This window comes from Harpia harpyja, chromosome 7, assembly GCF_026419915.1.
Source record: "Harpia harpyja isolate bHarHar1 chromosome 7, bHarHar1 primary haplotype, whole genome shotgun sequence".
NCBI classification, from domain to species: Eukaryota; Metazoa; Chordata; class Aves; order Accipitriformes; family Accipitridae; genus Harpia; species Harpia harpyja.
In genome coordinates this window covers 54253342-54541699 of record NC_068946.1, presented here as the reverse complement: position 1 = coordinate 54541699, position 288358 = coordinate 54253342, and the positions used below count along the sequence as shown (strand labels likewise).

Here is a 288358-nt window from a genome sequence, read left to right as displayed (position 1 = left end):
TCATAGGAAGAAAAATTAAGGCCCCAGCATCATTTTTTTTCTTCCATTAGACTTAAATAAGAGTACTGTACAACTCTACATCTGTCAGTAATCCTTAGAAAATGGCAGATAAATTCTGCCATCATAACCATGTAACAACGTTTTTCTCTTTATCATGGCTTTTTGTGTTTTGATAGAGTTAACCTTCCATAAGAACATTTTTCATGGTTACTGTAGAAATTAATCAGTTTTCCACCTTCGCTGGGAAAGAAAGGTCTGCAAAGGGAAAATTGAAGTACTTGTACAGAAGCTGCTGCCTGTTGAGTACTTCACAAAAGTGTCATTTGATCTTGGGTTTCATTTTGTGTTAGATATCACAGACATTTGAAAGACTATGTCTGTAGAAAGAGTTCGCAGTTTAAATTAAGGGCGGGGGGGGGGGGGAGGTTATGTCAGGGTCTCACAGCAGACGAGGCTGTCCTGTACCTTTTCCACCATGAAACAGTGTCACTGTTGGCACAGGAAATATCAGTGAAGAGGAGCGGCACTCAATATGTGTAGTGCATGCCAATCCACTGTGCGTTGAGCGTGGCTGAAAGAAATTTACCTTGTATTAATGACCAAATATTTTAATTTTTTTTTTTCCTTGTTTCCTGAGCTATTTACTTTGGAAAAAAAATGGCTTTGAAAACACAAACTCTCTTTTCATCTCAAATTGTCTCGTAAACCCATGACTGTAGGATTTGCAGATTCAAGGAAAGTGTGCTTATCGTTGTGACATTCCTTATAACGTACTGAGTTAGTAGCAGTATGGCAGGTACTCGCATTTAGATTTCCTAAATGTGCAGAGTTTGGAAATCCCATTATAGTCAACAAAAACTCTAGTCATGGCCATGCAGCTATGAATATTTTCTGAGGTCTCAATTACAAAATAGGACAAACTTTAGCCATATGGACCCTGTTCTATAATTGATAGTATCTATAATCTATTGGCAGTGTGGTAAAAAAAAAAAAAAAAAAAAAGTGACAGGTTGCCAGAAGCAGGATTCTCTGAGATCCATTGGGATATTTCATTTTTCTACACTTCCTCATACAAAACTAGATCATGATACTGGCAGTTTTCCTTTGTGTAGTACAAAAATCCCATTAACTTGGTAGAGCTGAAAAGCCCCCATCCTCTGAGCTAGCTAAGCATTATCAACTGGCAGTTTCTTCTGGGCATCATAGACAGAAGTGGGTTTTAAGGGTGATTTTGAAGAAAAAAGGGCTTTCAAGTTACAAGGTATTTTGTAGCAATGGAGGTATGAAACAAAGTGAGAAGACTTTTATATGAATAGTTGAGATCAGATGTGGAAACTGTTGCCCTACAGAAATCTAGCGTAGGAGGAGGAATATGAAATAATTAAAATGCAGGTGGTGTTCCCTTGCATTCGTAAATATTGTCATAAATGTGAGAAACTGACTGAGCAACTTTGCTGCAATTCCCAAGTTTAGGCTTTGCATCGAACATTTGATGTTGTGGATGGTTTGTTTTATTTCATTTTAAATTGGCCAGTCCTTTCTGGGTTTATAGCTAGAACTTGGGAACAGATAATACAACAATAAAAATAATGCTTTACTGATGCAGTGCTATTCAAGTCGTCTTTGCAGGATGATTTGTCAAAGTGTGAAAGGAGTTCCTGAGTGAGGGACTTGGACACAAGTTCTGTACCTCCATCGATCCTGGACACAGAAGAAGTGAAAGGAGGATAGAGGGTCCATATCCCATGGATCCCTGCATAAAAGTGTAATAAATATTTTGTGTAACTCGCATACATTACAGTACACTTGAGTCAGTGTTATGGTGGGATTCGCCTTGACCAGGGAAAGGGAGATACAGCAATGGAGGTGTAAGTTCTCCTTCCTAGCTCCATACTGCTGAGCTACACCAAGCCCAGCTTAAGGTACAGTTCACAGCATAGGTACAAATAAAATACTTACCAGTTTTTGTAATAAAATGTAGCTGTTAAATGCACTACTTTGGTGAAAAATTAGCTGATGATAATTTTAAATGACAAATAGTGTGTGTGTGTGTGTATATGGGGGAGACTGAGGAACTATGAACATCGCTGCTTTTTTACAGTTTTTGAAATCTTTCTGTGTTTTCATTGCAGTGAGTTCCAGGTAAGATTTTCGGTAGATGGTCATGTTAACTGTCTGAAACTGGGGTCCTGAATGAGTGCTGTTATTTGCTTACCATGATACAGTTTCACTTCAAAAGCTGTGTGGTTGTTTTTAAAGAACAGTATTTCCCTGTAGACAGCTAACCAATCATCCGTGCATAGCTGAAGCCAAAATAGTCCTAATATTCTCTTTACTGCTACTACAGTATCTCTTAAAATGAAGGATGAGCTCATAGTAGCATTTTGGTTATTGGTTCAGTTTCCTATTTCTTTCTAGATCTTTTTTAAGCTCACACTGTCCTTACAGAATGACCTCCTGGGTTGCTGTGTGTAACCATGTGACCAGCTGTTTACTGTGCTTCATTGTGCTAGTTTGTGTCATTTTGATAACCCAAGACAACATTTTTAGCTTTATGGTGTATCAGAGGGCTCAACAGTGATTTGCTCGCATACTTGGGAAGAATCCAGTCCTAGGGTAAGAATGAAGTGTAGCAGAAAGCACTTCAGTCAGGATTGATCATCAACTAATAAACTAATGCCAGTACAGTTTGTTTTCCTTCTAGTGCTATGACTTTGCTGTAAAGAAATATTGTGGGTGAGTTCTTTTATTTTGCACCAGCTGAGGATCTAAACAATATCCTTCAGTTAAGAGAGCTCGAAGTAGAAGTGCACTGGCAGGTCCCAATAAAGAGCTAATGGAAGAAGCTTATTTACACTGATGGATGCCTCATGGTAGTAAACACTACTCTTAATAGTATGTTAACTGCCTGATAGTATGTTTTTATTTGCTACTGTAAATCAACTTGTTGCAGTATGTTTAATATTTATAATCCCACATCATTATAATATGCTTCTTTGCATATCAAGAATTTGGGGGAATATAAGGTGCATTTTGTTATGCTCACTGGTGTGAGAGTTCCAGCTGATTTTTCATGTTCTTGAGTTGCAAATGCCTGGGTGTCATGAGATCTTTTATTTAAAAAAATATAGCACGCTGTTCCTATGCCAAATATTCTTTTGGAAAGCTATTTTTGCTCCCACCCCCAACAGTAGCAAGAAAATACTGCACTATGAGTTATTTTTAAGTGGATGGAAATAGTGTCCATATTATTTCAAGCCACTGATGTATAAAATCTTTGTAATAAAAGAACGGTCACTTGTTTATTGCATGTTGTTTTCTCATATTTGTTTATTCCTAAATTTTAGAAAATTGTCACGTGAGCAAAAATTGCCATTCAAGATAATTTGTAAGCATCACGCATTCTCATGTACCAAAAAATTATGGTTGCATGTGTAAATGAGAATTATTGTTATTCTTCCCTTCTATATTGTGATTACACAAAGCAACAAAGCTCTGCATCCTTGATTCTTACAAGTTGTGATCTGTCTCTTAGAACAGGACAGTTCTCAAAAACTTGGAGAATCAATCTCGCAGAATACTCTTCTCACTTTATTAACAGAAAAAAATGAGGATAGTAGAACTCAATGAAAGCAGTGAAAATGCATGCATGTTATTTTGTGTTCTTTCATTGTTTTACAGGTGCATGAAATATTACATCAAAAAGGTTTTGTAGATTATGGAAAGTCAGAATTTGCAGATTGTGTCACTGACAGCTCTTAAATAAACGGGGCTGAGTTTTCAACTATATCGTAAGGGGCGTAACATAGTTTTTCCTAATATACACTTGCAGCAGTTGTGTAGGAGTTAAGTGTAGTGCTTATAGTAGATGAGAGTTTTATTCCAGTGACGCAATTATTTATTTATTTTCTGTTAAAACACCTTAAATAGATATAAATAATTAACAAAAGTCAGCAGTAACCAGTATTTTCTAGTATTTTACGCAGGTAGAGCTAAAAATTAATTAAATGCTCTGTATACTTCCACTGTCAAGTCAGCTTATGACTTCAAAGACAGCAGAATTTGTACCATATGTGTCAGCAGTAGCTTGAGAACTTGTAGGATAACATCTTAAATGCAGTTATACTGTGTATTTCCCTTTTAAAAATTATATTCTTCAAAAGAGAAATTTTTGCTAGATGCTGTTCTGCTCTTCATTTCAAGAGTAGATGCTCCTCAAAGCATTAAAAATAAATGGTCAGCTGCCTTTTGTAATGTTTTCTTGTGAATTTTAATTCATTTTATAGATACTTTTTGTCTGTAATTAGCTTCACTCCCTATTCTATAGACAGAATTAATTACTTCTATAACTAGTGAAGCAGTTTTTGGAATTACCCTACATTTGAAATATATGAAACAAAATGTGTTAGGCTGTACATACAGAAGTTAACTTCTGCAATAGCAGACTGTTTATTTGATGGATAACATTTTTTCTTACCAAACTGTATCTAATCAAATCCTTACAAAGCAATGCCATGCATTCAATGCATGTCCCATAATTCTCTTTGGAGACAGTGCACAGCTGCTGCAGTTAGTATTAGCTGCTTCTTATGGCTTGGTATTTTCTTTCAATAAAAATCACAGATGGCAGGGTGTCTTTCACACCATGATTGTAAATATGAGCCTGGTTCAGGTGAAGAGGTGATGTAAGTACATGTAATTCTACTTTAAGTATAAAAATCCCGCATTGAGCTCAATTACTGTCTGTTTTTCTGTAGTCCCTGAAATGTCCAGACTTGATCCAATGACAGTAGTGACATGAAACATAAATTGTTTTGCATCTTAGAAAGGACATTGGCATCTTTACCTATAAAAGTAATAACATAGCTCTGCAGGGTTTAGCTTCTTGTGAATTTAGTTCTGTGTATGTTTGTAATTGTAATTGTTACAGCTTTTGTTCTGTGTTCTGTTAAGCACATGAGACTTCTTAAAACCTGCTGCTTTCCTCAAGTTTGCTTCTGCAGATAGCTTGTTTCCCTTCCACTCACACTGACACATCCTCTTTTGGGTGGGAGGAGGAGACTTGTAAATTATTTGCTTAGAGCTTATAGACTGCTATTTTATGAGTTTCCTTGTTGCTAATTTTAGGGTGAAAGCTCAGTGATACCAAACATCATCATAGATATCTCAGATTCTAATTTTGTATCTCTGGTGAAAAAGAGTAATTAGAGCACATCTGTTCTGAAGAGTAGGGTGTGATGAGGACTTCAGTCCCACTTGAGTTAGCTGTGGTGGAAGCAAGGTAGCTATGCCTTCATGCCTTTGTAGCAAGAGCTTCTTGTAGAGCATGTTAGCTTGAACACAGCCCTCTGAGGATGCAGTTGTGTTGCTTTAGAGGCCCAAACTCAAGCTGTGTCAGTAGTTTGGTCAATATTAACTTGAAGGGCTACGCACCATGCTTTTTTGTGATGTGTAGACATGTCCTAATAAAAGACTAAGATCTTACAGAAGTCTGTTGCAGAACTAACAAGCATTTAAGAGTTTCCATCAGGTTGTACCATGTGTTGCTGTCTAATACCAGCTCAATCTACATCCAAGTTAAGCAGGAGGATATAGAAACAGAATCTGATGGTGACTCAGAGTCAGAGGAATATAGAATAGGGATTGACACAAGCACAGAGCCTATTATGGGACTATGATTATTATTAGAATTAGTGCTGGTGGATATGAACTTTCTTTGTTTCTGGACAGTCTCTCCATTGACTTTTTAAATTATTGCAGCAGTATTGGTGAATTTGCAAGCCACATAAATTTGCTGAGAACATTTCATTCAATTGACAGTATAGGACTATACCTGCTATGTGTTTTCCAGGCTGTTTTTCAGGCTATTTTAAGTACCACATGTGCTGAAGCTTCCATCACTTCTTTTACGTAGCTTCTCACTTCAAAATACCCTACTTTCGACAAATTTAACAGGTCTAACTTGAAGGTAGTTTCTGATTGTATCTTATATTTCTCACTTCCTACTTCTAAGTCAACTCATTGCCCCCATAAAGACAATGGCAAAACTCCCATTGAGATAAATACAGCAATTTCAGCACTAATATTTATACCATTTAAACATGTGTAGGCAGTACTCATTCCCCCCCAATTTATTCATAATTGTGTTAAACTGTGGTGTCAGTATCTGAGTTTCTTTTCAAAGTTCTAATGATTTTTCATTTGTCTCTGTTCACTTACAATTTTTATTATTCTTCCACGAATATCCTGTCATTAATTTACATCTTTCTGGTAATGAAAAACCTCAGTTGGAGTCTCAGCGTATGCAAGTGTGTATCACTTCAGCTTTTATTTTTACTGCCAAGCTCAATTGCTAACTCACAGAGCTGCTATTCACCGTTACCTTGCTAAATGGTTCTTATTTAATTTTTTTTTCTACTGCAAAAGCATTTCAGTCATTTTCTCTGCTTTTGACTTTTTGCAAATTTTCTAAGCTGAAGGTTTTTTTCATCCTGTTCTGTCAGTTTGCCTTCTCTCTGATTACTTTTTAAAATGTTTTTATCATTCTCCCTTAAAACTGCAACATCTTCTGTAGGATTTTTTTCTTAGTGTTCATTTCCATGTTGGTTACTTTTTATTCTAGGACACGTAATTGAAGAGCTGAAAATCCAGCCTATTGCCAGTCTTTGTGGAATAGTCTAGATGTAACAGTTCATTACATTTGCTTTTAATGACTGCATTTTTGCATTCTGTTTATTGACAACCTGTATTTATTTTCAATCTCTGTATGTACCTGTGGACTTTAGAAGGATGCACAGACCATGAACTTGTTATTGGATGGATATCCAGGAAACACCAGTAGGATGGGATTTCTCTAATGCAGTTGAGATTGGAGATGTTTTAACTGTGTGGCACTGGAGAGCTCTTACGTAGCATTCATTTCCATTCCAGGGTATAGAAGGATTGTTGCATTTTAGTTATAAAGTTAGCGAAGATGATATATGTCTGTGAGACTTTCTATTCATCAGTAGAAGGTTTTAATTCTTGGCATATCTGTTGTTTTGATATCAAGCAAAGATGGTATCAAAGAAGTTTCCAAGTCTGCTCACTGCTTAGAGACAAATGTCTTCAGGAACAGGCAAGTCCCCATTTATCAAATTGCATTCTGTTTTCTACTAGTGTCTTAAACAGGTAAGTCAGAGCCACCTGCTTATGTCTTTCAGATGCTTGGTTAGCTATATGACGTGATTATCTACTTTTGATGAGAAGAATTATGGCTGTGCATTTCTGACCTGTCATCAGCACATTAGTCCATAACACCTGACAATCTCACCTAATGTTCTGATTACATATAATCTAAATGAGAAAGGGAACGTAGCTATTTTGATAAACATACGAGAATGCTTAACCACACTCAGCAATGTAGCTCTCAGTCACATAGAAGTATCTCAGAATTCACACCTCTGTATACAGCTGCCAGACAAAACAAAGTTCTGGTTCTTCTGCTGGTCCCATTTCCTGTGCAGATTTTTAGAGCAATCTTCAGTGAATTGAAAGGTCTTCAAAGGGAATAACAAACATGACTTGAGAGTGAACTGATAGGGCATGCCTGTACTGCTGAATTTGAGAAAGTTTGGCAGCAGTCCCTGGCCCCGAATCCAAATAGTGCAAAGGCTTTGGATGGCTACCTCCAAAACAGGTTGGTCACATCCATCCCATCCCATCCGTCTCCTCTGGGCAGCGTGTGGCAGTTCTGTACACCCAAGACACAGTTTTGAGGAGGGGGCAGGGTTCAGTTCACAGTCTGAAAACACACAATCTTTGCTGCAGTATACCAGAATGGTGCTTTAATTACATGCCACCAAAGTTACATTTTCTCTTTGTGGTATGAAGACATTTAGGGGAGATTGAGGAAAAAACTTCTAGGACTGTGTGGATAGACTGTTTTGGGTGCAGGGAGCCCCAGCTGACGTAGTGTTTTCTTCGCTGACTCTTACAACAGTGACTGAAGAGAAGCTCAGTGTTGTGCCCTAGGTTTGTCTTGGAGAAATCTAGTTGGATTGCTTCAAAGCTGATCTAGAGGAGAATTAAGCGATGTGGACAAACAAGGTTCGGTGCTTGTGCTTACAGTCTGTAATGTGGCAGTGCAGGCAAATCCATAAAACTATGCTTTATGCCATCAGTATGTATTTAAAAAGACAGTAAACACTTCATTGCAACTGCTGACTTCTCTTGAGCCCCTCTCTCTGCAATCCCATGCATACCTTTTTGCACAAGACCTTGGTTGAACTTCAAGTAGTATAGACCATCCTTGTTTCTGTGGATCCCTTAGCACCCAATAGAATTTTTATTTCAAAATCAACTGATGCAGCATTAAGTTTTATTGAGTATCATCTATGACCTCTCTAGCCCATATGTGTGAGGGAGAGCTTTTCCAGTGTATCTCATACTGTGGAAGCTGACCTAGGAGGGAAGGGAGCAAGAAGAAGATACAGTACCCTGTTTGGAAAGCTATAACTCAGTGGATTTTCTGTTCATCAGTAGACATCAGAATTCTTGTGCATCTTTTCTCTTGAACCACCACCCTCATTAATTGATAGGGAGGGAACTGCAGACTCCAGAACTGTAGTCTGGACTTAATAGCTGTGGAATAGTAGATGTTTAAAGGAAAACTTCTTGGCTACATGATTAAATACTTCACCATCTAACATGGAAATTTCTCTCACTATGCATAATAGTAAGATATGATACTAAATTTGATGCCACAGTTATTTGCTTTTTATGCTCTTGCCTTCTAAATCACCTTCTCTTATAAAATGCTTTCTGCTTCTAATTCGTTCTCCCATATTTTCATTCATATCCTTTCAAGGTATTTACTGTTTATGTCATGGTGTAAGAGCTAAGCTAATAACTTAAAAAAACCCCAACCCCAAAACCATGCATTAGTTATCTCTTCTCTGAAGGAGGTATTGATAACATTACCTGAGGGATATAGCAACAAAGGTTGAAAATTCATTTTAGAGTTCAAAGAGGAATAAGCAGAAGTGTTCCATCAGTTTTTTGTGGGGGGAAATTTAGATTTTGAATCTTCAATATATAGGTGCATGAAATTTAATCTACCACAGCTTTTGTTTGGCTTGTTTTGTCAGTGCTATTACGTTATTCTGTAATTTTTAATTGAAATTTAGAAATTAGTAGTTCTAGACCTCTTTTAAAAACAAATTTAATTTTGAAAGAAATCTTCATTTTGGGCAAAGAAATGCATTGCTTCTGGGGTTTGAGTTTTTGTGCTATACAACGAGGTTGTTTTGTAAGTGTGATAATTTAATCTAGGCTTATAGTATGGGAACTCAGTTTGTCCATGTGATGCTGCTCTGTTCTTCATACACACTTTTAATTTTGGTAAGCTACTTAAACTCCTCTGCATATGATAACTTTTCCAGGAAGATATTTCCTACTGGGGGATTTTAGCATGGAGCTTTCCTTTTCTCTTTCCCGAAGCTCCGTACATCTCTAAATGGGGTTGTTTATGAACCAAAAAATTTGGCAGATTCAGTATGGGTGGAGTGCAGTTTAGATATCTGTCTTGAGAAACAGGAGTCTACATAAATCTTACTTAGCTAAATTGTTGGGTAAGAGCCAATTATGTATAGTAGAACTGCTTTTTTAAATCTTAAACTGTATGCCTAAACTTGTCAGGCCTCATGGAAATTGTATAATTCTCTTTCCCTTTCTTCCATGTTCTTCATGCTTTTGCATATTCTCTGCAAAAATTCTGTAGTGCCTGTAAGCAGAAAACCTCTGACAAGCAAGATCACTTAAACTTCCAATCAACTAATGAATTTACACTGCAGAGTAATTTTCCCTGTAGTGCTTTGGAGGATGCCTTCTTTGGTCAAATTTTGACCAAGTCCATTAAGTCTTTATATAATGCAATGCAAATAGCATGGGTTTGGTTGGTTTTTTCCCCTCTACTTAGGTCCACTCTAAATTCCCTGTAGCTTTACAGTGTCACACGTAGTTTTCCCTGTTTGGTCTGCATTGGCTTCTTAACTGCTTTGCTCTTCTTTACTCACCACCCTTTTTCATGTAAGCTGCCCCAGAAAAAAATCTCCAGATTATTAGCAACTACTTTGTCCATTGCCAGTAAAGCCTGTTCCCATCACCCGTGACAACTGGCTATTTATTTTGGTGCCTACATAAGAATTTTGGGCTTCATACGTGCGTATGCTGTTGTATACCCCTGTAATCACAGTTGTTAGCTGTCTTGGAATGCATTGGTAACCTGTTTGCTCGTTGGATGTTGTGAACAGTGGGCAACACACTAAGTTTGACTGTTATGAAATTTTGCTAAAAGGGGCCCCAAATCTTTGTTATCTTCAAGAAGGAAGGCAAGATCATTAAAAATAATTATCCAGTGCCTGATACTTCTTAATTACTTGTAAATTCATTGTTTTAGACTATACTTAAAGTATATCCTGCCAGGACAGTAGCCTACAGGTCCTGAATATAATTTTATTAGCTTCTTTGAAGCAGTCTATTACCTATTTAAAAATACTGCAAAATGTAATTATTTTAATTATTTTTAATCCTACAGGATACATTGCTAATTATTACTGATATTATAGATTTATTTTATTATATGGGGTGAATTTTGTCTGACTAGTTTGGGGGTTTTTAATTAAAAGTCATAATGGATTTATTATTTATAGCTTTGGGCTCTATTAACTGGAATGCTAATCACCTTTACTCCCCAGTATTTTCTGTGGGAGACATGTGGGCAATCAGAAAAATTATTCAGTGCCTCTCAAATAGCTGTTGAAGTGGGATGATTTACAGCCTTCCACAGAAGGCTGTGACTTGTGCTGGCTTCTACAACATGGAAGCAGTATTTGATAATCAAGGTTCTCATACAGAATTTGTCTTCTACAATGAATAGCTCTACAAGGTAGGATATTACGAACTGAAGTGATACGACCTCACAAACAGTTATGTTTATGAATATAATTTTACTCCAAAAGTGACCAAACTTGCAGGCAAGTTCTGGCCAATGTAGATTCTGGAAACACAGAAAGAGCTTGAAAAATATGGGAAATGGAGAGTGGGGAAGTGGGAGAGGGATCTGGGAGCTAGGAATTTGGGTGCAATGGAGAGGTCTGGACTGCAGGCATGACAAGAAGGCAGCCAGTAGTCGACTGCAGTGCAGAACCAGCTAATCATGCCCAAAAGCAAAGCCGAGTGCTGTGTGTTTTTTGGACAGGAACAGCAGTTGATGTTTCTGCATGGCTTGGAGCGTGGGAGGGAAGAGCAGATAGTGGAGGAGTTATGGCTCTGGTTAGGCAGCAGCTCTTGGGCAGAGAGTCGGGTAGTTGTGAAACACTGCAGAACTGTTGATAGTATGTAACCCAGGGCTGCAGTGCACACCAGAAGGGACAAGGCATTAGCACATTAGAGCATTGACTTCTTTGTAGGTCTGCCTGTGCATGTTGGACTCAACGAACTTTTCATATCTTATAGTATTGTTTAATAGGCTGTTACAACTGTCATAAAATGCTTGTGCTGTGGTCTGAGTTAATAAAAAAGATTCTGTGGTTTTAAAGCTGTATGGCTCTTTTTTGAGGCCTTACATCACTGTGCTGTATTTCCATACAAGTAGACTAAGATGATGACTTAATTAAGTACTTTTCTACTAGTAAAATTTTGTCCATTCTAAGGTTTGTAATCAAGTGGGCAAAAGGCTTGAAATAGTGAAGGAGGTGGTGGTCTGGCAGTGGGGATGAGTTATGAAGGGCAGAAGGTAATGACTATAAGGTTTACTTCTAAAAGATTGGAAACCACTGTGTAGCCTTGGTTTAGACACTTGACAAAAGTAGGGGGCACAGACTAATCTGTGTAGTGCTGCTGAGAAAAGCAAGAGTTACTAAAATATTATTTGTGCTGAAGATGTGAATAGTTTGGCAGCCTGCAGCCATCTGGTTATAGTCAAAATGTCCACTACTGAGGCCTTTAGGTTATACAGTGACCAGAGATACTACAGTTCTTTCCATTCTTTCACCTCTTATGTACATTTCCATGAAGAAAGTACTTCGAAAGAAATGCTGGGAATTCTGACATTTTGCCACATTGCACAACAATGATGATTTAAAAAAAAGCAAACCACAAAAACCCTTTACCTTATTAAGATATATTTTGAGGCCTTCTGATAATTTTGTGATTTAATGGAGCCCAAGAAAGATTTAGATGTCCAAACAATATTGAATGTTCATAGGAAAAAGGGGCATAAGCACTCCCATTGTCTACTTTTGAAAATTACAGAAGGGGTTGGGTTGCCTGGTCTGGACATCTTAATGTGACTGTATGAGTTAGCCTGTCTCTTACCTTCATTGTTTAACTGCAGTTGTAGTGTTTTACAACTTTGTATCTGAGATGAAGCCCAAGACATGGATCACCTACACATCTGAATTCAGGAAAAAAAAAAAAAGGACGGTCCTACATGAGGTAAGTTCTTTATTAATAGAATCATTCTCTGTTAAAAGTGTATTTATTGTATGTTGCTCTAGTGTTGAAAGCCAGTTTAACAGAAAGTTTGCTTCTGTAAACCAATTTACTGATTAAAAATTGCATACTCTGCCTGTCACCTACATTACAGCGTATTTAACTCCTTTCTTGATTTCTCTAGACAAATGCAAAGTGACATCTTAAAGGAAGAGCAGCTATTACTAGCACTCAGGACTTAATGCATTGACCTGGTGTGCCCTCTGTGACCTTGGCAGTGTAAGGCAGATTAGTAGTTCAGTACGTCTTTCTGTTCATGTTTTTTTCATTGGAGGTATAGATGTTGTATTCACGCACCTTACAATCTGTGAAGTTAAAATTGAACAATTCTGCATCATGTCTTGCAGTGAGAAACTGAAAATCACACTTCTGTGTCTGTGTACCAGACAATGTTTTGTCTTTGGTGAAAAAAATTTTAGTAAGAATTAGAAAGGTGAAACTTCTGAAGAGACTGAGTAAATGTGGGGAACTAAGTTTATATCTTTTGAAACAACTCGATGCTAAGTATCAAAGGAATAATTAGAAAATAAGGTAGTGTTCACATGACTTTGAAATCTCAGTACAAATATTTCTGAAACTCTGAACTCAAATGCTGCTGTACCATATAATGTTCTGATTGGAACAATCTCCTGTATGAGTCTCTTTCCAGTAATAAGTGTAGCAAATTTCTTTTTAAGCCAGGGGGAGAAGTGAATTTATAGTTATTCCCTGCCAACTGCTTAAAAAGCTGCCAGCTAATCTGTTTCTCTGCTTTTTGTGTCAAAGTTGAAATCTATCTTGACTTGAGCTGAATTCTTTGTGTAAAAGCATGGTGGTTGCTTGTGTTTTCCTGTTGTAGAAAAGCCCTCAGCTGAAAACTTCTGAAACCATGTTTTATAACCACACAATTTGTAGTGGAGCCTAAGAGCATTGAAAGAGATAGAACAGGACAATTACTAAGAATTCATACTGACCGTTAGTTCAAACTGTCAGGCACAACAGTTACTGGATTTTGTTGATTTCAATATAAAATTTTAATTTTTGTTTAATGAAATTTTACCCTATTCCATTGGTGAACAATGCCAGCCATTGTGACATGTACTGTTATACTTGGTATATACTTGGTGTATATACACTATATATTGCCTGTCTGTGAATGGGTAGCCAGAGGCGGCATATGAATTCAAACAGTGGAGCTCTGTCAGTATTGCCTTTCCTTAATAGTGTGATGATTGCTGCTTGCCAGAGGACTTTTTCCCATCATCAATGCTTTATTTAGGCTCTTGGTCCTTCTCCTCCACTTCTGTCCACTTGCTTGTATTTCTGCATGTTCTGGCCCATGTTCTTGAATTTTCTTCTGTTCTCACATTCTTATCATCACCTTTTCTCATGAATCATGCTTTCTGATATTGATCCAGGTATCTCATGTGTCAAACAGCTTTCCTTTCTTCTTATCGCTATAAGATAGAAAAGGTGAATTTGGGACAAATTCTGGATGCTGTTGGTGCTTGACAGATTCAGAAAATACCTATTCTCTTCCCAGTTTGTCACAGCCTTCATTTTTAATTTACGAAAAGGCTCTCTGTGTTTCAGTATATAACAGAGAAATATAAAGGTATTTTTCATAGTACCTGTTGTAGTATTTAGGAATAATTATTTAAAATATGTAAATATAAAGAAGGCAAGCATGGTTAGAAGCCCTGGCTTCATCTTTCATTCCAGTGAACAGCACTGGTCAGGAGTATTACAAGAAAGGGGAAAGCATTGTAGCAGAATAAATAATAGCATAGCATAATATTCCTTCAACCTCCATAAATCTATCTGTATTTTTCACGTATGTCCTACACATCTGAACACCATTGCAGTGAAAGGGCAGCTTGTACAGTTCCAGCCCTTGCAACTGACTGCTCCCCTGAGAGCACTCTCCAGTGTTGGTCTTGGCACAGGCTTATCCTAATGGGCATAATTTTAATCAGAATTTTTTGCAAGGTTAATCTTCAGACTCTATTATTCACTAATATCTTTCTCCTAAAAAATGTGTCTTTAAAAATTCAAGTGAAAGTATCCCAGTCAAACTAATGTTTCTCAAAGATCTGTTCAAACTTTTACCTCTACCTTTTTAGATAGTTTAAAAGAATAGATGGTAAAGTCAATAGCAGGATCATAATCACTGTTTTGGTCTTTGCATTAGAAGTTCAAAATACAAAGTAATCTACACAGCATGTCTCGGGATCAGGTGTATTTTCTTTTTGAGACTATTGCCTGAATATGTCAATATTCCTACTTTTGAGAGAGATGTCACTGTATTAATCACATACTTAGAGATGTACTGTGCTTGCATGAACTGCTGTCTGTAGGTGACATAATTTGGAGTAATTGTTAAGACTATTTTGAATCTGAGCTGCAGAAGGTGGTTCAGGAGGCAACATGTGATTTTGGTTTGCTTCATATCTTAAAAACAGAAGACCAGCTGGTTCTGAGTTATGCTAAATCCTTTGGAGAAAGCTCACAAGGAGCTATGCTCTGTTATTTCAAGCATGTATTAACATCCCTGATTTCTTCAAACCAAATACCAGCAGTCCTCTTCACACAGTGCTGAAATAAACATGCACATAGTTTTACAAGTTATTCAACAGAAAATGTTAGAATTGATAGCGTATGAAAAATGTGATTATCTTACCTGATAAATTGTGCCTGATTTGACTAATTTCAATAACAAAACTTTATATTAAGAAATACTTTGATCATTGATTACAGTGTCCAACAACACTGTATGTGGAAAGAACCATTATGAAAACAATAACTGTTTAGAAACAATGGTGCTCAATATTTAGGAAATCCATTCCTACCCACAAATACATTCTCATCTAAGCCCTTTTCTTTCAAACCTGTTGGTTTTGGTATCATCATTAGAAGGTCTTCCTTTTAGCCTTGGCTAAGGCATATTGTGCAACTTTCTCCTTTAACAGTAAAGGAATTTAACCTTTCCCAACCCTTTCTGGGCAGAGAGTTTGCACATCCCATCACGTACCTATCATTAATAATGCACATTTATTCCTCAGCTGACAATTTTTCATAGCAGTCAAATTCTGAGTAGTAGTAGACGGTTTCAAGGCAGCATTCCTTTTGTTAAAAGCCTCAATCGTATCTGGTGTTATTAAGGATAATAATTACCTCTGGAGTGTTAGAATAGTGCTATTGCTTCAGAAATTTAAGGTGTGTTTTGCTACTTCATTTCTGATTTTATTTTCAGCTGTTTAGATTCAAGATGCAAGTGTGAAAGTGGGGATTAAAGCTGTAGTGACCCAATTATAGTTATTGCAGCTGTTAAGCACCACTAATTTAAAGGTAGGCATTTAGTATTTGGGAAAATGAGTGAAAACTTTCTGTTGACAACTCATCATTGCAATCTTCAATGTTCTTCATAAAAATCAACACTTGACAATTTTTTAAAAATGTTTGAGATTGTTCATTTTCTGATCAGACAGCCACTGCAGTTCTGTTCGTTGTGGATGCAGTAGTTCTCATTAATTGTTAAAGAATATGTGGGATCATATTCAAGCTTATCTTGACCATACGACCATAAGTACATGCAACAGACATCTTCAAGTTTTTAATTTAACTGCCCTCTGACTGCAAAGGTAACCTCTTGAATATAAGCGGATATTGCGCAATCATACTGTAGATGGATACAAACCTAAGTAATGTATGTTCCTGTTCATCTCAACGGAGCGTTAGCTTTGCAGACAGATTATGGCGATTTAAATGTCAACAGAGTTATTTTACTTCTGATCGTTTTAGTAAAAGCATCCAGTTAATGTGCTTATCCAGCATGGTTGGATATTCCATTCATCTGAAGGGACATTCCAGAGGAATAAGGCTGCAAGTTTTAAATTGGGGATGGTTTCATCATCTAAGCAGCAGGTTGGATTTCCTAGACTAACATCTAGACTCTCTGGAACCACAGGTTCAAATCCTGGCAGACAGCCCTGCCAAGTGTCACACTTGACACTCGTTTGGTCCCCAGTGTGTTGCTCCATGACGGCTCTGCTGAAATCTCACACATACAGCAGCAAATAAGCAGTGCTTTTCATCCACTGCCAGTGGGGTAGACATTGACAGCTACTTCGTAAAGCCCTGGAATTGCTCCTGCTCCTGTTTGCTCATTGAACAGTGAGAGAGAGGAGAAGAGAAACACTAGGCATATTAAGGTGTGGGAAACGTACATTCAGGAAATGCTGAACTTCCCTCCCCTCCCACAAAATATGAAAAGCATTGAGAGAAAGTAGAGGTTTTGCTCCAGAACTGAGTATCTGTGGGTTTGGAAGAAGAATGTGGAAGTTCAGGTGCCACCTGAACTCAGGCAAGATGGCTGTTGACCTGCACTTCATTGTTTGGTCATCTCTTCCTAAACTATAGAGGTCATATATAGAGGTGAAACAAACAAAAAACCCCACTGTCCCAACTGAAAAACTATTTGCAGATTGTAACAAAATGGGAGTACAGTTTGAACTACGCTAACACCTTGCAGATGACCCTTTTTTTGAGTAAACATTTTCACAGCGAAATTAAGTATCATCTTTGATGACTAGAGCGAGATTCCTAGACTCCCCAAGTGACATTTCATAAACAGCTCATGTCTTGATTTTAATCTTTTTTGCCTCATAGTTTTGAAAGAAAATATGAACAACTGTGGAGAAGCATAAGGACAGCATTGTCCTGCATACTGAAGTGAAAATGGGCAGTATTTACTGGATAGCAAGGTGTAAATGTGTGTCTGCTTCTGTATCATTGCTCTTTAATTGAATGGTTCCATTCATTCATAAGTTGATTGACATCCAGTAAGAATTTGACTATACTTATCAGTTCTGTGCTTGAGTGCTGAACAGACAGATTTCACATAAATATTTTAATGTATCAGTTATGTTAGTTTCAACGAGTGTTTTGACAGACTAAAACAAGAAAATATTTTAACCCTGCCCCATCCCTGGCACTATTACTGCTAAAATACTGTTTAAGCAGGAACTGCAATGTAAGAGCACTTCAAATCATCAATAATCATTCATTTAGAAATAAAGAAGACTGAAATAAAGTCATCTTCAAGATTAGGGACAATTATTATTAAGTGTATTGGATAACAGTGAGCGAAAAAAAGCCCCAGACACCAAAGATTGCTTAATATTTCCACAGAGGAGATGATAGAAATTTTTTTTTTTTAGCTTTTGTGTTTTATTTATCACACAGCAGGTCCGTAATCATACTGACTAGCACAGTACTTTATGTATATACTGGAGATAGCTGAAGGGCTGAATGAACATTGATGAGTCTGAAACTGTGGACTGAATAACGAGACTAGGTAACTTCACGCTACGTCTTCACGTGGTTTGAAATAAGCAACGAGTAAAGGATTAAAAAAATGTGTGTGTGTGACAGCAGCAGCTTTTCAGAGGAGCATAATTTTAAGAACTGTTGCTGTTGTCCAGATGGTATTAATTTAGCCTTAAAATGCTCTCCCAAGAGGTGTGGCTGTTCTCCAGAGGGTTTGGGGAAAGTCCTGTGGGTTTGCTCAGCTGAGCAATTCTTTTTCATCAGATTTCTGTTTGCATATTGGAAGGAAAATGACAGAAATCATTTATGCTGTAGTTTGATTTGTAAGGAAAAGTTGTCAGAAGGGCTGGTATGATGTGAGGTCGTGACTCACTCCTGCAGCAGCCTGAGCACAGGCCTGACACAACATGGAAGCGAACCGCTGCACGGCACCCTGCGCAGGCCTGTGTGTGAATGCATCAGCTCTCGGCCGAGGCCCTACAACAAACGAGATCTTGCAGTGGTGCTGCAGTGTGCATCCCACCTCCCCGCAGCTGTGAAGGCGAGTCCCTTACAGGGGCTGGTGTGGGAGGGAAATTAGCAGGGTATCCAGAGTTGGAATGCGTGCAAGGAGGTAAAACAATAGCAAGTACGCGTTTCTAGTTAAACAGACAAGAGAATAAAAATGAGTCTGGAATAAAAGAATAATCTCATTATTGTAAGAGGTGTTTAGCAGCACAGTGTCAGTCATTCCCAGACTTTGTGCTATACAATAATGTTAGAAATTTAGCGGTGATATCCAGTTGTGCATATCTGAGTGATCCTCATACATGATCAAGTATAAGTTCCCGCATGTCTTACATTTTGAAAAGTTTATTTTATTACTATAGATACATTTTTGAGAGAGTTTCATGCTTGGGGAAAAAAGTCATTTTTTAGAAAAAGCAATTTTACCTTTCTATTAATAACAGTAATAATTCAGGCTTTTAGATTATTGCTCCTGCACTTCACTAAGATGAAAATTAAACAAACTTCATCCTAACTAGAATCGGTTGCCGCAAAAGTAAAAACCTAAGGAGAAGAAAAAGCTATTAAGAGATTTAAGCACACAACGAACAAGACCTTTTAGAGGAGATTAAAGTATGTGACAAGCATTAGTATTTCAAGGTGCTGCGATCTACTCATGGATTGATGTGCCTCAGAATGAGATGAGGCACATTAAAAGCTGAAATCATTCAAGCCGGTGTGAGACTGAATATGAGCAATTACCCAATAGTTAGGCATTAAATAAAATGGATGATTTTGTGAACTTGCAGTACAGAAGATTTCTTTGTGTGATCAAACACTCAGTCTTTGAACCTTTCCCTTGAAATACAAACTTTATGAGGACAACACTTATTGTGGAAACTGGGAAGTTTGAAAGGAACAGTTCCAATTTTAACGTTGCCGTCTAGCACTTTGTGTGGTGAGAAAGCATTACTCACTAAGAAAAAAAAAACATTAAAGTGTTTAACTTCAGCATTTCCGTAAGCATTAGCCATTTAAAAGTCACAGCCATTAGCATTTGCAGGTTAGGACTGCTGGTGTAAAAGATTGCCAGGTACCTTTGTCATGCTTGTGTAGTAGTGAAGACTTATATGCAGACTCCATTAGGAGGCTTTTTCTGCATTAAAGAGCCTTATTCCTTCTGAGTATTAAAGCAGAATCCTCTTAGGTCCCGTTCAAACAGTTTGTCTGGACTGTAAATCGGGCATAGCAGTTTTACAAAGGGTTTTAGCCTAAAGCATGTATAACTGTGATTAAACAGCAAACGCAGCTTTCCGCTGGTATGGCTGTGGCCTTAATTGGGATCCAGTACAGGGGCAGCCACTAAAATGGGATGATAAAGTGTCCAATTAAGAAGAAAAACGATAATTGAAAAAGTAGTTGTAAATGAAGTACTAAGTAAGTGACAATGAAAGGAACAATTTCTCTTAGCCTTGTTTTTATGTTTTCTTCCAATAAGCAGAGAAAAAGCAGATCCTTATAAGAAGTATGATTTTTCTTGCCAGTGGATTGATTTGCTTTCACTGAACTCGGCCAAAGTTTTGACACTGACCTAAGTAGAAGCAGGCTCAAAGACCGTAAAATCCTATAAACTCATTAAAAAGATACAAACGTTCATGTGTATTGAAATGTTAAAAAGAAGAATTTGTCTCATTAAAACTGCTTGAAACTTCACTTATGAAATTAGAGTGAATGTGACTAAAACACTTCTACAACCTTTAAAACATCAAACCTAAATTCAGTGTTACTGGTTTTGGTTTCAAAATGAAGTTTTTTCTGTAGTTTCAGTCTGTGTTTCAAAAGCGAGTAAGTTATGTAGTGAACTGGAGGATGGATGAAGCTTGTTTCCTAGTCTTTCCCCTTGTAACTATCTGTGTACCTTTCCCTTTGGGCAAAGTGGCAAAGTTCCTTGTCTTGGTCGTAGTATTTGTGTGCTAGTTGGCTGCCCGGTGCGTTCACATTGCTGCTTCTCAGTATGGGTGGGGGACTGAACTTCTTCGCTGCCTACCCTTTCTTTACTCAGTCCCAGCTTCCAATTTTTAAGCAAACTGTTGCAAACCTCATCTATTTGAGGCCCTTTTCCCTCATTCAAATTTGGCAGAAATTTTGTCAGCAGCTGTGTAAGCGTGTTCTTTACTTGTTTCATCTGAACTGGTAACTTGTACATTAAACTCCACAGCTAATCATAAGTTCCTCATAAACTAATGAGCTAATAAACAAACAAACAAAAATCCTTATTTATTTTCTGCTAGTTTAGACTCAGTAAGTGATTATTCCTACTCATTATTGTTAGCCAATTCTAGCGTTTATTGGCATTCCGAAAATTAGATCTGCATGGCTGAATGGTGTTTACTAAATAAATACCAGTTTTGTTCTGAACTTTAGACATGTTTTAATTGCATTAGGTATCAGTTTGATCCGATTTCAGCACTGAAACTTTATCAGATCTGTAAGCTGTCTGCATTGCTTGACATGAGCTTTCTGTGTGAAAATCACTCTTGGTCTTCCACATTCATTTTTGTCAGATCTTTGGACTTACCAAGTTCTCTTACCACTTCACTCTAAAATCTGCTAACAAGTTACATGATTTCTTGCAATGTACTTATTCACTTGACATTATACAGTTCACACGTACTCCACATACATAACCTGAAAAACAAAGTGCCCTTGTGATTTCAGATCTTCAGCCTTTGTGATCTTGATCTGGAAATTGAGTCCTGTGATAGTGTCACGTATTGACTCAGTGTTTTGTGAGCTAGACTAGATGCAACATCTGTTCCTATATATGAGAAGCAAAATGATGGAGAGAGCTAGAACAGCATTTAATTACTATAACCATTGATTCTGATTTTACAAATAGCTCTTTTCTATTTGGGTGGGCCGAATGGAAAAACTAACCTGTGTATCTCATTGAACATTTATATATTTTTCTTGCTTACAGGGACATTTGGTTCGGTTAGCTTAGTAGGGTTGAATGTATATTTTTTTATTGTTATTTCAGCCTGGTGGATTCCCTGGGGAGCCAAAATAAAAACAGCACAAGCTCTTAGTGACATTTTAGAGTTCACTATATATCCTGTTAATGAGAATCATGCCCTAAAACTATGTTCATTTTGTGGTGAAATTTAAAAATACCAGAGTGGGTCTCAGGACATTCATGTGGCTTTAATCTCAACATATTTATCATAGTTGAGTAATCACAATGTATTTTAGAAGCAACAAGAAATTCAGAGTTGCTCAGAGCCCGAGCAGATCATCAGTTTTGCTAGAAATTGTTTATCGAGCAACCAGAGTTGAACATATGAAGCATTTTGCTGCAAGGGCTTTCTGATGTTTTTGAATACAACCGATACATTGATCGCAACCCATGAAATTGGCACATGCAATACATAAAATAATAATAATAATTTAAAAAAAGCCGAAATGAAACACAGTCATTTAAAGCTGCTTTCAGGAAACGTTGCTCACAGGTATCCCATCAGCACATGGAATATTTTCTTTTTTTGGCTAAACCCCGATTACTACTGAATTTCCCATTCTCTGGCAGTAGATAGAAAGTTATAAATTGTCATCCCTAATACAAACATTTACTGATTTAAAAGTCTCAGTCATGATTTTGACATGTATTTTTACAGGCTGTTTCAGAAACCCATGACAGAGTTGTTTGGTTTGCAATTGGAAATTAAGAATTTTGTATTTTTTAAATAATGCTGTCTTTAATAGTCTTTTCTGAATACTGTATAGAAGCTAGATACGGGATCGTATTAAAATCAGATCCAGATTCAAATGTTGAATGCTTTACTGGACAGGTGGCCCAGATTAAGATTTTAGTTATATTTTCTTCTAGGAAACATAGGAAATTTGTTCAAACTAAAATTTCTTGCTCGCATCTGTGCATTCCCATTTCTGCAGAACAGAACATTTAATATTTCTCTGGCAGAGTTTCACTGCTGGGGAATGGGCATCATTTAAGACTATAATGCATGGGAATGTTTTCAAAGCATCAGAGATTGATTTTTAGCAAAGTAATTTATGATAATTTCTTTTTTACATTTCTATGAGATATAAACTTTATAAACTTTAAACTTTTATGTTGAAAAATTCACTCTTACATTCCCTCTTAGAGTACCTATGCAAAATTTTCAGTTGTTGCTTTTCTATCGCTGTGTTTTGGATAGGCCTTACTAAATAGGGATGCATCAAGGAGACCTACTGGTGGAGGTGGGTGTCATTATTTGTTGAATTTTGCTGTTAGCAGAAAATGCCTGCACTATGTAACTGTTTTTGTAATGAACTACTGGGTCAGACTCATATTGGTGAAAGTGCAATCCAGCCTTCAGTTTTGCTGGTTGTCTTTTTACTGCCTTTATTTGCAGTGCTTAGTTTTTAGATAGTTTTGAATGATACATAACTTTTTAGAGTAGGTCTATACTAAAGGCTTGTTTTGAACAGCCAGCCTACATTTGTTTCATAATATATTGAAATACAGAAAATTATAAATTATTTTTAAGTTCAATAAAAATACTATTGCTGTACATTGATGAGAAGTGGCATGGCTGTAGAATTCAAGAACAGCTTTCAAGAGATTGTTGTGGTATCTTTAGTCTTGTATTTTGTGTAAAGAGATAAAACATTATTAATCGTATGCAAAGAAGGTATGATAATTTTCCTACTTCCAAGCATCAGCATTACTTCTGGCAACGTTAGTATTTTCACATATGACCTTTCTAAACAGTGGAAGGGTGTTCTTGTTTGTTTTCTTGGGAGTTGGCTTCTTTAAAAGCAAGTATTATATCTCGATTATTCTGTATGAGCAGGTTGCATTCTTTACAGAGTATGTTATAGGAACATTATAATAATATGATATTCATATATTAGTGCTTTATAATTCACAAAACAGCTCTACATGAGCTTCCATTGCAGCAGAATTTAGAAGGGGCAGAATGGAAACACAGTGTGTTAGAACAGCTTTTTAAGTAAAAAGAAAAATACTGTGCATTTATTCTGATGTATTTCTTTATTTATGGATTCATTTCAGAACTTGAAAAAAAGGGGTGTTATTTGTGATCCAAATCATAATTTCTTTTTCAGTTTCCATAGAGCTCTTGAAAAAAGGAAACAAACCCCCATGTTTGAATTCTGTCTTTATGCTTTGATCTATCATGAAGTCAGTAGAAAAGCTCTTACAGATATTATGGAAGTAGGTTGAATCTGTGTGAGAAATCTGAGAGAAAATCTCCTTTATTTTATAACACAATATATTAACTCTAGAGGTGTTCCCATAATATATGGCATTCAAAGAATAAATAAATAGATAAATAGATAAAATTCCCACTGCCCCTCAGTTGGATCATATACATTTAAGTATGTATTAATAACCTGACGGCAAAGTTCTTGATCTGAGAGAGAATACCTTTAAAGTTACAGATACAGTAATCTGAATTTTAAAAGTATATATAAAAATAACCAATATAAAATAAATGTTTATGTTTAAAGTAATATAATTGTCTGAAAAGTAAAAGTGAAGACTGTTGTCTGTCTTAAGGGACTATAATCTGTAATTCCATTTTTATTCCCCAAAAGCATGGCAATATCTTACATCAAGACTAGTGCTGCTTCATTAATACCTTTTAAAATTGTTATTCCAGTATATTCTCACCTAGAGACCATCTGCGGTGAAACCAGAAGCCTTCAAATGTAACCATTACAATTTTGTTGAGGATGAGACATCTATGTCTTTCTGTGAGCACATTTCTGTAGTGATTCCGTACATTGATTCTATACAATCAATTGTCTATAATTAATAGTATCAATATGCTATTGATTAATAACTTTGATTAGTTTTTCTGAAATCATCTCTGATGCCAGTGTTTGAGTAAAAGTTAATTAGTGGGCCCTGCCTCTTACTCTTGTTAAAAAAAAACCTAATTTATATACTAGATAGATAGTTTAAAACATAGTCACTGCTAAACAGTCTAGGCAGGGCTAATTAGAATTGCGTGAGCGAAGGAGTTTATCAAGTATTGCTAGTTGGAGCGGTGTGTTTTGGAGGGTTACTGAAGGAGGAGAGGGAGGAAGGAGAAAGGAGCTGCAGCCCCAGACACTTCAGTAGTATGAGCAGCCTGGGAAGGGAACTGCGAGCAGAGAAACCGGCTCGGATGTTTCATTCCTTCTGTGCTCAGGGAAAAAGGTGTTCCTGTGTTCTTGTAAACAAACTGGGCTGCATCAAAGAAATAGCTGCCTCCATCAGCAGTTTTCTCTCGGGGTCAGGAAAAAAACTAAAGGCTCGTAAATCTTAGCTTAGCCATTACAACTAAAAGGGTAGGAGTGACTTTCATGTGTGCTCATCTGATTTTGGATATTTATCCTTTACTAATGTTACGATGTTTGCTGTGGGAATGTGTCCATCCAAAGAAGTTGCAAGGAGGGTCTATTCCCCCCTGTGGCTTAATGCTCAGAAGCAGTTCGAAAGCTGTGTTGTTCAAGAGCTGCACCTGGGAGAGCAACGCCTACTTCTCCTGGTACTCGTGATCCGTTCTGGTTGGTTTGGGGTAGCGTTTGTTCTGTGTGTTTGCAGAACCAATAATTTCTGTGCTCTTCAGGCATTCCGGAGGAGTTTCTTGCACGATCTCCACCCTCTGAGCGCAGGAGGGATGCAGGTAAAGCAGTACGCGCTCTTGCTTCTGCGGAAGTCAGGGAGATGAGGACAAAGCCCGTCATGAGCAGGGCTGGGCTCTCGTCACCAATGGATGCCATTGAGCTAACGCTGACTTGTCTGGCTCAGGAGTGTAGGATTGGCCTGCTGATCTGTTTAGCCAGGGAAAGTAGAGCGCTCCAGAGTTTCCCTTCGGTTATTCGTTCTGCCGGCCGAGCTTATGTCATTCTACACGACCATTGCTTCAGGAGTGCAAAAACCACCTTCTTTGTAGCTTGCCGAGACAGACTCTCTCACAAAGTGCAGCAGTGTATTTCAGATGGAAGCACGCTTGTTCTATTGAAAACAAAGACATTTTCCATGTAATTTATTTCATTTTTACTCAAGCTATTTACTGAAATGGTTTCCAGTGCTGTGGACTAGGTTATCAGCTAGTTTGAATCAATACAGACTTGTTTGTGGTAAAGGATCCAGCTCTTTGTATCTTGTGGGGAGACTTGTCAGTGCAAGCACTTGTTTTTAGAATTTTTTCTAGTAGTGAGGAGAGGTGGGTGCTGCTCTTGTCTCTCAGCATCTGAAACTTTACACTAAATCAATGTTCCCTCCAAACCCACCGGCTTTATGTATCCAGCAGCTGCAGGGGGATCCAAACAGAATGATGACACGGTGCCTTGGACAGAAAATGAAAACCACCGGACTCGGGCATGCTCAGCAGCTGTTCACAGGGGTGGCTCCAGTCTGGACATGGGAGATCATCTTCCTGCTGTATGATTAGACATCCTCAACACCTTAGAGAGGAGGAGAAGAGGGTTCATAACGAATGTCTGCAGAGTGGTCGTCTTCTCCCCTTCTTCTCATCTCTGTCTGAAAGGGATTCAGACCAGAAGGTTCCCCATTATAGGAAAGCTATATGAATAGAAAGAATTCGTATGGAGTATGAAAGCAGCATGTAGAAAGCTACAGAATACAGAAAAGCTGTATTATATGAAAGGCTCCAGAGTATAAATTTAAAAACTATACAAAATCTTTATTTATAGGTTTTAATTTTTGTCATCAAACTCTAACTCCACAGACAGGAAGACAGATGAGATTTCTCTGGGAAAATGCTTCTAACATCCAGCTCCTTATATATAGCAGATGGCTCTAGAAATGTACGCGTAACTTTATTTAGAAATTATTTTTGTTTGTTACCAGCTACTAAATATATCTTTAAGTCACTTTGTTGAAGCCAGGTTTGCAATTGTTAACCTGAGCATGGTAGAGTGAAGCCAGCGTGGGAACATCTATATTTATTGCGGTTCCATCTTTAATTATTTTTTGCTTTTAGATGTGCTTTTATCTTCTTTAATTCTGTCAAAATCTGAGTGGGACCACAGGTATGCTTTAGATATATCAGACAAGACCAATGGACGGCTGAAAGTGGAATTTCAGTATTATGTGACTTAAATGTTCATCAGTATTTTATAACAGATCACACTTCTATTCTCCTGACTAGGAATCTTACCTTATTTTATATGTTGACTACTGGTGTTAGCATATGTAAATGCTTCTTGTCTCAGTTTCTTGCTACTGCCCTTGTTTGTGATGGTGAAAGATACTGTCTGATACTACTTGCAGTGAATATAGCCCCACGTGTCTGTGTATTTATTCAGTAGCTTTGGACATCCACGCTGCTGTAATTTATAGGCAGTCCTAGTTTCTTGTTTTGAGAAAAATTCTTGAATATAGATCAGTATGTTTAGAACAAGATGTAAACATGTGCAATGTCTTTTCAAGTAACTGGGGCAGAAATAAATAATGATTCATAAACTTAAGTAAATATGTGCTTAAATAATTTTAAGCATCTTTCAAGTCAGTAGGACTATTTGTGTATTTAGAATTACGCATACTGTTTAAATTAGGCATATATTCCTGAATTAAGCCCTCACAATATAAAACACAAGGTGAAAAAAAATTCTGTATTTCGTCTTCATCCCTCCAAGTCCCTCTATGCCACTGAAGTGAAAGAAAATCCTAGAGATAAATATTCAAGGAGCAGGCTGACAACTATAATGAAGTTATGAGTTATGACTAGAGAATAATGACATTTCTTGAAACGGCTGTATAAAAAAAGATACAGAATGTGCCTAGTTGTTGACAGAAAGCACATAAAAGAGAAGAGCTTGAGACCAGTAATTTTTTAATATGTACAGCGTGAGTATTTTATAACAAAATGGCATTATACTAAGTATTTAAATTAAATACAAAAAATATTATTATATGGAAAAAATTAATGCTTAAATATTTTTATATCTTTTAAAATTACGATTCTTTTCTATCATACGTGATATTTTATGAGACTGAATTGTCCCCACAGAACAAAAGGAAACAAAGGAAATGTATTATTTATAAAGGTTGTTCATTATAATGATTATGGAAAGAAAACATTAACACAGTAAGAGGTCCTGAATGCACTGGATTAGGGAGAGGGTAGGGTAAGTGGTAGAATGGCAATTCCGAATTTTGAAGAACATGTCTTGAAAATTTTCAACCTCCTTTAGCTGGAGTAAGAAGTACAGGAGTAGAAAATAAACAGTTCATGCTATCTAAAAATGTTACACTTCTTTTAAGGCCTTCTTCCATTTTGTATTTGCATTTAAGAACTTTCCGCCTTTTGAAAGAACATTTTTATTTGAGGAAATTGTGACATATATCAGTGGTATGACGCATCACTAACGGGTAAAAGCTTAGTATGACTAATTTAAAGGCTTGAGCTGTTTCATTTCCATATAATCAGTGAAGGAGATATTTAAACACAGCAGCTAAAACGTGTATTAAAAAGTTGAAAGACTGCGGTTTTTTTGAAAGCAGTTTGAAAACTGCATTTGAAAGCAGTTTTTGTATTTTCAGGAGATTAGATTCTAGTTTGTCCCTTTGGGAAAGGTGTCATTTTCTTGTGTGCTTGTTTTTGTTTTTGTTTTTCATTCTTGCCAAACATTATCTCTCTAGTTCAATATTTTTATTAAAAACTAGGTTCAAAAGTAAATTTTACTTTGGCAGTCTAACGTACCTCTGAAGAATAAAACACTCTTGTTTGCTGTGTAAACAAAACCCCGGAGAAGCCTCCAAATGTGACCTCAAAACTCCCCAACTTAAAAAATCTACAAGAAAGTAAGAGAGATTCCTTGCCTTCAGTATTTTTACTAGATACTCTTTTAAAAGCATAGATAGCATTAGATAAAAATTAGCTTAATGAGATCTGCATATCTTATCATAGTATTTTACCTTCTAGAAGCTGATAAGAGGTTTTCAAGAATAAGTACTGCATGGATCAAGGCTCCAGAAATAAATAAGGGGTTTGTTTGGGTTTGGGTTTGTTTTTGTTTTTGTTTTAAACTCAGTAGGATGAGGTCTGAGCTTTCAATAGCCGTAACGGAGACAAAACTCTATGCTGAACTGTTACAGATCTCTAAAATATCAGGGATGTTAAGAGTGCTGGCTTAAGCATGTACTACATAGGCATAACAGGGTCTGAAGTACAGGTGTATGGCTTGGGAAAGTCACTCGATGCGTCCCACTTGGGTGCTTTGGCTTCAAGTGCAGTCAGTGTGGAGAATTAGGTGTTGTCAGAAGTCACCTAAGAGATTTAGAAAAATTTCTAGAGAGAGACAAGAGAAAGCCCTCCTCTGGAACTTGGTGCCTATCTCAGGCTCCATTCACTTGGGATCATTAGCAGACCCGTAACTAAAGGCTGTGGAAGTTGTGCTTCTTTTTAAAATAGTGGAGGTCCTTAATCTTACTTTTTTTTTGTGAGAGCCTAACAGAGCACTCACCTGTGAAGGGGTATATTGAAGTGTTCATCCCTCCTTAAAGATCTGAAAGATCTCAAGGGCAATGCTCCCAGGGCAGAGCTGTGAGGACTGAATGTGCTGAGCTGCTGAAGCCCACGGGCTGCCCAGCCAGGGAGCTGTGATCCCAAAGCGCGGGGTGCAAGAAGGCATCGTATTTTGCAACCTCGGAGCTGGGGTGCTCACCTGGGACAGATTGGGGATCCAAGCTCAAATTAATATGTTATGCATATCCAGCTCTTGAAATGTAAAAATAAACAAATAAATAAATTTACAGCTTACAGATGAAAGGTTCATTTTCGTGCTCAGAAAGTTGGTGGGACTGTACCTTTGAGTAAAACTCAGATATATATTTGTAGAACACAACTGAGTAAACAGAAAGAAGTGAAACGATTTTATCCAACTTTTCAGTTGAGTTTTGTAATGTTTATTCAGGCAAATGGCTGTTTTTTTAACTTTATTGTCCGTTTTGCTGTCACTTAGGGAATTTGAAATTTCATCCCTTTTCAAAATTTGCCTTTTGAAAATAACACAACAGAATAAGAGTAGAGATTTGGAGGAAGATTAGAGGCGCAGACACTATGAATTGGCAAATTTATTGGCTACAATGGGGACAGGAGATTTTAGTGTGTCATAAAATAATGTTACTCGGCACTGAGATGAATAGGATTTTTCTTTTATATTTCAGAGGCCTTTGGATCAGACCCTAAAATAGCAACAGGTCAAGAAGAATTAGCAGGCTATGTAGCATGATAGGGAAAGCAAAAAGAGACGAGAAAAGAGATGTCAGAAGGGGCAGAGTTCTACAATGGTTTAGTGGTAAAGATGAGGAATGAAATACTGCTTTCCTGAAGGAAGATGGAAATTTAATTCTGATTTTAGTAAGACCAACCTTTCACAAAGGAGACAATCCAAACATTGTTCCAGTTTAAATTTCTTAACATTATAACTGTCTTGAAATTATAGCAAGATAATAATAAAAAAAGCTGACTTTAAAGGTATTGTCCAGGTAAAAGTAGTTCAGTCCAAAGGCAAAGAAAATGTTGTTCTGTAAACTGTGACATGTTTGAGTGGTAAGACTTATGCCCACTTGCAGTGGGATGTTTCTAATGATAGTTTTGTTCTTTCAGTTATTCAGTTACACGTGGATTTCTACTGTAACTTATATGTGCTCATATTTTAATTGCTGATGAATGACCATTACACTTTGTTGCGTTCATTTCTATTCTCAGTTACAGTGTTGAAATGGTCTTAGGTACGAGGAGACAAATTAGAGATGAATATGTTTACATTGTCAAGGAAATTCATCTGTGGTGGAAAGTTTATTTTTCCATGTGACATCACTGCTCTTCAGGTGCCAGTAATTGTAAACATCCCTTGTTTTCAATTCTTTGTCCCCTTAATCTCATTAGGAGAATATCAGACGTTAAATCTTTTAAGTAGCATTAGAGTGTGTGTTCATCCATAACATATGAGAATGCCAGTCAGTTCTTATCACCTACCTTTTACAAAATGTTTGCTGTTTTGCAAGTTACTGTGCTGAACAATGAGATTTAATTCCATGAAGACTTTGCTGGCAAGGGTTGTTGTGAATTGAAAAAAATTAGTTTTCAAAATCAGACTGATAGTATAAATTGGAGAGGAAGACAAGATACACATGGGGGGAAGAAGCCGTCTCACAATGTTAGATTACCAACCTTTATAAAGAGCACTTCAAAACAAGTCTGGTATGCAAGACCATCATGATACAACTAGTGTGATCGTTGTACACATTTTTGTTGTATGCAAGGTCATAGGATGGAGACAGTAAGTGTACCAGAGAAGGCTATAAGGTACTGTTTGTACAGCATCTTACTTTGTTAAAAGAGCTTTCATTTGAACCCATAACCTAAATTGAATATAGCAGCTTGGTTTCCTTCAGGAAATAACTTATTTCTTACCCTTGTCAGTTTTTACTAGTTGTAAAAAAAAGATTTCTTGTATTGCCCTTCATGCTTATCTCTTCCTCCTTGCCTCCTTGTTTACTTTTCTCCAAAACCTATTTACACATCCATTCTTACTACCTTCCCCTACTCAGTCTGTCAGAAGAAAATTGGTTAATAACTTCTAAAATATGAGACAAAAGTCTTATGCCTATTATCTTTCCAGTCATTGCACAGCTTTACTTTGCTGTCTCTGTGTGGTTTTTTGCCTTTGAAAGATTGTAGTCTACTTGAGGCAGATTTCATAACTTAATAAAAAGACAGAGGCTTTTTGGTTCTACCATACGTAATTCTAAAGCTTCTGTCTCTGAACCTAGCTATATAGTCTGCTAGTAGCAAAAAAACCACCTTAAAATAAAACAAAAAACAGCAATAAAAAATCTCTATGTAATTCTCTCACAGAGCCAGTGATAAAGACAACAGGCCTAGTAGTGCTGTTCCTGATAGCTCTACAGCAGTGATGGTGAGGTTGGTGTCAAGCCTTCCTTAGCTAAACATGGAGAAATATGTTCTTGCTGGTTAAAGAATTTTAAGAAGAAATATGAACTATGATGGCTCCTGCAATTCTTTGATGGAAAAACTTGTGATTATGCTGCAAAGAATAATAGAGAGGGCAGAGGTAGGTATGACTGTGAATAGGGATCCTTTACTGAAGCTGCTGAACACAGATAGGGTTGCATGGGAGTATCTGGTTGTTTTCTTTGTAGACTGAGTGCATTCTACACCGTCTGAGTTTTCCTCAGTTAAGAAAGTTGATTATTATAACATGGACTTTCATTCTACAAATATTATAATAGACCTTTGATCAAACAAAGACTAAGGGTAAAATGTTTATGCTCTGGCAACTACGTAAGTGCCTTGATGTGAATTTTGTTTTACCCCCAAACACAGAGTTTATGTTGATGTAAAATCCACTGTATTTTCATAGAAAATGTGTCAAAAATTTCATATTGTGTCCGTTTTGCAAAAGTAGTTTCAGATGAGAGCTAGTCTCTTTAAAATCACAGACCCCACTGTTGTTCAGAATATGAGTAATGCAGGAACTGCATTCCATGGACTACAAAGCCAAAATTTTGTCTTGTAAAACCACCTGGCTGCAGTTGATAGTAAAATCTATTGTTAACCCCTTTTCTGTAATGTAATTAAAACACTGCTGAATTATCTGTTTATTGCGGCCTGGCTGCTCCCCGAAAGCACACCCCTTTGTGTCTAATAATCCCAGCCTTTGTAGATGGCTGTCCATGACAAGCGCTGTGAAACCTTGTTTAAAGATTTTAAGATCTTCTTAATCCCTTCCCTGATGAGACACCCATTGCTGAAAGCTGGGGGGGAAAGGTCCATCTGTCTTGCAACATATGTGTTTACACTGTAAAATCAGTAAATACAGCAGTGTGATTACAGTGCCAAGAATTTCCTTTAGTCATAAATTGAGATACATTGTTTTGTTATTGTTACTTGAGTTTACACACATCTGAGGGACCAGTATTACTAATTACCTAAAGCAGAAAAAACCTGCAGCTCAGAACTGAGAGTGTAAAATACCACCCCCCCAAATCTGAAAATGTTATCGGTGAACACAGAAAAGTACTGTTAAACATATCACTTGAGTGGGCTTCTGGCTTCCACAGCAAGGCTGTTATTCATTTCTGCATTTGCACAGTTGTACAATGGAAGATTGGGTTTTCACACCATCTACTTTTATGCATGTAATTTACATACCTAAGTGAGTAGCTGGGGCTCCCCAAAGGTTATTGGAGAAGTAGGCTCCCAGCCAACTCCTGCTCTAGACTCTTAAGTTAGGTGCCTAAAAGGGGATGCTGTAGCTGTCCTAGGAATAAATCTATTAAAAGCAGGAGAAAGACAAGCAGAGCAATATCAAGAACCATAAACTGAGTTCTCTGGCACATTATGTGGCTGTACTGTTTATCTGTTTCTGGTACTGAAAATAATTTAACTTCTTGTTATATTTGTATTTCTGCTTAGAAAACTGATAAAAAAAACCCAAAACCCAAACACACAGTTTTTATTGTTCACTGGTGTTTGTGTAACTATAGTGCCTAGGGAGTGAAGTTACAGAACATGGTCTGCTCTGCAGCGTTTTGTTCAGGTTTTGGATTAAAAGTGTCCCCTAGATATGAGAATTCAGTTTTAAGAGACAATTTAGCTATGAAGTCAGTAAAACAGGGAAGCCCCTGGCAACACTGTGATGAAATGGATCCGTTTGGCAGGCAGTGGTCTAAGGAAAACATCATTTTTTTTATAGGTAACACGCAAAGGACAGTCTTCAACTGGGATTTGAAAGAGGGCAACTGGGTAACTTTTGCATGTTTACAGGAAATAATTTCCACATAGGAGGAACAGCAACAGAGAAAGCATAAAATACATATTTGAAAAATGTGAAAGGCAGATAAATTCTGGCTTATAGGCTGCTCCGAGGTGGAAGTCAGTCTTCTAAATAGTGAATAAGAGGTAGATTTGTACAGAGTTTGTGAAGCTGAGTAACTTGGAGAAAAGGGCACTTAGGAGGAACTGTGTGGACAGGACATCGCAGACAAGGTGATGGGTAAGGATGGCATAGGGAAAGTTGGTGAGCAAAGCCCCAAGTAATGACAACTGTAATGGCTGCAGTGCAGAGATTTTATGCAGAAACAGCTACTCAACTTAGATACTGCTTAGGTGTGAAGGCTTTAAAAAAAGGTGAATGTTAATGACAACATTCATTAAAACTGTTGATATTGTCTGTGGTGGTGAAGAAGGTCAGAGGGTGCAGAGCAATGGGGAGTGTTAATCGCTTATGTAAAGCACCTGAAGTTTGATTCCTAGCCATTCACAAGCAGCTGTAGGAGGGAGAGGCTGAACTGAATTCTGAGATCAGTGAGCTGTGAAATAAATAGATCTATGGGTCATTAATATACCAACTATAGATCAATTTCTGTTTGTGGACAGATCAACTAGACGAACACTGTAGAAAGGGAAGAGAAGGGGTCCATAGGCCTACTTGTCCTGATTGTCAGCAATTCTTACAAAGCATATTAATTTTTTCAGGAAATGTGTGTTACAGTAATATGGTAATTATGGACTACAGAACAGAATAGGTTAAATTAGGTGAGAAATAACAGTAAGTGATCTGATTCATAAAAAGTCAGGCAAGTGCATTGAGATCAGATTGGAGATAAAACTGTGATGACATTTGCAGATATATATTTCCTGGGTGAAACAAGGAGTTTGGGGAGGTTCACACTGCGAAAGTCCATATGATACTTGTTCTTTGGATGTAGAGTATAAATCTGATACTTGTCAAAAGCAATTGAGTATTTGCTCTCTGTGAATGTCATATGTGCTTTTACATTCATCATTAGTTTTTGAAGAAGTGGATTATGGTTGCTTGGAAGATTATTTCAGAAACTTGGAAAATTGTCTGCTTATTGCTTCTCAGGAATTTCCTAGTAAAGCAAGTTGTAGTTCTTCAGAATTTACTCCACATGAAAATCTTGTGTATTACAGAAGACTGTGGGTATCATCGAGTATTCTTAGACGGTTTCTGTTGCCTAAAAAATAGTTGGGGGAACAACACTTGTAAGCCGTCCTAGAAGAATAGCAGTATAAAAATAGCAAAGGGAAGCTAGAAAACCAGAGGTGGGAATGATCAGTTTTGGAGTAGGCTGGGACAGGATCTCGTGAGACAAGATTTTCTTGATTTACAATTGATTATACTGTTAGATTAAAAACAATTCAAAGAGTTGATACTTGCGTGTTAGCTCATGTCTGCAGAAATACTGACTAGGCGGTTAGAGAAAACATCTTGCAGTTTGGTGGGTTACTGTGTAATAGTCACCCAGATACTGTTACTTCAAAAAATTGTGATAAAGAAGATTCTATGCATTATTTGAAAGCAGAGAAAAGAAAATAAGGTAATATCTGCTACATTCAAAAAACAAGGCAAAACCTCCAAATAATTCTAAGAAATATTTTGTTTTCTATTTCTAATATGAATTTCTTATGTTTTTATTCCTTCTTGCATTCTTAAGATACATTCTCACCATCAAGAGCTGTGGAAATTACCTGGATAATTCCTGTTTCTGGTACCATGATTTTTTTTGAGCATATGCGATGTTGCTATATCAAAGCATGAAAAATTTGCTCCATGTACTGTGCAGGAGAGAGGGGCAAACAGGTTGATAAAATAGACACCCCTTTGCAAGATGAAATATAATCTAGATTAAAATGAACAAGGAGCTGATTCTTGAAAAGAGTAGTGTGCAGTGATCACAGAAAGGCAACCTTGGATGGTTTTGAAGGATTTCTAGTTCTCCATAACATGCGTGGCAGTCTGCAATGGGTGAAAGGAAAGAAAATAAATCCACCAGAGAACAACTACTTCTTATCTTTAGAGGCAGAAAGATGAGAACATCTGAACCAGTGGGTAGCAAAGAATGTCAGTTATGTTCTAATCTAGATTGGTGAATAAAAAGATAATCATCAGTAAATTAGAAGAGGTGTTGAAAGCTCAGTTAATTATAGGAAATGAGGAAATTAGAGTGCTGAGTCTGACTTTCTGATTCACTTGTTAAATAAAAAAAAATTCTTTTTTTTTGTCATCTGTACTTTTGGTTCAGGTATATAGTGCTATCAGATGCAGGAATTATTTTTTTTTTAATTTATTTTTTAAATTTTTTTTATTTTTTATTTTTTTATTTTTTTATTTAATAACACCTCAAATTAGGGTTTTGGTGTTTAGCTGGGCATCATCTGGAGCAGCAGTCTGCAGGATCCAGAAGCACGTCTCTGCCAGCACATCTTGAGGCAGCAACAGGATCTCAAGTGTCCCCACAAGTGTTTGCTTTGCTAGCTCTTGGTGCTTTGCTTCTCTGGCTCACCCTTCGTGGAAGTCATGAGGCATCTGTTTAAAAGTGAAGGACTTACTGAAACTCAGAATTCGTCGGTCTGTTATAACGAAGGTCAGCCAGTGTGAGGAAAGGAGGGGGTTTACAATTTTTTTTTATTGATTCCGGTTTTATTGCATCTCTCTGAAGGTCATGAATTGTTTTCTGTTGCACAGAGTATGAGTGATTGTTGCTGCTGATCATGAAGCGGAACACAGAAACTGTTGCCTGTTAAATTAGAATGTTTTTTCCCAATGATTTTAAGAAAAAAAAAATGTAGCTTGAGATTGTCCATATCTTGTTTTTAAATCATGGTTAAATCCAGCGTGTGAGAGGGAGAAGTAGTTTGACCTTAGGAGTATTAAGAAATGTCCCTCTCAGCTTTCATTATATTTGAAAGTTGTACGTATTTTGCAGTTTGAACAAGTACTTGATATTTGGATGTTCCTTTAATCTTTACCATACTTTTGAGCATGTTTGATGGGCTGTTTATTCCAGGGGGAGGGGGAGGTAGTGGTGGAGGGCTGCAGGCTAAGCACCACAAAGTTTCTGTAACATTTTGGCAGAGACCTTATTTAATAGAGAGTTTTGAAACTCCTTGAGGGTGGACCTTTGATTAGAGATGTGACTTTGAGAAACAGGGTGGGTTAGGGCCTCCTTTGATTAAACCTGTTACATTTCAGCCAAGTTTTCTTGTCATAGGGGCATAATTTATTGTTTTACTTACTTTAGGAATTTTCTTTCTTTAGTCTTTTTTACTCTTTCTTTGAGTACTTAGCCAGCAAGCATATGCCTTTAAGTGGTCCATATAGTTTCTTTCAGAGTTGAAAGAGGTACGTAAAGTTAATATTACCTATCAAGTTTCTGATTTTTCATGATTATTCTTGGAAATAGCTTCTTTACGTGAAAATAATAAATAATTGTTGATTTTTCATACTTGCTTATGCAATAATTCTGAGTAAAATCAAATCTTCCTTGCAGTGCCTCTTGCAGTTTGGAAATAGGTTATGAAACCGCACTGGAAATTACTGGACGGTTTACAGAAAATGGAATATTGACTGTTGGCAAAGGAATTGGGTGAAACAGAAATCTAGCCTACCTCTGGGATTGGAAAATCAGCAGTAAAGGTTCCCAGTAACTTAGAAAGTGATTTTCTTATTTTTTTAGGGGACCTATGTATATGTATACCATTTCCTGAATTTACAGAGAGGTTCTTTAAATAGCAACAGTAACAATTATTATGCATAAATAAATAATTCCAGATGTTAGAGATATTCTACTGCTAGTTATATTTAAATGGGCAATATTGCAAGGCCTATGTGCAAGTTTATAGATAGAATATTGTCCATAACAAACTCTTGTCTTCTTTTCTCTGTTGTCCTTTGATCCAAACCCTTTTTTCTTTCACATATGCTCTTCTGGAAAGAAAAGACTCAGGTGCAGAGTGATTTTTCACCATTCTGTGGGATAAATTTAATGCCCAAAGGATAATCATAATAATTTGACAGTATAAATTCTGTATAATCCTAGTACCTTTTGGTAAACAGTTTCACAGTCCGAATTCTATTTCAGCCAGACTAGCAATTGCAAAAGGTGATACCTCCACAGAAAAAAATGAAGAGGAGAAGAAATATATCCCCAGACTTTCTCATCAAGTGGGGTGTTTCCTTACATCATTAGCTGAGATCCTCCATAGCACTCCTTTACTGGTATTCTTTAATCTGAGGCTGAGATTGAGGCCCTCTAGCAGCATTTTCTTTCTGCAAAACGAGAGATGGGAGTGGGGCCGTCTGCGTGAGTCAGCCGTTCTGCTGGGAGTGATTGTGGGGCAGAGCATCGTCATGCTGGGCTGTGCCTTTAAACTCCAACCAACAAAAAAAGTATTTGGAATTAGGACATGGTGATGACTTCAGCGGATAAAAATCTACCAGAATTAGCCTGGAGGTCCTCATTATGCGAGTATAGGGAACAGTAAAAATCAAATCAAATCAGCAGAGATAAACTGCACAGATCATTTCTGCTGATCGATAACAGGCTTGTGCAAATAACCCTGCTGTATAGCAGCCCATCTTTCTGAGAGTCAGCAGGGAGCAAAGATTAGATAAACTGTAGGCCAGTAAGACTTTTACAGAAGCTTAACGCATAGAAAATGTCCATCACTCCATGATTTGATCATAATGTAATGAACATTGGCTTTGTGCATGTGGGCCACAGGAGTTTATTATGACAATCAAGTGTAACCAACTGTAATAAAAATAAATGATATTATCTGACGTACTGTTTCCTAATGTGACATTTGCTATGTCTAAGATACGGCAAATATCAAGCTGCAGACTGAATCTTGAATTCCTGCATTCCTAAAGCAATGGGAGCTTTGGTGCACTTGGAAATCCCCTGTAAGATATGTCAATACCAGTCTCCTTAGTCAGTGTCATTCCTTGTGCAGAACAGATTTTTGCAGGATTAGTTGAAAAAAGTAATGCTGTAGAACACAGCATATTCCAAGTAATGCAAAAACTTGACTAAATATGATAATTAATTGTTCTTGCTGATAACAAGGTATCAGAACTTGTTGCAGAATAAAACTGTTGTAAGGTAGAAATATTAATGCCATTTCAATTCATGCCATGCTTTTCTGGTGTGTGTTGCTCTCCGTTTTGTACCTTTGGGCTTGTGCCTCGGAGATCTTTGTACCAGGCAACTCTGTGGGTTTCTCATGGGCTTCATAGCATTGTCATGATCTCAAATTGCTCGTTCTTTCATTGTAGATAACGCTAATGCTTAGAAAATAAGCAAATGCATTTTCTTTTTTTTTTTTTTTCTTTTTAAATTTTGTCTAGGAATTACAGAACCAGGATGCTTTAATTGATGTAGTGTTATTACTATACATTTTAGCTAAGGTTAATAAACCAGAAATTTAATAGATATATTAAAATGTCTGGGATAGTGGCGAAACATACTAGTGAGCTGGAACATTGACCTTACTGCACTTAAAGGCTGTGAGTCAGACTCCTGATGCCACAAGACAGAGTGAGAGTAGGAATGCATTTATGCATGTGTATGTGTGTATGTATGTAGTCTGGAAAGGTTTTTACTGCTCAGAATCTTTGTGCCTCCTGGTTCACTACGAGCTATTTCAGTCATTGGTTCAGCACATTCAATAACAAACTTAAGATCAAAAAAGATAGGTCTTTTCTAGTTTAAGTTTCTTTAAATTTATTTCCCTTGCAGTTTTATTTATTAGTGGTTAAAATATCAGTATCAATTGTTTTTAGCTGTTCACTTACAGTAATCAATAAAAATATATCAGACATGACGAAGACAGTATCCCTGGAATAATTAATCTCGCTTCTTTCTCAAATGAGTCTCTGGATTTTGGCCTCGATCCTGGTGTACCCAGAGGCATGTCTGTGTTGCTTTAGCAGAAGTGGCCAGAAGATGGTGAGTTTGTGAGTGCCGCAGAGCTCATGGTGCTCCTGGGGCACAGAGAGAGGGGCTCTGGCTATTCTGGCCCTCACAGCATTTGGACTAGGTCCTAACACCACCCCTTAATTCTGGCTTTGAAAGGTTTCTTCAAGAGTCAGGTGTGCATCTCTGCAATTCAGTTGCTGTAATGCTTTTGTTCCTCAGGCTAGCTCTTTAGTTTGGATTCAGGTTCATTATGTAAAGTGAAAATGATAAGTCAGTGACAGAAAGATAATGTCTGTTTAAGTCGAATCAAATGTGATTGGTTTGCATTTTTCTCATGAGAAATTTCAAACCAAAAGTGTGAGTTAAACATTGGAAGTTGCCTTTCTTCAAAAGGCTCTTTGCAAGGACAACTGGACTTCATCAGAATCATAGTTCTGATGGTAGCGCTTGCTGCTTCTCTAAGAAATTTTCCTCCTTGAACTGCTGAGTGTGTTTTCATGAATGAGGGTGACTGCTTGCTCTGCTTTGTGGCCTGAGTGTTACTTGTGGATCAGCAGGACCTGTGCATGGAGCTGGTCAGATGGGGACCGTTAGTATATATGTAGGCATAAAGGAATTTAAAATCAATGGGTATTGGTTCTAGCCACTTGTGGTGCTGCAGAATATGTTTTAAATTCTTACATGAAACTTAAACACCCTACATGGCATTGAACTCTCTAGTTAGACAAACTGTGGGTTGTCCAGATCTCTCTGACTTCAGTGCAACAAGTCACATGCTTATAATTAAGTTTATGGTTAGAATCAAGATGTAGATGCATCTGGGGCTTACAGAGAGTATAAACAGTTGCTGCAATAGTAATTTCCTTGCGCAAGGCAGTTTAGCTTTCCTGAATATTAAGTTCTCCTACTTAAAATGACATATTAAAATGACATATTCATGTATGAATTTATGTGTGGAAAAAGAAATTTAAAAAACCTCCAGAAAACAAAAGCATCTTTGGTCTCTTGTGGCTTTCTCATGTCAGTTTGAATTTTTTTCAAGAAGGAAAACTGGAAAAAAACAATAGCAAAGGTGAGACATGATAGAATAAAACTTCAAGCTGGATTTGAACATACATAAACAGTTTCAGTCAAGTATGCCCTAAAAAATTAAATTCAGAGGATATCACTGCTGGAGAAGAATCCAGGTAATTGCTAAATATATACCTTTGTTGCCTGCCTGACGTAATGAATAGTCACCCAGATAATAGTGGAGTCAAAGTTAACGGAGATTCTGTGTTATTATTTTAGTCTGAGATATAATAAGTATTTAAGAGGAAAATGCTTAAACTATTTGCTTGTTTCTGGCGCTGTTACATGAATTTCACAAGAAAAGCATCGAATGAACATAACAGACTACTGTTTTTATAACATGGCTATCAGTAATAGGCTAAAAATATGTCTTGTGATTGAAGTGTTAAGTGCTGAATTGATTATTTTTATTAGCATTCACAGCTATTGGGAGTCGATTTATTAAAAGCTCCATTGCAGTAGCAATCTGGAAACATTTACAAGGATGTGCACTTTTAATGGAATAGCTGAATTTCACTCAGGGCGAGCGGTAGGGATTATTGAACATCATTGATTATCTGCAGTTATTTTTCGGTATTTCAGAAAACAGGGAAATCCAAAGCATATGTGCTATTGGGTCCTGGGCTCTTTGTGGCAGAGATTTGAGGGGAGGTGGGGAAGGATATATATTGGCACAGCTGAAATTTGGTATTTTGGTACAGAAAATGGTCCAGATCTGCTACTCACGGGTTGGTTAGTGCTGAAGTGTGTCCCTGTGAGGAGCACTCTCTCCTGGCACGGCATGTGTGTGTGCTGTAACTCCATCGTACACTATCCAAGCGATTCTTGTAGTCTCCTTACAAAAACCTTTGCTTCTGTAAATCTCGTTCCTAAAGCTTTTTCCAGGCTACCCACGTAAGCTGTTAGCCCTGGCTCTGCACTCAGCATCTTGGCAGCTCATTTCATCAGCTGGGCCTTTATATGGTAGTTAGGTCACCATGTGTGAGAGAAGCCTTGCCATGTCATTGTGGGATTTCTCCATCTCTTCACGGTCCCAGTGCAGCGTTGAACAACTTATCTTAAAACCATGAGAGCTGGTATCAACTGCGTCCTCTCAGGTAGTCGTTAGTGGCTCCAGTCCTGGGAACGGTGTGAGCTAACTTGTCTGACTGTGCCCTGACTAGAACCAATTACAAAGTTGGTTACAAGGTCTTGTTCGTAAGGCAGTAATTAGCACAGCAGAGGCAAGCAATTTCCTAAACTACTTTTTAGCTGTTAGTCCCCTCCTTAGCTGAGTTGTTAGCTAAAAGCGTCCACGTGGCAGAATGGCAGGGGCTGGAGGGCTGGCAGGCTTCCTCCTGCAAGCCACTTAGCATGCACTCAAGTGAAGCATCACTCTGCATTAGGCTGTTTGTTCTACGGATGCTCAGAGTTTTAAGTGACATCTTCAGGCTGCACCAATTTAGCCGTATCTTGACCTGTGTCAACACGGCAAAATAACACTGCATAAGGAACAGGCCTTTTGCTTTTAATTTGGTTGCTGCTTGGTTGAGGCAAGTTCCAATTCCTTCTTCTTGCAAGGGGTCTAAGTGAATTTTGTGATTTCAACACTCAGTTAGAAAATCATTGGACTATGCAATATTATTTAGGAACAAAAAGGGTTTGTGAGTGGAAAGCAGGAAGAACCGCCTCTCTTCTCTCGTGTTGTCTTTTGCACAAGCAGATAGTTCTATGAAAGTCAGAGCAAATAGGAGACAGGAACAGGCCTTCTGTAACTATCTCTGAAAAATGCTTTTCAGTAGATATTCTATGCAACTAATAACATCGAGAAGATAATATAAATAAAGTAGGAAATTGCAAAAACTAAAAGAAAAGTAACAAATAATAAAATTAAGTCACTCAGCTGTTGTAGACAAATGTTTATTAATTAAAAAAGATTAAAAGTAGCCCGATACAGATGGAATCTAGCTCCAAAAGAGAACCTTCTAAGCAGAGATATTAAAGGAGAAATATGCACAGAAAATTTTGTATGTGAAGCAAAAGATATATGTTCTAGAAGCACTGTTAATTATTTTTATTTTTAAATTACTTATATATCATGCAGATGAAATATGGAAATAGTGTTGAACTTATACATAAATGTGGGTGCTTAAATGAAAAAAAAACCAAACGGTAATAGATGGTGTAAAGCTAATCTTTGGCCTCCACTAATGGAGGGGATGAGATAAAGATAAGATAGCAGAATCTCCTTTTGCAGTTATATCCATAGTGGAGAAGAATTTTCTATATGGGATTTCTAGACTGTTAGTGATATCTAATACTAATTTTAGAAGGCTCTGAGTATGATCCAGTGAGATGCTGATTTCTTAGTTATCACTGAAGTCTACTGGCACTTAGGCCATTGAGCTATCTGCGACTGTTCTTGATACCACCAAGAACCATTTGTCCTTAGCGAGCATCCAGTGCTACAGACTTGCATCTCGCTGTGGGCGAGGGCAAACGGGAGAGAAGGGACTAAGGAGGAAGTTGACCCCTTTACAGTTAATGAAGTAGCTTTGATATGGTCAACAGAATTCCCCTGAGGCATGTGAAAAAAGCAGCTTAGTTTTGCAAAGGAAGTGGATCAAAACCAAGCAATGATGTTTACAGTAAGTAAAACAGCAGAGCACAGAGCAATGTAATTACTGCCTTAGGACAGCATAAAAGAATATGTACAGCGCAAAATCTGCAAAACCATCAGGATTTACTAATGTGGGAGGAAGATAGCTTCCATGTATTCCTTTGTTAATCAAACGGATCATCTCCTGACCTCTAACTTATCTTGGAATCTTGTGATTTCTTATTTCTGTTTTTGTAAGGCTTTTGTAAACCCATCGCACCTAACAAAACTAAGGTTTTGTACATCTGAATGTGGCTCAGATGAAGCTTCCATGCACAGAGATAAATTGTAAAATGATCTTTTATCACACTTCTCTGGCTGGGATAACTCTGCAATGCTATGAGCCAGTTAAGGACAGACATAAGGATTTAGATTCAGGTGATTTATATGATGGCAAATTATGCTACTGCACTTTCTAATAATTTTGTATGCAGTGATTTTGAATTCAACATACATAAATGTGATATCTGTTTCACACCTGATTCATAAATACTCTGGTTTTGCATTTGTGAATCCTTCTTTCATATAGCTGTAGCATTGCCACTTTTGAGAACTTATCGCGGAAGCGGCACACGCAGAAGTGATAAGAGGAAACACTTTTTTTTTTTTTTTTTTAAATTTAATGCTCTATAGTTCATCAGCAGTAATGGCCAGTGTTAGTTTTTTACTAAACTGGTATTAGATACTAAATTCCTAGGAAGAGGAAACCAAAGAGTCCGACCAGAATTTGTGTAGTAGTTTTATATGGTGGAGTTTTGTGGGGGTTTTTGTTTTGGTTTGGTTTGGGTTTTTTTAACTTCTCCAAAGCCCTGTATGAGCCCTGTGAGGCTCCCTGTTCAGCACACCAGCTCCTAGGCATCCATTCCCCGATGTTTCTCTCCTTCTTTAGATGGTGAGGGAGCTGATGACTGTAATGCAGGGCTGTGGATTTCATCCCTGGAGTAAGGCATCCTAAAATAGATGTTCATTTTAGCAGTCCCGTATCACCACAGTTAAATCTCTTTGTGGTTCAGCTAAGTGTTGAAACCCTCTTAGGAAATGGAACTTGGGATCCTAATGCCTGTGTGTGCCTTCAACATTTTGCTGAATTTTACAGCTGAGAACACTAATCAAACTGAATTGTAGGCAGTACTGTCAGTTCTTCATATGTTTAAAATGAAGTTTTAGTAACTTTTCCATGAAGCTATGTATTAACAAATACTGGTGTAAAGGAAGCAAAGCAGTAAAAATTCCTTAAGCCTTGGATGAGATTCTAACCTGGGAATATTTCTAAATTTACCACATTGTGCTCATTCTGTATTTCAGCTGATAATAAATAAAAGAATAAAAGCTGTTTTGCAGTGTCTTTTTGCCACAGCTAAGGTTTGCCTGATCTAGCCAGAGCTAGCAAGTTAAAATACAATGGAAGGTAGGTTTGACCTGAAGTCTGGTTTCTTTTTCTGCAAAGCTAATTGTGAATTTTTGTTGTTGAACCTCTTGCACTCCCTTCTTTTGCTTTAAAATCCTGTATAGTATTTAAGCTTCCTAAGCACCCCATGGGGATATAATCAAAGAGAAAAGAAGCTTGGGAAAGAGCCAAGAGTGTTTCCCTTGCTGCTGTGTCACAGCCCCAGTCCTCCATTAGCAGGGAATTCAGTTCGAGAGTGGAATCCTTCGTTCTCCTTTTACCTTTAAGAGGACTTCTATCAATAATGATACATGAGAAAAGGTTTGATATAGACAATAATTTGTTCTTTAAAACTATGCAAATTAGGTTAAAAAAAAAAGTGCCTTTCTGGCAAAGATAATACTTTTAATGAGGTTTACTGATATAGAGTTTTATTCAAATGTGACCTTTGCAGAAACCAAAGTCTAGCAACACCCCCCCCCCCCTTAAATGCCACTTTATTATAGTGACGCCCACTAGTGTCGCTATATTTTTGGGTCTGTCAGCATTTCCATTATAAAACTTCAAGAATTTTTAATTTAACTCTGCTATAAAATATGTTCTGGATTGGAAGCATACCCTACATGTTCTCTGTTTAGGATCACATTTTAGTTCAAAGAAAAAATGTCTCTTTCTCTTCCTACCCCCCCTTAAACAGTATCTCTGATTGAATAGTTATTTCTCTGCTAGAAATAATTACTGATTCTACTACTGGACAAATAGCTTTGGAAGGAGTTCTGTGCTTTGAAAAAATTGAAGGCTTATGCAATCAGTTTTTAGTTACAGTTATGCTCTTTCTCTTGAGAAATAAAAATGCTGTTATGCTTCTTTCCAGAATCCTGTTCTTTGAATCTCTTCTGTTTGTGGCACCACATAGAAGGAAGAGTTTTATAGAGCTTCATCATTATCATGTAACCTTTGGATGTGGGGTTCAAAACAGGTGTGAAAATCTAGTTATTGCGCTTATAATTCCACTACCTGGTAATCTTAGGATGACACATTTCACTTAGCGCTTATGTTTACGGTCTTTTCAGATTACTTCTGTGAAGGAAAAGCAAGTAATTCATAAAGAATCAGTCTTTGCCAACTTTATCTTTCTGTTCTGCTCGGGAATTACCCACAAATAGGTTGTAGTTTGAATTGATTGTTCAAGGTTTTCTTCTTAGGCTTTCTATTCTTATACTATGGTTTGTGCAAAGTTTTTCTGTTCTCCATCTTTGTCATGTCTTTATATATCTGTATTATATAATCTATGTATACATATGTGCATGTATATATACACATACATATATACAGAATGTAAGTATATTTTTTTCAGGATGAATAGTTTATTTTCAGTGATGGTATCATGACCTTATTTTGTTCTGTGGCTCATGTGGATGCAACACCCTACAATAAGCTAATCACTATTAACTGATGTTATGATCCACTCTCAGCTGTGATCTTCCTTTACTTTTTAACATCGCTTAAAGTCTGTGGACTAGTTTCTGAATCTCAGTTTTAAGAAGGAATATCAACATAGGTATTTTTGTTGGTTTTTTTCATTCTGTGTTGTCTTATCAGTTTTAAAAGTAAAGTAGCCGATGTTCTAGTAGCTTGGTTGAACATTTACCTGCCCTATGAATAGTGTTCTAATAACTATCAACTTAGAAAAATAAAAATTGAATGTTATTTCATACCAGACACTCTGCCACAAAGCACAGTTGGCTGTTTCAAGCTGTATTGATATGTTTTTTTAACAAAGACTGAAATGCATCCTTCTTGAAAGACAGGGAGCCGTTCCAGACCCATTGTTACATACTTTTTTAAAAATTTCCTAAAATAAACCGGATTCATTTTCTTTCCCCTTCTGTTTTTCATGAATAAAGTTTCTGAATAAGTGATTTATTAGCAAACAGGATATGAAATACATGAAGAGATTCTTGTATGTTGCTGTATCATTTACTTTGAAATGTTAAGTATATCTGTATATAGTGAGCAGGTGTATTTTAATGTGTGTGTGTGTATATATGTATTTTTCCCCAAATTAGTTTTCCAGCAGCATGTGCTGATTAGAGAAATGGTAAGAGAATGTGATGATCACTGAAAAAAGTTTTATATAAAGAGATCATTTCAAGGGCAAGAGCAACTTTTAATGGCTCTCATCATGAAGCTTTGAGTGCACAGGGAGTTCAATAGTGGTTTTGCCTGAATAATGATCTCAGTGTGGAACTGATTGACTTGTATTTATAACCAATAAATTCTTACATTTTGATAGTTGATATAGGTGAGTAATCCTACTATGATAAGTCACTTCTTATCTTATAGTGTGTGTTTCTCTTTCAAAATGTGGATGTAGCTCCAATTAATACTAATTGGATTTATGGAAGAAAATACCCTTTAGTACTTTCGTGCTAGGTTGGTATAATGATGCTATAAGAGCTATGCATTGTGGAATATGGTCACTACGTACAGCATTGTCAATAATAGTCCCACTAAAAACTACCAGTTGTTCTCCTTTTTCTCATTGTTTATTAAATACATATATAGCAAAAATAAATGTTTTGTAGAGCAATCTTCTGTCAAACAGAGTATGGGGCCTGGTCGATCTTAGCCTTATAAATGCATGAGAAACTGTATTAAAATGCAAAAAAAAAAAAAAAAGAAGGAATAAGGTTTTAGGGAGTGTGCAGTACCAGCAAGTGCAGGTACATAAAGAACATTAGCTGTCCTAAAGGACGGTGTAAAGAGAATTACATGGAAAGCTGAATCTTTGAGTAACTGCTTACATGTGCACTTAGCTGTGAATAAGAGCTGATCAGCTGCAGAGTGGAAAGCTGCCACCTGTTTTGGATAGGAGTTGAAGTTGCAAGAGAAAAATAAAAGCCTATATATTTATATGGCTTACAGTTCCTGGTAGCTTATTAGTATCCTCTTTAAATGTCAAATGCAGACATTTGTATCTTTTGTTTTTCACAGAATACTGGCTTTCTTGGTTGTTGTCTTTATAGAAGAGATTAGTGTACATGTTTGTGTGTGGACTTAATGTCAATTAAAAGGTGTTTGTGACCAGCCGGGAAGCTGGATTTTCAGCAGAGTCAGCAAAAGAATGCTTTGCAGTTTGGTTTATAGTACTAAAATGTATAGTAGCAATTCTGGGGTCGTGGATGACACTAGGTATATGCAAAAATCTGTGCAGGCTTGTGAGCATGGAGATATGTGAACACGTCTGCATGATTTTGTAGTAAAATTCAGTCACGTTACATATGCATCAGCTTTCTGAGTTGTACCATACTTGTTTAGATTCTACCACCTTCTGAATTACAAAAAGCAAAAACCCAAATACGTTACCAAAATGTAAGTATTTATAGCTCTTATCTACTTTGTTATTGTGGAGGATGGTAATGCATCTTCTTTCTACAGCAAGTTACATATGCTGTATGCATCCGTAGGTGGTGTTCTTGTATATTCAGGGATCTGTCTATTAACTAATTTAGCATAAAATGATTTAGTTCTTCTGTTTATTTACAAAAGCCAAGCCAAACTTGGCTAAAGGTGTAATGGATATTTTTTAAAATCCTTTTTCCTCATTAGATAGTCAAGCTGGGAAATAGGTTGCCCAGAAATGTTGTGCAGTGCCTGGGAGGTTTTCAAGGCCTGACTAGTTAAAGCCCTCAGTAACTTGGTATGAGCTCTTAGCTGTGAACTCTTACCAAAATATTTTGCTCTGAGTGATTTCTGTATCACTCACAAAGAAACAGAGCAGTTCTGACTCTGCGTTTGAACACAAGGTATTAGAAATGTTAGGTAGGCTGTGAATTCCTTATTCTCCTGTTCCTTTCCTCCTTTCCTTCTTTCTCATCCCTATCTACAGTAAAATTCACAAAGAGCATAGGACTTTACTGTAGCCTCTGTCTCATCTCAGAATTAACCTCCAATTAGAAAGCTTACTCTTCATTCAGTAGCTAATGAGAGTGGTCAATGGAACCCACAAATTTCCTCAATGAGGTATAATAGAAATATGCGCTCTACATCCCATAGTTAGAGCCACATCTAATGTCAAGGGAAACTAGTTAACATGTAGGTTCTGCATTTCTGGATTTGAAGACCGTGACTGTCATAAACATACTGAAATCGTCACCCTCATCACAGCAAAGCTGCTAATATTCTGATTCCTTTTCTCTGTATCACTGTATACTTTTGCTGGATGCTTACAGACTCTTAAAGATTTTGGGTTTAGCAATGCGTAAGGCCCATTTTAAATGCTTATTTTTCAGTCTTCTGCCAGGCACCTTCCCTCAACACCTAAATTTTGAGTTTGTAGGTTTTCTGTTTGTGCTTCTTTCCTAGGCCAAGTAAAAGAATGGTTGTTACAAATAATCTGTATGTGGGAGTTGGGTATTGTGCTGCGTTTAAAATTAAATTTCAACACTTTACTGGACATGTACTAGCATGAGAAAAATACTTGAATGTCGAAATCAGATATGATCCTGGGAAAAATTTATTTTCTGTCTATAAATGCACAGGGTGTAAACAGCTGGGCTAGATGCAGTGAGGCTTTCTCCGAGTAATACCCAGTGCCAACAGTGGCAACTGCCAGTACTGGAGAATAAAGGTCCATCCTTGGGATGTACTTCTCGAACAGCAAAAATGTTATTGCATACTAGGAAGCACACCTATACACACATACATTGTGCTAGTTTCTTCTTGTCCTCCAGAAAACTAATTTTGAAGACAAAGGGAAGGATCTAAATTGTTTATGAGCTCTTCTGCTTATTGGTTCAGTATTGATATTTACTCACCTGTAGATGTGAAAAGCCTGCTGTTTTGCAAGCAGTATTTGTTTTAAGGATGGTGAGAACTCTGAGAGTCGAAGCTTAACCAGTTGAATGCTGACATAGCAGTAGGAAACCTATAAAAGCATTAAGTCCACACAATTATTGTGTAATTTAGGAAAATACAAAATTTGGAAATATGCATGCTAAGGACGCTGGAAGTTTTGCTTGCCCTAAAAGTTAGGCAGAGTTTTTTTCTTTTATTCTGTGTATAGGTATGATTATTGGCAACAGTAGTTCACTGATCTATGTGAATACCAAATTTTCTGGAGATATTCAAGCACTTCTGTAATGTGGTAGATGAATTAGATTTTTTTCTAAACCTTATGGTGAGATTCCAATCTAGAGTTACCTGCACGATCTTTCTTCAATTGCATTGAAATAAATTGACAATACATTAATAGATAGATGCTTTAAAAGATGCTTACTTATATATTTTATCAATGCAGAGGATTTTAAATTTTTTTTTTCATCTGGCTATAAATGACCTCTTCCAAAATACAAGTAGCGGCAAAAATGAATAAAAAATATTAAATATTGCTGAATTTAACCTTAAAATACAAGTAATAAAATCCCTACTAGGTCATTATAGAACATAGAAAAAACAGGAAATCTGATATTCTGGACCAACTGATGAGATTCTATCAAGGGTAAATGAGATGAATACTGATATAAATCTCAAATAGTGGCCCTAGAGTCACTAGAGTTATTTTGTCTTCACTCTGAATTAGATGCAACCTGTATCTGCCCTACAGGGTAACATTTTAATTAGAGTTTTGTCTTTGAGATTACTTTAATTTTTGTCTGCCAGAATGCAGAGGACGAGTAAACCTGCTTTAGTTGACAACTGGCCTAATCCAGGCAGTACTAGAGTAGATCATGAACGGAGAATGAGAGAAAGCTCATGTCAGAGGGCTCTGCATTTAATGATCCTATTCTAGCAGAGATGGCCACCATTAAGTTTAAATTCTTTTGGCTCTCATATAATTATTAGTATTTAATATGTTGTTTTTCTTGTTGCTTGAATAAACAAATGTTTCCCACTTAAGAAACTAGTTGCTGTTCATATTTCATATGAGAATCTATAGATTTTTTTTTTTTTAAACTCAAAACGTTTTCCTACATTACTTCCAGGTTGTAAAGAATTTATCCCAAGGCTTTCATGGAATTGTATTACTGATGTATCTTTTAAGAAAAACGTTTTCTTAGCAAATTTTAAAGAAAACATCGCTTCAGTATACCATGCGTTTTTCACGTCGCATACTTCATTTCCCGCAATCATTTGGTGTTGGAAAAGGTTAGTATGTGGGGGGATAATGCCCACCAACAACCCTAAAGTCTTTCTTGCTTTTTTGGGGAGGTTCCCAGCTAATCTTAAATCGGAGATGTGGAGGCACACAGGTGCAATGAGAACTCATCCACGTAACCCCCTTTCTAGGCGAGACAGTACCACTGGATGGGGACGGCTGCCTCTGATGACTGATCTGCTTGGACTGAAAAGCAGCCAGTGGTTCAGTGCTGAACGTCTCTCTTCCTCACTGCCTTCACAACAACATCTGTATTAACCCACATGAAAATAATTTTCTCACTAAAGAGCTTAGAATCAAAAAGTCTGCTGCTACTTGCAGTGACCTTTAAGCATCTTGTGAAAGGAGCATGAAATGTGACTTCTGCTAACCAGCATGCCCCCTCCTGCAAGTCCTTGTCTGGCAGGGCTGCTCCCCAGGGATCCTCTCCAGTGCACTAAGATTTTTTCCTTTCTTCATATCATTTGTTCTAACGTTCATATCCTTAAATGTACAGGGGAGCTATAAAAGTATATTGTTTACCTTGTCACATCTTTAGTATTTGGTGTGCTCTTATTGTCCTCCAGCATTTTCACAAAGGGCTGCCTCCTTCATAGCTCCAGAAGTAGTTCATGCAGAGAGAATTATTCTTATTAATTGTTAATTATTCTTGGTTATTGTTCTTGGGTTTGGGCTGCTCTGGTGGTAGAGGAGAAGACCCAGTTTCCACTGCTGGAGTGTTGAATGTTGTTACTGTTTTAAAGAAAAGCTGCTGCTGAGAAGCCAGTCTTTCTAGTTGACAGTCACCTGTAGCGCTTTGCCATCCCGAGATCTGAAGGGCACTTCTCTGGAGCTCTCTATTCCTACTAGTATGAACTTTGTCTGTATTGAGTAGTCTTCTGCAAATAAATATGGTGTGCTATGCTTAGCAACGTTACAAATAGAAGTATGGTGTCAGGACAGTAACGTTTGGTTCTTTGTTTTATGCCTAATTACGTTATGTGCCTTTAAGATAAGTGGGTAAAGTAGAAATCCCTGGAAGGAAAAGGGGAGATTTATTTTGTACAGGGAGCAATTAAACATGCTTAGACAGGGAAGCTTCCAGAGATGGAAATATTGGCCATTAAAAGAAGTTTCACTATGAAAAACTGATGTATTCTGCAAAATAAACATGTAAAACTCAGTTTAAAGCTATTTTCTTTTTGATACAGAATCTTGCAAAAGTCTCAGATTATAAAGGCAAAATGTTATTGTAGCTGCTCTGATGATGTGATTTAATGAATTCAGTCACTATGAGGAAGAAATACGTTTCCATGATTAGTTGAGTAATGGCCTGATGCTATTTGCAGTGGTGGGATATTTGGGTTTGGCTCTCCAATTTCATCATAAACTCTTAACCGCCAACAGTCACAGGGCTGATGCCATGTGGAACGCACTGGAGTCAGTGGGAGTTTGGGGCACGCGTGCAGTACATGTTTGGGTCTAGTGCACTGATATCTGCATGAGCTCTGCTTCTTATTAACTTGTAGTTTAGAGATACTGAACTTTTAAATAAAACAAAACTTACTACTAAGTGCACTCCATACATTAGCTTTACGAACACTCATTTTGAATAATTTTGCAGTCCCTTTGGTGCCAACATCTTTGTTTAACTAACACTCTGTATTATTGCTTTCAAAAATGTTCTTGTGAAAGTGCCTTGTGTTGCTGTTGTAGCTTAAAAGTGCCATTATTTAACACCTTTCTGTGGCTGACTTTTCTCTATAATTTGTGCAGATTTGCATTCTAGTTGCAAATATTTCACGATTGTAAACAGCACAGAGGATCTTAGCTAGCAGTAATGGCATGGAGCTGCACAGAGACCATATGTAAAAACACGGTGGGGGATGGCAGTGTTTGAGAATTGGTGACAGTTCATTTTTTTTAAACTTCAATTTATAATAAAACCACACCAAAAACTGGGGACTGTACTGTAGGAAAAAGCCAGTATGGGAATGGTCAGAATAATGTAATAGTGGATTTCTCCCTTCCTTTCTTGTGATCTAGTGAAAATTCTCTGAGGGGAAGTTTCCAGCAGGGATAGAGACATGTGCTAAGCCTCACCCCCGCTCCCCTTTGAGTACTTATCAGAAAAGAGCAATCTGAGGTATGAATATTTGAGGGTAGTGCTTTGTAAGTAAGTCTTGTGACTTTTAATTTATGGTATAAACATGCCAGAATAAAAATCTACAGATTCATGTCTTCATGTTTTGAAAAATCCGGATGAAATATCAACAAGAAATAGCATGGGTTTTTAAAACTGTACTGCTTGTTATGAAATATGTTACTATTTTTTGGTGGTTATTTTCCTCACAATTATAGTGGAAGCAAAAATAGATACATACTTCAATAATTTGGAATCCATAGATGCTTTTAGTTCTAGCATCGTGAATACAATATAAATGGAACTCGTTTTCTTTTTTTAGGTAGATACAGCTGCAGTTGCTTTTAGATATTCAAAGGCACTAACCTCTGTAAATGACATTTAAGGAATATGTCTAAAAATGCATACTGGAGTCTTGTAAACCAGGAACGAATTTCAGATGTCATCTAACAGATGAAAATGCTGTATATGAAGCAACTGTAAAGCTTGCAATAAGAAACTGGTTTTTAAAGCTAAACAGCTGAGGGCAGCTGCTCTGATATTATACTAGATATAAAGATTTAACTACTACTGCTATGAAAAATCTTGTATTAATTGTAGCAGACCAGAACTTTTTTTTTTTTTAAACATGCTCCTTCCTTTTGAGGAGCAACAATCCGAACTTTGAAACACACGTATTTTATGTGAGGATTTTGGTGGTACCAAAAGAACCCACGCTGGATTTGTTCTGCTTGTTGCAACCTATTCAGGAAGGCTGAAGAGGCAAATGAGCTGTTGGATCTCGTGCAGGGAGGTTGGTGCTGAGTTGTGAAGGCCAGGAGGGTTTATTCTTGCAGCTGGTTACAGCAGAAGTATCTTTGAGGACTTTTTGCCCTGGTTACAAGGGCTCAGGGAGAAACTTTGCAGAGTTACTCCATTGGCTCTGTGACAGCTGGGAAACTCCCTCGTCCTGAGGTTATTCCTTGTGAATCTTGTTCTGCTAGCTTCAGTGCCTCTTTATGTGGCTGTGACAGTATGAAGCACCTAGATTGGAGAACTGGATTCACAATTTCAATGTCTTTGTTCTGCAAAATACGTACATAAGAATAGATAATGGATAAGATATGGAGACCTACATGCTTGAGTCCCGGTCTAAAAAGGAGCAAATTAATGGAAAAAATGAGTTAAGAATATTTTTATTTGCATAATTTCCATTAATAAAACCTTCTTTTATCCTAAGAAAATGGAGCGTTAGCTACATTTTGAACGGGGGATATTAAAAGCAGCCTGTTTTTTCACTGCAGTCTGACAGGAAGCGGCAAGTGATTGCAGAGCAGAAAACTGTGCTACAACAAACACATTCCAGCCATTCCTTCACCCACCATTCTCCTGCCCCGAGTTAAGGGGAGGCACAGGAAGGGAAAGTGCCAGGGAAGCTTACATCATGGCAGGTTTTGCAGCAAAAAGTGAATAAATGCACACAACGCGTTGTCAAATGTGCATTTTGTGTTGTTCTGTGAAGCTCGGGATGTTTATCCTCATTTTGTAAATTAGCCTCTGGAGCAGCCTTCAGGCCTAGAAGGGCTGCAAATGCTGGCTCCGTACCAGGCTGAGAAAATTAATGCCTTGCTTCAGATGCAAACATCTTTCTACTCTTGGCTAAGGCAATATAGGCAGAGGGGGCTAAAACGCAATCCGGGATAAGACAGCATCTTTTGTTCCCGGGTTGTTTTTCATGGAGAAGAATGGGATCCTGCAGAAGTCTTTCAGCTGGCCGTATCATGGAGCCAGCCAGGAAAGCGGGGAAGGCGCTCCCAGAGTCACGTCATTTAACCCGAGGCTGTATATACAACCGTTGGACTCCATGGCCACAGAAAGCCATAGTAAAAGCCATCGCAGTGCTTCATTCTATGGCCACAGAGAACTGCTGTTCTAATGGGCTGCAGTCTGGCTTTTCATGCTCTTTTTGGTGATTGTCTGCAAAGACTCAGGTTTTGACAAATAACTTTCTCCTACAACAGGCCATAGGTGCGTGTTGCGTTTTCCGTGTGTTCTAGAACGTGTGCGTTCTAGGTGCGTTTTCCAATTTTGTGCCTAATTGAGACTCCTAATACTTAGGTACAAGTAGTGATGCGCAAATCAGGAATTCCCAAATATGGCTTCTTGCCTTTGTCTGTCTCTAATCTTATTAAAAACCTACAGTTTCCAGATTTGATGGTGAGAAGGAATCCCAGGGGCTGTTACAACGCAGTATCTTTCACATGATTTTAAGTGAATTAATGAAAAGATTGTTACGTATGCCATATGCTAACTTTTTTTTTAGTGCAAATGGACATAGCTCAGTGTAGATATTTGCCTTTTATCAAAGATGGGGGCAGGAGATGTCTATTTATTTATCTACTTCTGCAGTTTTTCATAATTTCTTGAGATCAGTTTGAAGCTTTCCAGTTTTCTCTGGCAAGATGTATGTCTGCTTATGGATTAAATGAATTAGCTTAATGTGGAATTTAATAATTTCTTAGTTTTAATCTATGTTTTTAAGCATTCTTCCTTATTTTAAAGGGTTATCTTTAAAAACTTATTTTGGCTTTATTTTTCTTTTCAAGTTATATCTTCCCCAAAGTGTTGCTCCTTGTCTCAGTTGACCTGTACCTGAGCAGAACGATGCTCTGTTGGGTGACTACTCCTGTTGTCATCTGTGAGGAAAGTTTAAACATTTTAATATGTGGCATCATTCCCACAGCTGTCATTGCTGTCTGCAAGTTTATTCTCAGCACAGTGTGAAGCTTTCAGCCATGCAGAAGGGCAACACTTTCACTTAAATTGCTAAGACATGAGTTTTATATTCAGTTTTCTCCTGAGCATAATAGAACTTGTTACCAGGTCCTCTTATCTCCTCAAATTTAAGATTGGTGTTCACTGTTGAGTGAATTCTGGGCCAGTCTTCTTAGAGGCCTGCATGAATATGCTTTTTTATAACTCTGAAAAGATTTTCTGGTTAGAAAATTGTTGCATGTAGATAACGAACTATTGAAGGCCAGTCACCTAAAAATATAAATGTTTTCTTCTTAACACAGAAAGCTTGTGTTACCACATAGACTAATCTAATTCTGAGGGACAAAGAAGAATGCTTCTTTGTCGCTCTAAAACAGAGCACTTCCTTATGTATCCTTATGTACTAATCGCAATCTGGTTGCACTTACCTTCTGTAAACAGGACATGGCTCCAGTTATTTATCTATGGTTTATGCACACAAATGTATGTGCACATGCACCCATGTGCTTGCACATGTATATATACACCACATCAATACGAATAATCTTCTGAAGTTATACTGATGCATGCAGTTACAGAATGCATTTGGGAATGTAACTTAAAGTGGGGAATACTGTTGGAAACTGGGAATTATCTGAAAGTATCATCTGGGATATCAAAAACCTGTGGCTCCACAGACATAAAAAGATTTGGTGAAGGAGTAACCCACTTAAGAAAAATATGAAAATAATTGGCAGTAGAACAAACAACAATGCACTGAGTAAAGAATAGGAAAGAGGAAGTAAATGGCAGTGAATACCAGATGAGAACATTTGTAGGGAAAGTCAGAGGCATCAGTGGCATATTGTGAGTTCCCAGGTTTTACGGCTGCGGTGACAGCAGCAGCAGTTCTGGACTTCCCAGACCGTATGGTCCAGCTTCCCACACCAGTGTGGTTCCTTCCTGTTCTGTTTTTCAGCTCTTTAAATCAGGGCTCAAATCTCTCTCTCCATCCTTTGAATTATACTGCATTTACTTAAGCTCATTCTCTCCAAACCACCTGTGATGGTTCCTGCTCTGCATCTTGGGCCAGCCATGTACACGTGCTTGTGGGCTCTCAAATGTCAGAGCCTAGAACTGCTCTTGCTGCTGCTGGGGGGATATTTCACTTTGAACTGCAGAGAAGGGAGAAATATTTAATAAATACCTAGGTATCTGAAGCAAAAAAGAGATGTATAGTTGTTGGTGCAGAAATTCCAGAAAAAAATTAGTAAGACAGCCATGAAAATATTGCATGAGAGAGAAATGAGGCTCAGGTAGCTAAAGTTTTCATTGTCTGAAAGAAGCTTGAGCTGTGGTTTTATGAACTTGTGTATCAGCCATTATCAGCTCACAGGAGGGCTTTTCAGCCTTGCTTGTTTGGGCATAAAAAGTTCCAAGAGCAGAAGGTGAAAATTAGTGGACGTATAAAACCGGTTCTTCCAGCCTTAGACTGATGTGAAAAGAGTATCAGACCATGGCAGGTTCAAAAAAGGGTTACTTTTCTATTCCAAGGAACAGTAATTTCATTGAAGTTATTTTTTCCCCACCAGGCAGGAGTTCTCCATTTTCAAGGCACCCCAGCCACCACGTAAGGTAGCGTGGATGCTTCCAGTCTCGCTAAAGTTAATGCAAAATACAGATGCCTGACTGATGCAAATGCCTCGGTCTGGGTGGAACAGCTGGAGGAACGAGCAGAACAGGACCTGTTTCTTGCAGACTCTGACCTGCATTTCTTATATAATTCCTGCTTTGCCTCTCTACAGAGATCCCTCGCCAGTTCCAAGTTGGTCTCCTTGCTAATTCCCAAGTTAAATATTTGTTCGTGAATGGTTGCAGAACTAACAAGTTTCCTGGATCCTTTCCATCTCGTGTTTGGAGCTGACATCACCATCTTCTTCCGTGAATTACTCCTCCTCAGAGGCTGACCTCCGACACCAGATTGAGTGCTGTCTTCTAGCATTTAAGAACACTGTCTTGTGTTTCTGGAAGGATTCACACAGGCAGAAGACAAGACTTCTTTGATTTCAGAGATCCCTCAGTCATTTGCCATTTGTTGTCCTTTAGAATTTTAAGAAAAACATTTTGAGTGTGCTGGACACACATTGTTTGTATATTGAGTCTGCTGTATCTGGAATCTCTATTTCTGTCCCAGAGATTTGTGACCTCTTTGGCTGTGTATTTTTTTCTCTGGGTTTTTTTTGTTGTTTGTTTTTTTTTTTTCCTCCTTCTTAGTGTTCAAATGAATCTGGTGAAGGATGCATCCCTTTCATTCCATATTTGTGGAATAAGGAACTGATCTGTCTTAGTGATTTGCTTTTATGGTAACTCCTATATCCTACTAAAACCAAAGCAACATTTTCCATTTTCTTTCCATTGCTTAGAATTGCACAATTTATATTTATTGCTCAGTTACTCAGGGAGAATAAGTAACCAGTTCCTAAAAGGGCAGAAAGGATTAATGTTTTTGCTAGAATAACTTAAAAACATAATTTTTATTTTTTTTTTTCATTGCTAAATCCCACTGTCATTCTAGTTCAGGGATAATAAGGTCAGACAGGAGAAATATCTTCCATTGAGAAGATTGCCAAGTGTTTATTATAGAACTTGCAATTTCTTCTTTGTTCACCATTGGCATTTGTGTAGTACAGACATGTAGAAATTGATAACTGTCAAAAATAGTGAGAGAATCTTCCTAGAGAAGCGATTGGAGGACAGGCTAATCTAGTGGTCGGTATCTGGGCTGGGAATCTAATTTGCTGAATTTATCTGGGCAAGCTATTCAACTTTTCAGTGACTCAGCTTCCCTATTTTGAAGTGGAGTTAACAGTAAGACATTAAAACTAGATGTTATTAATGTGAAATCAAGTTACATTGTTGAAGGTATAAAAAAAAATTACTCATATCCTGCTTTAAATATAGTTATTTTCTCACTTCAAATAACTTCTGAGTCCATAAGAATGTAATTGACTTAAATGAAACTGCTGAAGATAGTAGGACTAAGATAGTAGTGCTTAGAGAAAATAAGAATGACAGAATGGATGCTGATCCAAGGAAAACAGTAACACGAGTCAATTGAGGATGCTCTCAGAAGCACAAAATCACCAGCGATCACCTTTTTTGTGTCATGGGCAGCTAGAGATCTGACAAACTGCCATTGCAGTGTCTGCCTAGGTGTTTCTACTGAATCACCAGGAGAGGGAAGGCAATTAGGTGTTTTCTTGTAACATTTAGAAGTTTCATGTGCAGAAGCATCAGTTAGAGTTAAAGGGTCATTGATTCATTTTAAGTCGAAGAAACTCTTTGATAGTGGTTAAATAAATATTGCTTAAATCAATGGAACCATGTGAATAGAAGCATTTTGTCATATGATGATTACTTAGGTTTATAACTGGTACAACGGTGTTCAAAATACCCATTCCTTGTAGTAACTCCAGTAACTTGTTTTACAGTAAGCACTAGGAATTTGTTCTTTAGGCTTTAAAAGATTTAGAAATACATAGCTAGACAGTAAACAGGGTTATCACACTGTTGAAAAGTCATTGTTTTGCTGAGTGTGTTTTAGGGTCTGAAGGAGGATGTACGGAAGTCCATGTGATAAAGGATACTTGGTAGTTTGGATTACATAGGAAATTAGTGGTGAAACACCTATTTTTGAATTCCAAAGTTGGTTTTGGGGGTCATCCTGATGCAATAATTGAGTGTTCAGGGTTGTATGAACTTAATAATTATTTACAGTGATTTAATACAACATATGTACTATCTGTCATAAGTAAAACCTTCCAAATGTTTTCTGTTAACAGGGCAGTGGTGAAGAGATCTGACCAGGAAAGGAATTCTGCCTGCCAGACAAAGACTTGACAGCATTTGTGGTGAAATAATCTGCTCTGTTTGGAGACTGGAGGAAAAATCCTTTCTGTACAGCTGGTCAGTTTTTGTTTTTACAGTCAAAACAGATGTACTGACTAGGGAAGCCATTGGTAATGGTTTTCTTTAACCCATGCTTGAGTCATTAGCTGTTAGATTCTGTTAAGTTAACAATAAACTGTTTGCTATTTAAATATGCTGATTGCAGGCCAACTTTCCAAGGAAAAAGTTACATATTGTTAAAGCTTTGATTAAGTGAAAGCTCACCCAAAACAATAATAAAAAAATCAAAACAACCTCCCCTTCTACTTTGTGGCCATTAAAACTTGAAGAAAATTTAGAAAGAGCACGTGTACACTTCTTTACAGTTTTAAGTGAGTCCTACAAATTCATGCCAGTTAAATGTACAGAGAATGTAGGTCTTTGTGGCTGTTAGGTGCATTCATTCTTGAAGCACTGGCTGTAAATCCAATTTTATAGATTAAAGACTTCTAGCATAATGTAGGCACCTGTCGGTTTATGGAAGCCTAAAAATATCTCCCTGGTTATAACATGTTTTTCAGCAACTTCGAGCATATGTACATTTTTTGATACCTTTTAGCTTTTTTTTTTCAGTACTTGTCTGTCACCTCAGCTTGTTGTGCTAGCTGTAATACGAATAATAAAGTACATGCTGTTCATTGGCTGACTTATTAATATGCAGCAAGGGCTTGCTATTAGCAGTTAATAATATAATATCTTTCCACTCTGCAGAAGGAAGTCAAAAGGCAGCACTATTGCCACACTGAGAAGCTGACAAGATGGGCTTTTTTACTGTTAGCGAGCTGGGTGTGATTACAGGGGAGGGAGAGAGATCATATTGACTGTAAAAGATTCAACGAGGGAACCCTGTTTTGTCAAGAACTAAATGAGAAGTAGTCTTTATGATGTCAGGGTAAATGAGTTCTCCTGAGCTGAGCGTGCTACGGGATTTGCTTGTACCAGTGTAGATGGCTGCTCATCTTAATTTTGTCCAGGACCTCAAACTTGGTCAAGAACCCTCATGTGGACTACCAGATGCAGTCATTACTTCAAGACATGTCTGTGTGAACACACCAGTGTTGCACTGACTCTTTGCTTGAGGATGCACGTCTTATTAATGCTAAATGCTCTGGTGCAAGATATTGTGGAGCTTGAGGTGAATGAAGTACATTGCTAGGTAAAATCCTCCAGAGCTGAAGACTTGTATGTGAATCTCCTGCTCTTGCCTTGTGACAGCAAAGGAAATAAGCACAGGTTTTAGTCCCGAGACTAGAGCAGAAGTTGTTCCTTGCGGCCTCTCACCTCTTTGTTGTGGCTCCATCATGAAGCCGAACAAGTGCCTGAGTGCTTTTGGTCCTTTTCAGGATAAGGTCAAACTTGTGAGTGTCTCTGAAACAAATGGAGTAAGAACCGATTACAGATGAGATTTAGGAATCGTAGCACCCCACACTTGACTGATGCCCACAGCAGGAGCACTGTTTTGGGTATCTCTGGTTTCCCTTCCACCCCACCCTCAAAGGCATTGAGATTTCCGTCCTTTATTAAATATGGTTGAAACTGGCCAATGGTTCAAAAATTACTGGAGCAGTGGGAGAACAGGGTCATAGGCAGACTGGTAACTAATGTGTTTACATAAGCCTTGTTTTCTTAGGAAACCATGCTAAAAAGCCATCAGTATGTTGATATATCCTTTGATGGTGTTTGGATGGGGTTAGCTCATACTTTAACTGCTGATTCACTCGACAGTGTGTTTAACTTTGTTGAAGAGAACTGTAACAGCGTTTACAGATAACATAAATTTATTAGTTTGAAACTTGGAGACAGGAGGGAAGAAACAGGAAGGAAATCTGAGCTCCTGTAGGTCAATCTTTTTGTTACATTGGCATTAAATCAAGAACAGGAGGAGAAAAATTGTGCAACAAGAATCTGAGTCTTTTTGCTGGCTTGCTACTTTCTATTTATGGGAACCCAAAATGACCTCGCTTCCTGGACTGAAAACAGTAGTAACATATCCTTAATGATAGTCTTACTTTTACTTTTTAAGCCAGTCTCTGCTACATATCTATGACATTTTTTAACAGATGCCATAGCCCACAGTGCAATCTGAAAGGTGGTAGGACCTGGGACTGCATCCTGTGACACATGAAGCACCAGGTGATGTTAATAAAATCAGTGATGATGTTAGGGCTGCCTCTTCCACCCCCAGTAAATCAACACTCGATGCTTCTCTCATACTCCCCCTCACCCTGGAGAAGAGCCTTGTATAAATATTGTCACTCATTTTTCTTTTCCCAACAATGCCTCCAGGAAGAATAAGGCAGTAACGGTCAGCACGAGAGAGATTAAGCAGAGACTCGAGCAATCCAACTGTTACAGTTTTTCTCCTTTGCTTGGCTCTTGTGCTAAATTTAATCTGTCCCCCAGACAGCTCAGAATCTGTTTTTTTTCTTCTGTTCTGTTTTTATGCAAGCTGTACCGTGACTGGTTCTTACCTATGCCTAGCTTGTATTGCTACAGGAACAAAATTATGAACCTGAGTTGATATACTTGACACTAATTAAAATTGGTAGAAGGGTCCCCTCTGATTTCAGTAGAACTTCATCACGTGAAGGAACACTAAGAATTGGTAAGGATTTTTATTATTTGGAAGAACAGAAGTTTGAGGATGTATTAGCAAAGCACAGACTGTTAACAGAAGACTGGCTTCCTAGCCAGTTGAATACAGTGGTCTCTTTCTGAAATACATCATCTGAGGGACAAAAGTTTAGTCTCACCTAATACACATGTGCAACAGACTACAGGGCCGCTGACTGCATTTCGTGTGAAAGCGTACAAAACTTTACATATATGTTACTGCTAAATGCAGTTTTTAAAAATAAGTGAGGATGCGCATGCAAGAGGAGATGTTCTTTTGTCATTTAACCTCTTACCCAGACAGGGTAGTTGTCAGGGAGGCTCCAGAGACCCTGAAGCACTGCTGAGCATGAACTTAAGGAAAAAAGGAGACAGAGAAAGGAAATAGCGGGAGACCTTGCATTCACATACCTTTTTGGCAAGATTGAAAGAACATCAAGCTCTCGTTCGATGCCTCCTGTATTTAGGAGAAATGGTACTTGTAAATTTTTTTCAATAAGCAAGTCCGCATACAGTCTACCAATTTCTTCCTCAGTCTTTTATCTTGCAGGGCCTTGAAAACAGGACTTTCAATTTTCGATGTTTGGCTTTGGTCAAAAGCAGCACAGTTATATACAGTACCTAATGGTTTCTTAAATAGCTCAATACTTCTAATCTTTTTTGATCAGCATGAACAGTAGGAGAAGCTTTCCCTGCCCCTTTTGCTCATTTCTATGTAGTATTGAGACCACGTGGTTCCTATTTTTTTCTTGCACTGCTCAAGCAGTGACTTTTATCATGGTTCACATTGACTGCTTGCTATAAGAAGCTTTTTTGCTTCTTTTTGTTCTGAATGCCTCTGAAGTGAAAATTTAAGTAACTTTCTCACAAGTCTAATCATGCACACACACCACCCTCCCCAGGAGAGTAAAATTTCACTTAGTAGCAGCCTATAAAACACCGTGTGGTGGCATCAGCTATCTATCACCTGGATTTTTCAAAACATTGTCGTTTCTCAGAAGTAAGATCTATTCCGTTTCACATCCTTTTTCTCCTATCTGCTGGGTGGCTGTAGCCTGCTGGATGATGGAGAAAAGAATTAAGATTCATTGCTGTATTGTTTCCTGTGCATACAAATAATATACACATAGGCATGGGATTATTTATTCATAGGTGTAAGGAAATAATCTAAATATGTCAAACAAATTTAACATTTAAAAATGCATGAAAAGTGATTACAATATTTAGTCCTACCTTAGACTTGTAGCTCTAGTTTTATCTCCTCTGAACTTTTTGAAAGAATTCTATTTCTAAAATGAAACACCTATATTTACAGAGGGTAGTTGGCTATTAAATTGAAATAAGTTTTGTCAATTTCTGTGGAACCCCTGCCAGTGGCTGAATATTTGGCGCTTTTGTGAACATTGAAAAATCTGGAATAACTGAGGAAGTTTATAAATTCTTTGTGATATTCCTGATTATCCAAGAGGACTTCAAAGACTCTGCAGCAGTGAATTTATTTGAATCTGGATCTCTCTAGTGCCATATCAGAACTACTGAGTCATGTTTGCACCAGTCAGGCTAAAACACAACTTAATACTTACCAGATTTTTGAGTCTTTTGCCTTTTACTGATCATAATTTGTTGCCCAACTTTCTGTATGCATCAACAGAAGAAATACATTTCAAGAAGGAATTTGAGTAAAGCTCGGACTCAGTTCTGAGATTGGCTTGGTTCAGTACTCTATTGTAAGTGATACCTAAGAGCACTTTTTTGCTTCTTTCTATTTTGTAGTTGAGAAGTAAAGCCATCTGAAGGAAAAATGACTCAAATAGTCTACCAGATACTGTTATTCACATCAGTTAGGTGCAGCTGGGAGACTCTGCTCAGGAAGTGTAACGCAGTCTCAAATACCTATTGCAATTAGAGGTCTGTCTGGGTCAAAGAAGGAAGGAAGAGCTTTCCTTCTGCTTGTATACACATAGCCAGCTGAAAATACCATATTGCAGTATTTTCTTTACTTTAAGTAGTAGGGATAGACTCATTTCTTGTAACCGAGAGTTATATGGACGCATGTGATGAAGGTTACAGATTTTTTTAGAACAGGAGATTCTTGAGATCTCCAGAGAAACGTGTTGATGCTTCAAACTCTTGTCTTACAGAAAAAAAGGCCGGATAAGAGGTACCAGAGGTTTTTGAGGGCGATTCCTGTGATAGAGGATGTCTTCCTACTAGGGATTCTGCATATAGCGAATGGGGCAACAGAAACAAATGAAATCTGAATAAGGATTTCAAAGAAAAAAAGAGGTCAGATGACTCTTACATTTGACCTTGTCTAAGTATTTATTCTTTCTGAGTTCTTATCTTCTGTGTGCATGTGTAAGGATAGTAAAGGGGAAATGCAGGCAGAAGGCTGCCTATTTTTCCTTCTGGCTGGAGGCAAGTTTGGCCACAGAATAGAGAATGGGAAGTAGGTTGGTAAATGCTGATTGCAGCACCAACAGGGGAGTTCTTCTGTTGGCTGGGGGCAGGAAGTTCCTCAGCCCACGACTGCTGGATGACAGCAATGCTCCTTTGTTTCCAGCTGAGGAATTTGCTGGTTGTACCACAGGCAGAATTTCTCAGATAAAGTTTGCAGCTTCTGTGGGTGGAGAAGAATGTTTCAAAGGGCTAAGCTGAACCTTCTTCTGGCTTGTGACTCTGAAAGGAAGGAGGGTACTTCAGGCTACTACTTGCATAATGGTCTCACTATGTCTGTTGGCTTGTAAGGACCAGCCATCATGGAGCTAGTTGGTACTCCTTTGCCAGATTTTCTTGAGATCATATTCATTTAAGGTCTCTGGTTTTTAATGATCTCACATTTTTTACATGATAGATCATATTTGCTAATTGTTAGATTGTTGGTTTTGTCTAAGCAACCTTAATGTTCTTAATTGTTCCTCGATTTTGTTCTACCTTTGAAGCTGAATCAGTGTTAATGCTGTTGGATTAGAGATATTCTCCAAAGCATGAAAAAAGACTTTGAGCCCATTCTGATACTGTCCGTGTTATAGTGGAGAGGTCCCCATTGTGCTTTTGTGATCACTAGAGTGGCTGACACAATGTCTTCTGGTGGTGATGTCCCATGAGACGTAATCCAGCTAAAACCGACACTGCTGGCGTTTTATGAAGGAATCAGAGCATTGTTTAGTTATGTCAGCTGGAGGTGATGATAGCTGTCCATTCTTTGAAAGCCATGTTTTGAAAGCTCAAGGTCTAGTAGACCTTGAGCTGTTGGCTGTAAACTCCTACAGAAGCATCCAAAAGCCTGCTTTTCCCATCTGCTCTTGCAAGGGTAAATGTGACAATTCACTCCGAGGACACACCTGACTTCCTTCATTAGCTTTAGATTAGTCTAATGCTACTCATTTTTCTTGGAGCTACATGTAGGACCTGCACAGAATATACAGTTAGTTCAGATAGCACAGCCAGGTGATTAAAGGTAGCTTCTTGTGGTGAGCATACTGCACCTGCGGCCTACAGGTTGCTCTACTTGTTGGCTTGTAATATGAAGCAAGATACTGTTTGTTCGTGTTAAATCCCGAGTGATTCAAGGCGAGGTTCCTGAATGCTTGTATCCTTCTTGTTTTGTATTTTTTGTTGTTGTTGTTGTTTATTTTATGCTACCACAGGAATGATCGATAGAAGCCTTGAACTGAAGCCAATATGACTTGTAGGAGCCAGTCTGGAATTACTTCCTACTGCTGTGTGCCAGAATCATGAATTCCTGACATTCCTGCCACCTGAAAAGATTCAGTGGGCACTTCTGGAAGGAATTGGTTCAGAGTTGATTAATTGTATTTAATTACATTGTGGTGATCTAGTATGCCTGCTATTCCTGCTTGATTCTTGTGACTTTGAGAAGGCTCATGTCACCAAGCGGCTTGCATACCTTCGGACTCTCAGCATTGCTAAAATCTTCTTGAGGAGGTAACCCTTCTTGATTGACTTAGGGGGAGCTTCACAAAAATACCCACCCCACTGAATTAATCCACAATGCAAAATTTTACTTTTTATATGCCTTTTAATGAAATGTAATGTTGCCTACTATAGAAAAGTACTAATTATTTAAAAAAAAAAAAGTAACAGGGCAGTCACTTTTTTTTAATAAGATTCTGTCTGAGTACCCCCAAATAATGGGGTAATACCATGTGTCATTACAGAAGCCATGAGTAGAGTGCTTCTTTCATCAGTGCACTATTGCTAGGCATTTAGGATTTTAAGAGCCAAATCTAAATGTGCTTAATGAGACACAAGGGGACTGGTCTGTGGCTGGGGAGAAATGGCTTTTAGCAGCAGATGCAGACAAAAGTATTGGATTTCAGTCTAGAAAAAGTCAAAGACAAAAAGAAAAAGAGACTATAGTCCCAAATGGAGGAAGGAGGTGTCAGAATTTAGAAGGCTAAACAGCTGTAGCCTGTTTATGTATTTTAATCCATTGTTAGAGGACTGGAATTAAACAAAAAACCAAGAACATATTTAATCCTTTTAATAAAAGATCTGCAGTTGACCAAGACGGGCTACAAAAAGAAATGCAAAATTTGTCAGTAGTTTTAGTGTTATGTGGAATGCATCTAAAATACATTGAAAGATTCTTCTGAGTGGGTGTTGTAGGAAAACACTCAAAATCACAGAATGAAAATAAAATCATTCAGATATCTCATGGTATCAGAAATCTGGTGAGTGTCTGAAACCTGCTGTTCCAAAGCTCATAACTTACATCTGAGAATATTTCTACTATTGACAACAGTTTCAATACTGATCTGGCTAGTTAGGTAAGCGTTTTTTCTCAAAGTGTTGAAAAGTGGCATGCTTCTGAACTTTAACAATGATGGTATTTGATACTGGTGAAAAAGGAAGCAAAAAGTAATTATGAAATATTTTTATTGGCTTCAGCAACAGCTCTGCAGTTCAGATGGTTTAAATTACCCACCTCAGGATTCGAGTGTAAAACTCATATCCATCTCGACATTTTTAATATTTAAAAAAAGGTACTAACTTGCTCGCCTAGATCTTGAAACGGCATGATTGAACCCTTAAAAGCTGCTAGTTCTATTTTACAGGAATCAACAAATACTTTTTTTTTTTTCCTCTCTAGTTTATTGGCAGTAAATTACTTAGTCACAGAAAATGTCAATCTGAAGAGAAGGAATTTTTTTCCCCAGACTATTCCATCTTTCAGCAGAACATGAATCCTAACAGATGCAGTTGGACTCCACTGCCTTATGTGCTCAGTGGCTGAGGCCAAAAGGGTCATCCTACCCTTTCCTCTCCTTTCCGCCTTCACTTACTGGTAACCAGGTGCTCCTTCCTACCAGCTCTGGCATTCACCTAAGCCATTGCAAGCCAGGTCTTTTCTTTCCTTTTTCTTCTTCTTCTTCCCTTGTTTTTTTTTTTTTTAAAGAAGGCTTTCTTTTAGCTTAGTGAACGGATTAGCTTAACAGGCCAAAGAAGCACCATGCCCCCCTTTGGTGTCTGTGGACAACTTGCTAAAACATTTTAACTGCACTATATTGGCTTTATATTTAAACATAACTTTTTCTTCTAGGCCTTCGCATAGTCCATGCTATAAGACAGTATTGCTGAGTGCCAGAAAAATGGGGCTGGGTAAGACTCTGTGAGGCTGTTCTACTTCATTTTTATGCTTGTTTAAACCTAATGAGACTACTGGAGTTGAATGGAGTTAACAAGGCTATGTTCTTCAGAAGTATTGCTGACGGGGTTAAACCCTCATAGCAATACTACAGCCTGGCAATAGGACGTACATTAGGCAGTCCACATAAGCTGTTCAGTACTTGATGAGTTTTCAAGAATAAATGTTAGATAAGTACCTTCATTTTTCTGTCTGTGAAGAATTGAAGATTGCAAGGCAAAAAACTTCTTTCTCACGCACCAGCTGAGTGTCTTCCACTCCAGCAGGTGAATAACGAAGGAGCTGAGCTGATTCTCCTTGCAGCACCGTTCATAGAAAGCTCCTTGTTAGGTGGGTGACATTTTCTCTAAAAGGCATAGTCGTGTGTCAGACAGAGAGAAACAGTGAGGATAGTTGACCGCAGCTTAGGACGGCTCTCGCCAGGCTTGCAGATGTGGTGGGTCTCCTCCAGATGATTGTCACTCACTCGCTGCAAACTCCTCAAACCTCTGCGAGCAGCAGGGCTGGAGGGAGAGTTGGGAAGTCAGACTGGAACAATACTTCATCCAAACGCACACCCAGAGTACTTTAAGTGTGACAAAAATCTAGTTCCCTCTTTGGTTTTGTACGGAAAAATACAGTTCTGAAAAGCCTCTGACTATTGTTTTTCTAACAAGTTAAACAGATGGATTGAAATAGTATTTACTGTTTATTTCCTCAACATATCAATATGTGAGGAGCCAGTATAAATTACGGTTTGACTGCAAACAAACCAACCCACGCCAAAGCAATAGAGTAAACATTGTTGTATTTTGTTTCAAGTCAATATTATGGGAATTTAGATGGCTGATGTTTCTGTTTTCACTGGCTATCTCTGACTAGCTGAATTTTAAGCCCTGTAATAGAAAAAAATTATGGTTTAAGAGATTTTGTGGGAAATTGCCTTAGTAGTTATTCCGCAGAACATCAGAAGCTAGTAACTTCAGAAGTTATAGGCTTTAGCATTAGAAACAAGATTCCTACCTATTTCAGAACTGTTAAATTTTTTCACGAGAAGAACAAGAGGGAAGCCATCACCAGGTACTCTCTGATGGTGGGGTTTATGATATGACAGTCTGTTCCTTCCTCTTTTCCCTCGCTTTATGCTTGTGTGTTTTTTTCTGTACTGACTTCTTGACCTTTCAGGGAGCCAGCTGAGAGCCCTAAACCAGCAGAAAATCAACACTACCAAAAAAGTGGATGGTTTCTGCCAGTTTAGAGCCAGCTGGGGGAACATCTTGAAGGCAGACCAGTACTGGCAGGCAAGTGCCAGCACGAGGATGGGGATGGGGACACGTGACTGGGGAGGCTGTACATGCGGGGGGGGATGAAGTAGAACCTTTTGGCAGAAGTGAGCCATTAAATTGGCTTAACTGAATTGTGTCTTCAAATTGCTTAAACTCTGCATACCAAAAACCAAAAAGTGGTGTATGTCATGTTCGCAACAACTTCGCCTGTATGTTATTAATTTAACATGTAGTTGGGCAAATTAGTTAACATGTCAGAGTTCTTGACCAATCTGTCTGACTGACCATGTGCTTCCAGCTGTAGTTTTCCAAACAGCATACTGCAGAAATTGAGAACAGATGAAACAAGGGAATGTAAAAACAGTGAATTGAATATACTCCCCAAATTATTCACTTATTTCAACAAACAAGAATCACATTGATGTAATATATGACTGGTTTCAATGCTAAAAGCAAATCAAGAGCTGGAATGTACTTACGTGGCTAGACAGTAAATATCTTTGAGTCCTTATAATCCATTAAATTGCAAGAGTATGTCTGCTTGTCTAAATGGAAGGAGACATCTCTTCTCTCTGCCACTGTCATTTACTCCTCTACTTCCTGGTTCTTTAGCCTTTTCTTTCTTTTTTCTTTCTTTTTTTTTTTTTTTTTTATTTAGGGCTTCTTTTGTATGTGTGAAACTACTGCTACTCCCACTTAAGTTTTCTCCTGGAAGCTGAGTTAAAGTACTGTACAAATTCATGTAGCAAGGGATGCAGCTTTTCCACTGCGAGTTGCCACTTTCTGGTATCAGAGGATGGCCTAATGCAGAAGATGGGATTGAACGGTATGAGGCTGAGCCACCCTTGCTGTGCTTTGTGTTGAAGCTATTTGTTCTGCTTTTGATCACAGATTGTGATGTTTGCTTTCACCTCGTTGCCTAGTGTTGCAGACAAACACCACAGAACCGACTGGTTTGCGAAGTAGCCTTGTGCTAGTACACTGAATATTCTTACTGTAACAGTCTACCCAAAGTGTTATGACTAGGCAGACCTAATGCTTTTTCAGGTAAATATCTTTAAGGTTGATAAATGTTGGTTCAGCTCAGGCCGGCGAAATAAATCTTTTTCACAATGCTTTAGTCCTGGCAGGGGACTTTGGAAGTCTGCCCTAAGCCACAGAGTAGACATGGCTCAGAGTACCTGTGTGTCTCAGCAATGTGTGCTCTGCAACCTGAGATCAGGATGCAGAAAGGGGGTGGAGGTGTCACAGTGTCTGTTTTTTCCAGTTTATCTGTCTGCATTAAACTGATAGGAAGTGGCATCATCTCTCAGGGTGCTCTGGAAACATATTTTGTGTACAAATGGAGATACTGAACATGCAGTGAACAGTATAGATGTTTAGCCTTGCTCTCTACGGTCCCCATCATGGTGTTAGTTCCAATGTGTCAGCCCTCTCATTAGCTTCAGATAGTCATCATGTAAATCACAATGCAAGAAAAAGTTAATCTTCCCTTTTTCTGCAGTCTTTCACAAAATCCAAGATTTGAAATTATTGCTCTGAAATCTATGATGTGTGATACTTTCTATCAGGTGACATATTACAATATTGCTTGGGATTCAGAAGGTCTTTGTCCTATGTGCATAATGTTTCTAGAAAGCTTATCAGTTGGCTGATGAAAATCACTGCAAGACAGTTCTCCCACTCGCTCCTCAGACTGGCCATGCAGCGCAGAAGATGTGTACCATAGTGAGCTTATGGCATTCAGCATTGCTAGGGTGCTCTCATGATCCTGTTTCAAGAATAGCTGTTTTGAAGGACTGAAATGCCTTTACCTTAGCCTGATCTGACAAACACAAAAGAAAATCAGACTTTTCGCAAAATCCCAAACAAATGAACCCAGCTGTGGAAGTTCGTCACGATAGATGACAGAAAAGAAACCCTCTACACTTCCTCTACATTTCCAAACCTGTCAAATCCCAAAAGTTGTCCCTTATAAATCTGGTTCACTAGCTGTCTGCAGTTATTTATTGCCTGAACAGTAATCGACTCCTAGCACCTGTCCGGTGTTGCAGTTCTTAGGCAGGAGAGGCATGCTGAATGCCATACCCTACTAGTCGGTGTGAGGTTTAGTATGAGCATCCCTGAGCTCCTAGCATACGTAATTCTTTGCCTTCAGGAGAATGTAGCTTGGATACTTCTTTTGCTGGGCTCTTGGCTGCCCTCAGTTTTTGGAGCTACTAAAATCTCTTTGGCAGGCCACGTGCAATCACCTCTTATGCTTGATTGAGATATTAGCAAGTCATTAATCCAAATAGCAAATTACTTAGTGAGGCAACGGCCAAATCTCCAATCTGAAGACTTTTTACACCCTTAGTGTTATAATTTCACATAAATAATATAAATCGGCATGCATTCTTTATGCAAAATTATATGTGGCATTAATGTACACTGTTTATTACAGACCAGAAATTAGCTCTCACTTAGTCAGTTGGGTGGTTAGTACTACTATGAGTTGACTGACTCCTAAAACTATCTTTTTGAAAGAAAACACACACCTTGTGCATAAACGCCAAGGCAACATACTAATCGTTTATATTACTGAAGTTGTGGAAACTTGTAACTTCAAAATGTGCTACCTAGTGTTTACTTCTGAGTCTGTAGGAATTTAAAAATACGCATATTTGAAGTTAAATATCTTTTGTCTAAACAGCTTTCAAAGTAGCTTTATAATGGAACTGTTTTAATTTTCCTCTAATTGGACCCCTAACACCTAAGACCTCAAGGCTGTGTAGCTGCTATTTTCAGAGGTGCTGAGTGCATACAGCTGCTGTTGACTTCCCTTCGTATTCTGGATGTTCAACACTTCTCAGAATGAGTGCATACAGCATCTGCTGCTACCGCTAGAGTACCAGAGTTCCAGTAAAAATGGCTGAAAATTTTCTGTTACATTTCTGCAGCAGTCAACTGAGTTGTTCAGCATGTAATGCTCTGCTGTGATGTAGAGTTTTGTTTGGGTGGTAGTTAGAGGGGATGTGCATAACTGACATACGGCTTTGCTGTGTGTAACGTGGTCAGCCTAAGCTCATAGACCTCTCTTCTACACTGCAATGTATATGTAATGCATACCTCCTGTGGCCATCACGACAGTGTTACCTTGGTTCGGCACTGATAAGTTACAAGCTTGATAGAGGCTGAAAAAAGCATCTGCTTCATTAAGCTTTAAGAATTTTGCTCCAATTTGTTTGAATCAGACACAGAACCTAAATGTGAATATTGTCCAGCCTTTCCCATCCTCCAAAAAATAAAGTACTATCAAGTCACTTCAAGATCTGTTGATTCACTATTTATTCTTCAGCTGAGGTGTTCAAGTAGGTCTTGAGTAGCAGATTATTCTGTTGAACTCGCAAAGCCGAACGCTTTGTGTTTTCCACGATCATTCCCTAACATCTAGTTAAAATAGGCTTCCATTTGCTGAAATAGCAATTTTTAAGTATTGCACTCCAATCTGTCACTGGGACTTTGTTTGAAAACGTCTGAATAGGGAGAATTGGTTTGTGTCAAAGGAAAGTGGACAATTATTTCTAAACCTTTCATTTTCACAGGCTATTACACTGCTGCAAATTAACAATTGCTGCAAGCTGACATGTAATTTAGAATATATGCCCCGCACACTTATAGCTGAACAAAACTCACTAGGATATATGGAAAGAATCATGCAGCTCTGAGTGATGCGTATGTTCACAATGGAAAATGTTGGGTTATTCCCATTTGAAATACCACTATAAATGTTCATCATTTGTCTCTGGTAAGATGAGGTGGGTAGAATGTTAAAGTTACTACTTTCAGAACTGTTAAAGAGCTCTTTCAGGCAAGAAGACACGCGCAACTGTAAAGCTGTCTTCATTCATAGCCTTTGAAATATAAAACCGTGAACTCAGACCACCAAGAAATATTAGGCATGCCAGCTAATGTTTACAGCAGTGTAATCTTCATGTTTTCCATGCATGACTTGTGAAACTTCATTAAATATCTGTCAAGTACCAGAGTTTACTTTGATGTTGCAAATCTGAATATCTTAAACTTTGTCTTCTTTTGTTTAAGCAGGCAAGTAATAAAAAACAATAGCTTTTATTGTTGGTTCACACCTCAAGAATATAGTGCTAAAGTCTTTGTTATCAAGTTAGAATTGAGAATTTCTTGCCACTAGTACAAACGTAAAAAAGCAAGTGGAAATCTATTTATAGAGATACAGTTATTGCAGACTTCTGAACAACAGATTAAAGGGACTGTTGGTTATTTTCTTCTGCAATGAATGTTTTGCTAATTATGAGCTATCTATTTTCTTTCCAAATATCGAAATGTGAAGAAAACAAATGTTTAGCAAACCAAGCAGTGAATTTATATTTCAAATAATTTGTGGGAAAATGTGTCTTGCATTCACGGCAGGCTCTGCATGCGCTGCTGTATTAATGTATCATGGGAATCTTAAGTAAGCATGGCAGTACAGGCAGAACAAGTGCAAATTTTTGGAAAACTACCAGAAAAAAGTGAAGCATCACTCTACTAACAATACATAAAAATACAACTTTTATCTATTAATCTTCAGCTGCTCAAAACCACAGTTTACCTCGAAAGTGGAAGATAAGGTTTGCTTGTGAAGGTGTAAAAGATACTCATCCAAATGCATTTCCTCTGCAGTATGATCTTTCAGCTGTTTTTTTAGCAGCAAAATATAAGATGATTCATACAGGTGAAGAAATTCATAATATTTTGCATGGGATGTGATAAAAACATTCATGTACCTGTCTAGATACACAGTCCAGTTACTTTATTACTAGCACAGCTACATGACACTAAATTATACAAATAGTTGCGTTATGGCTTTTCTAGCTGCTGAACACTTTGAGCTCCGCTGTAGAGGCCTCTTTGCCCAGTGGCACGTTAGCTCAGAGTGAATGTCTGCTGGTATGAACATACTGTAATATGGGTTTTAGATTAAATACCTGCTTCGTCCAGAAATCTAATACAGGTTTTCCAGGCCAGTATGCAGAGACTCCAAGCATCCCCAACAAAAGAGGTGATGTTTTATTGTGCAAGACATGCAATTTACAACTCGTAGGGGCAGATTTATAGTTTTCACACCATAGGATCAGGCTAGTGAGGCAAAGACCTATAGTCCACTTCTTTCATTAGCACTTTATTTTTACAGCATGTTGGTAGGGAGAGTGCTGGACAGGTGGATCCAGGTTTTTCTAGTCATTGCACTCTTATCCCTATCCCCTTAGCACAATGTTGACCTCTCTCCTTCCCTCGCAGCTTCCCAAGGTGTAATTTTTGAGGGTGTGCATCACTCCTGTCAAAGAAAACTTGTAATCTGATGCCATAAAATCATTCTTGAAGGTCTAACACATAGCAGGTTTATTCCAGATAGTCCTAAAAAGTCACAAGAGCAAAATACTAGCACAGCAGAAACTCATCTTCTAATACCTTGTTGGGTGACTTTAGGCAAATTACTTTGTCTGCCTGAGTCTCAGGTTCCCCATCTATTACAGAATAGTGCTTTGTAAAAGTACTTTAAGATCTGCTCATGAAAACCATTTTCATGCTTTCTTTTGCAGTTGTGAAGACTTTTCATGTGGGAAGTCCTGCATAGTTATACATGTATTCGTCACAAAAAAGGCAAAAAAGAAAAAAAAATTCCAAAGAGCTATGCATTTTTTTTATTACTGGTAACATACATCGGTTAGAGAGGATTAGAATCTGATATTTTCAAAAATAAACAAAAATAAAAGGGATTATTTAAGAAGCTTGTGTTCAGAGACTACAACTCACAGCAAGTCTGTGTTTTCAGTAGTTTATTTGTAAGAAAATATTCTGAACCCATTAGACTGCTGCTGCTTTGAAGCAGTGTGGAGACTTAATTAAAGGTTCAAGGGAGAAAAGAGGATGGTGAGAGTTTTATAACCATAGGCTGATATTTTTGAAAAGCATTATCATGTTTTTTAATATGTAGAGGACTTGTAAAAGTGCAGGCTTGGAAGGTAAAACTACATTCTCCTTCACTGCCAGGATTCACCTGCAGGTTCCTGGATTCTGGGATTTTGCTGTTCTCAGAATAATGTCCTGAACATTTCAGCTGCAAGGATCATACATTTCTGTGTATATTAAAAGGGCTGGGTTAATGCGACTAAAAAATGAGCTATAAATCTTTACAATTTTTCTAGATAAATCTGTGAGTTCAATCGCCAAAAGACTTCCATTTGTTTCTTTTGCATGTAGATATGTTATTACATGTATTTCCTATTACAAAAGCATTGCATTTAAATGTTTCGTATTCAGTTTTATAAATAATTACCTTTTGCGTGCTTATCTTGAAACTAGTATTGGTGCTTAAAGTACCCTTCCTTTTCTAGTTGCACCTCGTATTGCTGTGTGAATTTGGGGTACTTTGTTGCGTGCACTGCTTGATTAGTCTCCACTCTTTTGATATGGCAAGTATGCCAGAAAATAGGGGGTTTTGGTAGGCAACCTAATTTCCCTATTTCTTAGGGGAATATAAGGAACTATTGCTAAAGCCTCTGATCACAAAGGGGAGAAGAGGTGTGGGGAGAAGAACAAGCTTATGTTCAAGATTTAGTCCTATAAGTGTATGCATGCAAAAGCTCAGCCCCTTGAACTTTGGGGAATTTGAGCCTGCCTTGAGTGCAGCTTCTGAAGGCTACAGAGAGGTGGCCTTTGGTGATGGAAGGGGTATTTGAAAGCTAGCTCCCTGGTGCTCCAAGTGCCTGGCATGGAACGGTGCTAGGCTAAGCTATGCCAATGCAAATGGAAATATGATGGTGTAGAGAGGTTTGGGAAGCCTTTCCTTCTGTGCTTGACACCTCACTCTTATGAACACCTGTGATTTTTACAATGAGCAATGTGTAATACTTCTTAGAGCCTCCACCTCCTGTCTTATTGTAAGAATTCCAGCCTTCATTTAAAACAAAGCTTCCACTCTTCTGAGTTACAGGAGAAAAACTTGGAAACATAGGCCCAGCTGTCAAAGCGCCAACCACTTGTCACTTGTAATTTCACTACCTAAATATGTTACAGAAAATAGCATTATTTAGACCTGTCTGGGTAGTGCTTTCATGTTCCACTGCAATTCTTTGGTAACTGAGGTGTCCTTTTGTTTCCACACATTAAATAATGTGTTACTCATCAATTTTTGACCTCACCGAGATGAAGAATTAGTCAGATTGCTGTGTGCATAAGTGGCTCATGACTATGTTCCTTCCAGTTGGGTCAAACAAGACAAATTTTAGATCTTAAGCGCATGGCTAAATTTACCCAGTTCTGCATACTTGATTTGGCAAAACCATATGGACTTTTTGATACATTCCTCAGATCTCTTCTGAATCAGTTTCAAAAGTCTATATTCATGAATTGTACCCACTGTTCAGTAGGAGGTGTAGAAGAACAACGCCTATTTTAGGCGGAAGATTTCCTGTGAACGTACTTGTCTCGGACCAGCTCTACCCCGAAGCTGCAGTCTGAAACTGTTGAAAGGGCCAGTCCTGTCCTCCCACCTGTGCTTAGCCGCGTTCCCGCACCTCCCCGGGGCGGGGGGGACGGGGGTCCCACAGCCGTACGGTAGAGCAGCTCAGGGGTGTAGCTGAACAGTAATTTTCTCTCTCTGTCTTTCAGGCTGAGCTTTTCCAGAGCAGAGCTCTTGGGTCTGATCCAGAGTCCCCTCCGCCACAGGGAAGGGGGTGAGGATGTGCAGTGGGAGATGACAAGAAGGACCAGAGGCAACGGGGGGGGTCCTCAGGTCAGCTTTAGCTAACCGTGCGATTGCGCTTCGGTTTTTGCTGTGGGTTGTATGGCTGATACTGAAAAATGGAAAATTCCCTTTTAACCTGTTAGGCAGGATTTCCACAGGAAAAAATGTATTTGCTAAACACGAGCTGTGAAGCAGCTGACGGATCAATCCCCAACGATATGCCTGAAAATCATCCTCCGGGATATTAGATGTTGAAAGCATATCCTGTTCCCTGAGCAGTTTGCCCTGAGGACGAAAGCTGGAGATGTCTTTCTGCATTGCCAGTTGAGATTCCAGTGCGACTGAAGCACAAAGCAGACTCGCCCCTGCCTCCGCCGAGCTGCAGAAGCCCGGGGAGAGCCTGTAGCATGTATCCGAGGCAGCGGATGTCTTCGTCAATAAAATGCTGCTTTTTTCTCTGAATGCCCAGGTCCTGATAAGTAAAGGTGCAATAATAAGAGGTTGACAGGGAAAGAACTATGAGCTGCTTAAAAAAAGACATTTGAGAATAATACTAGCCTCCTTTATATTTCAGATATAACAACTGCATAAATTGCCTTGTAATTGCTTTTTATTCTTTTGAGAAATTTTAAAACTGTAAGTAGGTTTTTTTCCCTCTGTCAGTGGGCTTAAGAATAGATTATTTATACCTGAAAGGAGATTGCTCAGCCCAGAAGGTATGAAACAGAAGGCTGCTAGAACTCGCTGTAAGGTCTTACATTAGAGCTAAGACAATCAAAAAATTAGCTGATGTAAAAAAAAATACATATATATGTAGAGTCATCTTTTTTCTTCTGTTCCCCCAACCATGTGATCCTGGTGCAGGCTCTGTGGCTCGTTTGCCCTGTGGTGAGCTGATTCAGGGAGCTAAATTGGCAGAAAAGTACTTGCTGTTTTTTGTTTAGTTAGTTCTTTGCTGTCTCATTTTCTGCACTGATTCACCACAAAGTGAGACAAACTCCAAAGCCAGGAGAGGAGAAGCGGAGTGTGGGCAGAACAGCAAAGGAGGGGAGCCAGTGGGACACCACCTTTCAGTTGCAGCTAGCTTTTAGATTGCCTTAACGCTAATCTAAAATCACCACTGTAAACTTTTAGAGTGAGTTAAAGCCATTTTTAAATTTTGGGTGATAGCAGGAATCTGTGAAAATACAAGTTTCTTCATCAGCTAATTGTTCAAATAAGTATGGAAAGTCTAACTGAACTCATGGGGGTTAAAGTTTGGATATGCTTATGCATGCGCCTGTGTTTTGGCAGGGTTTGTAAGAACATCAATATACAGGAATTCTTTTTTAAAAATAAAATCAGAATTGTTGGCATTTTTACAGTTCAGTGCCTAAACTGAAAATGTAGAAACAATTAACTTAGAATTGAATGCAATATTTTGTTTCACATAAAATATTTTGGTTTGAGCTTTTAAATACTTTCCAAGTTTCAGATCTCCTCTGCTCTGCTATAAAATTCAATCTGAACTTGCAAATACTTTGTTTACTCCAGAATCATTTTTTTGGAATATAAACTATGCATTTTTGCTGCCAGCTATAGCTTCTAATGCAGGCTTATGAAGCTAGGCCACTTCCCCTACCATACGCTCTCAGTGAGTCAGGACTGCGGGTGGAACTTGAGTTTTGTCATTGCCAGGAATAAAAACACACTGCTTTATCAGAGCAGAAAACTTACGGGCATCATTTTTTATCACAAAAAGTGAAAAACAGTGGTTCAGCATTTTCATATTTTTGTATTGCTGATGTTTCTTCGTCTTTCAAATTGAAAATATTCAGTGCACACATCAGTTTAAAAGCACCGAAACCCATCAAAATACAGCTTGATACCTCAGAGTGCTGAGAGCTTTGGCCTCATCCAAGAAGACACCAAGACACTTAACCATGTTAGTCATCACAGTGGTTTCAAAAGTGAGTGCTTGTTGCTTTGTGGGTTCAAACCCAAAGAAAGCTAATCTTGCAGAAGATCACGGAGAAGTCTAGTATCCGGTTGGCTGAACTGACAAATTTTCTGGAAACTCCCCTAAAATCTGGGCTAAAATTATTTCTTTTTGATGCTGAAATCACAGCTGTGACAAATATTCAGCCTTATCTATGATTCATGTGTTCTCTTGGAATGGGAAGTGTTAGAGTAGCACAATTTAGTAACTTTTGTTTACTTCCCCCTAGTTCAGCATTTCTGATTTAACATGGTTTCTCTGGAGTAGGTTATCTACAGAACAAACTCATTATTACCTGTCTGTATCTGACACTTTGCCATTTGTCCAACCGTTCTCTGCTGCCTAGTTATAAAATATTCAGCTTCCTGTAATGTGACCCAAGTGGGGGGAAATTTTTCTGTATTAAATGTTGCAGAATTCATTTACAATCATCTCATATCTTTTTTACATACAGGGTCTTTTCTTGTTTCAAAACATACCCCAGTTTACCTGCAAAATGGAATAACCATCTTTCTCTCTCTGTTGGCAGTTGCAACATTTCTTGAAACCTGGTGACCCCCATCTCCACATGCCCAGCTCCTAGAAGGTAAGACAATGCTGGACACTTCCAGTTGTGCGTTGTAGGCTTTCAAGTCTCAGTTCTGCTCCCTGCTGATACAGAAAGAGGGGCTGGGACCTGTTTTCCTGTTGTGCCTGCTTGTCCCTTACCATTTGGGTTAGGAGCACATTATTCATGCACAGCTCTGTGTCCTGCTAATAGCTTAATTTGCAAACTTTTCCTTTTATCACAGCATCTAACCTCAGTTTGTGCACGCTTGAAAGTCTCGCTTCCTGTAATTTTTTTGTCTTTTGGTTCCTTTTAAAACATTTCAACATATTAGAAACTAAAGATTGGTTTCCTGCACGTAATAGTTGTTTCTTCGGTGGCATGCTTTTGGTCTGTGTTTGAGAAAGAAGTCCTGGTGGTCTTTCATGCAATTAAATTCAAAGTAGCTGTGGGGATCTTGAAATGAAAATATATTTCACTGCAAAACTGTCATCCTAACCAGTCACTTCAGATTGCTGTTCTCTCCCTTGGTATAAAATAATGTGCATTTTCAAGCTGAGATTTTTCTTTTCTGTCTACCCTCATGGTCATTAGAAAATTGTAAATGAAACCTCGTTATGTTGAACAGCTGGTAGATGTATTTAAAAATCTCATGTTAAAGCAAATGAATTAACTAAGTAACAAAGTTAAAATCTGTACACTGAGAGGCCAAAGTGGTAACAGAGCCACTCATGTCTTAGCAAGAACAGCTGAGTACAAGTGAAAATATGTCTAGGAAAAAAATGGAGTTTTGCTTGCACATTGTTGTCATAAGCACGACTTATTTTAATAACTTGCCAAACCTATGTTGTTAAAAGTCACATGGTACCACTTGTAAGAGATTTTTAAAATTTATGTGCATTAGAGGGATTTTCTTGAATTAGAGCAAATTTTGTTCTCCTGCTTGCAGCAATGTCATTTCATTTAAGTGAATGCACTTTGTAGTGGAGTAAAATGCAGTTCATCGTATTTAACTGAGGTGTTAGCAACAAGAACAAATCTGTGGCTGCTTTTGTAAGGAATGTATCTTTTATGTGATAAGAGGAATGGAAAATAAATTATTGTCAAAAAGGCAGTTTATAAATGCCAATCCTTCTTGTGGAATATTGAAAAGCTCAATCAGAGATGAAGGATTCGGGTCTTTGCTTTTCACTGTGATGCCTCAACCCTGCACTTTGTAGGGTTCCCCTTTGGGAAGGATTTTTAGGAGGGCATCATCATCCCAAGCAGTAAGACTGGCAGCTCTGCCTGCCCATTCTGCTTGTCATCCTCGACCAAAGGAGAATCTGGCTCCACACTCTCTCGTTTCGATGTGGAATTTGAAGCTGCTTAGAAAACATGTTATTCTGCATTTGACTTTCCTTTTTTGGGTATTGCAAACTGTGTTTTTACATGAATTTTCATGAAAATTTTAGATGAATTTAGATATTTAAGTGGAAGCTTTCAAGGCAACTTACTATTTTGTGAGTCAAAACCAGTTTGAAACTAGTTGCAAGTAGAATGGCTGAGATCACGTGATACTTTTCAAGACAAAGGTAGCTCCATTTGTTCAAGAAATGCTTTCATGTGGTTTCTCGAGGGGAATAGTAACTTCTTATGAACTGTTTAGATATACTCAGTGTCAAAGTGGCTGGTGGCAAAGTTTCATTATTTCAGCCTCCAAACACATTTTCCAGCTAAAGTAAATATGTGTTGGTGACAAATAAAACACCTTTGTAAGAAGTAGGTTGAGCAGGAGGTTTTAAAGCTTGACACTTGAATATAATCTACAAATTATTTCCCCAGCAGAACCTCCTCTGCTGCATCTTAGTGGGGTGGGAAGAATTAGCAGGTAGAGTAGCAGGTTGCCCGTGAAAACTTCTCGTGGTGTAGTATGTAGTGATGAATTGAGTCAAAGAGGAGGCAAGCACTACAGAATCTCTGGCCAGCCCTGGGTTGTAGAGCTTGTGCTCAGGACTCTTCGTGGGGCTCCTGCCTTCCCCAGCTGCTCAAATACTTCTCTGGTTGCACCAGGCCCCCAGAGTTTGAAGTTACAGAGGTAAATAAAAAGCTGTTGGTGTCTCGTTCTCTGCGCACACTGATACTGCGTGCTGTGCTCTTTGTAGCACAGACCGTTATCTCGCCTATTGGTTTTTGTTTGTCTTGGAGGGTCTTGTTAGTTTTTATTTTTGTAGTTTGTTGTACTTTAAATAAAATGACATCAACTTTCACAATAATTTTTACTTCTGATCCCTTGGTATTTGCTGTTCATGAGGTTTAAGGAGATTTCCAGTATACTTCTAACAAGCTTAACTTCTGTTGTGTGGCTGGTGACCACTTTTTGAAAATCAGGCTGTATATGGCATCCTTACTCAAACACCCCAAATCCTTAGCTAATGTGACTAGATAAGGAAGTGACGCTAGAGCTGAGTCTAAAACCACTCAGCCAAAAAGAAGAATGCCTTAATTTATCACATCATGCACAATGCAAGCAGAATAACACGGATCTTTTTGTTCATATTCAAATCACAATGTCTCTATGAATACATGGAGAACGTAATTTGTTTTTTCATTCATAAAACCCATAAAGATTTCAGGTACCTTATTAGGGCTCATCATTTTCCATTAGCTTTTACCGTTACATTGAAGTCTACTGAAAATGGCTAATTGTTCTGTGTGTAAAGAGCAGATCGAATAACCCAAATAATCCCATAGAAACAGTGGAGACCTGCACGTTCTCCATAGGCCTACAAGCCCAGTGGTTAACAGATTGGGCTCTGGAAACTGTTTTGTGCTAATGATGCTCCCAAGGTCAGTATCAAAATAATAACCTAGGTGTGGTGGATTTAGCTTCTCTTCCTGTGTTTTCTTCTAACAATCCAAGAAATGCTTTTTTTTTGTGTCTGAATGAGCATTTTTTCGCATTTTAAATGTTGGCGTATTCATCAGTCACTGATATCATTATGATTACTTTGTTTGGGTCAGCCTTTAATACGTTTTTAGACAAGCTTTTCTTCATTCAAAATATTGTCAGTGGTCTGTCTATCAGCTGTAAGGTGGGCAGGAGATGGCATCTGCTGTGTCTCATTCTGGACTAACAGTGTCTGAATGGCCAGAGGCAGCCCAGGCATGGGGGATGACTGATGAGCTCCCATTTAAGCCTTTTTACTAGTGACAGTACTAATTTGTGTACTTTTTTCTCTTCCAGCCATCAGTTTTCATTAAGCTGATAGAAACTCATATCTGTGAGATGTCTACCTGGCTTTCCGATTTGATTAAAATTGGTCCAAAAGTTATTGGACAAAGGAAAGATGGACAGTGTGATCACATAACTGTTCTTCATTAGCAATTGAAGCCAAGGATGCTGCATTATAAAACTATGCCATGCATTTGTGGGAGATACTTCTGTCTCTTATAAAGCATTTGTCTAGTCCATATTTGCAATTAATAGCAGCCTTATAAGCTATAAACATTACCAGTAGTTTGCAGTGGTGTTTGCATTACCTGAAAACCAGTGATGGAAAATGAGGAGGAGTATCTTGCAGAAGTAACAGATTCTGAGAGGAATAGGAACAATGTGAAAATTGTAAGGCCCAAATGTTAGCAAGGCTACTACATTTGGAAGACATTAGTACTATTTTATGCACGAAGCCTCCTAATAGTTATTTCTCATGGATCTGCAAAATACAAAAGACTTTAGGTTAAAGGAATAGTAATGAATCATTTATGAGATATTATCTACGAAGATGGATTGGTTCCATCTGTTACAGTAATAAAAATAATAATGCTTAGCAATTACATAAATGCTTTACAGGTTTTCAGTGTGCATCACAAACATTAATCTAAGATCTAGCCCATAGCACAGTTTTTAAGAGCTTGTAAAATGGCTTCAGCTTATACATCCTGGTTTATTTATTTATTTTTAACAAGGAAATTTGTTGTAATAGAGTTTTTAAACTGGTTTAGAAAATTGAGTTGTAGCTCCTTGGTCTAAGACGGTATATGAAGATAGCCACAAAATTAACTTCTTTTCCTTCTGTTAATTTAAGTTGCTGCAAATGTCCAGGAAAAATACAGCTCTACAGGCAGGTGTTCATTAACATACAAATGATGGAAAAGTCTTCCAAGATGCAGTACTCACATTATCTCACAGTTATTTGTTAATCTCAATTTTTGTGTCTTGTAAGCAGCTCACTGATTGAAAGCCAATGTATTCTGAAGCAGGCTATAGTCTGGCAGAAGTTATGCTACGTCCATGTGTTATGTTTCAGTATATAGGATCATGTTACCTGAAAGAAGTAACTTCTTTTGTTCAATCCAGAAAGGAGTCGAATATATGAAGCAGCGGTTTCCCATAAAACATGTTTTAGGTGCAGCCTAATTTACCTAACAGAATGAGTATTAGATTTAATTTTGTCCTGTTTGGTTTTTAATTTGAATTCTTGAAAAAGAAGTGATGATAACTTTAGGCAAAAAAAAAAATTTAATACCTGTTGGGATTGTTTGATGTGCTCCCTAGCAGTGTGGAGGTGTGGTAAAATAGACAAGATTTATAGTAAATGCAATTTAATGAATAGCTATCCCTACTGATATTTTGAGCATGTCTGTAGGCTTTAGGAATATATAGATCAATATACACTGTTACGCTTGGGGTAAGTACATATGTAAGAGTGTCTTGAAGTTGGCTTCTTTGCAGTGTAACCTGTGACCTTGAAAGACAAGGTGCCATGTAAGCTATTGCTTTGTAAATCTGTTTATCTATATACGTCATAGATTAGACATGGGCTTTGCAATACGACTTGACTGAAACAAGTGACATTAATTCCATTAACTGTGGTCAAAAGTAGTGTATGTATCGACAATTTGAATGGGGTGGATTATGTCTCTTGATCTACCAAATATTTGGTTTGGAAACATTTAACGCATTAGATTATGCTAGATAATAGAAAGGTATTAATACAACTAAAACATCCGTTTGCCACAACAAGATATAATTTCCTTAAGTAATATTCTGTTATTTCATATATAATAACATTAATTAAAGCAGATGGGAAAAAAAAATCCGGTGTTTCATACACAATAAAAATGATGGGTTCCATTTAGTCCTACCCGAGTGAGTGCTGATAATCATTTATGAAATAGAGCAACAGTTTGTTATTGGTGCTAGCTCTACCCTTTTAATCATCAATGACCTGGAAAGCAGTTCTCTAGTCTCATTATCCAGGCTATCTGGGTTAGTGTTACAAAGCATAAACTGCACACGGAGGAAGCGATTAGCAGTGCAAAGTCGATCTTGCTCGGTAACTCCCAGATGCTGCTTGGCGTGCTCTGCTGCCTGCCCGGTACGAAGCTTCCCGTGCTGCCTCCTGCTTCGCGCCTGCGGCCGTTCTGGTGTCCTCACCAGGATGTCTCTCTGGATACTCAGCTCCCTTCCAGCCCTTTTCTCAGGAGGCATCGCTGCTGAAGCATCTTCAGTCTGACCATCTTCGGGGTTACCCATCCCAGAGCTGGTATAAGGCAGCCGTAATGTTAAAAAGCCTCTCTGTTAGCGTGTGCCGGTTCCTTGGTTCTTTGCTGGACGGCAGTGCCTGCCTATTCACAGCTGCCAAATTATGTCTGAAAGGAATTATTGCTTGTAACACACTTTTCCTTCCCTGCCTCCTCCAAAGCATGAAGTACGCCGTAGAAATCCCTTACTGCAAGTGTATATCAGCAGGTTTCCTCAGCCATTGGAGAAGGATGATAATCCTCCAAACTGCTATGGAAACCTGCCCAGAAATCTACCTGAATGGAGGATGGAGCTCCCATGGTGTGAACGTTGTGATGTATTTTTAATACCACACTGATAAGAGTTAAATTTTGGTGGTGTTCCTCTAAACTGGCTTTGTTTCATACAGTAGGGCATTAGAATAAATGCTTTCAAGTTGGTGGTGCACAAGAGCTTTGACAAACCTGTTCCAGCTAATCTTGCTTTGAGGTGGTTAGATCTCCTGGCCCCAGAAGTCTGCTCTGTTTTTCTGCCAGAGCTCACCAGCTCATGCCAGGACTGGCAGGAAGGAAAATGCGCTTCTATCATAACTGGAGTCTTGGCTCAAACCCACTCTCATCAGCAATTTAAACCAAGATGCCACTCTGTGAACAAGGTTAGCTGAGGCATTGCACACCTTCTGTTTTTTTGCCTCTCTTGGAGGTGATGTAGCTCCCAGAGGATAGCAGGGTGGGTGATTAGAAGTCATCATAGTAAACCGTACTGCAAGGTTTCCCAGATACCTTGTTTCAAGTAACCATCATCTGCAAAATCTGTAGTTAGGCTAGTAAATAACTGGTGTGGTATTTCTTTCTTTCTATTCTTTCTCTCCTTAAAAAATGGTAATTATCGCTGAGAATGTTGTCCCAAAGTTCCAAAATAAGTCACTGCATTTTCCTGAGAAAATGGTCCTAGGCTGTTGCTACTCAGATGGGATCTCAGCACATAACAGGGTTTCAGAACACTTAAAAAAAAGGAGCTGCTAAGTACCAATACTGTTTGCCTAGAATATATAAGTAACTAGCTGTGTAACACAGCAGGATGATATGCAGAGCTGAGCTGCAACATAGTGTAATATATTAGGTTGTTTATCTCATAATAATGGTGTGATAATTGCGATAACATCAGAAATTACTATCGTTCTTTGCTGAGAAATTGCTTGTGACCATCCTCTTGTTTAAATATGCCTGTGACAGTTCTGAAATTATTTACAGGACTATTTGGAAGCCTCCCCTTATTTAGCCTTCCAGATTCTACTTAAAAAAAAAAAACAACTTGTGTGTATGTGTGAGAAATCCTCGGTTATATCTTACCTGTGCTGCGTTGCCTTTTGTACATCTTCCCAGTGTTTTGCAGACGTGTAATATTGAGCAGGGTTTTTTTTCTCTTTTTAGTGTCTTATAAAGATCAGTACCTTGTCTTGTAAGATGTGATTGCAGGGAAAAAAGGTATTAATGACTAATAAGAAATAATCTGTGGTTAACACAGCTCATCCCTTTCTTTTTTCCTCTGTCACGATCAGAGTGTATGCTCTAGTTGTTGCTATTGAATATTGGATTATCAAACTGCAGTATTTTGAGTTGATCGACAAAAATGGTTTGTTTAGCCTCCTTGTGTCTGAGTAAAGAAGAGATGGTCTGCTTTACTGGAATTTCCTGTGAAAATGAATCCTACCTAGGACGTACCTCTCCTCTGGTCCCAAGAGCCCCAAAATATTGAGTGTTCATCTAGCAGCAACAAAAATGTTTCTCCAGCTTGAGAACTTTGAAACACTGGTCCTTGTAGCTGACATTTTGCAGTACGTTCAGCAGGTAAGAAAGTCTAGTTTGGGGAAGATGAAGCTGGAAACAAATTCCAAAGTATTTGTGTTGCTCCTGGTAATCTCAGGTAATCAGGTCCTAAATTATTAGAAGCCTGAAGACAAACTCCAGGGACACCCCACAAGCAACGAGTTAGCCAGTATTTTCCATATCATGAAGACACAAGCAACTGTCTTCTCATTGTGATCTTGAGCTGCAAGTGAAGCAATGATAATTACCTATCACAGATGGACAACTTCCTTTTGTTTTTATTAGCAGGCATCCACAGAGTATTAGGTTATAACTACAAAAGAGAAATTATCTCTATATCCTTCTGTGCTTTGCAGCATTTCAGCGATGTTGTAGTTTACTTAATCTAACTGAACGGTACACTCATGTGGAAAGTGTGGAAATTGAGGTGAAGGATCACAAAATGACATTAAAATTGGTGTAGAACTCCAAGCTTCCCAGCTTCTACTTTCTTCCTTCAGTTGACATTGCCAAGAGAAAGCATAACAGAAGTTACTAACATGACAGAAGTTTCCATTAGATTCTCTTTCAAAAATCAAAATAGGGTCATTTGGAGAATAACCTTTCGAACATAAAATGTTAATGACTGCTGAGGTCTGGACAGGACAGATATGCTCCATTTACACAGCCTTAGCTTCAGGTTATCAGAAGTACATGAAACATAGGCAGCTACAAAATAACTCATTACCCCATGGAAACAAAAATGTCCCATACCTTCAAAATTTCATTTAAAGTTCATCAGTGCTAGGGATAGACCTTTAAAAATGTTGTTTCCAGAATATTCTTACCATTATCAGTGATATCATTTGACCAGATATACAGCTGTGTAACGAAGACTAGTACAAATGGTTATTAGGAAATTATTCATCAGGGAAAAGGGAGTGTTGTGGTTTGGAGTGTGAGGTTGGCTGATTTTAGCTTAGACAACAACATTTCAGGTGGAGGATTGTGATCGTTGACTCTCTGCACTGTATGACTGGTCACACAAGTCTTGTTTCTCCTCCGTGGAGGAGACAGGATGATTTGAACTCCTTATGCATAAAGAATAGTGAATACTGCAGTGTAGGTGTGGGCAAGGTTAACCATATTTGCACAGTGTGGGAATCCATGTAAAGAAATGCCAAGAGTCTGTTTGCTTGTGTCAGTAGTGATTAATAAGTGTACAAGTATGTTGACTTGGAGTTTGTAATTTGTGCAAAGGTTTTTAACCTATTTGGCCTGAATATCTTCTGGACGTCTGTCCTAACTGCTGTTAAATACTGGTGCTTCCTAAAGTCATGTGAGCCTGTGGTGATAAACTGGCTACAAGAATCCTATTAGTGAGGGTCTTTGAAGGAATCTGTGTGTTAAAAGGGAAGTTCGTCCCTTGAAAGTGTTTTTAGACTAGTTGGTTTTGGTTTTTTTAATGTTTCTTGAGCCTCTCTGGTTCTTCTTCTTTTTTTTTTTTTTTTTTTTAAACGAATATATATATAAAAGGTGGAGTGAGAGAAGGGGCGGACTCATTTCCAGAATGTATTTATGATTTAGCAGGACTGAAAGAGAAGTGAGTTTTGGTAGTGCATGCTCAACAACAACGATGAGACTTTACATGCTGATAAAAATCACTGGAGACTGCGATGGACACTGAAGCCAGAAATTATCATGGTAATTTGGCTGCCTGCCATTCTTTTACTGTCTTTTGCTAATTTATGTACGGTATTGCATGATGGTTGTTCGGAAAATAGACAGCTTCATGAATGGTGTCTTTTATTACAAATGTAACTGTCAGATTTTATTTAGTTTCCTTAATTATAATGCTTACCCCTGATACTCACATGACAAACACTGTGACCTGTAGTGCGTATCTATTGGGTTAGGAGAAGCAAAAGGAGTCTTTCTTGTATGTGTTTAGGCTTATTTGAATGTGTTTCCCTTGAGGGGAAATCCCACATTCCTACAGGTCCCAGATAAAACCTCTCATTTCATTTCCCATAAGAGAGGCAGTGAAGGCAACAGCAGTTAGTCCCTGAAGAGTGAGCTGTAGCAGTTTCCTGCTTGATGACTGTCACTGCTAATGCTGGGTGCTAAAATAAATGCTCCACAGTACATTTAAGTTGAAAACACAGCATTATAGAGCTGCTTGAGGTAGTTAGCAGTATCAAGGCAACTTTCTAAGAGAATTAAATGAACGAGTCAAGAGTAAAACATCCATTCAGGGGTGCACTGTGGCGTGGGTGTGGGGAGGGACAGATGGAAAGGGTAAAACCAGCTGAAAGGAAGATAAATGTTCCCAGCAAAATGGCTCAATGTGTTTTCAAAGAACAAAAGTAGAAACCCACGTTGGATATATGACTTAATTTATAGAATTTTTAAAATGTTATATAATTGGAGCTTTACCATGACATTTGCAGTGTAAAACTTAATGTTTAACGGGCTTTATCACCTGAATGGTGTGTATGCCCCCCTTCTGCATAACATCGGCTAATTTTGCTGTTATACTTTGCTAATTTCTTCATTTCTAGTGAGTTTGGTATTTAAATATCTGCCAACTCTGTGAATTCCAACAAGCATTGGCATGAGTAATGAGTCAAATGTTAGAGCAGCATTATTCTTTGACAGTTCTAAAAGGATTATATAACTAGATTTTTAAATAATATTTTTGAAAAGTGTAATTTAAAAGGTCCTCATGTTCTGTAAATGGTTTAATTTTTCATACCATTTAATTGACATTGCAAAAGAATCATTAAGTCAATGATGATTAAACCAGCACTTTTACGGATCAAACTCTCTTTTGGGAGAAATTTAATCATCATGAAAGAGATATAGACATATATTTTGAGGACACTGCAATAGAAGCAAGGACTGAATAGGCTTTTCAATAAATCTCTGCCATTGCATCTAACCTGGAACCCCCTTCAGTCAATCCGAGGCCAAGGCACCTCTAAAGTCAACACTGGATAGCGTGGAAAAATTCTGTTGTGCCTTTACAACATGACACTCACTTGAGGAGAGATTTATTTCACCCGTGTGGTTTCAGCCCAGTCTGAACCAGATTCTAAAGAAGTGAGAATGGAATCAAGTTATTAAGGGTATTCTCGTGTTGATATTAAGCTGCACTCATTAAAAGTGAGTAATGAAGTTTTGCTTGGTTTTGTGTTGTTAAGTTTCAAAACTGCATACCTGAGACACTTGCTGCGGATCTGTATACTTTTTCTTACTTTGTAAGAACCCTTCACTGTATTGCATCAGCAGATATTTTTGTTTTTACTAAAAATTATAATACTCAAATATATAGTAGGCCCTGAAATAGAAAAGAAAGGAATAGTACCTAGAAATGTTTTGTCTTTCATTCTTTCCTGTTCCCTTAAACAGTGTCTATGTTAGAGCATTTAGTGACTTTTGTTCATTTTGAAGCTGGCTAGACTACATTATCCCATCCTGTATAAAAGAGGAATGGTATCATTACAGACTAAACTGGATTAGTCTCATCTAAAATCATGTAGTACATTTAACTGTGGTTGCTAAAACAGAAGTATCTAAGGCATCTGTTGGAGAGTTTCTGTGTAAGATGTGAGCTTTATTGAAAATAAAATATGTAAAAAGTTCCAAGTTATGGGTAACATCAGTAGAGCAAGTTATGTAGAAGTAGTTCATAAAGAGGAGACATAAAGGAGATCAGAAATTAAGGAATGATAAATACAGAAAAGCAAGTATTATGTATCAGATCAGGAAATAGTGTTACTCTAACAGGGTTGCTGATAACACGGATTTGCGTTAGGATGGGATGACAATAAAAATGACACCCACAAAGCCAGGAATTGCTCAGAGAAGATAAATAATTGGAAGTAGGAGCAGATTGTCTAAGAACAGAATATAACTGATCCTTCAGTTTGAAAATTCACTCTACATTTGTATGATGTAGAGTTAATGACCAAATTTTCAATTTTATTATATCAAGTTCCCTTAAGTAATATCTCTGTTAAAAGGCACTTTCAGCCTAAACTTAAAAATTCACTAAACCAAAGGTAAAAAATTATTAGAGAGAGGAAAAAACCCCTCTAGAATATGATTATGAAATATAAATTTGCCAACAAAATAAGCTTCTATATTGAAGTTCTCAAACCTCTCAATGAAACAAATTAGCATCAGCTTGGAAAAACGTATGCCTTGCAATATTTTTCTGATGATCAGTCAATTCGAATTGTACTGAACATGACTCCGTTCCTTTCCTGAAAGAAAAAAAAAAACCAAACAGGAGCTTGTCCACCCACATCTTTGTAGCTGAAGGTTTGCCAATAAGTATCGTGGTCATTGATGATAAAGAAATTTTCCAGACCTGGCAAAGTTTCTGTAGAATTTAGTAGTTCCCATGCCACATTTGTTCAGCTTGTGTCATTAGCAACAATAATAAAGAAAAATCACTGGCTCCAAATACGCAGACTGTTCCCAGATATACACAAAGAAACATATAAATCTGGACTAAATGTCAGCACTTATAAGGTAAAAAGGCTAATTGCAACTAAAGCAAATTGGTCCTTCCCCTAAAGATAAGGAAACCAGATCCTGTATATCTCTCTCATCCCCAACCCCACGTCCCACTTAATCACATTCCCTAATCCAGATTTCTTCTGAGTTACATTCCCTACTTGCCCTCTTTTCAGAACTTCCCCTAGGTTTTCATGCAGCCCCCTCCACTGTTCCCCTCCCCATGCCTTGGCTGGGGGGGTCGTAGCCAGCAGAGCCTCCTGCCTGGGGACCTTTCCCATGGCAGATCCTGCAGGATTTTCCCCTCCGGGTGGAGTGGTGGGCACCTCAGCAGCCCTTTATAGGTGCGGTAGGACCCTCCCTCACCTTCCTCCTTTTGAACTCATTCATCGGAGCAGAGATTGAGAAACCACAGGAGGACGTTTCTGCGGCACAAGCAAATTGAGGAACATAAGTAGAGAGGTGTGCCTTTAGTTCAGTCGTTTTGTTTTACCACCAGAAAACAGATGAAAAGCCCTATACATCAGTGTTTCAGTTATGCTGATTCTGTTAACTTTATTGCTGACTTCACTGTCAGATGCATTTATTTTACGAGCCAGGACTTCAGCCGTTCTTAGTCAAAGCAGAGCTCTTCTGCCCTTCCACATACACTCTGCAAGAGCAGATCTTTCAGCTGCCACTTTGCTGATGGTCTGCTGGTGCTGTGCCAAACCGTCTGGGAGGCGTCTTCCTGTTCTACTTATATATGAAGCATCATAGCACTTATGGGAGGCCAAATAAATTTAAATAGTGGATCAATCTACAAAATCTTAATTTGTGACTTAAATTATTTCTTTGAAGGGGAACAGATGAGTCCTTGCTAAAATGGTAGGACTTTTAAAGCCTCTTTCCAGGCTGGTACCAACAAGGTAGGGAGACACAACAGTTTGCAGAGCAGGTGAAGGGGATATGATGTTTCCTGAACAGCTGAGGGCAAGATATTACGCAGGGGATTTTCCTGTATATTGAAAAAGGCCCTTAATGTGATGTTCTGTTTGTAATATTTTCTTTGTCACTTGAAAAACCCATAATTTTCCCTGCTGAAGTTTTCCCTCAGCTAACTTTATACTTTCTTTCTCTTTACAAGAGTCTGTGGTTGAAGTACTTCTATTTACTCTCCTGCTAATCCCTGCCTTTCTTGAGGGGGGGGCGGGGCTGGTAAGCCTAACTTTTGAAATGTGGTCTCTTTTAACTGTTTGAAGCAAATAAAAGGAGCATATAAACGCAGAATATTTTAGTGCATTTTTTGCATCCAGAGTAACTGGCAATTCTGTCTAAGCTGGACTTCATTCTGGAGCAGCAGGAGCCTCAGGGCAGCAGTATCTTCTAAAGACGGCTCTTGTCTGTCTGTGGTATTTGTCTTGCTCTATAACAGTTGTCCCTGAATACAATTTTTAATGTATTTATCTGGCAGCTTTCCTTGTGCATCCATTGTCAAATGTTTTACAGAGACCGAAAGATTCAATAGTTGTGAAGAGCGTTTTTAACAGTGTTAGTATTCAACCAATACTTCCCAACTCTTGAGTCTCATCATGAAACAATGGCTCCTCACTGCATCTTTGCAGGGGTATAAAACCAAGGAACCAACCAAAACCCCTTTAATAGACTCCACTGGAAAAACCTGAACAATTCTTTGAAATGTGCCTGCAGACTCAGTTGTCATTCTCAGGACTTTGGCTACTGCTCTTGAGGACTGTTGCTCTTTTGCACATGCTGTAAGTATTCATTTGCCCTGTAAAGCTTTTTGAACAAACCAAAATCTGGTATAGCATGCTGCCATTTTAATCAGATGCAGTGGTTTAAGGAGTCTGCATGGAGGAGATGATCCATTAGCTTCCTCTGCCTTATGTTGTAGCCCCTTATATAGTATAACATCTGGTGGAAACAGCTTATATTAGTCTTATCTTCAGATTGCTTAATGGCTCTAATAACATGGCTGCAAGGCCTTACATGAGTGAAGTGGGATTTGGGAAGACTTAACCTTGACTGTTGCTATTTCAAGAATGTTAGCAAGTTTTATGTTCTTTTTTCCTTTCCTGTTTTAAATTTGTGCTGTATTTTGCTATTAGTAATTTATAATAATAAATGGCTGTCTTGGAAGTGTTATTAAAGATACAACTAACTTTACTTTCCTGTAATGTCCAAAATATTTTCATTGACTTGAGTGTATGAGATGCTACTGAAAAAACTGACTTCCTTTTTTTCCTTCTTTTTGTATTGTTTTGATATTTTATTTAACAGCTCAAGTTTACTTCTATTTCTGCTCATCAAATCAGGAAAGCTTTATTTTAGCTCCGTGATGAAAATTCTATCTAAACACTTTTATTTAAGGGGTTGGTTTTTTTGTAAAATATTTCCTGGAAGAGAAATTTGGAATACAAGCACATATGGCCTGCTTAGGATCTTATTTCAGCGTTGCTCAGAATACTCATGTAAGTAGATAGGGAGAGCGGGATGATAGAAATTTGGTGACCATTGACTTCCTGTCTCGCTGGTGCTGGTACATTAGCCCTTATCAAAGTTGGAAGAGCAGCTACAACACAGCCATTGTAGGGATTGGATCAATACCTGGCAGAGAGCCTGAAGGTCAGATAAAGTACTTAGGCAGGCAGTATGCCAGGCTAAAGAGATGTCAAGAAAATCAATTAGATACTAAAGAAGGAGCAGCAAGCTAACTAAAAATCCAATCTTGAAAGGCTCTTTATATTTTGAAGTCAGCTTATTAGTGTTAGCTATATCTTTATCTCTCTAATAAAATTATGTTTGTTAAGCAATAAAAACCAGACTCGGGTCATACAAGGCTAGCACAAAACTGAGTGCGAACACCTGTACAGTACTAGATTCGAAATAGCTACAAGTGGTGGAGATTAAATCGAACGGCTTTCAGGGTGCAGCATTACATAACTCGTGATTAATCTGTTCTCCTCCTCCCCATATTGATTACTTTACCTATGTGCATTTGGCATATATCTTAGATACTTTCTCCTCTGAGTGGTAATGGAAAGCATAGACTTGGAGTTTGTCTACTGGTGCCAGGTAGTTTACTTAATAAATTATAGCTCTCTGAAGTCAATAAATAGAAAAGAAATTCAGAGGGGTGGGTCGTCCCTTAGCTTTCCTGTCCCCTCCACAAACCACAGCGACGGAAAGGAGCATACGTTTTACCAGGTTAGCAGTCAGAAACATGATAGCTGTGAGTAAGTGTGTTGCAGTAACACCTTTTGGTACCAAAGAGCCCTTGCTCTCAGCGTGGCCAAGTGCAGGGGGAAGCTGCTCTCCTGCCTGGGCACAGTCACCCTTCTCTGCTCTGCTCTGCAAAAAAGTACCCAAGAGAGAAGAAATTCACCACACGTTGCTACCTGGTGCTATTTGTGCCACGCTGAGTTTACTGGCAAAAATTCGTAAATTAATTCCTGTCAGCTAACCAAGCTGCCCAAGGCTTGAGCGCGTGAAGGTCTCTAAGTGTATAAGTGTGATGCATCCTTTCCCCAAGCAGCAAGTAGATCGCACAAGCAGAGCAGGGTCCTTGCATCCTTGTTAGGCATCATGCCATTGCCACGTTGTCCCTCCTAGCCAAGATGGGGTGTGCTGGCTCGTGTCCAGTCTTTATCTGATGCGAGCTGTAACCCTCAGAAATTGAAGCTGAGGTTGGTTGAAAAGAAGCTAACTCCAGCTAGAACATATGGGTTTTTGGCAGAGTCCCCAAGCATTCAAAACCGCCCGTATTGTTGTAGACTTTGTCACAAGACATCTTTGAGTAAAATTCTGGCCTTGGTGAAGTCACAGACTTTGTCAGTTTTTCAGGGATAGGATTTCACCTCCGTTGTGTATGATTGAAAAATATCAGTTAAAGGTAGTTCATCTTGTTGCTTATATTGATACATTCGTCCGTGGACAGAATGTTTGATGGCATGTTGGTTTTATTAGCATGCATTTGGGTTGACTGCTAAATACCATTCTTTTCTCAGAAAGGAATGGCACTGCTTTCCACAGTTACTTGTTTTGTTACTTGTACACTCTCTGTTTGACTGACAGTTTTGAACTTTGTTAGCCAGATGCTGAAAATGTCCTGTGGTTTGCATGCCCATATGTGTGGGTATGTGGATGTATATGCATGCACATATATATCTCCTTCTCCGTACATCACTGTGACAAATTCCTAGAACTGAAATAATAATAATTCCTTTTTCATTTTGACATTATGTGGAGACACAGTTCAACACATATTAATGAAACAACAAAAACTGTGTGTACATAATTAATAAGGTTAATTTATTTTATTCAGAGTCTCATTGGATGACTGAGGAATCAGAATAAGGAAGCAAAATGGGCACAAATAATGACAGCAGAAATTTGGTCTGTCACTGAGGAAAGGACTCGAGTTCTTTCTTCATTTGGTGCTCATTTTCCTGCTCGGATATATTTTGTGATAACCTCAACCTACAGTTTCGGCACCTGCACCAGGCTTTAATTCATTTGAACCTTTTTGTTGCCAATGATCTCACTAACAAAATATTGTAAGCAATAAGTAGTGTAGGTCTTCCCATACCTACGTTTTCTTTCCAAGTCCTTGGTCTCTTTGCCAGGACAAATCTGTAACATTCTTGTCAGTATTCACTAAGATTTTTTTTTTTTTACTCAAACCCAAATTTCATTGGCTGGCCTATAAATTAATTCAGTCCCAAAGGATATTAAATTTTTCAGAATTTGAAATGTTGCGTTTTGAAATTTCAAAAGCAATAAGCAAAATTGAGACATTTCCATGACCATATGCATTGACAGTTTTGACCTGCATTGGACAAAACTTCTCAAATGTCTAAATTTTACCTGTATAAAGAAAAATGACACTGAATCTTCCCTTGTATCTCTGCGTCTTCGAAATACCGGTGTATTTTCCATAGGACCAGCTCTATTTGATGGAGCTTTATTTTTAGGAAGCTGGTGAGGAACTCCACATATTTAACATACATAAATACATATATATATGTGTACGTGTTATCTAAAGAGTACTGCAAGTAGACAAAATAGTGGCTTTGAGGAGTGGTGGCAGTGATGTATGCACAGTAAATTAGGAAGATTTGTGTGAAATCCTTTGTACTGTTCTGGAGATCAAATGTAAATGTCTATAGAGAATTAAAGTTACCTATTATGGATATTAAACAGAAGCTAAGCCTTCAGTATGAAATATGGAGAAGGCGAGTAAGCTAAGGATAATAATTTAATGATGAATGTTCCTTTTTTGAACATTAATAGATAGTCATGTCTCATTCAGACTGGTTTGTAAACTTGTGTCAAGGATTTTATAAATTTCTAGTGACTCTGAAGGCTAGAGACATGATATAGTCACTACAGTTTTGATCTCTGCTTCATGCGTAAGCCCTGGGCATTCATACTAGGACAGGACTACCCGATCCCACCTCAGTGTCCCATTTCTCTCCGATAAAATGTACTGTCTCCCTCATGGTGGGGAACACATACTGTGTTCTACCTCGAGCTGTGTATTCAGCAGCCCAGGCTGCTGGTCTGCGTACAGATCGGTGATAGTTTAAGCTGCTGTGTCCAAATGACCTGGGTGGCCGTTCAGCTGATTACTCCAGGTGGACACCAACCTCACCTGCAGAGGAGAAAGGCAAGTGACTGAGGTTCTTCAATTCACTTGGCCATGGATTACCAAAACCATTCAGTCTTTCAAGTAACATCTGGTTCTCCAGGTGTCTGTCCATGACTACGGGGTCAGATAATGATCTCCTTAAACTACAGTTTGGGAATTCGTTTCTCATATTGTCACAGCAAAACTGAACAGTGTTTAAATAGTGAGAATATAAAACGCTGATTCTTGTGGAAGACAGTCCTTGTTGCCTATGCGTATTTCATGAATGCAGTATCACTAAGAAATGTTTATTCTTTTCAGTGTTGTCGCTTTCTGTAAAGGATATTTTTTACTCTTTGCAAAGAAAACAGGTATTTTATGATTATAAAGACATAACAAAGTGGGAAAGTCTGTTCTGGCATTGACAACCTCATTACATCATCTTAAAGAGAATGCACAGATAACTGGGCTCTAGTCAACTGTTACACTAAGAGTGTAACAACTTTTTCCAACCCAGCCTAGGATTAGTAGCAAGAAGTAAAACAGAAGATTACTGCATGTATTTGTGGTTTTCCAACTTCAGTAGACATATTCTGCCAGTAAGTGTTTCAAAGCTAATTCAGGGTTTTTTTTTTTGCAATTCTGTGAATGATTTGGGTGCTTTGACACAAGAATTCACCAATTAAGAAATAAGCCAAAAGACTTTTAAATAAAACTTACCACATTTGTTCAAGTCACTGAAAAGCAGGAAATTACTGTTGCTCTCCAAAAAGCAGCTGTGTGTATACAGTGACGTTTTATTTAATGATTCAAATTATAGCATAAATATACATTGTATTACTTGTTATTCTCATTTGTATTACAATACTGCAAAAGAGCCTTCAGCATAGATGTCAGCTCTAACAGCTGAGGCTTTATACAGGAGCGGTAAGAAACCCAGACCTCAGTGACATAAGAAATATTAACTGTCTTTTAGAACCTGATGCTGAAAGAGTTTTATATGTATTTTTTGAATAATCCCATCATAGTACATGCTGGTCTGCTTCTCACTTGCTGTGACTCTATGTTGTTATTTAATATTGAGGTGGAAAAAAAAAAGTTTTAGGAGTCATTAATGTTAAACTTGCATAAAAAATGAATACCCCAGCAGCAAAAATACTCATACACAATTGAAGTAATGGATCCATTGTAAAGTAGATACACAGGTTATTTAAGGATATATCCTCATTGCCTTCCAGATACTGTCCGGTGACATTTCTGACATGCATATGATATCCTCCATGCTTAGCTATTTGACCCGAAAGGGTGGCCAGTCTCCAGTGACTGGGTTGCAGGGATGCTGGATCTCTGCACAGGAAGCCTTGCTCACATCTCTCCTGACTGCTGCTGTGGTATTAGTGTGGCTTCTCAGATAACCTGCTCTCAAACCGCTTTAGTATATTAAGGTGTTGCAAACGCGACCACAGACGAAACTACTGAGGCAGCTCCTAGAGCACTGAGCCTTGGTTTATTTAAATGGATGGCGAGCACCTGAGAGTTGTGCAACAATTAATTCCCTTGGAAAAAATGCAGCTGGACTAGTTGTAGTGTTTCCTGCTTAGGAAGGTGTCTGGAGAAGAGTAGGAAAAGAGCCCAATTCAGAAGAAGCAGCAATTCAGCTGGAGGCCTTAGACCCTGCAGAGTGCCTGGTGTGAGCTCCTGAATAGACTGGAAATACAAAAAATAGATGGCTGACGTTGTTTGAGTGATGCCTGCTGAATAATGAACTGTGAACATGAACTGTGGCGTTAAGGTCATTCTGTATTTTAATTATAGAGTAGATTGTAAATTAATTAATTATCTGCATTCACTCTTTCAGAGAGCGAGAAGCCATCTGACTGTGGAGGCGGCTAACCCTGGCCTCGGCGTCGGGCTGGCGCAGGGGATGGGAGCTGACGGGGCTACTGAAGTAGCCCTGGAAATTTCCCCTGGAAATCCATGCTTGAGGGATTTGGGAAAGAAACCAGAAAGTTCAGAAACCATCTGCTAAGGTAGACGCAGACATAATCAGCTTGGCGAGCTGGAGTGGCACTAGAGTCCCAGGGCTGCGGCATCCCCAGGAGACGGATGACTGGAGCCGGTCCAGAGAGTGGGACGGGGTTTGCTGCGAAGAGCCGTAGGCTATACGGTGTTGTGGGATCCCTGCTCCTCTTTGTGCACATTCTTGAGGCCTTGGTTGCACTGTAAGTTTGTAACTGTTCCCCTTTTGGCTTTAGATTTAAGCTTTTCGGTTGATTTATGTACCTAAAGGGCTCCAAAGTGTACTTTGCCCTCTGTGTCTTTGTGAGGCATAAGCCAAATCCCATAGCTGGCATGGGAACCCCAGCTTAAAAGCAGAGAGGACAGTCTAGAGCATTTGCTCTCGGCACTAGTGCAGATGCTCTCACAAGATAATTCATTTCGTCAAAGCCAGGCAGCCGCTCAGTTTAATACCATTTATATGAAAATAAATTCTCCAGGAAAGAGAATATACTGCTATTGTGCTTTTATGATACAGTGATGCTTTGTGCTCTTGCAGGTGAGCTCTGATGCTCAGTGCCAATTGCAGCTTGAACTGAGAGTAAGCAAGTTTGGTAAGGAAAAAGAAAGGAATGAATACATGCATAATATGTATCTTAACTTCGTTACGATTCTGAGAACTTCAGCTATGTTCAGTGCATTAATAATCATTAAATATACTTATCCTGCCCTTAAGAGCAGTTTATTTTGCTGACGGTTGCTTCTTATGTGATGACATCGCAGACAATACCTGAGCAAAAAAGTGCCTTTTTATTTTTTCATTCTGACAAAAGCAGTACTGGTTATATTTAATATCAGGCAATATACGGTGAAACTGTTAAAGTAATAACTTTCTTGAAATGAATATTTAAGATGGACACATGCTGGAAGGCTGGACCAAGAGCACAGAAATTTGCTAATTGATCTAAGGGCATCTTATTTCTTTAAGAGCTAAGGTGTTTTATACTTTGTTTCTGTAAGCTTTTGAACTTTTTTGGCTGCATATTGTAAATGCAGAAGAAATCTCTTGCCTATTTTTTAATCTGGAAAGCTCAAAGATGTTACTTGTAGTTAATTTTCCGGCAAAGAGAAACTCAGTCATGTGAAGGAAAATGACACCAATTTTATTCAGTCCATCGGCACTGATAATACACTTGTAGAGAACCATCTGCATTGATGAGATAGTATTTATGTACAACTACACGTAAATCAAGCCATTTTTTCCTGAATCACCACTTGGGGAGATTTGTGCTTTTTAGGGGTATTAGTGATTTATGTTGTTGTTGTTGTTGTAGGAGAGGTAAGATAAGGACCGGTCTGTAATACTGGAAAATGAGAAGGGCACATCAGCTTTGTTTTAAAATGCATAGTTGGTTTGGGATTCAGTGTACATGTGAAAACAATCTGAATTATCATGTCTTGAAGATGGGCAAGGAAATGATTAAGTGGCTCTATTTCTATGCAGATTGGCGCTATGTAATTAAATACGTACTTACAGACAAAAGCAGAAATGAAATTGCTTCCTCAGTTCGGAGAAAAATAATAGGAAAGAATATAAAATGGTATGAATAAAGAAATAAATGGGAGCAATAAATGGCCAGTCAGTAGGGTGGTTTGGAATTAGAGAAGGTCAAGCTAACCCGATCTTTTATTCTGTTTTTAGTTTTTCTGAGACTACAGGTTAGGCTGAAAAAGATAATGTAATAAACCTAAACTTACATAAAACATTTGAAGTGAGTCTTATTTGAAATGTTGATTGAGAAATATAAATCATTATCTGGCACATATTAAGTAAGTTGAGGTGGCTAACCATCTGCCTTCAAAGGGTAGCTTAAACAGATAGTAACCGAGAAGTACGTTTCTAGTGGAGAGACTTCTAGGTTGGTTATAGATCCACTGCTATTTCATGTTTCTGTCAAGGACCTAGAAGGAAACAAGAAATCATTACTGATTGTACATTGCTACATATGGAGAGATAGAGAGAGAGGTACAGAGATGTCCTGTGTCAAAGCATGTGTCATGGTCTCGCAGGCATGAGATAGAGAGAATGGGGGAGTAACACGTGGTGAAGAGGCCACGTCATTGACTTGGAGTGTGTCCAGTGTGGGTTCCCCAGTCCGGGACAGACACTGACGTGCTGGAGCGGGTCCGGCGGAGGACACCGACCTGGCTGGGGGCTGGAGCGCGGGATACGCTCTGAGATGCCGAGGGGACTGGGTCGTGCAGCCGGGAGCGCAGACAAGGCCAAGCAGCTTGGTCTAAGCAGACCTGCCTGGAGCAGGAGGCTGGACCAGAGGCCTCCGGAGGTCCATTCCAACCTCACCTATTCGGTGATTTGTGTTTGGCCCTAACACAAACTCTCTGACTGCACGGTTTGGGTCCTAGTATTCACTCTCCTCGCTCACAAGAGTTCAGAAGGACTAAGAGCATCAGTAAAATGCTGGCAAATGGTTAATAGAGAAAGTATATACTCTCTTTATGTGGAGGACATGATGTATTGGTCTTACAAACTAAAAACCGTGCAATGACCTCATCTATAATAAACTATGTGGTGTATAAAACATTATTTAGCGGACAAAGGTATGGTGAGATCCAGGACTAGAAGCTGAAACTAGGCAGACTTGACTGTATGTAAGGTGCAGGTTTTACAAATGGGTGTGATTAATCATTCTTCTTATGGTCTATGGGTGCAGTGCCACATTCCTTTTGATATTTATCTAACTGCTGTCTGCTTTTAAAGCAGTAGATCTGCTTGTGTTCCCAGACATCTTGGTGACCGAGTATGGTTATATCAAATTAAGTATAATGTGAAGCTTTGCTCTGAGTTATAGTGGAAGTTAAGCTGAAGGAGTACAGTGGTCTCTGTTGCACATCTGTAAACTTCCCTTCTTCACTGTGTTGCAAAAGGTTTTTGCAGTCACATTCTTGCTGCACTCAGGGAGTCTTTGGAGTTCCCCAAAGAGTTTTTGATGGATCAGCTGGAGAGGTGCAGTTTTGTAGAAACCAGTCATCCAGATGGAAAGATCAGGGAACAATTCTATGATAAATTATGAAGAGATGAGCATTTGCCCAAATTACCTAAAATGCAGCTAAGGAGACTAACATGCCTTCTGTCTGGGAGTGGGTCTGGATGTGTTCTGTCCTTTAAAAAGGCTGTGTTTGGTTTTTGAAATAGGTAAACACTACCTGCTTTTTGGGGAAGCTGGGCTACCAGGACCTTCTCGTGTATGTCCTGTGTCCCTTGCTGTCCTTCTGCGTGTTGCTGCGCGTCGGCTGCGGTGCCCGATGGGACCATCCTGCCCCCTCGCCCCGCTATCCCTGTTCTTCACCTACCTTACTCCTCACTCTCGTTCCCATCTGATTTATATATAGTAACAGTTTATTTTTTAAATAGAAGCCCAGTAACACAGGACTTAGGTGGGGAGAAAATTTTCTTTTATCTTAGCTTCCCCTCCTTAGTAAAAGTGCTGAGTAAGCAATGTTTTGTGATCAGTTATTAGCTGAGCATCCCCCGCCGATACAAAGAATAGACACGTGTCTGGCTGGCTGTGTGCTTGTCTGAATGCTGCTTCTTTGAATATATGTGATTAATTCAGCTGCTCTCATACGGTTGCTTTTCTTCTGGATCATTTGATATATTATGTAAACTGCTTACTAAGATATCGTATAGTCTGAGGCTTGCATTGTTTCATGGAGAACACTGACAGTCCGGCTGAATTTATAGCCCCGATTTCCAGACGAATGCTGAGGCTTGTTTCAATTGTAATTCAACGTACTGCCTACATCCCTCTGGTTAGAGTGTACGGCAGGGAAACTGTTTATGTTGTGGAATTACTTTCTGACATTGATGCATGAGGAAATTATTCCACAAAACCTGAAAAATACTGGTGCGTGCTGCAAGAAATTCAGTGAACTAACCAGGATAAGGGTAACCTTCCAGACCGGCCAAAAGTATGGAAGTCTTTCCAAGGATTTGTGTCATCCAAAGGCAATTGTGTGGTGCTCTGCGAAGATTCCTACAGGACAGTCACACTTGAAATTCCTGCAGATTAGCCTATCATCAAGTCATCAGGATACTGCTATTTGAATAAACACAGCTGTTGTTTTCCAAGAAATATGGCAAAGAGCAGCAAGGAAAAAAGGGACAATTAGTGTTGCTAAATGCCAAGAAACTCAAGCTGGCATAGTTCTATTTATGAGAGTTTGGCTTTCTGGAAAGCCCTTTTGCAACACTGAGATTTAACAGAAGAGAAAAAAATAACCTACCTATCCTATATCAGAGTCTCATTCATGTTTTTATAAATTGAATATGGGAATAATTTCCTGGTTTGGTTTGGTTTGGTTTTACTTTCTAAAATACTTCAGTTTCTCACAGCTCCTGTTTCTGCTCCTGTTCTGCTCTACATTTTAAGCAAAAAAAGGAACATTAATGCCAAAATACTTGATTCCAGTTTGCTTTTCTCACTGTCTTCTTTTATGTCTTCTGGCTTGTTCTGAGTTGAGCTCAGACATGGGAGAGAACTTATCATTTGATTATTAAATTGTCATTGACATGCGTCATAGCAGTTTAATCTCTTTTGTCCTCAATTGCCCAGAATATGGAGGCCGTATTGTATTTTCTCTTGTCTCACAGTAACCAGCAGCTGTACAGATGTCCATCACAGCCTGGACTGAGCGTGCATTAGCGTTCCTGAGACTGCAGAGAAATGGGTAGTTTAAAGCCACCTAGTCTGAATTTCCCATCCTCTGATCTTGTGCCAAGGAGAGTTCAGCCAGAAAAAAATCTCAGAAACCAGAAACAAGTATGTATATAAAATCTGTTTGGGAGTCTTACGAGTTAGGCCTGAGCGTACAGATACAATGGGAAAGTAATGCATTAGACTTTGTGCTTCAGATGGATTTATTTTTATAATAACTTCTCCTAACTTCTTAGTCCACAGTAAAGAGAAACTTGATTATCTTGGAAATAAAAATGGCCCTCCAGCATTCTTTGTTCTTGATGATGTAAAGATCCAGAGAAAAATTAAATAGGACTAGGGTATTTCTTCAAAAAATCCCCAGATTACGCTTCCATAGCATCTCACTCCAAAAAATCTGCAAGCTCTATAAAAAATGTAGTTAAAGGCTTCTTTTTTTAAGTTTTGGCCTCTACAATATTTTTTTCCCCAAAAATAATACAGCATACTGTTTGTTAGTGCAGCCAGTAGACCAATAAAGGACTTGTCTTGAACATGGAAAGTTACGGTTTAAACGATCTGTTCTTTCCTGACTGCCTTGAGGAACCACTCTGTGACCGGCTCACGTAAGCTTGCTGAAGTCCCAATTTTTGACATCGAAGGGCCTTGGTTTCATCTTGATAGTTCAAAACATGTCCTACTAAGTGTCAAATTTTGTACAACAGGAAATTTGGATCTTATACAGCGCTCTACCCTTCCTCTTTTAAGCACGATGCACTTCTTCCTACCAAATACCTTATGCAGCCTTTAGGCCAGGGAAGCTCCCCCCTAATAATTTGCAAAGGTCATGATAGCTGGTACCAGGGTCTGGAGAGCTGCATCTGGACTCCAAATGATCTTTCACGGGCTCTCCTCTGTGTAGGAGAGGCTCGCTTCAGAGACCTGAGAGAGTGGGGAAAGAGGTTAATTTGGAAAACAGGAAATAGAAGAGTCTTGATGTCATTAAAGGAAAAAAGTGGAGAGAAAATGAGAGAATAATCGCATAATACACTTATGGACAGTGTGGTGGTCTCACAACAAGGCGTGAACGTAGCCTATCAGACAAAATATGGGCAACTGAGACAAGTTAATTTCCTGTGCGTCACTGTGAGGCGTCTCATCTCATACGCTTCAGCACTTTATTTATAACCCCATTTTGGCAACATACATAGAGCAATTTCCTTAGTAGAGCATTTGATATCCAAACTGAAAATCATCCTGATATCTCTATTCATTACGGGAAAAACAATGCAAAAATGTATTAGACCTAAAAAAGGGGCCTAAGAAGTTGCAATAACAAATGTCAGAATTGTCGCAGTGATGGGAGAAATGCAACAGCCTTCTAAAAAGCACTTAGCAAAGGCCTACGTCGGCTATCTAAAACCATGGTAAAATTGCCTTGGGAGACAGTTATCCCACCTGCGGCCTTTTGAAAGATACCACCTGAAATATAGACAGAATTCAGAAGCTTTTAACAATGTTTAAAAACTGAAATCTGAAAAGCATTGCTTATTTGCAGGCATAAGGTGGTCTAGCTGTTAGTGGCTTTGCCACAGACCACAGTTCAATGTTCGACTTGCTAAGTAATTAATAAAAGTCTTCTTTTGGGGCACAGCTATGTCCTAGTCTGGCATGTACTGAAAAGAAGAGAAATTGAGTTATTTTCCTTGGACATTACTCAATTGACCTTCCACTGAATAGTCTATCTCTCACTTCTGCTTTTAAGCTTATTAATACAAATTTCCAACTTCTTCATTCCTGCTAATGTCAGAAAGTGCAGAATAAAAATTTGTATGTGTATTTGAGTCCAGACAAGCTGGCAAACTTTATCCAAAGTAAGAATAGGCAATCTGATAAAATGAATGATTCATCCTCTGCTGTAGCCACAAGTAGCATCTTTGTTACCTGTTCATTTGTATTGCTTCAGGTGTAATGTCATACGCTCTGGCACTGTAAACCTCTGGAGAGAAGTCCTGTTTGTGAAGTTAAATGGAAATTCCTGTGAAACCTTTTCATATTTCTTTTCTGTCACTGTACCTTGTGGAACCACACGTTGATGTTGGTCCACACTTTTGTATCTTAATAACAGCAGCAACCAGAGTTCGTAAATATTTTTGCATGACCGAAAAAATGGAGAACATGGGAGTTAATGAATTAATATATTAAAAAAAGGCAAAGCTATTATCTCTGAAATTCCAGAGTTAGTAAATATGAGCGACAGCTACCTCCAATCTGATTTTTGTGTGGAATTACCAAGTGAGAATGGCTGAAAAAGGTCATTTTATTTGGCACGTTATTTTTTAATGGAACGTGATGTAATGTTCTCGCTGAATACCACCGTGGGATCAACTATTTGGACGCAGCTGCTTGTGTTTTGGGTTTGCAGCACATAACTTAACATGTTGAGAGGATACATGGCTGCTCAGGCATGGCAGTGGAAATACTGTAGCCTTTCTTGCCAGCTACATCCAGCCTACTCCTGCACTGTCCCCTGTCAGTGCTTATGGTGGTAGTTGCATTTCCACTGCTGCAGGGATTTATTATGGCACGGTACAGTGCTCAGCTCGGGAGCGCTTGGCATATGATGTTCAGCAGCATGGGTAGCCCGTGCGTGACTGGAGACCCCTGTTACAACACTTTCTGACCGTCACAGTCTTGTAGGAGTTGGGTGCACATGCTATTTCTTCCAGCTTTTAATTTTCCTACTGGCCGATGCTTGACTGTGTGCAGGAGTATGTCTCCATCTGAACCTGGATGGCAGGGATCTATCTGCGCTTTGTGCTTACTGCGCACTTTGGGCCATCTAATCTTAAATGGAGCCTGTGAGTCCTAATACAAACAATACAATAAAGAGTAATAATATTAAGTTAAAAGAGGTAAGAATAACAAAATACATTTTGCAAATATTTTTGAAAATAAAATAAGTGGTATACACTGAGGTAGAAGGAGCCAATTTTGAGTCTAGGCTCCAACAGCAATGATGTGATTTAGATTAATTGCAGTGTTTTATTGCTTTGAATTGAAAACAGCATTTTTATAGGCTAGACAGCAGGTGCAGAATATCTCAAAAGCAAAGATCCAGTTTTCCTGAATGCTTACTAAGTAATAAAAATGGGAAAGGAAAACAAGACAGAAAATTCACTACACAAAGTGAATTTTTTTCTAAATTGAATGTCTTATCCTCCCCCTCATCTTACTTGAAGCATTCACAGGTCTCTAGGGAGCCTATTTTTATCATGATTCACTATGCACCCTAAGGATGCAGATCCAGGTCTGATCTTTGTATAATGTGCCATTTTGAAGCATTCAGTTGTGTGGATGAGATTTATTAGGGGCTCTAGAGTACCTAATTGTAGAGGCAAGTGCTCAGCACCATGCTGCAGCATTAACACAGAGCAATTGCTCCAGAGAACCAAAATGTACAATAAGTCCTGTTTGTCATTAGCCTGTACAGCAGTATTGCTAAGTACGTTGTTCTACCTTCAAAATAAAAAGAGAGTTTATGAATGAGGCACTTAGAAGTGCGGCAGCTGCCCTCCTGAAAGTACATCATTATTAGTTTGCTACAGCAGCGCTCAGCTTTCTACTGCAAGTTGCTGTTTGTTAATTCTGTAGTGTGCGGTGATAGGAGTCTATCATGGATATGCTTTATGCTGCTCAGCACTGACAGTGCTTTCTTCCAAATTTAGCCAAGAATTGTTCACCCTGATGTTCTTAAATGCTGAAAGGCACACATTTTCTGTCTCTTTCTTTGGATAATCCTAAGTACGAGGTGCTGTGCGGTCTGAAACAGCGTTTTGGTTTGTCAAAGGCAAAGAGTACATAAGCTGATGGAGTGCTGTGTGGCGAGCTGTTGATTCTCCATATCCTTGGCTTGGGAAGAATATGGCGTTATCAGTATGCTGCCTCTGAGATCCCTTCAGGGAATATACTTAGAAATACATACCACGTAGGAGCAGGACAGGCTGTTCTGCAGCAAGCAGCGGGCTCTCGGGGTCTTCTGGAATAGGCTGAGAAAGGCAGGGAAAGCTCTGGGCTGTGCTAGTGACGGGGAGCAGCAGCACACCTGATGGAGGTCAGGCTTTCTAGGATCACTCTTCATCTGGGAAATTCAGCATCATCAGATGTTACCCAAGGTGCTTGGTTTTCTTGCTCACTCAAGAAGTTTTCATTTTGTTTCAATAAATGAAACAGCAAATGCTTCCTGTTGCATTTGGAAATGCAAATTCATCAGTAGTAACAAAGGGAAGAAGCATCTGGGCTTTATTTTGGCAGCAGAAACTACAGAGAGACCTAAAGAGAGGGGAAAGAGGCCTAAATATAAACAAACCTTTGTTATTTTAAATAACAACATGATTTTGGTGTTTTTCAAGAGCTAACTAACCAATTAGTTTCCTTTATTTTCCTTACCATTAATTTCCAGGTTGGCTTCGTGTATTTGATAAGGCTAAGGAGAGAAATCCCTTATCTTGGAGGCAGGAATCGGTCTGAAAGACCCACACAGGAATATTAAGAATGGCTGGCTCAGCTAACATGTCTAGACCTTTTTGTGTCTGGTAATTGAACTGACTGCTGAGCAGGCAGCTGCCTGTACTGTTCGTCAGCTGCCGTGGCTGCGGTGATGGCCAACAGCTGCCAAAGCCCTCCTCTTTCTCTGGAGGTTTCTACCTGTTCCTGGGACATGCAGAGGAGGCACAGCGGCCCTCTATATACATTGCATTTAAATGCAAATAGAGAAATTAACATCGACACGCATTTTGCACAAGATAAAAGGTGGTGAGATGTTGGCCAAGGATTCTGCTCAATTTGATTCAATTTCTGCTGTTGCTGTAGATTTCCTGTCTGGCTTTATGCAAACCCTTTTAGGTTTTCAAACTCAGGTGTCCAATGAAAGCTTTGGGTGCTTCCCATGCCTGAAAATCCTACCGATCGGATTTTTAATTTCTCTTTGTTATACAGAAGCAGATACACCTCTGCCGTTCATGGATACCATCCATCTGTGCCAACAGATGGAGCGTGTAGAGCCAGGTGAGCCGCACCAGCGCAAGGCTGACTCCAGGTGCACAACCCTCACCCTAAGTCAGTAGATCCCGACAATGGAGTAAAAACGTTTTCCGTTTTTAGTTCTTTGCTTTTAATGAGATTTACAAGAAGGCAGATATTACCCAATAGTTTGGTGTCTTTGTGAAAAGACAGCTGGGAAAGGGCAAGCAAACTCTCTTATTTTAGTGTTTATTGCATAAGATAAGCACAGGAAGCAAAGAGAGATATCTGAAGAGGAGAGATTTATCCCACACAACACTGCCAACGAAGCACAGTCTGGTAAGGGCACACAGGGCTCTCTTGTTCCTTCCGTGCTATAGATAGGTTCTCCTATCTATAGTAGGAGAATTAGGTAATTTTATATAGATTTAGGTATAAAGTATGAAGGTTTGTTTAGTGTAGATGACTACTGAAATGGCTGGAAAACTAGGTTTCATTTAGTTGTGACACTCTGAAATATTTGTTATGTGAATGATTGAAGTCTCTGTCATCATTTGTTTTCCTCATAACCCTGTCCTTATGCTAGTCCTATTTACATTTTTAATGTGCTTATTCATGTAGCAGCAGAGTGAGAGCGGGTCTCGTTCAAGGCAGGGTTTTTTTTTCTTTCTACTGTTTGTAATTTTCTGGTGTTACAGATCAGGTTGTAGTTGTTGGCAGTGATGCATGCAGAGAGGCAGAAGACCCAGATTTTTGTTTAGCATTTTTTAAAGAAGGAAAATATGTTTGGCATTTTAATTTTCTTAAAACATTCTATAATTTGTTACATCTTGCTCATTCATAATGTAAAGCTAGGGAGAGATTGATACCATATAAATAGTTTCTGAAGGCTCATGGGTGAGGAGTATTTGTGGAGTATTAGAGACTGTAATGTCTAGGTTATGATAGAGCAATCAGGAGTGTTCAGGAAGGTCCATTTCATGCCATGAATTTAGAATGTGAAAAATTTTGTATTTGATGGAGCGGACTTTTTGCTGGTGTAAATTGCTGTACTTCCATTGACTGCAGCATTTTGTACTGGCTAGAAACCCATTGCAGTATGTTGAACTTAGTTTTGTGGCCCTGTAGATGCCAGACTACTCCAAGTTAGGCAAAGGAAACGATCCCTTCTATGAGGTTGTCTAACTTCTGTTTTTATTGAAGCTATCTTATAATGAAATTGGTAAAAGGCAGTTGGAGGATTGGAGAGGAGGCAAGTGGGACAAGGAGAAAGTGCTGTAGCAGTGAGGTAAACCCTACTCTGATTTATTCATCTGCCCACGAATGAAAATATTTAATCTGAGGGTAGATGGCAGGACATCCGAGTCCCTTGAAAGCAGTACGAGATGAATTATGGACAGGAACAAGGAAAAGCAGCGGGACTCTAGTTTTGCTTCTTTATTTCTGCCCCCACCTTCACCTTATAAGTGAATATATTTTTTACAAATACATATTGCAAAATAAATCTCCCAAATGGAAAGATCCTTGTATGTTTTTAGTGCCTTAGTAATGCCTTTCGCTTCTCTGTGCTGCCTTTCCCATGGATCTGAGAGTGCTTATAAAGCAATCGTCACAAAGATTTGCGTGAGGCGAGGAAGAATCCTCCCTGCTTGGCAGATGGGGACTCGGAGGCACAGATGGGGTTTCATGACTTGAGCAGAGAGGCAAAAGCCACGCGCGGCGACATCGCCGAACCTAGAACATCTCGTCTCTCCCAGATCCTTCCCAGCCCTGAACCAACACTGCAGTTACACGTGTTAGGGCAAAACTAAGTCAGGAAAACGATGAAGTAATGCCTGTGGCTGTTGCTGATCCTCAGTGCTTCTGCGTGATTTCCGCTAGCAAGTGTGCAACTTCAGCGGGGCTGCGTCGCGGGGAGGAGGGCGGCAGGGGATAAGGAGCTGACAAGACATCTTCGACGTTAGACAAGTTTTTACCTTTTTTTGTGCTAGAATTTTGCTACTCTTGTGGAAGAACATCAGATGCTGAAATGTGGTTTATTCTCGTACAGAGTAAAGGAGGCTCTGTCATCCTGTCTGGTAGTTATCAAGTCTCCAGGAGGAGAAGGTGGTTGGAAATGAGGCAGGTTTCCTTCAGAAACCCTCCAGGGTTCTGGTCGTACTTGGCAAAAAATTGAACCTTGCCTGTGAAATGTTCTGATTTCCTGGAAGTGGCGAGTTTCCCAAATTTCAGCTTTTTGTCTATTAAATGTGGAGAGCGATACCTTCCTACCACGCGGTGTACTGGGAGAAAAAAATGCACGAAAGGCTCTGAGAATCTCAGAAACCAAAGTAATAGGGAAGGGGGGGGCAGTGCCTCAGATATTCTAAATAGGCTATATCTAATGGCAGCTGTTTAAAGGTAGATAAATCACTTCTATCTTTCATTAGCAAACAAAATTTCAAGCAGGTTTAAGAACTATAAAAACTGGTGGCAAAAGGCAAACATCCCACAGTCTCCCAAGAAACCCAGGCAATTACTTTGTCATTTGTGATTCTTGTCCTTTAACATACTTCCTTGTGGAGGCCAGGCCAGGCTTCCTTGTCGAAATTCTTACCGATTTCTTACTGGGAAGGAATGGTGTCTTGAGTGGTTCATTTTTCAGGGAGTGTTTGCCGTGTAATGGACAGAGGTCTTCTCCATGAGTGATGACTATTTCATCTGCTTCACTTCCTAGGAGGTATGTTTGTATAAGTGTGCAGGAATTAAGTGATTTATTTTTTAATGCGTCGGCGTAAGAAACACATGCATTATGTTGAGTAATAGCGGTTCTGTATCATTTTACAAAACAAATGAGAAATAGTATGCTTTAGAACTAGATTTAGCATGTCAGAATTGAGAGCTCATTTTATATTCGAGTTTGAAGATATTATTAAACTTTGCATTGCTGTGAATTATGTATCAGTCAGCACATTATCAAAATAGCAGCATCTTGAAATACTTATTGAACAAACATGAAAGTAGCTTCTTAGAGTACGTATGAAGCATCTTTACCCAGCAAAGAAAAATACAAGCTTTCTATTTTTCGTGTAATAAAGGGCAAACAGACGCAATAAATAGCTGCTTTTGGGAAACGTGATATAATATTCACAAAAGTCAGCATTCTTGGAAAAAAAAAAAGAAAAAGAAAAAAGAGAAAGTCTAAAAACTCAGGATACAATAGCATAAACCTCCATTGAGACTGTTTGTGATACAATAAAGAAATTCAGTCTTTGTCAATCATAGGGAGGTTTTTGTGGCTGAAAGATCTCAGAAAGCTAAGATTCACCAAGTGCTTTGGGAAATGCTCTGAGTTTATTAAATGAGGTGGTGATGAAATCAAAGAAAAGATGATTTTTTGTAAAACACGTTTTTAATTATTTTCATTCAGTATTTTAAACATTTTTCGTAATATGTTTTGGTACATTTTTGTTGCAAGGACCTCATTTGATACTCTGTGAAGATAATGGGGTAATCTAATACTAAACAAAATGGTAACAGCATGAAGTCATACCTCAGTGAGCACTCAGCTGAGTCTTCATGCTGTCACACTTTCTTAATGTTCCTTTTATTACAATAACCTACAAGTTACCCAGAAGGAGTCCCTGTTTGCTGGGGACTGTGCAAACACAGAGTAATAAATGTTCCCTGTCATGCAAAAATGTATGGCTTATGGGGATGAGGCAGCGGAAAGGTGGAGTGAAGAATGAGATAGCAACAGTCAGATGTTTTTTGTGTGCTAGGGGGACAAAAGGTTGTAACTTGTTAATGAAGGTACCGGTTAAGTAGAAGGAAAAGAGCAGTAGATGAAGGGCAGACAGGAGGGAAAGAAGAACCAAAAGGACACTTCTCTTCGGCACTGCCACTGGATACAGCATCATCTGGGGTCCTTGCACTGCTCACTAATGCCTCGTGAGAGAAGGAAAAGAGAGGGTATCCTCATATGGGTGGTCTTCTCCGTGGTGCTCCAGCAGATGCCCATTTCAGTCCCTTTCTTCAATCTGTCCCTCCTTTGAAGCAATGAAATTGATTAAATTTACTTATAATTGCCGTTATTAAAAGCAACAATTTATACTAGTTGCAATGCAGCTTGCTGCTATAAGCATACTTTTACTACAGAATATTACTCAGTCACTGGTTGTTTAAATTATCTCTTTCAGAAAATAAGTGACTGCGATCAGACATCCAGTTCTCGGGATGCGCTGCTGAATACACATCTTGAGGTCTCTTTTCCAAAGCAAAGGTCTGAAGGACTTAGCAGCGCTAACACGCTCGCAGGCATCGTTAGCCCTCGTAGGTAGCTGGGGTAGCGGCGTTAGCCCTGCTGCACTGGGTGCAGGCTCAAACTACCCTGGCATCTGTAAAAATCTTCTGGCAGAGTGTAGGCATCCCTGAGGTCCCTGGCAGTGTTACGGAGCCTGTCCAAGGGAGGGTAGCTTTGTCACTGTAATTATATCTAAGTTTAGCCTTTGCAAAACAAAGTGGTGTCAGGACCAGTCTGTCATGCTTTTCCAGTAAAAGTAAATACAGGAAACTTCCCTTCTTGCATCTTTACGTGGTGGAATATGCTTGGAAAAAAATCTTATCTTATAATGATTATTATGGATACTTGTTCTAAGTAATGCTACAAAGCGCACCTGTTTCTGATATCACTCCTGACCTTGAAACGTATGCCAACCCTGGTCAGTAGGTATCAACAGGCTTGCTTCAGTGGTAAAACCACTGTAAACCACTGGAGACAGTAAACGATCTTATAATCTGATTTTATCTCACCTCTGTATTTATGTTACAGCCCTCATTTTGTGCTTGTAGGAAGCAGTGCTAACAACAACTTTGGTGAGCGTGACAGTATATGCTAACAACAAATGCGTAAAAAAATTTCTTTGGCTAATTGGTGACCTGTGACTTGTCCAGCGTAAGTAGCCTTACAGGCACCAAACTACATGTAGACAAAGCCATGCTGTCATTTGGTGTAAACTGATCTGATGGTGCTAAAGCATTTGGAGCTGTGCTGATTTATTGTAGCAGCTGAGGATCTGGAAATTGTAATTCTTAATGTTTTTCATCATTTATAACGTTACTCTGACCAGCAGGAGCAAACTAATATATATGAGTTTCTTAGTAAGATGCTGTCATCTCTGGGGAAACATAAGGGAGGCTGCTGGAAGGTGAGTAGCCTGGGGGACCCTGCCAGTTCTGCGGCAGACCTATGGACGTGGCTACTCGCGCTCCAGTTGGGCTAACCCAGGTACCAACACCGCAGTGAATATGTCCCAGTACACGTGTAATAAAAAAAATCACTGAATTTGCATGAAATCTTTCAATACTCTTGGGTTAGTCCTGGCTTGCTCATCTCCGCTGCTATTTTGCCTCCATACGAGGCACAAATGTTCCATCCGCCGCATTTGAAAGTGACTGATAGATCCATTGACTTTGATCCAAAAGCAATTGCAAACCTCTATAAACACTCATTTCATGGCAGCCATCATCACTATCACTTCTCAGCACTACATCCTTACCTACTCTAAAGCTTTCTGGTTATCTAAAGCAGCATTTAGAATCACATCTAAATGATTGTAATCAATGGTATTTATGGACCAGTCTGTACTAGTAAGACATCCCAGCAATTTTCAAACATGTTGCAATATGAAAAGGTTGCATTTCAAACCTTCAGTTGTTATGCTGGGCTTCTAAATACTTGTTTCACCCCTCCTATAATAATAGAAATGCCGGACACAGGGCAAACAGATCCAGAAATTTAGCATGTCTTTTCTGTAAGCTAGTAGGAATATCAACATGCTTAATCAGTGTCTTTTATTGTTTGTAGGCCTTGTGACCTCATTAATATTACCAATTAGAAATTAGTGATTTCTTTGTTAATATTACCAGTATTAACAATAACTTATTGCTAAACTAAGAATATTGATTAGAATCTCTTCCATTGACCAGTAATCGTAATTGATATTTTGTGGCTCACATTCTTTTCCATTTTGCTTGTGATCAGCAAAATACATTGTCTAAAATATTAGTTATTCTTGCATATGTATTCTGTACATACAGGTCTCAGTCCATGATCTGATGATAATCATGCTTTCAAAACATTAAGAAAATGTTTGCCTATTTAACTTCTGTCAACTTTATTTGTTAACTTTTTTGTTTCCTTTTGAAAAGCAGATGAACTGTAGTTTGAAATAGGTCTGTTGAAGTTCTTCGTCTCTGATTTAGGTATCTAAGAAATATTTGCAAAAAAAATAAATCCAAAGTTAAACCTGTTGTTCCCTAGTTCAACTTTCAGGGAAAGTAAGAAGTGCAAATACAGCTTGCCATTTCATGAGAGGGATTTTTTTTTCTGGGTCTCAACTCTTCCCTGAAGCAACAGAAATGGGGAAAAGGATCCTGAAGCTTCTTGACATTTGTAAATTCACTCTTATTCATCTTTCTATCTAAGATTTCTCAGCTGGATGACAAATGTGTGTCATCCATGGAGTTATGTTATTTAGACGTCTCCATTTATTGGATGCTCCAGGGTGTTTGGATTCAATTGGAACTTACAGCTTGTCTATGTTTTATTTGCATAATAAGGTTATGAATGACAGAGCAGCTACAGCCAGACGTGTTGGCTCCAAAGACTGCAATTTAAGCTGGGAGTATTTTGCAAGAGTGAAAAAAGAATGAGAGTGAGAGAGTCTGATCACGTGTAAAAAAGTTATAGAAGGGAAACACCATTCTGTAATGTTTATGGCTGTCTGACATAAGATTTCTAGACTGACATTGTTATGTGCAGCCTGAATCCAGGTCACCTGCATTTGGACGCTCTCTGGTGAGCTGTAGTAGTATATAAAGAAGTTCAGGGGGACAAAGAGTTTTCCAAGTTTGATGAGACTTTGAATGACTGCTGTCATCTTTGTAGCAGCAGATAAGGCTCCTGAATGGTCCTACTCAGGAAACTTAGCTTGTCAACCTGCATCACGCATTGGCTTGAATATGAAGCCACTCTTACCTTTAGAAACCAGAAACAGGTAAGAGGAGACCCACAGGCTCCCATCCCAGACCCAGCGTATGTTTTCACAGTCTGTCTGTATAGTCCCGTAGCACGTCCCCAGCCCATCTCATCTGCCCTGCTGCCTGCCTCATTTCGCTAAGAACAGCGATTAAGCCCCCTCCCCTAAAAAATCAGCGCTCGCACATACACACCAGTATATATACAGCATATACTTCAGAGAGAAGAGACATTAGTCTTTTAGTGGTTTTAACTTACATGTATGGCCTGAATTGCATGTGTGTTAGACCTACGTGGAGAACAGTTTTCTATATATTCCAAAATACTTCATTTTTCTCCATAACTCCCAGTCTGTGGCAATTCAGTCATGAACCTGAGGAACTCTGGACATTTGCACATGATGTTCCCAAGAACCTGTATCGAATGGGTCATTAAAGTGGTGTTTCATGTCCTTCAAAACTATCAGTTTCCTAGACTGTCCATTTGAGAGACAGCTTCTGGTTTGTGTGAACTGAATTACAGAGACAGAAAAATATGCTTAAGCTTCAGCGTTAGTCATTGTTTCAGCCAGTGCAGTTCACTGTCCTTTGTGGGCTGTGTTGGCTGGCTGGCATCATCCCTAAGTGTGCATTATCTGGTACCCGAGATCACTGGTTTTGTAGTGCAGGAATGCAGCATTTTTGCATTTTTTTATTTTTTTTTGAATGCATACTTATCAACATGAAATTGGCAAACATTATATGCAGATATATAGAGGGCTTATTTTTGAAACTAGCTCTTTTATACTCCAAGAGTTAATTCTGATGTACAGAGCCAATGAGAGCTTCTCGGTGATGATTTACAGATTTATTGAACCATGCACTTTTATTTCTAAAATGAATACTTTTCAATCTACATCAGGTAAGTTCTCCAGTTGTGCCATTCTGATAATGGACATCGCTGTATAAAAACAAGACATCGATAGAATAAAAGATTTTTCTTAATATCTCTGATAGTAGAGGCTATTGATTATACACGATGGTCACGTCAGGCAGTGCATTTTTAGATGATTACTTCATGCCTCAGGTGATGCAATGTACCATAAAGATGATGGATGGTGCTTTGCACTTCTAGTACCTTCCAAGTGAAGCCTGAATAATCTCTGTGATTTTCTTCCTTACAGCAATACCAAAACTGTTGGCCTTCTCCTGAAACAATAGAAATTGTCCAAGTGATCTAAGCTGTTAAGTGCTGTCTTGCGTAATTCCTAATAACTACATTTATTTTCCATTGATTAAATTCTTTCTTGTGTAGCTTCTTCAGGCAAAGCAGTATGTTAGCAGACATTATGAAGTTAGTAAACACTATAAAGTGTGAAAGCATTTGCTGCAGGAGCTGTAGTCTAAACATTACAGGAGAAAGCAGGATTCCAGATCTAGTCTTGGCTTTGCCTCTGAATATGATTGTAACCTTGGGCAAAGCTCTTAAGTTTGCCTCTCCTTAGTTGATTTAATTTGTGCAGCAGGATAATGAGACTTAGCTAGTATCATCTTTTATTTTTTTTGCTAGGACCTTGGTGGAGAGACGGTGGAGGGGATCAGGAGAAGCTGGCTGGGCGGCTGGCTGGAGGATGGAGATGGGAGCGTGCGCCGCAGCTGGCACCGTGCCGGAGGGGAGCAGGGCGGGAGAAGGGCTCCACACCTTGCTGCCGGAGCTGACTCTAGAAAAGTGCGTTATGCAGACTTAGTCTTCATTGAGTTGTGCTGCTTGACCCTGTGTTTAAGGGCAGCTTGGAGAAGAAAACATGTGAAACACCAGCAACCAGTAGAGCGTGATCCAGGGAGAGATGTGTTGCCGTAGACTGACACACAGCTATTTGGAAACCTTGGGGAAGCTACCGTAATAAATTACTAGGGGTATGCTGAGCTCCTACCCAGGACTGTCACCCTCTCTCCCCGGCATCACTTTTTATTCCTTATATATTAACATTAAAGTACTTGCTCCAAGAAATCCAGTTAACTATGTGTTTAAGACGGGTCTGCCTCTCATCCATCTGTTTTTTTCTCAGTTTCACCATTATGCTATCCCCACTGGGATGGTAGATTCACAGATATGAAAGAAATTAAAGGCTTACTTCATTTTCCAATCCATCTTTTGGCAAACGCAGCAGTGTTCCCCATTCTGCATGTATGAGGGCACTTGCCCAGTCATGTTTTAAAGAATGGGGATTAACTGCTTACTTGGGAGATTGTCTGAAGCTGAAACATTTCACTGTCATGAAGTTGTTCTTCAGATTCAACCTGAATTATCTTTCTTAATTTAATCACATCACTCCTAGCTATGCCCAGTGCGTTGCACTAAATCTTCCCTTTCCATTCTTTCTGTTTACATCCTTCATGTGTGTGTTGACAGATATATTGCCCATAGGTATTGCTTGGCTTGACTATATATATTTAATTGAAATGCTTCTAATTATTCCTCCCATATCCACCTCTATAGCCCCTGCTATGTTTTTCTTTTACTTTTCTTTTTCTGTTCCTAGTTTGCCAGTAGCTTGCTAGTTAAAATTATTTCCGAAAATGTGTTCGATGCCCAAGTTTGGGGAAAACCAGAGCAAGGGAAGGAGGCCACATTTGTTATCAACACGAACTGATAACTGTAATTTTCTAAATTCTTGCAGAGCTTTGGTGCATATCTGAAATAATTATCCTCACTTCTGTTTTCATAATCTTCTGGCTTGTCTGTGGATTGTCATTTGGAGTATTTATGGGCTAAAACTAAAGGCTTTCACTGAAAGATTTCAAAGTGGGTTGAAGTCTCTCTCCTAATACAGTTTGAATCACTGCCATTGTACAGCATTAGCCACAGTGCCAGCTCCTACACGTTAAGCTGATTTTTTGATCTAATATTCCTCTTTTTCCTCTTTGCCTACAGGGAGATCTAGAAAGGTTACTCTATTGCTATCTAAAGCCAATTAGTAGAAAACTTGATTATTTCATTGTCACTGTTCATCCACTGCTTATCTTCTGTTGGCTTTAGTATTCCTTATCAGAGGGAAGCCAGAGACCCAACACATTGTAGGACTCAGCACAACTCCTCACGCAGTTCTAGTATACCTCAAGTCCCAGAGGACTTGCCAGTCAGTAAATTAGAAATAAGCGCTATAGGTGGTATGAGAGAATTTTACCAATGCTGATTGGGAAATAATAGTTAAGGACTAAATGCTCTGCAAACTAATCTAGTTTATATTTATGCTTTGATATTGGGTGGCAGATACCTTTGAATATTGTACATGGGTGTCTATGATAGTTTAAATGTCCAACCTCTGGCCAGCAAAATGTGTGATAGCTTTCTATTGCACCAAAAAACTGCTTTCTCTATGGACTGACATTCAAAGATCCCAACGCTCTGTAAGAGCTTTAAAATCCATAGCCTGTTACCTCCAGTTGTTTTGTACAGGACCTGGCCAGAATGACAAAAACACGACCACTGCAACTCTGCTTCTCTCCGCTGTTTTCACAAATCGCTCATACTGTGTGCATAGAGCTGTGTGACAGAAGATGCTAGGTTGGGTTGAATGAAGAGAAGTGTGTGGAAAACCATTTTACTTCCCTGCTTCATACTGAAAAGATCAGAGATCGGAAAGGATACCACTGTTCCACTTAAAAATGAGAGAGGATCTGCTGTATTGCGAAACTACCCACAGTAAAACGAGTCTGAAAGCTCATGTCCAAACTGTTATTGAGTGGTATTAACAAGCCGTAATTTATCATTTTATTGTGGACTCAGCATGCCGATAAATACAAAATGCTTCAGTTCATTTCAAACAATCACACAATTTCCTTTGCATTGCTGCAAAATGAATCCTTGACAAAACGATTTACTGACAGTGCCAGTCACTGTCTAACTGTGGGACTGCTTGGACATCCTCTCCTTCAAAGTGACTGATACCCTGCAGCATCTACAACAGAACAAACAACTTTGCTAGACAATGCAAAAATATCTTGACAAGTTCAACCGTTTTACTTTAACCCCTTGAGCACTGTCACACCGTGTATTGTGCATTTGTGGGCTTTGCCGCAGTGCAGCAGGGTAAAGATAGCAGAACCTGGTGTGCCTCGGTAGGTGCCAGTTTTTAAACATATGCTCTGTAACTTCTGAAGTTGGGAAATTTGTTCAGCATAGCAAAATCGCACTACTTTTCAACTCAACTTCTAAGTTGTCAGGGAGGGAAACTGTGGTAGATTACCGAGAGTTATTTTGAATTTACTTGAGACTTTTAACATTTTCAAATTTAAATTATACAAAAATCTGAAGATTTGAGTTTAATGTATTGTTTATTCAACAGTAATTTTTTTTTCTAGTGAAATTGCTGTTTCTGTCAATAATATTTTGTTCTATGTAATATATGGAGGTCTTAATGTTGATTGAAGTTCTGCCCAGGTAGGCTCTGAAAGAACACTTTGCAATTCCACATCCCAAAGAAATCAGGGCAGATCCTTAAAAAATCTTAAATGCTTGACTCCCCTGTATATCAAGGCTTAATGTTTTAATTCTTCTCAAGCAAGTCCATTGCAAAGTATGAACACATATGTTAACACTTGACCTCCAGATGGTAAAGAGCTTTCCACTTAGAGGCATGAAGTCTAAAAACTAGAGTTCAGTGCATTCAGAAATGCAACAATTTTCAGTAATACAACACATTTAAAGAATGAAATACCTTTGTTACTTTGCAGATAAAGTGGTCTGTAGGGAACCTAAATAACATTAAGGAGCCAGGCCCTAGTCTAAAGACAAAAAGCCTGGGATTTGGTAGGGGCAAAGGAGGAAAGCGATGTCAAGTGACAGATATGGGGAGTGCCTTAGGCCACCCCTACTTCCATCACCCTTAAAACAGCCCACAGATCCCACTGTACTTTAAGGTCATCTTAAAAAGTGCTGTCTTCCTTTCTGCTACCTTTTACCCCATGAGGTCTGGCCAAAAAACAAAGAAAACAAACCCCTCAAAAATCCCAAACCCTAAACCAAAGTAACGAAAAAATCTTCAAGGAGAATGCAGCAGAGATTTCTGCCAGTGGGAGAACCTGCTTAAGACACCTGGAGAAGCATCTTTTGTTTTTCCTGGACTTTTTCTGATCTGAGCTGTGCTTCAATCCCGTTTTTCTTTCATCTTCTCCTCTTCACCTCAGGTTCCTTCCACCCCCTCTGCTCCTTCCTTCGAGCCTTTTCTTGCCATTGATTTGCAGAGGAATGCCAAGGCATTTTGGCACAGAAAGAGAGTGCAGATGCCTCTGAGATGCCGCCGGGAGGATGCGGTGAGATGGGAGCTGTGAGGATCCTCGTGCCCACCTTGGGTAACCCTGGTGCTGTAATTGAGGTGCCAGTCATCTGGGTTAATTGTGCGCTGTGGACTCAAACTCAAAGGCATACCTCTCTCACGGTGCCTCCTATAAATAATTTGTATGTATATATAGAAAAAACCTCTGCGTTTAATCTCATCTCTTTACTGGTGCTTATTTGTTTATTTATCCTCAGGCGCTCAGCTCCCTGCAGTAAAACCAGCCATTTCCTGAATGTCAGGTAATATGTAAATGGTGGCTGCTTTTCCATTCAAATTAATTCATCGTTATTTTTGTTTTATTTTTCTAAAATAGAAGCAAAAGATTGCTATCGGTGACTATGAAAATCTTGGATTAACTCTGTAGCAGTTTAGGCCTGGAAATAGCTTTTTGGGTCAACAGCATGAGAGTTTGCCCTTCTTCTCGCCAGGAACCTTTCGGTGCTGGAGGTGAACAGGGGATTTCTGACAGTCTGTGGGCAGCCGCTCCGCCAGACAACCTCCCAGCACTTTCTAGTCAATACTACTTTAAAATCCAGGTGAGCTGTTTCCTACCCAGAGTGACAATTGTTAGTGGCCAGGGAAGGAAAGCCGGCGTCTGATCACTGAAGTGCTGCGCTTTGTTTAGTTGTGTTATGTCATGGCATTTGTCCTGTCATGTCCGATGCAACATGTTCGAGTGCAGCAAAATGTGACCCGACAGAACGCTTTACGGCAAGCTGGAATGCTTTTCTCTTTGCTAATGGAAGAACATACATTTGGGGAGCAAAAATCACAGAACAGGTTGTTTCCCATCCTACTTTCATCTGAAAGACAGAGCTCCTCCGCATTTCCTTCCCAAGTTTTTACAGTGTAACTTAATTGCTCTGTTTCAGTTATCTGAATGTAAAATTTTATTCAATGTATATAATAATTTCTGCTGATTCTCCAGTTCTCCACCCCAAAAAAATCCATCGTGGGTCTTTCCGCTATCCATTCTGCTAATCCATTTGGCTACCACAGTCATTGCTTAAAAACTAATGGTAATACAAAGATTGCTGCTTTTAAGAAGGTGAAATATATTTGTCTTTCTCGTCAGCTGAGATACAGATTGGTCAGTTGAATTTTTCCCCATCAGATGATATGTCTTTACTGTGCACTGAACACTATTTAGAGACACCCGAGTTGCAACAAGCAAGCAAGTCTTGGATGAGATGTGTTGTAGCAGGTCAGGTCAGCCCTGTGGTCTGCCCGGGCTAGGGAAACGTGAATCCTGCAGCTTCTCCCCGCAGGAAGACAAGGTCCTGTTTTCCTCCCCTTCTCCTCCACTCTCTTCTCCACCTTCCGTGCTCCGGCACTTGTCAGATCCTTCACGTGTGGTTTTAGCCTGGCAGAGAACTGTTTCCTTTTTAGCTCTCCACTGGCTTGTGCGTTGACCTGGTTCATGGGAGAAGTCCAGGAGGCTGCAGGGAAGGGAGGGAAGAGGAGGACCGGGGAGCTCTGTGTTCCAGCAGCACGAATCTCCTCGATCAGCTTTGCTCTTGCATCCCAGCAGGACTCATTAGCTGAGGAAGGAGCAATTACTGCTTCTTGCTTCTGGGACCTGAGCTCTCGTGTCCAACCATTTTGCTGCCTTGTGTGGTGTAGAGTCATTGGCACAAGTTGGTGGTGGAGCTCTCCCGACAGCCGGCAAATACCCCGATGCTCCAGCCTGGCTTCCTGTGGCTTGAACAAAGTTTAAAACAAAGCACCACAAGAGCACTGAGAAGCACGGATTCACTTGCCTCATTAATTTGTTTTAATCTGCATTGTTATGAAGTTTGACAACAAGGGAAGGATCTCTGTATATTGAAATACAACTTTCATCTGTTGTCAGCTCAAACATTCATCTGACAGGTCTACCCACAATTATAAAATTTCTGGGATTCTTTTATTTGTTGTCTTGTTCTAGCACTTCTGATGATTATTTATCTGCCAGTATCAATAAAAACAAAACTGAGATTCATGCATTCTGATGTGAATCTAGAAGCTGGGAGTTCGCCCTCCCTCTGTAGTGGTGTTCAGTGGAGTAATCAGCCCTTAACAGCGGCACAGGCTATATATTTTAACGTCTTGGTCTATAATTGAGAAGAAAGAGCAAAAATTTCAGAAATGCAGACTGACAAGTACCTTGGCTTCTACGTCCTCAAGGATCGTCACGTGGCTGCAATTTTTTACCTTTCTTGTGGTAAACATGCTGTTTTGTCTCTTTTTTTTTTTTTTCATTTCTATAACTCTAGTAAATGGCTTTATAATTGCGTGAACTTTCTGTGGATACTGGGTAAAAACCTAGGTCCCACTCCATGTAGCGGATGAGTGGGTGGCAACACAATGGTCTTTCTTTACTAATTTTGGTGAAGGTTTTTGCTTCCTTTCATGCAACGTGTAGCACACAAAAAATAAGTAGCCGTGCTGATCAGAGAATTTTTGCTTTGGGAGATGCAAGGGCCCCAAAATGTTTTGAGAAGATCAAGTAACCTGGGAGAATAAGTAACTAGAAAAATCACAAGGTAAAGGCAATTGATTGGTAAGCAAAAGGCTGGGAACTGGGGGACTGACAGTGATGGGGTTATGTGGCATTTATGGCCGGGCTGATTGCGGTGACTGATTGACTGACTTTTTCAGAACACCTCAGGTGCCTCCTTGTGTCCATCCAGCCTTGCTAACTGCTGCGGATGGACTGGCCACACAAACCCATTTTGATGTTTTTGCTTTAGCTCTGTTTGACTAGCCCCATCGGCCTCAGTGTAGCAATGCGTGGATCGTTAGTACAGTTAATCATCCCTAATTGAAACAATACTCTAAATGAGTCCTTGTGCATCTCAGTGGTGGGAGGTGCTGGCAGTTCTCTTCCAGTTTAGTTTGTTTACAGACTTCCAGAAGCATCATTTACAAAGTTCAGAGGCATATTGATAAATCCCCTCGCTGGTTCAGTAGTGCTTCAATCAATCATCAAACTAACAGCATCAACATTTTTCCTGGGCTATTATCATCACTTCAATTGCTGCAGCAATATATTCTGCACCAATAAATCAAGAGCGATCATTTTAGATGGGCAGAAACATAAACAGCATTTTAAAAAAATATATCTTTTAGCAATCTCCTTTCATCTTTCTGTTGGTTATTTTTATGATATAAAAGTAGGAACTTTTTCTGTGTTTGTCTTCGTTTCCTCATTGACACAAAAGACAATCTGGTATTTTCCAATTTTTTTTACTAGCCAGTCAACAAGCCCCTAGCTAGCACGTTCATTTCTCATTTTTCATTTACCTTTTTCTTCTTTGCTGCTCATTTCAGTAAGTGTGGAATGTCCTTGTGTTAAGAAATGGGTTGTATTTCCTCAGGCAACAGGTGCTTATCTCTTCGGTTACAACATAAAACTGACAAAGCAGCTCACATATCTAACAGCTATCGCATGAGAATCTGAAACCTTTCTCCCCTTTAGTGAGTACTTTACTTTTTTTAAGGCAAGCTGCAGCTGCAACACCTGAGTTATTGTATGGTGAGACTTTCTGTGGGTTATAGTTCCCTATTACATTTTCCCATTACCAACACAAGAAATGTATTTGTTCTTTACGTCATGGGCACACACTAGTTTTCATGAAAGATTTTTATGTGCTGAGTCTTGTGTTCTCACCTTTTCAATACATGTGCATAGTTAAAGGGGTTTTCTTAATTTCCTGTTTTAGACTTTCCTCAGAGATTGCTTGTTATGTTTTCCCTTCCTTATAGTATACAAATATGTCTGCTGGCTGGAAATAGTAAGACTAGTTTTCGCTGAAAGTTGGCAAATCAGGTGATGACAATTGGCTCACTCTCCGTGTTACCCAGCTGTAGCGTGTGTTGACTTCAGTGCCAGATGGCACACCACACACGTATAATAAGATTGCATTTTATGTTTCTGGATGGGTAATATCCCATTTGATTGTGGTATTTGATACTTCATCCAAAATGATCCGTTGTCCTTTGCAAAGCAAGGCTTCAGTTTTGGCTATGTACCTAGCACGTCATTTAGGTATCCACCTTGCACAATTTTATCAGATTGCAAAAGCAGGTGGTTGTAGAGTGCAAGTTTGAGAGGTGGCTTGGGAGGATGGCGGTCTGCAGACGACTTATATGACTGAGAACAAAACATGGTTTCTGTGGGCGCTGAAACTGTTCTTTTTCAAGATAAAACAAGTTGGAAATTGGAGTTATCTGCCCAATCAGAAAAATCCCTATTGCATGCAAAATGAAAGATTTTCTTTCAATTTTCTATGGTTTTTTTTTTCTTTTTTTCTTTAAATAAAAATATGTTTAACAGGTCATTCTCATTCAGGCCCATTATAATAGCATCGTGACCCAAGTCGTTGTGTAGCTGGTAGAAAGTATCTCTTCGAACGGCAACAATCATCTACAGGCCTGAACTTGCAATATCAGCATCATCAGGAACTGCACAAGAGTCCAGAGATCAGTGGGAACTTGGGATTCGCTGACAGAAGAGCAAGAAATATGCTCCATATGTTCCCATAGTTGCCTGGGAAGTCCTGGTAGAAAGTAGGAACCTGAATAATATTTGAGCTAAAGTTGAGGAAAGGAGCACCATGCACTCACAAAAAGATTTATAGTTTTGTAACCTTTCCTACTGCCGGAATTTTGACTTAGAAAACAAGCAGTTTTCTAATCATCTGGTATTATGCATTCAAACCTCTGATCTATATTCAAATTAAAAGCATAGAACTGAAAAAAAAAAAAATCAGTGTTTTTTCAGTCTCCTGAGTCAGCTAGTTTGGCAGCTACATGAAATGATTTAGTTTTTTATAATTCCAAATATGGCAGGATTAGCCCTTCATCCTGTTGTTTCAGTATGTCTGCATCAATTATTTTCAGTCCTTTTTAATTCAACAATAAACTCCCATTTTCAGTTCAATGGAATGGCCTATTCTTAAATCATGTAAATATTATTCAGAACTAGGTGATACCCATATGCAGTCTTGCCAAAGTACACTCATTTATTTTTCAGCTTCTTTAGCATACTCAGTCATCCAAGGAGCAAAACAATACATGATTTATAAAAGACATTTAATGAATTTCATCCATTTCCCATCGGAATTTCAATATTGCTGAGACTCAGGCACAAGTCGAAAGAACAACAGCAGAAATCCCTGAGAAATTATTATCCTGCATTCTGGGGTAGCTCCGTTTGTGTGTGTAAGGGCTAAACTACTACTTTACTGTTCGAAACCTGAATTGAACAGAGCTAATTAAAAGAGCTAGTGCCTGTGGCCCGTGGTGCCAAGAAGGGATTTGCTTTCTAGGACAAAACCGTCTGTGGTGTCAGTTGTTGCCGTACTTAATCCTCTCAAAACTTAGTGTTTTGGTTTGAGTTGCTGTGCACCCTGAACATAATCTTTGTGTAGATAGATGTGAAGGTTAGTTACATGAGTGGATCTGGTTTGAGGTATCTGGCATTTTTAGAGCTACAGCTGGAAATGTCTCTGTGCACATTCCCAACATCAGTGTGCTGTATGTGGGATTACTGAGTGACCTATGAGCAGGTCAACAGTCAAAGCTAATAACCCAGTGTTTCACACCAGAGATGTTTCAGCCCAATTTGTCAGTCATTCCGAAGGCTAATATCTAGAAAGATGCTACTGTGTGAAATAGGGGTAATTTTCTCATGTCTCAAAACAGGCTCTGTTAATACAAGCTCGTGTTGATGCATTTTAGAAATTTAAGACTTGCTATTACTCATCTTGAATCCTTCCCATTTTCATATTCTGCGATTCCTCATATTTGACTTCGAGGTGGGAGGGGCAGAACTTTCCTAAATTGAGATCAGCCTGATGGTTTAAAATATATGCAACCATTCCAGCCTTAGTGTGTTGTATAAAGGATTATCGTTTAAATTGTAACTCGGTATGAAGTCCTCCAGAGTCAGACATACTTGGTGGTTTCTTTAGTTGGTGGAAGGGTTGATAACAAATTGCACTCTCCAGCTTTGTTTTATACAACCTGTGCATGGTTCTCATCACAAATACCACCTTGTTCCTGGTGCAGCCAGCAGTGGCATTATATATGAATTCTGTTTAGAAGGTAAAGTGTTATCTCAGTACAATTTGTATAGTACGATTTACAAGTAATTAATATTGCAGTAATATTTTCTCCTCAACTCAGAGAAATCACATGGAAACTATGTAGATGTTATAACTGTAGAGGTGTACAACAAATAATAATTACGGATCATAATATTTATCTACGGTAATAGCCATTCATAGGGTACAGCTTACTGCAGTTTGTCTTCCTTGCATTTGCAACACGAATGTTGCAGATCAAATCCTGCTTTATCATACCATTTTAACATTTTTCTATTATCTGTTAATTATTGATGTTAGCCAGATCATTACTTTCTGTGGATGGCTGTTTTGAAGATGTCAGCTGCAAGTCAGCAATTGCTCTCGTCAGCATTGCCCTTAATCACACAGTCGCAGTATAGCTCCTCTTTCTCATCTCATTATACAGTGCTATTGTTTGTCATCCCAAATACACCAGCAGGACTTCCAAATCTATATGTAAATGAAAAATACAGCTTCATTTAATAATAGCTCAAACTCTACGGCACTGGCAAGCAAATGAGTACCTTGACGAGGAACATAATCAGTGGTCCCAGAGCATCCCTGCCCACGCCGTGAGCCCTACGTGGCAGCCCCCTGCCCTGCCAGGGCTCAGCCCTGAAAGCTCGGATGGCCAAGGGCAGCGCCTGGGCTTTGGCTGCTTCAGAAAAGTGTCTCGGGTACATAGAGCTGGTTGGGGAGCAGCCCTGGGGAGAAGGGGTAGGTGCTGGAGCCAGCAGCATCCTGGGCTGCCGGAGCAGGGACGTGGCCAGGAGGTCGAGGGACAGTTATCCCCCTTTACTCAGTGCTCAGGGTGGGGTGGGAGGAAAAAGGATACGACAGACCTGAACTGGGAGGAGAGAGGGCCACGCTGTATGGGAGTTGTGCCTCCAGGTTGTGCCATCTCCATCCCCGGAGGTTTGCAGCACCTGGGAGGACCGAGCCCTGAGGAACCGGGTTGGACCTGGGAGCTGACCCTGCTGGGGCAGCAGGTCCAGCCAGAGACCTCCTGGGACGCCTTCTCACCTGGGGTGAAAAATTGTTCCAGTTTTTTCTCCTTTTATGATACATTTTTATGGGGGATGTATAGCATGCAGATGCGTATCGTGTGGCTGCTGGTAGCTTTTTAGTAACTAAAGACAATGATCGACGTGGTTTTTTCAATTGAAAAAAAGGTTACATGTATTGCTAAATTGTCTCACTTCAGGAGAAATTTTGGCCAATAACTTGAAAAAATATTATAATAATTATGCATTTTTATGCAGACAACAAAAGAAATGTGTTGTTTGTACTAACAATAGTTCTGTTTTCCCAAACAAAAAAGACAGCACAGAAGTATGTGCTGTTATACGGCACTAAACAAAGCATAAATAATCAGTTGAAAAAAATATATTGTTTAGGAATATCCCAAATTATAAACCATATAAGTACTTTTAAAGCAGGTCTTTGTAATCTTTGCAAGGGCTTTTCATACTGTATCAGCCAAATACATGAAAAAAAAGAGAAATCTTTTAAACCGTCTGCTCATAATCAAAAGGTCATTAATATCAAATGCAATTCTGGCACGTGTTTCAAGGGACTTTGTTAAATCCAAGCAGATATCATTTCATATTGCAGGTACTAGATTTAAAAGAAAAAAAAAATTAAAAAATAGGGTTTTAAAGCAAACTCTGTAGAGTTTTCTATTCAAAGCATGAAGGTCTCTGAACAGCAGACATCTGGGGTCTAGAAAGTTCTACCCCTCAGAGTGGTACTGGTCCATTCAACTCTAATGTCAGATCAGCTTTTCCATAAAACCTCTGATCCGTTGCATCATTTTTGTATTTGGTATCTAACTGGAAATCGTGGAATTGTGTTTTCCCGGAGAAACAAAAGGGACTCTTGCTCAGGACTTTGAGACTCTTGCCTTTGGTAACACTTACTAAAGGAAGAGGACATTGCTTGTTAAAAATAATAAGATTAATTAAAGAAATCCTTAAGTTGCTCTTTAATAGGCACCTCCTATGAAACCATGAGTTTAAGAATGAATTTAAAAGTTGTGCCACTCAGCTTTACTTATTTTCTCTGTTTAAAGTCTGGTAATTGTGTATATTAAGCAAATGCAAGGATGAGGGAGCATTATACTTTTAGGTTTTCTATTTAATTGCTTGTCCTGGAAATGATTTTAGCTGTTCTAAGATATTTTATACAAATAAATGTCAAAGTAGAGATCTAACAAATCAATACAAATATAATTTTATTTGCCTTCCTCTTCTTCCACAAAAGCAATAGGAAAGTGAATAGTACTCCTAAGTCTAAAAGCAACATGAGCTCCCACATATGATATTTAAATTAGCAGTTACTTCCTACCAGGACCGTTTGCATTTTGCATTTATTTGTTATCTTCCATTCAAAGGCAAAAAGTATTGTGTCTAAACAAAATTGTCATTATACTTGTATTGGCGACTGGAATTTTATGGCAATTTGTATTTTAAGTAATTCAAGATGATAATTTTACTTATTGCTTCACTAACTGCATAGTTACTATTCAGAGTACCTCATGTATATTTTGCTGCCATGTACGTTCTATATCAGAGCAGACCTTTTGCAAATTGATTCATTTGCATCATTATATACTCTCTCAGAAATCATTTTCTGATCGTGAGGAGTAGACTTCTGGTAGAATCAGAGAGCTAATTCCCAGAACTCATCTTTATAGCTGAGGAAACTAAAAAAGAAACCAAATAAGATACTAAATTTTTTTTTTCCCCATTTGCTATCATTTTTAAAATTATGTACCTCTGCTGAAATGCAAAATTTTGACAAAGAGAGTATTTAGTAGAAAACTGCTTTTGTTCATTCATGTGGAAAAACTCAAAAAGAACAAATTATTTGGCTCCCTTTTTTTTTCATATGGAAATGCTGACAAATGGTAGGGCTGTGTGGGACATGTGCCTGTCGTGTACCTTGGAGCAGTTCCTTGTCCTCTGCCCATTATCGATCTCTCCCAGCCACTTACTTTCAAAAGATACTGATTTAAAAAAATTAACCCACTGCAGAAATCCATTAGAGTTTTTCTCCTCCCTCACCTACACAAATTGCCACTGCCTGAAGCTGAAGAGGAGCAAAAATCCTGGACGAATGACAAATATCATGGCTTTTAAAGGCTGATATCCTATGGCCCTGCAGGGATAGAAGAAAGGGGACAGATCCTCTGATCAGTCAACTTGGTGCAAGATAAACAAAGCCAAGTTGTTTTAAAATGGCTGAAGAGGGCTAATTCCCTTGTTCTGCTTGTACAGAGGCTTGGGGAAGCGATACTCCCACACTGGCAGTGTGACAAGCTGCATTCATCTGCAACATCTGAAGGAACCGAGTTATTTGATGTTTTGTTTTGAAAAAATTATTGAGGACTGTTTTGTATGCAAAAAGAGTTCTATTCTTTTTTTGCCTCTGAGTCCTAGATAACTGAAATTATGGTTATTGGAGGTACTACATTTAAATCTTGTACAGTTCCTTAAAAAGATGGTATGATACATGGAGAGAACATGTACTAATGCGTAAGAGGGTTTATCTGTACTGTGAAAAGTCATTCTTTTGATTTACTCACTATAGAGATGGGCAGCTAGCAAAAAGTTAAATCCCCCTTTTCCCTTCTCCTCCTGAAATAAGATAAAATAAACTATGTGTGGATATAGCCTATTTGTTTTAGCCTATTGCCAGTACGTGGCAGATGTTTCGGTGAGAAACAGGTAACTGAAATGGGCAATAATAATTTTTCATTTCTTTTGAAAAAGAAGAAATCAGCAAAGAAAACGCAGTCGGGACACTAATACAACACAGTTTAATGCTCCCATTTGTTACAGCATGTGAAGGGAAAATGACACTTATTGCTACTAGTGTTTATGAAGAAAATAGCTGTTTACATGACTATGAATTCTTAAACAACAAGATGGGTTTTCATACTGGATATATAACTCTGTGTTTTGTTTGTTTTGTTTTTTTTTTAAAGTGCATCCTACAGATCATAGGATCTCTACCAAACAGCAGTTCATCCTTTTTCTCAAAGGAACAACTTTTTAATATCTCATTTGCATAAAATTTTGGGGACTCTGCCTTGTGTTATTGAGCGCTGCTGATTGTCTTTTGATAGCTCTAGTTTTAATAAGTAGCGTATTATCTCATCTGTATGTGTACAACAGCATATTTCAGAACATAGGTATGGAAGGAGTAAGTTGTCTTGGCAGCAGATGAAAGTGAGATGAAATGCTTCAAAGGCCAGACAGACAGGCAGAAGGCAGAGAAAAGGGTCTGTTAGGTATTGGGATGAGAAGCTTTTGAAATATAGATAACCTACAGCAGAGATGAGCTCTCTTCTCCTGGCACTAATAATTAGACAGATAAGAAGGTAAAGTGAAAGGAAGCCAGGAGATGTGGACAAAGTTCAGGATAAACCATCCTGGAATGATGAAGCCGTGGCAATTTTGTTCTGGAAAGAAGTCAGATGATGCTCAGGTTAGAAATCACGAAGGACGTGAAATGTTTGTGGCAAACTTGGGGACATAGACAATGAGATCAAAACCAGCTGTGTGAGGGCTTTTATCTGAATAGCAGAACTCTGAAAGCTCAGGGGATGTTCTAACAGGTGTTGCAGAAAGAGAGTAATTGCCATAATACCACGATACAAGTTCCCCAGCAATGGGAAAATACGTGGCCCTGGTGATAAAACAGCCACAGGATTAATAAAAAGCACAGTAGGAGTAAGTTGGTTTATCCCTCTTCAGACTGTCGGTGCCACAGCGAGGTCCCCCCTTTCAGAAATGCTTTTTGACAATAAAACAGTTGGCACGAGGAAAAGTAATTCTTCATTTACTTCTGAGCACTGCAGTTCTTCATCTACTTCAAGCAGTATGTGTGAAAAAGCCAATCCAGAATAGTCATAACAACACTGAACATCCTTGTAGGAGGGGGAAAAAAAAATAAAAAAATCAATGCACCTACGGAGGAACTGCCTAATAATGAGCAATATAATTAAAAGGAAATTAAAGGAGCAGCTAAGAGGGGAATATGTTTGTAGGCGTCTTAGATGCTTTAAAGGCAACAACTTATTTTACTACTCAACCAATATAATAATTTTAAAGAAGATCCGCCAAATATAAAATATAAGCCAACATACAAAGGAGCTATTAGGTTTGTTTTTGGGGTTTGGGGTTTTTTTTTTGTTGTTTTTTAAAGGAAGAAGAGTCAACTCTCAATTTAAACGCAAAATGCAAGCCAAAGAGATTTTGAGCACTTACTGAACGTGGAAAAGATAATCACAAAAACTTTTTTGAACACATCAGAGGCAGGAAGCTTGCCAGAGAAGCAGTCAGGCTGATAGATGATCAAGGCATAACAGGAGCATTAAAGGAAGATAAGGTCGTTGCAGGAGAGCGAGATGAGTTTGCAGGTTGAGGACGGCTCTGTGCTAGAGCTGCTCTTTCGGAGGGACACATTTAAGGAACAGTCTCAGATCGAAGGGCCCAGAGCTGACCCTGCTGGGGCAGGAGGCCAGGGCAGAGACTCTGGGAGCCCCTTCCCACTGGAATTCCAGGGAGAGCCTGTGCTCTGGGGTCTGATCACTCCAGAGCTCTGCAAGCACCAGCTACCGTCTTTGGTTTGACCGGCCTCTCCTTATGTAGAGCTCTACGCCTGCTCTACACCTTTGGTTTGACCCACCTCTCCTGTATCCTCTTAGGAGAGAGGGGCAAAACAACACATGATTTCCAAAGAGGACCAGGCATCCTACCTTTTCATCAGTGGTGGTAGCTAGGAAGCAACTTCTGGTCCATTTTTTCGTTAATGATAGACACAGGATAGTACATCCCTAAAAGAAAGGTCATCCTATAGATGCGTTGTTTCTTACATTGTAGTCACCTGTCGTTTCCTGACCACCGTACAGATTGATATTCCACTCTGGCCCTTTTCTGGCCCTTCCAAACTGTCTCTTGTACTTGGGCTGAATTACGGGAGAAGATCTGGGCAATACCAATTCCAGATACGTTGCTCTATAGAAGTTGACTAATCTTTAAAAACAGGCTAAATCCCAATTTGGAATGATTTCAGTAGAGTAAGCTTAGAAGACAATTGCTATAATTATGCAAATTTAAACTAGCGAAAAGCCTTAACACAATGTATACAAAATAATGATTTAAAGGAATTAGCTTTAGGAATTAGCAGAAATTGGTCATTTGTATGTAATAATAGGACTGGAAGCTAATGATCCAGAGTGAAAGAGTTTTGCCAGTAGATATTAAAGCTTAGATAATCTTTTGTTCAGTAACTTCACGCTTGTGTTTGTTTAGGATTGCAGCCTGTGCCTGCATTACTGTATTGGAATTCCAATCACTCACCAGTTCTTAATTAGACAATACAACTGATACGATAATTGTGGCATGAATTGATTATTAACTGAAGTTTGTATGATAATTAATAACAAAGTTCTTAAACAGAACATGAATAACATAAAAATAACATAAGCATTCCCAAATTGGCATTATTACACAGTGGTTGTGACCCAGAGTTTTAATTGTCAATACGCATTTAAATTCACTGCTATCCAGTCCAGTGTTTGAAATCTTTGTAAGTAGTTGCCAATAAAAGAAAATTTATCTTGTTACCAAGGCTTTTTTCCAAGCTGTGAAATTTTCAAATGATCTGCCAAAACAGTCTGTATTCTTCAGGGCCAATAATTGATCAGAGTTGTCTTCTACTTTTTGCGCTCTATTTCTGTTTTGGTTTTACGACTTAAATCAGGAACACTATCAACAGAATCCCGTAAGTATATCTGTGCTTGGTATACACTTCAGTATTCTAGCGTATAGTATATATTATTCTGATGTAGAGTATATATATGTCTAGTATGTTCAATTGCACTGATTGTGGAATGAGTATTATCCTTGAAATCTTAATTTTTGGAATGACTATCTCCTAACAATAAGAACAACGAATTGTTGTTCATCAGAGTTTCGTGGCAGAAGCTGATAGAGTACATATGTTGTTAGGGGTGTCGTGGTACCCCCGGTGAGGCTGGGAACCTTTTCTACTCACCGCTGAGCAAACACGCAGAGAGGGACAATCGCTGTCCTGGAGAATTTGAAGTCTAGACCTTATATGAGGGGGGCAGGCTACAGAATCGGATCTTTTGTAACACCTTGTTTAATTAACCAGAAGAAGTGAGTTTTAAAAATAACACCCAAAATGACAGCAGCTTTTTCTCCCGGCTCTGACCATCCAGCAGCGAGCCGAGCCTCGTGTCCCACTCTCACCCCGGGGTGCTCGGGGAGGAGTCCCACCAGCAGCGCTCGCCCTGGTGAGTCACGGCCAATTAACCTGCCTGGGGCTTAACGTCTGCTCTAAAATGGTGGGGAGACCCAGCGAACCCGGTTATTGTGTGACACAGCTAAGATTACGATTTCGCTGTCAGACCTGAAACTAAAGCTTATTAAAAATAATGAGAGAGGTGTTACGTGGCGGTGGGAGCTGCCGTGGTTCGAGGCTCACGTGCCGGCCCAGGAGCTTCTTGGGCGTCTGCAGTGGGATGGTCCAGGCAGCTGATCGTGCTGCAAACTTACCTTTTATTTGATGTTTCTCCCTATTTTTTGGTGGGGTTTGCGTTTAACATGGATCGGCTCCCTTATCTGTGTTACACAAATGCGAGTGCTAGTGCAAGGGAAGGATATTTTGCTTGGGCAGAGGCTGAAGGCTAATCCTGGAGAAGCTGGGAAAGGAAATTCCAGCTGTGATAAAGCACTGTATTTCTACAGAAATTTTGCAGTAGTGCCTGCTGTGCTGCTCATGAAATGACTCTTCCGTTTGAAACTCTTTCTTGCTTTATGATATCAAACTGTGTATGAGATGTCTCAACCCTTCCTAAAAAGAAGGTTCTTTTTTCATCATGGAGTCTGGTTGAACGGGGGAAGATTATTTGGTTTGGAACTAAATCACAGTGTCAGAATCCTTCCAGAAATGCAACACCTGTCCTTCCTACAGCTGTAGCTGAAACCAACTGGAAGTATAATTTTCCCAAGATTTACCTGTAATGCAATTTTACATTTTGAAAAGGTGAAACAGGAGGTACAGAACCAGGCAGGTTTATTTGGGTCTGGAAATCACATTATCATACAGGGAGGTCTGAGCTTCCTTTCCTAAGTTCCCACTTTGAAGATTTTCGTGGAGAAATGTTAATTGGTGACAGTCCAATGTATTTAACAGTTGGGTGATCAGTATTTTCCCTTTGTTTTTTCTTACGCCATTATTGTCAGGAAAAATACAGCTCAGCTTGGGGGGGAAAAAGACAGGGGAGCAAAGCTCCTACAGTCCTCCACTCTTTCTTCCTACACCCTGATAAATCCATGGCTAGCTCTGAATGTTTTCCCTCTCTGCTTTCTTACTCTGTGAAGAACACCCAGGTGTGGCTGATCTGTTATCCTCGCTATTGTGCAGCTGATGCCAGTGGTGCTGGCTTTATTGTGCTTTGCAGTAAGAGGCTTTTCCTCAGATTTATGTCATATTAAAATGAGATGTGTAATTACAGAGGTTAGATGCAATGGCAGCGTGCAACAGGAAGAGTGCCTGTCATTTCTTTGTTCTTTGGCACTAATTAGCTGAAGAGTGGATTCCTTACTGCTGCGTAGCACCCGGAGAGACCTTTGCTGCAGCTTTGCGGCTGTAGCTGTGTTGCTGTCGGGATCCTGGCTTGCTGACCTGGGCTTGAGGGTCTCTACAGAGCTGCAGCCATCGTTCCTTGTTCAAAGGCAGACAAAACCTTTGCAGGGGCTGGCAGTACTGGGCACTATAATCTGACAGAGTAGCATTTAAGAGAAACTACTTCATTTATTTGTAGCTGTGTGAGAAACAAGTGCCAGCTTTGGTAGCCGGTTGAAAGGAACATTGGATGCTCCGTCATTCTGCTCGCTCTTCTCGTGAACAAGTCATGCTGCACTCCCAGAAACTCACGCGTGTGCCAGCAATCTTCATGTACACTCAGAAAAGCCCACAATGTCCCAAACCTAAAACTCATGCCAGCAGTGAATTTTGAAAATGATTTCTAGCCACTATTACTTTTTCTTAACAAGGAATTTTCATTAAAGACTTCCGGAGAAAGTATTCTACTCCTCCTGCCTGTACAAACAGCTATAAACTGAATGCATTTTAATAACTTTTCCCAAGAAGTTACAAGGTATTTCATTAAAATGTCAACTTTTTCTTTCATGTATTTCATGATTCTCTTTCTTCCTTCTGCCACAAATATGTTGTTGCCAACATCATCATGACACAGTTTGCTGCCAAGACTATGGAAAGTTAAAAAAGGAAAGAAAAAATGAATTTCTATCCACTCTTTAGGTAAAATTCTTCCAGCACTAGAGGCTGAGAAAGCAGTCAGAAATATCTGAAGTGCCAAAGACAAATGTTAGAGTGCCAAAGCGGTGGCATAAAAACATGGAAGCAGTACCAGGGGGATCAATTCTGTGCGATAAGTGAATAGTAATCAGCTGTGGACATTTCCTAATCCATTTGTCATTTATAGATTTCCCATAGTCCCTATTAATGTTTCTGTAAAGATTAGATAAAACAGCACGAGCATGCACACGCTGGCTTTGAGAGATTTAGCAGAGCAAGTCGGCTCCCATTTGCAAGAAACGACGTGTCTTTCCCACCAAACCATCTCCAACTGCTGCACAGAATCCTTTGTGTCCTACTGCATCCCCCCAAGGACTGTCTCTTTTAAATATATCAACCTGCCGTCACTCAAAAGGTCACCAAACCCAACTCCAGCCAGGTGTCAAGCCATCTGGTGTTAGCTGGTTTAATAAGGAAGGAGCTGCTTCACCCGGTTTTAACTCGTTAGACTGGGAGGGGGAGGAAGGAAAGAAAAAAACCCCTCGGTTTTGCTTTTGAGAATTGTCAAGAGATGTGGCTGTATTTCCTACTCGGGTGCCTTAACACCTAACTAATTAAAACGAGCCTGGCTTTGCATAGGGAGTATCCCTGCAAAGGCCCTAATTTTCAGCCCTTCAGCAGCACAGATCCTCACTGGAATTTCGTTATTACTTTTGCTGTCCTATCCTTGCTTCTGGTTGGAGCTGCCGAGTGGCTACAAAGGTATTAAATTAGCTTCGTGCCCAGGATTTCTGGACTTCTGCCTTTGCAGATCTCAATTTCCGTGGCCTCCTGTGCAAACGGAGAAAAGTGATGGAGGGTCCTTGCCGGCAGTGGATATTCAGAATGCCTAATTGCAGTTTTAAAGCATCTTAAAAACTTTCAAATTCCCGAGTGATAACCCAGGTAATTTGCTGCTCGGCTGGAGAGCGAGGGACAAACGTTATTTCCACCCATACTAAACCTTAGTTGTGGCATCGGGCTGGCTTCCCAGACACTGCACATGACGCTGGAGAATTTTGCATTCAGCTGGTTGAGTTTGTTGTTATTTTTAAACGGCATAAAATCTCTTTCTTGGGATTTGCTCTGCTTCTTAGGTGTTGCCCTCACCCCCGAGACGTTCTCTTTTAAAAGCGATTTAATTTCTCTTTCTCTGGCTCATAGGCCACAGCTTGATTTTGCTTGCACTCCTGGGTCTTAAAGCAATTTTAAAGGGGAGCCAAAGAGTTGCTGAATGTAGCCGTTTTGTTTACATTATGTAAAATTGGGAATCTGCCATAAGAGAAATCCCACGCATCCCATGCGGTGTTGAAGGCACACAAGGGTGTGTACGCATCAGATAAAGTAGGTGGAGTTTTTTAGCAAAGGCCTATAACTTGCCCAAACGAGTTAATTACACATGCTGCGTCCCACTTTCCCAATACAGAAACATTTGTAATTAAAAAAAAGAAAAAAATTAGCGTGTAATTTAGAGTTGGCCTTGGGCCGTTCCATCTTATTCCTGACTCTGGGACCCGGTCACTGTCTCATCAACTCCATTTCAGCGTGTGATGCAAGCAGTATGGAGGAGACAATTTGCTTACACCTACTGCTCTAATTTAGGCTCTCATCTTATGTAAGTAATATTGGCAAACATTACCAATATTTTACGGAAATACAATTGATTGAGAAATAGTATACATGGAATAGATTTTGAGTTATTTGGGTAATATATAGAACGTTAATTTTCTGGTACTGTCTCACGCAATGTATTGCAATTGTGAACTGCATAATGCATATAAAAATCCATATGCCTTTACTTTTATTTTTAGCCCCAACAGCCTCCACGTAGAGTATTTTCTATGTCATATGCAGCTGGAGTCAATGATTCTCCCATGTATCTGAGACCATCAGCTCTCCCCGGTGGAATATTGATTTCCAGGAAATAATCTTCATGCAGCCATTGTTGCTTAAATATCACATAAAGATATAGTCTTACTCAAAAATAATGCACATTCCTGCCATTTTCTACTGGAAATTGAATGTATCGCTCTGTTTAGCAAAGTATTTAGACAATAAGGCAAAAAAATAGGTAGATGTCTCCATACTATGGAACATTTTACTATTTACATCCTAGCTACCATACATGACTGGAAATTTAATGCTTCTGAAGCAGTTGGAACTGTGAAATAAAGCAAAAAAGAACAGGGCTGGCAGCTGTCTTACTGCACGGTAAAGCCAGGAAGTTGTTTAGACTGTCTTTGGACTTGGCCAGTATACTGGGATACATATATCGGTCAGAAAAGGGAGATACTTCAAAGATCTATTAGGTCAAGAACACATTTTATGACATCAAATATTTAATATTATCTAAGGAAATAAAAATTCCTATGTAAGAGATCAAGGTTAAAATAAAACTTTGTGGCTGATCTCTTATGCTATTAAAAGATGGTAGGTTTTCCAAAGTTAAAGGGGGTTATTTTTTAGCACACGAGTTACAGGCTGCAGATTCTGTTTAACCTTGCTACCTTGCAGCACTGAGATTGTTTTTTATACTACATACAATTTAATAAACTGGGAAGGAAAATATTTACGTCTTTACTTAGGGTTTTGTTTTACTTCTATAGGCAGCTTTTTTTCTGTAAAAGACCTTGAGATGAACCGTGTTATTCAGGCCAATGGAGGTGTTGTGGATTGTGGATTTGTTCTTTGGCAGCTGAGTGCAAACTAGCACAACACTGCTGCCCCTCTCCATCTCACTTCTACATTCAAGAACCGTAAGAAAGCATGGCCCATTTTTAAGTTTTAGCCATACAAAGACCATAAATCAGGCCCCAGATGAAAACCCCATAGGATTAAAATAACCATTTTAACTTTGCCGTGTACTTTTTGCCTTCAAATTGCTGGTGAGACCTTTGCACAAGGAACTAATGCTGGAAAAAAAACCCACAAAAAATGGTGTAGGATGGGATCCGAAAACCAGAAAGGTGTATCTGGCTGCATTTTTAGGACGTGTAGGAAACAATTCTGTTTCCCAATATACTTTACTTAGAATAGACAGTGGAACTTCAGTCCTTCATGGGGGTGGTAGCTGCCTAAAGAACTCGTATGCTGGGATTTTCTCATTTCCCTTGATAGGACTGCTGTAGCTCGGACAAACGATTGGGTATTTCTTGTGTACAGTCAGTCATCACGACCCCATTCCTTCCTCCACCCTCCCACCCCATGTCAATATTTATTTATTTTTTTAATACGTAGCTAAAAATCTTCACAGGAGTGCTTGGACTCCAGTCCCATCCTGGGAAGGTGAAAGGAAATGTGGCTCCTGTGTTTGCCAGCACTGAGTAGCCCCGATGCCAATGACTACGTGATAAAAGTCTTTTTAGGTCTGTTGGCCAACTGGGATATGTTGCATGCTGGTTTTGGGGAAAATACATACTTTTCCCTGCAGAGCACGAGTTGACTGCCCTGCTGTATCGTCAGCCCACAAATCCATCCTTCGCTGTGTCAGCAAGATGCCATGCCTGCTTTGAGATTCTACCTGTCTTTCCCTTCTTTGCCCACAAAAGTCTCTGAAACAAAAGAGGAGGATTTAATATTATGTAAAATCTAGTATGGAATGGGTAAAATGATTCATGCCCTTGGCAGAACAGCAGTTGAACTTGGATCCAGTCATTGTTTTCAGTAGACTGATTAAACTTGGATCTTAACCTCTAAATGCAGAGTCAGCAGAAATTATCATGTCCAGGACTTACCGAGCAATTTCAGAGCCATGTCAGGTGACAGATTCTAGTTTTGTGTCAATATAATCCATCTTCAGTGTCAGAGGTAAAAAGAAAATAGCATTTGTATTTTGATATCATTTGTCTGTGAAAATTAATTTTCATAATCTTTTTAATGTGAAAATCTGGCTTCCAAAAAAAAAAAAAAAAAAATCATGAATCCAGCACAATTAACCCCCTTTTTCCACTTGAACAATGAATTTTTGTGGACCAGTGCAGCTGCTGCAGCAGCCACTCATAAAATTATCTACTGCTCAGAGAAATGCAAAACTAAATGCCATATTTTTGGATTGTTAAGTGTCACTTCAGTGAAATGTATTCGTGGTTGAATAGCTCCCGTTTATTTTCTAGGGATGGTTAAAAATGAGGAAATTGTGACAATTCTTGAACATTTTCAATTGCTTTTCCTTCTGTTGTTCTTGCTGAATGGGGAGAATGCTTTTATTTTGGGGTGTTTTAAGGGGAGAATTTTCCAAACGTTTGGTTTTGCCACTACTTCACCTCTTTTTCTCCTTCTTCTTGCATTTGCCACTGAAAAGAGAAGAAAGTTCAGCAACAGGGAATGAGGATGCAGGGGAAAGTAGGGGGAGAGAGAAGAAGAAAACCTGAAATGCATTTTGTTTCCAAGTAAATGATAAAATGGAAGATTGTGTCTTGAAGGTGAACATTTTCAGTGAAAAAGCTTTGGCAAATCTTTAAGAGGGCTGAAGAGAAGGGAGGAAATACTAAGTCCAACATGTTTTCTGTGCTTGCTTTGTCAGACCGTGGTTTTGAGGAATGGGAGGGATGCTTGCAGTGGCCACGGTACCGCCTTGTCCTGAGGACGTCCCAGTTGCTCAGCAGCTAAAACCAGGAGCAATATCAATGTGTTTTGGGAGAACAAGGGCTGGTCCATGAAGGAGCTGAAGGCAGAGCCATGGGGAGTTGGAGAACTACGGCTTTCCCACCAGCAGGTTTAGCTCAGGGAAACCATGAAGATGAAAGGGAGAAGGCAGCATAAATTAGGTTATTTGTGTGTGGTTTCACTGGAGTGAAAGGGAAGAATCAAAAAAGGCATAAATAATTAATTACCCCCCCCAATGTCTTTGAAAATACCAACAACTATCTAGATAAGAGGGGAAGTGCTGCCTTATTTCAGTCCTTATTTCAAAGGAACGATAGATACCCTGTGACACAACAGTCTGATGGGGCTTTTTAAGATTAAAAATAGCTTAGGAGAAGAGCCATTGAAATGGATTATGAACTGGCTTGTGGAGATGAAACCGAGGGTGTCAGCGAAAGAGAAAATTCAGAGTGAGGAGGGGAAACAAGTGGGGTCAGTACTATGGGCCTTTTTTCTGATTAATCGTGAATGTGGATGACCTTGGTGAAGGTGAAATTTCAAAATAGGTTTGCACAGTGCTAATCACACAAGGCTGGAGTGTAGCAGCCAAAGACAACCAAGCAGACAGACAATTCAACAGAGTTAAAGTTAATTATAAAGATGAACAAGCTATTCGTGTCATTTAGCATATGGGACTCTGGTTTTGAACTATTGAGATGAAAACTTTATTTAGAGGACAGCGTGGTCTCAGCTAAAAAGCAAGCTTTGCTGGCTGGGTTGACCTGATCTACAAACTGTAGTTTCCCTCTAATATCTCCCCATAGTCAGTAGATGCTTGTTAATAACCTTCCAACAGAGCACCATGTCGGCTGGACTCACTGCTGGAGATGTTGCCCCTGGTGCGCTGGGCAGGGACGTGTGTGCAGGTGTGAATAGGTTAAACCATGTTCTGAGTTCAGAGTAGTCAAGGCTGTAAAAAATTGACAATCAGATGTGGGGATGTGCTGTTCTGACACGCCTTCGTCCTCCGAGCACCAGTGATGTTTCTGAGGAAAAGCTGAAATTAAAAGAGTTTTATCAAAAAATGCCATTTGGAAAACTGAAGCTAGAGGGGTGGTGAGATTTTCTGATTCCTTTTTAAGGTTCGAGTATATCCCTTTGAATATTTGGCAGCTAGAAAATGTTCAGTGGCTTAGTGATGTGATGATGCTCTTTAAAGGGAAATACTGTGTGATCGTAAAGATGGACTTCATCCAACAGATCGTTTCTGCTAACTTCTGTGACATGGACAAGATGCCAAAAGTTTGGCTGCCTTTTCGAAGTCACTGAACTTCTCAGGTCAGCCAGAAGGGGCTGAGCGTTTCATAAGATGTGTTTTCAGAGCTTTCACCCAAAAATGGTTCGAGACCCAAATACTCTCTGAAGCCCAGGCTCAGGACCGAGTCTGAGCTCTGTGACTTGCTCGCTTCTTGCTTCTGGTCATCGAACGGCAGGGAGACACAGACCTGCACCGTATTTCAGTGTTCTGGGTTAGTACCTGGAACCGGAGAGGGCAAGAAATGTGTGAGGTAAAAATTAACTGAACTTTTTTCAGACCTTAAACTTGTTTTAGCTTTGGCACATTTTGTCCAAACCAATTTGTCTGTCTCTAATGCAGTGTAAATAGCATAAAGCAGTTGCTTTGTGAAATATGTGACGTTTGTAGAAAAGTATATATAGACTGGCTTCCAAAATCAATATAGTAAACCCTTGATATTGCATACTGAAGTTCATTTCTGTTTTGACACATCTTCACAGTAAGATATAGAGTCCATTACTACACATGCTTTTTAAATTTAAACGCAGCAATTTATGTATTGATGAAAACATGTAAGTCACAATCTTTATGAATGGCTTTTGGAACCCATTTATCAGAAATCTCTGGTTTTATTTTGTATGCACTATTCTAGTTGCTTGTTTGATTTAGCAAAAAGTCTGTAGATTTTCATGTTTTTGGACAAACTGAATTGCTGAACAAACTCCTTGGTAGCACGGCTGTGTAACAGCGCCTAAACCGCACAGAACCACTTGTGCATGCTGTCTGGCAGTAACTATGGACATTGCATTTTATTTTTTATAAATTTTTTTATTAAGAAATATTGTTAGACGGATCATGGCATTGGGCATGTGGCACCGTCCTCTGATCTATCTTCTCCTGCCAGTGTGATAACCAGTTGACAAGTATGCCAGCTCAAGGCCTTACCTCTTAAAGCGATCTAATGCTATCACTAACGCTAATAGGTCCTAATTGCCCCGAGCAGCCTCCCCCCAACTCCTGCCCATGGCCCAGGACCCTGTCTCAGTGTCAGTCCCTGCCCCGGCCATGCTGTAGGATGCCACGGGCTGATGTCCCCGCCTGCCCTCAGCCAGTCCCCATCCAGGGCAAAATATAAAGGCAATTTACATTTGTGAGGTTTCAAAGGTCTGAGCTCTCAAGTGTGGCTAAGATTGCAAATCTAATTTAAGCTGTTTATCAGCTGTTTTTTAATTTAACTTTCTTAACAGTTCTCACAGACATGAGAGAGAAATTAGATACTATATCTCAGAATGATACGTTATCTAAATCTGTTCATCAGAATGGTTTCAAAGTACTTACACCTAAGCTTACAGGTTTTCCAAACTACATGAAACCATTCTTCAAAGCAGGGAGGTTTTGGTGCTCTTTTGCTCTAATCCAGTAAATCAGAATTGCCTCTTAGCACGTGCCATGAAAGCGGTGTTTAAGATTGTAGAGGGTCGGTGTTGACAGCAAAGATGAAATGGATAACGGAAAAAAACCTCCTACATTTCTGTGTTTGGCATCTCTTTTTTTTCTGTTTAACCCAGGGGACTTCTACTGGATGGCTAAAAATTAATTAGAAGCAAAACTAAGTTTTCACCTTTGCTACCCACTCGGCAAAACAAAGTCCTGAAGGCTTGTAGTCTAAGCAGTCCTAATGAGTCCTAATGTGTCCTGACACTCCTCTGGCTCAGCTCTCCTCTGCTTCCTCCGCTTATTGCAGACAATGAGGACTGAATTAATGAAAAAAGGCAAACTGTTCTTCCACTTTGGTTTTTGATGTGTGTGGGAGGCATGATCTGGCCAACTTTAGCCAGCATATGTTGTTGCAGCGTTACTCGCAGAATAGCATTGCCATCGGTATGAGAGGTATTTGGGGCTGCAGAACCAACAGTGAAGCTCCCGCTGACCCAACTAGGAGAAGAAATGTCAGAGCACTGCCAATGAGCAGCACTTCATGTATCTGGGAAGAAAATTGGGGGTCAAGATTCTCATTTCTTTTCCCAGATGTGTGACCGTGTGACTCTATGTACACTTTCTTTAACAAATAAGCAGGTAAACAGTTCTCTAAGTTCACGTGGAAGGGTTTAGAAATGCTGAAATAAAACTTAGTTAAACCAAGGAAAGTGCTGAGCAGATATGGCTGCACTTATTTTGGGACAGAAGCTTGTTTTGCTGGATTTTGCTGTACCTTGTAAGGGACTCTTAGCAAAAGTTTGCCTCAGGCTCTGTAAGTAAATCCTGTAACTTCATCCCTTCATCAATTCATCGCTTTCCCCACCACTAAATGCTCTGTTAGGAAATTAATTAAGTAATAGCTATGAAGTATTTTGAATCTTTTGGGTGAATTGCTGTACAGAAAATTTCCCTTGCCTTCAACCTGCATGCACAGACAGACTTTTGTTTATATACCAGGAAACTTCCATAGCCTCAGGTACTACGTCTCTTATTTAAAGTCTAAAACAATCAAGGCAGCCACACCGTTTAGTCTTAGGGAGCGGATCTGCTTTTCTTCAGCATGTGGTTGTTTGTGCAATCACAGCAGTACCAGCGAGAGTGCTGTCTGCTCTTAGACAGCTTAGGCCTAACTTCCAGGATGTCTTATTTGGAGCTGATGCCTACGTCGGAGCCTGCGATGTTTGGATGGAAAAATTAGTTATGTCAGCTCAGCCTTAAATCCTGGAACCGTTCTAAATAAACCCTTCTTCTCTTCCTGTAACACTGGCATGCTGGGGCCAAGAAATGGAGTTTGGGACATGGAGTATTTGCTACAAACGGAATTTATGTTGTTGTTTTTTTTTTTAATCACTAGACACTGCAAATACAGTGACTGTTCCAATCAGGATCAACATTAATTTCTTCCTAGCTTTCAAATGTTATAACTACATTTCTCCCGACATGTTGGCATCTGTGTTGGTATTTATAAATTTTTGCATGCTTTGACTGCCACGCAAATTGTTCCAGAAAGTACCCTCTAAGGAGCTGAAGTGAGAGAGATAACTCAGCAGTCGTAATAACCCTGCCTTTTAAAAGATTATTTTGCAATTAAAGTTGTGATGTTTTTATAAAACAGATGTACAGATAGTGACTCGCTAGCATCAATAACAGATAAAGTAGGGTTTTGCATTTACAAATAAAAGAGCAATTCTGTTCCTCTGAACTCGCATATATAGTATGGGTTCACATTATGACTTTTTTTTATATTTGCTTACAAATCTAAAAAAGGCTCATGTACGCAGCGTAGGGCCATCCTGGCTGAGAGTAGCTGTTCCCTAGGGAGTATGTTCTCAAGATTGTATCAGGCAGAATAACTATCAAGTTATTTAATAGAAGCAAATGGGATTTATGTATTCTTATTGTATATGAAATATTATGCGAATTTATCTGTGAATGTTACTAATCTTTTAAACACGGTCCCGCCGCCGCTGATATTCTCATCTCATATTGAACCCAAAGGGAACAGCTGGTGCTCAGTACCTGGCAGCGTGCAATCCTTCCTTCATTTTCCCCTCCATAACCTTGCCTATGGACTATAAAATCCCACCGGTATGTGTTTGAACGCAGCTGCTGCTCTGGGAGGGACAGAACCCGTTTCGTAAACAGTGCGTGGTTCCAGACCTTGGGAAGCCATGGGGAAAGGTTGGTATTTCGTTCCCCATACATCACTGCAATCAGGTAGCTGATAGCGTGTCGGTAGCCCGCGAGGGGCCTGGAAGAATGAGGCTCACTTCTGCCACTCCTGCTGTTACTTGATCATCCCCAAGCTGCAGATATTCTCCCTCTCCTCTGTTGTAAGCTCCTGTAAGCTGGCTGACATTCCAGTGCTCTGAGGTCTAAACGTATTTAAACCCAAACGTTTAAGGATGAAATAGGATCTATTTATTTTGCTTTCTAATGTGTTCCTAACAAAAGAGATGGAGACCTGTGATGGGGTATGATTTTCCCTATTGAAAAAAGTAACAAGGGAGCAGGGGAAAGTTCTGTCTTTGCCAAAGTAATCAGGAAAAGGAATAATATAGAAAGAGGTAAAACCCACTGCTGTGTATCCATCATAAAGAAAAGACCAGCAAGCCCATTACTACTTGCAGTCCTCCTCCCGCCATTGCTGAGAACCTGACCTCTCCTTCCCTCCATCAAAAATAAATTTGCCATAACAAAATTAGGTCTGTCCAGCAGGTTATTTGCCAACAGAATATATAGCTCAGCCTCTGAGCTCATCTGCTAAAATCACTATGAAATCCTGTCTCTGTTGAAATCACTGGGAAATTTGCCGCTGTTTTCAGAGGAACTCGGACTTCTTTGCAGGTTTTTACAAGGCTTTGAAGTCGCTTCTCTAAAATGACCTGTTTACTTTTGTGTAAATGGAATGTACATACCTCAGACATTTATATAACCATACTGTCAAATTGGTGCAAGCTATGAACAGTTAGAAGTCACACTGATGCTAAGAGGGTTCAATATGTTCTCTCTGCTGATTAAAGTTTAAACTGAGTTTAGACTAAAGCAGACACATTAATGCATGAAAAAGTTGAATATTTAAACCTGAATACATAAACCGATTGTAGAAAAAAGTCTGTAAAAAGATAAAGAGACATCTCCTAACATCATTTGTCACTGATCCTTTTGTCACATCCCAGTTTATGAAGTGCCAATGAACTGGTCACACTTTTTTACTGTGAAGTTCTCTTTCCACTAAACATTTCTCCTGTCGTCTTATTTTCCAGAAAATGTTAGGAATACAGACTTTAGAGTTGAAGAGGGAAGTTTATTATCCTTTCTGTGAAGTTCCTTTCTGCTAGGAGTTATCAAGTCGCATACATGATGAATGTAACCCAGTTGTGCCTGTGTATCTGTCACCACTCTGCTCAGATTGCAGCCTCATATGATCTTAAAATAGCACTGAAAAGACATTAGTACATAGCATATACCTCTGTACCATATGCTAGGGATAAAGGAATCTAATTGGGGTCTTTTTTTTTTTTTTTTTTTTGCATGTATTATAATGTTTTAGCTTCAGTTCCTGCAAAATATTTTTTTGCTTTCAACAGAAACTTCTAAAATATATTTGACTCCGTTTATGCAAACACTGATTCTTGCCCTGCTTTTAGCTTGATTAATGCACTAAAGGAAAAAAGCTCAGGGTAAGATGTAACATAAATCTTAAGCTAATTTTTGGTTTTGGTGTTGGTTTTTATTTTAAAAGCTATTTTAATCACAATGGCAACCCTTTTGGAATGGGTTTTTCTCTTTGTCTGTTGAAATCAGGTCTTCTCTGCTACTATCATCGGTATAGTTTTGTTTGAATAAATACCAAAAAGATACAGATGATATGTATCTGATGCATAACTTATCTGGTGCTCTCGTGGTGAGCTCCAAGCACCCCGTTGACCACTTTCCATGTGTACTAATACTTTCAAAATGTACAGTCATAAATGTTGGTGGAAAATTAACTTGCATTTGTTTAGGCGTACTGCATTTTAAGTACGTCCTTGGGTGAGAATCATCAGTGACACAAGCCAGTACGATGCAATTTATGCCTGATAGCCTTTGCACAGCAGTGGATTGCATTTGTATGTGATTATGTCCACTTAGAAATGTTTGCTCACTCATCTAGGCAGGAAATAAAACACTTAGATGCAAGTTATGTGTCAAATCACTCCTCGACAGCACAACTTGAATATCAGATTATGCTTTTCAGTTAATCCAGAACATGAAAATCTGTCACAGAATGTTTTCTCAATTCTTTTCTCAGTTATAACTGTTATTTGAAGAAATGATCAAATATGAACAGGAAAATCATGAGCAGCATCTGCTTAGAAAATAAGCAGGGACTATCTATGCCTCAATATAATCAAATGAGTCTATACGTGGTTGGCCGTTTAGGCATTACTACAGTAAACATGATTAAAGTAGCAAAGAAAAATGCTTGTAGTACTTGAATAACGTACAAAATATCTCTTTTATTTCCTTGCTTTTGCGTGTGATATGTATGAAGTACCCACATGAGTTTTTTACGATTTGTGTCCAGATTTACGTGCCCAGCTGGTACTCCGGAATGAGAGTGAGGCTGATCAGTTTGGAGTACCTAATGTTACTGAGTGTCCTAGAAAGCAGTGGGATATCAGCTGGCTATAAAACCTGCTCTGCCTGTAACATCTTTCCCCACAGCTTCCTCATCAGCTTCAGCGAGCGGCTGGGTAGGCGCTGCCTTGCAAACTGCCTTCTGCTTGTGGGGGGAGAACAGATGTGATATTGCTGGGGTCTTCTCCAACTTTACACTCACTCACCTGAAGGTTTTAAAGCACTGTTAGAGTTTAAACTGTAAGTTGCCAAGAGAAAGGTAAGTGTGGCTGGTTGTTAAACTGCTTTTATTTCTTCACTTACAACACGAGTGCGCCATTGGCCATAATTGCTGAAGGTGCTTTATAATCATTTGCTTGCTCTTCCCTTTTAGCACCAGCCCTAAATAAAGAGAAACGGGCTTTACCATTTGCGTGCAAAGCTGGGCATTGCTGCCTGCAAACCTTTGCACGCTTCCTAATAGATGGAAAAAATGCGGAGTGTGGTGGCTTGGGGCTGCTTCTCAAAATGCTTGTACTTTTTGTTTGTTTGTTTTCTTGGTTTTTTGACTCTGTGTTTGCTAAGGTGATGCTATCTCAAAATATACTTTGTCTTGCAACACAGATCTCTTCTTCAGTCCTGTTGTACCAGTGCATTTATTTGTGGTGCATTTTAAATACGAGCCTGTTGCCCCAGCAGAAGCTACTTTGCATCCTAGATTTTAAATGTTTCTCAGATGTAAAGTTATTGATCAAACAGCCTTGGGAGCAGTTGTTGTGGCTGAAGCACAGCATCTTATGGAGGAAAATTAGTATTATTAGCACCTCTGGGGATCTCCGTCCTTATGTGCAGCAGTTTTGGAATCCTCCTTCAAACCCATCTGCTCTGAGCTAGCTGGCAAGTGAAAAAGCCAAGCATCTGCATGCCACTTGTTTGTGTACACATCAAAGTATTTAAACGGTCAGAAGTTCGGTCTCTGGTGTATCCGAATTTATTATTTTGTTCTGCTTTTTGCTTCCTGACGAGTTTCAAGGCCAAGCTCTTTGCAGGGGAAGTAGGTCCAAAATATAATTAGGAACATTTTACATTTTTTGGGTCATTCTCATTAACCAGTGGGATGTTTTGGAGAGTTTGCTCTAAGGGCAGGGAGCTTTCCTTATTCCATTTGCCACTCGCTGCCACCCCCTTTGACATACTGTTTTGTCAAAAACTGTGAAAGTTTGGGTGAAGGGAGTAGGAGGTTTTGGTGCAACAACCTAATCCCCAGCAGGAAATGTATTGAGTTGCCAATTTATGATCATCTAATTGACTTAGAAAGAATCTGAATGTGTTTCTAAATATCCGTTTGAAATCAATGGTGACTGTCTTTATTTTCAGCCTCGGGCAGATTGAAATTGAGACAATAAATGAGAGTGTCTCGTTCCAAAAGAATGAGAATTGGCAGCTTCGCACAGGCTTTGCTTTTGGGGGAGGAGGAGGAACAACCAAGGGCTGAAGTTCCCTCTTCAGCGAGGGCTGGTGAGATTAAATAGGCGTCAAATCAGCCTCTGTTTGCTTTTTGTCAAAAAAAGCTAAATTCTCCTCTGGCCAGGTCCACAGGCATGGTCTAGAGAATGAAGTACTGTTGAGAGGGCCCTAGGAAAGAGGAAAACACCCCCTTTTTAATCTCTTTCACACTAAAACCCTTAGAGAATTTAGATGTCTGTAAAATGTTTTGAGATTCTCCATTTTCAGGCGTAATTAACTAAAAATACCTTTAACTAATGGTATTTAAGATCAGTATGTTTTTATTAGAATTTTACACTGCGTATAAAGCTGTGATCTGTCTAACGCAGTTTAACGTACCTAAACAGAGAGTAGACTGCTAATAGCCCAGGAAACGATCGGGCGGGAGCATTTTTTACTTTTATTGCAGTGTTGTATCTGGTAACGTTGATCTGACCCCGCTCCAGGAGCCTTTAATGCAATTATGCCGAACAATATTTAAAGCTGTGAACAGATGCAAGCCCCCCGACTCTCGGGCACGTTTCCCCATCAACATGATCTCTCCGGCCGCCTTTTGAAGTCCTCCTGGTACTGAAGGTGGAATTTGTTTGGTATGAACTGGAAATCTAAATAGCTCTGCAAACACAATGACAGATGGCAAAATCCCAGTTGGAACGTGTGACCAGCAAACTGGCTGCGATTTGTTTTCACTCCAGGGTAGACAGCAGACATACTGTGTCTGCGGAACAGCTGTGACAAATATTTAATTCGAGAACTTTCTAAGAGCGGGGAGCATTTCCAGGGAGAGGGGGGGAGACGCTACCTGTGCGATTTCTCAAATAAGAAAGGAGAGTTTTCCTTTAGACCCAGGGGAAAAGAAAAGCTGGAGAAGTTGAAAATGAATGGAAGTCTATGTAATATTTATGCTCTCAATCCAGTGCGGTTTACTGCATCGGTTTGTTACGGGGAACGGAGAACACAAGTGGGGCTTCATCAAGTAAAGATGTTGGCTTTTTAATGCCAGAGAGATTTTTCATTTTCTGAATGTTGAACAATGCGTTTTCTTAAGGGATTTTTTGGTTTTGTTTTGTTTTAAAAATATTTTTAATAAGGGACTGGAAAAATGATGTGCTCTCATGTGAGTCCAAGTTAGCAATGTTTGCAAGCCTTTGAAGTGATTTCTTTATTATTATTACAATTTTTTACTCTTGAAATGAAACATAAACACATAAGAATACAATATCTAGAGTATTATCAGAATTAAGGAAATGATCCAAGTGCCTTTTCTGTGTAAGTACCAAACGTAATTAATAACTGAAGTAATGTGTAAGCTTTTGTAAGCAATGTGTACTGGATATTGTGCTTTACTTTTTCTTCTTCTTCTTCTTTTTCACTGGCATGTTATACTCAAAATAAGTAGTCTGCTCACATCCTGGGCCCTTTAAAGCTGAGGGCAAATTTTGTTTGAAAACAGTATCAAGTTTAAACGACGAGACCCTGTGTCCAGTATTATCCTGCATCCCCTACATCTGCTTCGTTTTTCCTACATCTTTGTATACTGCCAAATTCCCCGAGTACATTATCTTGGCTCTCAATCCCTACTTTCCCCACCCAAGGCCTTAAGGAACAGCATATTGTGTTTCAGAGCACCATGACAAAAGTCCCAAATGTGCCATTTCGTATAAGTAATGTAAAAAAGGCTGGTAGTAGTCTTTGAGGAAAGTTTTCTCTTTTTAAAAAAAGCCAGGGAGTTTCAAAGTACTTAGATTTAATTGAAAACTAAATTCCTAAGAGGGAGCACTGAATGGGGATCCATAAAACTAACTCCTTTAAATGGAATGTGGCTTGGCTACAAAACTTGTTAGTGCTAGCATGCGAGTCTGAAATATATTGTATGTGTGTGTGCATATGTATGTAGATAGGTTTGATAGCTAGATCTGTATATAGGAACATATTTAATCCTTGGTTTCTTATACTTCAGTGACTGAGGTCTTGGTCTATTTCCCAATGCAGAAAAAACTAGTTCATCAGCTCAAAGGCTGTATAGTCAGTTTTCTAAACATTAGTAATCACAAAGTATGATCTAGATGCCTTTTTTATCCTCTGATATATATTAGAAAAAGATAAGAGTTATATGGGAATCCTGAGTGAAAAAAGAACTGAGTTTATTGAAGTGAAGAAATTATCTCAAGCATATAGCAAAGTTTTGAATAGGGAGAAGTAAAGCTAATCTCATGGAGTATGAAAAATTACTAGACAGCACAAGGCTATCTTCATTTTAACCAGATTGTTGATTACAATCTCTGTTATTCTTCAAGATATATTAAAAAAGTGTTAGCATAAGTCTTTCTAATTATAGATAAATTGTATCATTACTTCCTTTCCATGATTTTTTGTATGCTAGTCTCATTTTATAAGATGTTTTTATATTAGGAAAGCATTTTTTTAACCGTGATAAGAATAGCCTCTAGAAGATGGTTTTAAAAAAACCCACACTCAAGTCATGCTCTTGACACATTTATTCTGCTAATTGTTTCACTGTATAATTTTTCCAGGAGACATGGCCAGGTCAGACCTGATGGTGGGAAAGAGTCCTGGTTTACAAAGGATGTTCTCTTCTTATGCATTCAAAAACAGAGGGATGGTCTTTTCAGAGAGAGCACTGAACTGGGAGCTCCTATTCAACTTTACGCCCACAGTATCTGGCAGACTGTTTTCAGAGTCACTGTTTCCTAGGAATCCCCCGTCCTATAAATATGGACTGCGTTCTTTGTTCCTAGAAGTACACCCTAAATTTCATTGTGCTGAAATGAATGTTATTTGCTTATGCCAAGCAAGTCACTTGAGGCTGTATCAATGACCTACTTGTTCATTTAGTATGTTAAGGACATTAAGCTAACTAATTATTAATGAACCTGTTGAAGTTTATGTTCACTGAACTTTTTGTAATATTCTTCAGGGAACGTGTCCCATAGCACAAGAAATTTGCTGTGCCTCCTGCTGAGAGCCAGCTTTTAAGTGGTGAGGTCAAAACGTGGAGTTTTGACTTCCTAATCTCATTATTTGCCCAGAAACAAGCTGCTTGCATTAAAACAAAAAAATAGTACAGCAGAGAGGTGACGGCTTATAATACTAGGAGCCTAATAAGACACAAAAGCAGAGCAAAGCAGGGATGGCCGATCTTACCAAGCGGCTAGAAATACATAACTGTTCTGCCCCAACTTCACCTGCCATGTTCCATTATTAGAAGAAAACACAGAAGCCCAATAGCACAACTTCCATGTGGTGCTTCATGTTAGAGCAAAGCGTGGAGTAGACCCCCTGCCTCATGTAATGAATTTTAAGTAGTCTGAGAACAATCTGCCCTTAAGAAGTTGTAAGTTACACCGGGGGAATGCCGAACTGCCAAGCCAAGTTGCTTAGAAGACCAAACAATAGATCAGTGTAAATTGATTTTGCGTTCAGAACCACTTAAAAAAAAAAAAAAAGAAAAGGAAAAAAAAAAAAAGATTCCAACCCAAACCCCCAAAAGATGTGTGCCTAGAGAAATAAAATAGATCTGTGCCTCGTTGTTGTGTGGTTTTACACAGATGCAGAGACAAAGCCACGAAGCCATGTTAGGAACAGATGTACTGCATGTTTTATAAGCCTTGAAGGACTTTTCAGTTGTGCCTGATGGACTTGCAGCTGCACCTGCATCTGTACCTAGCGATTTCTGGAGAATGGTGTCACAGATTTCAAACAGCCACTTTGAGGTCCCATCTTGTTGACTAATATCCTTGTGAAGACACCCACACAGCATGCAAAAGAGTAATAGTGATGCGTGAACTTGTATTGGGGGGTCGCCTAAATTTAGCTTTTCAAAATGCTATTTGAAGCAGGCAAAATGCTTTATTTCATGGGGGAAAATGTAATATTGGAGAAAAGCATCAGAACAAACTCCAGGCAGCTGCATTGTTTGAAACAGAAAAACCTAAACCCACAAAACTTCAGCATGCGATGGCAAGACTAGCTGCATCTGGTCGTCAGTCTAAGAGCTGGGGAACAGGAACAGGCAAATAAACCCTGTCTTGCCTTACAGCCTTGGCATCTCTGCCCTTACAGTGCCTCACAAAGGAGCAACCCAGTAGTTCAATGACTTCAACGGCTCTGGGCTTTGAACAGGCTTCTGTGGATAGGGATTTATTTGGGGAAGACAGGGAGCAGCTCACCCCCCCCGAATGTTTTCCCTCCCATTGCAGTTCCTGGTCCGTATGTAGATAGCAGCTTCTAATGAGCACTAATGGTCATCTCAGGCCGTGGCTATATATTCCACGCTATAAACAAAGTCAGCCTTGGCGATGCTTTCCTTGCTACTCAGGCACGCAAAGCAATTAATTAGTTACTTAACTATTGCAGAGTTACTGACAGACTTGAGTAACAATGTCAAAAGCAGAGAGCTTGATGAAAACCTGGCAAGAAAGCTAAGGTGATGTGATACGTAAATTCATGTAGATAGAGACTTGGGAGTAATGGATGCAATAGAGTGTGTGCGCAATGCACGTTTCTTTCTCCTTGGCAGCGTAATTGTTTTGCAGATTTCTTGTGGAAATCAAATCAATCTATAGCTGTGCTGCTAGATGGATATTCCGAAGTTGTCACTCCTTTGGTATCTGAGCTCTCCCGGCGGGTTGCAAATTGTTCTAGATAAATGGTTGCATTTATTTTCTTCGCATACTGTGTCCAACCACCTGCTTTTCTGTGTTGCTGTAGGAGCTTGTAAAATACTCCACACTTCATAGATTTTTGAACTGGAGCCCATAAACATGGCAGAACAAATTTGGAGCTAATTTTACAGTGGCACAGGTTGCCAGATAGGACCATTAATTAAAGAAATCTTTACTCCGTCATCTACAATAATACTGATTAAAGGTTTTTCCTTCCAGATCTTTCAGATACATACTGTGTATGAACTTGCATAGTCTAAAACAGAGCTAAGAAAAAGACTTGAGGTTTTTCTAAGGGCAGAGAAGGTATGTTTTTCACCTTTTTAAAAATGCTCTGAACTAAGATCCACTTTCAAACTTGGCGACTTTAATGACTGCAATGAAGCAGGAGCCACAGCAATGCACATAGGAAGCATTTCTTTACCGAGAGGGTGGTCAAACACTGGAATAGGCTTCCAAGAGAGGTGCTTGATGCCCCATGCCTGTCGGTGTTTAAAAGGAATTTGGACAATGCCCTTAACAACATGCTTTAGCTTTTGGTCAGCCCTGAAGTGGTCAGGCAGTTGGACTAGATGATTGTTGTAGGTCCCTTCCAACTGAAATAGTCTATTCTATTCTATTCTATTCTATTCTATTCTATTCTATTCTATTCTATTCTATTCTAAATAATGGACTACTGGTATTTATCCCAAAGAGTCAAACTGCTCATTCCCTATTGCCTCACAGTGTTGTTTTCTAGGTGAAATGAAATTTGGAACATTACAACATTAGTAACATACATCAAGTGAACCAAGGGCTGTTGGGTTATAAATCAGTAGGCAATATGGCATGCCCATACATTAGTTTTATACTAACTAATAGTAAGGCTTTTTTTATGATTTATGTACTAGAGAGTTTATTATTTTATTAAACATGAAAACTGGGACAGTTTCAAGCAAGGATTTGATCCTGCTGCTCCAAACCGGTTGTAATTATCAGTTTTCAGCACAGGATTATGTAAATAGGATTGTAGGAATAAACCTTAGAAAACCAGGTTTGAAATATTTGTTGCATGCCTCTAAGCTGACTGTTAGCCATAGATAAAAATGATTAGTAGATGTTTTCTTGCATTTCTAGTGGCAGAAAGGAGACTTTCCTTGCTGTCTGGGCTCTGGACTGAGCTTTTGTGGAGCGATGTTTGACTTCATTCTTCTCATTGCCATTTCTTTCTATTTATTCGCATTGAAAAGGGCCTCCTTAAAGTCTGCAGAATAGTCAGACGTGCAGCTTTCCTTCGAGCCATATGCCATTTTGCAGCCAGGGAAGGTAGCAAGCAGCCGCTTGCAGAAACAGCTATGAAGAGATTCTTGAGAGATGCGTTGCTCCAGCAAAGGGCTACTGCAAAAATAAGGGCCGTTTGCAGAGACCAGGAGGTCAAAGTAAAGACCGACTTGAGAGAATACAGAATGTAAACCAAGCCAAAATAAACAGCATAATCAGAGAAGTGTAAATTGGAATTTTTGGCAATAGTTTTAGTAAGATCAGGCATATGTAGCAACATATAACGGAAAGGAGAATTTATTCTATTTCACATAATTTCCATGAGTGTCTGCTAAAATTTGTTTTAAATCTTATGTAATACACTTTCACCATTGTTCTTACTCCCTTTCTAAATAGACTTTTTCATCAACTTACTATTATGAGACAGTTTGCTCATCTCACGGCAACTCAAAAGGGGATTTTCTATTTCTTTAGAAAAATTCTTTGAGCTACCTTCTATTTAGAATAAATAATCACCATTTAGAAGAATAAGAAAATTCAGATATAAACATGAGATAGATTTCTAAAGGTTGCATATATGTTTATTTTAAGCGGCTGAGCATTTAGGACTGGACAAGAATTTAATTATTTTTTTAATATTTGACATCCTTACTCTGTGCTTTCTTCCAGTAAACCTCATTAAGATATCGTTTTGGTTTCAGTTCATAAGCTTCATGTATACATAGTAGTATTAATGTCTATTAATGTCTATTATGTCTATTAATATGCCTACCGAGCACCAAATGCTATCTAGTATTGGAAAGAGATTATGAAGTGAGATAAAGTGGGTGGGTGAGTGCCCACATATTTCATAGGCTATTGATACTGAGGAACAGGGAAGACAGTGCATGTTGGAGCATGACTCTCGTGTTGCTCCTGTACTAACTGGCACGGGTGGCAACACATTTGTTGAATTGAATGGATGCAGAACGCTAAAAATACTCTCCTCTCTGTTGAACTCAACGATTATGTTCTCTATACCAGGCTTAGCCTATGTATTTAGATCAACAGTGAGGGCAATGAAAAATCTAGTTTATATTTATAGTTAGTTATGTTTAATTCATTGCTGTGAGGCTCTCAGCTTGTAATTGATGTTTATGGATCACTTTGCACAGAATTGCCCATCGCTGCATCGCCGTGACTTCGCTGACATCTTCTTTTACATCACCATCTCCGGCTGCATTCACGGAAACCTTTCTTTCCGTTGTGGCTTTCCTGGCTTACATAGCCCAGGAAAGTACTGGGGAACGGTACCTGCGCTGGGCTGCAATTATAGCCACGTTCATTCAGAGCACGCGTGAGTTAATTAGCCACGTTATGAAGCAGGACTTACTTTCTTATGCCCCTATAACATAGATGTAGTTCTTGTGGCAGCTAAGCACATTCAGACTACCTTGGGAGCACACACAGCACTAGATTTTACTGAAGGAGCATAAACTCGTTGCCCTGCTTTGCAGGATGCTTCTCACTTTCACAAAGTTCAGCCAAACTCCTCCTCATCTTCTGACAGCTCTAGTGGTTCCAAATCAAATCACTTCTTATCTCCTTCCGTTCGTCTAATTCTACTTTTCTCCTTCTACTGACACACTCATTTTGGCAGAGGAGCATACTCTGCCAGTTTGCCATCTGGTACTCTCTTCTTGTACGACATCACTTCACTGAAGAGACTTTCCATCGCACTTCAGAAACTTGTTTTATCTTTACCCATCTCTTACAGTATTTGTCCACTCCTCTCTTAATTACCTTTTACCGTACTCTTTATCTGTCTTGAGGACACTAAATTACAGTGTTTTATGAAAGTGCTGAACATACTATATTTATTTTGTCGTACTATGCTTTGGTGAAAATCTATGACAGTTTTTCTAAAAACAAAAATCATTTGAATTCACTAAAAATATATATATTCTGCCTGTCCTTGTAATATGTAAAGATTCCTGCAGAATAACAGTCACAATTGGATGTATGCTCCAATTGCAGCTCCATGCTGTAGAAAATTGTATGTTTTTATATACGGTGACTGAATGCAAACGCTTAGACATTTATAATTACTTATTTTACTCCAAAGCTTTTAAAAAAAGTTTTCTAATCAACAAGGTGGTCCTAATTTCATGTCTGTTATTTCAGCAGCCATGGGATAAAGCTCTGCCAGTAAATATTTACTATCAAGTTACTTTTAGAAATGTATTTTTAGTCTGAATTTTTCTTACTCTTTAATGAGCACTTAAATAAAAGAAGCATATAGCATTAACTTCTGCAATGAATTAAAAAGAAAAGTATAAAACAGAACAGAAATGTCCCTATTACATAGAATTTGCTGGCCCGTTACATATAATTTGCTTAAGTCTTTTGAGACTGAGTTACAGGTCTCACAGCTGTGACTTCAGTAACTACATGGCTTAGAAAATACATTATTCTATGTTAGTTTTTATTCACTAGCTAATATGCTTTAACATTTTGCACAAAATGGCTTGTCTAAACTATTTTTAAAAGAGCTTACATTCTGCTACCAAAAGTCTAGTTAAATATTATAGTGAAAACCAAGAAATCTGGAGATACATTTTACATCCTTAACTGCTAATCGCTTACTTTCTGCTCTGTATGGCTGTGCAGCTTCAGTGTCCTATAATGGTGATGAATTTAAAGGAGAGATTATTATCATATATCCATCCACATGAATTCACAGGATTCCTAGTGTGAATGAAGAAAGAAAATAGTCAAGCCAAATTCTCCTTGTGTTCTAAGTCTCGAAGATAAAACAAATGCTGCTGAACATAAGGTTTTAAGGCCAAATCCAAAAAAGGATTTAGCAGTGAGGCAGACTTCAGTGCCTAAATCCAAAACTGCACTACCAAAATATCATCAGCTCGACTGTGGAAGTAATGAAAATGTACTGGCCGTCCCCCCTTTAGTCAGAAATTTCACTCTTTTTCAGCTTCCCTGTGTGCCCAGCTGCCTCAGCCTGACTGCGAGATGTCTGGCTCTCGCTGGAAGCCAGAAAGGAAGAGGAACGGCACGTAGATCCTCAGAGCACATCCTCCCACACGCTGGCAGGCCTTGGTCCCCGCAGAATTCAATTGCCGTAACTATTTTTTTTTTTTTTTTTTTTTTTTTTCAAATGTTACTGATGGAAGAGATGGTTGTGTCACTGCCTCCTCTGTAGCCTGTAGCCAGGCTTTTGGAGAAATTTGGCCAAGAAGCAGGTAACCCAGCTTGTTCTTATCTTCATGGAGGTCACCACCGCATTGCCCATCTTCAGGATGAGTGGTCAGAGCAGTAGGCTGTAGACCAGGCTGGGTGGGTTCATCCTCGAAAGCTTTTGTTGGAGTTTTACCACTGTGTGGGAATTAATGCAAGATGTATTGCACCAGAGATTTAAAAAAAAAAGAAAAAAAAGAGGGTGACTGTGGCCAAATCTGTACCACATGTGGGCACATCAGGCAACTCCTGCAGACTGGACTTCACACGTTCGGAACTTTTTAATGTTCAATGTCTGACGTTAAATGCATCAAGTCTTGGCAGCAAGGTCAGACTCCAGGTCTTGCTATTAAAGACATGGTGTTGCAGAGTCAGTTTTCTTTGTAACCTTTCTCCTTTCGGTCCCGTGACTCCTCCAGTCTTGTTGCATGGCAGCACAATAGACAAGGCAAAGCAGAGAAAGTCCTCTCACAACCAGGTCGGTGGTACAGTGATTTGGGCACTCCATTGGGAAGGCGGCTTTGACCTCCCTCTGACTTTGAAGGAGATCAACATCTACATCATATGTAGAGGATCGGATGACTTGGTTATTAGTTAAAAAGTGTTGATTCTTGCTACTTCCCTAAATGGTGTGGCCAGAAGTTGTGCCCTTGCTATCATCCTTCAGGTCTCTGAGAATTTGCGGGATTTTCAGAAAGCCCTTGGCTCTTCCTGAGGACCGCGCTGTGCATCTCCCCCCTTCAGCTGTTACCTGTCAGATAGTCCTGCTGAAATCACTCCAACTACTTCTTGTCTGAAGTGTCAACAAGTCAAGTATCAGCTCATCAAGGAAGAGCAAATGTCAGTATGGTCGTATCTATAAAGCTGTGGTGTCCGTGGGATATCTCCCAGGCTGAGATGTCGGGCAGGATAGCACAGCGGGAGATTCAGGGTGCATGGGAAAGCAAAGTTTATCCCCATAATGCTAGGTGTCCTTAGCGTTACTGGGGGAGGGGAGTGCTAATGTGTGAGAAATATCTGATTAATTATCAAAGATGGTTCTGGTTTTGGAAAGAAACCATTGGAAGGTTGTACATTTAAAAGAAATTCAGGCTAGGGATTTTTGATTCTTTTGGTATTCTCTTTAGTTTCTTAGAGAATTCAGTCAGGATTTTCTTTAAAATTCTCTTGCAGTGGTAGTGATTGATTTCCTGTCAAATTTATGGATTGTACAGTGGCAGTAGGAAGAGATTTCTCCCAAAGGATGACATTTGTTATCGGAAACTCGGGGTTTGTTGGGCTTCTGTTTAAAGAAGGAACAGAAATTGGGATAGCTGCTGAGTAACTTCCAAGTGGCAATGTGCTGACCTTTCAACATCTGTATGCTGCACTCTTTCTCTTTGAGGACCAGATTATGCCTCTGTTACTCACTGGATAGCAGTTCTTCATCTCCGACGTGTGACTTAAAAGATAAGGTAGAAGTAAGATGTCAGAGTTTGGAACGTAATTGTTAGGTTTTAGTAGATCTGCATCATACACCCCTAGTTATATGAACATGTTTGCCCCTCCTTCTGCATTTGGAAAGGCTGCTCTTGCTTTCATTGCATCCGAAGAACTGCACTTGTCATGCATGACTCGGGTATTCAGTACTCCAGAAAACCACCTTAATATTTTTTGCATCATCATCTTTAGGCAGCAACGTGCCCATGAGTCAGGGTGCTGTACTCAGGAGCTACTTGACCTTGGCTCTCTGATGAACTTTTATGTGCTTTGTAGCAAAAGTTGTTATTTGAACCACACGTTAGCAGCAGTCCCAATCTTACAGATTCTATTTCTTAATTATGAGAACATAGCACAGTAACTTGACATAGGTGTCATAAAAGTTCAGGCCCAAGAAAAGTTTTATTTTATTTACATCCTATTAGGAGAAACATTCATAAGGAATTCCACAACAAATATTAGCCTGATATTAAATGAAAAAAATTAATTTTAGGTAATTTACATATTACTTTTCATATACCTTTTTTTTTCTATTTATGAATTTGTTGAGTTTGCTATTTATTTACTTTTCTAACTGATGGGTTTATATTATGGAAGAAAAACTTTAATGAGCACAAACTAGCTTCAGTTCAAGATTGCATCTGTTTTTTTAAACTTCTAAAACTCTCCCTTCAAGTACACCCAAATATAAACCACTGAGGCCACATTGCTGTGCTTAGTACCTGAGCCTCTCTCCAGAACTTGCCTTTGTTACCTTAGGTTTGTATGCAAGGGCTTGACAGTCCTTTCCAGCAGATCCAGCTGCAGGACATTAAAAACCAGTATCGTGAAAATGCTGGGAATGCTTAATGCAAGAAGAGATAAACTGGACAAAACCAGACCAAATCAAAATGAAATTAGATATTTTGCACTGTACTGTAAAACGGTTTTGCACCGAGTAACTGATTTGCATTTTGTCAGTGAGGCAGGCTTTTTCATGAGCCTGAAACATTTCTGTCCATGAGAGAGAGTGTTTTATAACTGCAAGGCTGGATTCCTTCAAGGCTTTGGGACCTCGTCCTGCGGTAAATGAGAGAACGTCCATTGACTTCAGCTGGAACAGGATCAAGCCCTTTAAACATGCAATGAAATGGCTTTCTAAAGCCTATGAACTTAAGCCTGGTATTTATCAAGTCTGTGTCATATTATATGTTGAAATCAGGCAACAATTGTATTTTCACATGGCTTTGGCAAGAAACCAGGAGAGGCTCGGGGACTTCAACTGACTTTCTCATGGAGTGAAACTGGAGGAAATATTTTTACAACACCCTGTAGGGAGAAACTTGGTAGTTTGCTCCCCCATTGTCTGCCAGCAGCTTTGGAAGGCAGCGGGGTTCTTTGCTGTGGTGCTCGGCTCTACAGAGGCTCTTCTCTCCATTTATTTGTAGTTAATATTTTAACCAGTATTTATGGGTGGAAAGACCCTTCAGTTCTTCAACAGCAGGTTTATAATAAATCTATCAGACTGAGCCACTGCTCCTCCATCAGCTTCTGTACTCTGGTGGTGAAATATCCCAGTACATGTGTTAAGAGGTTTTATTGGTAGGGTCGTGCGATAGCTTTCTTTGCACTAGTGAAATGAATTGTTGAGTCTCCTTTAACTTAAATACAAATTTTCTGAGACTGGTCTTGGATAAATTTAGGCTGAGGATCCAAAATGCTGAAAAAGGAGTGAGGAAACTGATAATTTCCCCACTATGTGCTTGATGTTAGATGTGCCATTAAAATGGTGATACTTAGAAGATGAACCTAATGGACTGTAATAATATATAATCCATCACTGCAAGATAATCTCTGTATTCGCACGATTGTCATAGTCATATGCAAGTCATCCACTGAGATCGCTATAATCAGGCTAATGTAAGTATTTCATTTCAAAATGTACATCTCAGCTTTGTCTCCATTTGCTTCGGCCAAACATTGAAATATTTACCCGACATCTGGAAGTTAATATCTTCCGATAGCGTTTATCATTAAACACATTTCTTGTTTGTTTGGATGTTATCTCCTGTGTGATTGATAAAGCATTCAAAATCTATGCAGATATATTGAAATAACAGGCATTTTAATCTGTCAGCAGCCAGTTCAGTGCTGGCCTCTGTGTAGACATTCGCAAGCTTTGAGGTGCCGTCTCTGCAGAGTGTGAGAGAGGCCCGAGCCAGCTTCTGGGACAAACGATGGCATTCCTTAAGTTTTTTGAACTTACATTGTTTTGTGTCATTGCCTCTGAGTTTTGCAACAGCAGAGAATCAGCAGAGTGTGGGAACACGGGCAACAATGGTTGTCTGAATACTTCCAAAACGCCTGTAGGCAAATTCTATTAATTAAAAGAAGTAGGAAACTCTCTGGGTCTCTACTTCCACGGGAGTTTCAGTGTGTGGGGGGTAGACTGTTTAGTGCAGCGTGCCTGGGTGTCGTGCTGTTTGCAGGACTGCTCCGAGCTTGGCCTCAACTCCTCCGATTTCCCCATGCCGACTTGCAGCCACGGCACGGCCTCAGCTCAGGACCTGGTTCGTGTCCTGCCTTCCCACTTGTCCGTGCGGCTCGGGGGGAGCGCGGGGCTGTGTCCCGTGCGGGTGCTGTGTCGCGTGGAGGGCTCTGTCCCACACGGGTGCTGTGTCCCACGCAGGTGCTCTGCCCCACCGTGTTTCCTCCAGCCCTCCCGGAGTCACCTACCCTTTGAGATGGAGATTTTCAGCCGTGGCGCCGGTTTCTCAAGGCTCCCCGAAAGCAGTAAACCCTCTGTTTGTCTTCCTGCTAGCAACAGGCTTATCTCAGGCGGCTTTTCATCAGGAGATGAGGATCTTTCGCAGACCTCAGCTGCAGCGGCGGTGGGGTGGAGGTGCGTGTGTGGGCTGCCCTGAGACCAGGGCGGTCACCGCCGTGGCTCTGGGAACCGACAGCTTGTTCTCCCTCTCTCGGGAGCTGACCTGAGTCTCCTGCTGTAAGTAGGGCGCTGGGCTGGGACGTGTTCTGCCCTCTCCACTCCCCTCCTGCGGCTCCCTCAGGCACCAGAAGCTCCAGAGAAGGTATTTTTATAGACTACATTGTCAACGTGCTCCTAAAATTTGGCTATCCCTTTCCTGCCATATGTCCCTGGCAACTTCCTTAAGCTGAAGCAAGCCCCCCTGACAGCCAGCACAGAAGCTGTCAATCACGTCCACATCCATCCAGTCACTTGACAGGCCCCGGGGACCACCTGCTCGTAGGCATGACTTCTTTCCCTCATCCCCCCGCTCGGTACGTCTGCCTTTTCCACCTCAAAGCTGTCCTTGATCAAACACCTGCTATTTCCTGGATCCCTAACTACTGCCGCATTTCCATACTCTTTCCTCCGCCACCTTCACCTAGAAAGAAAATCAAAATACAAGCACTGCCTGTCAATGGTGATAGTGGACATAAAGGGAAACGGCTTAAGTAATGTGTAGTTCTTATTGCTCTTACTGACATAACTTGCGTGAGCGTTGAGTTGCAAGCCGTGTTGTTTCTCATGTCTCTTACTCGTTCCGAAGTCACTTACAGCTCATATCTGAAATTAGATTTTAAATTTTGTGGCATCCTGGGTGTTTGTGAGCTCCCATAGCTTGCACAAGGATCTGGCTGTTCTTCATTGTATTTAAGAGTTACTGTAAAGAACCGTAAAACTTTAGATGTGAAAAGACCATGAAAATGATAAATGTTACTGCAAGATACTGTTATTACTATTGATATTTTAATTAATACTGAATTTATTGTTTATGTTTGGCTTGTCTGTATTTCAGTGCCTGAGTCATTGGTTTCACTGAGATCAAAGAATAGCCGCCTTTATCTCTGAAGAGAGAAATGGTTCATTTCAGGGATGGTTTCAGAGATGGAGTTTCACTTGGGTGGCAAGAGCTAGTCCCTCAACTCTATTTTTGTGTTGTGTTAAAAAAGTAAACGGAAGTCAAAAATTGCCAAATATTAAGCAGATTTGCTACAATGCAAGCATAAAATACCTATTGCTGAGAACGTGTAATGTGAAATCACCCTTAAATTATAGGTCTGTTGCGTTTGAGTGTCAGCCTGCACTAGAGCCATACGGAAAGCGGTATATGGAGATATGCCCCACGCAGGATCGGGGCCGTGGTGTCCCGCTGCAAAGACATTGGGGCTCTTCCCTGTACCTTCAACATTCACCTGGCAGAGGTGACCAGGGCTTGGTGGGCAACTCCCACAGCAGTACTGGGGCACCACGCAAGCGGCAGCCTTCCTCTTCTGCCCTCCTCTGTGCTGGAGGGGCTACCAAAGACTTGTCCCTACCATGGCTTCTTCTCCAGTTGGTGTGAAAAGTGTCTTCTTTTTTCCCCTTGATGAGTTGATTCTGCTTGAGGACAGGAACCGGTAGAAGATGGTTCCTTTTTTGGCTGTGTTAGTTTCCTGCCACTTTAGTGAACTTCAGCGGCTCGTGGAGGGGGTCAGAGAAATGTCAGAGCTGCTGGGGGGAAGCAGTGGGGACACGCAGCTGGAGTAAGAGGAGGGGAGCAGAAATGTCCCTTTCTTGTGGACCTGCTCATAGATCAGCTAAGACATCTAGAAAACTTCTTCTGAAGCAAGAAGATAGTAGCCTTTTCGGTTAGTACTGGAAGATCCAAAATCCATTTTGGATCTAGTCCATAGAACACCATCTTGCTTAATCTTACCGAATTTAACAATTGCAAATTTTTCTTCGTATGCTAAAGGCCCTCACTTTGATTATCAGAACAGAATTTGGATTACAAGCATTGTGTAGGGAAAATGTGGAATTTGCACATGAGAAAAATCTGTAGCCTCCTTGAAAACCTCACAAAGACTGAAAACACCTTTACTGAGATTTCTTTCTTTATTTACTAGCAATCTTAATTTACTAGCAAACTTCATCTATCAATAAATATCTTCTAGTATATTTGCCTTTTCAGGTTACCAATAACCTTGATTTTGTCTATTCTGTCTTTAGTCTGTCTATTCATTAATTTGCCTTTTCCACTTCCATTCAGACATGATCTTGTGGTTTCCTTTTCAGGCAGTGTGTTCTGCTGCAGCTGTTGGGTTTTTTACTTTCTATTGTGAGTAACTTCAATCTTTCTGGGAAAAAGTGCAAATTAGTGAGGCTATTTCAACTTGACTTTAAAGTCTGATTGGGAAACACTATTTTGATATACTGTTCAACGGAAAAATGTCTGATGCAATTTTGGAGGTCTTAAATCTTGTTTCTAATTATGATTGCTTTTTTTGTGCTATAATATATATTCCTTGGCATTGTTTAAAATTGTTTTCCTGATCGGAGGTCAGATGAAAATGAAATGATGTTATCAGAAGTAGCTGCAGTATAACTGAGTACAAATTTGCACCTTTTGAGGAACATTAACTTGATTAATTCTTGAAAACAAAAAATACAGAAGAAAGTGTGACTTTGATTAGATGGGTTTAAGGAGAAAATTAAAAGACTGTAAGAATTATAACTAGATTTAAAGGGCATGAGCGTTAACGGTTACTTAGAAAAAAAAGGTGTCTCCTTTCTTCTTCCCAATCATATTTTTGATCATGTTATAATATAACAATAAAACTTCTCTAGCACATTTTGTTCAAGTTTTTAAAGGTCACCACATTCACACTTTAAGTAAATCAAGATGCAGAGAATGACGTACCCCAGCCAAATATTTTTACCAGTGTAAAAAGGCATACAAACTCTAATCTTTTCTCTCTTATTTTAATAATAGAAATTTTTTAATGATGCAAGGTAGGTAAACCCCAGCAGTCCTTCAAAGAGCTGTTGTTTTCTTCTGCTAAATCACTCTGAGCGAGGTACGACTGCAGCCCTAAGTCAGTTGCTGCAGTATTTCCCTGACGTTATGGTTTCCCACGTGATGCCCTGCCATTTCTCTGTCCTTTGGCATGGTGAACCCATGGTCCCATACCCTGCACATTCATGAGAAGATCCTAAATGATCCTGCCTTATCTCCTTAGCCTGGGGGTGCGTGGCCGCCCGGCTCCTTAGGATAGCTTTCAGGATCTGTCGGAGTCATTCTGGGCCGTGGCAAGATTAGGCATGGTTTGTCATGAGGTCTCTCTGGTGCTACGAATCATCCCTTTGAGAAGTGAGGAAAGGCAGCTCTGCGTGACTTACAATGCCATATTTAAAATTTTTAATAGTAAGCACAACACTATGCTGAAATGTATAAAAATGGCCTTACTGTAACTCACTCGAGCTGCTTTTGTGTCATGCAGTCCTTGTGTATTACCAGTGAATCCCTTGCCCCGATAAAGTTAGTGCTTTGCCGTTTACTTTGGTAGGGCCACAGTTTTGTCCTGGTTTTGCTTGTTTTTATCTTTCATGACCTACTTTTCCCTCGGTAGACCCAGTATGTATGAAGGAGAGCGGAGTTAGAATTCAGTTCTGACTCAGGCAGCCAGAAGAAAAAATTAGCTGTAAAATCTGGCTGCCAAATCTTTGTTGTTTAGTAATGCGTGACTTGGAAAGAATCCAGAACTGGAGTAAGTTTGCACGGCTCGTATTAAAAAAAAAAACCCCAACATCAACCCTCTACTTCTTTACTTATAGTGTGATTTGATTTCAACTGGAAATTACCAAGATGCCATAAATATGAGAACCTACAGCACAAACTTTTCAGAGCCACTGTTCAGAGGAGAGCTGCTCTCAAGGGAAACTTGATATTATAGCAGTAGAAACCGGTTTAGATTTATATTTAGTGACTTGCATACTTACTCAGTGATTAGACTCTTTTCCATTTTCTGGCATGGGTGAAATGGTATGTTAAGACAGGATATAATCCTTTCACACTCTGTAGGCAATGTCACAGTATGATGTTGGCACCGTGTGAGGCTTCCTTAACCCTAGAACATGTTGCGTATTCACTCTTGGCAGTATTTTAGAGGCTACAGGCAGTAACCCAGAAGTAATCTTATTACCTATAACCGACTGTATCTACATGGAATGGGGTGCTGACTGCTGAGCGAAACACAGTTACAGTCATTTGAGATTCAATTAAAAACTGTTGGTTCAGTCATTTTTGTGAGTCTGAAGCAGATTTCTTCAGCCTCCTCTTGGAACTGACAGTTTCATTGAGAATTTTCCGAAATAACAAACATAAACTGCTGGTGTTCCTTCAACACGCAAATTGCATTTAAAATGCATTTTGCAACATGTTTTGTAGACAAATGTGAACAATACTCTTATTTATCTATACAGTGTATGCTGTTTGGAATTCTTATTTCTACCAACTTGGTCAAAAGGTTTTTATTTTGGAGAAAACATACTGCTTACGCAAGTATTTCTTTATTATAAGGTATTTCTGCAAGTTTATCTCCCTTCCCTCTTGCACAGCACAGCTCATCCAGGACCACTCTATGCACGAACACTAATAACTTGGAGATAGGACAGGAATCAAACCTCGTCACAGAAAAATAGCCTTCTCCTGCTAAAAAAAATTCCCTGGAAAACCACAACACTTTATCAACAATAGCCACTGAAGCAAAATAGATAAATTTCTGTACAAAAGAGGTGGAGTTTATTCTCATGCACCATTCCATTCAAATATGTTTATCTATAAGATGATAGAAAAATAACTGAGAAGCCGGATGTAAATATTGTGGCTGGTGGACCTTGATGCTGTTGAGCAACGTTATACAGCTACTGTGCAAGACTGATTGTAAGAGACAAACTGTGTGTGTATATATATATATATATATGTATATATACATAAACAAATGTATATAAGGGTTATAAGGGTATATAACGGTGGTAGGGAGTGTGGAACTGCTGAACACTGAAGACTTGCTTGTTACCAGTGAAAGGAATGATGGAGAGAGTCCTTTTACACCCTTAACTCTGGATTCATTGTTTATCGTAAATCTCCACTGGCACTAACTCAGTGTCTATCCATCTGGCTGGTACGTGTTCTGTAACAAGTTCTGTGGGAGGCAATGTCAAACATCTTAGCACCAGTATTTCCGAGTACTTAGGTGCAGTCATCACTTCTAACAATTTAATCAAAGTCATATTAAAAGTATTTTTGCTGCCCCAAACTATTCAAGTCCATTCTTTACTGTTAGTTTTAATGAATCAGTAAGCAAAGGGAACTGGTCAAACTTTTACGTTCATTGTGAATCACCAAGATTTTTAGATACTTGCCAGTGTATTTTGCAAGATTTCTGCTGTTCTAATTAACCACAGAAAAGCAAAGTGTAACTGCTCAAACGGTAGGGGAGAATCTCAGTGACATATCTGTTAAAGAATGGTAGAAAAAAGACAAAAGACATTTCTAGACTTTTGGCTCTCCTTGGGCTTTTCTGCTGATGTCAATAGGAACAGCGAAAGCTGTAAATCACACTACAGCTTATTGTGTGATCCTTAACCACATTCATGAGACCAGCGTGCTGTTCACGTCAATAAATAACCATAGTTCAGATTAGTTAAAATGGATCATTTCATTGGAAATTATGATTGATTTGTTTATGAAAAACAGATTCTTTAAAATACTTGTGAGGTTTAAAGGTTTGTTTTCTTTTTTCCCAGTATGGTGTGGGTCCTATAGGCTATATGGTTTTAATATTCTGATAGGCGAGTTCCATGTGTGATACTAACATAAACTTGCTCTTTCCTCAGTGAGATGCTAGGAAGGAGATTTTCTTCTTTATACAGCCACATGATAGGCACTCTGTCTGCTAGTGATAGTACGTGTGACTAACTGTAAGTGAGATCCATCCTGTTTGCATTATATTTTCTGAGTTTAGTTATGGATGCGAGAGGGGCACTTGAGTTATGACTGGGGGACCAGGTCCTGACTCTTCTTATAGATGGTGTGTACATATAATCACATACGAGGTTAAAAAGTAACAGCACAGAAACTTGAAAGATGAATTGGTGAAATTGTTTCCCCCAATGTTTTGCATCATTCTTATAAATAACTCCCTGTTCCTCCTCTGAATCATGAAAATCAACAAAAATCCATTCCCTTCTGAATCTGGGCACAAAGGTATCGATTATTTCCATCAACAGATCTTTTTATAGGCTTTGCAACTATGGACCCAAATAAGCTGCTCTTTAAGATGCGTGTATATTTTTATTGTTAGTAAGATGGCAGATCATGAGTGCAGTAACCCTAAATTAAGATGTTTGGGGATTGAATTTCTGGAGTTTGGTGCCCAAAGGAGTGCAAGGTGGATAGCAGTTCTTTGTCATACAAGTCTATCGGTCAGCTTCAATGCTCAGCCATTTGTTTCTACCTTCTTTTCTCAACGTACAGGTTTTTCTAGGCCAAATAAACCCTTTGAGCTTAGACCAAATGTTGGAAGGTCTAGATAGAAACAGGAAAGTTTTATGATACATTTATACCTACCGGTGGCATAATTGCAGTGTTAACAGAGTAATCTACATCTTCATAAAATAGGAAGCAGTAACTTCAGGACAGTTCATTTCAGTATCAAACCTTGAACATTTTCCCTTTCCACTTCCAAGTTTACTTTGGTGAAGTTTCAACGTTTTGGGTGTGCTAAATATTAGGAAACGTGTTTCCCGTGCTACAGCAGGGCCTCGCTGGAGGTTTCAGCGTTGATGAACAAACACCTTTAGGCTTGTTTGGAAAAGCCTCAGCGATGACCACAGCGACCTCGCTGGTATTGGCATTTGTCTGCGTGGGATGAGAGCCAGCCTTAATGTGACCAGGATTTATGCAGCATCTTGGTAGGGAGAGGTTTGTTTATTTTATCAGAAAAAGAGAGCAGCCTGGAAGGGCGGGTGAGAGCCCAAAACGCGACTGGAAAGCTCAGACATGCTTAAGAACATATTTCTCCCCCTTGGAGAGTTCAGTTTTGAATAAAGCGCTCCCCGGGCTCTCACACTTGTTTGCCAGATGTGGTTTTCTCGTCTTTTAGAGCGCTAATTGTGTCCCGACTGGTGTATTTTATGGCTTTGCCTATACCTGTAGCAAAACAATTAAGAATTCAATTGTGCCTCTGGAGAGAGAGAAGGGACAGAGAGGTGGGGAGGAGAGCGGTGGCCCCAGGGAAACGCCAGGACGTATTATGCCTTTACAAACCGCCGTGCCTCATGAGCATTAATACTTGCAAAACACATGTTGTAAACACCCTTCCCAGACTACCAGCACATGTTTCCCTGCTCAAAAGGCCCCTTTTAATACTGCTGGCATTACTAATCTAAATCTGTTATGGGGAAAAGGATTATTGCCCTATGCTAGCGTGTACGAGTGGGGGGAAAATTCCCTACTAACATCCAGGGCTTAGTGTTAATGCTCATCTGGGAAACCGGCTCGTTTTTCTGTTTGGATTTTGCAGATAACAGATCAAATGGTAGTTTAGAAAGGTGTGGCCTGCTGCGCACGTAGGAGAGGTACGGCTGCGGTTTTTACATCTGAAGCCCGTGCACGGGAGTTGAAGGAGCTGCCCTTTTCCTGGAGGACCTTCTACCGTCGAGCGTGCCTCTTGTCTTTAACTCCGCTCACAGAGCAGCGCCGGTCACTGGGCGTCTGCCCCGTATGTTTTATTGCTGACGATTCTCCCAGCAATAAGTTCATCCCATTGACTGGTTTTGGTTTAAGCTGATAAATACAGACGTGTCGCCAGTGCTCATCAGCTGCTTGTACTCCTATCCTGGCTGGTATATGGAGACCTGAATCGGGTACCTCCAAAGCCAGAGCTGTGAGCTGCTACACATCTAACCAAAGAACTACAATCAATTACTGTAGATACGAAATAACAGAGACAGGGGTTTATATATTCTACAGTAGACTATCGTATCTTTTGTCACCAGGATTGCCCAAAGAGGCCTGGTAATATAATGATGCATCACAGAAAATCTTCCTTCTGTATCAAGAGAAATATCTTAATGAAGATTGCTCTGAAAACTCACAGGTTGGGTCTGTGTGAGTCTCTGGAGCGCTCTGTCACAGAGAAAGTGTGAAACCTTAATTTACTTTTATTTTTAAGAAAAAAAGAAAGACCTGAAGCATGAATTCGTGTTGAGTGGTTAAGAACTGTGTGTGTTTGTTTTTAATATCTACCAGAAGAGAAGAGGGTTTCTCAATATCACACGTTAGGTAGGATTGCATGGGCTCGGAATTACTCGCACAGGCTTCAGGTCTGTTGAGCAGACAGTTACATGCACCAAATCCCAGAGCTCACTAAAATCTGATATAGTGCTGGAAAGACAGCAGCAAAGTTAGTGGAGAAGTAAAGATAGTGATTTATATGGGAGGTGAAAAATTATCCCTTGAATGCCTCAGCAATATATTCTGCCTTGAAAAAAACAACATTTTCTACTCCCTCATACTGTCACCTGGCCCCACGGAGAAAAGTTTTAATACATTTTTAAACTGAGAAAGCAAAAAACTGCTGTGCTCCGTTCTGTATTGCATTATTAAAGAGGAGATGTTGGGTCATTACTAATGCAGTAAAGCACCTGGACCTTTGCACTTTGTTTAAACATGCATATCTTGGAGAGGAGATTACAGGAGGATAAAGTACAATATTTTTCAGACTTAAGTGAGCTCAGGTTGAAAGACTGTATCAAAAAAGCAAAAACGTGAAAGCCACTTATTACGCTTGCCAAATTTAAGTGTTAATGTTAGGTTTGTTAACTTAACCTTTGTTAAACTAAGGACCTTCTGTCTGTTATTGGAGCGGATCTGTTGGTCAGGGGAGAGGCATTAGCTGCGAGGTGTTGCACGCTCTGCAGGCTCCCTGGGCTGAGCCCACGCTTCTCGCCAAAACCCTCCTTCAAAGCCGTCCCGGTTCTTGGAAGCAGGGTCAGGAGTCGCTCCGGGGCTGCGGCGGCTCCTCCAGCTGCTGCGAGCACAATTCCAGGCACCGCTTGCTGACAGGGACTTATTGGCCACAGCTGCCACTGGACTCAGTGAGAAGAAATGCAGAATATCTACAAAAAACAGAGGCCCGCCAGCAGAGAATTGTGCAGTCCCAGGCCTGTCGCGTTGGCCGCTGCGGCGTAAATAGGTCTCCTCACTTTTTGGGCTCCACTTCTCCACGTATCTGAAATGTGCTCGGCAAAGTGGGGAAATGGTATTGTTCAGGGTTAAAAACCAGTTTTGCTTTCACAACTGCTGTATCTGCCCCTCACAGGAGAGCTCAGGGCCTTTAATTGGCACGAAAAGCTGTGTGATCAAGGATATTTTGCTGAAACTTTCAGGTTTTGCCTGATAAATGTGCGTGCTGTACTATGTAATTAGTGCCACCGTGTCTTACTCCTTCAGCACGGCACACAACGTCCATCGTCTCGGGGCACTTGCGGTTCTGTGCTGAGACATTCCCAGACAAATGGAAGAAGAGTGTGCTCACCCAGATGGAGAAAAAAGCCTCTGGTAATGACAGACAAACTGTGTTACAGGGCAGGAATGTCATGCATGATCAGGTATTTCAGCGAGAGCATTTAGTTTTTTTATTTTCCCTTCAAGTCTTTTGGGAAGGTGGGTTCAGCAGCTCAAGAAAAGAGATGCCATAGTTTCTGACAAGTTAATTAAGCTTTCACTTCTGAGTATTATATGTATAGTGAAGAAAAGAAACTTAATTGTCTTTGCAGTGCCTGACAAAACCCAAGAAAAATGCCTGCATATTTTCTCAGTTTTGTCTCTATTTTTGATACTTATTCAGTGTGAGCATTATACTTTCATGGGTTTAATTAAAAGCCAAGTTTTGGAAGCTTCTCAAATGTTAGTTTTGGTACATAGATGTATGCATTTAAAGAAATATTTATGTGAAATCTAAAGCCTAAAAGGAATGAGAGAGGCTTTGCAATGGATCAGCTGCCTCCCTTTATATCTTTTGTCCAACTACCTCCCACCTCCTTGTATTTAAGATAACTTCTGAAGAGGTGAGAAAGCTGCTTAGTCCACTTCCAGGGATTTATGAGCTTCGAGTCCTCGCACAAAAGCGACGAGCAGTTCTTCCTTTGTTAAATACAATATTCAACTTCAGATTTCTCCGTATTTATTTTTTAATCGTTCCGTGCAGTACGTAAGCAAATTGTAGGTTTCTAAATAGCTTCATAAACAGTTACTGGAGGATTACTTTTTTTTTTTGTTTACCTTCAGCCATTTTGTCTTTTGCTGTGAGAGTTGTCAAAATATAGTTGCTATAAAATCAAAAGTGGCACAGAGAACATGAATAAAGAATCGTTATTCATTACTTCATGATAATTCAGTAATGCAAGAATTGAAATTATAAGGTAGCTGGTTAAAAAGAAAGAAAAGGAGCGACAGGGTGGTGGTGGATGTCAGGAGTTGTCTGAAGGGTTAGACAAAATTTGAGTGATGAATTTATTTGTGGCTACTAAACATGATGATCTGGATGTAGCGGATTGCTCAGGCAGTCCCTACACTGGCTGTTGGCAGGGGCTGGAAGGACACACGAGGAGAGAGCCACTGTGCTCTGTGCGTTCCCTGAGCATCCTTATCTGTTACCGGGAGGGGTATGGCATGAGGTTGGACCAAACCTGTGATCGTATCTCATACAGCTCTTTTGGGGTCTTCCAACCTTTACAACAAAAGTGTTGGAGGATTTTTTTCTGAACTTGGGAAGAGGGAGGTAAAGTGCCATGAAATATTTACAGGTCATTGCAAGAGAGGGGAATGCCAATGACTGAAGGGGACTGTTTAAGGGAGGAAAAAAGAATAACAAAATGGGAGCCCAAAGTTAGGCAGGTGGGTTGCGTGCTATCTGTAGTGGGATGCAAGTATTTAATTAGTGGCCTCTTCTTAGTGCTTATCACAGGGCGGTTTCCATGAATGGAATGTTAAAGGGAAGCCATGAAAATTTATAAATACAACTGACGAGAGTGTTTTATGAATCAGGACTGCCTGTAGGTGTTTGCTGAAGAAGGGGAAAGGGAGTAAGCTATTGCTTTTCCATGCAGAAGCAGGACTTCTTCCTAATTGCTAGTGAGATCTTCCTTATGTAAAAAGTATTCATGCCACTCCGCGCTTGGACAGTTTTTCCTGGAAACCTCTGTTGGAGCAGGTACATTAAATAGTATTTCAGTCTCTGACTCAAAACTTACTGGAAATCCAGTTATCAACCTAGGAGAGAGATAGAGATCTAGGGCATGATGAGCAGAAGTTTGGCTGAGCACCGAAGTATCAGAGGCTTATTTAAAGGAGCGTGTGTGTGTCAGCAGAGATGCTTGAGGCAGGAGGAAGAGTTGACTATTTATTTATTTAATTACTCAGCTCTGCCAAGGCCTAGAAATCAGATTTTTAAACTGAATCCTAGAACAAGCTTTTTTTTGTGTGTCTCAGAAATTGCTAGCATAAAATATTTATTAAGCAGGCTGCCTGGGCAGCACACAAGATTTTTTTCTTTCTTGCAATCTTCTGTTTCAAGCACCACCTAACGGCTTCGGTGCAAAATGCAGAGTGCGCATCCCTGCACAACAGCTGCCAGTTGTTCCGCTGCGGATCCCTCTGAGCAGAAGAAAGCTGCAGAACTTAGCAGATCAAATACCAGTCCAAAAATGTAATAGCTGGAGGGAGTTGGCCTTCGTTTTTATAGCATAATACAGCTCCAAATGCCCAGGATATTATGATTTCACCGTGTAAATGCATTTTACTACAAAGTAACCTTTCATAGCGGCAGACAGAGTGCTTGGCTCAAATGATTTGCCTAATAGAAACAGGGAAGCTTGAACTGTTTAAAACTTCTATATAACATTTGGAAGGAAGCGTTGCACTTCTTATTTCTCTCCTTATTTTAACGTTTTTAGTGAGAGGGAGCATGGAGCAGGAGCATTACTTGGCTTGGCTTCCCTGCCTCTTGAATGAGATTTTTGCATCATTAAAGCATATCAGATGTGCTACTCCCATGCTACAGGCACAGCTACAGATAATTTGATAAGGCAAACATGCATAACATAGACTTGTATCAATAATTAATTTCTATTAATACTGAGATTCTGGGGAGCCTGGGAATCTGGCTTTCCCAATAGCCCATCTGAGCGGCTGTCTAGGAGCCAAGGTTTCTAGTAAAGCAAGTAGGCAAATGACCCAGCAGGAACAAGTCCTATCAGATTGATACGTTCCCCAAATCATTTTGATTTCAGCATGTCAGCATTTTTGAACATCGCAGAATTTAATCAGAAACTCCTAGAACAGCTTTAGTTTTGATCTCAGTAATAGTTCTTCACGGTTAGAAAATGCCATTTGTTTACTCTCCTGTCGCTTTTCTGGCCTTTCCTCTCCTCCTCTGTTGCTTTTTTCTTGCTTCATTTATGTTTTTGAGCATGATCTCGCAGCTGCCAGATCTCATAATGTTGTTTGGATTCTCGTCATATATGGTATTCTTCCCACAGCCACAGCCCTGTGAGTGCGTCAGGCTCTCAGCCTGAACTGAAGCGAGAAAGGACGCTTCCAGTCCTCGCCGGTTTGAAAGAGAATCTGAAAATATAAAAACTAGCAGTTAAAAACTGTTGTTTTAAAACTGACTCCTAGTTTTGGAGTTAGAGAAAGAGCGAGCTCTGGTTTCTAAATATCTGAGGCTGGCACGGAGACCCGTGTTCTGATCTTTGGGTTTTTGATATTGCTCTTTGTAGATTTTGAAAAGCTCTAACCTGTAAGTGAAGAAGGTGTAGGTGTCATAAAGCTGTTATGTGACACAGAAGAATTAGCCTGCAACATCTCAAGAGAATCACAGGCCAGAAACTGCAGGGTTTGAATAGCTCTTTGCTTTCTCTCTCTGCCTCCTCTTACTCAGGTCTAAATACACCAAATTTCTAAATCTTGAAATCAGAAATTAAAGATCACTAGTGCTGCAGGTATTGGCTGTCTCTGAAAAGACACGTTTCCAGTTGTGTTTCATTAGGAGGGGTATTCTAGCCTCAAATTAACCTTTGTTCTACACAATTCTGCTGTTGTGCAACCTTTGTTACTATGAATCAGAAATGCTGGACCATGAACTTGAAATTATATGTATTTGAAAAAAAAAAAAGGTAAGAAATTAATTCCACATGACAGTGAGTTTCTTGAAGAGACAGGGTGTGGGGGACAGTTTGTTCATCCCCCACCTCTTGCAATTCCCAACACGAATTATAGGCCAGCTGAGAAGCAGAAGAAAGTAGGGATTTTAAAAGGAAATTCTAATATCTTTTTTTTTTTCCTTCCAATCCAGAAACACACTTACATTAAATGCACACAGCGTGGGAGGAGCACCTGTTTTGGTATCCTCACCGAGGAAGTCCAGAATTGCACACCTTCTTGTTTGCTGTCTTTCTGCTCGGAAGTTTTAGAAGTTGTTGCAGGAGTGGCACAAATCCAACAAACTGTCTGGTCCATAGCCTGCTCCTTGGCTTCCCAAATAGGAGTTTTATCCAGGGATATGAGGGGATTAAATGATCTAATTATTTTATATAACGTGTGCTGCAGCTCTGGCTGAATTTTAAAATGGAGGCTGCTTCAGTTCCAGTTTGGAGAGCGGCTGCTCCCGTTGCAAGGTGTTAATTTTGGTATCGGCTGCGTTGGACCCCAGCGGTACCAGAGCCCTCTCTCTCCCTGCCTGCTGCAGGAATATCTGCAGCACCTCTGGATGCGCTCAGATACATTCTGGGAGGTACCTGGAGGACTTTCAGGCCAAATGGGATGGTGTTTCATGAGATTTATGTCCTTCCAGCAGAACTGGCTGGTGAGAGGGGTTGTTCTGGATTAAAGCTAGGATTCAGTCAATGTTCCCGTGCCAAAGTCGTGGTCAGGTGCTAAAATCCTTCTGTGGGATGTTGTGCATGCAAACTAACCAAAAGCTAGAAAACTGCCAATGTAGGGTTTAGATGTTATCTACTTCATAAAAAGTAACATTTTCATTTTTAAAAGGTTCTAAGCACGCACATTTTTCAAAAGGTACCCAAAACCAAAATGTTGAGGTTGCAAGTGCAGGAACTGTGGAGTTGTCCAGAAGAAAGGTACAGTTTTCAGTCTATTATTTTCAACATGTATTTATAAAAAAAAGTACTACTTTGTAATTACCTTGTAATTACAAATGAGTTTTAAAATGAATGCAGTGGAAATTGTTTTTTCTGGTGCCTTTGAAAACTCTGTAAACTTCACCCTAAAGAAGTTGTGTTCAAGGAGGACAGAGCTACCTGAGCAGGGACACTCATTCCTGTAGTTTTCTCACAGACTTTAATACTCTGTATTTAGTGTCTCTGGCAGTAACCTATTTTTAAGAGGTTAAGTACTCATTAAGATAAGATGGAGCAAAAGATTGAATGCATTGTAAAGGAACATTATCCATAAACTAATTTAAAGCTTAGTCACATGAAAGCCAAGCCCAGCTTTGCTCACACAGTACACGATAATGATATGTTTCAGGATTGCAGCTGAGAACAAATTTGACAGATCTGTGCACCGTGCAATCACATTTGCTAATGTTAGTTTTAAAACAGTAAAAATCAATCCCAGTTGAAAATATTTTCTTGGGAAAGCTGACAACCTATCTCGGTATTGCCTGGTAATAGATACAGGCACTCATTCAGTAGGAGCATGGTGCGTTTGCCCTTGCAAGGATATTGCTGCCGGTGATCCCCATGCCGACTCCTGTGTGCTCAGGCAGAGCTGCTGGGGACGCGGGTGCCCGATCAGTGACTGCTGTGATCGTTCCTTATGCACATTTACGGATGCCTGCTCCGGGACTGGGTTGTCCGTCCTGGATGCTCTCAGCACGGGCACTTTGAGTGACCGACTCAGGCTACCAAATGAGAGCAGCGACATGGAGCATCCATAATCTCAGCTTGGCGATCAGACAGAAGTCACCCTGCAGCTCTCTCTGAGGTCTATCTTGCCTGATATTTCAAGTCTAGGTAGAGGCTATAGTATTACTTAGGTTTAAGGTCTTATTTGGTCATATCTGGCCTCGGACAGGCAAAATAGCTGCTTTTCCCTGTGCTTCCTATCTCGCTGAAGGTGCCCACCCCAGATCCCGCTCTCTTGCCTGTGGATGATAAGGTGTGTCTGGCAAAACACTCCCTCGGAGGGCTTTTGGATTTTGGAACGTGCTTCCTCCAAGTCTGAATTTGATAACGTCTTGATATGCTGCAAGACATCTGTTTGAGGGGATTTTTGGAGAGGACTGCGGGATTGCTTCCCATAGTGATGAATGAATAGAAAGAAGTTTCCATAGGTGTTTCGTTGGCTGAGTTCCTGCTGGAACAATTATTTCAGTGCTTCTGGGATTTCCTTATATTGTGTAATTAGTGAAGGTGTCAGGAAAATTTGAGCCAAGGCTAAGCGTGTTCTTATCACCGTAGATCTTAACAAATAAATATTCTGAGGTCTAAGCTTTGCAAGTGGCTTAGGCATGTGGGTCTCAGACATAAAAGTCACCAGCATTAGCTTTGGGGTAGCAGCCCATCTACGTGCTGTTACTCTGAGGCAAAGGCAAAATAATTCAAATGAGAGAGCTGAGCTATCTCTGCGTACTTTATAATCATCACACATTAAGAATTCACACACTGACAGCTAAAACAGCTCAGCCAAATTGGGACAGCTGGTTATGTGTCCAACCCCTGTGATCCTTCCTCCTGTCTCTAGTTCACTTCTTAAAATACAGGTTTACGTAACAGGTCACATTTTTCAAAAGTTCCTAAATACTTCTAACTTATTGGTGAGTTTTGTAAACTTTCAAAATATCTACAGATAAATTATGCAGCTAGTATGGTTAAGAGATTCATCCGAACTCACACATTTATGTCCTACTCCTGCAGTCGTACCAGGGGGAGTTTACACACACGAGCAGTCTCTGTGAATCATTGTGGTTGTTATTGCAGAACTGGGCCTTGGAGTTAATCAAGTTTTGAAAACATAATTTCTTTCCTATTTGAAATATAGGAAACAAAATTCTCATCTTATGCTTTTCTATTTTGCTTCCAGTGTTTCAATTTTCTTTTATTCAAGTGAATTAATTTTGCTAGCTAAATGCAACACCTCCTCTGGAATGCCAAGCAGAGGGGAATACTGCAGCACGTTTTAATCTTGAAAACAAAATAATTGCTTTAAAAATAGTCTTATATTTCTTCATTTTATGACGTGCTCTCTTTAGACTTGATAATCATCCTTTCTTGTACTTGAGATACCTTCCCTCCCCACACCCACTCTCTCCTATCCCCCTGAAATTCTGGGAGAATGGTAGAAGATGTACCTGGCAGCCTTATTTCCAACACTGGCACGGGTGATGGAGGCAGCCAGCCTTCGAAAGGGTTTTGGGGGAGAGGTTTCTATCCTTTTTGAATGAGATTTTAATGTGTTTCAGAAGCCTTTTGCTACCTGCAGCCATGTTTGGATGGTCTCTTCTCTGGTGACCACAGAAGTTTGCAACTCCACGAGCAAACGGTGGGGAAGGAGCCCGTGCATAGGAACAACGGCGCGTGGTTTTACTTCGGGTGCTTTAGAAAAAGGCATTTTGGTTAAAAAACCCCCAAACACGAGCTATATCCTCTTTGGGTGCAGAGGTGTGGGGAGCTGGGAATTAAAGGAACATGAGACACTCTGAAGGATGCGATCAAGTAATAAAAATGAATTGGTTTGGCTTCAGCCAAACCGACAGTTTAGAGCTAAATTGGCTTTCTGAAACATACCTCAGTAATGACAAACGGTAAAAGCAGGTGGAAACAAATCTATCCAGCTGCTGCAGCCGAGGGGAAGTTGGAAGTAGTCTGAATTCAGCAGGTTTCTACATGTTACATGAAAAGCGGTTGCTTGTTCAGATTGCAGTGTTGAAAAGCCCATATTTTCTTAATGCTTTTTTAATGAAAAATCAGATCCAGGAGAACTTTCTCATTCCTTCTGCTTTTAGATTGGCTTTCAAATGTTTCTTGTTATCTGAGAGCTCACTGTAATGCTGGGCAATTCAGAAATATATGAGGCTCGCTCAGAAAATCTGTTTCAGGAAGGTAAAGGCTTTTGTTTCTCTATGAATGATTTTTGCAAAGGGAGTTCATTCTTTACATTCTGTTCTTTGTTGTGGCTCTGCCAAGTTATGAGTAAACAAAACACTTAATGCACATTTCTGTGTATGATTTGATGAGAATGACGTACAAAGTTTGAAGGAAAAGTTAAAGCTTTTAGGGTGAATAAAAAACCCAAGCCTTAAAAGTGGTGAATACTTCTTGCTGAAATCCTGTGAAACAGCAGATTGTGCAACAGTTCTCGAAAAAGATAAAAAGGGAGGGGGATAAGTAATGCTTCTGTGTATTTGCTGTCTTAAGAAATAGGCTAGGAATGAACTGTTCTCTTGTTAAGCAAATGCTTATCATGTACATTTTCAACGCATGGAAAATTTTTCCATCCTAGTCAAGAGCATCAAAATCCAAAAGAAGGGCGAGGGAGGTGCTGTGAAGTGTGGTTCTTGTCCATTTGAAATAACTGGAAAAATAGGGAATAATTTAGGTTAATTACTAGCTTTTTCAATTTTTAGGTAGTTTCTGGCCTGTTCTTCCTTCTGGTACAGAGAGCAGGGCAGAGGGGGAAACATTTCCTTGTTTTTTCCCCATGTACCTCTCACTGCACGTAGGCTGAGACAGGCTTCATGGAGGCAATTCACTTTTCTCTCTTGCAGCTAAGCAAGTGACGTGGAGGAAGTCACCCTAATCACAGCTCCCAATGTGAATTTGGTGATGGGATTTGGGCTAATGTATTGCAGAGCAGTTTGCTTTCTCCCTCAAAAATCAGAGACATCAAAAGAGAGACTGTTATTTTGGGAGTCCAGATAATTTTCCTTCCTCTCCATTTCTTACCGTCCGCAATAACCTGAAGGCTTCCCATGAAAATATTTTGTGGATGATTCCAACTGTTAAAGATATTATAGAAGCTCCCAGAATTTGAACTTTTTTCAAGGGGATGGTGTCTGTTCTTCAAAGAACACAGTAAATAATATTTCATTCTTCATATAAAGGAGTCTGAGTTTTTAAAGGAAAAATTCTACTTTTTTTTCTAAGCAGAACAGTGGAAGCTACTGGGTTGTGAATGCTTTAAGAATTGTGGCCCCAAGGTCTAGTGATTAAAGGGAGCTTTAAATGTGTGAGACATTTCTCACATTAAAAATCTGTACAGGGAGACCAGTTGATATCACAATCAACCTTTGCTGTAATGCCAATTGCTGGCATAATAAATACATGTTAGGTATATACATCACTACAGGCTGGAGATTTTTGCACAGTAATTCCTGAGCATGAATATCTAAAGCAAAATAGTACAGACAGTATGGCACTAGATAAAGTCCTGATCTTTGTGTGTAGGTTACCGGAGAGTTACTACCATTTTACTAAGTTCAGAGGAGAGTAGCATAGATGTAAACCAGGGAAACTGCTCTTAGAGTTGTGTTGAAAAAGGAGGTTGCTGCGGCTCATGAGCTTTTATGGTTCAGACTATAAAAAAGCATCTAGTAAAATAGATGCAAAGAGTTTGGCTAGCCCTAATAGCTGTGGTGCAGAGCCTTGTCTGAAACCTCAAGCACCTTTTGGAGCAGCATCAGAAAAACAACTATTAGAAGTAAAGCTGAGTTTTCTCTCATCTTTGGAGCTTACCCACACATTTATGTTTGTGTTGTTTGTTTTGGGTTTTTTTCCCCCAGGTTCCTGTACTTTATTTTGTTAAGTGTACAAGTTTACAGAAAGGAGGGCCTCTGTGTTCAGTGTTGGAACCATGCATGTTGAACCTTTGGTAAAATGCCTTAAAATTTGGCTTTTTAAAGCAAATTTGATGCAGTTCTACTGAAGTACTGACATTGTACTTTGTGATAATTCAAGGTGTTATGTTACGTAGAGACAGGACCTTTCAGAGAGTACAAACCGTGCAGGTGCAGAGATCGCCCCTTCCAGCAGCAAGAGATGCACAGCATAAACAGACAAAGACTCAAAGTTGAACTGCATTAAAAAACCCCAGACAGCCCAGGAGTTCACCATGATGTCATCTTACTGGCTCCTTAGGAATTTCTTTGCCATATAGGTGTGACTTCAAGGTACAAGGAACCACTTCAGTTTAGGGGTGCCCTACTTTCATGTCTTGCATGAGTCCGGTCACAGATCCCAGTCAAACATTTCAGTGATGATTGCACAGGGCTCAGAGGGGAAAAGGTAATAAAAAATAAACTAAAATTTATTTCTGAGCTTTTTTTTGATAGGCCTCCTATGTTGTCAAGCTTTGGATGGAATCAGGCCAGCTTGGCACTTAGTGCCCTGACCAGACATCACCGCAGATCATGTAAAGGATTTTTTCTTTGCTAAGGAATGCTTCCTTCTCTCTAAGTGGTCTGAAAATATGCAGATTACAAGTATCAAGGCACAATCATTTCAACTATTTATGAAGGGCGGTCACTTGCAGTGAAATCCAAGCTATTCTGAATAGAGGAAAAAAAGTAGGACACATCTATGGAATAGTGCACTTTGTGCATCTGAAATACTGTAGAGGAAGGCAAAGTTTTTCCAGAATACACACTGTTCAACGTCAGCTATACATCAGCAGAGCCGAGGGAGCCGAGCTGCGCAAGTACAGCACTTTGCAGAGTCAGAAAAGTAAATAGCAGACTCCTATGAGAACAGCCACTGTGATCCTAGTAGATCTCAGAGAAAGAGCTACGAAACGACGACAACAACAACAACAAAAAAGCAAGAGGAGAGTTCAACGTCAAACTGGCAGACTCTACAGTGTCATCTGTAAAATGATATCATCTGCCAGAAAGCCTGCTGCCAATTCATACATTTTTCTGCATTCACAAGTTACAAGTGTGCAGCTGTGAGGCTATTGAATTTCATGACTGTACATTTGCAGCTTGTGAATTTGTCAGTAGGCATTTCCATCTTGATAATATTTGTTGAGAGCTGTGCAGTATGTACTGCCTTTATATTAGATATGCTTAGTACAGTCTGCAAATGCTAATCAGAGAATCTCTGCTGGACCATAGTAAAAGTATCTAAGACACACTATTTTCTTACTGATTTGCATTTATATTTCTTGCTTTTCCAGGGCTCTTAATCATGACTGGAACCTCATTGTGAAAAGTAGTTGAATATATATACACTGAAATAGGGGATTCTCAGCCACTCACAGTATCATTTTTTTCTCTTCTTTTCTTTTTGTGTGTTTAGCTCTAAGGAAACCTCATTCCCCAGCATGCAATATCAGAATGCCAGAATCTTGTTGGGCTATTATGCAATTGATTGGTTTTTTTAATTTAAACATGTTAAAAATACAACAGCAGTGATTTTTGATGTACATTTGTTTGCATTTGTAGACCTTTGAAAAGTAAGGAAGCATCTTTGGTAAATGAGGAAACAAGAATGTCTGAAGTAGTTTGCTGAAGACCATGTAGGAAATCTCATTTTTAGCAATGGTCTATAAACGCATCTCTCTCAAACTGAGTATTCTAGAAATTCTGGGCACAACTGTGCCTTAAAGACACAGTTCGGAAGTAAAGGGATATCTGTGTGGAAGAAGGGGAGCCCTAAGAAAAAAAAGTCTTTTTCATTTAGAGTTCACTTTGTAATATCTGGGCAGCACATTTTGCAGTGGAACGCTGCCAAAATCCTAGCTGTGTAGTAAATAAACATTTCGGGGAAAAGCTGGCTGAAAGAAGATGGCTAGCCAAGTAGGATCTTGAATGTCTATTTATTCATTTATTTGTTCACTTTAATTCTGTCCTTGTATATGGCACCTATATCGATATGGTTGGCAAATGACAGGTTCATCCACCAGAATCAAAATATAATTAAACAATACCCTGCTATGGCTGCAAATTCCCTCCCTTCCCGCTCCAAAATGTGGTTTGAAGAAGCATCCATCTCACCAAGAGAGAGCAGCAAATCCCATGGTGTTGCTTCTCCTCCTAAAAGCCAACCTTCCCCCCATCCTGTGCCAAGTGAGATCTGCTTCCTGAGTGGAGTTGTCACACAAAGAGGGGAAATTTGTGACGTTTTAGCTTGACGTGGTCACAAAGCACGTCTTGTGAGAGGTCAGACACCAGTATGAATTATGCTCAGTGGACGTTTGGGATCGCAATGCTTTGGGTGGTGACGCACCATTGGGAAGAGGCCACCACCTTCTCTGGCTTGCCTTCTGGCCTGAATTAAGATCAGTAAGTGTGGTACTCTCCGTTTGACCAAACTGTGCCTTACGGTAAAAGATCCCACCTGGCGAAGCTCCATGTGCAATAACAGTTATAATTTGGTGGCTTTCTTCATCACATCCTTGGTGCTGGTAAGTACAAAGTTTCTCTTAGGGCCGTCCTGAAGGATCCTTCAGCCCAGCCCACAGTTGCTGGAGCACACACTGAAGAAAAAACCAAATTGTGAATTGAGTTTTCCCAGACTGTCACAATCCGTGGCTGCTGGAGCAGTGAGCTGATTCAAACGCAGCTCTCGCTGGGTTTATTTATCCCTTGCTGATATGTCTGCAGGGCCAGGGGAATAACAGAGCTTGCTGAAACCAAGATCTGTTTGCCACAGAAAGTCCAGGTGCATCTTCTTTTTTCCGTGGAGGCAAATCTTATTTCACTTTCCTCACCAGCTTAGGGGAAGATAATGCTAAAAATCTTTTGCTGGCCATAAGTAAATAAATAAACAAACTCCAGAGTTCAACTATGTGTGGCATCTTGCTTGTCCTTAGCAAGCAGTGTAGACAAAAAAAGCAGTCTTTTTTTCCACTACTTCTGCAAAACATTGCCAATTGATAATGTAGTAGTAATATTAACACATGCCTGTTAAAAAATGTGATACATACTTTTGGGTCTTTGAGATTAGTTCCTCTGAAGTGCTTTTTCTTCGGCTGCCTGACAAGGTTTTTGGCTCCACTTCAGTCTGGTAAGAAGACAGCTGCTCAACTTCTGACACAAATGAAGAAAATTGATGGTATGCCATCTCCAAAATTCCCTTTTTCCTGGCAGGGAATACTAGACTGAGTGCTGGGAGTCATTCAAAGTTTGGGGCTTTTTTTGTAAACGTTAGCTGGGGCAGGATTTGGTGTTTGCTTAGTTGGCTGGGCTGCTTCTAATAACATTCAACACTTGCATAGAGTCTGCATCTCTGGGAACATAAACAAATATCATAGCATTAATACTTACACTGCTGATACAGTTTGCTCGCTTAGCTGCTGCTGTGTACTGAATTATCATTAGCATGGTTTTGCATAATGTCTTAGCAGTTTATTGATCTCTCTTTGTCATGGAAATGTGGGAGACAAACTCCAGTGAGGGTCCCTGTAAGGATGGGTCTTCTTGGGGTGTTTCTGTAAGTCTGGGTCCTCCTGGGATGTTTCTTTAAGGCGAGTAGAGATGTGTGTGGGTGACCAAGGGGAATAATGTTTAGTAACTAGCAAACTTTGTTTGCCCACCATGATATTCCTCGGAACCCTCTGATCCTCTCTCCAGTGCCTCAGCCTAGAGATGCTCTCAGGATTTTGAAGACCACTCATTACAGGGTACATGTATTTATTGTTTTAGTTGAGTACAAAGCTTTCACCGTGCTTTGCTGCCGTGGTTTCCCTGCTCCTCAAGATAACACGAACTATATTTTCCATGTTGTTCCTGCTAGACTATTTCCCGAGTCAAAGTTTTCATCTGCAAAAGACCTCAGCTGTTTGGGACTGTGTAAAGTGTACCTTCAGACCCGTCCGTCTAAAAAGTAGTACATTCGTTGTGTTGCTATCCCATTACTTTAGAAAAACACCCCTACCCTAGTCTAGTTTTAGACTTCACTTCGTTTCATGATTGTCATGATTGTTGCAGAGGATTTGATTTTGATACACAGTTTGCTATTCATTTTTAAACCTCCATGGAAAAGAAGCTATGTAAAGCTCTGAATAATACACATGACATATGCTGCCTGTCTTGCAGAGGGAACTGAGGAACCCGACAGCAGTTTGCATTTTTGGAGCTGGAGAATAGAGGCAGTAAGCTTTAGTCAGGAGTTTTGGGGACTTGGAGGTCAAACCAAGAAGAGGAGTTCAGAGCTGCTCTAACAGAGATGGTAATTAGGTGGGGAACAAAGGATGTGCTCAGAGCTGGCCTGAAATTAAATAGAATCTAGTTACCATTACTATTACTTTATAAAGACACCATTTTTCTCGGGATGGTAAAATTTGTGTCCCTCAGATAACAGCAAAATCCCTTACCTAAAGCATTAACGTTTGGCAAACTTAGAGGAACGGGCAGCAGGATTTCATAGTTTCCTATGTAGTAAAATGCTAATAAAGGTGGTGCTATTAACTTTGTTGTGGCAATAAATGATGGCTATGTGCACAGCTCAACTCCATTTTCTTTGTTAGATGTGGAAATAATAACTACTATCAATTTTCCTTGCTCTCTACCGTTGTTACTCAGCAGTACCTGAAAGCTTGCACGAGGTGGGTGATTCCTTTGCAGTACCTATTATGCACATATGTGAAAGTAGGACACACGCTGCTAAAAATGCTTTGTTTCTTTAAAGCAGGTAAAAAAGCTATACCCAAATATATTGAAGCTTGGCTGCTGAGTATTTTGTGAAGACAGCAAAATACAGTCTGATCAGCAACTCTGAGAGAAGAAGATTAAATTCTTGCTTGAGGGAAATGAGAAGTTAAAGTGAGATTTTGTTAAAATAAATAAATAAAAATTCATTTTCAAGAATCAAATACTGAAACCCCCAAATCTCATTTTGACTTCCATTCTTCCTTGCGAACTGGAAACGGGCTCGATCAAAAACGCCACTTTTCTGAAAAATATTCAGATGGAAACTCTTTAGTCAGCTCATTTAGCAGCCATTTGGAGGAGGCTGCTCCATGCGCGAGCGGCTGGTGAGCGCTCGGTGGTAGCTGCACCGCTTTCGGGGCTGCGCGGAGATCCCTCTCCCCTCCCGAAGGCAGCGAGGGCCCTGCCAATGCATGGCATCAACTTTGCGTCCGTTAGCGATGGAAATAGGATATACTTGGGCTGTATTAACTGGTAGCCGGTTTCGATGTTTTCATCTCAAACGAGCCCGTCTTTTTGTTTTAAGAGAGTGCGAGAATCTGGTTTTTGTCCAGCGAGCTTTCCCTGCGAGCTGGTTTTGGTTTGAATCTTGTGCAGGTGGGGAGTACGGGACTCGTGCAGCGGAGTTTACCTTTTTAAAAAATGCAGCTAGCTCCTTTGTCTCTTAGGCAACTGCAAAAATAACTCCATCAAGAATAAACCTGCAAACAAGGGCGAAAAAGCAGAACTGTGTGAAGACATGAAATATACTGGTTTAAATAGTCCTGTAAAGCTATTTCCTCCCGCTGTACACTTCCAAGGCTGTAATGATGTGCTCTGATTCTTAAACACGAATCCTGACTTGCATGAATTCAGAGATTTCATCTGTATAGATCTGCAAATTGCTAAGATAGTAATACCTGGATATTTTATGGCATATCCTTAAGTCAATAGGCAAAAGGTTTCTGAATAAAAGCCTTAAAATTACCTTATGAATTATTAACTTTTCCCTATATTACCTTTGAATTATAAAAGCATAGAAAAATAGGAAGGAGAATTGAAAAGCATCAATCTCAGGTTCTTTAAAAATGTAATACTAATCATTTCGGCAGTGTACAAATCTTTTATTAAAGATAAAGAGGAAGCCATGCTTTTTTATTAACTTGAGGATATGTTCAATCCACATGATTAAAAATCTCATTACTAACTCAAGTCAGGGAAGTGATTTACTACTGAAACAAAATAGAAGGCATTTTGCTGCCCATAGCTGTATTTATTGTGAAGAAAACTATCAGTTCATATCTACTTTGTTGTGTTAGATATTTCTAAGGGTGGATTAGATTTTTCTGGGAATGATGGGGATTCACTGCAGTCTGCAACTGAAGTACTACTACCTTAAGAGGGAAAGCCTGAACGAAAATTATAGGTACCAAGAGATACATTTTTGCTCTAGTAAATTTTGATGAAGCAAATGATTTTGTCTGATTAGGTAACAGGATGTGCAAAAATTCAGGACTTTATACATAGGTACTCATTCAAGTGTAGCTAAAACTGTAAAGCAAGCGTAGATATTTTATCTTTATGTATTCTTTATGTATCTCATATACTAATATTTATTGATCAGTATAGTATAGAGGTACTGTTCAAAAAGAGCCCTTGAAGTGAAGTCTCAGCTTACAATGTTGAAAAATGATCGACTCACTCAATGTCATTCTTTCCAGAAATACTATCCTACTTAGGGAGATATATCTACAGAATATATATATATATAAAATATTTTTGTCCTTACCAAACCTTAAGCAGGTCAAATATTTTGTCTAAGTGTCAGGCAGCTATATGGGTGCCTTGTACTTGAAAAGGGTGAATGTCTTAAATATTGAATTATGCCCAGCGTAAGTTCCAGTACTATTTATATTACATCCTACAATGTAAAATGGAGATAATACTGAATTTATTTACGTCACAGCAGCTGTGGAAAAACTGGGTTATACACACTTGCATAGAAAGACAAGACATTAAATGGTGCCATCAATTCCTGCAAGCCAGCAGAAATAGCTTTTCTCTTCCTGATAACCATGCCTGGACGGCTCCCAAGGCTGAGTGCTAGTTTTGCACATCCCACAGGAAGTTTGGATTCTCTCCTGCATCGTGGGTGGAAAATGCCTGGTATTATCATGACAGGTGCAATAGGTATTGAAACGTAAACCTTTCACTGATCCTGGGTAACATATTGCCAGTCCTGGGCTTTGCTCCAGAGGAGTGTTTTGGGAGAAATTACATACCTTGAGGTAAAGAAACATTTCTAGAAATAGGTTGCTTCAAAAATTTGGCAGCTCGTCAGATGTTCAAAATGTTAGAAGTAGTCAAGGCAGAGATCGAATAGTGGGTGGAGGGAGGCAAAGTAGGCAGTTCAAGGTGCATAATGTATTGTAAAACTGTGGGAGAGATCTGTTGCACAAACAGCATGGTCATTTAAGGAGGGATTCATGTGACAGTTTGCAAACTTGTGATAAATGAATTGGTTGGGCACCTTCGCTCATCTCACCTGTTCGCAGTCCGCTGTTCTATTTCTGTCTGGATTTGGAGTCTGATGCACTAAGCAACTTCACTTTCCACTCACCAGTTTCAAAACTTCAAATATTAAAAAATAACCAAGGCATCAGAATATTTCCAGTTTCTCAACTTAAAACTCTGTCTTGATGATCTCAGGAGAGACCCCAATGTAAAACATTGTGTTTTACACAGCAGAAATGCTGAGGGACCCGAGGGGACTTTTTCCAGAGGGTAGGACAGAAAAGCTGTTTTCTAGCGAGAAGGGGGACCTCTTCAGCTCCCAGTAAGACCTAGCAAGTCCAGTAAGATGTCAGCAGGCATGGCACTCCCAAGATGTCCCACAGACTTTGGGTAGTTTGCAGGGCAGGTGGAAATATGCTATGTAAATTTGCGGGGCGAATATGTGCCTTAAATATGCTGTGTAAATGTATCTTCAAGTTGAGTAGTTCCAGGATATCAGTAAGCATAGGAAATATAGGCAGGGTTCATACTTCTGTTTGTGTTTGGGCTGTGCTAATTAAGCTACGTCACTTTAGGAGGAATGGCAGAATAAGAAAAATGCCACCAAAACATCTTTTTAAAATCTCACTTAAACCTATCTCCAAAGGGTTTTTTGTTGTCATAGTTTTGGCAGTTGAGGGAGGATCCTCAAGAGAATAAGAACTTGTTTTCTCTGGAAAATATGCTTTTCTTTCTTTTTTTTCTCCTATATTTGCACATAAGTGTTGTTATGTTTTCATTTCCATCTGGAAGGTACAATCTTCATCTGAAATCTTTATGTTGTAGCTTTATGAAATAGCATCAACGTAGGTGATAATGAACACATTAAACGTCTTCTGATGATTAACAAGATACTTTTAAGATCTTGCTTTATCACATGGAGGAATTTGTGTATGTAAATCTATTACATGCCAACATCTGCTCAGCCTGAATCCTTCCAGGATTTCTCCCGCTTTCAGTGGAAAGTTTACAGGAGTGTCCACATTTCTGTGCTTAGGTTTGCACCTTGGAGACCCCCAGCACCAATTCTTTTGCTCTGTTGAGATGATCCCGTTGACTGTCAGTGCTTACTAACGTAGACATATGTTACATTGTTCCTTGCATCGTTCATTGTGAATGAGAAAGTATCAATTAGGCAAGATGAATTTAAAAAAGATATGTGAGCGTGTATGCTAAATGAGATAACTGCTCACTTCTGAGCTTATGTGAATTTTGTTTTTCAGATGTTTACCTTCGGGAATATGCTTGGCAACTAATGAATATTTGTCTAAAATACTGCATTCTGGATTTCGTCTGCCAGACTCTGATTTTTGTCTTCATAAATCTTTGGTAAGTTTGTATTTGTGATTTGGCTTGAGTTTAACTTTATTTTAACTGTATTTTGTTGTAACTGTAATGTAATTTATTGTAAAGATTATTGAAAAATCTGGTTTTGAAAATCTGAGAAAAAGACAACAGCTTGAAAAAGGAATAGAAAAATCACAGAGCTAAATATGCACCCAAATAGTCTGTCTAACAATTATCAAAGTGATAAGTTTGGATTAGGGTCTAATTTATGGCTTATATATATTGTAACTTTTCTGCATTTCTCATACCGTGGAATACCAAGTCAATGTCAATGATTTGACATTGCTTTCAAAAAGTACAATTATACTATATTCCACAGAAGAGTTACGTTTCACAGTAGTCCTTTGTTATAGTTGGCAATAAGTTTGACACAGCTTGGTTCAGAGCTGAGTATTTATCTTTTTTTCAAAACATTGTTCTATAAGACACTCATGAGACTTTGCAATGTATTACCAAAAAGCTCATCTATCCGAATAGTGCCATAATTGTATTTATTTATGTGTATGTGCATGCATGTATTTTATGTGTATAGTTTGATAAGTAGGAAGTTTTCAAGGTCAATGCTGGAATATGTGCCAGACCCGAAGAGGTGAATCTCTGATAGGTATGCGATAACTCAAGAAATGCCACAAAGATCCTGAAAAGAGATCTGTGAAGAAGAACATGGTGTTGAAAGGGAATTAAAATACATATTTTTCTTAACATTTCAGCTGTGTTTGAACAGATCACTCTAGACAAGGTCTGGCCTCTTTGTGGTGATTGCTGCACGTTATGAGAAGGCTTTTTTGTTCAGGCTTTACCTGGTGGCTTCTCAAATACCTCTGTGGCTTTTCAGGCTGGCGTTTTGCGTCTTGGTCTGAACCCTGGGGCTACTAATGCTTCTCATTTTAACTTCACCCCATGCCAGCAGTGCTTTTCTGAAACCGGGTTAGGGAAAAGCAAAGACTGAAATGGAAAAAAAACCCCCCAACTTATAGTTAGATAATGTATATAAGATTCTATATTACATTGTGTCTTTCTCCCATGTTGATCACCTGTAACTTGCCATTTGGGGTACAACCGCAGGGAAATGTTTGTGTACTGTTGTATAAATGAAGCATAGGCCAACGGAGTGCCAATCCTGACTGGGGCCGTGGCAGAATAAGGGCTCTGTTTTCAAAAAGCTGTTAAATATGTATGCAAATAAGGACTCCTATGGAGAGTTTAAGCAGATTAAGTAGGTAACTCCTGTTGATTTCTTATGGAAAGGCATGCTTTACATCTTAAACTTCTCTGCGTTAGCTGAAGGCTAAATGCTGTTCAAATCCATCACTGCTGCTTAATACGTTTGAAAAACCAACAATGTCTTCTGCCAACCAAAGTTCTCAGGTAGTGTCTGGATGTAAGAATTTCTGTAGTAGTCCAAATTCTCCCGACCAACACATTTTTCCTCCCTAGTTTAATATTGGGGATAGAAGAACGATGAGACCTGTGTTTTTCTTTCCACGTACTGGTGTGTATCTGACAGGAGGGAGTGAACTGACTCCTAGCCAGATCATCAGGACATTCCCCACAGCTCTGGAGGACCCCTCTTGTCTGACATGGGGCTGAACTGACGACATAGAAGGGAAAAAAAAAATGTGACAAACACAGGACTCTTCATGAAACAGCATTCCTGGGGTTTTTTTTTAGCTGTCCAAACACGAAACGTGCATCATGTTGACTTCCAGGTCTCAGCCTGCTGGGTTAAGAAGAGGCTCGGGGCAAGACCAGCCGGGAGAGGTGCCATTTCACAACGTGGCAGCCTATGTTTCCACCTGTGGTTAGACCTCGACTGTTTAGGCCTGACTGCCCCACTTTTGGGAACGCCACAACCTGCTGGACAGCAGACATTTTAGGAATTTCCCAGCAGATAATGGTTTATCTAATCCTTTTAGATTTACTAACTTAGAAGTGACATCATGTTTTGACAGATGGTGTCAGCTTCACCACAGATCTAAGACATGTTTAAGAAGATGTTTGCTTAAAAATACAAATTTTTGGAACAAAACTGTAAAAAGAAATAATAATATGCACTGGTAATATTATATGCAGTAAAAAACTCTGCTTTATTTGCTCCTAGCTTTGATGCAGGCGATATACCCCAGGTCTGGGCAAGCCAAGCTTGCTGTTGGAGTTGTGTATTTACTCCTGATGTTTAGGATGAGCAGAGCTGCAGGCAGCGTGACACAGGCCATGGTAATGGTCACTTGTCTTAACTTTTATAGTTATGCTCTTTCTGTGAATGTCGTAAACCACAAATTTAATACAAGAGACAGAGAAGCTGTGAGCAGCATACCTTAGTTTGAGCAAGTCCTCCTGCCTCTGCTGGGAGCACATTGCAGGAGCCGTGCGTGGCTCAGCGTGAAGCCATTTGAAATGAATGTTCAGCACTTCACACCATCAGTCTCTGGACATGGACCTCATGTAGTGGACGGGGTCTGAAACCCAAAGTTTTCTGCTCTTTGGGACTGGGGTCCGTCTTTAACTGGTTCTGAAGGATGTTTACTGGGATGCTTCAGAAACAGAGGTTCTGACCCTACCGTGACTTACCTTAGTGTTATTAGGTGATTCCTTCAAATTCCTTCACTGATATTGCTTTGGTTAAAGGTACTAAAGAAGCAGGCTTAATGAAGTAATTATAATGAATATTACATAGGGGTTTGGAGCCCTCAGGCAGGAGTCTTAATATCATGGTCTAACACTTGATTTAAGAGAACATCTTGTATGTATTATTTACATCAGATATTAGTCCTGCTGCGCCAATAACTGCAACCCAGGGGATTTATTAGCACCAGATGTGCTATTTATTTGGAAGAAATACCATATAATACTTGAAGCTACAAAATCAGTTTTGAAATAAATAGATCTTAATATCAGATAAATAATGGATGAAGGCTAACTTCAGACTGGCTCCCTGATAGATCAGGGCAAACACTCTGCTGGAGATTTAATGTTAATGCAGCACAGCAGGGGATTTTTTTAGGCTATCATCCCCAATCTCTGTCATGTAGAGCGGTGATACACTGGGCTTCTGGAATCTCATCGCAGAGGTCTTCTGGACTTTGAGATATTTCAGCTCTTCTTGTGTTTACTTAAATACACTTAACTCTTTTTCATGTTCAAGTAGCTTCAAAAACTTTAACTGATTTTGTTCATTGATAAGGCTGAGAACTTAGGGGAGGGTGAAGAGAAACCAGTTATGGCTGTAAAATGGCACGGGCACAGCAATCCTCATGTGTAGGTCTCAGAGTCAAATGGGGGTTATTGAGTCGACCTGGAAAAAACCCTTAATGTTCTGCAGGTGCCCAAAAAGTCTTTCTGTGGTGGAAGGAGATAATGTTTTCAATTTGGTTTTAAACAATTTTATTTTTTTTCTCGAATGACTGTGAAGATACATGATCTTCCTATTGATTTTTGGTGTTCCTACTGATACTATTGACAATTATTTCAGCACAATTTTTGATGTAAGCCACCTAAGCAAGTTTATATCCAAATAAAACAAGAAGTGTAATAACTGGAGGCAAAGTGGGAAAAACCTGAGTGTGGCAATGATGAAGTCCTGATCCTGAAGGTGCACATATGTTTCCCAAAAGTGCTGCATGAACACATATAAAGTTCTGGATCTGGGGCTTGTGTGATAACTTTTCCGTGGCAATACTCTTAAGATTTTCTCCAGCCAGGCATCTGGAAATCCCAAAATATAAGGGATTGATTCTCCTGAAACATATTGGCACTTTGGGTTTGTTCCCTGTTCCTCCCATTGATAGGCATGCACAGGGTTCCCTTGTGGTGCGAGAAGACTGAAATGTGGCCTCATTGCAAAGTTTTGCTGGCATAGCTAAGTGTGCTCCAATTGTGAAAAATTGATGCCTCTAGATGGTATCACTGTGCAAAAGCCCACAATGTGGATGCAGCTCTCCTGACCAAGGAGCTCTTGTCTGCTTCGCTTATGTTCCTAAACGCTGGTGTTACTAAGCCAGCAGAAAAACTCCTTCCATAAGCATATGCTGCTTCTACTCTGGAGGCTCTGTATATGTAGCTATAGGAGTGTACAGAGACTTCCTTCTGCAGGTGAGGCATAATTTATATAGTAAGTATATTTTTCTAGAAGTGCTGCAGGTGGACTTAGTAAAAAGTAGCGTTTTGCTGATGCTGCTATTCTTAGCTGTATGTATTGCTGCTGAGGCCAGTAATTTCTTGATCCGTATGTATACATGGGTTATTGTAAATTGAAAGTAGCTTAATTTCATAAAGGAGAATGCAAGCTGTGCATCATCTTTGTTCTCTGCCCTGGTCCCCCGAACAAGAAAGTAGATCTTTAAGTTTGGGGATGAATATACTGTTCTCTGTGTCATCTAGGAACCTGTATGTACTCAGTAAACAGCATGCAGGCTTGGAAGAGATTTTGGAAAAGAACTTGGGCAAATACGATCCAGGTCAAAGCAACTGTCTTTCTGTTTCTGCTCTGGCCTTTAATTTATTTATTTTTTTAAAAAAATTAATTTCTTTTCAGCACGTGGGAGGAACACTGCCCACTGAGCTCCAGCTAACTAGCTGATTTATGGTTTACTTCCTATGCACCCCAGTTTAATTAGGATGTTACTATTTCCTGCCCCTCATTACGCTAACCCTGATCACCGACACAGAACTGGAAACAAATTATGATCGAAGCACAGAGGAATACAAGCAGCTAATTTGTTTTGGTCTCTGCTGGAAAATTGAAATTGTATGTATTGCAAAGTGCTTTACAAAGTATATTATGTGGCCTGACAGAGAGCTTCGATATCTAACTGTTGCTTTTCAGAGGAGAAAGCTTTCCTTATATTATTAATTATACATAACTGTATATATATTAATTATATCATCCCTTCCTTTCAGGACAGAGAGAGGGAAGGATTCACGAGGGCGGTTCAGGTGGATGGGCTGCAGACCAGGAGGGCTCTTACTTTTATACCATGACTGCACATTGTGGGAAAGATGCGTCCCTGAAGCCACAAGGGAAAACAGGAAAATTTTTAACAGAGGTTAACTAGCACATGTTAAAATCCCGGTGCTGAGAATACAAGTTGTAATTTTAGTATGTGGCAGCTGGCTGAGTTAAACCCTAGGTTAGCGTATTGCAGCAATATAGTATTCTGGCCATGTTTTGTTTGCCAGGAGAAAAAACAAACAAACAAACAAACAAGAAATGAATTCTGTGTCTGTGCCTTTCTTGTTTAGGTTTTAATAATAGCAAGTGGGGCAAATTCACCAGCTGTGCAAATGGATTCAGAGCTACTTCAGTCAAAGGAGTCGCACTCGCTCGTGGCAGGAGGGGCTTTTTCACATGAGGGTGGCAATGGCTGGGAAGCAGCGAAGCAGAGGAGAGCCTGCAGCTGAGGTCTTGTTTGCTAGAGGGCTTAAACTACACTGATTTAAATTCAGAGTGCTGCTTTCTTCCTTGGCTGTGATAGTGTTTGCCTCGATGCGCTCTCTGAAGAGTTGGGGAGTTGTCGTGGAGAAATGTAGATGAGTTGCTTGGAGCTTAAGCACACGAGATGAGGAAAATCTCAGTATGAAAACAAAACTGAAAGAGTAAGTCGCTCATGGCGTATTCGGAAAGCGTCCGTCCTTGTGAGCCATGTGTCCTTAACACATGGTGTTAGGGCCGTTGATGTAGGCAGTGCGTTTTGGGCTGCAGTCCCCTGGGGACATGGTAAGGTTTTAATGAAATACAAAGCGCTGCTAGGCTGGTTGGCAAATCATAAATGTGACTGCTGGCATAAAGGACAGCATAGTGCAGCGCTTTAGGTTCTTCACATTACAGTAGGCTGACACCTATCATGTATGCAGGGTATTGTTGTCCCTCTTTTGTGTTCTTAAATTACTAAGGCCTATTAACCACATGCAACTACGATACCTGTATGAAAACTGGCTTCTCGACATGCAGAGCAAAGGATTTGGTAATGAAGTGAATTCCCTTTCCCTCTGTGTGGTTAAAAGTGGATGTTGCAAGCAACTTTCAAAGATTTTTAGGTACCTGAGCCTGTTAGTTAATGGGAATGACATATCCTAATGCCATTTGCAAATTTTCCATTTGAAAGTTGACCTTTTTTTCATTAAAATAGTGTGAAATGTTCATAGTAGTGACCCAAACTTGCTTCATTTAACCTCATTACAAATGCAGACTTAATTCATTAATGGCGTGGTTTTGAGATACCTTCTGTGGGAGGAAGAGGGTTTATTCTCAATTAACGGCACCGCCTTCCTCCCTCAGTTTTCTGTTTCTATTTCTATACCGTGAAGCTTTGTGATGTTTATTATTATTTTGCAAGGTTTGGGTTTCCTTGAATCTTAGAAAAAACTGCAGACGGGGGCAGGATCTGTGTGTGCAGGGCAATACAAGCACAGCTGGTGGGGGGGAAGATGATGCAGCGTGGGTCTCAAGCTCACAGCCGAGGGCCAGGAGCAACTTCTCCATAACTTGCTGCTGCTCTTTGAATGCTTGAGGTGACTCTTTCCCTGCCTGTAAGTTGGTAATCCTGCAAGATAGCTGGTTTCTGACATAATGTCTGCATCTGTTTGGTATGAGAGAGTATTGGTGTTGGTATTTGGGTTCGAATAGCATTGTGTTTCATATGAAGCAAAAATCTGCTTTGGAAGAGTATTTCCATAGTCTGATGAAATCAAGCCTGTGCAGGAAAGGTGGGCTGGGGAATTTCCGGTTCTTGAACTAAGAAAACATGAAAGTTTGTGAATCTGGACGGAACCGTAACCTCTTTTAAGTGAATACTGGCATTATTATTTCTGTGCTCTACTAATGAGTCATACAGGGAGAACAGGATCTCAGATTCAGTTTGAGATTCTCCAGCTTGAGATAAGGAATAAAAACAGTATAAGAATTTACAGGAAGGGAGTGGATAATATTTAAACATTGCTCCATCCTTCCTAGAGAGACTGCGTAAACTTAAACAGTATTGGAAATGACAGCTGAGATTAAAACAGGTCATCTCTTGTGAACACTTTCACAATATCCCCGTTTCTGTGACACTGGAGAAAGCCTGCTGTTGGCAAGCCGTCAGGGAGAACGCGTTTCGAAATGCATTGTTCACTGTACAGCAAACACGAGCAAGGATGTTCTTTGAGAGTCTGTAAGAGCCCGCTGTTCGCTCGTGCTGTTTACAAAAAACCTCTTTTCTCTCGAAATGCAAGTCAGCCAAACTGTGGTTTAAAGCTCTTGGTCTGGATATCTTCCTGGTTTGTGTAGGATGTATGGTAGTCAGTACTACAGTCTGCAGTATTTCATCCCTGAATGTGTGCTGAAATACTTTTCCTTCCTGTAACTTTTTCCATCCTTGATCATTCTGGGTGAGCTGATTAAGGATGGGTTGTGGCTGCGGAGGGGACAGTATGCAGAGAAGGAATATAACAATTTCCTGCAGGGAAGAAATTCTTTCTATACTGTGACAAGGCAAATAATAATAATAATGTTAATGACAGACCAAATTTATATTTGCAGACCTTCCTATGTGCAGTTGTGAGCTGCATTAAAGAAATAATGAGTAAGAAGGGTCTCCGGTTCCCTGTGCAGGTGGATGTGGGACTGAGCTGCTTCCATCACCACTGCAATTTTTTTCCTCAGCTGTGGAACATCCTAAAATGTTTCCCCTTTTGTAGGGGAACTTTTCATCTTAGATGGCTTAAGGGGAGTTCCTTCAGCTGTTCTTGAATTAATTACAGCACATCAGCTATGAACAGTGCACTCAAGGCAGTACTCTAGTGCAACCTCTGCTTTCCTTGTGAAAGCTCCTTTGCCTTGCAAATGCTTCATGTACCTCATTTATCACATTAAGTGCTTTAGCAACCAGGAAATTTTCCTGAACCAATCACAAATAAATGTTTTTTGGGGGCTTTAGAACAGTGTTACCTTCTAGAAACTTTGTGGACAAACTCAGGAGAAGTTACTGTGTTCTAGATCTGCAGTCATGGAAAGCAATAGCATTAGAAAAAGAATATTAGCAAAAGAGATATATTTTTCATTTTAAATTATACCCAGCTTTCTTAAGAAAGCAAATTAAATTGCACTTAACCAAAGAATACAGATAACAGTATTAAGTACAATAGAACATTTTAATTACTAAGAAAAACAAATGTACATGTCTGTAACTCTAATTAAAGGAGTGCTGTATTTGCTGTGCATTAGTGTGACTTGTATGTCTGCAATACAGTAATTGACATAATTCATCAATTGTTTTGGACTTGACATTATGGTTACTGTGAAGCTGTACGAGAAGACAGGAATTCGGCGCGTAGTTGCAGACTGTTTGACAGGGTGTCTGACCACTGATGGAGCATAGCTGTCATTTGTCTTTATCATAGCCCAGCTTCAGAGTCGCAGTTGTGCACTAGGTAACCTTGTACCGATCGCCGATGAGCTCTCTGGTAGCTCTCAGCGTGTTTGCTGGATGCCTTCAGAGATGTCCTGCTGGTCTCTAGTTTTTTGTCCTTCACTGTGGGATCAGGGATGTGAGTGGCTCAGGAGCTATCGTGGTGCTGAGGAGAGAAAGCAATACAATCTTTGCTGAAACGAGGACCGCAACATCGCACCTTGTCCCTGTGGAAGTGTACTGGGTGCAGAAGGTGACCAAGAGGGAAGCCTGCGGGAATGAATGGGAAGAGCCTAAGAATGAAGAGGCTGAGTGTATTTCCCAGATCTAGTCCTTGCACTGTTTTCTCCTCTAGCTTCAGGACACTCAATGACAGTAAAACAGTCTTCAAATATGGAAAAGGCTTCTGCAAGAAGAAAAGAAGCAATCTGTTCCCCATGGCCCTTGTGATAGAAGAAGAGTAATGATCTCAAAAAATCACAGCAGGGAAGAGTTGGTTAAAAAATGAGGGGACCTTTTCTAACATTAAGGTAGTTAAGTACAGGAATAAATTCCCTACGGAGACTGTGAAAAGTTCTTCCATGGAAGTCTCAGGATGGTATGTGAGGAAACCTTTCTGAGGAGCACTGCGGTGGAGCTTGTTCCATCCTTGGACCAGGTGAATGGACCCTGTCACCTTTGGCCACCTCCTCCAGCCTGATTCCTGTGAGTCCAGGGTGGGCAAACCCTGCTGTTTGGGGGGCTGTGTGGAAGACAGAAACCCATCCTGGAGATCACCTGGGAAGTCCCTCCTGAGCAGGCAACGTCAGCGGTGCAATGGGCTCCTACGTGGTCACTCCTGACCTCTCCAAGGGAAACGAGCGCATCCAGGTAGGGGATGATTCCTGGAGGTGTAACCAGCTCCCAGTCTGTCCTAGGGTTAAGAATATGTATGATGAGCTAGTACAGACTTCTCTGTTTCCAATCATCTTGAATTCATTTTCAACCATAGTTTACCTATAGCTGTAGTGGCCAGTAGCGTCGCTCTATTTATAAAAAATACTAAAAGGTAGGAAGCTAATCTCTTATCACACATAACTTTGCACTTTTTTAGCCGCACAGCAAGGTGGTAAAAGGCAGCAGGCGTTTCTTACACGGTGGACCTGCTTGTCCTGCTGCGCCCTTTCAGGTACAGAGGGGTCAGTTCCAAAGTGAAGCAACGTAGGATAGCTGCTTGTTAATAGTTAATGAGCAGCCTTGGTTTGAATGCACATTCCAGAGATGCCCCTGCTGACTGCAATAAAATGCAACAGACGGTGCTTTTCGAGGCGATTACAGCAGTCCTCATGTGGTGTTGTAATGCACAGGACTGAGGGCTGAGTGACTTTAATCACTGGAGAACTGTAAATTCACTGCCTGCTATTAGGAGATGAACTTTGAGTTTAAAAAAAAAAAAAAAGGCAAGTAAAACAGGTAGGCCAGTCAATTTACTGAGCGTTATTGGCAGAAACATGATTTAATTGGCAGCCAGTGAGAAATCACTCTTTATGCAGAAGTACCGGTAAGATTTATATTGCATGAAGGATAGATTATAGTTATTGTATAACCAAGTGATATATTTGATTGTGTAATGCTAAAGTGTCTACCTAAGCGATGTTGTGCACTAAGTTATTTGTTGTATTTGAGATAATTTCATATATGAAGTTGCTAGTCATAGTTAATAGGAACTGTCTTGTTAAAATAACCTTGAGATTATGGAACTGTGATAATCCAGATGTGTTCTGTGCAACCACTCAAACAACAACAAAAAAAGTATTTTTCTTTTTCCTGTGGGCCATTTCGGAAATGTCAAAAAATATCTTAAATTTGATTTCTTTTTTCGATAGAGTGATTCTAGGATGCCTGACAGTTTTAAAGAAAGTAAATCTAAGCAGATTTCATACCCACTTAATGCAACAGATTTAGTAGTAAAAATAATTCTATTTTATGTGCAAGAAACATAAAGGGACTAAGGCGATGTCTTGCATGTGACTGCTAAAATCGTTCAAAAGCTATGCACGATCCTGAGGAAAACAAGAGAGCTTCGTTGCCATTCAGAGGGGCCTAAGGCAGAAGCAGTATTTGCTTGCAGTAGCTCATGCGGGAATGTGCCTGTGCACACGTTTTCCAAAAGGCCATAGCTGGGAAGGCGCACAAGAGCAAACCTTTGAATTTGCATCGCATTTCTGGTAACAGGCAGAGATCGGCAGCGTGGAGAACCGCATGGACCTGGGAGAAAGGCTTCTCAGCAGCAGAAAGCAGAGGAGAGGGCTTAACTCACAACGTAGGATTTTGCTCCTTAAGCCTCTCTTCAGTACTGGAGAATGTTTCCTGGTTATCCAGCTGGGTTAGCGATAACACCATTCTTTGGTATACATGCCCCTGACTTACTTTTATTTTCACTCACTCCCTGCTTTCATTTTGAAACTTCTTGATTTTCTTAAGCTCAAAGAAAGCTGCCAGCTGTCTTGGGACATCACCCTGAGCCATGGAAATCTGAATGATTCATTAGCCTCCGAAGAGTGAGCTCAAAGCTTGAAACCCTTTTCAGACTCTCAGTAAAAGACATGGATTAGGGGGGATCTCGGTTTTCATCTCCCAGTGAGCTGCCAAATTCCCTTCCCTGCTCCTCCGGTTCTTATGCCACTCTTCAACATAGTGCATTAAATAACATGACTAATATTTGTCATGTGTTACTTGTCCTTTAGGGCCTCTGTGGAGGGAGAAATATGTGCATTGTTTTGACTGGCTGTTTTAGGGGGTTTTAATCTAAATATATGTAACTGTGTATGTTAGAGATAGCAGGTAAGAATGCATGGGGTAGGGTGTGATTTGGGTCTGGAGCACTCTTTACTTCCAGAAAAAGTTTATTCCAGTCTGGGGCTAATTCCTAGAAAACCTCATTTTGCAGAACGACTCTGTCTTTACTGTCTAATGAGCTTGTGGCTGTAGCAGCAAGTGGTGGGGCCCGGTGGGAGCAGATCTGTAGAGCAAGATGGTGCTGAGAACCCGCTGGCTGCATTTGGGGGCTTTTTATTCTGACTCGTCATGGTCCGGTGCCACGGGAGAGCGCCCTTTACCAGGGCATCAGGGCTTTTCCTGGGGCATGTCCTACAGTTTTGCTTCATCCAGTTGAAGTCCAACCCCGCAAGGTGAAACAAAGCTCAGGAAGCGGGGAAGACTGTGCAGAACCCTACTCCTTGTCGGAACTAAACCCGCGGTGTGGCCATACCCGCCAAAATGCTGTTGAAAAAATAAACCCCCTTGTCAGAGGCATAAGCCCTGTGCTAGAAGGTGGCATTGCCACCGAGAAGCTTTACCCAGGACATTATTTGGCACATCTAATCTTGCTATTTTATTACCCTGCTAATAAGAGAAACAGTAATACCACCGCTAGACATATATATACCACCACGTACACTTTATATATTGTGGTCTCTTCTTCTCTGGTTAACTTATGGACACTGACCTCCCTCTCTGCGGCACTCATGAACCAGAGTACGTCTTAATGTGCCTCCTGTGCAAATTATTTCTGTTAGTTCAGCATGTCTCTAATAATCAGTCTCTGTAATTTGGTTTTCTCCATTCATTGATTGCCCCAAATATGATTTTGCGATGCAAAGATCCCCTAGTCATAACTACAAAAATGACAGGCAGTACTTTTTGTAATCTCTATATTTGACGCATGAAAGAAGGCTAAATTCCTGTTTGAATAAACAACATAATAAGGTTATTGAGAATAAGACCATTACTATATAAAATTATGTCTAAGTGGCAGATATAATTAACATTGGATTGTAATTACACTAATTACAAGTCACATTAAGATACTCCAGTAATGACAAAGTGAGCACCCTATAATTGAATGGAATAAGCAGGGAAACATGCTGCTCACACTAATTACCTAAATGAGCTAATATGTCTTCAGAGTGACAGTCATGCTCAGTGTTATTACACAGGCAAGACAATTTTGTAAGTTAAAAAAAATTCTAATTTCCTTCCTTCCTTCTCTTCAGGACCCATTTCAAATCATCAGCAGCTTCAGAATTTCTCTCTTGAGCCAAAAATAGAGAGATCCCACAGTTCAGGCCTTTTCTAATTTTGTTCGGCAAAGTACAATATTCAGGGTTACACTGTGATTTTGACATATTCCTGCTGCTTTAAAAGTAAAATTTGGCTTGTTGTGTGTTTATTGGTAGGCTCCTTTGACAAGCCAATCCACTGTGATTTTTTTCACTCGTCGAAATTCGAAACAAACAAAATAATGTAACTTAAGCTCAGCGTGCTCTACAGCATAAAGCATACTTATTTTGTTGGCTCCAGAGTAACAAATATGGCTTATAACAGTCTGGCTCCAGTTGTGCCCTTGAGAGTGGTAAAATTTGAATTATTCAAGGCAATTAGTGGGAGCATTGCAGTGGAACTCAAATTTCAGTTCAAGCTTCTAAGAATAAAAACTAATATAAGAATAGGAATTCTACATATTGTGGAAAAAATGCACGTTACTTTTTTCTTTAAACACCTCCAGCTGTCTGGGGCTCTGAGTTGGGAGGAAAAATAACATAACAGACACTTTAACGATCTAGAATAGTTTGCTAAGAATTAAAAACTAGAGCCAATGCACTTCATCAGATTGTCGATACTTCAAACTAATCTGAAAGATTTATTTTTATTATTTTTACTTTATGTGTGGTTTGATTCTCAGGGACCCAGAGTACCAACGATTCCCATTCTTTTGGTGATAGCCAAAAATCTGAAGCATATGGTTTCTTAGCAATATTTCTGACTGTTGTTGTTTATTTTTATCCCAGGGCGTAGGAGGTTCACTCGCAGAGCAAGTCAGTGCCAGCACTTTGATGAACTCTTTTCCTGTCACCAGGAACACCATGAGTTTTTAGGAAGCATTTGAGAGAGGATGAGGAGGTAGTCGAGTGGGATGGTGTCCTCAAATGTAAAGATACGTCAAAGCTGCTTACGAAAAATGTAATGTAGGGGGGTGTCTTGAAGGCCCATCCTCCCCTATAGAGAGTGGAGAGGAGAAAAAAGGTGATGGAGCCTTGGAAGCTTAGCTCAGGAAAAAAAAGACCTGGCAAGGAAATTAGGCAATTGGTGGTTTAAAAAAAAGATGAAGTCATACTGGGTTTTGAGTTTAAGAAGTAAGGGAGATTTGCAATGTTCCTGTCCTTGGAAGGTGGTTCTCTAGCAGAGCTGAAGAAGTCCTAGGGGAGGGAGGCAATCTGGAAGAGAGTTAGAGGGAAGGGCCACCAGGGAGAGATGGCAAAGCAGCTCCAGAGAACTCAGAAAAAAGGGGGAAAAAAGGAGCAAAAAGGAGCAAAAAGGAGAAAAAAGGAGAAAAAAGGAGAAAGGGTAATGGGAGGAGCATGGGTAGCAGCAGGCATTTTTAAGATGACAGGGGCTAAATATATGTTTGTACAATGAGGGGAAAGAATAGGAGAGCAAAATGTTAAGGGAATGTGCAAGGAAGAAAGAAGAAAAAGAGTGATCACGAGGAGGATTAGGATTGGGTCTTGAACAGGACACAGCCAGTGAGTGAATAGGAACATTCAAGGCGGAGAAATAACATATTTCTTTCTCTTGGCCTTAAAGAGACTATATGGAATTAGTTCAGATATAGATAACTGTGTTCTAGACAGCGAAAAATTTATTTGGCTTACAAAGAATCACCAGTTCAATGGACCCTTTATTATTTTAATAAATAATAAATAAAAATAAATAAATAATAAATGAAAATAAATCAATAAACATCCTTTATTATTCTTACAGGTTTGAAAAGAAAATAGAGGATAAACTCCTAGGTCTGCTTAAAACCTTTCATCTGGAGTCCACCTGGGTCCTGTGTTGCCTTATTCCTGATCACACAGATCCATTTAGGGACTTAGTTAATTGTATAAACATGTAAATCCTTCCTTACGAAAGATGGAAGTGTCAAAGTTGACAACACATTAGCAATCCACAATACTTATGATAACATATAGAAAAAAGAAATAAAATAATATCTGAATTCATACTAGCAGTTAGGTCGATTCATTAATCTGCAGGCATGATGCAGATATGTGTTTTACAACCGTCTAGCAAAATGACATTGCTTCTTTTAATTAAATCTGAATTTGAACAAATAAATGAAAAATTATTGCCAAAATGTATAAGTACATTTAAAAAAAGACCTTCAGTAACCAAAGTTTTTTTGATTGAAAGCATTATCCATAAAAAGTTACCTGAGAATTTAAATTCCAGGGAAAATTGTGATTTAAATTCACAAAACCATCAAATGAATAATTTTAACAGATTCTCAGCTCTTCTTAAACAGATGACTGTGTGTTTGCAACTGAATGTTTGATAAATGAAAAGAGACAAAATGTTCTACTTTTCAGCACATTTTTATCCACAGCTGGTGCACAGACTGAGACTGAGTGTATGTTAGCTTTAGCCGTGATTTTTCAAGTTGAGGTTTACTATATTTAGCTCTACATATATTTAGAATTGGTGGAAGTAAATTTTTTAACTTTGGAAAATGTTGCTGAGCTGGACTTTGGTCCAGCTGAAAAAAATCAGTGGCGCTTCTTGATCCCATGCCTATGATGTAGAGAATTATTGGCTCCAGGGACCCCGGCCGAACCCTGTGAGAGATTTTCATCGCTCCTAATGGCAGAGTGAAGCAATCGTGAGACACGGTCCTTCCTTTCCCGAATACGTACACACAATCCGACACCCAGATACATCCTGTTGTAGGCTCCGTGCTTTAATATATTTGTAACAGAAGGTACGTAACTGCTTATTAGGATTGTACAGTATGTTTGAGGCATATCGTACACATTTGGGAAAAATAAAGATACCTGGGGATTTGCTTAAGCATTTTTAATAATAGTTAATATGTTAGAAAGTATTTAACTTGGCAGAAACTTTTAGTATATATTTTTCTAAATGGCTGTTTGCCTAACTAGTATGATAATAAAAAGGCAATTTCATATTCCCATTCCTATTTGGTAGGTGTGACTCTGCTTACACACCTGCTGTAATGTTCCTTGAGTCATCACAGTAATTACAAACATGCTTAATTTCATGTAGATGCTTTATATATTCCCTATTAAACATATCCTTAACTTTTACAGGAATAATTGTTGTATACATTCTGCTAATAACTTTCTATGTGGCTGTGCAGAAGTTTTTCAATGTACTCCTTGCATTTCCATCCGTAAAATGGGATAACATTGCATTTCTAGCTACTGATTGTGTCCTAGTATTGGTATTGATATTGGTAGCTATTCTCAATTTGCTAAATGCTATGCAAGTTCTAGCTTATGAAAATGTTATGATAAAGCTGTTGAGTAAAAACAGTATTTGAATGATTATAAAATAAACAGCTCAAGGCTCTCGCCATGCTAATCAAAACACCAAAGTTAATTTAGTTGTTATTTAGATAGCAATTCATTCATCGGCAAAAGCATAGTTCACAGCCACTCAAGATAAATAACAATCACTAAAAAAAGAGTAATTTATTCCAATTTGATTATATCAGCGTAAGCACAATACTGCTGGACTGAATAGAGAAAATTGAAGGCTCTGTAGCACTTCCACTATAGCTGTCTGCCAGACTCCTTTAGCAAAGGTGTTAACATTGCCCCGGGGTTGTATCGGCATTTACTGTAAGGACAGCCACCCTACCATCAGCGTACTATCTTTCTGCTAACACGTTGCTCCGTTTTCTTAACACCGAGATTGGCGTAACGTGCCTTATCTATGATGTGGCATAACTGCACCTTCTGTGTTGTAAAAATACAGAGAAATTTTTCATGGTCTGCGTACGTTCACCGCCTGCTTTTGGCTGGACTTCTGGTCGGTCTTGTCGAGCAGCATGTGGTCCAGTTCTTGCACACATCCTGGTGGTAGCTTCGCTATGCATTTATTTTAGGCTGCAGAAAGAAAACATCCGACTCCCCAGTGAGGACAGTAAGGGGTCTTAACCTGGTCAAGCTCTTGCTTCGCAGAAGACATGAATTAAGGTGGTGATGGGCGCAGTCTGTGCTGCGGAGGAGACCCGCATCTGAACTACATTTGGCAATATGAATAATAATCCTCTCAGTTTACTCTGTAATTAAATATCTTTGGTGAGTCAATTCTTTCACATGATGCGAATATTTACGACTTGTAAAGAATATGATATCCAATCAAGAAACAGACTTTTCTGGTTAGCGTGGAAAAGGATAGACATCTGAGAATGAGAAACGGGGAGATTGTTTTTGCTTAGGAGAACAGAAAGACTTTGACAATACAAAATGTCCTCCAAAGGCAGCCCAAATCCTTGCTTTAAGAAGCCCAGCTTTTGTTCAGACTTTTATTAGAGAAAGTGGTGACTCTCTAAAGCTCTGTGTGATGAAAAAAATGCGCAGAAATATTAGACGTCTGGACTCAGCTGCTTTGCATTGCGACATATTAGTCCCTCTTTGGAGCTACCAGGCCTGAAATTCCGTGCTTCTCAGCCAAATATGAGTTTAATATTGCCTTGCTGATGGACGTGTGGTCCTATGAGAAGAACAGATGTCCTGCCCTTTGAATTCCCTGCTCCCGCAGCCTACCAGCCAGCGGGTTATCCGTCGTCGCTCCCCTCCACCGGCACCAGCTGTGGATGTATTGAAAAGGAGGAGAGAGAAAACACAAATTTGGTTATAGCCCGCTGAAGTGCAAAATGAATTGATGTGCCTCTGTCCTTTCAGAGCCCGCACGGCTCGTGATTTATGTTGAAGAAATCTCGTTCAGGTTTTAGGGTAAGCAAAGAGGATCCATCTGGTGATTTTACAGCTCACGGACTACGGAAGGGACTGATTTCACAGCTTTTATAGCTCTGTTGTCTCAAAATCTGAAAACATTAAAAGTTTTTCATTATAGGAAAATACTGCTCAGGAAACAGCCTACACTGGGAATCCAGATGAAGGGCAATTACTGACCAGTTTGTTGATATATTGAGTACCAGTCTAATTTAGTAAATTTAAATTTTACACTTTTTCTAAAAATGAATGACTGGGTGATTAAAATATCAGGTCTGATAACTCAGGCTGACGGGAAGCAGTGACCAAATTTAGTTCACTAAATACTTATCCAACTTATTCAGATATCTCTTGAGGAGTTTGAAGTGTTTGTGCCAAGGCTGAAGTTGCTTCTTGATAAGCTGAAGTATAGGAGACAGGCAGGAATCCTACTTCATAGATTCCTTCTCAATCTGGAGGTACAATTAATCCCTTCTCCCCATCCCCACCCCATACAATACTTGGTCTGATTAGTGCCAGTTGTTTATTACTGCAATTCATTTATATAAATTGCCTCCTGTTTATTTTAATGTAAATCAACTAGGAATAGAAATATTCCCAATGTGGTTTTGTCTTTTATAACTGACTATTTAATGTAGGAATGCTACCATATTATAAAACCTGAAACCTGCTAAAAGGACTTTGTTTTTGCACCATATCTGTGTGTAATGACTCAGTAGAGGTACTAACAGCAATTTGGAATGAAAGTATATGCCTTGCCAAATTAAGAGATTAGGGGTAGTATATATGAGCTAAAAGCATCAAGCCTGTTGCCAAACAGCAATTGCGAGTTCTGCTTTTAATAAAAACAGTTCATTTGCAGAATATAGGAGGAAATCTGAAAGGAAAGGGATTTTTTTTAAAACTGGAAAATTATGATCTTGCTTATTAGAAACAGTTGTTAAAACTTTAGAAATTAGAAACTGAAAAAAAATGAGCTGAGATGAATCATGCTGTAGATGAGCACATAAAGGAAAGGATGTTTTATGCTCTTTTTGTGCATATGGCTGTGTGAAATGAATGCAACTGTTACCAGCCATCAGACTAAAGAGTCATCAGACTAAAGTGTCATCAGAGTAAAGGTGATGGTCAGGGTTTTATGCATTTTCTTGTTCACCTTTTTCTTGTGAAAATGACATCTTTCAAGCCTTAAACCCATCTTTTTCATCTTCTTCTTGTGAAAAAGATGCGTTTAAGGCTTGAAACATGGCAAATCCTAGAGAAGGATGGCCTGAGGAGGGAAGTCTCTGAAGATCCCCATTGAGAATGTGCTCCCCATTCAGTCCATTGACTGTTAATGTTTGTTTTACCTTCAAAAAATAAATATTTCACATATCTTGCACCAAAACTGGAGGACTCCAGGACTGCATGAGGTGCCAGGTTGTCTAGCCTGACAGGACAGGGATTTTAATGCGTCTTTTCTTCATCTTCTTGAATCTGGGGCCGATTGAGGACTTCCTTTCTGGAAGATTACTAGTAGAATATGTGTTTGAGGCACATCTTGTTTTTCAGTGACCCAAGGCATGGGCACATCTCAAGACTTTAATTTTTCCTATTATTTCATATCTCCATTTCTACTCTGCTGAAATTCCATAGAAGCCTGAAATTTTAGCAGTACATTAATGCTGCTTCTTGCATATTCTTTTCCTTCCAGTTTCCTTCTGGAGTAGAAGGATGGAATTAAATCAACGTAAAGCTTTGCCCAGTCTGGAACAAGCTCTGGCAACTGGTCTGTTTTGCAGAGTTGTTTCAGGCAGTGACCTGAGAAGATCATGAATGTGGTACACATGTTGACAGCCCAAGTCTACTTTCTGAAATCTGTTTAAATGGCTTTAGTACGAAACAAGGCAATGTAGTAACGTGTAACACTTAAAACCATAATTGAGTAATTTCGGTTATTTTAAAACTTTTATTTAAAAGCACAGAAGGGTGATGTGATGCAACCAAGCTATTGCTCTCAGCTAAGGATTTTCTGAAGTAAATTTCTGCCTATTCCTCTAACACAGTGAATTCCTGGTGCTAGCTGTTTTGGTAGATTTACAACTGAGCGATACATTTCTCCGTGCTGGCCATGCAGGAAACCTTTTGTAGATGGCTTCTGCCTCCTAGGCCATGGTTGTGGGTTGTTGGTTCTATAGCACAAACCAGTTTTCAGATGTTTCTGGCTAGTTTCTTCTCAATCCCTAAAATTGCTCTTTACTCACAATTTAAAAACTTGTCCTCTGTAATTTATACCATCTCTCAGGCTCATGTCAGAGGAAATGTGTTTGGAGGCCATGCTAAATCCAGAAGCTGGATCTGTGTTATGAAACTAGAAATAGCATTTTTATTGAATGAGGCTCTAGCTGATACGTATTGTGATCGTACCCTGGGATCCTGGTCAATCTATACTCAAAAGGGTAGGTTTCAAAACCTAAACTTTTGGGATAGAGACTTGTCAAAAACGGCCCTATCAAAGATATCCAGCATTAGTCTAATGAAATGAGACTATAAATTATGTCAGTGTGAAGTGAAACACTTAGTAGTTGTGCTGCATAAAATGGGACTGGCAGCATCTTCCTTGCTGCCATGTGATACAGTTTCTTAATTACAACCACAGCTGAAATGAGTAGTCTTTGGGAATTGGAAAGAGTTCATATAAGCACTTACATTATCAGGAAATATAAATAGTTTATTTATTCATAGGGCAGCTACCATCTTCCTACTATAGGTTTTTGATGGACACTTGTGCTGTCTCAAGCCACTCAGAATTCAAAATTGTTCTTTTGTGCAAGAATTTTATGGCAAAAGCACTATAATTTAATTTAGTATAATGTCTTTAAAACAATGATGTTTGTTTTTTAAATGAATATTTTATATGTTGTGTTTAATTAAAATAAAAGTCTGCTACTGATCTAGGAAATGCAAAACAGACTTGAGTTCGTATTTATGAAGTGTAACAATATTGGCAAGAAACAACTTATCTTGTTTATGAGACATGCCTCCCATTACTGCTACAGATTGCAGACATTTTATTGCTGAGCTTTACATGGTTTACAATTCAACAAATGTAGCGAAACTGTCATCAAGAAAATAAGCCTATAAATGTAGGTTTGGAGGATTTTGTTTTTAAGGATAGTATTTACAGATCAAAATGTGTTTCCGGTAACTCTGCATTCTGGAAGATTTCTTGCTTTTAAATCCCTGTAAAGACAGAGCAGCCCTGGGGAACACTCTTCCAAATACAGAAGGGAAACAGGTGAGTTTTTTGCATCTATTTCCAAGTTACTATAAATGACAAAGCTTGGCTTGACTCTCTAGAAAGGGGGTCAATTGGTTTGAGAAGGAGGAGACTTGGAAAAATGAAAATACTGGAAAAGTATTGCCTGTGAATTTTGAAATTATTAGCTTTACGCTTTGATCAGCAGAGTTGCAGACATTGGCTCTGGCCATCCCTCTGCTATGAGGAGTATCTGATTGAGAGCTGAGCTCCTGCGGCACCCCTCCATGGCTTTCATAATATTTTGTTCTAACTAATGAAAGCACACCCAGGTCAAAGTACGACTCAAAACTTTTATATTTTTCATTAAAACATCTGACAACATTAAGTATCTCCTATATCTAGCCATTTAGTTGTATATCTTTCCAGGATAGTCATTAGCGTGGAGGATCTGTATTTCAATAATAATAATAGCATTGTGAGCTGAACACTCTGCTGTGAGAAGAGGTAATTAATTAAAGGAAGATGCTCGTGATGCCAGCAGATCTTACCCATTTTTCATGTGAGAAAAGGTGAGGTGAGCAGCAAAGTGGATGTGCTGTGCTCGTACTGTGCGGCATGGGAAGAGCGGTGACTAAAATTCACGACTTTCTCCTTCCACACAGGGTGCACAGTAAGTGCAAATGCAAACTCTTGGCGGTCGCTAGATGCTGCGAAACCGGTCAGCTCACTCAGCTGCAGGGGTAGGTTTTTATAAAAAAATTGTTGTTTTGTTCCTTCCTATCCACATTTATTCAATGGAGACAAAATAAACAAGAACAAAACAGAATAGGTTCAACTACAGAGTGGTACAAACCTCTGAGCACTACGGTGCAAGACTGTTTTTTGAGACCCTGTGCCTGTCTTTTCCTCTGCTCCGTTTCATCCTGAGCATGTTCCTTGCTGCCAAATTTCTTCTAAGGTTTTTCAGACGGCTCAAAATCCAGAGATTCATTATCCTCCGACTTACTCATTTTTCACATAACAATATTTTGACCAGTTTAATCATCTGCATGGAGAGTGTGGAAGTCTTGGCAGCTACTTGGCATACTAAGATAGATTCCCCAAAAGACCAGATACGCTTCAGAAATGTTGGAGGAGAAGTGATGATATATAATTTGCTTATTAATCATATAAGAGAACAGACAGAGTAATGTCTCTGCTCCTCACTTACTTCTCTCCCTGTCCCCAAATTCTTTCTGGTCTGAATACCTGAATCACCTAGGATATAAATCTCTGCATTGTTGTTTCATGTTTAATTGGCTCCATGTCTTTAGAAAAGCAAAATGAGTTTCTTAACTGTTGTGCTTAGTTATTCTATGTTTTTGTGGCTTCTAATAAAGTTATGTCAGTACTGCTTCTAAATTCATATAATTTTAAGTCTGAACAGCGCAAGTCTTAAATGCGTAAAGTAGTTGATAGCTTTTTACCTGCTGCACACTAGATCCATTTTTTTCTTGTTCCCTTGAAAAAATAGTGAACTGTGCACTCAAGCAAGTTATGTGACCTTTATCTTCATTAGTCACTGTGATGTTGATGCTCTTTTAACATTTCGTACCTTAAATTTACAAGATTTTTGCTGAAATAAACAGGACTACTTTAGATAGTTGGATTCTTCTTGGTGGTAAAGCTATGAGAAATTGAGCTTGTATTAGACAAAGTCAAATGCCTTTTCCTTGTGAAATGGGAGGCGGTGTGAAATAACACAACATATAGAAAGCTAGATATTATGTGTTCTCTGATGTCTACACAGACAGACATGTATCAGTGCAGAAAGTGATTATTCCAACATATTTCATATCCATATGTTTATTCCTCCTTTCTTACAAGGTGGCAGCTTGCATGTAATGAAAAAAATGTGCAATAGGCTTAGATCCATTGCTGTGTAAAAGCAGCAAGGTTCTTGAACAAGTGTGATCTTAATATTGGCCAGTATCAGAGCTGAATGCACTTCTGCTCTGCTTGTGATAGAAATCTTCAGTATCGGGTGTAGCAGATTTAGAAGAAGTGCCCAGAGCAGAATTCTGGAGTAGGGACAGACAGGTGGGTCACTGCATCTAGTTGGAAAATATAAAGGAAAAAAGGAGGTGAGACTATTGCAATGACTGACAGCTGCTGTGTTATTTCTGTCTTTCTAACTAGTTGCTTATTGAACTAGATAGAAAAGTACAAAGTGTTGCAGTTCTGTGCTGAGATCTGTAGCCTGTCCTAGTCTGGCTCTTACTGGTGTCAGTGAACAAAAATGCATTGGAGGTGTTAAGTGGGTTTTAGACGTAGATGGGGCAAAGTTAGTTGGCTTTTGTAGGTGCAGAAGGCATTTAGTGAATCTTTGAGTTAATATAGATATTAGTTATCATTATGTAAGGATGTAAAAACTCTACTTGTAAATACTGTTCATTGTACTACAAAATTTATTTTTTTAAATTTACAGTAGGCTATAGTATAACCTATTGGTTCTAATATAACTCACTGGTAGGTTATCGTATAACCTACTGGTATAACATGAGGTAGGTAGGTTATAATGTAACCTACTGTAAAGAAGACTGAAAGCCTTAATGCTCACTTAGGAATTTAATATGCTAGATGTTTACTTTTGAGATGAGGACACACTTGAAATTTAAGAATATTTAGATCTTATCTTATATATTACAATTAATTGAAGCAATTAGTCTTTATTCTCATTCCTTTCACTAGCAGATAGACATTTGAAAGTCTCTTTTGTAAGAATTGCAAACAGCTAAAATCAATTCAACGAACATTTCTTTATTATTCACGTTCAAAAAGTTATCTCAGTTACAATACTGATACGTAACACTCTTAATGCTTGTTTATGACACTCTACTGATGCTTCAAATAAATACTGTACACTGCTAAAAGTTTTGTGATGCTGTAGAGGTTTACCTGGAGATGAGAAGTAATTTTTTGCTCTCCGTTCATTTGGGCATGAGGCTTGTTTGCTCTTGCTAGTAGGAAGTTTCCCCCAAAGCCAGCTCTTCTGGATAAACCCCTGGATAAATCCTGGATAAACAGGATACGGCCTGTTCAGGCTCCCCTGACATCTCCCAGGAAGCTGGTCCCTTCGGACGCAACTCCTGCTTGCACAAGGATCTTGTCTCTGCAGAAAGACTGCATTTGAATCCAACTGGCTTTGGTCCCCTTCACTCTGGGTCTCAACACCAGACACCTGGTTTAGACCAGGACAAAGCACAAGTTTCTTTAATAAACTTTAGCAAAGAATTTAGGGCAGAATTTCAAAGCTCGTGTTTGTTGCAAGATTTTACAGAAGAAACAATTCAGTCCCAATCAATTTGTCAGAAGCTGCTGCTTTGATTATTTCCAAATATCTCACCTGGAATCCATCTTTCAGTTGCAATTCTGGACCCTCTCCTAGCAACCAGCTAGAAAATATTCCTCCAAATTCCAATAATTAGCCATGGCCTCCTCATTTGTTTTCAGTGCAAATTTATCATTTATATTTCTTTCCTTTCCTGTTTTGTGGCTTTGTTTGTTGGGGTTTTTTAAAATAAAATTCAACCTCTGCCCCTCTTTTCAGATGTTTCTGGAATTTTTCGAGGTTCTCAATCGTCTGCAGATCATGTAACAGAGAACAATAATAAGCGTGTAAGTGTTGTCTAAGTAGTGTGTGCTTAGATTTTGTAGCTATCCCCTACAGCATCTTTGGACATGTTATTTATTACCAGAGTCAGGAGCACAACACCGTGTCCGGATACGTCTCAGATCTGAAGCCCATTAAGTTTGGCAGTGGAAGCTTTTTCTTCTAATGTAGCTCTAATCTCAGCTCCGGATGGCTTGTGACTAAAAGGGAGGATGGGGAACGTTTTTTTCCCTTCCCTCATTTTCTCCACTTCTAGTGCCTTCACTAAATTTTCTCCCAGGCTTTATCCCGGGGCTTTTATCCCTCTCTGCTCCCCAGCTCCCCCGGTCCGGGCTGCTCCCCCTCCCGCCTCGCCTCTCCCCCCTGCCGATCCCGCGGCTCCGGAGAGCGAACTCGCCAGCTGCAAAACCCATTTCCACTGTCTGTCCTTCAAGTGTGCCTCCTGTCAGGGTGGCTTTTGGTGACATTAAAGGCATTGGAGAGACCTATATTAATTTCTAGTCCCTCAATCCGTCTGAAGACGCCTCGCTTTTGTGTTGGCTGCTACAAGTGCGGGAGCAAAAAAGCTTTTACGTAGAAAAGATTTAGAAGAAAGGTCTCCAAGATGGTAAAGCCGTTCTGTTTTACTGGCACAGAGAGTCACTCTTACTAGTTCAGTTCAGACTTCTGGCAGCTTGTTAAGCTGCATAACGCAGGAGCTTTGCTGAGATGACTTTTATTACGCTACGTGCATAATTATTTACTAAAAGTATTCTTTGTCTCGCTTTCTAAGTCGGAGGTGCCTGGTTACAATTCACTTTGCAGTCATGATCCTGTCTTTGTGGACATTTTAACGTACCTGGATAGCAGAAAAATACTTCAGATGATTTTTTTCTTTTCACTTTTTGCTAACATAAATGGTTACCCATCCAAATATTTGACCATAAAACTGCATTCAAACATTGCAAATACAAAATATTTATTGGAGAAATAGCCTTGAAATGTCATTTCAAATGTTTGGAAAAAATTAAATTTGGCTCTGATGGGCTGTCAAGAATACTCGGTGCATACTCAGGGTAATATTTACATCTCGAATGAAGATAATAATAATAAGCAAACCCTGCCACTTTATTCTGTCAGCAACACTTACGAGTCTGCTGAAGGTACTGTAACACACTATCATGCTTTCTAATGACTATAATTCATCATGTGAAACTATCAGCTTGAAAATAAAATATTGCTACATAGCGTGGAGATTGATAGCCATGGCTTATTTATTGATTGCACTGAAAAAATGGAAAAAAAGATTAATTTTTTTACAGCTGATAGCACCATGATAACTGATTTGAAATCTGCCATTTTCTTTTTTACAGTTCTGTATAATGTGGCTGCAACATAGAAAGATACAGAAAATATGGTGTTATGTTATCGTGCAAAAGCCAACTTCACATTATTTTTCTTTCCATATGTTTTTCAGTGCCTTAAATATTTAAAACAGTGTCATCACTCTTTGAAAATGAATATACCTGTCAACTTACCCGTATTAGTCCTTTAAGTCTTAGTCCTTGTCGTACTTTGAAGACTCCTGAATTCTGTAACAGGAAAATCTGTTTGGAATAAGAGGAAAGCTGATTGAACAAAGCATGTAAAAGGGCAGTGTACCTTTTCCCCTAAATAAATCAGATGACATCTGATTTTCTCATTCCTACTTACTTAGTTTGAACCGAATGAGTGAACCAGATTCCTGAAGTTCATGGTCTCTCTGCTGAGGGGACAGCAAACCGATAACAAAAGTAAAGACCTTAGACTGTAGGACGGGTCAGTGAAGCCTCATATCACACAAAAAGTAGGGGTGGGGGTGATAGCAACATTGGAGTGGATGCTGCAAAATGGACTAACAGATCCAGGAATGAATTTGGTGCGGTGTTTTGGTGCAGTGTAGGTCTCTCCTCTTCCCTATGTGGGAATGCTTGCAATAGCAGCTGAGAAGATTTTCCATAATTCTGAGTCACAATTATTGTGGATCAAATCATGTGCATTATATACATCTTGCTGGGTTCCAATTTCAGGAGTTTTATTTGGTTCCCAATTTGGTAGCCATGGTTACGACCACTCAAAAGTAATCTCCGCTTTTGAAAAAAATATGACCTTAATGTCTTTTCGTGAAAGTAAGAAAGCACAAAGACATTTCCAAGTATCTGTATTTGTTAAATTCCAAATTGCCTTTCTAAAAATACAGTTATGAACTTCTTGGGAATTAGAAAGAAGAAATCTATTTCAGAAAGCACATTTTAAAGTAATTTTATGCTGAAATGAGTCCTAAAATTCTGGCCTTTTGTTCTCTGTCATGGAGGCATAAGAGAAGCCAGTGATCATCCTTAGGTTACAGCGATCAGAATAAAGAACATATTCTGATCTTCCTTCTCCTTGAGCTTTTACCGACTTTAATGGAGCTCAGCATCTTTCTTCAGTTGCAAATTCAAGGACCAAACTGTTCCACTAATACCATTGTAATCTGTGGAGCTAGTTAACGGGTTATTTGTTTCTGTTCTAGCTCTAATGGCAGATTCAGATATGCTTTATAGGTTTTTAATCTTTTAATTCTTGCTTGCCTCCAAACTTGGAAATGATTAAATAGCCTAAGAATAAGAAACAAAATCAATGTCAGTAGTATAATAGCTATACTTTATTAAAAAAAAAAAAAGCTTAATATATTGGGGGTATTCTTCTGCTAGAACTGGGCTTGAGATTTGGCAGGAGGACTCTAGAGCTATTTGCAGTGGTGGAATTTGTGTCACTTCTCATGTTCTCTCCTATGGAATAGAATCATAGAATCATGGAATCATTTAGGTTGGAAAAGACCTTTAAGATCATCGAGTCCAACTGTTAACTTAGCACTGCCAAGCCCACCACTAAACCATGTCCCTAAGCACTACGCATCTTTTAAATACCTCCAGGGACGGTGACTCCACCACTTCCCTGGGCAGCCTGTTCCAGTGCTTGACCACGCTTCCAGTGAAGAAATTGTTCCTAATATCCAACCTAAACCTCCCCTGCCGCAACTTGAGGCCATTTCCTCTCGTCCTATCACTAGTTACTCGATAGAAGAGACCAGCACCCACCTCACTACGGCCTCCTTTCGGGTAGTTGTAGAGAGCGATCAGGTCTCCCCTCAGCCTCCTTTTCTCCAGACTAAACAACCCCAGTTCCCTCAGCCGCTCCTCATAAGACTTGTGCTCCAGGACCCTTCACCAGCTTGGTTGCCCTTCTCTGGACACGCTCCAGCACCTCCATGTCTCTCCTGTAGTGAGGGGCCCCAAACCGAACACAGGACTCGAGGTGCGACCTCACCAGTGCCCAGTACAGGGGGACGATCTCTGCCCTGCTCCTGCTGGCCACACGATTTCTTATACAAGCCAGGATGCTGTTGGCCTTCTTGGCCACCTGGGCACACTGCCGGGTCATCTTCAGCCAGCTGTCAACCAACACCCCCAGGTCTTTCTCTGCCGGGCAGCTTTCCAGCCGCTCTTCCCCAAGCCTGTAGCGCTGCATGGGGTTGTTGCGACCCAAGTGCAGGACCCGGCACTTTAACACCAGTCAAGGGGTGTTACAAAAATTTCTTGCTCTCTTCAAGATCTTTGGCAACTAGATCCAAAGGTGTGTACTATAAAAATACAAATATTCCAAATGTGCAGTTGGAAGGATATAATGATTACATTACTTCTGTTATATCATTAAGAAAATGCCATTTCAATAAATCCTCATAAAAACCCCAAAGTATTCGGTTTCAGAAACAAGAAAAACATCGCTAGGGAAATTGATGATTCTTCTTCCGAAGTTACTCTCTTTGGAGATGGACTATTTGAAGTCAGGTTTTGGTGGGGAGTTTCATGTCTGCAGGAGCTGTTGGTGACATTTCCATTTATGCCCCAAGGGAGGTCTTGCACCATGCTTCATTCTTTGTCTTTTTTTGTAGTTCTTGTTCCTATCAGGAGTTATCCCTTATTGCTCAAGCAGTCTCTAAGAGGAGGGAAACATGGTTGTGCAAGTCTGTTATACGCTCTGTGGAACTGTGTTTATTTACTATTAAACATACCCCAAATTCTGTTTCCTTGAACTCAGGAGGACCAAGTAATAGCAGACAGTTTTCTTGTACAAGGTGTATCATTCCAGTTGGCTTAATTCTCCCCAAATAATGTCTCTGTGCATCCTTCCAGGGCCCATGCACAGTATTGTCAACCCCAGGATTTCCAGTAGATTTTTTTTTCATGTGCATCTCTCTTCCAAAATGAGGAATTGATTCACTTTCTTGAGAGCTCATCTCATTTCAGGAAAAACAGAGGAGGATAATTCTTGTAAGGAACATTACTTGAAGAGATGGGAGAACTTGGTTCTGTTCCCCAAATCTGTCATGGGAGTATTGTATGATACTGTAAAAGCCATTCCATCAGTCTCATCTTCATGTTACCTGATTCTTTACACTACTGTGAGAGCCATGGCATGAGTGTTTGATATATTCAAGGTAATTAGAAAATTTAATATTCTGAAGAGGCAACAGAAGCTCACAATGTAGAAAGTTTTTACTGAATTGTTGCATTCTGCATTGCCTGCTGTAGTCCGCGGTCATAAATGGCAGAAGTTGTGCTCCTGCTAATTACTCTACATATTTATAAGATAATCATAACCATTTTTGCCACTTTGAAATCCCCACATGTACAAATAATGTCAGCGATACTTAAGAAATATATTTGAATAAATCAGATTTCAAAGACGTTCATGTTCATCTATCTGTTAGCTTCACAGTCCCACACAAGGACCTCACCACATCTCATTTCTTGTTTTACATGTTTTTGACAGTATATGAAATGTCCTGAAATCTCAAATGGACTGATTTACTTTCTTTCCAGCTATATTTCAAGAACCTTGGTGTCTGTAGATGGTTTTACAGTGTAAACTAATGTTGTCGGAGAAATGTAATTCATTAATGATTTGACAAAAATTTAAAAGCCATTAAATCAGAAGGCAGCATGTTGTGTTGTCATGATCTCTAGCGACATGGGACATCTATGATAATGTAGATGAGGAGTTTTATGATGAAAGAATACTTTCACTGGAGCCTTTCCTCCAGTACTGAATTCCTTCCAAAATGAGGGCTATGGGGGAAGCACACAGTCTTTAGATATACAGAAATGAATTGAAAAAATACTGCCTGGGTAACTGTATGCTGTATGTTCACCTGTGAGTTGTATTTTATATTATCTTTAAAGTATTTCTTCATATAGTAATACTGTCGAGTCTTTGCTAATACCATGTATGGATGTGAAACTGAAATTTGCACAAATAATTGATATGAGATATCTCAAATGAAGGTATCATCTGTGCTTTTCTAGACAAGAGAGGTTCAGCTAAGAGCGTGATGTTTGTTTTCATAGTTCTGCATACTTAACAATGTACCAGGATTACTTAATTATTAGTGAAGGTCTTTATAATCTCCACATTTTATTATCATTATCTATAGTGGCTATTATTAAGTGCAGAGAACATTGGTAAAATAGCAAATATTTCTAATACTAGAATTTAGTGTCTTCAAGGACTTTCACACAGAGAGAAAAAAGATATCAGAGCAAATAGTTTGACTGGATCATACCCTGATACCCTGATGAAGTTTGCTGATGATACCAAACTGAGTGGGGAGGTGGACAATTCAGAAGGGAGGAAGCAGGAAGACCTAGGTAGGATGGAAGAGTGGGCTAACAAGAACCTTATGAAGTTCAACAAAGACAAATGTAAGGTCTTGCACCTGGGAAATCATAATCCAGGAGCGCAGCCCAGGCTGGGATCTACCCGGCTGGGGAGCAGCTCTGTGGAAAGGGACCTGGGGGTCCTGGTGGACAACAAGCTCAATATGAGTGAACAGTGAGCTGCTGTGGCAAAGAAAGCCAACAGGATGCTGGGTTGCATCAACAAGGGCATCACCAGCAGCAAGGGCATCACCAGCAGGGATAAAGAAGTCATTATCCCACTGTACTCGGCGCTTGTCAGGCCACACCTGGAATATTGTGTTCAGTTTTGGTCCCTGCTATACAAAAGTGATGTGGACAGGCTGGAGAGGGTCCAGAGAAGGGCAACAAAGATGACCAAAGGACTGGGAAGCCTGCCATATGAGGAAAGGCTGAGAGAACGGGGTTTGTTCAGCCTTGAGAAAAGAAGGCTTAGGGGAGACCTTATCACCATGTTCCACTATTTAAAGGGTGGCTACAAAGAAGACGGAGACTCCCTTTTTACAAGGAGCCACGTGGAAAAGACGAGGGTTAATGGGTACAAGTTACTCCTGGGGACATTCCAATTGGACACAAGAGGAAAATCTTTCACAATGAGAACAATCAGCCATTGGAACAATCTCCCCAGGAATGTGGTGGATTCCCCAACATTGGACACTTTTAAGATTTGGCTGGACAGGGTGCTGGGCTATCTTGTCTGGACTGTGCTTTTGCCAAGAAACGTTGGACCAGATGATCCTTGAGGTCCCTTCCAACCTGGTATTCTATCATTCTATGAAAGATTTTTGCAAATATATGTGCATATATACATACAGATACACATATATACATGCATGTATATACACACACATGCCCGCTCCCAATATATATATATATATATATAGATATTACTCTGGCGAGTTCCAAAAATATATTAGTTAAAAATAAATAAATCCAACATGTCCAGTCAAGGATTTGTTTTAAGCAGAGACTATAGCTCCCAGGACTTTGTTACTTTTTAATTTTGTTTTCGTACTACAAAGAGAAGCCTTTGTTTGCACTCAGGAAGAGCACCTGTGGAATCCTTAAACATTTTCAGGCACGTTTTAAAAGCTCATCCTTGTGGTAAAGATTTAATCTATCAAAGTGGTATAAATAATGTAGACATAGCCTTAGGTGTCACTTCTTCCCCTTGCAGGTCGGAAAATAACAGAAGTATCGCTCTGCTGCATTTTAAAATATTGCTCAGGCATAGCAGTGACAGGATCCTGTGCTATCCTTGAATTATAGGCATCTAACTATTTATTACTGATTATTTATAAGGTCCAAAACCACACGTACAAACCACCAGGCTTCTGACCAAGATAACAATATAAATAGCAAAGTAGTGTCTTATTAAAAAACAAAAAAGTCACACGTATACTTCTAAAGGTTTTGCTTTTCAAGTAATTAAAAAAAATTACTCAGCAGAGGTTAGTTGATTTATGTCTGACAGATGACATACCGCTTGATGAATGTCTCCTGAAAACTAAATCTACCTCTAAGACAAAGCCACCTCAGTTTTGGTAAGATTTAAGTAAAAAGACATACAGTACGCAACATAAAACATACTTCAGTTATGCAGAATTCAAAAATATTAATGCTTTGCCAAAAGTCTGTTTTCAAAACAGAATCCAGCAGAGCAGCCGAAGCTATTGTAATGTATCTGCACCAAAGTGAGTTCACAGTTCCTGCGAGGTCCTCCTGGTGTTTGGGAGGTCATTCATTAGAAGAAAAAATAGCTCCAAAACCTTCCTTCCCATTTTCATTAAATATCTGTGTTTTGTATCATGCCTTGAAAGATGTCCTTTGGCCTGGACGTTAATATATTATGAATTTAGATTAATTTAATAAGTGTAAATTTAATTATTTCATGCAGTACTGTACTTGTCATACCGCTTAGATTCAGAAAGGTGTTTTCTACTATAGACATTATGATTGAGAAAGATGATAATTTATGGGTGAATGTTTCATGTGAAAGTACAACCGGTGAAGTGCTTTACTGGTTGCAATGCACGTTTACAGTCACAACGTATGAGGCACTTCACGTGTAGCTTCCTATATAGGATGCACTTATAAAATGTATTTCTTTCCCTCAAATATGCATATGTGAAAAGATCATTTTATAATGTGAAGACCAGAGTTGAAGAAGTCATATTTGTCTGTTGCTGCTTCAAACATCCTGAGTTGCATAAATATCATGCTTTGTATGTTTGCCATGTACATATTGAAATGCACAAGCAGAGCTCCCAAATTGGGAAACAAGTTTAAAAAGTGGGTTCAGTGAGTGTTTTGGTTTGCTGGGAGTCAGCATTTGTTTGTGGGTGTGCTTGGGAGGGGTTGGGGTCCCTCCTTGGGCTGTGTGACAGGGAAAAGAAGCCTTCAAAGGAGGGTGAGATGAAGGGGAGAACTGTGCTTTGCGGGTGATGGATGTTCGGGCATGTACAGAGGACCGCTCTCTCCTTCCCAACTTGTATTGCTGGCCAAAACCAGATCAATGCAAGCATAATGCTGACACTTCCCCACATATCTGAAGGAACTGCAAGCCCAGACTTAACGGACACCTGCTCTTTCTTTAATTTAGCATTTCAAGATAACTAAGCCTGTGAAGGGTGTTGCTGTCCTGTCTTGTTCGCATCACCTTCCAGGCTGCTGCATTTGGTTTGGAGAGGTGGCTCTGGAGGGTCTGCTCCAGAGTGACAAGTGTCTCCAGGTGGCATTTCTGTGTCTCACCCTGTAAAACAGAGCTAGCCCACCTGCATTGCAGCAGTCCCGAGGGCTGGCCATCGTTTGTGAAAGTTCAAAAGGTTCAAATATGTAGCGATGATTCATAAAATATGCAGCTGAAACTTTTATCCTCGTAAATCTGTGGGATATTGTACACAGATGACTTTGGTGTCTGACCAGTGCAGTGTTAAATGTGCACATTTTGCAGCATAGGAGTTTCCACAAATACACTCAAAACCTGCGGAATGAAGGTGTGACTGGTCAGAGAGCCATGAAGAATAAGGAACAGCGAAACGTGCCAATACGCAGCATAGGGTTGCCGTCATGCATTCAGCAGGTGCTTCTTTGTCTCTTCTGGAGCCTCAGATTAATTCTTTGAAAGCTTTCAACCAGATCACCAATGGTGCAGAAAGATGTACAAGGGAAAAGGGAAAGGGAACAGAAAAAAAAGTTATTTTTCTGCTTCCAGAACTGTGTATGAGAAGGAAAACAATTGTTTTGCAGCTTATTGGGCGCATCCGTTGTTGAAGGACACGGCGCAGCTGGAGACGTGGCGAAACCTTGCGTGCATTACCTTCTACCTTGGGGTATATCGCTTCCCTATATTGCACTGGTAGGGTCTTGCATGGTGTGTAAAGGAAAGTAAAACAAGCGTGGGGAGGCAAATGCTGCTGGCTGTGCGCTGAGAAGTCCTGTGTGGTGGGAGACAGCCTTCAGCCCTGGTCCTTTGTGCTGCTGAAGAAGTGACGTGTCCCACCTGGGCGTGAAATGTGACCTTTTATGTATTCTGGGTATTGCACAGAAGCATTTGTATGCGTAATGTAAGTGGCTGAAATTTATTACAGGTCTTGCTGCAATTACCGGAGTTGATCTTAACTCTGCCATTGGCAAATATAAGTCAGTAAGATATTATTCTATCAGCTAGGCAAAAATCCAAAGTGAGGAACATTTGCTAAAAAATGTAGAACAGTTAGAAATATCTGTATTAGTGTAAAAGATTGGGTGATTTGGGAGTGTTAAAGGCATGGCAATATTTAAATAGAAAGTCGTAGATTAAAGAAAATAGCAGAGAAATGTCTGAGGCCTAACCTAATGCAATACAAGCAATTTTAGTATAAAAGCCCAAGGTCAGCAACAGTCTTGATGCTTCAAATCACATTCATCGCCAGTGGTAGTCCTGGGGTGAAATTTACCCCTTTAGGGTGTAAGTACATAAAAGTTATTTCTTTTAGCTCTGATGGATTTATCTAATCATACAACCAGTGTATCTCATCTCTGGCTCTGAAAATTAGTTTTAACGTGTCTCCTGGTTTTTACTGGTGGAAATGAGGTTGAAAAGTTCATGGGTTCCTGACTTACCATGCAACTTTTCTATAATGGAAGCCCACGCTGGCTCCAGACTTTGCATGTATTTTAGCTACTGGCTCTGTAGAGATGAAAAACTTTTGTAACCCTGTAAAATAATCCCTGCTAAACCTTATAATTCCTGTAAAATTTTCTAATTCCTGAAAACTTTTCTAACTCTCCTTTGGTTTCATGTGCCAAGGATTAAATTTTTGAGAGGGAGGTATTAAAAAGTGGGGGGAAAAAAATGTCAGATATATTCAGTTTCAGGTACAAAAATTAATTAGCCAAAGAATTTCAATTTTAGTACTGGCAAGTCATACTAAATTAGCTTTCCTGTGGGAAAAAGAAAAGTTCAATTAAAACAAAAGACCTGTGTGGAAGAGATTCTGCAAACTATTTCAAGTTCAGTTTTCAGATCAGTGACAAATTAACAGGGATATTAAGATTTTATTCAGGTCTGCATTTTAAGAAACTCTTAACTATACCAGTGTGCAAAAGATAAATAGAGTCAGTTCTGCATGACTTCTGATATAAAAACTAATAGGATGGAAAATTACTATGAAGTAGAAAAACTGCCTAGATATTAGATAATTAACACTGCTTAGTTGAAGTTCTGTAACAGTTGACTGACAACAAGGATATTCACTGTCTATAACCTGAGAGCAACGTCTCTTTCTTTCCTTGGCTTGACAGAAGTGATTTAAAACCAGCAAAGATAATAGAAAGGACTGTACCACAAAGTCCGTTAAGAAGGACTTGCTCATATCTCATTTCCTATTTTAATGGTCTTTCTTACTCTCCTTCCTCACTTCTGCTTTATTTTTTGTGCTTTGGATATTTCCACTGATTTCTTGCAGTGTTGTAGTGCCCAGATACCTCGGTGCTGTTCAGAGCCCATCGCAACCAAGTGTTTTATACAACCAAACCAGATTCGTCTCATCTAGCCTGGAGTAATTGTGAAGAACATAAGTTCATAGTGGTTTTGGTCCTGGCTTCTTCTGTGAAGGCAAATGAATAATTCCTGAGATCCATATAGCCTAAGTTAGTCCTTACACTCTAAGAACTTAGCAAAAATTTAAATTAGCTCATTTAGTCTAGCATAAGTTGCCTTTCCACACGGGCATCTCAGTTAAGTGCCTGACCTCAGATGGATGAAGTCAGCAAGTTTGCAAGCTTGTTTGCTGAAGGCAAGGTTTTGAAAAGCGTCTGGGAGCTTCTTATGGAAGGTCAGAGGCAATTTTATAAATCTTGATGAAATGACAGATCACAGAGAGGGTTTGCATAAGCAAGTGCAGTACGTCAGTGGCAGAGTCTGGAGGACAGCAAGGGAAGTCCAGTTTTTTTTTTTTTCTCTAGTGGTCTGCAATAATGTACTGGAACCTGTCCCAACATGAATGCTTTCTCTGGCTACACATTCTAGCGTGCAAGTAACAGCTGCTTTACTTTTGTATATGAAAATAGATAAGAACATAAGAAATGACCTACTGGAACAGGCCAGTGTCTGCCTTGGTCCAGCCTTGTGTCTCTGGAAGTGCAATAAGAGATGCTATTCAGGGAGAGCAAAATCTGGCTGCTTGAAGAACAGAAAGCACAATAGCTCGGCGCTGTTGGGAAGCAGAAGCAGTTACAATACCGAGGTTGAGCCGACTTTCCTTTTTTTGGTTTTTTTTTTTTTCCTCTAGATGCTGGGTGTCAGGATGACATCAGTAGTTCATTTTGACAGCTTTTTGGAGCTGTTGAGTAAGTATTTGTCCCTCTTATTTTTGGCTTAATGTGGAATAATTGTTAGGACTTCGGAGGGTTTAGATACCTAATTATGTTATTGCAGTTTAACCAGTTACTGCACTTCACCTTCTCTTTGGCTAAGAACCCATGCAGGGACTTACTTTGGTTTGGGAGATATGTGTTGGTTCATTAAGCCACAGAAAGCTGCTTGCATGCGTGAATCCAAGAAAAACAGTGCTGGGCTGGATGCATTACACTTTGAAGACAGCAATGAAGTTCTAGTTGTTGGGTGTGGTGGATACTGTCTTTGGTCTATCCCCATAATCACACAGATGGATGGACAGTCAGCTGGATAAAAGGAAAATATCTTCACTTGGGTTAGAAGAAAAGGAAAAGGTTTCTCTTGACCAATCTATATGTGTGCTTCTCTCTCTAATAGCCATCAGACTCAATACTCAAGGTAGTTAGAGAAATTAGTAATTTAAAGTACTTTAAGAAGGCGCTTGGCTTAGACCAAGGCACAGGCTTTTGTGGAGACCTCGTTTACCCCAAGCATGCTCAGAGCCCTCCCTGGTTTTAGTGCTGCTGAGCCTAAATTAACATTCCATTTTCACTGCTTTGCAGACACAACCTATCTGCAACTTGATATTTATCCGTATAGCTGGCAGCTGTGGTGTCAAGTGCTACAGATAGACAAGACCATTACTATGATACAAATATTTTCTTTTTCCACATTTGCTCTTTGAAGCAATCACACACAACAAAGTTTGCAGCAAAGTTTTACAGGATGAGAGTCAAAATTCCTCCTTCTCTCTCTCATATAAGGGAATTTGGACTCTATATAGTCCAAAGATATGGGGGATAAGTTGTTGCTTCCTGTTTTACTGGTCAGGTTAAAAAAGCAAGTTCCATGTGCAAGTAACTAGCAAAAAATATGCTTAAAGTAAGTGTTTAGCACTCTGGTTTGCATAATACAACAATTAATATAGATTTGCTGTTAAGAATACTCCCCAGCAAGAACAAATCCCTCATAAATGAAAACCTCTAAAGAAAAAATCTCTGTTATCTGACAAACTCCTGAATTAAGTAATACTTGGATGTTGAAAGATCACAACAGGGCTGGAACAAAAGAGAAAAGTCTACTGACTGTAAAAAAGCAAGTCCTTCAAATGTGCCTGGCAAAGGGTATTCTGGGTTTGCTGTCTTGAGCATTTTTACCTCATCACTCAGGCTGCTTTCATTTTCTGTATGAAACAAAAGTCTTCAGGCTTGCGAGCACAGGGTACGGCTACTTGGCTGACGTCTTCTTTGCATAAGGGCAGGAAACCAGCATGAAACAAATCCATCTCCTTCCACGTTGGTGATGAATTTGTGTATTAACAGGGTATATTTCAAGTGTTTGGGAATGAAGTTTGAGATGAGGACAGGGGAGTTTATGCTCAAAGGAGCAACACATGCTCAGAGAGGGTCTGGGGCAGGAGAATTGGAGAAACTGATGGAGGGCACAGCATGGGAGGCATATGCTGCAGAGGTATAGGTGGACCAAATTTTCTTCAAACAGCTGGAAGAAGCCTCCTAATTCCTATGGGGGACTTTAACCATCTGCTGCAAGGACAACCGGTTAGGGTAGAAGCAATGTCGGAGATTTCTGGAGACTGTTGGGGACAAGTTATTGATGAGCCCCCAGGATGGGTTGCTTAGGGGAGGTGCTCTGCTGGATTTGCTCTGAGGAATGAGAAGGAACTGGCTGGGGATGTGCAGGTCAATGGCAGCCCAGCTGCAGTGACCTTGGGATAATAGTATTTAAAACATTTAAAACGCTGTGGGAAGTGAAGAAGGGGATGGGGCCTCGAGTGACTTGATCTGGCTTTGAAGTTGGCTCTGTTTTGAGCAGGTGTTTGGACCAGAGACCTCCAGAGATCTTTCAGATGAGGTTATTCTATGAGCGTCTGGTTTCTCGGTTCTGTACCAAAACGGGAAATTACTAGAGTTTTAGTCTATGAGGTCAGATCTTTGTCCTGTGGATTCGCTTCAGTATTAGAGGATTTGTGGAGCTGTCTTTTCCTAACACTTTCCTTGTGTTGTTATCTGAGTATGACCTTTTCGGAAATCGCACTGAATTTTGGTTTTGGTTCTTTATCACAAAGGAAAGGAAAATTATAAAGCAAAATATAACACATAGGCAGCTCTTCTTCTGACTTGACTTTTAGTCCTGATAGTCTCATCTAAGGGATGAATTCTCTTTTACTGATTTTGGCCTGTTTCTGTTGAACAATCAAAATACAAAGTAAATGAAAATTCATGTTCATGATGATTGGAGAGGTACTTATTGTGAACCTTAGGAAATAGCTGACTGTAATTTCAGAGCATTAAAATAATTTACTAGCCATATCTAAGAGTACTAAAATAGAAATGTTTTTAAATTTTCTTAGTATTTTACTCTTTTTAATACCTTCTTCTCTTGTCTTTCAATACAGACTCAAGTTAATGTTTTCACTCAGTTTCTACTACATTTGTGTAACGTTACGATGGTTGGTCTGTAAATATCACAATTATTTGGTTATATGAACTAGATCACTTTATTAAACAAACAAGCAAAAAACCCACTACTGGTGTTTGCTTTTAGTAAAAATGTGTTTTACTGAGTTATATTGGGCAAACTTTGATCCAGCTGCATTGCTTTCAGGGTTTTTTTGCTGTGCAAAGTGCATTACTTGTACTTTACCTTAAAGGCTAAAGATGTGCTTGGGAAGGCAGATACCTACATCCAGGTTACTGGTTTGGGTTTTAGATTATTTCCTAAGAGCTAGAATTCTTACAAGCCATCAGATAAATTTATATCTAGCCTGGGTAATTGTACTGTCCCTAACAGCTTTCAAGATCTCTGGGAATTTTGGAGATATATGGATTCAGATGAAACCTTTACAACTCATGTTCAAATTTTGATCGTACTCCACTTTTGTCCGAAGGAAATATTCAACTTTCTTCTGTACTCCCTCTAGTGTTTAATGTACTATATGACTGAAAGTAGAAAACAAATACAGATTTGTATTCGCCCAAACCCAGGGAAAGAATTAATGTAATCTTTTCTTTCTCCTTGTGTAATTTCCTTTAGGGTTTGCTCTCGTGGGAATCGCAAACCCATTTAAGCTGATAGCAAATGTGTGTTGTGTGTCCAGATGTGTTTGAAAAATTAGGGTTAAGTTGGGCTTTAAATATAAAATTGTTTCAAAATTTGCCATATACAAAATAGGAAAAAAGAAAAAGCCTTTGCTGTCAGTCGGTGCCTCATAATTAGGCAAAATTATTGGTATCTAAATTAATCTTATATTCAAGCATATATTTGTTGCAGTTCCTTACAGTCACATTTCAACTGGTGCTGGAATGAAAGACCTGGATGAAAGCAACTTGGATTTTTCAGTTACATAAAACTCTGAAAGGCTTTTACAAATTGCTTCTGTGTGGGAGGCAGCTTGCTGCAAAGCTGTCACTTGAAACTTTATCAATCAGAAGACAGTACCATTTTTAATTATGGAGATTTTCAAAGTAAAATAACTTTTTCTTGCATGAAAATGTAGAACAGAGTCAGGTGAGATCTGGAACAATCTGAAAGATTTTGAAGAGTTTGCTAGGCTTAATTGAAATTGCTTGAGAATCTTGCTCTTATGAAGAAGTACAGTATACTTGAAGTGTTTTAGCTTTCTTCTTTAGAAAAGAAAAAAACTTTTCTCTCCTTGTATATTGTACAAATTGTCACTAACTTCTAATTATCTCTCTATCCAGTAAAGGAGTCCATCTCAGTGTATCCCTGAGTCTCTCTATAGTTGTAAAGATCTCCACTCTGCATTTTTATGGCCTAATTTAGGAGCCTTGAGTCCTAAAATAATGTGATGTTGTGGAATTTTCTGTCCATCAACACACAGCGGGGGCAGCAAATGCTGCGCTCTTTGCAAAGTGTCTAATAAATCCTTTCCTTGTGGAGACAGTTTGAAGTTCTCACCAAATAGGTAAAATTACTGCAGACATCCTGATGTTTGCTAGGAAACCTCAAAACCTCTCAGCTGTGCTTTCTGGTTTGACTGTTACATGAGATGCCATGATGTCATGTCTCCTATATCTTCAGAGAGAAGAAACAATGAGTTGAATTTTATGCTGCTTTAGCAAGATAGACGATTGGAAAGGAATGTGAATTAATCATGAACACTCCATTTTGCTAATGTGTTTTGTGATGGGAGAGAGAGAGAGAGTGAGTTTCCTTTTGCTCTTTTACTTTTTGGGTTGTTCGACTTCATTAGAAGTTGAATTATACTGTTTGTTCTCACTCTAAGAAACATGCATCACTAACATGTCATATAGTTATGACTGATACGTTCTCTAAGCTTTCTTCCCCAGTGTTTATTGTGCAACAGAGTTGGCACCACTACCTGTTGAAATTTGATAAAATCATGACTTCCACCAGAAGGAGGCACTTCTGAGATTACTGTAACAAAACCAATAAGCAGTTTTCCCTCTTATTTCTGCTGGCTTTTCCACTGGCTCCATCTTTTTCTAATTTTGACATTGTCTTTCATAATTTCCTCTCCTCTGGCAGCGCTGTCCTTTTGCTAAGCCTTATGCATGAAGGTTGTCTGAGAAATCCTACCAGTATTGCCCAGCACGGGGGTGACGCCAAGCTTCTGCCCTTCCCTGAGCGCGGCGTAGCTGGTGATAAAAATGATGGATTGCACCTCTCCTTCTCAGGTCCTTTCAAATGCTTAGGTGACCCAGTGCTCATGCTCAGCTGTATTAGGGTAGGGTCACAGGGCCTCACCCTCTGACTCTTTGCAGATTCCCTTTTAATATTGCTGTGAACTTGCATTGCCTTTTTCTTGTTCTTTTTATGCTTCAGCCTGGAGTTAGCCTTCTGGCAACTTCCCTTCCCCCAGTCGCTTTGTCTTCTCCTTTGGCTCTGTTTTAAATCACTTTGTATTTCTGGATTCAACACCTACAAGGCTACGACCTCTTCAGTGAACTTGAAGAATAGGCTATTCTGTGGGTTTTAGTCTCACAGGGTCACAACTGCTGCCTCTGCTGTCTGGGAGGAGGGCACATCAAAGTCAACTGTCCCATTTTTTGGCATTCAGACTCGAAGTCAAAAAAAGAATTGTGGCTGTATCTTTGGGAATTTATGTCTCCCAACCCATGAGTTCTTTTAGGTCAATCAAACAAAAGTGCCAACGGCTATGGATGTGCTCTTTTATCCCTCCATCTCCTAAACTCCTGGCTCAGCAAAAAAATTAATCAGGACTGTTGCAGATGTAGAGGCTGGACTCCAAAGAGATTCCTGCAGTGCCAGAGATCACAATCTCTGTCTCTCCCCTTTCCTTTGTGCTCCAAGACCTTTGAGTGCAAAGACATTTCAAGAGAAGCTCATCTGAACACTGGCTTTCTGTTCTCAGGCTGGCAGCAGAAGCCCTTGACTCCATCTGTGCAATCAAAGGGAGAGAGAAGCTCTTCAGCGCAGCCCTGTACCACCCTGAGGCAAAGAGAAACTTTTCAGTAACGCCCTGTAGCACCCTGTGCAGAGCTAGCACATGTTGCTTGTGACCCCTTGATGATCCACTTTGTGAATTAGCATGCATCCCTTGGTGTCTTTGGAGCAATCGCGCTGTTGCAGGAAGCATGTCCAGAAGCTTCTCTGGATGCTGGTTAGTGGTGTTTGACCTTCCTTACTGCTATTCCCACTCCAACAAGATTTGAAGGAGACGTTCGCCTTTGAGCCCGTTCTTGGCTTCTGAGAGCAAGGAAGCATAGGTGTTCTTACAATACTTCAGAAATCCACGTGGAAGGCAAATTCCTCTCTCTTATTTACTAGTCTGTGAATTATGCCTGGAAATTACCTAAATTTATTTGTAACTAGTTGAGCATCTTGTGATTCATAGGTGTCTTCCCAGTAGTACTGCAGTAGATGGTTATACACATCTAGCAAAGCCTCCAAATTTTATTTTCAAACTGCAGACTGTGAAGTGCGATTGACAGTTGCTGAAATTTATGGCATTTGTAGTTGTAAAAGAAAATGTACTATTTGAAGCAGAACCCCTACTGCATTTGGATTATAGGTTATACATACAGAGCATTTCTGACATTTCTGCGCTGCCCCTAACGAAGAAAGAAGAGGGGAATTCAACATTTAAAGGTTTGTAACTAAAAGAAGAGCTCTAGAAGTTGGAAAATCTGCTCATAAAATTCGCTCACCTCATTTAGGAAAATGGGGTGATTTAAAATGCCATTTTGAGATTGACATGAAAATTTGACGACTGTATCAGCGACTGTTATGTAAATGGTTCTTGAAAAGTCTCTGGATCATTTACTCAGAGGCGTATTTAAAGCAGGAAATGACTTATGCATGCATTGTTTCATGAACTCATACTGTGATTTTTTTTTTTCCCAAGCTACTTGAAAGGAAGCTCAAAGAATTATGAGCGCATAGAAACCCACGTGATAAACAAGGGCAGCAGAGCAGGTACGGAGGTGACATGAAAACAAAACCTGGGAATAAATACTGAACAAACAACTGATACAACAAAACAAGCTGAATGAAATTGCTGAGCAAAGTCTTGACTTGGGATCTTTTCAATGTGAATGTCAGAAACTCTTTCAGGAATTTCACTTGAAGACAAAATTAACACTTCAAGCTAAGATGTTCTGATAATACCTACCTGTCTTAGGCATTGATCTAGGGTTAACTTCTAGGTTGCTTAGGAAGGATTCTGGTCTTTTTATAGGGTATTGTCTGCTTTTAATCCTTGACGAATGATTTTTTATGCTGAGGTGAGATGGTTTTAGTCATGAAAATGACTACGATAAAGCATGTCAACTGAATATCAGAGAAGGTACCAAAACACTTTAGTCAAGACATTACAGCTTGTATGAAGGGTAAGGCTTTTAGGCAATTTTTTTCTTGCTCCCATAAAGTTGTGTGAGAAGGTCATTGCAAGTGAATAACCTGAGCACGGGGAAGCACAGAGAGACGTGAACTTGGAAAAGAGACCGATTTGGCAAAGCTGTTTTTACAAGGTTTGTTTACACTGGCAGGCACTTTGCCTAAATAGGAGAGCTATTTCATTCCTGAATTTCCTATTCTCTCAAGATCCTGTGTAACTTTGGACATATGAGTTAACCTGTCATTTGATTGTTTTCCATCTGTAAAGAGCAAATGCTACTCTCCCCATTGCGTAAGGGCATTAGGAAGGACCGAGCTACCAGCATCTGGGAGCTACTCAGATACTTCAGTGACGTGAACCGTATGATTGCCTAGATAATAAGCAAGGAGAGACTAATTCAAAGATCCTTTCCAATAATATTATTGCTGACCCCAGGTTCTGTAATAATGTATTTGTGATTTGATTTATTCTTTCTAGAAATCTTTTTAATATGTCTTTATTGTTTCTGATTTAATTAATCTCTATCCAGTTCTTCAGTTTATTAGGATCATTCTGTTTATACTACCTACTAGCTCCTGTAGCCACAATTGTAGTACAGAAGAGCTTTACATGTTATGTACCTTTGGTTAGCATAGTTTCTATTTTCTTTTAAATACTTTGTTAATTACCATGTTGTGCAGCATTGTCTTGAAAAAAGGTCTGTGGGAAACATCAAACCATCTCCTTGAAAAGTATGTTGGTACAGAAATAATCACAAAGAAAACCCTGTTTGCTGAATGGGCTGTAATTGCACAATTTGTGTATCACCAGGTTCATGTTCGAAGCTGTGTCCATAACAGAAAGGCACCATGGCCTATCTTCAATTGACTGTTTCTGCTCCTGTGAAAATGTAATTGAAGTATTAAACTTGACATGGGCTTTTCTTTAAGCTCAGATTCATTTCTAAGTTTACAGATAGAAGCAACATCTCTGATTTTATGAGTATGGCTTGAGTACACTTTTATTCTTCGTTCTCTTTTCTTTTTTACTGCTTATCAATCATTGCAGGTCAGTTTGACTAGATGGAAAATAAACTCTGGAAAAGGCTAAATGTTGACTGCAATGAAAATATATCTGTATACCTAATGGACCAGATGCCCCTCTATCCAGAGAGAACAGATTTTCTTCAACATGGAGGGTTTTTCAAAAGCTGTTGTCTTCTGCCCTCTAACAGACTAGCTTTGGCAAAAAAAGGAGGGTTATCTAACTTGGTATAATCAATAACTTGACTGTGTTTCCTTCAGGAACGACAGGCTCCTTCAGGTACGAGTTTTCATTTGGTACCTTTTTAAATCTATGCAAACCATACTAGGGCATTAATCTTCAACACTTTGGGCTTTTAAACCTGACAGTCCACATACAAGCTCCACTGAGAGAGGATCTGGAATGATAAAGAGTTTCTAGTAAGGATGGCTTTGGCTTTGTGCAGGCCTGGGAAGATCAGGTCATTCTAACACTGACAACGCTGACCCTCACGGACAGACTGACTGCCACTCCTTTGACTTAAAAAAAAATATATTTTCAGAGAGCCCTGGGGCCTGCTGTTGTGATATTCTCAGTTTTATCTGAGTAAATGACAACGAAAATTTCCAAAGATGTCAGAGTGACTCCGCAACAGCAATACCCTGTGGATACAAATCTGAATGAAACTGCTGCTGGCTACAGCTGCTGTAGTTTAGATAGAGAATAGCATTGATAAATTCAATATAGCACTTCTGCTTTTATATTTTTATTTGAACTTGTGATGCCTAACTCTATTTTGGAAGTAGAGCTAGAGAAACCTTCACAGTTTCGTAGTTCACATTCATTAATGGCTTTTAATTAATAAACTAGAGTCAATGTACTTGCCACAGCCATGGAAAGAGAAATATGGCTCCGACCTCCTTGGCATCGTGCCTCTGTCATCAGCTGTCCCTGGACTTGAAGGCGGAGGAGAAGATCCAGGGTCATGAAAGTGAAAAGGTATCAGAGATTGTTTCTCACATTTATCTTTGCCCGTTGTACAGGAGAGGCACCTTTGACCTGAAAACTCCTCCGTGCTATCTAATGATTGATTGTGCCATACTGGGATGAGAACTTATTTCTCATAAAATACAACTGAAAGGCTGAATTCTGAACTATTGAAGTCCCTGTTTGCTCAGTGCCCCTTTTCTGGGGCTGATTTAGAAATGTCCTTGGAGGAATCCTGTCATTTTTTGCCTCCCTCAGAGCTGTCTCCAGTGTGCTCTGGAGGAAAAGGGCATGCTGAGCCTCCATAGTTAGTTATAAACAAAGATTTAGTCAATGTAGACACTATGATTGGATTTTATGGTATTCTATGCATGAGCCAAACAAGAGAAATCTTGTGTTCGAAAAATTGGTTTGTGGCAGCAGGAAGAACTTAGTCATGTAACCTCTGATTTGCAGGAGGCAGAAAAGCAAGGAAGAAAACAGTGCTCAGAAAAATTAAGCGTAAATCAAGGCATTGTGGTTAAGATTTAATCCTTGTTTTTTAACAGAGAAAAAATGTGTAACTCAAACACTGAAGAGAGTACATTTATAAATCTGAATAATAAATCAAGAGAAAAGCATGTGTTTAGACAAGGAAGTTTCTTGTGTCCCTCTTGAAATATATATATATGGTATTTCTTATTCATTCAAGTTAAGAAATAAGAACTTCAGGACAGTAAAAACAAAATTCTTCGCTTGGCTCCACAGGGTAATAATTCACACAGTTCATCTCCATGTGATCTACACATGTTGAAGAAAGATAAATCAAGCAATGGACAAGAGTTATTAATTGCCCACATAAAAGAACTTGGGCCTGACATCATGCGGGTGGAAGGGATGATCAGAGCAGTGGAGTTTGCAGAGAACAGTATCTGAAAAATGACTTTTTCATGCATCTTCCCGGATGTATTTTGCCATGCCCTCTTTTGCCATCAGCTGCATGTTTGTCTTTATGCAGGGTGTGGAAAAAGCTTTTAAGTGGAAAAAGGAGAATTAAACCTATCCTCCATATTTTGCTTCTCTATGTTTAGTCCCTTTAAACACTGGTAAATGACCGTCTTACCTTTCTTCTGTGAACGTGGATCAAAGCCTGTTTTATTCAGTGCCTCCAAACACCTGATTATCTTTGGTACCTTTTTTCTTTGCTGTCTGTGTGTGAATATCTCGTTGAGATTGAGATTTGTCAGTGAAACAGATGCTAGCCTGGCCTCTGTGTTACTTGCTGTGTATACTGAAAGAAAAAGCAATAGATATGCTGTGAGGTTTCAAATCCCACAAAATTGGATTTTGCCTCAAAGGAAGGAATGTCTCTCTATTTTATTGGACTATACCAGTAATCCATTGCTTATTTTTATTTGCTGCGCAGAAAGTGAAAATACAGAAGTGCATGCATATATCAACATCACTAATTCTGATAAGACAGTTTAATAAATAACTGAAACTGTATTTTTTCAGTGCCACCATCACTCTGAGCTCTGAAGCGCTGAGCACTTTACAGGCAAAACAGGCCGGATCCCTTATTCTGAGATTTTGTGTTCAGTAGCCCCAAATTCTCACCGCTATGAAGAGCCTTTTGTGCACCCAATCACGTCTTTTAGGTATTTAGATATTCAAAATACCTTCTGTGCAGAAGCATCAAAGATCAGGGCCTAATGGGACAAGAAGCAGAAGAAAGAGCTCATTGTCAGCAGGTAATAACTCCTTGTCATTCTCTGTGGGAGGCTGGTGGAGGTTAAAAAAAAGATTGGGAAAGATCGTTGCTAAGCACTTGCCATATCATCTCTTGGTTAACCAGCACCCAGGATAGCCTGGTTTTAAGCTCTCCTTTCCAAAACGTTTTCAATAGCTGTCCTGCAGCCTTTTACTGGAAAGCGAAGCTGAATTTACTTAGTCTTCTGAGAGAAATAGGTATAGCTAAATATGAAAAAATACAGCATTATTTGACCCCTCTGAGAGCCCTCTGGAACATTTTGTCTTCATATTAACTTTTTTCCATCAGTATGTCACATTTGTCATGCCATGTTACTTTTGATCCTATTGCTATTTAATGTAGCGTTGTTGTAATTTGATCTTTAACCCACATTTTTCTGTAAATGCACGTTACCCCTATGGGGATGCGAGAGGGGGGGAGTCCAGAATGGCAGCGTGGCGATTCCTCATCAATTCTGACAATAGCAACCAAAATTTGTCTGTCTGTAGATGCAGAAATAAGGCCCATGGACTTCACTGTGTTACTTTGTCATTTATAACATCTTTGGAGATTTGCTTGAGCTCCATCGTGGCAACATGGAAACTTGTGTCCTAACTTGAAATCTTATCAGAATCCATTTCTGTGGATGAAAGCCTGCTGATTTCTCTCCGAAGCCAGAAAGGAGGCTATTTGACATTTGTTTGTTGGCTAATCTGTCTGAGAAATCTTACATAAACTCTGGGAGGGGAGCTGCCAATTTCTGCACGTTGGAGGAAAAATGCTTCCTTATTTGGAGAGGTTTGCTCCTACTCGGGGCCACAAGAGTGGTTTCCAAATGCTTCTGGTATTTGATGACTGTGGCATAACTTTGGAAATCTTTGTGCGCTTTATAGTCCTCCTTTCAGCTGTTTTGAGAGCAACTGATGTGAAAGGGTGGCAGTCGGGGAGAGCTTTGCTGCCTTCGGAGGGTTTGTTGCTGGAGTGGAGGGGAATGAAGGGAGGATGGGCTTTTTCTATGCCAAAAACCACCCACAGAAAACCCCCAAACACCCCCCTTCCTCCTTTTTTCTAGATTTTTTTTGTTTTGCTAAGGAATAGAAAAGAGCAAGACGAGAATATGTCCGAATTTCTCCGAGACGTCAAGGGTGGCCGCTCAGCTTCAGGAAGGGAGCGCAGGGTCCTCGCCAGCATCGCGGGCAGGATGTCCGTGGGCAACAGCAGCGGGAGCTGAGCCCTTTCCTTGGCCGTGGCCGTGCCCGCATGGTGTGATCCTGCTGTGGTGTGATCCACGCCGTCCTTTGGGACAAAGGGTCCCTTCCACGGCCATCAGGGTCGCTTTTGCGGCAGCGGCGTGAAGCCAAATTTGGGGGCTAGAGTTGAGCTTGCTTCCATGGTAACTGACCTCCGTTGGTGGATCTAGTGCAGAAACATCTGTACATTAATCACTTTTGTGGGCTACGGAGTTGCTGCCAATGCTGTAATGCAGGAGGCTTCGGAAATACATGTGGAAAGACTGACCCCAGGGACTAAAGTGGTTATTTGCGGGGGCTGCAACTGGGGAGAAAGTTTCTTCTGCTAAGAGTCTCTTTCCCTTTCCTCTGACCTATATATATATTCAACGCACCCTCTGCATTATGCTTTCCTCAGTTTACCTGTTTTTCTCCTCATATTTGAAGAGCTGTTTGTTTAGAAATGTGTATTACTGTTTCTCGGGAATTTATTTGCTCACTGCCAGCTCCAGAGTTGGTTTTACATGTTTAATTTTATTATGTTCATGAGGCAACGTTGGCAGGAAAGGCACTATAAAAAGCATTCATTTCATGGAGTGGTACAAACATGTTTTCAGCTGAATTGATGACACTGAATATAAAACACTTCTCATTTATGCTTCCCCTTAAGGTTTGTTTAATGAACTAAAGTTTTTTGTATTACTTAGAGGTGCAGTTCTTTCTACCCATCCAGAAAGGATACAAAACTTATTATGCATTTATAGCTGCTGTCTCGTGTAAAATAACCTATTTAGGAATGTTTCTTCACGAATCTTAGGGTGTCACGGCAATTCCTTGAGTCTTTTCTTTTTTCTTACTATTTCCCCTTGAACCTTGAACTCTTTTATTGTGAACGTATGAATAAAAATGACTACACATGTGGAAAATCTGGATTCAGAAGCCAGTTGTGAAGCTATCTCGAAATTTTGATGCAGATACATGTTTACACTGCGAGGAACTAAGGTGTTTGAGATACACCAGCGTTTTTAGTCTTCAAGTTGCGTTGACACTACCTGTGAACAAACAGCCTTGATTCCCCAGTGCAAATAATTTATTGAATTTACATATAATATTTTTCCCTGGCAGTGGGATAGTATTAATTAAAATGCTCGTTACAACTTATGATCTGATACTTTGCAAGAGGCACTTCCTTAGGCTATTAACAAGGTCTGTAATAAAAAGCGCATGTTTCCGATGCTATTTCATACATTGGTGTCTAGAGGCTGGAAGTGGTCCTGTCTAATACTGCTCCATCCAGGATTCATCTTAATGCTTAATTAGTTTTCTGGTGAGGTTGCACGGGTATGCCAGGTCATGTAGGGAAACTGGGAAAGATAAGACACGTGTAAAGCAGAGCCTGAAGAGGGATAATTTGACCGTGCCGCTTTCCCGTGCGTACAGGAGCTGACATGCAGTTAGTGCTTCACCAAGGGATTAATCTCCTGCCCATCATATCAGCTGACCTATATTTTAATGTAAATATTAAAAACAGTTAGAACGAGGTGTTGCATAAAAGGCCGCGTCTTATGTTCTCACTGTTGTATCTCTTCGTCCTCCAGCGTAGCTCCTTTGTCTACCTCTGGCACTTGCGTGTTGGCAGTAGCTTCGGCTGGAATCGCTTCAGTTTGGGCAAAGTCAGTCATTTATCAAACTCTCCTCACACCTGAAGTGCGAATCAAACTGACAAACATCAGTGGGCAGAGCAGATGAGGGCGGCCTCAGGCCTGTTTGCGTGGACTGGTTGGAGGAAGCTGTTAGAGAAAGTAAAGCACGGGCAGAACTATGGGAGGCTTGTTGCAGAACATAGAGGTTACCATTTCATATCAATAATGGGTATCGCGTCAAGAAGATGCCATATGCCTCACTGAATATCTGATAGACATAGGAGACTTTGAACAGAAAGAGTTTTTGAGCCAATGACTTATCAAAGGCTGTCAGAATAATCATTTTTTCCCTGATTTCAGTCAATTGCTGTCTGACAATTGAAAAGCAAGCCTATTCAGAGAGCGTTCACCCACGCTGGTGCCTGATCCTCAGTGCTCTGCAGCCATATACTTGGAAGCAAAAAGGAAAAGTACACATACGAAGCACCAAATGGAGGTTGTTAAACACGAACCATATGTGTTATTTAGCTTTGGAACATAGTGAGGTTATGAAAACCATTCTTGGAAAAGAAGACAAATACATTTCCTGTACATCAAAATAATTTGTAACAAATAGATGCATGAAAAGCTTGCTGAAAGATGGGGCACAGTAAAGATGAGAGAGCCCTGAAATTCAGCTTACAACTGGAGCCTATTTGTGCCGCGATAATGAAGTTCAGGCAGTTGTCTAGGAATGTGATTAAGCATGGGGCATGATAATGATTGGTAAAGGATTTTAATTTGTTTTTGATGGACTTTGTAGTCTCCCGAGTATGAATTGGAAACATACTTCCAGTTCTCACCAATGTTATTGAATCTGAACTCAGTATTACTCAGTAATAATACTGAACTTGGTATTCATCGGTGTCAAATCTGAACTTAGAATTAAATGGAATTAAATGGAAGTATCATGGTTTAGGCTTACCTGTCCATGTAATTCTCAAAACTTACTCTGTATGCAACATTAATTCATTTTTTTATTTTATGAGAGTGGGGAAAAGAGGATGCCAAAGGCTACCCGCAAACCAAATATTGTACAGTGCATAGTCAAATGAAATTTGAACATCAGTGATTACATTTTTAGTAGGATGAGTGTTCTGACTGAAATGCAGCAATCTGTCACTTGGCCTTTCTGTGACATTCAGTGTATTGAAATTACCAGGGAGATTGGTTTTTGACATGCTAAATTAACTAAGTTAGAAATTTGAGTTTTATCATCTCTGCTGATTGTTACAGGGAGAGGGAAGAGTTGTTTGTCTTTTATTTTCTAAGCAAGCTATTCAGGCAGCAATTAATAATAAAAAATTAAAAATATTCTCTAAAAAGGTCATCTTTGGAAGTAATAGAATTGGTTGATTAAGAGAAACAACTTTTCATCTGAGCTGCAGCAGTGCAGTGTTTGTACTGAATGCTTTCCCTTAAAGTCCAACATAACCATAATTAGTGTTTATCCGCATGACATTTGTCGTTGTGCAAGTCACCGCATTGCATCGGGGCATTGAGTCTCTCCTGGTCAGACTGGGGTTGCTCATGTCCACCCTGCAGTGGCTTCTGGTGCAAACCAATATTTACTTTCTTTTCAGGGTAAAGGCATTAATTTTGGATCAGGAAACATTTTTGTTACCACTAGTTTGTTTTCTTTTTGTGGTGGTTGAAGACAAGGTCAAATTAATTGCTGATGTAGAAGGCAATCTTTCATTGAGAGAGAAGGAAGACGTGGCACCTATATTAGTAGGTGAAGAATACACTATTTAAAAGAACCTTTTAGGTATCTAGCAATTTATGTTCTTGCCCATGAATGACCATGTTTCACTCCTGTTTTTTTTTTTTCTTGCTGTGGTGTCTTCAGAGATGTAAAAAACCACTTGACCTAAAGACAAATGATGCTTCTCTGAAGACTGTGCAAAATCTGCTGCAATCACAACGCTTACATTTTATTAAAAATTGAACAATGAAATGCTGTTTGTAATTATATTTCCTTTAGGATGGGCGACATTTTTGTTTTCTTTCCACTTATTTTTCAAAATGTAATTTTTGTTTCTGATAGGTAAATTATAAATCCATGTAAATTGTGCCAGGCAATGTTACTGGGACCCTCTCTGTAAAATCGAATGTTTCAGATCTGAATTTCTGTTTACTCAAGCAGTCGTTATCTCTGAATGTCAACAAATCCATTTATTTTTAGGTCTCAGGCAAATGTGAGTCCTGGACAAATGTGTAAATGACATTTCTGGAAACTTGTAATTGGTAATTAAGTATCTACATCACTGGCCTTGTCACGAAAGATAGATTTCACTGGTGTTTATCAATTATCTGAGACTTCTCCAACCTTGGCTTCCTATTCCTAGGTGTTAGGTATGAATTTGTAGGCCTTATGCTAAGCAAATATTTAGAGAAATACTTGGCTAGTCTGTGTGGGAGAGTAGAGGGACTTCAGGAGTAATAGAATGAAATTAAGGAAGGATTCCTGTCCATGAGGTCTCTTAGACCAACTTTCTCCTGAAGCAGAAAGAGCTCCAAAGTATGTGAGATAGAAGGGCAGATTAGATGATCCTAAACATTTATTTTTAGTAGAGATTTCAGGATAAAGTAATGAAATTTAAAGCTGTGCTTGAAAATGGATGTTTATGTATATACACACAGAGTTATTTTGGCACTATCCAGCACTAGGTGAACAGCGTGGGCAAAGCCGTAATTGCAGCCGTGCATGTGTAATTGTTAATAGAAAATTCTGTGGGCAGCTTGACTTATTGCCAGGCAAATTTAGATGAATGGAAGCATCATCTACATCATTTTTGACAGTATATAAGTGCGTGAATTAGAGAAGGCTTCTTTGCTCATTCATTCCACTCTTGGGTTTTGGAAGGCAGTTTCAGGTAGCAATGGCAGTTTGTCATCAGTTTATGAAATTTCGATTTATGATGTGTTGCCTACACTGGGAGTGTGGTGAGGCCAGTTGCATTGCCAGGACTTCAGCACGCTCATGCTCCCTCCGGTAGTCCCATCCTGAGAGCACATGCTGAATTAATAGAAACAGATGAAGATTAAAGGAAGGTAAAATATAGCATGTGATTTGTGTGCATATGTATATACCTACAGGCATACATAAATCTGCTCGGTTCCCTGTTTGCATCCAAGGAAGAGTTTGCAAATAACTCTTACTCAGGATGAAACCACAGGAATTCAGTGTGATGGTGTGAGCAGCATCCTCTCCCAAACAATGTGGTCAAGGATGGGCAGTGTTACGAAAGCTTCCTGCAAAGCTCACATTGCATCCTGAGACCAGGAGTCTAACATGAGAGGTAGAGATTGATGAGATGAGGACAATGTATTTAACGGCTAATTTAGATGAAAAATATATCTTGTAGGAAACCAAGAGGATGTTTCTTTGTCAAGTCTTTACTTTTTCCATGTCATGGATGGGGAGAAAAAGAGCACAAAGCACTGACAGCTCGATCCAACCGCTGTAATTAAATGTGTGTGGGGAGGAAAGGAACCTAGCTGATCTCAGGAAAGCTTTGCTTTCCATTACTTCATGTTTATGCAGTGCTGACTTCACAAGGTGTTTAATTCACATAAACACCTAAATGTCTGGAGACTCGCAGCACTGCTCCTGTGAAGGCATCCTTGGCTTGCCTGAGCTCTGCCCAGAGGTACGAAAGTCCCATTGCCAAGTCCGCTCGCTGTGCGCATACTGGGGGAAGGCCACAGCACAAGATTTGTAGATAAGGCAGAGGAGAAGTGCAGGATTTCTTGCTGCTGAACCCAGCTGAAATGCTCTTTCGTTCTTTATTAATTAGAAAATGTAACAGTATGATCAGGCACGGTACAATGCATGCAGCGCATCAGCAAAAAAGTGAAGAGTAAAGTAGTCGTGTCGCTTTATCACAAGGATTCAAGCTGTTCTTTTAATTATAGACCAAGTTAGTTAATAAAAGTAAAGAAAGAAAATGAGACCTCTTCTGAGTAGTATACAGTGTACTGTCAGATCTTTTCCCATTTAATGGTAATTAGTAGGTAGAAGAGTGTGGTGCTTCACCATTCTGCCACCCTCCTGTTACACGATACGCATTTATATACACAGTTTTAAAAATAAGGGAGCAGCGGAATTTGGTGTAGGTGGAAGTTGAGTCTCAGAAGTTTTGTCTTTAAGCTTTTGGATAATATGGCCTTACGAGCAGTGAGAGACTGAGGACAGATGTGTAATAATGTTCCCTAATATTTTGTCTTACGGTGCGCAGATACCTTCTTAAAGCTAATTGTTAAAGTTTGCAAAACACGTAAAGTTAGGTGAAGCTGCTGTAAAGTAATATGAGGTAGGAGAAACATTCTTGTGTTTTAATGTTTCAGGAAGACTCTTGACAAGTCGTACATTTACTTCATGATTATTTTCTTTTTCAAAATGCTTCCCCTGTATAACCACCTTCCATTACGGGGGTTCACTCTGGTTTCTGGGTCTTGCCTTTTCTGGGCTCAGGGCTCTGACATTTGGGAGGGGGATGCTCTCAAAGTGGGGAGGTTCCACAGCTCTGCACCGCGTTGTGTCCATCAGGATTTTGGGATTTTGGCTGAATGCTGATGATAAACCTGTCTTTCCGTGACTTTTGCCGAACTTTAGCCCTCTGTGTGGTGGCAGATTGCGGGGTCTTCTGCAGTGGAAACGGAATAGGATTGCAGGAAAGCACCGTTATTTATGTTTTGAATTAAGCATTCGACATCAGGAAGGACCGGATTTAAGGCTGTGCAAACTTCATCCAGCTCCCTTCTCTGCATGCGGTGTGATAGAGTCTGTAATTACACCTTCTCCGCGGGAACCCAGTCATATTCAGTGCACATGACAGCAGCAACGAGGGGAGGATTAAGATACCAAAGCAAGCTCAGTTTGAAGCATTTAAATTTGTGATTTAAATATTTTAAATGTTTCTGTATTCATACAAGCTTTGTGCAATTTGGAGTGAAAAATCACCTTGGCCGCTTTAGCACCTACTTGGTAATGAATTAGGTCAGTAATAGGGTGGTGGGAGAGATTAAGGCTGTGCGGTTCAAACACTTCTATATGAATACTTAAAAAATAAAGTTTAAAATGCAGAGATAGCAGCGATGAAGCTGCCAGAGATGCTGGAGGCCGAGCGGTGGTGGGAGGCGAAGGGAAGGGAAAGCTGCCGGCCAGCTGCCTGGCGGGGGGACAGCAGCCTTGGCGGCACAATTTGTGGGGCAAAACATAAAAGTTTTACGCCTCTCATCTCAGATTTCTTGTCTTACTCTTTGCCATACGTTGTGTGTGAATTTGATCGCTGTTATTATCGCCTTGAACTTACTTTTTGGGCAGAAATAATGCACCTCACCATTACGGTTATTACTATAAACTTTCTCTGCGTTCACTCGTAAATAAGAATAGCACGAAAAATGGGGTTTCTCTCCCCGGCTGGGGATTTCGTCTCTCCATGGCTTTCCTGAAGGCTTGACTGGGCTGATTTGGGGTTTGTGATGCTGGCCCTGGCCCAGGGGCCGTGCCCCTTGGAGTCACCCAGGCCCTGCAGGCTTGGGCTCGCTTGGCTTTCCCCAACCCTAAACTGGGGAATTTTTGAGGAGATGGCTCCCTCGTGTGGTGGCACCACACACAAACCTCCTCCGCTGCTGCCCTTCGGAAGAAAACTAAAAATCGTTCTTTTTTGCCATAGTAGCAGTCTTAACACAGCCTTGTAGGGACCTTTTCGACTGCTCGAGGGGCTGAGAAAGAGAAAAAAATTGCTGAACTCTTGCATTACTCTGTTGGGCTCAAGGCCATCGTGTCATCTACCACTTGCATTTGAGAAAGAGGTGCAAACCTGCTCATGACATTCTTATTAAAGCACGATGAACAAGCTCACTGTATTAAGCTGCTGGGAAGCCTTGCTATTGGGGACTCAATATTCAGAGTAGTTATTAGTGTAGTGCTTTACCGATGGGCAGGGGAGTAATTTAGCTGAGCAGGAAAATCATAAATAAAATAGTGGTGGTATTATACAGAAGTCTAGGGAACTTTGAGGGTAAGCAACAGTAAGCGTTTCAGCAAAATCTTTTTTGCTGAATGTAAACTCTTCCCGAGGCTCCATGAAAGTTTTTGACTTGAGGTTAAGTTGTAGAAAATATAGAGCATGTTATTAGAATGGTGTTATAGGAAAATCAGTATTCCTAGTGAAAATCAGTATCCTCAGAATAGTACAAAATTTTACAATCAACTACGGTTACTCAGTGAATATTAATTAAATGAAATCAGTATATAGCTGTGGTCTATTTACTATTTAATCTATTAAAAGTTCAGAATGAAAACTCTGGCTGTTATTATGCATGTACAACTTCATGGCATGAAAATTGGATCTAGTTGGTGTGCAATGCTGCTCTTGCATTGCCTCTGTGAGACTTCCAGGTTCTGCAGTGAAAATTTTTTTCCTTAAAATTCAGGTAGTGAGCTTCTCTCTCTTTTGCATTTAGTGGGTATTAGGCCTGTCTTTAAAAACTGAACTTGCTTGCAGGTTAGCCTACAAAAGAAACAAAGAGACAAGTGAATTATCATCATCATCTCACTGTTTCAGTGTCATGGGTATGTGTGTGTGTGTGTTTCTTCTTCATATTTCATAGCCAAAGCTTGTATCATCTATTTTTTTATTGTTGATCTTTTCTGCTTTTGGGAAAATACTGTTTTCTCTCTCCTAGTTTCATAAAAATTTAAAATAATATTTACCTTAAAAAAGACTAGACTGGGAGTGTTTAATTAAGATTTTTTTTTTTTTAATGCAATATCAGAGGTATTTCACTTACAGATTCAAAGCATCTTTCTTTCTCTCTGTGACCATACCATTAAATGTGCAGCTGTAGATACTTAACTCACTTCCTTCTGATCCGATCTTTTTGGGGCATGGTGTTCCAAGCATCGTCTTTCTCGTGTTTTCCAGTAGCGTGTTGTAAAATACTCAAAATAAAGGGGCATCTGTCACAAAAGCCACCACATTCCGAAAATATTGGCTGGATGAAGCCACGTCTGCTCTTTGGGAGCACGGCTGTGCAAAACGAGACCTTCTACAAGTGGGGAACCACGAGCAGAACTGTTTTTTATTGGCTGCCTTATGGTTTGCAGGGAAATACACAGTATTATAATTATTTGGAATGGGCTGCCCAGGGAAGTGGTTGATTCACCATCCCTGGAGGTATTCAAAAAGCGAGTGGACAGGGTACTCCAGGGCATGGTTTAGGGGGCATGGTTAATGGTTGGACTCGATGATCTTGAAGGTCTTTTCCAACCGAAATGATTCTATGATTCTATGATTCTATTTTTTCCATCTTGTTTTCCGTGTAGTGTTGAAAATTATTCGAGAAGGAAGCTGAGCTTGATATGCTGAGATCAGGACTCTTTTTGTCCTCTCCCCGCCTCGACGGGAGAGCAGAGGGAGGTTGGGGAAGCGATGCCGGTACGGCTGCCGAGATGGGACCCAGCATCCCTCAGCGGACAAGCGTCCACACGGACCCGTCTGTGCCGTGCCGCCTGGGGCCAGGGATCACTCCCAAGGCAGATGCCTTTCACGGCATAGACTTATGTGTTTCTGGTTCATTAAAAAAAAAAAAAAAAAAAGAAGAAAAAAAAGCCACCAAAACTCTTGCAATTTAGACAGCTGGTCTGGCAGTTGGTAATGTGATGGCCTATTAAAATATTTATGCTATTTGTTATTTAACTTCATTTGTTTTTTTTAAAGAATTTGGAAATGGGCTGATTAAATAAAATAGCGTGAGGTCGCTTCGGTTGGGAGTGACATGTATTGGCAGAAATCTGGGGGCACTGGCAGCACAGAGGACTAATATTCTGTCTTTCACTCTCCTATAATCTAGTCGTTTTGTTTTCGTTCTGAGCGAGAGGAGGTGCTGATAAATATGCTGAAAATATTTTCACACTTCTGTTGGGTGGAATTTTGATTCAGCAACTGGTACACGAAGGCCTGGCTTCATGAAAGCTTCTGAGTCAGTGACAAGACTCCTTTTGACTCAGCCGTAGCAGTGGAAATCAATGTTAAAAATGACACCCCCACCTTAAGGTTTCAGTGGCTTGTTATTTTAGGTCTTCAGAAAACTCACTGTGCAGATTTTAATGAGGGATCCAACTCTTAAAACTTCTCAACTGTTTAAACCATGATGCCCCAAACACAGTTTGGACAAGTTTCAAGTATCATTTAATTGTTTTCCAAGAGAGAACAGCTCTCTTGGAAAAGCAGAGTGGCTATTTTAATTAGAGAAAAGTAAAAACAATATAATTAAGTTTAGCATCCTCAGGGAGTGACGATACCAAAAATGACATCACCACTTGTAAATTTACAAAGGGAGATTTTAAAAGCAAGAGGAAGGGAATCCATGTGTCCACTCAAGGCAAAAGCTGAACAAATTGAGTCGTTCCTGGTGTGCAGGGGAGCCCGTGTTGGATGTACACATCCTCGTGCCATACAGGGGAGGGGGCACTGCACACACGGTGGGGGGAAAGTGAAAAATTAACGGTGTCAGGGCAGTCAAAAAGGCATTTTCACAATAATAAAACCCCCAAAGAAATGGTCACCAACGATGGCCAACTTTTCAAACAAGGAAAGAGTAATGGAAAGGACAGAAGAGAGAGAGGGAGGGAAAAAGGCAGGAGAACAAGTCCCCAAACTGCTCCTTTTCCAGTGCCCCACTAGAAGGACAAACTTCCTTGAAAATTTATGCAAATTTGTATTAAACAAAAATATAACTAGCTAATCAATCTGCAATTCAGCTACATATTTAGCTAAGTCCCGATACTGGCTTCACTAGGTTATGTTCAACTCTTTTGACTTTTGATAGCTCTGAGTGTTGTGAAAGCTTTAGAACAGAGACCAAGAGGTCAATTGTAATCTATGTTCAGAGATGGTGATACAGCATGAATAAATGGTGCTAGACATATGGAGATCAAATTAGTAAAGCTTGGTTTCATGTTAACCATAGATAATACGGTGTGAAATTATTTAATTAGTAAAAATCCCTAGATATTCTGGGAAACAAAAAGGAGCAGATTGGAAGAGAAGCAATGTCGAAGTGGTCAAGGAGATGAGTGAAGGAGTCTCCGTGGCTTCATATTGTTACTAGAGGAGTGAGAAAAAGGGCAAATGTTGTTCTCTGGTGAGCTGGAGTCTTGTTAGCTCTGATGTACGTGCATGGTGGGGAATTGGCACGCAGGTGCAACGGCATGTCTGTACAGATGGGTGTCCGTGCGCACGGCAGCCGCATCTCCAGTGCTGGACCAGGACCTCAGCCCTTCCTGACGTCTCCCTTTCCTTAGCATCTTGCGTTATTTCTGTGTTATTCCTGTGCTTTAAGGTTGTTATTTGCAATTTTATAATTTTTGAAGTGTTACTCATTTTGGAGAGCTGCTGTTTAGAGGCTGATCTTTATTAGGGCTTTTACAGATAACACTATGGTAAGTTGTTGATGAACACTCCGTTTGGGTTTTTTTTTTTAAGCTTGAGAGTTTCTAACTTGTCCTCACAGCAACCTGTTGCTCAGGCTTATATGTATTTCCCCTCAGAATACATGTAGAAGCTTTTTTGGGTGCTCAGCTGGTTAGTGTTTTCCTCTACCAGCCACCTGGATGGGTTGGTTAGACCATATTTGACATTAAAATTTGCTTCAAGTTCTAGCAGCAGGGAAAGCTCTTCCTTCTTGCTCTTTTCTTCCTCTATTATTTTTAAACTTTAATATACAACACTGCACTGTTATTTCAGTCTTTTCATGACCTGGACTGTGAGGAAGGAAAGGTGATTAGATAGCTCGAGTTGGTCACCTTATTTAAATTCTCTTTGGCTGATTTGCCAGGTAACTGCTTTTATTTTCCATATTCTTGTGGTTGCAATAGCAAATGAAAGAGGAGATAGAGTCACAATACATACAAATCTTATTTCAATGCTTATGGTTTTGCTTTTAATTAAGCTACATTAAGTCACTTAAAGTTAAAATATGCATCTTATTTTTTTGTACCTATATTAAATGCAGTGGTTGATACATTTGATTCTGTGCTATAGGATTTGCTCATCGTGTACAGATACTTTACAGAATTGTTACACTTCACAGTCAAAATCTGGATGTGACTGGGTTACGTTTCATTGCTTTTTCCTAAACTATGATTGCTGCAGGACAGTTTATCTATAACTTAAGCTTGTGGTTATTGTTAAAAAGATTTTTCAAAACAATCATCTTTCCCCCTGTTTTTTTTGTTTTATGTTCAGTACAGCATCACAGGGGAAATTTGGGTTCATAACCTTGCAACTACTTAGAATTAAAGATCTGAAAATAGTTTGGAGAGAAGGCACTCAGATAGGAAGTGGCAATCTTTACTTTTAAGGGATTATAGTGGAGCTGTATCTCCTACCTCTTCCACACTTTCACTCCTGCTATGTATGTGAAGTTCAGAAAAGCAATTTACAGCCTGAAGACCTCTGAGCATTTTTAATGGTTCTGTTGAATCTTATATTCTTTCTTTCTTAAATAATTGGTGTAACTAACAGAGGGTTGAGTAGATGCAAATCCATTACTTGGCTTGTAATGTTTTCTATCCTAATAGATAGTATTTGGTTTCTTGCTTATGTTCCTAATTGCCTTTAGGAATATTTTGCTTTAAAATATTAAGACTATTTATATATTTTCTTTTTATATATACAGAAAGGAGGAATCGGGAAGGCTGATGGCTAAGAAAGCTGGTTAGAGAAAGAGTTGCACTTTTTCTTGTGACTTGAAAGAAAACCCTCTGAGCAGCTCAGTGAGCTCTATATCTTTTCAATTATGGCAGTTAAACTGATGTTTGCATTTTGCCAAATGACTGAAGAGAACAGTGGCCCGAAATGGTGTTGATTTTGTTAAAAAAGTGAACAGAAAATATGCCTATGCGTGGCCCTGACAATGCTTGTCTGTGTAAAGCAGCATTATATGTGTCAGCAATTCCTCTTCAAATTTGCCAATATAAAAGCTTAAAAATTCTCTTCTGATACCATGTGCTGCATAATTCAGTTTAGGATCTAAAAATAAAGCACGGTTCTTTACAATACTGTGCACACGCAGAAGTGAAGTAAACACGTGTTAAATCTGTTCTGAGCTGTCTGATTAAAATAATCTTAGTGTGAAGGAAGAAGGCAGGAGGGCCGCAGACAAGCATTTCTGAGAGCAGAGAGGTGTTGTAATGCTCTTCAGAATTAAAGCTGTGAGAGACTGTGTTCATATACAGCATGTTAAAATTATTAGGGCTCATATGGGTGCAAAGATGTTGGCAACTTGAACTTGAAATTTCTTTAAGCATGGCCTTAGATAAATTCACATTAAATCAGCAACAGGAGGTGAAACTCTGATGAAATTGTCTGGCCAATTGCTTTTAAGTCTGGAATTTCATTTTCCAAACATAATACTGTGGATAGGGAAACAACAAGTGAAAATGAACTGCAAGTTATTTTACTGTTCGGGGAGACAACAGGCTCTTTATAGTTCTGCTCTATAGCTTAATTTTTAGGGCCTGTATAAATAGAATTCAATCCACCAACTGATTCGGAGAGGATAATCCATCAATATTTAATTTGGTAAGAAAGAAAAGGCTTTAAAATAATGTAATGTAGTTCATGAATCAGATGCACTGTTGGATTCCATTATTAAATGTAGATGTATAATATCGGTGGCCTTGTGTTTGTTATTTTAATAATTCTAATTAACTTTTGGTAATTGTAGTGGATCTGCTGCCAACTATCCCGGCTATGATCATTATTCAGGGTTATTATTTTCAGTAGACAGTCAGCCAGTGAATATAGGAAGTTTTATGGCAAACTAAACTTAAATAGCACAAGAAGGTTTTCTTGTTGAAGAAAAATGCCTCTTGGTGAACTTCATCATGATCTGTCTGTGTTTAAGAGCTTCTGAGAGATTCAGGCAATCTTTATGATAATGTAGTAATTTACAAAAACCCCTATAAACAGTATTTCACTCTTTCTCCCTGATTATTGATTAGTGAGATTTGCGTGAAGAAGTACAAGCTTTCTCCCTTACAATTACCCCGGTCCTCTCTTGGCTGTCTTTTTATGGTCCCACACTCCATTTTTTATACCATGGTGGTGGTTGTAATAGTGATAAACTGAGACACTCCAGCCTGAGCAGCTGCAAACATCCTAGCAATAGAAAACAAAGCCATTTATGCACGCAAGGATGAATTCTTCACTTACGCTGAATGACACTTCATTGCCCAAGAAATCCACTGAAGTAAGGAGCTGCCGGTGAAGATGGCTCTGAGAAATGAGCTTGTGGTCTTTGTCTTTCCCCTTGGCAGCCCGTGAGACTTCTCTTACATTGGAGATGGCTCTCTGGAGCTCGTCAGCAGTTTTGCTTGTCTGGATTAGGTCTTTGTACAGCTGCAAAAATGCTATCCCGTTTCAGCTGGTAAAGAGTGATGGGCTTCAGTTTCTCATCAAAGATGTGTGCTCAGTGCAGGAAAGAAAAGCTGCTGTCACTAGCATTGCGTTGCTGAGAAGCAGTTTTAAAAACAGTAGATTAAACCCCCCCCCCCCCCCCAACAACCCCAACAACCACTACAAACTGTTATGATACCCAGAACTCTATTTCTAATTTATTGGAGATGTAGCTATCTATAAAAGTTGGAAAGATTTCTTTTTCTGCCACAGCAGCTTGTCCATGGGAAGGAACAGTTGCAAGCCCAGAAGTTTATGTAACCTGACTTTATTTCATTGAAAAATAAAGAAACTCGTTGGAATTTGAGTTATTGTAATTTGAAAAAGAGATTTGTAAGGGTAAATTTACAATGGTCCTCAGGGTAAATGAGTAGAGTGAATGAAATGCCTTGCAGCACCAATTCCTCCTAGACGTGTTCTCGTTCTTGAATTTACCACATTTCTTTTTAAAGGAAGGTAGCTACTCTCCAAAATGTTACTGTCATCTCTTTAGCTTAACAAGTGAAGGTAGCTCTCATGGAAAAATGTGTTAGAGGTAGAGCAGAGCAGCTGAGATTTCTGGGAGCAATCAAGCCCAGATGACAAAACCTTGTCAAAGACTTGAGGAGAATTTGAACACTGCAATCATCTTCTGTTAAGACCTGAAATACAGTGCTGGGAAAAGTAACAAGCACTTTCCTAGCAGTTTAATGTGTGAGTAGATTTAAAGGAGATATATTGTGTATTTTTAATTTGGAAATAGAAAATTTTGGAAGTAAATTGAATTAATCCCCAAAGAGTGTTTGGGATGTACTTTAAGACTCCAAAATAAAAAGGAAACTCAGAATGAATTTACAGATTGCGGCTATTGAGGAAGATGCGTATACGACACCCTACGAGTACAAAGTCAGACTGTCATCTGATGAAGTTATTAACACTGAGAGATAGTACCCATTAAAATAACTGCTAATTTCTTATGCTGCCAAGCTAGCTGACTGCTCTTTCTTCAAAGCATATTGTGTTGCTGAGAGAGTTATTGAACTTATTCTAAGCCGCTAGACAATGCTCATCTTCAATTTGCCCATCAGAACATCCATACAATTATTTGGGGCATCTTCAAAGTGTTTCATTGCTTTTGAGTAGATCATTGAGATAATGCACTCTCGTTTGATAGTGGCATGCCTCCTGGATGACAATGTCAGAAAATGAAGCCCCCACCTCACAGTGATCTTTTCCTTTCTTCCTACACATCACACAAATGCAAACTCTGAGTTCATATATAACCTATAGATTCCTCAAAAGAAATTAATCCTAACTGTTTTTATCTCATTTTCTGTGTATTGCCTACTGCAATTTGGTCTCTTAATTTGTTTTTGCAAATGATGAATTTGATTTCCTGCTATCAATGAGTGTCTGCCTTTCGGTAGGCTCCAAGCATGACTGGCATAATGAAAAGTCTTCCTTGCATTGGAGTTGTAAGTTTTTATATTAAGAACTTCTCTCTCTCTAATAACTAAGATCAGATGGCAGATCTTCCTATTTCTTCACTCCAAGTTGTCGCTAATCTTTATCATCAAAGTGAATACGAATAATACTTATGAGGGTACAGCAAAAGTAGAAAAAAAATGTGGTAGTAAATGGCAAATCCCAGTGCTTTTCTTCTGTTGACTCTCTATAAGATCCAGGCCTTTAAAATACTGTTGCTAAAGAAACATTTGTGATTTATTAGGGGTTTCTTTTCATTGTTGGGAATAGGTGCGGGTATATCTTGAGCTTTTTTTTCGTCTTGAAATAGAAATCTTTTTTGTTGTTGTTTAGAAAGTGTTCATATCAGAACTGTAATAGTATTCTGTTTTTATTTGGCAGTGACGACACCAAATAAAACATTAGACCCTCGATTGCTATCAGGCAAGTGGGAGAGTTGTTCTAAGTGGACGTGTAGATCCCTGATGTCCAAGTAAAATTGGTTTTGGTCTCAGGGTACGTGCAACGAAATTGTGCTGCTCTCTCCCAGCACGGTAAGTAGCACCCTTGCCTCTGGGGTCTGTACTTGGCCCTTGTATCGAAAAACATCGCTACCCAGTGAACTTCTATTCAAGTTTTTGTTTGCTGACAGATGGGAAGCATTCAAAGAATGTGGCTCGAACCAATGAGGTTCTCAAATTTACAGCAGTTTTCACTCGACAGTTTATTTTTTATTTTTTATCTACATCTCAATTACATAGTAAGATGTTCTTTTTAAAAACTTGTTTGTTATTGAGATATAAATCTACTTATTTTAGTCATGTAGTGCATGCCAGTGTAATGCAATACAAGAAGATTACAAGCTGATGGTTAGATGTTAATAACAGTAACACAAAACATTAAGGCAAGTGACATTTACATAAGTATCTTGATCTTAATACATGTAATTTACATATGAAAATTTAATCACCATAGAGATAAACAGCTGCAATGTTTAATTAAACTCTCCACACAAAATCAGCCTGCAAGAAGTAGTTTGTCACTGCTAATTTATCACAATTCTCATAAGTATTCTTTAAAATAAAAATGCAAAATAAATGACTCTTATTGATAATTTAACTTCTGGTTACTTTATCGTATTCTCAACAGGCTTTGATGATACGATTACAATATGAAGATTCTAGGCTCATTTTCTCACAATTTAGAAGACAAAACATAAATATATGGAGAACAAATGTATTTGTTTACAGACTTAAGGGTCAGCAGTATGGCAGCACTAGAGTACAATTTAGGCAAATTTAATGCCGTGATAAGTTATGTGTAATGAAGGGATGCGAGTCTCTCTCTGTGGGGCTGTTTAAGGAGGAAACAATTATAAGTGAAAATTAATGCCGGCATTATCGCGGAGTTGGAACAGGCTCCTCGCTCACAATATCACTGACTAAAACACACATTTTAGAAATCAGAGATGTGCTGACATTCAGAAGTTATTGAAGCCTAGGCTTTGCTTCCAGTGATGTATTTTAAAGCAAAACAAAGTGCTCAGTATCTTAAAAGAAACAATTTACATATCTTTCCGGGGATTCTTCAAGAAAATTAAAATTAGAAGGTTGACTGAATCCTCTTCACAGCACTAAGATAGCAATGACAGCAAAAAAAGGGAAGTTTTTTGTAACTTCGGGGTAGGTGGGAATGGAGAACAGATATTTAACAGTTAGTACCTTAAAGTACCTATTTTTAGGTGTGAAATTATATTATATCCCAAGTAGAACAAACTGTATAACAAGGCTGTGACTTCTGCATATGCTAAGAATTGCCTGTTTATATATAGATCTACTGAATTTCCTATACCATGGTAACCCCAGAACACTGGGAAACCTTGGTTTGCATGTGGCAAATTCACTTACTCTTATGGACCCATTGAAAAGATGACTCTTGGAAAACACTGTTTTTACCTGGGGTTTGGATTTTGTTCTATTTATTGCCTGTATCTCTTTTTGTGTTTAAGGATGTGATCATGTAAGGTTATTTAGGTGACATGCCTAAAGATGATGCCCAGCTCACAGAGATCAAATGGGGTTATTTGGTCCTGGGTTCAAAAATCCTTATTCTCAATTATATAACAATTTAATTAAAGTAAAAGCTGGGTTAAATTCAGCTTTATATTTATAAATGGACCTTGTAAGAGAACTAGATGTGAGTAAAAAAAACGCTCAATAAGTAGGAATTAGGTCTCACTATAATGCTAAATCAATAACATGCTGCAAAACCCAAAATCAGAATTCAATTTTAAAGCTATGCGACTTTTTTGTTTGTTTTATTCTGAATTCCAAATTTTGCAACATAGGTGGAATTAAAAATGAAGAAACCTGAAGTGCCATTGTCCTGGTTTCAGCTGGGATAGAGTTAACTGTCTTCCTAGTAGCTGGTACAGTGCTGTGTTTTGAGTTCAGTATGCGAAGAATGTTGATAACACTGATGTCTTCAGTTGTTGCTCAGTAGTGTTTAGACTAAAGTCAAGGATTTTTCAGCTTCTCATGCCCAGCCAGCGAGAAAGCTGGAGGGGCACAAGAAGTTGGCACAGGACACAGCCAGGGCAGCTGACCCAAACTGGCCAACAGTGTATTCCATACCGTGTGATGTCCCATCCAGTATAGGAACGGGGAAGGGGGGGCGGGGAATCGCCGCTCGGGGACTGGCGGGGTGTCGGTCGGCGGGTGGTGAGCAATTGCACTGCGCATCATTTGTACATTCCAATCCTTTTACATTCCAAACTGTTGTCATTTTATTAGTGTTATCATTATCATTATTAGTTTCTTCTTTTCTGTTCTATTAAACCGTTCTTATCTCAACCCACGGGTTTTGCTTCTTTTCCCGATTTTCTCCCCCATCCCACTGGGTGGGGGGGAGTGAGTGAGCGGCTGCGTGGTGTTTAGTTGCTGGCTGGGGTTAAACCACGACAGCCATAACTTTCTGCAATGCTCATGCGTCTAAGTAGCCACATCATCTTTGAGGAAAGGAGGTAAGGTCTTATTCTTAAAATATTATCCCACATGTATAATGCTAATTTGTTACTTTTTTTTAACATTGACTCTAGAGAGTGTTTTTTTCCAGTTCTTGAATGAAAAAGTATTCCTCAAGATTTATTGCATTTAGGGCTCAATTTGGTGGCCGTTTCAGTTGCCCTTGGGTGCTCTGGCTGGTCCCCAGCTGCCATGGCAGGAGCGAGCAGATCCTGTGCTCTATGTGCTAGTCCCATGCGCGTGCCTTGGATACCCTAAAGAAGTGGCATGTGGTGCCTATGCTTAAGCAATTGGATCAAGCTCTTGTACTCCAGAAATCAAGAAAAAGGTTTTAAGTGGATACATTAGCAACCGTAAAAATCATACCTGGGAGAGTTTCCCAATAAGGGATGTTCCACTTCACAAGAACTGTGGAAGGAATAACCTCTGTACCAACTTAAATAGGAAATATTCTCATTACCAGGCAAATACTGTTTCAACTTTGATTTTGGTGTGGTTATAATGTGTCGGCAGGCAGCTGATCCTAAGTGGCAATTTCCTGGATATGCTGCTATTAATTGCTTTGTGTTATAATGCATATGGTCATGATTTGAACTAGAACGTAGCATATTAGGCACAGTTCCCTAGCAATTAAAATATTTGTATTCAACAAAACAGAAGAAGCGGAATGAAGATTACCAGAAGTAAGTAATTCTGTAATTCCAGCATGTTAAATCATAGATTAGGACTGCTTGCTGAGATCCATGAGATCTGTAGGTGCAGAATGTCTCAGTGCTAAGAGGAGAAGAGGTGCTAAGCAGAAATGCAGCTTTGGAAATGTATATAATTACAGCCAGAAAAAAAAGTGCACGAATCTTTACAAAAATAAAATTTTAGAATATTGTTGGTTTGCAGTCAATATAAGTGAATATGTTTCATGTTACCACCTAGGCGTGTTCCTGAAAGTTGCTTAATTCAGTGATTTGGGATGTCGTTAGTTTACTACTGTGAAGAGAGAGTTGTGTAAAATTAAGTACACTGTCTTCCTCTGTTGCGTTATTTTTTTAGCTCATAACCCTCCAAAATTCAGAAAAATGAATACAGATCTGCTCTGTAAGATCTGTTTGCTTGAAGGGCAGCATCTATTACAGTAGAAAAAAATGCCTGGTTCTAAATAGAATTCAACTGTAATATTCCCCCCACTCTAAAATTATTTATTTAAATAATTACTTTTTTTTTACATGTTTTTTTTAACATACCATGATCTCTTGTCTGGATATGTATTTCTTCAAAATTCTCTGTCAGTGCAGGGCAGATCACGCCGTTAAGGCAGGAATGTCTATTTTTCCATTTGGTACAGGTGATTTTGAAAGACTGCAATGTGAGGTTCTTCTGCACTTTAACTGTCATCAAGCACTATTGTAATTATATTTTGTATACCCTTTTTTGGATACAAGGTATCCTTACACATTCAAGCTAACCTGGTTATTCGGAAAGCCTTTATTTAGATGGTTGATGGTGATGTAGTAGTTATACACATAAAATGCCTAATTGGGGTAAGGCAGGTTTTTCCATATGGGGGGGATGACATGTATCCTCCTGGATGGTCGATGGATGTAGAGACACGTAGACACTGGGCATTCAGCTCACATGTAGTCATTAGGGATTTAGGGCATTCACCATCCTGCAAAATAAGGTCCGGTTGCACAAATCCATCAGTCCATAGGCTAATGATGACCAAGGAATAATTTTTTTTAATTATAATTTTTGGTTGAGGTAATTGCCTCACGGCCATGCAACATGATACTGAGCTGGTCTTGAGGATGCTGTAACAAGTGCCAGTGGGAGGTGTGTGTTATCACCTGCGGTGAGTGAGGTGCGTCCTCGGCACGGTGCCGGGGAGAACGTCGTCTGGCTCTCCAAATGGGTCGGTTTTGTTAAACTGATGCCTGTACGATACGCTGTAGAAAGACTACACGGGTGGGCTGCCTGTTTCCAAATATAAGATATATCTCCAAGGAAAGTGATGCAGGGTTTCAAGGCTTGTTTTCTGGGGGTGTGAGGGACCTGCCCGCCTCTTCCTTGTTAGCAAGTGCCTTCTATTAGTATGAATGAGCTGTGTGACGCTCCCCATCCACGCCATGCGCTGGAAATACCCCTGCAGCTACAGCACTCCAGGCTGTGATCTCCTGAGATCACACATACAGCAAGGTCTAGGCCGGACTGACAGCCAGCCAGACAAACCACCGCTGCTCCTGAGCAGAGCCCGGGGAGTTCAGCAGCACCAACGCAGGCCGTTGCCCTTCCCTTCTCCCTTGGTGCTCAGGCAGGGTGCGGGAAAACGCAGCGCTTTGGGAAACCTTATGAATTACATGGGCTAGGTTTGACCATCTCTTATCCCTGCAGATCCCATGTTATCTCCTTGAAATTCAGGTATATAATCCCACAGCCCCTGGCCAGCATCCTTAGCTCTGCTCTGCAGACCCCACGCTGATGTGGGTGACCCCCCCGCAATCTGCGCTGTCCTTTTGGTACCATGGCACGCTGATAAAGAGGCATCTATATCCCGCTTAAGAGCAGGCTTTATGTTGGCTGTAGATGAATTAACTGCTGTGTTGATTAGATTTACAAAATCTTTGGGGATAAAAGTATTAAGTAAATACAAAATGATTAAAATCCAACTCTGCACGAAAAACACAGCGTCCCTTGTATTTCCTCTTCTGGCTGGGAAACCAATGACATTGGTAAAACTGTGGGCTAGGAGTCAGTAAGAAGATGATTTTTCTTATGTTTCTTAAGCGACCAAGTACGACAACTGGACAAGGTCTGAAATGAGCGGGCTATCAAGGACTGACTCCTTTAACTGCAATCTCCATCACGCTGAAAATAAATCACTGTTGCCAACAGTAGAAACATGTATTTCAGCACTAATTAAAATTAATGCAAGAACACTTTATTTATTTGCAAAATACACGTAACCTCCCGCTATAAGTGTAGATTTTCTCCTGTGAGAAGTGATCGGTCCCTGGGGACATCTTTTCTCCCTATCCCTTGATGATGTCAGTGAGTCGTTGATTAGCTGCTGACATATGAAATTATGGGGGATCAGCAAGGTTAATGAAAGGCTTCTCTATATAGCCATGCCCATACACTGTCTCCCTCTGTCCTCCTCGGCTTGGGGTTGGATGGTGACCTCGGTGACAAAGTCAAGAGAGAAAATACACACTATGATATCAGTACAGTCTAATCAGTGGTTCTCTGTTAATATCTAATTATTTAATAAAGGGGCGATGAATTATTTGTGGCCCAGAGTTTTTACAAACCAGGGCTGATCTCCGTGGAAGCGCTGTTCAACTGTCTCCGCAGTATTGTCATTGATTAGCTCTGTCATGTTGAATATATTTTTGCAGGTGTGACTTGCATGGGAAATTCTGTTTTCGGCCCGGTGGTGAAGGCAGACAGAGTTTGTCATTGCCGGGAAGACAGTGGGGTTGTGCTGGAACCAGGAGGATGGATTGACTTGTGCAAGTCAAGTGGGTTTGTGCCCTTAGTGATGGTGGCTGGAAGTCAACTAGGCGAGCTGTCCTCACCATCCGGCTCTAATGGTAGTGTTTAATCGCTATAACTCCTCTGTGCTCTTCCTAAATATACTGTGAGAGAGTACTATCTGACACGGAACTACCGATTTTACGGTTCCCCATCTACATCTTTGTGTCGATAGATAGGACTTTGACGGAGCCGCCTTTCTGTTGTCCTTCTCGAGAGGGTGCTGGCGGGTCAGGCTGTACTTTGGGCAATCTGCTCTCCTCTCCTTTGGCCTGTGCCTGTAATTGCGGTCACTGTTGTGCAGCCCGGGTAGCTGAGGGTATTTGTACCTATTAATCGAAATCATCCTCCTTTAAGGATTCAGCTTAGAAAAGATTTTCTGAGTTGGAATGACCTTAACATATGTCATGCTTTCTGCAGAGTGGGTGAAGATTATTTCCATATTAATTACTGTTACAAAGTTTTCCTTTCCCAGCTGCACACAATTCCCGTCTGTTCCTTCCTCTTTGGATTTTCCTTTTTATCACACTCTTTCCCTTTTGAGCTTATTCATCTTACTGTGGGAAAAAAGGAATGGCTGAGAATTTGTTTTACTGAAAGTATTGTTCTTAATATACATTTATTTCAAAATGTGTATGCATATATACATTCCTTTCCCCCACCCCAGCTGGGAACGTGGAGTGTGACTGCGTGGGCTTTTCGTTCCTCAAATTTCCCGTAAGGACAGCACAGTCGGTCTCAGTCTAACGAGGTGTGTGCTGAAATGTAAGCATTTGTGTAGTCTCATCAAATTTAATGTGGCCTCTGTTTTGAAATGAGGAGCATGCAAATAAATTGACAGCGTTGTGCAAAGCGGCTGACTTGTGAGCCCCGAGGGACAGAGCGGATCCCTGGGGAATGAATGGGCCGAGGTAATGGCTCTGGAAAGGTGAAAACACGAAGGGAGGGGAGTAACGCAAACAGGGGAAGAGACGTCATTTCAAAAGCCGTTGGAGAGATGTTTTTGCCAGACCTTTCCAGGGAAAGGAGAAGGGAAGGGACCTGCTGGGAGGTGGTGAAGCATCAACGTAGCAATGAAGAACGCTGGGGTTTTAGAGGAGCCCGAAGGGGAGAGTGAAAACACATGGGAGCTGCTGCTTAACTCCTGGAGGGCATTTGGGAATCTGGGCTTGTACCTCACTTCGAGATGAGCTCGGGTTACAAAGTTAAGGTTTAGTTTTGAACATTTTTAAAGGTCTCGGCCTTTAGAGTGAAACCCCACGGGTAAGGGGGGAGGAGGACGGGAAGGCAGGTATGGGAAGACGGGCAGAAAGTCTGCTTTCAATTTTGGGAGATAAAATTAGACGGGTGTTAGTGTCTCGGGAGAGAAACATCTGCTGGCTGGCTGCTTTGCTACTTGCATGTGTCTCTGGACCACGCTGACCCCAGGGTGCTGCCTGGGCTGGTTGGGAAGTGAGTCCTGAGAGAAGGCTCCGGAGCTGGGGATTCCTTTTATCCCTGCTGCAAAAAGTGAGACAAGGGCTCCAGCAGCAACGTGCGTGTGTGGCTGAACAAAGGGAATTATTTTACAGGCAAGGACGTGGGAATAATTCACTGACGCTGAATAAAAACTTTATTATGCAATTCTGAGTGTTAAATGTGTGGGTGACGAAGGATGCTAATGTCAGTGTCACAAGTCTCCGTTTTGGGGTGTAAGTGATTCAGAGTAAGCTATAGATATTTGTTGGGACCAAAGCAGTTATACTAATGGAACTGCTTCTGTTTATCTTTGCTTTTGATTTTGCCTGTATTTGTTTTAAAACCGTTGTTTAGCAGCTTCAAAAGCATTTGGCTATATTTGTATGTGTAATTAAAATGGGCCAGATCCATGGTCCTGCTTAGCTCCTGATAAAGACAGTCCTTTTGGCTCAGAGAGAAGATGTATCGTCGCTTTCTTATTTCTAAATCCATTGCAAAGGCACACTTTGGCTTAGCCGAAGTGCCAGGGGCATGCACATGCAACCTGGTTTAATCTTTTTATAGGAGGGATAATTTATAGAGTGGAGAAAATGCTTCCTGCAGTTTATCTGCGGGCAGGACCTCATACCATGGAGCAGCCCTACAGACATGCCACCTGGCAAGCAGGACCGTGGGATGTTAAAAACTATTTGACTGTGTGCTTTTTGGCTCACCGCTTGCTTCCACGGTACCTTAGTACATGTGTGAGCTTAATTAGTTTGCAAGTTAAGAATGGATTTAACTGGTTACATACATGCTCTAATCAAATAAAGTCCCAGCAAGCTAGAAGCAAACATTTTTGCTTGTCATTTATGATAGATCCATAAAAGCAGATTTTTTTTTTTTTCCAAAGTAAAAAGCCCATGCATAGTGAAGTAATGGAGGTTTTTAAAATTATCCAACTTTTGCATCGGCACACTGTGCATTTGTGTCAGCCCCAGGTACTGGGGAATAGGAAAGCACGCTTTTGTTTAGCTGAGTTATCAGTGTCTCCTCTGTAAACCACATTTTTCTGTTTAGCTCCGACAGACTGACCTCTTACCTTTCTCCGTGGTGCTGCCACGTCCCACGGCAGAGCTCCCCACCACCGGGCAGCGCTCGGCTCCCGAAACCCCAAACCAGCTCTCAGCCCTTCCTCCATCTCTCGGCTTGTCTCAGGTGGGGTGGAGGTGCTGGTGCAGGGTCTCTTCAAGGTTGCCATAGATAAAGTGCTTTTCCCTTGTGCTGTTTCGGTCACCCTTATGGCCCTCAAGTAACAGTCACAAATAACAAGTCCACTTTTCAAATGTCTTGTTGGTTTTATACCGTTCGGTGGTTGACTGGAACAATGTGAGATGGCCCTTTCTTAATACCATGGTTTTTCACGGTATCCTGAATTAAGCACAGGAGGTGATTTAGGCTTGAAGCTTCTAGGAAAGAGATAATTGTTCTTTTATTATTATAATAGATCAAAATAAAATCAGCTGGCGCTTCTGAAATTGAGAGTTTTTTAGCTGGAGAAGTGTACAGTAATTCTTTTACAGTGTTATCAAATGGCATAATAAAAAAGCAAAAAGCATCTCATTTTCAAGGCTGTTTATTTTACATATCCTCTTGAATTGATAAATATTTATATTCAAATCTGGGATTCTGTTTGGAGCATCAGCCACAGAAATGATCCAATAAGTATCGCTTGATCTTAAAAGAGCTAATTTTTGTGTGTGCAAAAGTGTACAAATTATTTCGTGCCTATATTTACACAAACAGTTAACTTACAACTGTGGATGCAAAACAAATATTAATGCATGCTAATGGCAGTTAAGCATCTGAAGTGCCATTTCTGTATGCAAATACCAGAATAATGATGTTAAGAGAGTTACTAGCATTTACTTAGTACCTGTGGTATCTGGCATACAGCTGAAATAATTGCATGTAAGCCTAAGTAATTCCCTGCACATTTTAATAAAAAAATACTTCTTTGCTCTGCTGTATTGTTCTAAGAAAAACTTATAAAACTTGATATTATCAGAAATCTTTCAGATTATTCTAAAATCCTGTGTTGCTTTCTTTTTTTTTTCCCCCCATAAATTTAGCATTCTTTAGTAGCTGATTGAAACCAGAGCTAAAATACCAGGTTCAGGATTCTTGAGTGTAGGCAGTACAAAATTACAGATGCACAAAGTTTGCAGAGCAGATCCAGGAGAGCTGAGCATCATCCGGGGCTTGCCAGGCCCTGAGAAATTCCCCCCTCAAGCACCTGCCCGGCTCTGCCCGTTGCACGGTGAAATGCAGAATTTTGAACCCAGGCATGTGAAGCAGTTAAGAAAACACCCCAAAACTTCTGCCTTCATATAGGTAACTTTTAATAGTACTTTTTCCACACTCTGTTCAGGCGTTTGAAGAGCAGGGCAGATCAGCCCCCCCTCCTGTTTCAGTGCCCGCTTGCCATTCCTAGAATGGTGGTTGACTTAAAAAAAAAAAAAAAAAAAAATTTACACAGATTTTGTGCCCCAATTAGCACTGCTAATTGGGGCACACAAGTAAATCGCACTCTACCCTGTGGAGATTGCCAGCCAGTCAACCAGATCACTGAGTCACCAAGAGCATGACGCTAACCCTGAGTTACTATTTAATCAGGTGCAAAATCCGAGGTCCCTCCGGGAAGGACACAGTCCTGCTACTGGGTATCAATGAGAGAAGCTGCTTGGGGCTTTTTTTCTTTCCTTTTAAAATTTTTTTTTTTCTTTTTTCTAATTTTTTTTTAAAGGCCAGAGTTTAAAACAAAACCCTGAATAGTTGGGAAGGAGACTGCTGGTAATTCAGCATCAAACCAGGGTTTGCTGGGTGCAGTTAGCTCCTTTACAGAGATATTTTGGTTAAAGAAATACCATTTCATCTGCAAGCCAGGAGCAAGCCCGGCTGAGCATGGTGACAGATGAGCGTGCTGGTGTACCCTCCCTGGCGTCAGGTCCAGTGCCGGAGAAAGGGACCTGGGCATCATACCTGTGATTTTGCCTTCAAATATTAGAAAGCAGCAAGATAAACATAAGTTTGAGACGAAACCTCCAGTGTCTTGGCCAGTGCATAAAATTTCGTTTGTGCATCTGAGTGCTTCATAAACTGGGTGATCAGAGTTTCCCAGACTGGAGGAAGGTGGGGAAAGCCACAAGTAGCTGCAGGGCACGGTGACACTTCTGCTCACTGCTTAAAAATGTGCTGTTTGCAATGAGGGAGAAGACAAGCAAATTTTACCGATGTGGAGCAATACTAAAAATCATTTAGGGACACTGAAAAAGCCATATATTTGTATAATGACGCCTGTGCAGCTATGTATACAGAAATATACAGCAGTTGTGGATGTAGATCATTGACCACATCACAGGCACGGCGATTAATATATTATTTCTTTCCAGGTGGGTGAGCAAAGGCTCGGTGAGCCTGTAACCTGGCCAGGGCTGAGACGTGAATATCATGATGCAGAATTAAAAATAATGGATTAGTTAATTGGGCGATACATTTATGTGCTTGAGAGAAAAACACCACATCAGTAACTGAACCACTCGACGTTATTTTGGAAGCTTTTTTATAAAACCATGTGCTCCTAAGAAGGCAAATATCAGAGTAAGGTTTCAGGGAAACAGTAGGAGTGGCTGGCAGTGTGTGGAGAAGCATGGTGGCGGTGAAAGTACAGATACACCTTCTGACACTAAAAGAATAATTTTTCTTGGAGCACCAATACATTTTGCTCAGAAGAAGCAAAAATTTTGGAACAAGAAGCATTTTTAGAAAAGTGTCACTAGTCTCAGCCTTACCCAAGGGGCTTAGAGGAGAACAAACCTCCCCAGTAAAACCCACCTTGAAGAAGGCTGGAAGCAAATCTTAAATTAATTTGCTTTTGTGGGTTTTGGTGCAGTTCTTGACCTGTCAGGTGTCACAAAAGGCCAGGGCTGGTGTTGTGAGAGGGGAGTGCAGATAATGCCCATCCCTTTCCTGGGGGAAGAGGTCTGAGAAGTGCCTGGGCCATTCGGTTCTCCAGGTGTAAAATACTGCTCCGTACTTTGTGGTGTCGTGGGAGCCACGGGAGTCAATTTAGGTCCATTCTGCGACATGTGGAGAAAAAAAAAGTAGCTTTCTATACCTGCCAAACTATTATTTATTTTTTAAATACGATGAAGTTGGTCAAGCTTTTTATGCTTTTGTTATCTGCATTTTGCCTGTCTTCCTACAGTGCACATGACCCCCGTGATGGTGAACTCCTTATACCCTGATACTTGTGAATGATGGAGATATTTTCTCCAGTATGCAGATAAGGGAATATAATCTAAAAGTCCTGTCTCAAAAATCATATCGGGAATCTATAGCACAAGCAGGAGCCAGATCCTCATCACTAAACCCAGCACGGAAAACCCACTCCGCTTTCCCACCTCCAAGTAGTGGGCAGCGGTGTCCATTTGAAAAGTCTTTCTGTGGGGTGGGAATCTGTTTTGATATGATGGGGGGAAATTTGTCATTCATCACTGTTCCTTTTTTTCCCTCTATCAAAAAAGAAAATAAAAATCCTGAAGATGTGTTTTAGCTGTAGACATTTTTTGCTGCTTGGAGAAAGAAGCGAGAGAGTCATTTTTAAAGGGAGAGCATCACCGATGCACATTTTAAATTCGCTCGGCTTTGACAGGGCGTGATTTTAATGCTCTTTTTCTGCAGGTGCCTGGGCTGAATATCTTTGTGCAGAAGTAAATACCGAACATTCCCCACTTAGGGCCATGAAGCTCTGCCTTTTTCCCCCCGGAGCTGGCAGCAGCACCGCGGGAGCTGGTGATGGGCTCCAGCAGAACTGCCCAGGGACGCACGCCGGGGGCTGATAAAAACACGCATAGAGTACTAGCTGCCGTGCTAGTTCAACAACTGAGAATATAGCCGCAAACTTCCGAAAAACTCCATCAGTGCTTCAGAGGGGAAATAATTTATATTTCAGGCTCTTTTGTTTGTGAGAATCACTGGTTAACTGCTGTTCATGTTTTAAGATCTGGAGTAGTATTCTGACCCCAAAGCTCTTTATATGTCATAAAAATAACTGTAAGCTCAATTATGCCCTGTATTCCATGTCACTTTTTTTTTGTTTGTTTGTTTAATTTTAAGCACTTGGAGTCTGTTTTCTCCATTTTTAATGAAGTGGTGGTGTTGTATTACAGGATGCAACACACAGAAATAAACACAATGTGATAACTAATGCCATATTTTCCACAGGACGGATAAATTCCATATATATGACAGGTTAAATATTTTTTGTCTCTGTTCTTTGATATTATTGTGGCTTGCTGTAAGTAATTAGATCCACTAGATGGTGGTAAAGACCATCGACTGTATTCTCCTGTATCAAGAGAAAAAAAAGAAGAGGAAAAAGTTAAGAATATATTAAAAAAAACCAAACCCAAACCCAAGCCCCTAACTAAATAAACATACATACCTCTCCATTGCATATTTTGAAACCGATTGCAAGCATGAGAAAGCAGTGATGCTTTTGGGCAGCATTACTGTACTATGATGAGATCTCCGAATGAAATAGATTTGTCAGGATAAATATTGAGTAAAATGATTATGAATCATTGTGGCAAGTTTTAATACAGATCAGAAACTAAATTAATCCCACTCTAACTCATGGATCGTGGCTCTCTTTTTCTTCAGATACAAATGAATAGTAAACAATATTTTGGCAATTTTTAGGTTAATCATGTAGAACTGATTACTCAAGAAGAATGCTATTAACATTTAGTCAATTTATACCCTACTATGTGACAAATGAAAATTAATGTTGCTGTTTTTAAGATATCAAATGGGTCATGATTTTAAGAAAAATGATTACCCCTAAAGATAACTGATAATGATGGCTAAAGGCAAGGAGCACCGAGCAACTTAGCAATGTTCATAATTCCCTAAATAAATTCTGTGGAAAAGCAAATACAGCTTAGTGTGTCTGGTGGCTAAATAGGCAGCACTTTAGGTATTATTTGTTGGGTCTTTTTATTGTTGTTTTAAGTGTAACATTCCGTTTTAATTATTTGTTAGTCATTTCTCATGAAAAAAGGCACGATTAATGGTGTCCCAACATTTAAGAACAAAAGCAGATTTCTGGAGTTGAATATTCTGTGCTTTTGATGAAGATGTAATAGTTTATCTTCCAGAATTAGTTATGCTTGTTGGTAAAGAGTTACCGAGTCTGTCTCTCTGCTGCTTCAATGCTGTGTATTGATAAAGGAATGTTTTTCTATGATCAGTAGAGGTGATGCAATGAAAATTGCTACAGGCATTTGCAACAAGTGGGGGATGAGAAAAGCAAACAAAACAAGCAGGGGACAAAGGTTCTTAAGGAAAAGAAAATGTTCTTCATTCTAGAAAGATGTGTTTTATATCACGGGACTGTCTTGGAATTAGACTATACAAAGGAGTTTTGAACAGATGTTAAACAGGTCTGAATTTATCTCCTTCATCTCCTATTACGTTATGGGGAGAACTGGTACCCGCGTGCCGCGGTGCAATACTGAAGTCACTAAAGGGCTCTGACTTACTGCTTGCATCTCTCGATGCGTGCATGTGAAGCGTTGCTGTACTTTCCCCATAAAATAATTTTAAAAGGTCTTGACCTTTTGCAGAACCAGAAAAAAACCTTGCCAGCTTAGTGCTTCATCCGTAGCTCGGCCGTCTTCGGGAGTGATTAATGGGTGCTTTTGAATCAGTGTGCACCAGCTTTCTAATGGAGGCGGTGCATTAAGGGGAACATTTCCAGTTTGTTTTAAATCACTTTTCACATTTTAAAAAATTACATTGCATATTGTAGTTTTATCATAAGCTATATACCTATGATCAGAACAAGACTTTATTGATTTTAACAACTTTTTAAACCGTAGACATTTAAAGGAGGTTTTGGGGGGGAATTTTATGGTACTTATGGCTCTTTTAGGATGGAAGACAAACACTCGACTCCTGACTTTCCTGTGTAACAAGATACCCGGTATTTTTGTGTGTGTAGAGTGATTGCTTTGCTTCTCCGTTGCTCCATCGGCAGCAGTCCAAACCCAATCTGGATGACATATAGGGCCCATTTCAGCCTTACAAGAGCGCAGCCATCACCAAGTGGAATATATCAGTAACCATGCTGGAGCCGACCTTTGCAACCTAAGACGTCGGTGATTTGTGGAGGCTTGTTAAAGTTGGTAATCTACATTTCTCATTGCTTACAGCGGCATTTTCACTTTCTTTTTTTTTTTTCTTGGGGGAGGTTGCGTGCTGACCAGCTCTGGTATCCGAGTTTGGCAGTTAGAAAGATTAAGATTTTTAAAAGGCTGTAAAGGAGCACTCATGTTGAGAGCAGTGCCGAGATCCCAGTTTCTTTGGAGGATTGTTCCCAGCAGAGTTTCCTTTACAAGTTACTCAGGGATGGAAGAGCCGTAGCTACATCTTGGCTCCCTCGCAGGGAGAGGCTGACAATGACTTGAACTTCCCTGAAAATTCCTCACGCGAAATTTTGCTGTCAACTCAAATAAATAAAAAAAACCCTAAAAATCTTTTTTTTCTTTTTCCCCCCAAATGTTTCTTGAACATATGGCCTACATTGCACTAGGGTTACCTCTCCTGGAAGAGGGTTTTTCTGGATTTGAGGGAAACTGCCCAGGTCCTGGTGGGCTGCTTGAGTCTGAGCCAAGAGATGGTTTCCCACCCAGCTCAAAGCAGTGAGTGAAGCTTCTGTCTGCCAGCAACAAGGGCTCATTTTGCGTGAAAGTATGTTTCTGAGGTGTTCAAGATCAATTAAATCATTTGAGGGGAGGATCCATGAACCCCGATCGCTTAAAAACCGGTTCCATGCTTGTAGGCGGGAGCAGGCTGGCAGACACCTTGATACAGAGGAGGCCATAAATGGTCCGTTGTTATAGGATCAGCAAAAAATTATACTCATCGCTAGGTACGTGGGCTTCAGGGAATGCATTCATCATTGCTGCTGATGTGCAGTTTTGGAGTTGGGTTAGAGATGAGGGTGCAAGCAGCAGGTGGTTTTCATAGATTCGATGTTGGTTTTGAACCAGGTTGGGTCCCTGATGCAGAAAACTAAGTTTTGAGTTCTCTGTTTTCTTAGGAATCTTTGAAAAGCATCTTCCTGAAGGTGTATTATGCTGCTGCTTCATAAACGGAGTGTCGTTTTTCAATATTTAGCCCCATTCGTTGATTCTGTTTCATGTATGGAAGTTGTGTTAATGGCAATGAAAAAAAAGCAACTTGGTGAATGAGGAAATAGTTGGTCATAATGGTTGTCAGGAAAATTCTGATGTAGTTTCATTTGTTCCTAAATTGCCACAGGGAACAAGCCATAACAGTAAAGGGATTTCAAAACAAAAGTAATGTCAAATTTCATTGTCAAATTCTTGCTTTGGAGAATTAAACTCTTCTGTGCTGTAATCATGTGGATTCCTCACCAAGACTTGAGATCGGGGAGGAATGGCTTAGTATCTTGAAAGAAAAGCTAGACATGTTACCTGCATTAATCTATCACAAAAGTCCAGTAAAACCTCCAATTCAGATACGGTACCTGCACTTTGAATGATGGGGTTTTTTTCCCAGCCTAATATTGGACTTTGGTCTGCAGCAGTGTTTAAAAATGAAAATTCCCAGAAACCAAAGTCGTCAGAGTGATGGGAAGACAGATAGATGAAAGACAGGAGAGCAAATGACCGAGTTTATTATTTACAAACAAGAGAGAAATAAGGTGAAAGGGTTCCAATCAAGAATTCTCAGAGGCAAAATAAACCCGGCAGACGTGTTGCTGCACGGGGAGGGCAGAGGGTGTCACCACCAGCCGGAGGAGGGACAGGGGACTCCCAGCCCAGCAACCACCAGCACCCAAGTGGGGTGAGACGAGTCCCGGAGCCACAGCAGAAGCAAGGCAGGAGGTCAGGTTTTGCCCAGCAAAGGGTATGACACTGCAAAAGAGTTGAAAAATGAGCAGAAGAATAGATAGAAATATATGAAGATAGAAGTGAGATGACAGAGGTGAGAGAAAGCTGCTTTGCGCAGGCTGTCGAGTGGTGTGAAGGCTGTCTGAGACTGCTGGGCAATAAAACACTTAAAGACCTCTCATTAGTCCTGTATATGCTGTAAGACAAAAAGTTCTCTATGATCTTTTTAGCATAGGGATTTCAAAATAAAATATGGGGGATGTGCACTAAAAGCCAAATCCCATTTAATGGGGCAAATCCTGTAATTTTTTTTTTCATATAAACCCCATCAGATCAGAGTCAGCATTTAAAAATAAAAGGTGTTTTTATTAGTGTGTGTTTTTTGGTAGTGTTGCAATGCCACATTTTTCCAGACGTATGATCAAGAAATAGTTTCCTGAAGTATTTTCTCTTCTTATATTGCATACGTATTTCAGAAGCCTGGTAACTCCTAAAAGCAGCGTCTGGTCTTCTGATCCTTACAATGCCTTGAGAAATGACTTGCGTTTTCCTCTTCCGAGAGATTTTTACAAGTTCCAGTTAATCTACCAAACTTAAGTTAATCACAATTTCTAGAACGTCTTACTTCTGAGTTGCTACTGAAAGTGGAAAGTGGCTCCTAAGCCCAGAGATTTTCAAAAGGAGTTTTTGAAAACATACCCTGAGATTAATTGACTAAGCCAGTCTGTCTTTAGAGACTTACTCTGCTCTTAAATATGGCGATAGGAGCCTTGCTTGTATAACTTAACCAGCAAGTACAGATTTTAGTTAGCACTGAACCAGTTAAAAGAAAAAAAAGTATTTTTTTAACCAACTCTAACTCTACTCAGGCCTAAATTATTATTTTTTTCTTCAGAAATGGGCATTTGAATGTGTCACTTTTCAGTTCCAGCTCAATAAACAACCATTTATTTACAATTTTAAAGCAATCTTCAGCCTAGTCAGGTAAGAATTATTTCAAAAGAATAAAACCATTTTCATTTCCCATCACTGCCAAAAATGAAAAGAACATGAGTTATGAGTCTTGCTATGTTGTCTTAAGTTGATTACTATGGAATGATTAAAAAACTAGCTGTGCTGTCATAGCAGAAGAGTACATTATAAGTGTAATAACAGCTTAGGGATACAATCCATCAATGCCGTACTTGGAAGAAGAAAAAAAGTTGATCTATTTCTTTGGTCATCATTTTCAGCATATTAGATGACAAATAATTGTACATTCATCAATAACAATAGATTAAAGTTGAAATGATTTATTGCTATTACACTGCTGGTATGATGGAGCACTAGGTCACTCAAGCATTGATGGGGTCTGTATTTAATTTTCACGGGTCTCTTAGCAGAAATAATAGACAGAGGGGAAACCACCTGAAACAAGGTAGATCAAAGTTGGTGACAAGTGATTTGTAGGTTTGTTCTTTGGGACTGGTGGGCTGGAGGTGGCAACTCTTCTGCTTGGCGCTCTGAACTGCTAAATCAGGTGGCCCCTCACAGCCTTGCTCAGCCAAGCAGCCTCAGAAGGAAACCTCGAATGCCATTTCAGAGGCTCAGGCTAGTTAATAAGGAGAAAATTATCGTGAAACATTTTTGATGTGAAAATTCATCTATGAAGCATTTCTATTTACTCTTAAAAAAACATGGAAGGGAAAACAGCACCATTTTTCAAAGGTGTGAGTAGTACTCCCGTTAAAAACCAGAGGACATTGATTTGGAGTGGGCCAATACCGGCTTTTAAACTCAAACTTAGTTATTTTTGTGAAGACTTTCTCCAAAGAAACTTTGTGTACAAATCTGGCAATAACTGCGTCATATCCTCTCCTGCACAGAGTATCTACCAGAGTAGACCTGGTTAAAAGGTTTCTGCTGAAACATGTTCTGAAATGGAGTTCGCCGTTTCATCAGCATCCACGTAGGAATGGTTGGGGTTTGATGGCTATGAGTCCATAGTCATCATGATTTTCATCATGATTTTATAGTCCCTGATTTCTTGCCTGCTACTGTGTCTGTTTTTCTGGAGTTACTGGCTCAAAAGTGGGCAAACATCTCACCTCTTATTGAAGACCTCAGGGCTTCCAGCATCCATTGCTCCGAGGAAATCTGTAGAGCATAATTCATTCCTGGATACCCCTCAGCTGCAGTTTTTACAACAAAATAATGAGATTTCAGTTGAGAAAAATTTTTTAAGCTCTTAGATATTGACGTAATTTTCATGAAACTGAAACTCTGCCTAGGAGAAGATGGTTTTAAAGGCAGCTTAAGTTTAAAATGCTTTCTGCTATTATATTGATTTTATGAGGAAGCAGCTTTCGTTGTTAAGATTGGCGTTAAAGATGTTTAGGAACTTTCTCTGCATTTATGGTATGGAAGCCACCATCAAGCATAATGGTGAAAGAAGGGACTACTAAGAGTCCAGATCTCTCTTTCTCATTAGCCAATAATGAAAAAACCCTGTTTTGATAACATTTATAATTATGGAATTCCAAAATAATCACTGATGTACCATTTTAACATCTCAATGAAATGAGAGAGAAGACAGAGAGACCGTCCCTCAGTCTGATACTGAAATGTTATCACAGCTGGGAAGAGCTCAGGAGTCCTCTGTGTATGCTGTGCTGCCTAAGACTTTAGGATAGGTATTAAAAATGCTCACCAAATTGAAGTGCATTATAATTTCCTTAATTAGAATGTCTCTAAAAGGCTCTAGGATATTTTTTATTTATTTTTGACAACATTTATAAGCTCATCTTAGTACTGTCAATATTTTTATACATAACAGAGCTGAATTCAGCATTGGATGGCTCAGAAATAATTTCATAATAATAAACGATAACAATAATAATAATTATTATCATCATCGTTATTGAATGTACTAAGATAGTTACCTTAAGTTTGGAAAATTCATTGACTGTCTAAATAACCTATCTTGTGGTGTTCGTCATTTGTAAAGCAGCTTCAATACATGGCAATGTACTAATGACCTGGGATAGTAGAGGTAATCACTTTATTTTAAAGTAGCAATTGAATCCACACGATTTTTCTAGCTAAAACTCTGTGGACATGAATTTCCACTCTGTCCCTCTGAGAGGCACAGGCAGAATCTGCATATGCTAATGCCATTAAAAGTTAGAGCGAGTTGTATAGGGTCTTTAAACTACAGAAATATCTGGATTCACACCACTTTGAAAAGCCATACCTGCCAATAAGTTGCCAAAAGTAAGTGACACGAATAGCAAAACAGTTTTAATTTTCTGTCCAGTCAAATCTTAGTATTTCACACTCAATTTTCCTTCCTCAGTAATCTAAATAATTTCCCACCTTGCTCATGATGAATGTCTTGCCAGTTCGTACTCAGTCCTTCCACTTTACACAACCTAATTAAAGAAAACATTCCATGATTGCCTATTTTTCCTCATGCATGACAACCTATTATTTTTTCTACCACCTGATTAGGGCTTTATTATCCTTGGATTTAGATTGATTTGCTGGGCACTTTAATAAAACACTACTTAGTTTGATTTAAAGGGCTACAGGTTTCAGTCATTCATAGAATTGCTCTTACAAGTAACTCACATTCCAAGTACTGTATAGTCTTCGTGGAAGGGATTTGAGGGTGCCATGACATTAGCCTAAAGAAATGAGAATCACAGGTGGTGTTCCAGTTGTGTGTGTTGTTAATATTTCTGTTGTAAGCAGTCAGGAGAGGACATTTTGCAATATAATTTGTCAAGGGTGATAAATCTGTTTCATCATTTCTGTCAAGAATGGATCCTGTGTATTAAAACTACTATAAATGTTTTCTCAAGATAAACCAAAACTTTCATATGATTAAATAATAATACATTTATGATGACAAATTACATTTACTATGTGTTATCTGAAATGCGAGACAAAATTAGGTAGTTAAAGTTCAAATGGATGGAGATCAGTTTTGATTTAAAATCAAAGGAATTTTATTAAGCAAATGAGATTTTCATCATTATTTTGTTATATCTAAGATTCTCTTCTTTCAGAAATATTACTTGTGAGCCTAGATGACAATTTTTAAAAAAAACAAGTGAGCTTATATTATAGCAAAACCTAGTCCAGTGAAAAAGTTCAGGAGTAGTTAAATGCCACAGTTGTCCCTGTCACCCTCGTTGATGGCTTCAAGGATGAGCAAGACGAGGAGCGGTTGGTCCGCAGGCTGCTGTCCCTGCCCCAGTGAAGCGATGCTTTGGGGACATTCTTGTCACACCTTATTCGAATATTTCTGACCACTCGTGCTTTCTTCCAGAGCACTTTCTGACGGTTGAAGATGCAGTTCTGTTTCCTACAGCTCTTCCTCGAGATATGGGTGTGGAGAAACTTGGAGAGCACAGCAGGGCTTTGCTGCATCCCGTCGACAGGCTTAGTTCCATAAAACAGATGGTACTAGATGAATATTGGCATATCAAAGTTTGCTTTTGGAAAATGTAGTTGTTTCAGCTTTTGCTACTCTATGCTTTTGTCAGGAAATTTTTCAGCATCCTTGAATGGAATGAAATTTTCTTACCTAAAAATGTCTGCGAGGTAGCAGGCACCAAATATTCACATTTTAGGGCTTGCATCAGCTTGCAGGAGATGTACACTGTCTGACGCTGGCTTATGAGCCTGGTCCGCTTGATGATGTATTTAAACTTAAGCATGCCTTTATATCTTGCTCCATAGGAACTTGTATGCTTGACACGTGAGGTTTATTTATTATGAAAGTAAACTTTTGCTGGCAAACTGGGTACCAAATGGATATATCTGTGTACCTGTGGCACACTGCAGATCAGCGTGGGTTGCAAAGTTAATTTGTACCTAGCTCAGATGTGTTACACCAGCAGTGCCAACACACCTATGGATGGACAACAACAATAACTACTTAAGACATGGAAAATCTTGGATCCAGTGCAGCATTTAGAAACAAAGGGAATCATGTGAAAAACTCATATTGTACCCACATGCTGTGAAATTGCTTCATCCTCCTGGTGTGGGATAGCTCCAGCAATGGAACAGCATCCATTTCTTGCTGGAAAATGGGACAAAAGAAACTCTAGTCTTCTCTCATTCCCTGATGCGTAAAATACATAGTCTGCTGTTTCTCATAATTTCTTCTTGAAGAAAAGTGCTTTCTGTGCTAGAGGAGCCAGGCATGTGTGGATGCACCTTACACTCCTGATCGTCCCAGTAAATCTGTTAATATAATTACTCACATGCTTAAATTTAATCACTTTTGCAGCTGGAGAATAGAAAGAGCTTCCTTGAAGGGGAAACAATTTTATTTTGTGGTTGGTTTACTAATTTGCCTGGGTTTTGGGCACTTTAAGAAGTGGAGAAGAAGGGGTTTGTGTTTGCATGAAGGCAGGCTGCAGAGACTATTATAGAGAAAATAAACAAAAGGATCATATAAAAGCCAAGTTGTAGTGCTAAAGAGGCTTAATAGCTATAAACTGGTAGCTATTAGCTTCTAATTACTCTCAAATAATTACTGAATAGAATAGTAAATGTTATTAGCTTACTTTAATATTGAACATAAAACATTGCTTCCAACAATAATTTACTGTTTGTTCAGCTTTAATATATACACATGTAAAACTGAGCTACTTCGTAAACATTCTTAATAAATCAAATTCTTGTCAGAGTTCTGTGGAGGAGACCTATATGCTGCATGCCCATACTCTGCTTGCATTGAAGTTAAACTACTAGTCCCTTCACTGGGGAAGCAAACTTAAATACTGAAAAAGAAAAAAACCCAACCAACCCACCCCCAAGCAGGAGGAGAGTAGGAGTTCGATGTGTAAGTATGGTTCTGATTTCCAGAATTTGGGAGCACAATGATAGCTCAGGTGTTGCACCTGCAGTCTGCAGAGTTGTGATTTCACTCTCTATTGGTGATTTTGACTTAGTGGCAGGTAGATATATGTTATCAGAAGGAGCTGATTAGTTTGTCCTGACTTAGTGGCCTAATTTATATTGCATCATCGTCTTTGGAGAGTTTGTACAAATCTCTGCCCCCTACAGCTGACTTGAGACCTCATTTTTTCCTGAAGAAAAGGGTTTGGGTTTTGATGTATCAAGAATAAAAGCCTGCTATAGCTTTAGGGCATCATGTAATATCCAGAAAAATTTGTAAACCTTCAAAGTCCCCAAAGCGGGGGCTCTATTTATAACAAATATATACTTTCCCTCAAATGTCCAGTTGTGATATTCATTTTCTTTATTTTTGCTTCAGAACCATGGAATAGCAATTCTGTGGTGCCATAACCATCAAATAATGGAGCATAAAATAATGATAAATTTTTTTTATGCTGCGTTTCTTCTTATGCTGCTTACCTTTTTAGAGCCTTTTAATTCATTCAGTTTTGTGGGTTAAGTTTTTAAATTTCCATTCCTATACATTTCATTCAGTCCATTTCTGGGCTGCTTTGAATTTCTCTTAAACATTGAGATTTCCACTAGAACAGCATTTCCAACCGTTTCTCGGTTTGCCAGCTGCCTCTAAAAGGTAAATTTCTAATATATTGCTGAATTCTCCCTGTGTATAACTTGGTTATATTCCTCAGTCTTTACAGTAACAGCCTCTTTTCTCTGTGTTTTCTGGTTTTCACTTTCAACTAAAAGCATTGAGTCTAGTTTGATGTATCTGTTGTGCCAACGTGGAGTGGTGTGGATGAAGGAGGATAGAGCACTGTAGCTTTATTGTATTAGTGGAACAGACAGGGGCAATTCAGAAAAGATTTCTTTCTCCTCCTCCGCTGTCAGCCAAGCCCTGGTCCTTCACCTTGTTGTCGTGTTGTGGAAGTATATGCCTTCAGCTTACGGCCTTCCTGTTAGTCATGAATTTACATTTTATTCCTTTGCTATGGGTATTTTGCTCCAGATGAAAAGATGCTTTTATAAATCCTGATTGACCTTCTTAGCCCAACTGGGAGAGGCTGACACCCAATTTGTGTAGGTGAAAAGGGACCCGTCGGGCATCTTCGCATGGCAAGCTCAGGTGCATTTGTATCTCTTGCATGCTCAGTTACCTCCAGTCCCCAAATTCTGCTTTTTATTCATGTGGGAGGATGCCCACTCCGGGGCTGAAGGGGAGGGAAAAGGGGAGAGAGAAAAAGGGGTACTGGAGTTCGTTGCCAGCTCTTCTAAATGTAGCCCTCTATGCATTTAGCATGCTTTAATCTTGTTTTCTTTGATTTTGCCTGAGAGTGAGAATGGATAACTTTTTGCTTTTCTATTTGTAATAATGAAGCTTTCCTGATGTGGACAATTAACGACTTTTTGTTCTTTGGAAATTATCTAGGTGCGTCACTCAGCAGTCTGCACAGCTGCAGCACCAGCCAGCTCTGTGCCAAAGGCGCCTCGGCTAATTCGTGAAAAGAATCAACAAGGCCTGTACTTAGCAGGGCTTTATTTAATTTCACATTTCTTTCTATCTCCTTTTTTTTTTTTTTTCTGTAATTTCAACTTGCTCACAAAAGTGTGTGCCGAGCAAGAGACGGATAGGCAGAGCAAGAGGGCAATCACGGCACGAGACGATGAGATGAGGATCTTCAGTTCTCTTGGAGCCCAGGATGCTGCTATTCCTTTTAACATCCCGAGATTTATCACGGGATTCAGTTTTTTTACAAGTATTGTTTGTCATTGAAAGAACTCCAAAGAACCCTTTTTTTGAAAGGTTCTTGCAGCAGACAGATTTTGGCCTCTAAAGCTATTTTAAAAGTGGGCTCTCAGACCAAAATCTACATTTAAACTTCATATAATGTTGTATATTCATAACCCCATCTTTCCTTCTGTCAGCACTGGATAAATACGCTGTTTCAGTGCTCTACCATTTTTAAACTTCATCGTTGGAGATAATCACCCAAGTACATAATAACAACATCACACAAGTACAAGAAAATATGTTTGAAATTTCCTTTTTATTGTAACATAAGATAGTGCTTCCAAAATCCCAAACTGAATTGCTTTTCAGTAGATAAGCATCAAAAAATACATTTCCTGCTTTCGGTGAAGGTGCAATAAGGTGCTATATCAGTGTAATAGTTCAGAATGATATGCTCTAGTAGTATTTTGATGAATTACATGATTATAGCTAAAATGAACACTTTCATCATGCCTGAATTAATAATGGTGGTATGATTTGGCAAGTACTCCTGCAGTGTTCTTTAACTCATCACTTCAGAAGACAGAGTTTTAGAGCCCATCCTTTGTCTCGGGGAAACACAGGGATCCTTTACAGTTTAAAAACACAAGAAGCAGGAGAAATGTGACAGCTTTAAAAGGGAAAAAGAAACTAATGCATGCATACCTTCTCAAGCTCATCATGACTTAATTGGTTTAGTTTTCACTGCCTTATTCCAATGTCTAAGGCACCTATGACTGTATCGAAAAGAAAAAGATCAGTATTTTTTTTGTGTGAGAATAGGTTTGGTGTATTTTATTGCAAATGCTGTGTTTCCAAATGATTCTGAAGACCTTATAAGGATATCATTTTCTCTTAAACCACTGGCTTTACTTTAGAACTCGGGTAACCAGTATGTTCAATTCTGTGTCTTCCACATCAGTTACCATATGACCGAACCCAGACCAGTACTTTAGCTATCTTGAGTGAAGCTGTGTATTGGTGTGCCCATTTCGGGGCTCCTCTGGGTGGTCCAACCATGTGCATTGAAATTTCCCACACCGGGGGCTTCCATAATATTGTGAGTATGTGTGTTGGTGCAACACTGAGAAAAACCTGCACTGCTGATGCCATTGTAATATTATTTGGCTGGTAATAAATGAAGGCTCTCAGTCTTTATGGCTGTCATCTAGTACCTTTAATGAGAATTAATTTTACTTGAAATAGTAAGAATAATAACCATCAATCTGCTGTAGATAAGAAATGCAAACTTTTGCAGGCTATTGTGAAAAATGGTGATGCACAATGCATCAAAAACATTTGGAACAGATGTTTCTGTAATTATGATACACTTGATGATTATGCTGTGTTCATTGGCCTTCGCTGGTACCCTGGAAGCTGGGTGATGTTACGAGCTTGTGCTGGTGCACTGAACTGGAAGAGAGGACATACTGTCTGGGGCAAGACCTGTCCTCTCTGTTTTCCTAAGTGCTTTCTGTCCATTGAATTTTGGCTCTTGGTTAATTATTATCTTCTCTGTTTTTATCAAATAGTAATTTTATGCCATGAAATTTCTCAAGTCTGCTGATGCAGAAAGTCAAGCAAACATAAGCACACTATTTTTTGAACCCAAGCTATAGGAAAAGTAATATTTGGTGCAAATGTGATTATAAGACCATCTTGTGGGGTTTAGTATAGTTATGTATATTATGATCTATGATATTATGATTTATACGGGAGTACTTGACTTTGTATCTTTCTGTTAAAAGAATCTTATAGTTGAAGGTAAAAATGTATGAAAGACTTAAAAGATCTGAGTAGGTCAGCTCAGGTGAGAGCAGAGGAAGATGAGCTGAAGAATGCTTTATATATCTTTCAGCTAGTGCTGTTAGAAATCTCAGTATAACCCCTCTGTTGGGCCGTGGTTGGCAGTGACAAGCGCCAGGTTTCTAGTCACCAGTAAATATCTGTCCAAACCTTACGCAGAAACTTGGCAGAATAAAATTAAGCCATGGGGATGCTTAGTGAGACGTAGCACCTTGCTCACAATTACACATTCAGAAGGTTTACCAAAACAGGACTAATGTTTTAAAACATTAAATGGGTCAGCTAAGAGGGTGATAGCCAATAATCAAGTACCTCTTTCCCTCACTACAATAAAAAACATTTAGCAAGCGTTTGGATTTCATGGTAGGCCAACAGCTAAGGCAGGCAGATCTGTTTGCTCCCTACAATTACACCCCTTTGTGGCTTCTGCTCTTTACCCTGGGGTGGGTAGAGAACCATAGTGCAAACTGCCTGATCACATTTGTGGTCCATAAAAGCAAAATGACTTAACTGTGGGGGTTTTGTAGGTTTTGGTGCAGGATATATTAATTTTTGGCACTCTAATAGTGTAAAATCTGTTAATAGTTTGCATATAGAGGCACAGCCCCCATTTAGCTCCTGTTATAATGAAACAAATTGTGATTCTTAATTGACTTCTCCTATAGAAATACCAGCAATATAAATTAGAGTGTCACTAGAATAAGAGGGGGGAGGAAGGCCCTTTTTACAAGCCTCAGGATGATAATTTATAAATAAACGAAAACTAAGAAGCCTTAACAAAAAGTCCCTATGGAATCCGACATTAATAGCCTTTACTTTTAATCTGATACAATAAATCTTGCAGCTATGTATCCACAACAGAAATAACAGAAACCAGGCCAAGCTGGAATAGGTATGGGGGAGTTGGAGATAAACATGCCCTTTCTTTAATTAAAAGTATATGGTGATTTTCTGGTATTCCAAAGTCAACAAGTCATTGCTGCCAACTTGCTGCCAATCAGTTTGCTCTGAAGAAGGGTTTTTTGGTTGGACTCTTCGCCTAAAAGCAACGCAGCATTGCCAGAGCTTCAAAATCCACATGGTCTTTGGAATTTTCAGTATTCATTTTGGGAGCTGGTCTTCAGACCCCAGTGCTGGAATTATATGAGAATCTCAGATTTCTAGCTGTCTTGTGAACTGCAGTGGTTTAAAAGGAAATCTGAAAGGCCAGTATGAATTATTTTTATAATATGAATTTTTGAGAGTTTTTTTTTGAACGGGAGCAAGGATGCTGGCAAAAATTTGTCCAGACAGAGGACATAGTGAGTTTCTGCAGTGTAAACGATGACCAAGAGGAGAGTGCGAGATGTGGTGTCCTGTGGCACGTGATGGCTGGAGGGCAGGATAAGATGTGAACAGGTCCTTAACTGTGTGCATAGGGGCTAGCAGAATGAAGAAATTTAATCTACTACATATGTCGCACACCAATAATGGGAACTAGGGGTTTTCATGGCCTTGTCGTATTGCCGACACCCTACATTCAAAGAGATTTAGCTAGAAATGAAGAAAATCATGGAATCATCTTAAAATTGTGATAAAAATCAGCACATATTGGCATCTTTATTTGTCTACATTAAGGATGGTCCTAAGACTATTGAGATTGAGGCTGATTTTCTCAACAGTGTTCAGGGCCTGGACTTCAGATGTATTTTTTCAGCAATACTAGCATTTTGTATAACCTTGTTTTTTTAAGTCTCGCTAAGGTAAGAAAGAATTAACTTTGTGGTTTTCCCACCATCATGATGAGGAGCACTGATAAATCTACTACAGGCTCTGTATTTCTATACTGGTCTTTGTCAGCCTAGAAGGGTTTGGATGGCAACACATAGGTTTTTGCTGCAGATCTGGTTTTACTTTTTTTTTTTCCTGCGGTGAAAAGCCTTGTTCTATCTACAGGATGGATGACTTGAAAATGACGGTTGCTCCTTCAAGAACGTGCAAACAGAAAGGCCCAAATTTAAGCCAAACTCTTCACTTGTCTCATGAATGGTGGCTTAGATTAAGAAAGCTGCCTATCCCTTTAAACAATTCTGTGAGATAAAAACCAGTATCCTGTATATGCAGAGGGTTTCCAGTACTTAGTGGGTTAAATAGAAGGTAATTTTCAAAATTAAAGGCCAACACCAAAATGATGTAAAAGTATTAAGTTTATAGGACCAATGAACATAGTTATTCCTCAAAGCAGAAGGAGACATCATGACTTAGATTTGATAAACATTTATATATATTGAAATTTGAATTTATTTGGCAAACTCTGGGACTGGGCAGATAAAGACATGTATCTGATTCAGTCCCCCAACAGTGACTTAAAGATAAGACTTTGAACAAAGCTGTAGAGCAAAGACGTTCCTACCACGAACTTCAGAGCGAGCTGAACATAGATATTTAAGGTAGAATGTGTCCTGTTATTTGCATGTGAAATTTCTCTTCAGACAAACCACAGTCCTCTGTGTATTTTTTCTCAGTTTAGAGTGCTATTTTCCCACTGATTGCTTGGGGTCATGCAGCTGGTTTGTATTGTATCTGATGACACGCACTTTAAAATAACCCTGGAAAAGAAAAACTTTAGAAAAGAGAATTCTTACCTTCCTTTTGGATATTTTCTGCATTGTAAATGGTATGCACATGCATGGATTATGTACAGATCTCCAGTGTCAGACGTAGTGCCACTCGCTTTATAAAGATCTTTACCGGGCGAGTTATGCCAAGGCTTTTTTTGTGCATAATTTTTAATAACAGTAACAGAAAAGTGGCATAGTCTCAAGTCCCTTCCTAAACCAGAGCAAACCGAGAAACCCACGAAGTCAGCGGCTGGGTTGACTTGTGCTTTCTGGAATGTGAAAACATCTGACCAAAATTGTATTAACGGAAGACTAAGTGCAAAAAATGAAATTTCACCCTTTTCCAGAGCGCAGCCCTGCCAGGAGCAAGCATTACTCCATTGTCATGCACTCGGCTGTAATTGCCCATCTGACGGCGAGCTCGGAGATTAACATCACAGTTCTTAAACCATAGGCTACATATGCCAGACCGCGGCGCGCGTTGTGTCAAGCCACTTAGGCATGAACCATCAGTGTACAGAGTGTTGCTAAACACTCGTATTTTTAGGTCACACAGATGCAGATCATCCTGAATATTTCTCTGGACAAATTGCTAATCGCTACCTTGTTCAAAATCTGTTGGACATTTCCTGTGTGCTGCATCTGATTGTGATTTTTTTTTTAAAAGCGATACAAGCAATAATATGAAGCTCACTTATGAGGCCTGCATAAAATGGTGTATAACAACCAAGTACAGTAAATTAAACATGATACTCATTACATAAATACAATTATATTTATCAGCCTTTTATAACCACACAAAGCATTTACCAGTAAGAGTTATTTTGGAGTAGATAATTCCCAATTAACTTTTACTACTTTATTTTTGCTAATTTAGTTAGATTTAATTTTTCAAATAAAAAAAAAAAACTGTATCAAATGGCATCTCTAACTATTACACTGGAGATGAGATATAATTAAAATGTTATGTATATGGAATTGCAACTGATGGGAACCTCAGCTTAAACTCTTATTTTTGTCTTTATTTGATTGTTGCCTGCACTACACAGATAACATGATTGAATTGCAAGATGGCTGTGTGCCCACAGTGCCAGCACCAGGAGCTTGGAGAAGAGAAAGGAGGGAAGAGCTTGAAAGAAACATTACCTGGAAAATCAAACAGGTCAAGGTCTGGCCTTAAATGTGCTGAGGAATCCTTTGAGAAGTCCTTCTCTAACCATACCGTTTTCTTCTGCAAAGCTGGTGGTGACTGTGGGGTTGAGCATGAGGATTCGTGGACTTCCAGGGGTCCAAGGTGAGAGCGGCAGTGATGGGCAGGTGCCCTTCTGCACCGCGGACTCGAAGCGACTCATGCATGAATTGTTCACCAGCCTGTTAATAAAACTTGCGATTCCACTGTCCAGTTTGCTACCAAACCTGAGCATCACGCAAAGCTTGGGACTGTTTGCTCTACACCAGGAAATGTCGCCATGTCTCAACCTGGCGGACGGTGCAGCGCACTGGTCGATGAAGATTCCATCTAAAATTGCTACCAAAAGACAAAGTTCAAGCCAAGCTGGCTCACTTGGGTGAGGTATCCTTCCCCGTGGTTTGAGTTTTTCAGGCTCTTCTCAGCTCCTTGTTTTCTCAAGGGTGGTGGTGAGAGAAAGTTTCTCTTGGGATGAGGAATACACAGGGAAGCCACTGACATTGTAGTTTTGTTGTACTTTTTAAGGAAATCCTTCAAAGTAAAAAGTAGGGCAATTCTGAAAAGGCTTCCCACCTACTTTTTCCTTTTTTTTACTTTGTCCTGAGATGTAGGGCTTAAAATCTGTAGTTGAAACTAAGGGTATTGGATTTAGCCATCGAAATCCTACTACAGACCCACTGTGTCTCTGTTTCCCCATCTCTAAAACAAGAATAATCTAACCGGTCTCCCAAAGAATCCCTCTCACGGCCAGATTAAATGTTCTGACGGCTGTTTGCCACCGGTGTGGCTTTACAGATTTCAGTTCAGTACGTGGCTCGGGGTCCAGGGGGTCTCCGCGCCCTGGGATGTTGGGTAGACACGCTCGGTGATTTTTCACAGTGGGAGGTGCGGTGGAAATGCGTGGTATTATTAAACTGAACCTCTCTTAATTTCATCTGTCACTAATAATTAAAATGTAAATGCAGTGTTGCTAATTGTGTTTCAGACAATATGATTTTAAAATAAAATAAATGTGAACTCCAAGTGTTCAACACCGCTCTAAGACAAGAATTAATGTGTTTCACCAGGGAAAAGGGGCTTTGGTGATGGTAAATATCAGAGCTATCTTTCTAAAGGCGAGGACAGTTACAGACCCACTGTTCATTACTTTGGATGTGTCACATTTGCTAGTATGACAAGATGTATTATGGACGAGGAATTTTACAGACGGCGAGAAATATCCATGTAAGTTGTTTATTTGATTTTTTCCAATATTTTTTCTTTTCTGTACTACCCTGTCCAACCTTGGGATAATGGAATTATTTTATGCCTTCTGCACTATCATCAGGCTTTGGATGGCTGCACAAAGGCCACTGGCAACAGAATAAGATGGCTGTAAAAAAATGCAAAAAATTGGGATAGAAAAAAAAAAGGTACAACCAATAACTTGCCCTTAAATTTAAAAGGAACTAAATGAGGAACTTCTGGACAATTTATCTTGCTGTTTACAGATAACAAGTCACTTTGTTTTTATGTGCTCAGTCTAGTATTCCATAATTTATTTGAAAGAAGATGAGAAATAATGTAGATAAATGATGAAGTGTCAGGGTCTGACGCTCTTAAATGAAGCTATTATGGTCAAAGAGAAAACGTAAAACCTGCGGCTCATTATGAGAGCGTTCTACTTGTCAGTTAAGTGAAAAGGCCTGGAATGATTTCCAGTTTATTTGTCATTGCAGTTATTAAAGCTGTCTTTTTGGTGCCATGAAAATGAATTGAAGACTTTATTCGAAGTAAATTTGTACTAAAGCTTTCAGATGTATCTTATGTGAGTTCAGTGAGGCAAGAAAACAGCTTAAAAGCTGAAATATTACAAGAAGGCAACTACTGAAGTCCTGAAACACACAAGAATATAAAGTCTGAGGAAGTTGCACAAATAAATGAAGTATTTCATCTCTTGGGAAATAAAGCTTAGTTTTACTATATTGTACGCTTAGACAAAGAAATCAACCCTTGTTAGTGGCAGCAAAATATTGTCTTTCACGGACTTGTGCCTGGTGCTTACTTTTATATCAAGCTATTAATTTTAGGACAAGTTTATCAGAGAAGTGGGGCTTCTCTGTTCCAGTCTGCAGGGAGCATCTTTAGAAATACCATCTCCAAGTCAAAGAGCCCGCGTTGTATCAGTGGCAAGATTAGGCTTTTTATGGTCGTCATGACTAATGTGGTTCAACAGCAGGACATAAACGATGCGTGGGAGATAACGGGGTTGGTGAGACCAGCCCAGGAGGATCCGTTTCCCTAATTGAATGACCGGGCTCCAAAGCAGCGCATCTGACTACAGGGAATGGGAGACTTTATTGACATTTTTATCCCTCTTGAAACAGTCTTAAAATACTTCATGAGCCTCACGTAGCTTGGAGGTTAGAGCAAAATTTTAGTTCGCCGCCAACTGAAATCAAGTTAGCCCTGCCACTGAGGTGGTCGTTGACACTCGCTTTATTGCAATCCCTTCTTAAGATTATTTCTACTGAACTGTAAATCTTGAATTTATGTAGAGACGATTGATAGGCTTATTTTATTCTGTTTTGTCTATTGCTCTGGATTTCTTTTCCAGTAGTCCCCACTACGGCTTCATATTTGCCAAGACAAATTAGTGTAGTTATACTAGGTTTGGACTGTCCAAAAGGAAATTAAGAGTCTTTTTTATTTTAAATTGAAAGCTGTAGGAGCACTAAACTGAATGCTTAACTCCAAGCTCCAGCAGTCTTACAGCAGTATAGTTGACACTTTATTGCAGATATTACAAATGTTATGACATGTCTTCAGGGTCAAGTTAAAAACAAAAAGGGTTCCACATTCTCATCAGAAGTAATCTGTCAGTTTTGTCATCAGATATTATAGCAGCCCTCAGTAGCAGTGTCACAGTCAAGGGTTTATCAGGCTCTGTAGTATATGTATACATACTCTGATTTCCAGGGGTTTATATCTGCAATAAAAATTCCCTCTGGGCTAAAACTTGGCATTCATAGCCCAAAGGGATTTTTTTAATTAAAAAAAAGTATCAGTGAAGGTTTTCTTGAATGATAAGGGCACAAAAAAAATCTATTCTGCATTTTTAAAATACTTTAAATCTTTTAAACTGGCAGACTTCAAATATTTAAGCGGCCAACTCTCTTTACATAAGAGACCATTAAAAAGGACAACCCGGGAAGGGGATAGGTGGCGGAGTAGACAAGTGCTTTGTGCTCATCGTGAGTATAAGTGTTGAGCATTTGATGAGATGTATAATTAGCCACACATTTCTAAAGCTCTTGGTGTCTCTTTCTATTGAAACTGTGCATGAGGGAATTAGGATGTCTGATGCACAAATATAAATCATTTCTTCCTCGCCACCCTCTGGCATGGTCCTGCAGAACGGGGCTGATATGGTGTAAGCTGCTCGGCTCAAGGCAGCCCTTCTGATACACACGTTACGTCTTCTCTGTGTAGAAACAGAGGACTTCATTTCCTACAGCTGCCTGTCTGGGACTTTTTTCCTCCTGTTTTCATTATGGTAGCAACCAAAATATGCAAAGCGCGGCAGGGGCATTTAGAGGGAATAGTGGAAAAGAAAATGAAACAAAAAGAAATGCCCGTGCAAATGGTGATTATGGAAGGGATGCAAGTACTGATGGGCATAGTGCTGGTTAAGACCATTAACCCTGAACACTCATTTATTGCTGGGTGAGGTTGTAGGGTTGGTCTTTGAATAGTTGGTGAGGAAATTAAGAGCAACATATTAGATACAGAGATGTTTGCACTAAAAAGTGATGAAAGACTAACTACCTCTTATCACTTTAAAAATTCCATCCTTAAGCCTTCGCTTGGATGCCAAAACCAGACTGGATGAGTATTTGCAAATGCTTTGTGTAACAGTGTGCTATATATACTGCAGGTACCACCTGCTACTATTTATAGTCTGTGGCTCAGGGACAGCGATAACAAACAGGGCATATTAAAGAGTCACCAGGGTTCTCCATAAAATCCTGGTAAACCAGCAGAAAACAGGCCCTGCTGTGTAACAGAAATGGGGGAAACACGACTGTGGTGTATGTTTGCAGGTTATTATATTGTAATTCATTGGACTTCCTAAGGGGAAAATAAAATAATGGGACTAAAGAAAAGCAGCCTCGGGAGGGTTCCCTGCCATGTCCATGGGGAAATTGTTCTCAAACAAACCTGCACGTGCTCCTTTACTGCTCCCGCAGGGGCCAACCTGTTCAGTCAAGGGGAAAGCACAGCTAAGGCCTGCCTTTGGAAGAATATAAATGGGCTCTTCGAAGATGCTTCCTATTCTCCATATCTGAATTCTCCATATCTGAATTCAGTCTCGAGTTAACACCATCCCTTTGCCACCAGCAGCGGCTTCTAAGAGTCGTTAAGAGACTGCTAGGAAATGAGACTGGTGCC

At 39.6% G+C, this 288358-nt stretch overlaps 1 long non-coding RNA gene across 1 annotated transcript; it reads left to right on the top strand.

Moving 5' to 3' along the window:
* The first annotated feature begins 59090 nt into the window (after nucleotides 1-59090).
* LOC128144606 (uncharacterized) lies at nucleotides 59091-256060 on the top strand. The gene is made up of 5 exons (XR_008236135.1): nucleotides 59091-59201; nucleotides 78987-79043; nucleotides 190431-190536; nucleotides 254082-254233; nucleotides 256027-256060. It is a non-coding gene; the product is annotated as an uncharacterized LOC128144606 (long non-coding RNA).
* The last annotated feature ends 32298 nt before the right edge of the window (nucleotides 256061-288358 follow it).